This window comes from Rissa tridactyla, chromosome 3 (genome assembly GCF_028500815.1).
Source record: "Rissa tridactyla isolate bRisTri1 chromosome 3, bRisTri1.patW.cur.20221130, whole genome shotgun sequence".
In the NCBI taxonomy this organism is placed as follows: Eukaryota; Metazoa; Chordata; class Aves; order Charadriiformes; family Laridae; genus Rissa; species Rissa tridactyla.
The window spans coordinates 114,307,128-114,595,485 of NC_071468.1; positions in this window are offsets into that span (position 1 = coordinate 114,307,128).

The window sequence follows — 288,358 nt, forward strand, 5'->3', positions numbered from 1 at the left end:
TAAGTAGAAATGGATTTGATAGAGTAAGAAGAACTTTTTGGTTTCTGTTTTTTCAATAACTTGGGAATAGGTTCCCAAATTTAAGAATCTTATCCTACACTCAGGAAAGCTCCAAAGAATTCAGTCAGGAAGGAAATGGCACAGGTGAGGTGAAGAGATGAGTACATAGATGAAGACTGGAAATTACATTGCATAACTACAGAAATACTAGTTCTAGCTGCTGGCAAAGCAAGATGAGAAATGAGAGAAATAAAAAAGTAGTAGCCTTTCTGTACCACAGGGAGAAACCTACGTTTAACAATTTTTTATGGTTTATTTTTAAGAAATCTTAGAAAATTGATATTCCATGACTCTCACCTCTGTAAGGATTTAGGAAGACTTGGAAAAGGACAGATGTTAATTCTGTGAAACAGTCTGAACTTGAAGGCATTTTTTTCTACTTTCTGTTGGAAAATTAAAAAATCATTGTGTCCTGCTGGAAGTTCAAGGCTATGCTTCTTAGTGTTTGATCTGTAACACACCAGATGCTTTTTATATGTGCATTAAGGTTAATTGTTATTTTAAAGTGGTGGGTGGGGTTTTTTTGGTTTTTTTGGTTTTTTTTAATAAGAAGTAGCAGTTAAATATTTAAGTATCTTAGTGTCTTTTGGTGATTGTTTTTGTTTAGAAGAACAGCATTTAAAATCTTCTCTCCTGTTCTCTAAATGACTCTGTGACTGTCAAGCAAACTGCATACTTTTAAGGTTAAATAAATAATGACTTTTAAAAAAAATACGGTCAGCAAAGAGCAATGAGTTAACTAGCTTCATGTAAATTCTAAATAATGAACACCTGCTATGGTCTATAGAAAGGACATTTCTGCTTTAATAGTTAAATAACGGTTGAGTTTAGAAATTCAGAAAAATATTCTGAACATTTCTGAGTAATCTTTTTATAAAAATATGGCTGCTCAATGGCTTTTAATTCTGCTTATTTTTTTTTCTGCTTGTATCAGAATGCAGTAAACTCCAGAAGAACCAGAAATTGACAAAAACATTTTATTTGAAAAGATTTCTATAAAAAGGTATTTCTGTCAAAATCAAAGTGTTTGGAAATAAAATATTAAACTTAATGTTGTTAAAAGAATTTCATTGACAATATAAAATTCAGTAACATATAGACATTTCAAATGAACATAATTAAATTTTCTGTCATTTTGATTTATAATGCCATTTTGCTTTCAATTTTTCACTCTTCCCCCTTTGTCTGTCTAGTTTTCTTTCCATTCTATTGAAAAAAAAAAAAGAAATGAAAATATCAAAACAAAAATGCAAAAGGACATTTAAAAAAAAGAAAAATGACATTTGATTTTTTCAAAACATTACTGCTTTTTGAAATAGAAACTCTCACTTTTTGGTGTATGCACCATTTTCAAAAGAAAAGTCTTCCTGTGTCTGTGATAAACTATCTGGAATATGAATAGGAAATTAATTTTCAAGTTTCAATATTAACCATGGAATAATAAAGAAATTTTTTTTTTTTTTCCTTTTTCTTTTGGATACACGTTTTGCAAGTATATTCTCCTTTTGATAGTGTTTTAAATGCCATGAAGATAGGTTTCCTATTCAGCAATAAAGGCAAACATTTTGGTTTTCTTTGAGAGTTCCAAAAGTTGGAGCAGAGGAATCCTTTTTTCCTCACTTTCTCTCCATTGAATTGCAGCAAAATATAGGGATCCAAAATTATTCATATAGTGATAAAAACAGGCATATCATTTTTCAGGGTTAAAACCAATTTTGGGGGAAAATAACAGCAGAACAAATAATTGGCAAATCTTGTGTTGGCACAAAAATTAAAATTCATGCAATATTAATGAAAATTATTATCCTACTTTTAGAGAAAAGTATTGTACTCCACAGTCATTCTTTGCAAGATTGATTTAAGCAGCAGGTTTTCACATTCATTCTTGCCTTTCATGGTCTATAGTATATAGAAACCGGGGACCATTCTGTTTGATCAAGGCAGTTAATGCAGTGTATTTTCCAGGCCATGAAGGCAGCAACAAATCCATCATGAGGTCGGGAAGCACAGCAAAGTAATTCTTGAAGGAAATGTCTTCTTAACAGAGATATAGTTAAACACAGCTGGAAGCTTTTTGTTAAAGAATTGCATCTTTTTACATTAAAAAGCTAAATGTTAACACTAATTCATCTTAAAAGCCGAATGTGAGCATCCTCACTCAGTTCTGGCCTTAGCCAAATCTCATTTCTATCAGGATCTCAGGTAAGGGGAGACATACTAAGAAAACATGCTTTGAATTTGAATTTTAAAGGATTTTCTTTTCCTGCTTAGGTCTGTGAAGCAGCTGACTGTGCTCTTGTGCCCAGCTCCATCAACATCTCTTCTGCAAGCAGACACTCACAAATCCATGCTGTCTGAAATGCCCAGACATAGAACACAGGTTTGATGCAAAGTCACAGCATCTGTGGCATTAAGTTGCAGCTAAGGAGCCTTCAGCAGGACTCAACGGTTCAAGCTGTACCACCACCACCAGTGCGGCTCCGAGCTGGCTCCTGCCCACCCAGGAGGTAGCACAGGCATTTTGTTATCACACCCAGCTTTTATTATCACACATCCATTATAATCATTTAGTTCTGGAAGTCTGAAATTGTTCTGGTCTCCTAAGAAAACACAGGTTCTCCAGAAAGAATATCAGCACTATGGTTTTACTTTTGTTGGTGACAAGTCTCTAACAGCAGCTACAACCTACATCAGCTTTTGCTCTAAAGCATTTGAGCAGAGAACTTTAAATAAAACCTCTATTATAATTAGAAGAAACTATAATCATCATAAATTGCTAAAATACCAATGTTATGATAAACAAATCTGACAATATCAGTGTGATAATTATTTTAAAAAATAAATAAAACATGTTCCGTCATGCTTGACAAATTTAATTGCGGGATGTTTTTTATATGCAGAAGTTGCAGACTGTTAGTGGTAATCAAACTAATGATTTGTCCTTGCCACTTAGCAAGGTTTATTTTGTCTTAGTGAAAACATAAAGGTAGCACAGTAGGCATACTACTGGCATCTGTATTAGGATACACATGATGTTGATATCCTTCCTGTACAGAAGGATGGAAGCACTGTGGAAATTTTTATTTTTCTTCATTTCCCTATTCAAAGGGTACTCAGAAACTGAAAAGAAGGCAGAGATATTTGTGCCTGTCTTACTTATCAGTGTAAATTTTGAATTATTCTTGTGATTGCAAATGGTTTTCTTATGTCACTAGAAGATATAGGAAAAAAGGAGAATTAATGCTCCATCCCATGTTACCAGCACAGGGCTTTGAGAAGAACGTGAAGAAAATCCCATTTATTAATCAGTTTCATCTCATTCAAACTTGCAAGTCTCTGAAGGAGTCATCCCAAAGGCTAAACTAAGTATGTTTTAAGTCTGATTTCTTTGTTTTGTAACTTGGAAGAAAAGACAAGATGATTTCACCTGGCCTCCCTCTTCCTATATTTTTACTGATCTGATATATATTGTTTTTTCCTACTCTTCTAAGCAGCTCTCAAACTGAACACTATTCAAAAGCACTAATCAGTCCTGTCACTTTAACGTTGGAAAGAGACTTTTCCTTCGCTATACAATTATTCATCTCAAAGTAGCTGAAATTGAAGTGGAGGTTACTGTTCTTTCATATAATGATATATTCACTATTCTTATTTTTTTCTGTTTGAATCATAATTCCAACAAGCACACTGTTGCAATTTAAAACACCCTTCTCTGAACTCTCTGAGTGGTTGATTTGAGGGCTTCTCTCTGTTTCTCTAAAAGAAGAGCTGTGACTCTGAATTTGACTTCAAGATTTTGCATCCTGCTGTAAATAGATAGATTTCTGTTGAAAAACTACCAATCCCCTTTCTTCCCCAATCGCTGCTTGTTTTTCAGGGGGGAAAAAAAAGAAAAGAAAGACCTGATGCCTCTGGCCTGCCAACGCTTGCAGATCCAGGGTCAAGGAAAAATGCTATATTCACTGCAGCTTACATTGTGCCTCTTCTGCAGAGCAATAGGAAAATCTTTCTCTGGTCGCCAGTAGGTACCGCGTCTGCTGAAATGTTTCCATGGAGACAGGGCATCGCTGAGCGCAGCAGCTGCGGCCGAGATGCCTGTTACAGCCCTTCCACAGGTTCCGTGTTTACTTCTGTGGCTGACGGAGCACACAACGAAGGCATCTCCCTTCTTTAGGAATCGCATTTTGCTTGAAATCAAATGCTTATTTCCTGAAGAAAATGTAAAGCTCTTTCAACTACACAAGGGAGAAAGAAAGAAACAAACGTGTAAGCATGTCACACAAATTTCACTATTCCAGTGGTGCTTGAGGAAACTTGAAAGCCCTGTATAGCTGAGATCCTGTTTTCTTAGTTTGGGCTTTATTTGCATTTCAGATTTATTTATTTCTACATCTAAAATCAAACAAATATCGTCTTCTTTAACATGAGGTAACTCTAACTAATCCACTCCTTCGCTTTCAAATAAAAACAATGCTTCATCCAACATATCAGAATGTGAGTGGTTTATGTAAGCACTTTTACCTCTGAATTGGTTTCTCAATCACAGAATGGTGTTTGAAACGTATAATTATGATTGAAAATTTGTGTATGTTTTGTTTGGATTGAATTATTCAGCAATTATTTTTTCATTAGAATATACATGTTTGCTTCATCAAGGTTAATGAGCTGAGAGAAGGAAAAGCTAATGGAAATGTATTTTATTTCAAGATGCGGGTATTCAGTTTTCTGTTTGGTTGTGGTGTCCGAACCATGCCTCATTCCACAACACTTGTTGGAACAAGATGCTCCTAGGAGAAAGGCTTTGGCATTAAACTCTGGGATGTGCTTCACATACCACAGGTAGGTAAAAAAGAAGGGGTTATTTATGAATGTGGGAGCGAAATACTGACCTCATTAAAGTCAGTGTTAAAACTGTATCTTGGCTTCTTTAAGGTATTTTTTAGCAAACCCATTAAATTATTAGTACTGCTATAGAAAATACTGATAAAACTTCATTTTAGATAGTTCAGACTTTTCTAGTCACCAAGACTGAAATGAACTAAAACTGGAAAGTGATGCCAATGGAGTGCTAAGATGATTTTGGAAATGTATTATGAAACACTGAGTGTGTTAGATTTGTTGAGTTTGATCAAGCAAAAGTTGAGATACACTGATTCTTTATAAATAAAAACTTTAATAACTTTAAGTAACTTCAAAATTATAAGCACTTGTAAGACTCAATTCTATTTAGTTCTTAGTAACATTAAATGCTTACACGTGTTCAGCTGCTGACCCAGCTCAACATGTGTTAAACCAGTCATCAGACATGGGTCCAGAGGAATGTTTCTCTCCTAATTAGGAATAATTTCCGCAGAAGAAGAATTTCCTTTTTTTTTTTTTTTTGTAGGCTGGAGCATTGTCGTCTGGGAATTTTATTGACAAAGATCCAGGAACCTGCTATGCGGATGATGATCTCACTTCCTCCTGCTTTCTTCCTGTGGCACAACATAGTCCTTTGGTAGGTGTTTTTAGGTAGCATTCCCTGTCCCACGGTGTTTGCACTTATGCGGGATAATGTTATTTGTTTGCTAGCACTGAGGTTCGGGCCTGCACGCAGTGACTCAGGTGGCCTCTTACAGTGTCCTGTCCCTGTGCTCTGCTGGATGGAGGATCAATATGAGTATGAAAACAGAAGTCACACGCACAGGAGCCTGTTGGGTCCCATTTGACTGAAAACATTATCTCCCATCAGAGCTACTCATGTCGCGGGTCACGTGTTGTCTTTGCTGCAAGGTCTGTGAGGGAGGCAGGAGAACTGTATTCAGCCTGGTGTAAAAATAAGGCAACCCCAAGGCACTGACTTTTCACAAATGATGCTTTCCCTTTTGTAGTCACACAAGACACCCTGCTTGAATTCAGGGAGCTCCTGCAATGGAGGAACCAAAAGCCTGTGAGAAATTCCAGGTTTGATGCCTGTCCTAACATTTCCTAACCTCTACCCCCCTCCAAATTCACAGTTTGCTGGAGCAGTACTTTCACTTGCTGTTGAAAACGTGGAAATATTTCTTCTGTCACGTTCTCATCTCACGTAGTATTTGCAGTAAACTGTATTGTAGCTATTTCAGATTCAGCTCTAGTGATCTTCAGACTCTTAACTCTCGTTTGCCACACCTCGCTGTTTTCCAGAAGTTTGAAAGGTTATGATTTATTAAACAAGTTAGATTAGTGGAGAGTTGTTCTGCTTCAGAAAAGGCTCTTAAAATCTGAGCTGGCTCACTGCAGCCTGGTGGATACGTCTAATCCATGCTGCGGTCACTGATGTACCCAGGCTCAGTGTGTCCTGATCCAATGAGTGTTACAGAACGATTTAACAAAAGATTTGGGTCTATTCCATCAGACTTGAAGAGCCACTCAGTATGACCCAGAGATGAGGATGGACAAAGAGATTATACAGAAATTATTTTGCCCCAAGATCTATATTCTTATCGCCCTGCTTGCTTGTCCTCAGATTAGAGGACCTCGTGAGCACCAGTCAGCATTAGACACACAGGTGAGCAGAGGATGACATTCAGAACTCTATTTCTCTTCAGCTGAAGACAGAAATAGGTAGGACAATATCACAGCGAAGGTTATCTTCAATCACTTGATGGAGAATGAACCATCCTATTTTCAGAGCTCCTGTCTGAACAGTAGAAGAAACCAAGGTATTAATCACAAAGCCAAATCTTGTCTTTTGCTTCCCTTTAAGAGGTGATCAGGTGCAGGGAATGCTTGACCCTTAAGTCTGTTTACTGTGGAGGACTGTGCCTTCAGTGCTTGAACACAGGCGTGGTTTCCGCTCAGCTTTGCGGTCGAATTTAACAGCCATCTTGAGCTGAAAAATCACACAAGGACTTTCAGGATCAAACTTATTATGCATTCAGTATCCCAATACTCCATCTGCTGTTTCCTTGTTCCATATCCCATTAACAAATGCTAAGCTGCAGATTGTTTTTCACATAGTAATGAGCTGCATAAGTATGCAAACAAAACAAAAGTTATATATTTCTGTTAGAACAAGTGCCAAGAACACCTCCTGTTGCAACACTACTAATGACAGGATAGCAACAGTGGAATAAAGAGAGTAATTTGTAGTATTCCCAGGTCAGCTGCACACATGGTTTCTCCAAAAATAAGTAAGTGAGGCAATTTATGCTATACTTACAATGCACCAGATTCATTCCTGCTTTAATTGCAGTAGCCTCAGTGTGTCTGTATCATAGAAGAATTTGGCCATGCCGTTGGAATGCTTCCTACAGATGGTGGTAAAAAAAGGTGACCAGCATAAATAATGTCATTATCCCAATTAACTGGAATTGATTAATTCATCCATCCATTTCCCAAGTGATTATCTCCAATTAAAATAATTGCCTGGATAGCATTCCATTGCTAGATCCCTGGGTGAAACAGAGATCTTCTAAATAGCGTTTTAGTCATATGCCAGCACAACCACCACTACCTGGCAGTAGGGAAACACACTGCAATCCGCTACAGTTCAACATGAGGACAGAGGAAGCTTTGGAATGTCTCTAAGAGACACGGACTCACGTACTATTATTTGCCTAAGCACAGGGTTACTGTGGAACGGGACTTGATTTGTTGCAGAAGGCGAGGGGATGGTGCCTGCTGTAGAGAGCTTACATTTCTAAGCAAGCACAGACACAGATCAGGAGCACAAAGAAAACTGTGGGACACCATCAGTAGGCATAGCCAGCCCTGGCAGCGGCACCACAGCAGCCCCTCACTGTTGTATATTTGTGTAGGCATCACAGTAATGGATGGTTTTTCAACCACATCTCTGAAGGTAGCTAGCTCTCTTGATGCTTGCAGAGATATCCTCCCAGCTGTGAAAGCAATAAAAAATCTCATGACACCTGTCTGCAAATGTAAAGCATGGGCAGGGGAGCCTGACACCACAGACCTACCAGCGGCAAGAGTCCACTTTCCGATTGTGATTAGGAGATGATGGGTGTGACAGGGATGCCTTGAAAAGGCAGTTTCTGAAATCTCATGTGACGTGTGAGAGAGATATAGAGTAGTCATTTAAAGAAAGGGATAACAAGCTCAAATGTGCTGGATATGAGGAGGATGCCTGTAGCCACAGTATAGCATCTGCTAAGTTCAGAGGAAAGGCTGTTCTAATAAAATGTGAGAATACACATAGATATATGCATAGATGGAGATGAAAAACTGTTTCAAATAGATGTTTTGTATAGAAAATATGCAGAATTTAAGCATAGTTTGCATCTAAAAAAATTTAAATTCAGGGCTGAATAGGATGCTCAAATTACTGGGCTGCATAATCACTCAGTACAGTAACTGCTATACTTTTAAGAAAACGAGGTAGGAGAAAGCTAGGAATAAGAAACAAATTTTTGTTGAATCTGTGCTCCTTGCTACATGATGAGAAAACGTCAAAGGTGTTACAATTTTAATTTGAGCAGAAAGACAGTTATATAGTTCTGAGAGACAACTGTGAGTTGTTCATGTAAGTAATAGCAAATTATTTTTATTTATAAATGAGATAGTAACAGGATAAGGCATGGAGGGAAAAATCCCCATTGGCTAAGTACTGGGGAACCCTGCAGAGAACAGGTAGAGGGATGAGAAGGATTGTTTATGGGACATACTAATAAAAAGATAATGGAAATATACAGGGGGTAGGGAAGGGATAGATTAATGAAAACCAGTGCCAGGAAAACTGACAAGGTAGAAAGTGCCCAGCACATCACAGAAGATGAAGCAGAAGTCTGGTTTTAAGCATACACAATGTAGAGTCTATTTGGTTGCTTAATTGTAGGCATGTAATGAGAACTGTGCAAGGCTCCTGCGTGGCCTCCAGCCACCCCTTCCACACTGTGTTGTAACTGTCCCTCCAGGCAGGTTTTTCAGATACCTTGTTGTGCCTCAGAGGCACTAGATGTCTATGTTTAGGTAACCAAATACTGTACTACAGGTGTGATTCCATTATTTTTACACTGAAAGGGTTATTAAGCATTGGAACAGGCTGCCCAGGGAAGTAATTGAGGCACCATCCCTGGAGATACTTAAAGGGTGGGTAGACAAAGTGCTTAGAGGTATCGTTTAATGATGGTTTTTGTCAGTGTTAGTTGACGGTTGGACTAGATGATCTGAAGGGTCCATTCCAACCGAGGCAACTCTATGATTCTATAAGGTGCCTACTAATGTGTTAAGGTTTTGCATTCACATTGCAGTCAGTACAGCTGGTGGGGCTTGTGGAGCAATCCATGTCCCCAACTGAAGTACGGAGCTACTCAAGTTAAAGTGCTTAAAATGCAGGTGTATAGTGTCACCTGAGACACGCTAGTGTATCTGGCAGTCATATGGTGTAAAACAATGAGATCAATGCCAAGACATAAAATGAGTATCACAAGAAATTAAGTCAATGAGCTACTTGAAGAACAAAACCATTTTCTTTCTTCTTTTTGCTCCCAACTCCCCTCCTTTCGAGAAAGAATTTGTTTCCTCACCTCCAGCTTAGACTGTGTCTGGTGAGACCCAAGATACTCAGGGATGGGACAAACACAAAATGTCGGTTACAGACATCAGCTTACTACAGCAAGCAACTCCCCATAGCTGATGGCCTCTTGAGAAAATTAAGAATTTTAACTAGGACTGCTGCACAAAGCATCTTGAGGAAGGTTTATATGGACGATGTTTATTTTTGGGTATGTAGGTAAAGGACAACATTGACTTCAAAGTTACCTTAGGGGATAAACAAAGAGGTGCGGGGTGGGAGGTGGAAGGAAAGGCCAGGCAGAAAGAGCAGCAGTGGGGTCTGCAGACAAGCGTTCTCCTCTGAGCAAGGTGCTTCCATTGCAGCAGGTGAAGAAGATGAAGATGACTACATTGATCATTTTTGCCATGCTTCTCCCTTAGCAATATACACTTTCCACTTGATCTATTCAAATTCCCTGTTAGTTGTTCCTATTTATGATGTTATTAATGCTGATTGGAGTATGCTTAATCAGGCACAGGTATGGCATGCTGGCTGGTTGCTAAGCTTTTGTGCATGAATATTATTGGGTAATAGTTAATAATTATTTAAATTATACTATCTATTTTGTTATACACTAAGTTCTAGGCTTTTTTTAACAAACTAAAAGCTACATGAGGTTGACACGGAGAAGGGGTGAATCTCACGCTGGTGTTAATTTCTTCTTGCAAAAGCCTGTTGTAGCAAAGATACCTGGACTTATAGGTGCAAAGCAATGAGAAATACATGTGAGAAAGACAGCATGAAGCAAGTTGAAAATACTGCCCTCAAGGCTTTTGGAAAGCATTGCTGAAGTGAAAAGCTATGGAGTTGCGAGCAAAAGGCAAACAACAGAACTACAAATGGAGGAGAGCCCTTTGCATTGTCCAGGTTAAGGGACTATCTGACAGGACCATGCTAGTTCAGCTGCACAGTTGGAGGTGCTCACAAGAACTGTTTCCTTACTAACACAAATCACTGTCTTAGAGTATCTTTTAAATATACAGCTACAGAATATGTTTTACAACACATTTGGGTTCTCTCTCTGTTTGTCGTGGTCAAGTATTACTCTGAGAATACAGACATATTCCTAAACCCTCTCATTTGCAGTACAATGTATGTGACTGCTACAAGGGATTCTTAAAATGATGTTCTTTGGAATGACAGGTCTCAGAATCAGTAGTAGAAAGACTTTACATTAATGTTACTAGAACAATAGCAGTTCTTAGTATAGGGAGATGAGCTGGTATGAGCCACAGGATGCACCAAGCTGCAGCGAGTGAGAGGTCAATTCACCTTCTAATGCTACCATGAGCTACCTAAATGTAAGTAAATTAATCCGTTCTTCATCAGTCATTGTTTTCTAGATTTTACATGTTATGGTCACAGCTACATCATCTTGGAACACTTTAGCCTGGATATGATGTGTACGTCTGTGTGAGGGTGTACAGTGATTAAAGTAAAATGGTTATTACAAAGACTGTAGGAAAAATGTTAGTTGTTTTGGGGGTTGGTTAGGTAGGAGGGATCAAGCAGCCAAGAAGTGAAACAAAACATGTAAACAAAAAAAAGTCCTTTTGTTTATCTAGAATAGAGTTTTTTGTTGTTTATGAAATTAAATTCCAAAATAACTTTTTGTGAATGGAAAGCGTCAGTTGACTCATAGCTAAACAGAAGATGGGAATGAAGGGGCTAGCTTCACAAGATGGATCTGAAAAAGCTTAGGGGCTAAAGCAATTATGTCGGGAGTCCAAGCTAAAATCCCTTGTCTGCTTGGGGAAAATGAACCAAGGTGTCCTACCAAGAAGCTGATGGTTGAACACCTTTTTCTTGGTGTTATTCAGGTTTACCTAAAGACCTCTCACTGTCTAGAACAGGGACTGAAAACATTTAAGCTGAAAGTTTGGAATCTTAACGGTTCAGAGAGAAGAATACCACGCAGTGAGAAACATATTCAACAACTTTGAAGGAACTGCAGCCAAGGACACAAACTTCAATATAGCCTATGCTGGGGTGCCTAGAGCATTCGCCCAATGGGTAGGAGGCTCCAATTCAGATCTTTTCCCATAACCCATGTTCAAATAATGATTAAACTAATACAGAATAGCTGTGGAAAGTGTCAGAAGTGAATTAATGTCTCTTTAGAGGGAGAAAAGCAGGACACAAGGAAGGTGGTCAAAAGCGGTGGTATTCAAAAGGCAAACTCTTGCTTTCTTCTATAGTTTCAGGAATACAGTTTCAAAAGCTGCTTGACATAAGGTCACTATCCATTTCAGGGCAGCTGATACTACTTTTTTGTCCTATCGTTATTATTACATTTTCATATAAAATACCCAGTTCTAAATAGAAAAATTTTTCAGATACATGAAAAATATCAAAAGTCCTTTTGGCTACCTATAAACTTGTTAGCAGATCGAGGCATGAGTAAAGACACAGCATTTTCATTAAATTTTGCACGCTGGCACTGTGTCCTAAGGTAATAACAAAATGCCTATAGAATTGATGCAGTTTAACATGATGTCAGTCAAATCTTTGTAATGATTTTTCTTTTGTATTGGGTTTGTCACAAACAGCTGTTCTATGTGCCCTGTCACATTGTTTGAAATAATCTCACTAAGTCTTCTGAAAGCCTGATCAATTCTACCAGTGCTTAATCAGTTTTGGAGGGTTGACTGTTGTTAGATCAATGGTCCTCCTCCAAGTCTAAATCTATTGGATTTTAAGAAATTTGATGAAAACTGCTCAGGTCAGCGGAAATGAAGACACATAACCAGGAACACCTATTTGAAGACTCTCAATATGGCTATAAGCCCGGCAATTCAGTAATCGAAATAGGTTTTTTCCGAAAGACTTTGAGGTTTGCACGATAAAAGTGAAGATGTTTGTTTTTATGAGAACCGAATAACATCAATTAAATTCAAAAAACTTTTCTCACAGTAAACTGAGGATGATTAATTGGGGTTTTTATTTTCTTATTTTTCTTATAGAAGGATATAATACAAATAAGCCTTCATTAGATATCAAAAGCTCTAAGATCATAGCCATCCAGTTTGAATAAAAAAACTGACTAAAGAACAGCAAGTACCTTAATGTAAGAAAGAGAGAACATGTCACACAGGTAGCTTGCCTATCTAAACTAAACTTTGGGATAAATTTTGAAAAAAGAATCAAGGCATGGAGGTAAATGGAATAAGATGTACTATTGCATTACCAAAGATATACCATGCTAAATTAATCCAATATTGTTCCTTGAGAACTATTTTTAATGATGGAATACGTATGCATTTTTATTCACCAGGACCTTACAAAGAGACGTAAAATGTTGTAAATGGGAGACAAGAGAGATTGATTGAAAAAGGCTGAAGCAGACATGATCACAGAATCATAGAATCATAGGAAAGTTTGGGTTGGAAGGGATCTTTAAAGGTCATTTAGTCCAACCCTCCCTTCAATGAGCAGGGACATCTTCAACTGGATCACGTTGTTCAGTCCAACATCACCTTGAATGTTTCCAGTGATGGGGCATCCACCACCTCTCTGGGCTACTTCTTCCAGCTTTTCACCACCCTCAGTGTAAAAAATTTCTTCCTTCTATCTAGTCTAAATCTTCCCTCTTTCAGTTTAATGCCATTACGCCTTGTCCTATCACAACAGGCCCTGCTAAAATGTTTGTTCCCATCTTTCCTGTAGGCCCTCTTTAAGTACATAAAGGCTGATAGAAGGTCTCCCCAGAGATCTTCTCCAGGCTGAACAACCCCAACTCTTTCAGCCTGTCCTCATAGCAGAGGTGTTCCAGCCCTCTGATCATCTTCATGGCCCTTCTCTGGACCCACTGCAAAAGGTCCATGTCTTTCCTGTTCTGAGGGCTCCAGAGCTGGATGCAGGGCTCCAGAGCTGGATGCAGGACTCCAGGTGGGGTCTCACCAGAGCAGAGTACAGGGGCAGAATCACCTCCCTTGACCTGCTGGCCAAGCTTCTTTTGATGCAGCCCAGGATGCGGTTGGCTTTCTGGGCTGCGAGCACACATTGTCGGCTCATGCCCAGCTTTTCATCCACCAGTACTCCCATATCCTTCTCAGCAGGGCTGCTACCCATCCCTTCATCCCCCAGTCTGTATTGATTCCAGGGGTTGTCCTGACCCAGGTGCAGGACCCTGCACTTGGCCTTGTTGAATGTCAGGATGTTCACACGGGCCCACTTCTTGAGCATGTCCATGTCCCTCTTGATGGCATCTCATCCTTCAGGCATGTCAACCACACCACTAAGCTTGGTTTTGTTTGCAAATATACTGAAGGTGTACTCGATCACACTGTCTATGCCATTAATGAAGATATTCAACGGTACTTGTGCCAAGACAGACCCCTGAGGGACACCACTTGTCACCAATCTCCATCTGGACATGGAGCCGTTGACCACTACCCTCTGGATGCGACCATCCAACCAATTCATCATCTACCAAACAGTCCATCCATCAAATCCATTCCTCTCCAATTTAGAGAGAATGATGTTGTGGGGGACTGTGTCAAAGGCATTACAGAAGTCCAGATAGACGATATCCGTAGCTTTCCCCTTGTCCACTGATGTAGTCCCTCCATCACAGGAGGCCACAAGTTTGATCAGGCAGGACTTGCCCTTGGTGAAGCCATGCTGGCTGTCTCTAATCACCTCCCTGGTCTCCTTGTGCCTTAGCATAGCTTCTAGGAGGACCTATTCCATCATCTTCCCAGGCACAGAGGTGAGGCTAACAGGCTGGTAGAAAAAAATAAATATATTTGGAAGCAGCCCTGAGCAGCAGCTCATTACTTTAATAATGCCATTTACTTATGTACACCCTCCCCCCCACAAAAGGGGGGTTTAGCTAGAAAAATAAAGGGAGCTGCATGGGGGAGTGTGTGCCAGAGGATGGTGCCACGTCTCCTGCTCAGGCTCTGCCCTGTGATCTTCCTCCTCTGTTACCATGCTGTCATGGGCTCCCCACAGCAACAAACATCCCTGGCCTTTGTTGGCCCTGGACTCTCTCACCTGACAGCCCTCGCTGCCGCACCTGTGGTCACCCCCTGGAGACAGAGCCAGGAGACTCCAGACAGAGGGCTGGCCCCTTACCCTCAAGGTGTTTAATGACTGGCAGGTAAACCTGGGCTATTGAGCATCACGAGGCACATACAACAAGACATCAAAACCACAACAGGACTCACTGTCCCTGGTTACAAGGCTGCTAATGTTTCTTGGGAAAAACTCATACTTGCAGACCACTATGTATCCTTCCCATCTGTCTTGTACTTTCATGGCAGGAGAAAGGGTGATCATGGAGAAATGTTGGCAGTTGACATTCTGAGCAGCAAGTGGAATCAACCATGCAGTGACTATCAGTAATTAACCATGGGTTACTACCAGTGTAGAGGGAGATTAGTGTCGGGCATACGTGAAGGAGGGTTTCAGTGGTGAGCGTGGGACTGGATCCAGCAAGGTCCTTACAGTCCTGGGCTGAAGGTGAATCTCAGTAGTTATTTCCTGAATGTAAGTGATAGTTAGAAGTTACACTGCCTCTTCGAAAGTTGTACTATTGTTCCTCAAGAAAGTGAACAGTGTGACTTTTCTAATACAGATGAAAGCATAACCATAACTATATATTTTTGTTTGTAGTCCCCATTTCAGAAGAGTATGCATTGATTCTTAAATAAACTGTTATCTCTTAAGCTTTTGTTTCCTATTTCATTGCTAAAGAATTGTGTCCTTTTTTTCTCAATAAATTTACATTTTAATTTTACACGTATATATGTAATGTTTATTTTTTGTAATAATAAGCAGCACAGATTAGGTCTTTAGGAACAGCAGGTTTCCTGCTTTTAAAGAGTAACAAGCCATTTCTAAGGGTATTGTCTTGTGCTGCTATTTGGGTCAGGCAAAAGAAAATCTTTGGCACCCTTATAATATCGCTTCCCAAGGGAAGGAGCGTGCTGTCTGTGATAAAAACATGAGAAGACCTTTGAAAGATCCAGGAATAAGAAGTATTGTGTCAAAAGGCCTGTCTGAAATGGCCCTTTCCAGACAACTTGCAATCCTGAAAGTAGGAGCTCCCTTATTTTTGCTATTCTTTGTTCTGATTTACAACACATTTTTACAACATATTACTGAGGAATCATTTGGACAATGTGTTTGGAAACATATAGTGACATTGAGTAGCTGTCAGGCATTTAAATAAAGAAAACGAGTGTGTTTCACATATACCTGCAAGGGTGGCAAGGAGTCCCAGTTTGGCTGATTTACTGTTGCATTCTGCATCACTTGTCATCATGAACCCAAGTTAAACATTTGGTGGCCAACTATGTTTGCAAAATTTGTTATATTTGTTTTCATAAAGTGGCCGAAAGTCCCAAAGTGCCTTTATGGTAGTAAGACCAAGACTGTATACCCACTTCCTCGTTCCTTGTTACCTCACTCAGAAAGGAGCGTTGGTTGGGTGGCTTTATTCAGAAAAGGCATTGGATACTCCTACTCCCTCCTTCCTTCCACAATATTTCTCCATCTTGAAGAGAACAGGAACCACCACAGATTTCTCCATTCTTTTGCCTGATCCAGGGCTCCTCTGATTCTGTTACAAGTTACCCAGAACATTTTCTTCTTAAAAAAAACCTGTTTATCTTCTTACCTTCCCCACAAGACCCCATTTCCTTTCTTAATGGAGAATAATATAGCTAATTTTAAAGAAAGAGTTTGAAGTCTTAACTTTGCTGTCACCGCTGTGCCACCACAAAAGCCACGCAGGTGGTCCACTCCCACTCTGTCTTAACAGGCGCAGTCATTATTGGCTACTGTCAGCGAGGTCCACTTATGCCTGTGGGAGGGCTGCAAGAATTAGTTCCGTAATGCCTTGTCAACTGGCATTATCTTGCAGCGCCCTCTCTACCGAGCTCTACATTTCTCTTTCGCACTGCTCACCACTCTCATACTCCTGCTGCCCGTGCTTACTTTAAATGACATAAAAAACTGTCCATGAGTGTAAGCCATTTCTCAGTTAAGTCAGCTTTGAAATTTGATGTCCTGTTTTAAGCAGTTATCTCTGCCAGGAAATTCAGGATTATAATGTTTCTCAAGCCAGGACAGTAGTACAGTGTTGTCACTGGGCATGAGTGGCTGGGATGGGAAGGCACTTCATTGTGCCCACATCACTGAAGTTTAAACCAAAAGTAAGACAGACGAGGGGGTGGAAAAGAGCAGCAATAAGAAACTCAACCTTCCTCTGAAACCTGGGAAAGCAGATTGTCGTAAAGGAGCCTATCTCATGGTTACAGTCCTTTCCTGGAAACAAAGTTACTCTATGTCGTTTGAAAAGGCTAATGAAGCTGAGCTACTCCATACTCAGCTCATTCCCTTCATTGGCACTGTATGCCCATCCATTTTCACTGTTCTGCTACTCATGGAAGGTAGAGAACTAAAGAGTGTATAGCATCTATAATCCTGCACACGGAGTTTAGGCGGTGACTGAGTAAACTAAAAAGAATTTTCTCCTTCTGATCTCGGCAGCTGGAGAAAGTCAAAATCCAGTCCCAAGCAGATTTAGTGAATTGGAGAGAAATGACAGCTGTTGCTGTGGTGGAGAAGGCACGACTGGTCTCTGCACCTGGGAGGTGATTGCCTGCGCTTTGCACAGCTGCAAGCAGCAAAAAACAGAACGGGATGTCTTCTCCTGATCTCTAGATGCTTTCAACCATTTTTAGAGCACCTGAAACACTAGAATAAACTCAAACAAGTAAAAGATCAAACGGCAGCAAATTTTCTACCTCTGAGTAATAACCAATTAGAACAACAACAAAATAATTGGGAGTAGTGAGGCAGAGAGCGTATAAGATATGTCCTCCTTCAAAATGGCCCTTTTATGTAACAGCAGCCTATTTTAAACACCCCTGAAAATAATGAGCTGCAAGCTGCAATTAGCATGAAAATCAGAGATCAAACTTTTCAGAGAAAAGTTTGAAACAAATGCTAAAGCAAGGGGAACTTTGTGAAGAGAGTCCTGCCAGAAGATCTTATTTTTCTTAGGTCAAAGGGTTCCTGGCTAAAATGCCTTGCTGTCCATTGCAAGGAAACTGAACAGAGGACTTATGGCAATCTTGTTATTAGTTAATTTTCAATAGGAGATGAAAAGAGAATGAATACAAACCATGTGTATGCAGCACAGTATGCTACATCTTGCTCGGTTGCTTGGATTGTGAACAACACCTCGGTTGATGTGTTTGGGACTTAACTCTGGTGTGAGTCAGTGGCGCGAGCCCCTGGGGTGCTGCCCTGAACTGCAGAGCAACTGTGCCCAATACTGGGCTGTCATTAAATAAGTATAAGAAGTTCTTTCAGAGGCATTGATGGGAACCAAAGTATATTTTAATACTAGAATGATATTATAAGTAGAAAAAGCTAGGACTTTTAACTGCAAAGTCCCAATTTTGAGGTGTAACACAAAAGAATGAAAATTAATTCAAAGTACTGGGCTGTTCTGGTTTCAGCTGAAAATAATTTTCTTTCTGGTAGCTGTTGTGTTTTGGGTTTGGTGGGAGAAGGATGCTGATAATCCATATTGGTTTAGTGGTTGACAGGTGATGTTTTACATTAGTCAAGGACTTTTTCACCTTCCCACAGAAGCTGAGAGGGAGCATAGACAGAACAAGATGCACAATGGAACATTCCACACCATAAGATATCATGCTCAGTATATAGATGGGGGTTGGCCAGGGGGCAGGAATCCACAATCACTGCTTGGGACGGGCTGGGCAACTGATCATTGGGTGATGAGAGCGACTTGTGTTGTTTTACTTTATTTTATATATTCTTTTACCATTATTGTTATTATTATTGTTATTTTCTTTTTCCATTATTGTTCTACTAAAGTGCCTTTATCTCAACCCATGAAGGTTTTTTTTCCCCTTTCCCTTCCTTTTCTCCTTCTTCTCCCTACCCTTCTGGGGAGGAGGGGAAGTGAATGGGCACTTGCATGCTCCTAGTTGCTGTCTGCAGTCAAACCACAACATGGGCTAAAAACTCCACCTTAACACAATTTGAAATGTCATGCCAATATGTAGGAGGGAGCTGTTTGGTCAGTATCACAAAAATTTCGTTACAGTATTGGACAGGGAACTGCTGGAGAGGGTGCAGCAGAGAGCTATCAAGATGATGAGGGGACTGGAACACCTCTCTTATGAAGAAAGGCTGAGGGATTTGGGTCTCTTCAGCCTGGAAAACAGACAGCTGAGGGGGGACCTTATCAACACTTATAAATACTGAAAGGGTGGGTGTCAGGAGGATGGGGCCAGCCTCTTTTCAGTGGTGCCCAGGGACAGGACAAGAGGTAACGGGCACAAACTTGAGCATAGGAAGTTCCACCTAAACATGAGGAGGAACTTCTTTACTTTGAGGGTGGCAGAGCACTGGCACAGGCTGCCCAGAGAGGTGGTGGAGTCTCCATCTCTGGAGACATTGAAAACTCGCCTGGACGCGTTCCTGTGCGACCTGCTGTAGGTGACCCTGCTCTGGCAGGGGAGTTGGACTAGATGATCTCCAGAGGTCCCTTCCAACCCTATGATTCTATGATTCTATGATTCTATTGAAGCCCTAGCACACAATAGTATTCTTATCCTAAATTTGAGACAAAAATGCACAGTAAAGCTATATTACAGGTGGAAATCAGACTCTGCCTTACCTTTCACAGTGTTCTGCCAAATACAGAAACAATCTATATTTATCCCTGAATCTTTGGGGCTTCAAGGGAGGTGAAAGTAGTCAAAAAGGGTCAGTTAGAGGAGTAAAATGAGTTGAAGTTTCAGAATTTGGACCTAAATTTATTGCTAGAATAAGAGAAAATTCTAAAAATTTTGGCAACTCATACTGTCAAGCCTTGCTAAAATTAAGTCGTACAAAATGCATCGTTATTGAGGCAAGAATATAAGCAAGCAACTAAAACTATAACAAGAATAGAAGCTATGACCCTGGGTGATTCTCTGCAAAAATTGAAATTTGTATTTACATTTGCAATAAAATGTATATACCATAAAAGTGACTGTGCAAACTATACATGCAGAAAAATTAATATCTGTCACAATGAAACAGTGAAATACCCAACATATATCAAAGACAGGAACCTGAATCTGTCTAGGACATGTTGATTAAAATCATAGACTCCTTCAAATTACTCATATTAATGAAGTCGAATCTGTTTGAATATTGCTGTGATTTTTTTGTATGTTTGTTTGTTGGCTTGTTTTCCATCAGGAAGATTCTTTTTGTTTCAATTTCCTGTAATTTGTTTCGCAGTCCACAAAACAAAGAACCTCTTTAGGAGCTCTTCAATATCTATCATTCTCTTACAGTATGAATCCAGTTAGATTAGGTCTTCAGGCAAAAGTGGTGACTTGTTTTCATTATTAAAAAAGTACTTTGTTATTCGACATGGTTTTTTTATTATTATTTTGTTTTCTTAGTTGAACACAAGGAGCTCCCATCGCAGTCCTGAAAATAAATAAATGAGAATTTGTCAAGCCGCATTTTTAGGAATAAAGGTCATTACTCAAGCTCTAGGTGATAGTTAGAACAACTTTGTTAATACCTGCCTAGAGTTCAACACCCCTTTCAGAGTCCCTGCAGTTAACCTAACATAATCATGAGTGTCTTCTTGCAGGTGTGGGTTTTTCTATCAGCATGTGCTTGACTGAAAGCATCTGATTCCCAGCCTGTGCCAGGACAGCAGATGCTGTGCGAGTCATTTCAGAGTGATACAGTGTGTAGAACTCATGACTGTAAAAGTAATAACTTTCTTCTGAGATCTTATTCCAAGATATTTTTGAAGTATTTTCTTTTGAAACCATTTACTTTGGAAAGTTTTAGGAAGAGAAAACCAAGTATTTTTCTTATCTGTAGGTTTGGTTCTATGTTATTTTCTCATATTCACGGATGTTGAATGCTGACAAATTAGTGGGTTGAGTAAACTTTTGTCCATGGTTTATCTCTGGGCTTTGTGCAGAAATAAACTCACATAAAGTCTACTGATAGAGTCAGTCCTGGTGATCTGCAATTCAAGGTGAGCCTCTGAGAAAATGGCTACAGATTTCTGATGAACAGACTGAGAGAAAGATACAGCACAAAGGCAAAAAGCAGAAAGTGCTATTACTTACTATGGAACAGAAATAATCAAAATGGAGGGTTCTAGGTTAGAATCACATCATGAACCTAAGATTTACTGTAATTCCCACGGAAATTAAATATTGGAACAGGCATTTAAGTAACTGAAGGAAAACTGCTCTGATTGCAAGGCAATTGTCATCACTGAAATCACTGCCAGCTCCGTTCAGTTCCTCTCAGTTATGTCTGCAACTGGCGTGGAGTGCAGAGCTTCAGACAGGTCTTTGAAATAAGCGTTGAAAATGTCAGCTGCATCCATTTGTACAAGACAGTACAAAACTGCCTTTATTATTACTTTTTTTTTACTCACACTTTAGGAGCTTGGGGTCAAAACTGTTACTCTCTTAAAATCTGAAGAGCTGTTGCCTATTCTGGAGAAGGTAAAATTTCTGTGAATCCAGGATATGCTAAAATTTTAGACTCCTAATGTACAAAGCCCCTTAAAGCAAACGCCTAAAATGCCTATATAATCTACAGTGAAAAGCAGGTGCTTTTGAAAATCTCTTGTCTCTTTAAGCTGAAGGGAGACAGTCGATTACCAATGGCCTTTGAGCATCGCTGGAAATAGCAAACAGAAAACCTGCAATTTCTGAGCTGTCCCCACCAAATATTGTGGTTTTAATTTTATATTCTTATATGAAAGTGTACTTTAACCTTGTGCACCTTTTAACACCTGAGCTGCTAGATAAAGTGACAATCACCGTTACCTCCTCTTCCCACAAACTGGAAATGCAGGGGTTTGAAAGACAAGGACACAGCACCTAAAGGAGAAAGAAAAAAGCCTGTTTGAAAATGGCTTATGACCTTTTACCGTTGTTTCTGCCTCTTAGGAGAAAGACACCAACCACTTGTGTTGGCTGCCATTTACGACATTTTTAGGTCATTGTCCCCTCTCATAGATGGTATATAGAGTTTAGACTCACATTCAGGCCTCTATTGAAGATGTTTACATCCTGTTGTATTTTAGCTGACAACTGCTGTTTGCATATGCCACGCTTGGTGAATACAAAATCAGAATTGGCCAAGAACCAAAAGCTGAGACATCTTCAGTTTTAGTCCCTGTGCTAACATACCGTGCTGCCATGGCTTAGCTATCCGCTGCTGTCTGTTTCTTTTTCTGAACTGTAATCTGCCTCCAGTACTTGCACACTACACAGGAGAGGAATTGAGAGGATTGATAGTGCCCTAATAGAGCTGTTAAACACAAATCTATTCATAATTATTATTATCCAACAACTGATTTCCATCTACAGAAAAAAAAATTAGTCATGCTCTGTTATAATTTATTGATCTGCAGTTAACTTTACTGGGACTTGATCCTCTCTGGTTGCAAATGAACTGCAAAAAAAATATCATACTTCGGAGGGATTTTTCCTCAGTAGCATGTATTATATATTCTTTAGAGAAAGTTTGTTTTTTTTTTTTTTGCAATGAAATAGCCAACAAGGAAGCTCAGTTTCTAGTGGCTTTTAGAGCTTAAATATTAAAAAAAAAATCACAGCTAAAAGAAACCTTTCTACAGTTAACTCTTCAGCTATCTGAATTTACATATATATATGAATAGATACGTATATGTGCCTATGGTACATATCTATCTATGTATCTATCTATCTATGTATCTATCTATCTGTCTATTTTTACTTTTTTTTTTTTTTTTTTCCCCCAGAGCTAGACACAATCCCTGCGTGCTCACAGGAAGAATGGAGGCTTCCCCACAGTTCTGATTTTAAAAATAAAATAAAAAAAAATAATTAAAAAAATCCTGCAGGATCAATTTAGCTCAATTATGTTTGTTTCCTGGCTACAGAAGAAAATGACACTCATTCTTCCTTTTGTATGCGATCTGACTGGGAAGTTCCATCATTGTATTTCTTTGCTGATTCTTTCTCCTGCTAGTACTCACTGCATTTCACTCTGTCTTCATCTGCAATTTATCCGGTAAGCATCCATATCATTTAGGCTAATGTAATGGTTCAGAAGCATTTTTTTTTTTAAGAAACTGAAATTTAGGATGAAAAGAAGTAGAAATCAGAGTACACAGCTTGAACTCTCTTTGAGTTACTTGATTTTGAAAGTGTCTGGAACATGTAGTCATCCAAGCTCATTGCAGCAACAATGCCAAGAGAATTATGACATATTTTTATTGCAAAAAAGATCTATTTTAAATGTCAACAACTTGTTAAGTCAGTGCTTTCACATTACCTCAAGTTTAGGGCTTAATCTCAGGCCCATACAAACAATTTCAACCTCCTTAGCAGACTTTAGAAGAGACAACAGGAGCCTATTTCAGTGATGAGTCTCTGGAGCGCAGGTCATCACTCAGGCTCCTGAGCTGGCTGCCCCTTTCACACACTAAAAACAATCAGAGCACTACACCTGGGTACTTGTTCTTGGGCTAATGTTGCTGCCCAGAACCGTACTGCAACAAAAAAATTAATAACGGGGCCCATTGTACTTACAAGGTGCTGCACTATTCACACTTGCCAAAAATCAGATTCACCAAAGCCTTTGTCAGTGCAAGCTACGCTCACACAGCTTAAATTCTGTGTTGATTTTGCTTCTTCCTCTGCCGTTCACCATCACCCCCCATTTCAGGAGGAGTTTCACTGACTCCAGAGGCAGTCAGAGAGCTATAGGCCTGGATCTTTGGCCCTGCTGGAGAACCACAGTGAATGCCATCAGCGTGACTCCAGTGCCATGTTAGTCACATCCCGTATGCCAGAGAACTGAGCCCCTGCTCTTTGGACTACCCTACTATGTCATCCACATCTCCAGGAGTTCTGCGTGATGACAGACAACTCTGGGAATTAACAGTATACTAACGGCTCCTGACATTCGCAAGAGTTTTCAGGAAATGATTTGGCATAATTAATGCATAATGATTCCCCTTTGTTTTTAACAAGCTGGGCATTTGTCAATGAACCTTACACCAGGCAAGGATACCTATGACTCTTTTAAGCCTCTGTTAAAGATGAACTGATTCTAACAAATTGTCTTACGTATTGGCTGTTTCTAAGCTACATAAGAACATGCTGGGGAGGTGGAAAACTTTAAAAATAACTGTAATTAGAAATAACACTTTACAAACACCCTCCTCAGAGGCAAATCACGTGTACATATCTACACAGATTATAGACTATGAGCAATTTGCCCACTATCCTCTAAATTCAATAGATATTTAAAAGCTGCATACACTGCACACACATTAACAATACAGAGGGCAACTGATGGAGCTGGCTGGCAGCATGTCCCATCCTGCAATCAATAACGTTAAATTGGTCCTGGTTCTCAATGCTCTCCCGATCTATCTTCGAAAAGTCACCTGTGGTCTGATACTCTCATTTTTTACCCTGTTTGACCAGTTGCAACTTTGAAACAAACTGAGATAAATATTTCATTACTTTAGCTGGAGTAACATCCTAGTTTGGCTGGAGTTTTATTCACTTTTGCCAAATCATTTTTTGAGGTGGAATTTAAGATTTTTTTTTAGTTAATATTGGTACTTACATCATCTTTAGAACATTATTTATTTTATTGTTCTTATGAAATCAAAGATTTCAATCATAGAATCTTCATGGTTGGAAAGGACCTTTGAGATCATCGAGTCCAACCACACACACACAAAAAAAACCCTACAATCTCTTCCACTGGAGCATGCCCTGAAGTGCCACATCTAGACGTTTCTTCAATACCTCTTCTTCAATACCTGTTCCACTGCCTGACCACTCTTTCAGTAAAGTAATTCTTCCTAATATCTAACCTAAACCTTCCCTGCCGCAACTTCAGACCATTTCCTCTGGTCCTGTCATTATTCACCTGGGAGAAGAGGCCAACGCCCACCTCTCTCCAACCTCCTTTCAGGTAGTTGTAGAGGGCAACGAGGTCTCCCCTCAGCCTCTTCTTCTCCAAGCTAAACATGCACAGCTCCCTCAGCCTCTCCTCATATATCCTCATTTAATATAATATGCAACAAAAGTTGAAATATTGACTAAGTTTCTTCCTTATTATTTTTTTAATGTCACTATCACAAATCAATGTGGCATGCTTATTTTCCTTGTTTTTCTCTAGTTACACATTTTTTTTTCCTCTGAGCTTCATCTGTGTTGGTCAAATACTAGAAAATAACTTGCAGATTTTAATATGACTTAATTTTTAATACCATTATTGAATTTTGCCCCCAATTGGTATTCTAATAAATGTATTTTTATTATAAAGAATGGACAGCATATTTTTGTTCTATTTTTCAACTTCAGATCAACAAACCTTAAAAATAAGCAAGCAGTTTATAGTAAAACAGTATGGCTTAAGTAAATCCTGCTTCCCCTCCTTTGAAAGGCCACCGCCAAGCTTATAATGAAATATCACTGTTCTTGTCAGATAAATAAAGTAAAAACATGCAAACTAGCTACTTTCCTCATGGATTGTGGTCTGCCTACTATGTGCTACTCAGATGTTAATTTTGAAAGTTGTGTGGAATCTTGTGTTACTTTAGACAGAAAATGTGTGGCTCTGAAAAAAAAACGAGTTCGGGTTCCTGTTTATGAAGAAAGGATAAAACAGCACTTCTGTGATGTCAAAATGGCCATGGTTATTCATGCCTTTGTCTCCAGACTGAGTCAGAGGAATGGATTTTACCCTAGCTCTGTGCAATTACTAAAATTGCAACAGCAAAACAGGTCATCCATCATCCTCATAATGCTATGAGAAATATTAAAAGTGTACCTTACCTTCAGCCACATAAATCAGAGACTATTTGCTATATTGCTAGCAAGTTGCTCATAATTAGTATGAACCTCTCTTTTATACTCTCTTCTTTCCCTTAAAATGCTTTTTTATTGCTGTATTTTTTCTCTATTTTTTATGCTAGGAATGAAATGGAAAAAATGATATGAACTAAATATTCATATTGGCAGAAAACATTGTAAACAGATTGTCAATTGATGATTAGTTGGCATACAAAACTGTAGAGAAAAATATTTATTCCATTGCTTTGAAATATCTAGGGGAAAAAACAAATTTTATTTTTATATTATATATATTATATATAACATTATATTAAAATATAAAATCATCAAGAAAAAAATAACTATTTCTTCTGTTTGCTGATTTGGCTCCTGGACAGTAATTCTGTTGAGGAAAACTTCATACCCTTTTCCCCTCCAAAAAAACCCCTAATATGTATTTTTAAAATGACATTTTCTAATTAGATGCGAAATCACAGCTCTGCTGACATCTGTAAAAGCTTTATACACAGATTTCGGTGGAAGCAAGATTTTACCTCAGAGGTGGTAAACTTCGTTTTCATCCTGACTGAATGGCTTTAATTAGATAAGTGAATTAACCTCAAGGATAAGAACCTGACAGTTCAACAGCATTACATTTGGACTGTATGCAAATTTAAACACTTGAAAAGAAATAGCTACCCTTGTATCTATAAAAACTAAAGAAAACAACGGCCGTACTTTGCCTGCCTTAAGGAAATATCTCAAGCTGCGAAGTCTGCGCTTCCGTGTACTAGAGATCCAGAATACCAAGTAAAAAGGGAAAGAAGGGATGGGACACCTAAAAACATCCGAGACAAAAGGGGATCTTCTTTTAGTAAAACAATAACTGATTGTCTTCCCTGGAGCTGGTCCATACCTGTGATTCTGCTGTGGCGATCATGTCTTCTTTTTCCACTTAGAAATCACCACACAAAAGGGGAGAATAGAATTAGGTTAGCAAAATACTCTAATTTCTGAGCTATATACAAAGAACATTATCTAATTCAACAGCAGGGAAAATTTAAGGGTATCCAGAAAAAAAAAAAAAAAAGAAACTAACCCCAAAAGAAGGCATTGGGCCATCACAAAGTAACTATTAATCCGTTGTTGGTTTCAGATAATGGATTTTGTTGGTTTCAGATAATGGATTTGACTATCAACCACTGAACATTATGGGTAATGATCCCACTCACTGACCTAGAGAATACTTCCTCATTTTGACCTGAAAAATAAAGTGTCCCCAAGAACCTGGTCTTAATGGAAATGAAATTAAAAACCTTTCTGAAAAAAAAATCAGTCTGAAGTGTGTCAAACTGATCTTTGCCAATGAAAAATGTTTTTTTCAAAAAAGTCCCAGGCAACCATAAATAATCCAGAACGAGAAACACAACAATTCTGTTGTCCATCCTGGGGGATAAAGGCATAAAAATATCAAAATAAAGCTGACTTTAAGGGCTACTCCAAGTAAAATAGAACAGAATAATAATTCTGTGAGTACAGAATATCTTTAACGATGCCAAGGCAGATGTCTTAGGAGTTGTAAAATTTTAATAACACTGTGGGGCTTCACTGACTTTCAGCCCTGGTTCCCAAGTAAAGATTTAATCTCTCCCTTTAACTGTGAAAAACCTCTTGCAGTTTTACAGGTCTTGAAGACTTTACATAGCTTCGTACTTTCTATGAAACTCGAATCATAATCTCCTGTTAGCTGGAGTTCTTTCCCTTCTATCTAATTTTTCTTCAAAGCAAGAGGTACAGTTTAGTGCAATTGTTTCTTTAAGTATCACACCAGGGGTGGCTGTTACTCACTTACATGAAGTGCCTCCACTTAAAGTGCCAATTTGCACAGCAGGACCCTGCAGAGCAGTAGTAGCAAGAGAGGGGATATTTAAAGCAGTATTAAATACAGTAAGAAAATGAGTAGAAAAACCAAGCAAAAAAAGTGGATAAGGAAAAAAATATATTATTGGCATTAGGAACATGGAGCTAAGAAAAAGTACTGAAGAGAAAAGCTGTGGAAAGAGTGGCTTAGAAATTAAACCATAAACATTGCTGATCACAGTGCACTCTGAAAGGCAGACGCCATGCTGGTGAAACTTTTGGTAGAGGAGAGTATTCAAATTTCGAATGTTCAATTCAATTTTAACATTAATATCTTTGTGGGGGAATAAAAACTGATTTTAAGAAAAATGGTTCCTTGTGTCTTGGCTGTTCCCAGGAGAGTGAGAAACCCAGGTTTAAACCCCTAGTCTGAACCAAGTGAAGAAATGAGTTAACCTAGCTCCATCCTCTGCAATCTTCTTACCAAAGTGTAGTGGGGAGGAACCCCTAAAACGCCAGTCGCTTCCAAATATGACATGAAAAAATTATCTTGCTCAGATCAAAACCTGGAGTTCTTCCTGGCAGGCACATATGAAAGGTGACGGCTACCATAAGCCATAAAGACGTAAAGATAATATTTTTTTAATTGTTCTGTTCTCTACAGCCATAATTCTATTTTGAATCTGTTAACTTTGCTTGATATTCATTGTCATATTTAGGAGCCTTGAAATAGCAGATGATAACAGACTTCATGTATTGTTACACACTCGGATTTCTTTGATCCTTCAAACTTACTTATTGGAAAAAAATTTACTAGTTTCTCATTGTTTAAATTCATAGACTAAAAGTGATAAAGTTTTCCATCATAATATCTGTATTTATCAGACTACGCTATGTAGATGAGCCTTATATTTGCTTATACGTAAGTACCGCTAGAAAAATTTTAACCACTACAATATATAATGTTAAATGGGTCCACTAAAGAACAGCTGTACAAGGTCTTAAGACTAACAAACAGGAGTGTGAAATGTAAATCAGGTTTCATCTTCCTACACATGTCCAAGAAAACAAGACTTCTTTTTTTTTAATATTTTGCAGAAAACACTGCACGTAGCTCTCCCAGCCAATAAATCTAGGAGCGAAGCCCTACCAGAGCCTGTGAACTGGCAGCTCCTGCCAGAGAGCATCCCACGACTGGTAGGCTGAAAGTTCTCTGCTTGCCAGAAACAAAGATGTAACATCAGGGCCACATTTTTAAGAAAAAATGAGCTCCTTCTCCATGTGAAAAAAGCACAGAAATGGTACTTATGCTTCTGTCCTGGTCTTTTAAAGGCACTAAATGAGGTAATAAAATGGTTCTTTGCTGCACCAAGTTCAGCTCTAGATCTTCGTCGTTAAAAAACAAACTCTTGAGAGCGGAGTGATTCCAAAGCAGCAGCGTGGGATCTGACTGCCTGTAAATGAGGACCACAGCAGCAGCTTTCATAACAGGAGGAGCTAATGCTCTGCTACCCGCACTCCCATCAAGGTGCTGTTTACTTGCAGTACACAATCTCACTGGTAGCCTGTGCTGCTAAGCGCCATCACACAAAATGAAAAGTGGTCCCCAACCCCAAGGCCTGACACTCAGCATATAAAACCAGTAAATAGAAACCAGATGAGGAGTAGAACATGAGGGATATTCATAAATAGCATAAAAAGCAATGGTCAAGGCCTATCAGCTGCTTAGCTAGTCTTCTTAGCACTATTTATTCCTAGCTACGGGGGTGGAGCTGTTTTGCAGGGTGCTTTTTCCAATTCACTGTGGTGCTCAGGATGAAAGCCTGAAGTAGAAAGCAAATGTTAACAACACAAGAGATGAAGCAGAGATGGGCACAAACACCAGCAGCTTTACAGTGAACATGCTGAAGGACAAAGAGTCAAGAGCATCAAATAAGAATGTTAAATGCTTTTATATAGAGGTTTTGAGTGAGTATTTGCAGTAGCAAATTCTCATAGCTGAAGAATTTGAATAGAATACCAGGTGGGTTATGGCATTAACCACATTAACCATAGCAGAAGCACTATCTTGTTTCTTTCATAGATGAAGTATATTTGAATAGAAAAAGATTTGAATAGTGAAGTCTAACAAAGCATAAAAGAAGACACAGATTTCAGGGTGACACTTCATTTTCTTCCATTGACATAGTGGCTCATTACGATCTGGAGACATGAAACCACAAGAAACGATCAAATCATGCGCAAAATAGTCTATAAAGGGATGCAGAAGGAATGAAATCCTAGGATGGATATTTTCCTCACTAAGAATGAGACATTAGGAAACAGATTAAGTAAAAAGACATTGTTTTATTTGAACAGGATATTTTTTATGAAGAAGTGGCACAGCCTTTTGTCCTATCTCCCTTCCCTGGAGAAGGAAGGAAGATAACGCTGAAAGCATTATGGATTCCCTAAAGCATTCCCCAAAGCAATTGGAGAATAATTGGTCTGATCTCTACTTATTTTGATACTGTTCAGTTAGGCTAGATCAACTGAAGGTAGGTTCAAGGCAGGGAAAGTGAGCTGGAGACTGGAGAAAAATGGTTATTTTGTTAATAAAATTTCCAATAAAGAGGACTACTGGGAAAACACACCTTACTTTAGCTTTATGGGTAATGCTTTGTTGGTAGTATACTACCTAAAATTGCCTCTGGGATTGAAATCAGGGGCTCCCATCTGCTGCCTGAATGGCCCAACCACAGAGAAAGTAGATAGATAACAGCAAAAAGCCTCTATTTGATGTTCCTGCATAAACAGATTATGAGGGGAAAAACAAATAAAAATCCACGCAAAACATCTTTACATCTGTTTGAATCTAAATTTCTTTTTTCTGTGCATGAACACTTGGAATCGTAGACCCTGATGAAGCGTCAATAAGACCAGAGGTGAAGAGAGCAAGATAGTACTGATCCTACAAGAAAGCAAGAGTCAGAGCAGAAACATGAAGGGAAACATGCTAGAAGCAAGAAAGGAGCTGAAGTGTGTGCTATTATTTTTATTATTGTTCAAGAAATAGTAAAGGCAAGTTAATGCACTATCAACTAAGCTAAAAGCTTCCAGTAAGTCAATTCCCCTGGTAACTTCCAGTGTTCAAACACTTGTTCCTCAGCAACTCTGAAATAACTTGTCTCTTTTCACTGAGGAATGAGTGCACTTAGTGAAGGGCTTGAGTACATTCACAGGTAGGTAACAGAAAGGATCTGAGCTTCATCCACCCTTACTTAATAGTAACTTGGAGCAACTTGTTCACAAGCTTGTTCCCCAGCAGAGGTTAAGACAAGAGATTCGGGATCTAGTTGGGTAGGAAAGCTTACCTTTTTCCATGTTCTGGGTTTGACACTAGGTCATGCCTAGAAATAACTAGTAATTTCAGTCTTGGAACACACTCATCCAATGTTGTTTTGTTAATGTACAGCTGAAGCAAATACTAAACAATAGCTATGATCAATCATTTCACCAACTGCATGTAGCCTCTGCAAACGCCAATCGGATAGAGATGGATGGTGTCACTGGACAAAAACATTCCTAAGAAAAGGATATTTGAAATTAATGGGCATTTTTTTTTTAGTTCAGACTCAAAAGTGAGCTCTCAATTCAGCTAATTCTTCATATGGATGCATCCCTGTTGAGTTTTGGGTACAGATGAGTACAAACTGGCCTGTTTGTAGGAGTTGGCCAGACCAGAAACAAAATTACCTTAAAAATTGCCTGCCTCCTCTGCACTCGGTGCTGGTTTCAGTACATTACACTTCTTTAATTCTCTCACGGGTGCAGCATTTTTAACCAGGGAATGAGATCACTTGCCAAATAAATGAATTAGTGCATTTGACAGTTGAAGATAGTGCGTGTAGGTCTACTTAATTTTGTCTCAAATGAAGCTGAGAAAATAAAGCTAGTCAAAACAGGTCTTTAAAGGTCTTTTGTCACCTCAAAGGTCTGTTGATTGTGTCAGTGGAAGATTTATTCACAGCGTTACCGATTTTCCCATTCATGACATGGACTAGGACGGGACCAATCAAATCATGTGTGTTTGTAATTAACTTTATGCTTCAGTAGCTTAGGGATACTGTAACTACGAATAATTGCCTTATGATTTCATGGAAGGGATTCAGTTACCTTTTAGCAAGTGGTAAAGGTGACATAGGGTAAATCACTTTACATTCATAGAAAAATGTGCAGGCAGCCCTAGTAAAGTACTGGGTTTTGAGCATTATGTTTACCACTGAATAACTTAAACACCAAAAGGCAGATGCTGCAATCCACAACACAGCAGAAGTTTATGGTCGGCACTTCAGCTCCCTACACAGAATCACATCACAGAATCACAGAATGGTTTGGGTTGGAAGGGACTGTAAAGATCACCTAGTCCAACCCCCCTGCCATGGGCAGGGACACCTCCCACTAGACCAGGCTGCTCAAAGCCCCATCCAGCCTGGCCTTGAACACTTCCAGGGGGCATCCACAATCTTCCTGGGCAACCTGTTCCAGTGCCTTACCACCCTTAACAGTAAAGAATTTCTTCTGGATATCCAATCTAAATCTACCCTCTTTCAGTCTGAGGCTGTTGATGACTTGAGATCCCACAAAGATATTCTGTATGCAGCTGCTTTAACCACTAAGGACAAATCTATGGCTGAAATCTTTCTCTTGGACCTCACACCTCCACCTGTTCTAGTCAAAGAAGAAAACCTCACATCCCATAGGGGATGATGTACCTTCCTGGAACATTATTTTAGGAAAAGATAAATCATCCCGTGGGACGAACTTTCTCTCTCCATTCCCTACAGGAGGAAACCAGACAATTAGTTTAGCTTAAATGAGAAATTTTTGTACAACAAAAGTTTGGGGACAAGAGTCTAACATGAAGTATTCTTTTACCATTGAGAAACAGGATGTCCTCTCAAAAAGTTAATTGCATTAATGACAATTGTTAATTGTTAATGGCATGCAGCCATTGAAATCACTTTCTCTAACCCTTTTAGGCATCTTCTAATATTTGAATTTAAAAGCAGTATCCCTCTTCTGTAGACTATGAATTCACTTATTTCATTTAACTGATCTACAAAAGTTTTTGCATCATATTTATAGTAATCTATTAAAAATAATCTTGAAATAACCCCAAATAAGCACTATTATCAGAATCTTTGCTATCTGGGACTAAATCCCTCAGTAACCAAAATCTTTTTGCAAAATTTAGATTTTTTTTGTTGTTGTTAGAATTTACAAGATCCAGTGAAGCTTCTAAATTATATATCTATTGAATACTTGTTACTCAGATTATCATTTTTTCCCATTTTTATTCCCCACTAAGAATTTGCAAATCATGATCCCCGCAGTGTAGTCTGATGTCTGAGGCTGTGTTTTGAACTCTTTGAGAGAAAAACAGTCCACTTTCTCCAGCTTCCCACCCACCTCAGTTATGTTTCTGTTTCACCTGCCACTCTTAAGGGAGCTTGACGGAAGATCCATAGAAGGACAAAGCTACCTTAATCTTTAAAAATTGCCATGCAGAATTTTTAGATATTTTTTTGCCCGATGAAAGCTTTAGGCCTCATTAAGTGCCTACGTTCTGTGAATGATATATAGGGTAATTTAAGGCAGTTTTTCCCTTGCGGTTCAACGCTGTTCAAGCTCCAAAACTAAAGGCACTGTACATATGGTTAGTTTGCCTGAATGCAACACCATATGGATTGGCTACACTGCTATAGGGCAGCCTGAGCTCGTACCTCTCTCAGATCTTGTACAGACACAGCTTCTCATACAGAGGTACTTGAATACTCTCAAAATCATGCTGCTTTTCATTTTGTAGGCAGTGTTTGTGGGCAATAAGTTATTGGAACAACTGGAGGACTATATAAGCTAGCTGATAGAAAATGCTGAAGCAACGCTTTGGGTAAAATGAGCCCATTGCTGTGACTTCAGTGTCTGTCTCTGGAAAAAAAATTAAGTACCTTATTTCCAATCTCTATTCATCACCCTGAATCTTCCTTTGCAGCAAAATGTCCAAGTCATTTTTTCCCAAAAAAACCCCAAACAAAACAAACAGGAAAAATAAGAATAAAATCTTTATCTATAGCACAGCACACCCATCACTTAGGCGCTCCAGATAGAAATCTTTGTTGGCAACAGAAACTTGATGTGGATATTCCAAGTATAATACCAGATAGGTTTTAGACTCATCTCCCTCTTCCCATGGCTTAAGAATATACAACTATTTTTCATAAAGGGGAGCAATGTTAAAAGCACGTTAGCTAATGCCAAATCTAGAGAACCCCAAAACAGTTGTGCCTATGTTAAGTAACGTCGATGTGAGAAATGGGAGGTGGAGCTTGTCTTTTTTCAGAAGCAGGAGAAAAATGTGGGTCTTTATCCCAGGTGAATGCCCCAAACATGGAGTTTCTGGATTAGAGGTGTGTGGATACAGGTCTGCTCTGCACAGGGGCTGATGTGGTCACCGTGCCCCAGGACTGCAGTAAGGTAAGGACCTGTGCAGGTAAATGCTTGGTATATCTTGCTGCTCAATACTGAGCGGTTCTCAGCTTGCCAAAAAACAAATATTGGAAGTTTACAGACCTTTGCTAATATTTTGGGGGATATATAGTTATATGTCATATGATTACTGAATTAGGGGGGTTGAGGATATGGACTTTGACCCCTATAGGGAGAGGCTGACAAACTCGTGGGAAAGCCTGAAGGTTTCTGAGGATAGAGCTTGTATGTCCTGTTTTCTACTGGGGAAAAGGCACTCATTCAGAAATAATACTTTGAAGTACAACTAAAAATCAGTGTGATGCTAGAATTAAGACTATAGAGGGCTTGATAGTAGAAAGGATTTATACATCAGGAAATTTGATTTCTAATATAACACAGGAAGAGCAATGGTAGCACATTTATAATTCTGGAGTAAAAATGAAAACCGCTGTTTTGACTTAGCCCAAGGATTGCCATATCATTTATTCGTCAGGAAATGTAATAATTAGGTTTAGATATCAGCCATAATTTGTCAGGCTCTCTCACAATACTGTTATGTTATGGATGTTCCCTACTGTGGAAATGGGGAGGCTGTACTCCACCTGAAAAAATATCATAGCTTGTTTTCTGAATTATTGACGTATCAGAAAGCTAGATCTTGGAATGTTTAGGGACTGATTTTCTCACCGACACGTTTCAGCACGGGTGACTAATACGGGTCAGTCACAAGGAAATAACAACAGGATCAGCCCTTTCCAAAGCATAAAATGAAAAATTTATTCTGAAGTCCCATGTCATCACTACTAAAATATCCCTGACTTGATAACAAAAAAGAATAAAAAGCACAAAACAGATAGTAGCATTCAAGTAGAAAGATTTGATATCTTACAAGTATTTTACTTATTAAAGAGGCATTTCCAAGAGATAAAACCAACAAGTCATTCTAATAATAATAATCCCATGATTGTATGTGATCATGATAAAATTGCATTTATTACATGCAAAAATATAGTTTGTGAATCAATATATGTGTTCCCGGCACTTAAGAAAGGCAAATTTCACAAAACTGGAAACATGAGTGCAAGAGAGTAGGAGGAAAAAATTAAATGACAAAAATAATACCAAATTGCTTTAATAATGCTTCATTGCATATATAATATCTGTAATTATTTCATAAAGAAAAAAAGCATTCTAATGATTAAGAATTGAGTATTTATAAGAAGCAAACAGAAAAATTAGTTTGATAACACAGAAGTTAAAATATGTGGATGAGTGATACTGAAGTAAAAAGGTACTCGTGAAAAATTTACTGAGAAGGGAAAGGGGGAACGTTTTCGCTATACAAGGACAAGAGCAGCATGAATCATCATCGTATCAGACAAATACATTCTATACTACAAAAAGAAAGGAAGTTAAAGGTGTATCAGGAATTGCTTGCAATGCATAGAACTCCACAAATCACATCTAGATGCATCAGTGCGAAGCTTGGATACAGAACGTACAGTGCGATCTTGATCACTGGAATCAGGGACATATTTTCAGTGTGACCAGCCTAAGAAGATGGATCTGAAGATAACAGAATCCTGTGGTCTAATGAAATCACCAGAGCTGCCTGTTCTGAAAACACTCCTTCCAGGCAAACCAATGCCTCCAAATGTCCAGCTCAGACATCACTGGACTAAAATTAGACATAAATCTGCCTGTTGTAGGGCTCCAAGGATGCCAACCCGAATCTTCAGTTCCTAATCTCAAGTAATTTACACTGAAACTTCACTCAGAACTATCATTGCTTCTCATAGAGAAGGATCGTCCCTGAACAGTCATCAGAAGAGGGGCACGAACAACTTCCCTTACATCTAAGATTGTTTCCTTCCTTACATTCAGAATGAGGTTTTAACATATTTCTCTATGAGTGGTCTGGTCCATTAGCACGGTTTGTTTATTGCAGGTGTAGTGACAGACCACTTTTTTGTGCCTTCCAGAGGCATATGGCTTCCCAGCAAACCATGAAACAGTATTTATCTTTCTCCTTTCTCAGCATGGCTCCGATCCATAATTGAGCCCTTAATTTCTTTTCTCAAAGAACTAAAATCTGCCTGTTAAACTGCCAGGTGCAATGTGATGTTAATGACTGAGTAGTGCATAATTCTGTAGTATTAATAGCTATTTCTAGGCAAGTATGTACCTGTCCTATTCATTAATTCCTTTCTGACTGTACATTATTCTTTCTCAAACAATATTTTTCCTTCTATCTGTTGAGAAGCTCTTCGTGTCCCTCTTGGTTTTTCTATTTGCTATAATTAGTTTTAAATCACATTTCCTTAAATTAGAGAGTTTTCAGCCTTCTACACCGAATGAAATTTCATGGCTTTTGGGTTGGATATCCCTTTTCAAAATTGATGAAAAAAAAATTAAAAGCCTTGCTAATAACTTATCATACAGGTCAGAAACTTTAAAATTGTATGTTCAAAATTAATCTATAATTAGCTCTTAATATTTTTAATACACACTGTTTCATCGTTAAGGTGGTAACTTCTGAGCACTCAAAGTTGCTAGAGAAGCTCTTAGATGTGAGGAGGAATTGTAAAAGAGAGCATTTAGCATACACTTGTTAAACGTGTTTTTTTCTTTTTAAAAGAAAGACAGATAGAATCTAGATTTTTTTTTTTTTTGGCTTTGTGATTAACCAGGATAATATAGTGCATCTTTTGTAGTCTGAAGTCAGGCTACAATGCCATTTTCCACTATCACAGTCTTTCTGTCTGACAAATAAGTGGTTTGCAGCACAACACAAAGCTGAAAAGACATTAAAATGAATACTCCTTCAGTCTCATTTGCATAGCTCAAGTTGCTCTGAACATGGTATCAATGACTGCCTCTATCCTGCTCTGTGGGGGAGGACTATCCACACTGGAGCACCTGTTCTGCACTCCTCGCGTTGGCATCAAAGGCATCTCTAAGGGTCCCCAATTCCAACTCCAAACCAGATTTGTCCCCTTTCAAATTCCTGTGTCCCAGTAATCATTCCTTCTAGCAGCCAGTGCCACACCCCACCTGTCTGCACCATGCATGACCTGTTGAAGGTCCATTTGCTGTGTCTCCCTTCCACGCCTAGGCACGGCACAGATCAGCTGTTAGTAACTGAGGTGCAAGGGAAGGGTGGAGGAGGCTTTGCCCATAAGACTTATACAGACACCTTTGGAGATTGTCTCCACAGTGTAGCACCATGAGGGATGTATTTATCGAGCAGTTATGTCATGGGCTCGGTCTTTCACTGCAGCCAGTGCAACCCAGCACAGATTTAGTGCGTGCCTGGAGTGCGGCAATCTTTTCTGCTGTAGGGCCTGTGCAGGCAGCTGCATGCCATGCTGTAGTGGGCGTACATCACATCATCCATATGGTCAACTACTTGAATGGCTACATGGATCGGAATTCACCTCTTTTCTTTCCCTATACCTGAAGTCCTGAAACGCAGAGTTTGGGAGCCCAGGAGAGAAAGCAGTTTGCGTCACCCATGGGTCTCCTGGATGTCTTAGAAAGCACATCTTACTGAGCTCATCTGGTGGGTTATGTGAGCAACGCTCTGATTTCAGGGCTCAGGTCTTGTCCTCTTATGTCTTTGTTTGGATTGTAAAACGACAATTTATTTCAGTTAGATAATTTCTGCTTCAATGGGGGCTGTGCTTAAAATCAATTCTGCAGAATTCAGCCCTGTAATGAAGTAACTTATTTCTGGACTAAAATTGCATTTCTTGCACACCCCCCATCTCTCTCAGAATTGTAGAGGTGGGCTGGCTGCCAGTAAACATTGGGTGAGCCCTCAACCATCACAACAAGTCAAGAACGGGGCTTGTTTTGATCAATGATAATAAAAGTCATGACATTTATGCCAGTAAAACACCAGTTCGCATCTGTTCATGATGGTGGTTAAGCTCGTAGGCGACACCTGTTTCACTTGTGAGAACAGACTATACGTGCCACTATGACCGTGTTCAGTGTCACTGAAATGCACAGCCCTGCATCTGTTTACTGGCAGTTCTCCAGCAGAGCAGGTGTGCCGCTTCTCAGGCTGCTGGTTAAGGGAATACCCTTGTAAATCACTTTGGTCCATTAGATATGAGGATACTCAGGCCCCCAACAGTGAGACAGCAGGACCCCGGCAGTGAGATACGAGGAAGAGTTTGTGACTACATGGTTTTGTAAAATCCTGAATTAAGATGTATAGAGGATGGAGGGCTGGATAGGCATATCAACTAACATCACATAATTCAGTATTTTTCCATTCCTGAATGATATGTTTGCTGCCTGTAGCTAAAATAAATGCACATGTTGCACACATGGATTTCTGACAGAAGAAAAGATGATGTAGGAATAAGACAAAAAAACCTGAATGGTTATGCATGGTGATTAATAATGAAAGCCTTGCAGAGAAGCTTAATGAGAGTGAATCAAACCCAAATAGTTTTATTTATGTTTGACACGAACTGTGAAAAGGCCGTTTCATTCCAGAAGGAAATCTACCCGCTACCCTTATACAAACTGTGTAAGAAATCTCACAATGGTAGGTTTGTCTGTGGCATAAATCTATTGATTACTTTGGGGTTTATTTTTTATCATTATGATTCCCTGGATTAAGCGCTGGTATGGAGACAACCCTTCTCACAAAGACCCTCTGAGTACATGCTCTTTGATCAGAGGCTCCAGGGGAGCACAGCTACAGAGCCGCGAACTCTCTGAACTAAAGTAATCCAAATAGTTCAGTCAAGATTTTTAAAGGATGACCTGGATCCATCTCATATACTGAATAGTGCTTTGTACGATGAAGTAGGGACAGCACATAAAAACCCAATTATTTGATTTTAGATATATAAATGAATCTTCACAGGAATGTGAAGTAATCATGTTTGTGGTATTCTATGACTTGGGTGCCGATTCCTTTTCAAAATATGATCTAGATGATCTCTCCAGGCAAAGATGTTAACGCTGGGCTCTAAGTCAGACACAGTGAAGTGCATCATCTCCTGATGAGGGCAGACTGCATTCCTCTCTGACTTTGAGGTCGTGCTTGTCAATCAAGCTGCAATTAACTAGTAGCAGTGGTAAACCAATTAACGCTACCTGAAAGGTAAGATAGAGCGCACTTCATGTAAGTTATTACTAGACTAATCCTTGCAACCAAATGCCCCAGTGCTCTGTATAATCAAATGATGCATTTGTTACTACTATTAAAATGTTGACTGTTCAAGTACTTTGCTGACTTTGTTATATGTCAAATTACAATTATCACAGCTTACAAGTAGTGTATTTATATGCATGTAAGAAACGCATACATACCTTTCTCTGTGTATTCAGCACTACAATAATGCTGCTCCTCCTGGTTGCTTAGCTTAATGAAACCAAGTTTTTAAACTATGTCCTGAATGTACATTTCCTGTCTTATAATCTTTTCAATAAGGACAAGTAAGAAATTTGTGTCAGTATAGGCGAGGGACTGTTTATGCCTTTTCTTCATCATCTTTATTGTGACTGTTATTGGTAGAAACTGAAAGTTAATGTTCTTCAGGTGAAAAACATTAAATCAACTAATTACATTTTCCAGTTTAATGAAAGAGTATTTGTATATTTACTTTGGTTGATTTAGTAGATTTCAAACCATTTTCTTTCAAAATATTTTTTTCAAAACTCTGTTAAACAGAAGTCTAAAACCAATTGTAGGAGCCATAGGCAATGAGCTCTTGCAGTGGCTGGTAGGTAATAGAGCAAAAGGGAATGATAATTTCTTGTTTATCGCTCCTCAGTTTTTTCCCCTGACTTCCAATGTCAGTCATACAGTTGTATTTTTCCTTACAAGCTTTTACTTTTTGATAGGATGTGCCCTTATTCTCAAGGCAGATATTTATGGAGTGTTTGAAATCAGTTCTGTTTGCTGAGGATTTGGGAGTTTTCTGCTAACGGGAATGAATTTAAAGTTTTTCCTAAAAGCCACATTGTTACTCCTCAGAATGCTTTTATGCTTTCTTTATCCTGTACACACTTCAACAGCAACCACCATTCTGCTTCCTTCACTTTTCTTCCTGTTTCAGATACAAAAGAAGGTGACAAGCTCTCATCTTGATGCTGTCATTTTTATTTCCCGATGCTGCGAATAAGGTTGCAAAATATGAGTAGTTGTCTAGGTCACAAAACCTATGTAATGTGTAATGAACACAGCTATATTTAAGCCAAATGAATGACTGTTTTTACAGGGTTCAGCATTTTTTCTAAAACATTGGTGTTTTCAATTGGAAGACCATGGAAAATGTCTTGGCTGTACACTCAGAAACATCATTGTGCACCAAGTCTAGCCATGAAGTTTATGTAAGTCCAGTCAAGCTACCACCTTATCTTTGGGCAGGAATGCAGGGACTGTGAGAATGATCAGGGCAGCCTATATTTGGGAATTTATCTGCAGCCTGCGCAGTTAGCACCTTCAGCAAGTCTTTAATCGAGAGAAGAACTGCAGTAGCTCTTTTGAATGCCTAATAAAGACAATATTGTTTACTTTCTCAGTGTCTTAGAGGTCACATTATACTAGTGAGATGAGAAGTAGAATCAGAAGAGAGATAAAATGAAACTATTAAAGTAGTCTGAGGCCTGTGACTAACTTCAGTAAGAAGCTGAAATCCTTCTATGAAGATAAAGCCATCTGTCTGAGACTACCATTACAGGCAAATACTGAATTTGAAAGTAACCTAGAAATTCCAGGCTATTAAGGGAGTATCCAAATTACTACTGAACCAATGTATTTCAGCCTTTAAAGGAAACAATATCCACTCTTTGTAAGAAAAGAAAGTCTCCTACAAATCTTCATGGAAGCAATACTGAAAAATTGCAAACAGACCAACACTTAAACAGCTAAATTCGTAGAATCATAGAATCGCCTAGGTTGGAATGGACCTTTCAGATCATCTAGTCCAACCATCAACTTAACTCTGACAAAAACCATCACTAAACCATATCTCTAAGCACTACGTCTACTCGTCTTTTAAATACCTACAGGGATGGTGCCTCATTTACTTCCCTGGGCAGCCTGTTCCAGTGCTTGACAATCCTTTCAATGTAAAAATTTTTTCCTAATATCCAGTCTAAACCTCGCCTGGTGTAACTTGAAGGCGTTTCCACTTGTCCTATCGCCTGTCACTTGGGAGAAGAGATCGACCCCCACCTCTCTACAAACTCCTTTCAGGTAGTTGTAGAGAGCGAGAAGGTCTCCCCTCAGCCTCCTTTTCTCCAGGCTGAACAATCCCAGCTCCCTCAGCTGCTCCTCACAAGACTTGTTCTCCAGAGCCCTCACCAGCTTCGTTGCCCTTCTCTGGACATGCTCCAATACCTTAAAATCTTTTTTGTAGTGAGGGGCCCAAAACTTGACACAGTACTCCAGGACAAGGGCAATAGATTTAGATAAGTTACGCAAGACATTTAAGTTGTTCTGGCAATCAGCTGCTCACCGAAAGAATTTCAGTAACCTATGGGGTGTTGTAAGAATATTTGTGGTATAACAGACCAAAGAAAATCCTTAACTCTCTATTTCACTGACCTAGGAGCCTTTCAATAGCAACAAATGTGAGAAATCTCAACTCCACCTGGATGCTCAAGCAAAGCCAACAAGTCCCAAGGACACAGAAGTCCAGTGTTACAATAGTGTAACTTGAGTATAAAAGACTTTGAGAAAATTGCAAATTAACACCTTGATAATAACGTGAAAGTTACAGCAGACACATGTGGTGTTGCAGGAAGAAGATACTCAACAGGCTTAGATAATCAGAGTTTTTAAAATGTAACATGAACAAACAAAGGGAGATCAAAGAGTCAGTGAATGACGGGTGGAAAACTGCTGGTAGAGAGAAAAAGTGAATCCTGACCTAAAGCATTTTACAGTTAATCATTAAAATATATCTTTGGTATATTTAAGCTATATTATAGCTACATCAGTAAGGAATTTACTTTTTTTCTAGTATTTCTCTAGTATTGTCTATAATAACTTCAAATCTCATTAGACACTAAACCACAATGATTTTTGTCTAACAAAGGCATCAACTAGTAATTAATGAAAGTGGCTGAACTGTTCATACTACTGACCTTGAGTTTGTATGACTCCAGAAAAAGCAGTTTTAACTCCCTTCCTTCTATTTGTAATTGGTCAAACATGAAGTTTAATTTTCAGGTAGCAAGATAATATAGAGAATGAGTGGTATTCATTTCAGAACATTTTGAGTCTCTCAAGAAGAAGTTTCCTGAATCTCTGGAGAATATCAAAATTCTCACAATAAAATGCTCTCAATATAGCCTTTAATCTGTTTAGAACTTTTAAGGCAGTTCGATTTACATTCAAGACAGTTTTTCTTTTTAAAACCAACTGAACAGACTTTTGAAGTTATGGACTGTCTGGTAAAACTATGGACTATACCTTTCTTAGTCATGCCGTAGGACCTTCAAACTTATAGAAAGACATTTTTCAGTGCTAAAAAAAAAAAATGCAGGCATCAAGAAAAGTAATTGCTACAACAGCCCAATTCCAGTTTGCTTCTGATTCATTAACCTGACCGTTATTAATCTAATAATGCATTTTTTTTCCAAATTCACATAACAATTAAACATTTCCCAAGGAGTTTATTGAAATTGTTATAGAACACTCTCCAGGTACACCTACACCTGTAATATGCTGAGTGATTCCATAAGCAAGAAATTATCACGGAAATAGTACTCAATGCTACTTGAAACAGATAAACTGAAGTAACTAACTATTTTTCCTTTTCCTGAAGATAAGAAGGTGTTGTGAACTTTTCTAGCTTATGGTTAACTTTATGTGCAGTACCTTATGTGAGTGAAGAGTTCTTTCTTGACCCCACATCTTGTACCATAATGCACTGGACTTGATTGTTTCATTCTTTGTTAAAATCAGTTTCACCTAGCTATGAAAATGTAACCAGCTTTTTCTTGGCAGTGGATAGAATCCTTTTTCCAATCTTCATGAATAAAGGCTTTAGGAAAGAATTTTATTCTACTACTTCTAAAAATACAGTTTTGTAATCTTAACTCCAGGCTCAGATCATGAAACCAGATACCACAAGCCTTAGCAGTATTCCCTGAAAATTAATAAGACACTAAAAATTGAAAAAGTTGTCTAAATTCAAGCAAGTAGAACCTGTCATTCGAAACTGAGGGATTAGGGTTGATAACCTTCCTTAACTTTGAATAAGACAAACAATTTGAAACACACTTTGGGATATGAAATTAAATTTGAAATGAGAGGTTGACAGAAAAATGAATTACATTCATTACAACCTGTCCTTTATATTGATTAGTTGGTCATCTTTACTGTTGCTTAGTATTTATCAAGTAGAGTCAATAATCATATTCTGAATACTAATGTAAACAATATTATATATACATATTGCAACACTACAGACTCACTGTATAATGGCTTTTAATTCGAGGACTGCATCATTTATAAACTGTCTGTGATCAGATCCAGTTTAAGCTCCTCTGTGTAACCATGCATTAGTTGCCTAGCTCAGGCTTCTTGCCTTTGAAATTAGTAATTAAATTTTAAAATAATTAAACATATTCAATAGTGACGCTGACTGTACAACATTATCCCATGCTCCCTATCAGGCAGAATTCTTCCCTGTCATAAGGGCTAATATTTAAAAGACAGTATGTGAATTTCAGATCAAAAATAGTTCAGAGTCATCAGCATACATAACTGTTATCATGCTTTCATTGTATGCTTTCAATCCATATATTTTTCCTGGTAATTACTTGTCAAAAGCTGCAAATTTAATTTTCTGGGATTTCCCTTTGCTCTGTGGAACTATGTAGTTTCCCCAGCTATTTTGGTGTTTTGTCAAAAAATTAACATACAAAGTTTTGTGATGACAGTTCTAAAATAATTAAATAAATTTTGAGGAATCATTTGATGCCAAATCATATTGCAAAGATACCAGACATCAGCAGATATTTCCACATATCCAGACAGTTTAGTGTTTCCTGGAGCATATCTAGTTTAAAAACAGGTATGCTACACTGCTTTCAACACTTCCTTTCATGTTAAATCCAAACTACTGAGGATTGGCACACAACCCCACCAAGTCCGAGTCAACAATGATGAACATTTTCAGAATAGCGCCCTCACCCAAGTTGACCCAGCAATCTTAATTTCATGGCAGAAACAATTCTATGTATTTTTCCTATTCAGTTCACACAGAAATTAAATGCTATTGATACACCATATAGAATGATTTCAATGGCAGATAGTACATGATTTCATAATGTGTTACAGAACTATGGAGTTTCTATGACTTTTTAAAAGAGCATATGGCCACTGATCACAAAAATCACCTTAAAGAACGTTTTCTACTATGCTGCCTGATGAACCTTCTTCCCACTATTTCTGTTTCTTAAGAAAATAATATCTCCATTATTAATTTAGTGTCTCAGCCTTTTCTGCAAGCACCTGTGCATGCCATATTGTTCTAGCATTATAGCTTCGGTGGAAAAATATTCTCTACCTCTCACTGCAGAATTCACACAGCATCTCTGCCCAAAGATCCCATTTCTGGGTCAACAGCCAAGGGAGGTATAAAGGTCAAGATGAAAGAGACGTTAATGAGGGATCAGTACTCCACAGGAATCGAAGGAAGCTAGGCTTAATTGGGACCTAAATTAGCCATCCTTGCACCTTTTAGCCTGCCTTTAAACTGGAAAAGGTTGAGAGGAGCAGCAGATCAAGAAAGCAGGTGACCACAAAACTAATGAAAAGACACGAGTGTCTAGATAATCAAATGATACAGGGCAGTGCTCAGTAGGTTCAAACAGTGTGGGTTTAATTAGGGGCAACTGTGATAGCAGGTAAGAGGAGAAACCTGTGCTTTCCTAATCACTGAGCTTGGATTGATACACATAGTACATTGGTGTTTTACAGAAAAATAGCCACAAATCTTGGATGCTGAAACAATCAAGGTTGTGTAGATAGAGCTTACAAAGCAAAGAATACGTCATCAATGCCTGGGATAGCAGAAAGAGGTAGTGTCAACAGCTTATAGTGGAATGGACTTGAAAGCAAATCAAGGCCTTGTGGAACGGCATGCTACCAAACTGCTGCATGTGTCAGAGGAAACGCGTGAGCACCTTAACCTCCAAATCACAAATAAAGGAAAGTAAGGCACTTAAGCGGGCAGTAAAGCTCTCATTTTTATTATTATACTTCACAGAGCCCCTCTAGAAATCAAAATATTTTGTACCACAAAAGCAGGAAAAAAAAAGTGAGGAATTAATTTCTCAGAGGCTTACAGCATACCACAGGCCTATCCAGGAGTCAAACCTCAAGTCACAATCCACTATTAACGACCATTTGGACTTTACAGTAAATTACTTCAAGTTAGGAAAAACAAAAGAAACTCGAGACTTCCAGCTCATGCTTCTCTATCTCACTTCCATTCTCCAGCTGTTGATCTAGCAAGACAAACTCTTTTAATCTCACAGCAGCACAATTTATGTTTTTCTCATGACAAACAACGGGACAGAAGGAAGATTGTTATTCCCAGTTCAGTTTTGGTCACCTTTATTTCTGTTCAAATCTTTCCCTACTTTTTTCACAGTGGAGAGTGGTGGTGCCCTGTGAATCTTCATCCAGTGACTGCTGAGGGTGTTTCCCCTGCTAATTAATAACTTGTTTAGAATGATTTTTTTCAGAACATAAAATATACCTATGTTTTTTATATCTTTTCTTACTTGCAACAAGCCAGTCCTTCCTGATTCCCTTTGTTGATCAGAATACAGCTATTTTTGATATCCTTAAAATTTTTCCTTGCTATCAGGAAGAAGACAATTAAAGTCCATGTTACACAGTAATCTGAGAATCAACACTAATAGGGATGAAATGGAAGAACTTTAAAATCAGCTTTTCAAGTCCACACAGCTGCATCAAACTGTAAATGAACACAGATTCCTCGGAGATAACCAAAAATGTCTAAAATCTACTTTTCCTTGCCTTTGGGGTACTCTGATTCATATTCTGGCTTTCTCAGTATCTTTTTTTAGAAAATACATATCTTACAAATCCTTTCTTAGGAATTTCCATGCCTTTTTCTTTCCCCATCACTGAGCATGTATTTGATACACAGATAACACAACCATCTCAAAGTTATCTACTTGCATGCAAACTGTCAACTTGTACAAAACAAAATGAATCTGAGATCCATGGATGCAAAGCATAATCTGAAATGGCAACGAAAAGATTTCCAGGAAGAAATTTAATACCATCACGCAACTCTTTGCAAGGAAATACTCAGTGATAATGAATTTAGCTCTTTGGAATATTTTCCATGTTTGTAAATGAAAACTGGCTACAAGCATCCTATCCACAAGAACAAGCAAGACTATTTTTATCGTGGTGAACATTCCTGAGCACAGTTTTCTAAAGCATTTATCTTGCTCTTGCCCTTCCTTTCTTTTTTGCATTGGAAACTGCCTCAGTGCCAATTTTGGTGTCTTGTTACTCTGAGACCCTCTGAGGAGGGTGAGATGGCAATCTTGTACCTATCTCTAGAAGAAAACCCAGTTCCTTGTTTCTCAAACTGTTCCTGTGCCTCCTCTCCTTTTAGCATCAGAGAGAACAGAAAGGAAGTTTCATGAGCGTTGATCTCCCCCAGGAAGCTCAATAATTACCTGTAAGAGTAACTGGTAAAAGTTTGCCCTACCATGACATATTTTAATAACATTTCAGTACTGTAATGAAAAAGACACTATTGCTTATCCTGTAGGTGATTAAAAGAAAAACAAAGCACACAATTACTTTGGTTTTATCATACAAATATGAGAAAACAGGTAAAATTCCTAACTGCCTACTAGATAGCAAGGAAAAAAGTGCATTTTGTAAGCATTATACTTATAAGCGTATGTGTAAAGGAACTTTAGAAAAGAAAGAAGTGTATTAAGAAAATAAAGCTGACAGAGTTTAAACTAGGGTGACAAAACACTTTGTGATTAGTGAAAGTGGAATAAAACTGAAAGGAAGCTATTGCTCAGTGATTGAAGAAGGAAACTGCCAATAGAATTAAATGGAAATATCTAAGAGAAACACAAATGCATTTGCATTAATCCACTATTTGGCTCTTTTTCTCTAGTCTCCTCCTGTCCATATCTGTCAGTACACAAGCACCCTTTCTGTTTAGTATCTCTTGTTCTTTTAAGGAAGACGGCAGCAAACAGAGAAAGAAATGTTTCTAAATCTTCCAAGACAAAATTTTTCACGTATAGCATAATGATTTGCAGGCACAGCAAGGAGGCAGTGAAAGAGATAACACTGTGCAACTGTTGCCTTATGAAACACACCCGTATTGTGCTTAGCTGTATTTTTCCTATTGTTTATAACCCTATTAGAAAAAAAAAACACTACAAAAAACCACAACCCTATCTGTGTTTTGTTACATTTACTTGTCTTTATTCGAAGCCATTTGTTAGTTTTTCATCTAATAATTGATTATAGAATGGAATAATATCACTATGCTATGGCAATTACCTTCCATGATGTGATGCAAGACTATGGCCATTACTCCAGTGAAATGTTGCAGCCAATTAAAAACAAAACGAAACGAAACGAAACGAAAGGAAACAAAACAAAACAAAACAAAACAAAAGCCAAACAAAACAAAACAAAACAAAAACCAAACAGAAATATGCCTCTGTAAAATGTCAATTATATTTCTAATAAATACATACTATAGACAGACCTACTGAAAGGATACTTAACTGGCTGTACTTTGTTGTTACTTGTAAGAAGACTTATGCAAGGGGAAAGTTTTATTCTGTATTTTCCTGCTGATGAAATCTTGCCTCCAATGTCATTGAGTTGGGAATATTTTTCAGATGGTAGAGTTTGGCTCATTAATTTGATGAGATTACCTATCTGAAAATACGGAAGATAAAAATTGTCATCTTACTGTTTTCCTTGAAATGATCCTCACAGAAAGTCCGATTAGGAAACTCAGCTTCATCTTCAGTCATCTTTTACAGTGTACCATTCCTTAGTCCTTTTTCAGGGTTTAGCAGAATCTGTGAAATAGCGTTAAGCTATGAGTAGCTTTACGTTGTGAAGTGTGCAAAGGTCATCTTTTTTTATAAGCCTTCTTAGTGGATGCTTCGAGGCATGACATCCTTGAGTTGTCAGAAATAACTCTTTTTATTCTTTCTTTTGAAAGAAATACACTTTACAAGTTTCAGGCTAGTCTTAAAATATTCCCTTTACATACTCAGCCCTTTTAAATTTTGATCTATTCTAAGTCCCCAAGGATGGTGTTTTCTTACTTTTGCACAGAGGAATACATAAAGAATCAAATTGTAGGCTTGATCTTCTCATCAGATGGACAAAGTCAGGCTAGCAAGAAGTAAAACGTCAGAAAAAAAAAAAGTACAACCATTAGACATCAGAAACAAAAAGTGGAAAACAGATTTGTGTACCTTAACAAATAGGCTTAAGAGGTAAAATAATGTATTGAAAGAATGGCAATACTGCGCTCTTATTAATTAAGCTTGTGCTCACATTTCCCTTTGCAGAAGACATAAGACCTTGACAGAATGTGTACAGTGGGATGAAGGTCTATGTTAACATATATTTGAGTGTCTATACATGATCTAAGTGTATAAATTGTATTACTGAGTCAACTGAAACTAGAGGAGGAGTCAACGTGCTGTAGACACACAAGGTGCAGTTCAGTTTTTTAGTGCCTTATGAAATGTACAAGCACCTTGGGTGTGGTTTCCAAAGTGCGTTGTTCTTTATTTGTTCTTTCTGTTGCATGTTTAAGCAATTTTTTTTTATTTTTTATTTTTTAAATAAATTGTTGTAAGAGCTTTGTCTCTCTGGGGCAAGACCTAGTCTGAGTAAAAACTGCAGGAGATGAGGCTGATTCTTAAGGTTAACACTCAACTCCGAGAACAGGGAGCCTGTTGATTGGGGTCAGACAGGCTGCAGGGTAGACTATTGTAGAGTTTCCAAGCAACTCTTAAGGCAGCCTGTTGTTCTGGGCACGTCCATTTGGCTCAGTGTTGTGGGAATTAACGAGATTTAAGAACAATCCAGGAGACAGATGCCTAAATTGATGTTTGAATGCTACCTTGGCTGTTCCTTTCCAGGGAAGGTGGTTTAGTACAGGTCATAGGGAGAAGCAGTACTGGATCTCATCTGTGAAGTGCGACAGAGCTCTTTTTATACACTCAAGTCTACAAAGCAATTAAAAAATAGCTGTTCCACCAGGATAAACAGGTTTCCAGCTTTCTGAAGTTTAGCACATACAATAAAAATTCAGACACCGTGTTGCATGAGAAAGATATAGTTTACATTTTTTGGTGTTGCCTGCAGGAGAATAAATAGTGCACAAATGCTAACTGAAGAGTTGTAGACAGAAGGCAAAGAATATTGGTAGATATCAGGGTAAAAGAATTAATTTAATTTTTAGTCTATTTATGAGATCAATAGCCTTCTATGAAGGGTATCTCAAATGGTTAGTTTAATCATCTAAGCAATAATAATATATGCAATACCAGAAAATTCATTAACTCTATAGGGATTCTCCATGTGTATACAAGCTTTCTCTTTCTCTCTCTTTGTGAAAAACTCATGGCATTAAAGGGAAAACAAACGAGCAAGGCTAAAGTTTTTCTCTCAAAGAATACGAAGAATTAAGTTTCTATTTTGTAGAAGGAAAAAAATCTTCCTCCTACTCCCATGATAATCAACCAGAGATTTGAAGAAAACCATCTTCAATTTATGTTCCTTGTTTTCTTCCTCCTTCACACACTGATTTGCTTTTACTGTTTTGTTCAAAAAAAAGAAAAGTAAGAGTATGAAAGAGTACGATTCTCTTTTTTTTATGTTTTATTGTGAAGATCTGGAAGTTTTTCTACTTTGGGGAAAGATTGATAAAGGGATATAACAAACCTGTCGTGGTGTGATAAAGGGCAAGTTTACTATTTTTTTTTAATGATCAGAATTTACACATGCTGATAGGAATTATCATAACTCCAACAGTTTACCACGTCTGCAGGTTACTTCTGCAAGTTATCTGCATGCTTGAAGTCAGACTTGTACAGTACTAGTTGGCAATTCAATGCCTGAACTTCTCTGTAATGGTCACTCCAGTTCATAGCGTATCCCTGTGGTAGCATCTGCGTGTCCATGCTAAGCAGGGGCAGAAGAGACCACCACACTCCACCTCCCTGTCCTCTGTGTTCCCATGAGGATTTCATGCTGTCATGTCTATATATATATGCCCTGAGCTGGACAAATGGGGAAAGTCAAATCAAACCAGAGAGTCAGAGTTATTTGTGGAAATAAAAGCCACAAAGCCTGATCCCTTTTGGCAGTAGCATCCCTTTCATCTACCCACGTAGGTCACAAAGGCAACTTTCTATTAGCTCCTGAGAGTGACATTAGACCTTGGAGCCCTGGTTTTGGTACTGGTCAAAGAAGAAACAGAGGAACCCCTTTCTCTGTGCGTGCTCTGATTCATGGACATGCAATTCCAAACTCTCCTGGATATTCCCACTGCACTGCTGATGCTGACTGCAGACACAGTCACAGAAACAAATTGCTTTTTCATTCTCACCACAAAAACCTGTCATGACAGCTAACATTTTAGCATTCTGGACACCCTGGGCAGATTTTAACTGGGTTTTTCTGTTTGGTAGGTTGAAAGCCAAAAAGGGCAGTTAGATTAAGCTTATTTAAAGGACAGCTATGAATGTTTTATGTCTTGAGTCTATTTACATCATCAATTTACATCAGGCCAACCTCTGTCTCTGTGGGCTACCTTTTGGGCTAGTGCATTGGGATAACCTGGTTAAAATGCACCTCTGATAGCTGCTCTTGCTTCCCCCATTGAACAACACATTCTGCCCTGGCCATGTTCATTCGAAGCAAAATGATTTAACTGATTTTCAAATGAGGTTTGAATCAGAAAATTTGTGAATGTGTATTCCCATAGCTTTAAATAGAAGGGCACATAAATTCATTTGCATTAGTTATAAGTGGGCATAAAATAAATAAACACCACATACAACTTGAAAAGCCCTACCCTCTGGAACATTTTCTGCCTCACAAATGGGAAATTCAGAGAACACATTAAGAGATTTTGCTACATGCAATCTTTCATAATGTATTAAAGTGTTGATCAAAATGAATTGTAGATCAACACATTAATCCAGTCCTGTGAGGAATACAAGCTTTGGAAAACTAAACAGAATTTGTTTTCTCATTTATATGGCTTGAGGTTCTTGACAGAAATCAGTTTGTGCATAGAAATGAAGCAGTTACTATCTAAAAATCACCTCAATTATTTCAAAGAAGTAAACACAATTGTTACTCAAAATTCTGTATGGAAATAAAATCTGAGATTTAATTCTCCCAGCTTAGTGTATTTTATGAGTTTTTAAGCAACCACTTCAAGTTATGTCTTTTTGAAATTTGAAATTTGAGAAATATGTCTCCACTTCCAAATTTATTTTTTTAGATTAAATCCAAAAAGCCTGATACTGTCTTTTTGAAAGTGTTAAGACTGCTTTACAAATAAAAGCAAAAACCACCAGTAGCAGAAAACAGGGAAGAATTGATTTTCCTCTAAAAATCTGAAAGAAACTCAAAAGAATTAGAATTTTTGCATTCACATTATGCTTGCTTTTTCCTTTAATAAAACCTGGCTAAAGCTGTTGTGTTTTTTCTACCACTCTCAGTAAAATTGCCTTTCTTTCTCAAAACAAATTTTAATAGGCTTAATTACATCCATACAACATAAACAGTTATAAAATATATATTGGTCACGGTGACCAAGTACAAAGAAACTGCAGCCAATCTTCCTGTATTCTCCCCAATTCTCCTCCTAGTTGGCCTAAAATTTCTAGTCCTGAGCATCAAGAGCAACTAATAGGATTTTTTCCTTTTTTTTTTTCTTCTTTCATCTGGTTGTGCTTTCTGGTAACCATTTGTGGCAGACATCTCTCAGTGTATCCTTGCTGCATTTCTCCTTGGGCCTTGGGTATGATACAGAGCCCAGAAAAGTGTTTTCTTGAAGCAGACTTCCATGGATATCTGAATTCTTCAGTGTTTTTTATTAAATGAGAAGTAACCAAATCTCTCCGGGCTCCAGGGAGCTGTATGACACAAAGAGGGGTCAAAATGATTCACTGTCAGGTGTGTAACAAATTGGATGCCATTACATGTAATGCAATGTAAATACATACTACAATTTTTGGCTGAGTGCAGGAAATGGTATGTACCGAAATGTCTCAGTTTTCGTTCTCACCTTGCCCATGAGAACTATGTGATGCTTTAGTAAATTGTAATGCATGCTTGGAACAAGATTCATCTAGAAAGCCACTGCCTACTCCAAATAGATTTGTCTCACACTCTCGTCGTTGAAAAGAAAACAGAGGTACTCTTGTTAAGAGGGGCATCAAAAGCAGGGCAGCAGAACAAATTTTAGAGATTCCTCTTTTCCTCCACTAACTTCAGAATGGGGTTTGGGATAATTAACTCAGACCCTGACAACAGACTTTTAGCTACCTACAGTTAGGCAAAATGATTTCCCCTTCATACAGTGGAACAGTTGTAGAAGGTATGACTCAGCTTTCCATTTTCCAGCCTCACTGGGTTTTCCTAATTAGCTCATTTCAGGTCATTCAACACTTCTTCCATCTCCAGGCAAGAACCCCCTTGATATTCCAATTACAAAACAGAAATCATGTATAATTTTTGAAGTAATGAAAACTAAATTACCGACTAAAAATAAAAAGGGAAAACTCTTTATGTAACTTCATCATGTGTTCATTTGTTTACAGAAGATTTATCATGAAATCCAGGAAAAAACATAATTTTTAACTACAGAGTGGAGATGATTGTTATTACTGATTGATGAATACCTTGAATGAATGAACCATAGAAGGTTCAAGAATTTTTCCAGACTTTTGTCAGTACATATTTTTGAATTTTACACCTTCATCTGAGATAGATTTTTGTACTGCACCATTCCAAAAGGACATGGAATTCATTAATACTTAACAAACCTCCTGCTCCTTCACTGCCCTAAAGTTAATTGGTAATTTCTGCCAGCTCATTTCTGGTCAGTTTAAAAAAATGTTGGGTATTTGCTGGGAGACAGCTCAAACGCTTGGATTTCTAAGTTTGTTTCCATGTTGGTGTGATTAATGATATTGATCTCAAAGGAGAGAGAAAGGAACACACTCAATCTCTTAGATGTCTTTGAAGGTGGGAAATAGCATTTGGGAATGCATGTGCTGTTACCAGCTTGTCTGCTTCTTTTGAACTATTCCTTTCACTCTGAGGGAAGACTTCCTGGATTTGTGACATTGCAAAGGTAAACTGTTTCTGAAAAATTACAATCAATTACTCTTGGGATTCTCATTGTCAATATTTTTAAAGGCATTAGCTTCAGACAAGGGTTTTTCTCCTACTTTTTTTTTTTTTTTTTTTTGAGGAGGTGGCACCAGTTTACCTTTTCCAAATATCATTTAATCCAGAAAACTAAAGCAAGGAAGAGAAGTGAAATATTTAAAAAACGTCAGACAAAATGCAATTCTTCTTCTGTAAGTCAGCATATGTTTGCAGAATGTCCATGAAAAAGGGAATTTGTGCTGCTGGAAATATATGTTTTAAAAGTGCCAAGATAACCAGTGTATGGAGGTGAATAACCTGAAATATGTTCAAGGTCATTGATCGGACGAAGAACAGAACCCACAGCAAAACCAAATTTCCCCACGAAGAGATGTCAGTCGCTCTCCCTCCATTTGAAGGTACTTGATAAAGTTCAAGATTCAAGTTCTGACTTTCTGAATTGTTTCAAAGGCAGTACTGTAGTGGAGGATTTGTGCCAGATGGAGATGGTAATGCATAATTCCCTGGAGTTTAAAAAAAGATACAGTTAATAGGGTTTTTTTTTAGAAGTATGAATGTTTTGAAGACATTTGGAATGAGTTTGGGTCCATTTCTCTAATTCTAGAGCAGAAAACATGTCTTAAAGGCCTGTTATGTTGAAAACACTATAGTTGCAATGACTCTGTCATGTTTACATGGGTATTGTCAAATTTCCTTTTGTTTATATCACATAAAATACCCATGTATCCTTTTATGACATTATATTGAAAATTTATTCATAAAACTATCTTGAAAACTAAAAACATCTCATATCAAGTGAAGAGAGATCTAGTGCTAACTCATGAACAGCTAATTTTACACTCGTTAGAAGAATACAATTTATTTTGTTTGCAACCCAAAGTTACTTTCACATGGAAGTTAAGCCATTATGCTTCATGTTTGTTTGTTCATGGAGTGTTTATCTTGAAATATAGAAAGAAGATCAGAAATAACTGTGATAATCTCAAGTAACTTCAAGCATAACCAAAGACATAGGACTGTGATTTGAGGAAGGAATCTTTTAAAATAAAATAATATCCTGATTTACAGTCTTCAAGTGATGGAGAATCTTCTGTATGTCATGAAACTTATTCCAATGAGGTGACGGAGTTGTTCCAGTGAGTAATTGTTCTGTTTACTGGTCCCTGAATGCTTTCAGACTAAAAATAGACACAAGGCACAAGATGTCACCAAAATAAGGCATCATTTCTGCTTTAACATTCTAACCATATGATATGCTTTTTTCATTAGAGGAGGCTTTCTTTAGTCTTGGAAAAGTTAGTTTGCTCACTTTTCAATCTGTCAAATCAAATGGTATTTTTTTAAACTTGGATAGTTGTTACTTAACAAACTTTCTATGATCAGTAATTAAGACGAGTTTCCTCATTTTTGAATGGTACATTGACATAAACCTGCTCTTTTCCAAGCAGAAAAAAGAAGTGTTTAGTCAATACTGCCCTTGCAATTGACCTTTTTGCTATCTTTATTGAATCTTTATCATACTGGAGTTTATTTCTAAATATTTCTCCATATATTTCAATAATATCTTTTAAATGTACATAACATCCTTAAATATTTGGCTAATTGAAATCCAGTCCAAATACACGGGCAATGTAAGTACAACATTTTGCTTTTTCAAAGCAGCAATCACAAGAATAAGAGCCACAAAATGCAGTCAGTATTTGTTTAGTGAATTAATCTCACAAAATTTTAGTCCTTCAGAAATTCTTTCATGGTAACAGTCAATTAAAATCATTGTGTATTTTCATAGCCTGCCTCTCGATAATGTACATCAGGAAAATATCTATTTGTGAAAGGGCTTCTTTCTGGAGTCAGAAAAATATGACCAAACCCGTATTCCAGTGATGGAGCAGGAACATGGCCATGTTTCTGCCTGTTGGAATAAACAACCTAGATGCAGCAAGATTCATTTTGCCAGAAAGAAATTAATTTAAAAAAAAAATAAAATCAAACATAAGATTCTTAATACTATGTTCTCTCATTCTGAAATCCAGGTAGGTACAGTGAAATAACTTAAATGTTAAGAAATATAACTAAAAACCAAACACAAAATAAGTCACTGTAAAGCATTCTTCTTGTGGCTGAAGTAAAGTGTACTTTCAGTTTTGAATTTTTAAACTCACATAAACCTTGTTGTTAAAAACAGTTAACCAAACAAAAATCAGCTTCTATAGATTTCAGAACTTGTGTCAAATGCATAGTGTGTAAAAAAATAGCAAAGTTCTTGAGAACTAAGGGGGAAAAGTATTTCACTCACATCCAGCAATATTTCTCAGTTCAAAAAAGACACTGAGGTGCTGGAGCATGTCCAGAGAAGGGCAGTGAAGCTGGTGAGGGGTCTGGAGAACAAGTCTTGTGAGGAGCGGCTGAGGGAGCTGGGGTTGTTCTGCCTGGAGAAAAGGGGGCTGAGGGGAGACCTTATCGCTGTCTACAACTGCCTGGAGGGAGGGTGTAGAGACTTGGGGGTTGGTCTCTTCTCCCAAGTGACAGGCATTAGGACAAGAGGAAACGCCCTCAAGTTGTGCCAGGGGAGGTTTAGACTGAATATTAGGAAAAAATTTTTACACTGAAAGGGTTATTAAGCATTGGAACTGGCTGCCCAGGGAAGTAATTGAGGCACCATCCCTGGTGGTATTTAAAAGACGGGTAGACGTAGTGGTTAGAGATATGGTTTAGTGATGGTTTTTGCCAGAGCTAGGTTGATGGTTGGACTAGATGATCTGAAAGGTCCCTTCCAACCTAGGCGATTCTATGATTCTATGATTTCATGAGTGAGTTAATTCAGTGAGACAGATACAAATTTCCTACAATCAAATATCCACATCAGTAGTCTAAATAGGTGTCCCATTTTGTGACAAGAGAAGCCGAACCTGCTAGTTAAAGGTTTTCATTAAGTTTTGAGAAAAGAGAGCAAGCAAAAGTCCCCAAGGTGTTGTGACTAGCTCGAGTTACGTTGTTGTATTTAGATTTCTGTTCTTGCATTCCAAAAATAACATTGCCTGTTTGACTTGAGTCCCTCCATGTGGCCTGAAATATTTCTATTTTCAGACTCAGTGTATGTATGAATTCCTGTTGTTGTTCAAATCAATGAGTTCCAAATAAACACATTAGCAGGCTTTAAAGTACTGGTATAAAATCAGGGGATGCATGTAGCCTCTATATGAATTGGAAGTCCACACTTGCCTTCTCCTTTCCTTTCTTTGATGTCCCATGAAACAGGAAGCGAAGCTGGAGAACATGACAGGAAAGCCAAGGCCGCCTTGGAATTAAACCTGGCCAGGGATATCAAGCTCAACAGGAAGGGCTTCTACAAGTATATTGGAAGCAAAAGGAAGACCAGAGAAGTTCTGGGCCCACTGTTGAATGAGACAGGAGCCATGATGACGGAGGATGCAGAGAAGGCGGAGTTACTGAATGCCTTCTTTGCTTCGGTCTTTACTGCTCGGCCCAGCCCTCAGGAGTCCCAGGCTTTGGGGAAAGTAATGGGGAAAGAAGACTTCCCCTGAGTTGAGGAGGATCAAGTAAGGGATCAATTAGATCAATTAGATATTCACAAGTCCATGGGTCCCGATGGGATGCACCTGAGACTGCTGAGGGAGCTGGCGGAAGTCATTGCTGGGCCGTTCTCCATCATCTTTGAAAGGTCCTGGAGAACAGGTGGGTGCCTGAGGACTGGAGGAAAGCTAATGTCACTCCAGTCTTTAAAAAGGGCAAGAAGGAGGAGCCGGGGAACAACAGGCCGGTCAGCCTCCACCCCTGGAAAGATGATGGAACAGCTCATTCTGGGCGTCATCTCAAGGCATGTGGAGGAAAAGAAAGCTATCAGAAGTACTTAACATGGATTCACCAAGGGGAAATCATGTCTCACTAATCTGATAGCCTTCTATGATGGCATGACTGGATGGATAGATGAGGGGAGGGCGGTAGATGTGGTCTACCTTGACTTAAGCAAGGCGTTTGACACGGTCTCCCACAGCATCCTTATAGGGAAGCTTAGGAAGAGTGGGCTTGATAAATGGACAGTAAGGTGGATAGATAACTGGTTGAAAGACAGAGCTCAGAGGGTCGTGATTAGGGGCACAGAGTCTAGTTGGAGGTCAGTGACGAGTGGTGTTCCCCAGGGGTCAGTACTGGGTTCAGTCCTCTTCAATATAGTCATCAATAGAGGGATAGAGTGCACCCTCAGCAAGTTCACCGATGACACAAAGCTGGGGGGGTGGCTGACACACTGGAAGGCTGTGCCGCCATACAGAGAGACCTGGATAGGTTGAAAATTTGGGCAGAGGAACCTTATGAAATTCAACAAGGGCAAGTGTAGGGTGCTGCACCTGGGGAGGAATAACCCCATGCACCAGTACAGGTTGGGGGCTGACCTGCTGGAGAGCAGCTCAGTGGAAAGAGACCTGGGAGTCCTGGTGGACACCAGGATGACCATGAGCCAGCAATGTGCCCTTGTGGCCAAGAAGGCCAATGGCATCCTGGGGTGCATCAAGAAGAGTGTGGCCAGCAGGTCGAGGGAGGTCATCCTCCCCCTCTACTCTGCCTCGGTGAGGCTGCACCTGGAGTACTGTGTCCAGTTCTGGGCTCCCTGGTTCAAGAGGGACAGGGAACTGCTGGAGAGGGTGCAGCAAAGGGCTATCAAGATGATGAGGGGACTGGAACACCTCTCTTATGAAGAAAGGCTGAGGGATTTGGGTCTCTTCAGTCTGGAAAAAAGACGGCTGAGGGGGGACCTTATCAACACTTATAAATACTTAAAGGGTGGGTGTCAGGAGGATGGGGCCAGGCTCTTTTCAGTGGTGCCTGGGGACAGGACAAGAGGTAATGGGCACAAACTTGAGCATAGGAAGTTCCATCTAAACATGAGGAGGAACTTCTTTCCTTTGAGGGTGGCAGAGCCCTGGCACAGGCTGCCCAGAGAGGTGGTGGAGTCTCCAACTCTGGAGACATTCAAAACCCACCTGGACGCGTTCCTGTGTGACCTGCTGTAGGTGACCCTGCTCTGGCAGGGGGGTTGGACTAGATGATCTCCAGAGGTCCCTTCCAACCCTGTGATTCTATGATTCTATGACCTCAGCTGAGGAGAAGCACTCCTATCCCCAGACTTCGCTTTGACTCATTTCTGAAAAAAAATGATGGACAGGAACTGCAAATGAGTGAGTACGCAGCGTATCACGGACAAAAGAGTGAACCTGTTCATGACTGATTCACAGTCATATCTAAGTGCCCTTGCACCAAGCAGTTACAAAGACTGCAATCAGATCCATCGATTTCCCTACATTCAGGATCATTAGTGACAGGTTTTCCACCCAAGTTTGACAGTCTGGCCATTTATGGGATATGGTGCTGTATTACAATGGGCGTATTTTAACCTTATGCTGAATTACACGGATTCCCTTGAAAAATGCTACAAGAGAGTTTCCCATAACCTTTATCCTTATCCTTGTTCAGTTGCTTCCTTGGAAATATTTCATTTCAGAAATTCAGTGTCTTGGTTGCTGTTATCGCTTCTGAACATGAATCTTGCAGTTTTTGTATTAATATGAAGTGTCTGCTAAATATTTTCACATGGACTTCGGCTTGAAACTTAGCTGTCTACTCCCCAGGGTAAAGGACAATGAAGGCTAATAAAACTACAAGCTTCAGAAAAGGTAATCTTTTTGTTATGCACCATAGGCTATGTCAAAAAAGGAAACTTTTGGAAGGTTATTTTTCAAAATTTCTTCTCCCACACAGAGGAAGCCTCTTAGACCTTGGAGTTAAAACATGCAGATGATGTCTTAAAGGACAGCTACTGGGTTTTGATTTGTGAAGAAATTTAATGCATTTTCTTGAAACAGCTTGACATGCATCTTGCAGAGCTGAAACAGAAGTCTTCAACCAGTGAAGCCAGTGCAATGGAGCTTCTTCCAAATTTTATTCTCTTCCTCAACCTGAAGGTTTGATCTGTCCATGGTTTTATTCATGGAAAGGGGAGTTGTGCAATGGGCTCTTCCTTGGCCATGGAGGGTAAGGGGAGGAAGATGCTGCTTGCGTGTGAGGCACTGGGGAAAGCTGGTTGTGTAGGACAAGTCTGGGGCAAGTCTTTTTTCTATGAATTTTCAATCCAGGATTTGTTTTCAATTGAGCCCAGGGGAACAGAGATGAAAAAATTACTTTCTGTCCCTAGCCATATTCAGAGAGATTCTGTCCTTTCTTCATAAGAGCTAGAATAATACAAGTCACCATAAAATGAGCAGAAACAAAGGAAGCATAAAAAGAAACAAAAATAGTGTTTGCATTAGAAGTGGTGAATGGCATTACCATAATGCTGAGGAAAGGAAAAAGAGATTCAGCAATAGAAATGTCTGGAGTAGTTTTTATTAGTTCTTTGTTTATTTATTTTTATTGACTGTGCCAGCATGAACTTTCTGTGAGACACACAATATACAGAATTCTGCCTTTCATAAATCCTAGAGCGGAGAAATCTGGCTATAAAAACACAGTACACTAATGAAGGGAAGTATTCAGAGAGAAGATGTTTAAATAATTAAAATATCTGGCACAGTTGAGAAATGAGTTCTGTTGCCGCTTGCCATTTATTTTTAATCTTTCCAAAGCAATTGGACATTTGAAAGAAATTACTTTGAAAAAGTTAAAGGAGCAGAATTAATAAAAAAATGCCATTGGTAAGGCCATATTAAATTTATGAAAGGTTCTCTTATAACAGCAGAAAAATGGAAATACTGCCAGGTGATGAAATGAGTATGGTAGATTCTTATGCGCGACAAGGCTACCTGATCCTAGCAAAGATGTTTGACAACATGCAAGTAAACAGAGTCTCATAGGGACTTTCATGCTGTGCCTTTACATTTTTGCTGTTATAACTACAGCTATAGGAGAAAATGCATTCAGTTAGCAGCAATATTTGAGGAGCTGGAGAAAGAATATGTTTCTGTTGTAGCAAGGTAATAATGTAGAGCTTTATACAGGCTAGTTCTGGTACACCTCCTGATGCTCAGAACTGGATTGAGACTTATTAGCAGTATTAGCATGCCCATCCACCCTGACTGAATAACTCACTGAGGACATGAGATATCTGGTTAGAGATGCTTTACTTATCTACATTCCATTGCTTTGTGCCACAAGCAGATCCAAAACATGAAAGAAAAGAAGTGGTAAATTAGTATAGTATTGCATTAAGGTTATCTTATCTTATTGTGAAGAAGCAGAGATAGCAATATAGCACCTTGATGGATGGAACAGAACTTGCTGGAATTTTTTTTTCTTTTTCTTTCTGTGAACAATGCAAAGATTTAAAACATTCTTCCCATTCATACCTAAGGAGAAAAAAACCAAACTCCTGTAATTAAAAATATGAAAAAAAGAAGGTGGAGTAAGAATATGCCCATCACTAGCATAGAGGCGTAACAAAGTTGTTAAACAAAATTCTTTCTGCAGTTCCCAAAGGAAACAACTGTGTATGATAATCCAGAGTATTTAGAAACTAAAAAGGAGCCACCAAGAATCCCCAAGATGACTGATTCTTTCCAGTTGTTTACTTGTACTTTGGGGCCCTGTGTGATTTTTGACACCTTGCAGGACAGAAAAGCCTGTGCTGTAGCCTTGTGTTGTGCACACTATGGGTATACCAAATTTTCATGAAAATCATTACAAAACACGTTCTCCATTCCTATCATGAAACATATTGAGGCCATAACTAATGAATACAGAAACACACACAACCTGTGTAGTTTTGTTTATATTTTCATGCAAACACTTTTCCCTCATCTGATACACTTCGATTTCGTTTTTGTTGCTATAGAAGCTCTTTTGACAGTTAGGAATTTCTTACTTTCATATCTAAAGGCCTTTCCTGTATTTCCCATGGAATTAATATGGAAATATAGCATCCATAACTAAAGATGACAAAAGATGAGATATGACATGCTCGGAAATTGGGAGGTTCCCTGTGTTTGAGGTTTCATCAGGGAAATATGGAGAGTGAAATAATTTGGTTACAAAGGTGCCACATAATTTCATCACAGTTTTATAAAGCTGGGAATTCCTCTTGCCTAGTAATTACTGCCTGGGAGCTGGAGTCAGAAATTATCTGTTTGTTTGTTTGGTCTCATCTGTATCACTCACTCTATTACATTAAAATAAGTAGTTTAACCTGTGTACTGTTTCTCCATGTGAAATATTACCTTGTTTCACAGCACTGTTGCTCATTGTAAGCATTGTTTGTAAGGCAGTGCATATCCCTTATCTAACTGATAATGCAGAAGTACTAATATGATGTGCTAAGAAATTAAATAGTATATTCACCTTGTTACACAAGCCAGAGCAGTGCCTCTGTAAATAGTTCTTCCATTCCTTCAAGATCTGCTTTTTTCCCCTCAAGTGAGGTCATTCTTTCTCCTTTCAGCTATGTTTTAGAATGTTAATATGTTCTATAATTCTCATGATTACAATCTGCGACCAGTTTTCATTTAATATCTCAAACACCTTCAGAATTATCTGGATACTTCTGAGTACTTCCATTTACATTTAACCTGCAGTATTGCATCCTCCAGACTGCAAATCATGTTATGCTTTCTTCTAAAAAAATTTGCATTGTAATTGTCTAAGTAACAGAGTCACTACCTCAGTGGTTGATACAAATGACATTTTAATCTTATTTTTATAGCTGATACTTCAAAGACCAGAATATTTCTGAACAAGCAGCAATATAAAATACTGCACAAAAAATAAGGTCCTGTCTTCATCTTTGATAAGGTGATTACTTTTTTGTCATCTCTCATTGCTTTATCTTTAACATTATTTAGCATTTTTTTCTTATTGATAGTGGGAAACAGGACAGTGAACTTCACTGACAAAAATTAAAGTTAAAATGACATAGTTTTTTAATAAGATACCTGAGAAAGAATTATATCAATACGAGGTTATGAAAGCTAAGAATAATGGTTAAATGCTCTAAAATGTATAATATTTTCTCTTCTCATATCATTCATTCAGCAAGTGCCTTACAAAGCTAATTACTATCTAATTTATTTTAGACTGAATAGCAGGAAATCACTGCTCTCCTATGTAGTATAGCAGATAATCCATTAAGTAGCCCAGTAGGATATGAGACCGTGAGGAGCCTCTCCATGAGAAATGATCTATATCTTACAAGGAAAGGCAAGAGGCTGGCTGTGCAGGGGTATGTCCTAATCAAGTTATAAATGCCTGTTGCACTAATCTTCACCAAAATATATTTAAGACGCTGCAGATCTGTAAAAGAGATCTGTGTCATTAGACATGGATGAATTTGTGTCCCTTTCCCTCGTGCTGCCATGCATGATAACCACAGACCCCGAGCTAGGCTGCAGCAGAGGAAGAATCAAGGCAGTTTAGTTACTGATTTGATAACTTAATCTCTCAGCAATCTTCCCAGCTCATACTGGAGCCTTTTCATTACAGACATCTCTGTCTTCTTCCCAGCTACCCATTTCCCAGAAATGGTAGGAAATGAACTATTCTGAGGTCCAGTGACGAGTGGTGTTCCTCAGGGTGCAATACTGGGAATGGTGCTGTTTGACATCTTTGTCAGTGACATGGACAGTGGGATCGAGTGCACCCTCAGCAAGTTTGCCGACAACACCAAGCTGTGTGGCACGGTCGACACGCTGGAGGGAAGGGATGTCACGCAGAGAGACCTGGACAGGCTTGAGAGGTGGGCCTGTGCAAACCTCATGAAATTCAACCAGGCCAAGTGCAAGGTCCTGCACCTGGGTCATGGCAATCCCAGGCACAAATGATAGGACACGGGGCAACGTCCTCAGACTGAAAGAGGGTAGATTTAGATTGGCTATCAGGAAGAAATTCTTTATTGTAAGGGTGGTGAGGCACTGGAACAGGTTGACCAGAGAAGTTGTGGATGCCCCATCCCTGGAAGTGTTCAAGGCCAGGCTGGATGAGGCTTTGAGCAACCTGGTCTGGTGGGAGGTGTCCCTGCCCATGGCAGAGGGGTTGGAAGCAGATGATCTTTAAGGTCCCTTCCAACCTAAACCATTCTATGATTCTACGTGTTATTTTTTTTTGACACTGGCTAAGAGGTTTAAAATCTGTTTAGGGCACAAACACACACCCAGTCAGCATGATCACTTAAACTTTCTTTCTCTAGGAAATCGATCTCAAAGTAGAAATAAATGTGAAGGCTAAATTATTACAGTAAATTATAGAACAGCCTTGATTTTCTGTTGTACAGGCTCACGGTGATCTTGACAGAAGAAAACTGTGCAGAAATATTCCTACTACAGCTGGAATCTACACAAGGCAGAAAACTTTTCTTGATTCATGGTTGTGTTATGCCTGAGTAATATCCCTTGATATTTTCCTATGTATCCAAGTTCTTACCATCTATTCTATGATGACCATATTGCATAAATATATAGGTATAAAATTCTTGCTTTTATTTTTTTGGGCGGGAGGGGTGTTGGAATTTATGACAATCACTGTTTCTGCTGATGCGAGAGTCAGAGAAAAGAACTGTAACCTAGAGAGATAATAACAAATTGTCACTGAGGTCCACAAGTGTAAGAGAAAATAAACATTTTCATTAAGGAGGGCATTTTATGTGTTCAGAAAAGTGGTGAAAAATTATTGCATTTTCTTTTTTTTAATTTAAAGAGAGGTCATATTGGGATGCATACACTTAACTGAATTAAATAACATGTATCATATTTTTTTTTTTAAATACAGAAAGCTCGGGGATCCTGAAAGTTTTTCCTCTCATTAATATGCTTTCTTAGTGTATTAAATAATAATATTTTCCTTTAACTGGAGTCTTCAGTCAAAAATATGATTACTTATTTTTCTTAAATGATGTTCTGAAAGTCAAGCATGTTAGGCACACAAAGCTAATAGCCTTCAAAGTGAGTGTTGCTGACCAATACAATGAGACAAGGTGGAGTTCTTTAAAAAAGTAAGTATAAAAATGGTTACTGAAGATGTGAAAGCTGCACTGTGAATAGAACTATCCTTCATGTTCTCAAACCTCATTTAGCCACTGAATTGTAAAGGGAATAAATTTATCTTAACTGATCCTAATTTGAAATATTGATGACTATTATATATATGTAAGAAGAGGTCATTTTTTCCACCCTACTTTTCTCTAGTAGAAGCCTCATCTGAAAAAATCTGTCCATTCTGGACACTGATCTTTTAAATAAAATCCAGGTAAATCAGGAAGAGCTCAAGAATTACAGATACAGAAGACACAACCCTGGAGAAAATGCTGAAGGGTTTGGACTTTGTAGACGATAAAAGAACAACCTTAGATAACTTGCAGTATATGAAACATCATTAGAACACTTTTTCACTCACTCAAGGCAGCACATGAAGAAATTAGGTTAAATATTAGGACACTGTGGAAGATACTGTCATTAGACATGGTAAGGGTAGCGAAACACACAGGCTATACAGGGAACAGGTCAGGTAAATGTGTCCCTGGGCTGATTTGGTCTCAAATGAGAAAGACCTTTTCTGAGCCTTTTAAACCATCCTTTGCTCTGTTTCTGTGAAGTAGTTAGTTGTCACCATCAGTGATGGACTTCTGTCAAATTCTATCAGATTTCTTTTCCAGACTTGCTTTTCCAAAGTCTCACACTCATAACTACATCATGCTGATTAAAGAATAATTGTCCTCATTAGATAATCAGTCTGCTGAGCCATTTGGAACTCAATCCTGTTATTGCAAATGAATTTTTAACTATTCACCAAGCAACTGGGAATACAGAAACAACTGGAGCAAACCAGAGCATTGACAGAGATATTAGCCTGTCACATACAGACACCAGTATAAACTTCTTCAAAATGCAAGAAACCTTGCAGGAGGCTGGCATGAAGACACATACACTCAAGCTGTCTCCTTAGCCTTAGATAGAGACATGGAACATCAACAGTTATATCCTTTCAGCCATCTTCTTCTGATCTTTTAATCCTTTCCAATTGAAATATGGACGTTCTCATCATGTATGCAAATCCTTAAGTTTTCTTATAAACATGCTTTAGTCTTAGTCTCATTAGCATTCATAGCAATGAGTTCCACAAGCTCATTGGGCACTGTTAGAAAAGTATATTCTTCTTATAGCCTTAAATATTCCTGTCAGTGTTATCAGTGCTATTAAATCTGTACTTGGTTGGTTTTGGGTTTGTTTTTTTTTTTTTCTGTTTGTTTGTTTTTTGTTTTTTTTTTTTTAATTATGAAAATAGGCAAATATAAAATTAAAAAAATTCAAACTTCCTATAGTTCTTTTTTTCCTCATCATTATCCCAAACTATGTAAAATGAGCACCTGTCACATCTTCATTCTGTCTTTATACAAATTACATGTTTCTGTGGTGGGTCTAACAGTCAAACTCCCACCCAGCTGCTCACTCACTCCCCCTCCTTGGCAGAACAGGGGAGACAACAGGAAAAAAACAGGAGGGAGAAAGCTCATGGGTTAAGATAAAGACAAGGAGCGCGCTTAGCAATTACTGTCACTGGCAAACCAGACTTGGGGAAAATTAGCTTAATTTACTCGCAATTATAATAGTTCCAGGTAGAGTGAAGCAAAAAGACAAACATTAAAGCAGCACCTTTTCTCTCCCTTGTCCAAGGTTCATCTTCATTCCTCTTCTATCCCCACCCCAGATGGCATAGAGGGGATGAAGGAGAGGTTATGGTCATAGTGATTTCTCTTTGTTGTTTCCACTGCCCTGGCAGGGGCTCTCCATGGGCTGCAGTCCTACAGGAAAACTGCTCCAGTGGGCAGGGAATGGGCTCCATGGGAGCTCATGGGAATTCTCCATGGGCTGTAGGGAATATCTGCTCCAGCACCTGGAGCACCTTGTCCTCCTCCTCCTCTGATGCCAGTGTTTCCTCTACTGTTTCTCATTCTTCACACACCGCCCCCCCCCCCCTTTTCTCTGTCCGGTGTTTTTTGCCCTTTCTTAAATATGCTTTCACAGAAGCCACACCGTCTTCACTGACAGGCTCAGCTTTGACCTTGCAGCTGGATGGTTGGACAGCTGACCAGTTCGGGGAGGTGACGTCCTCCCAGAGGCCACCCCTGCAGCCTCCCCCCACCTTCCCAAACCTTGCCATGTACACCCATAAAGGTCACCAATTACTTTTCAGCTGATTGGTGACTTCACTTCGAATACAAGTCATTTGGTATCTTATTGCCTTTTACTTCAGCCATCTAAACCCTATTCATAGGCAGCTAGAACAATGTGAAAATCCCCAGTGTATCTAAGGTAATCATATGGGGCTAGCAGATATTCCTCAGTACAAAGCATAGGTGTGCACAGACTGATAAGAGGAGCGCAGTAAATTGGAAAATTTTCAGGGAATGCAAAAAGACTGCGATGTATTCTCTTCATGCATCGTGGGAAAGGTGGTGGTTTCCCATGCTGGGCAGAGAAAATACACTTCAGTAAGATAAGGAAGAAGAAGAGCCATAGCAAGGATATATAAGGTACAAGAGGAAAAGAGTCTGATAGTCCAGCAAAAATGTAGGTAATACGTTGCACTAAGGCACTAACACTATATATGCGATATATAATATCACATAAGCAACCATAGCTAGGAGAATTCTGGTAAAACCAGGGACAGACAAATAGGCATGAAAATAAATGAAACACATAAATTGTCATACTGAATCTGGGCACTCAGTCTTCAACACAGGCATCTGAGGAACTGCCATAATAGGAAATTATTCAATAGATGCTCTGTCGGGATGTGTCTTCTTAACCCCATGAAAAATACTCTAGAACAATGTTCTGGAAAAAATGGTTTATAAACTTTAGAGATTTTTCAGCAGTGTAAACACAGATGTTGTTGACAGATCTAAACATATTTAATCCTTCCTTAAAATACTCCAAGGTGACAGCTACTGGAATTTCCTATTGCCTTATATTTTCTGACAAACATAGCACATTTACTCCATGCATTAAATTCTTGTTGAGTATCTTCATCTTTAACCATGTTCAAAAAATCTTGGTACTTTGAAAAAGGCGCTAATTATGTCATTCATAAAAAACCATGGGATGACATTCAATGGCTGATGCAACTCCAGTATTTATTTTTAACCTTACGGTTCAAGATATGTGCCTTCCGATTTAATAGAAAATAACATTCTATTTCCCTGTCAACTCTAAATTATTGTGTTTCTTTTACTACAATTGTCTTAGTTCTTCTGACTGGATGTATTATCAGACATGATGTTTATGAGATAGCATTTTATTTCCTGTTTCACATTTCAGTCAGCCTGAAAATAGACTGCAGAGTTTCACCTTCGGGAGGAAGGTTGCGTTACTTTCACTTGTTCAATCAATCAACATAATTTACCAAACAGAACCGCTTTCCTACAATAGTAAGCTCCAGAGCACCTTCAATTACCATTTCATTTCCAAAATGTGCTGACTGCACCCCCCTCCCACCATCCCCCAAGAGCTATATTTTGGCTTCAGTGGCTTTCGTAGGCAATGAAAGCATTTTGAATATCCAAACTGAAGGCAGTTAGTTCTGTTCTGCAATATAGATAGACAGATTAACCAATTTAAATCCCTTTGTCACACTGGTGCACATCACTATGATATGTCAGCAGAAACCATTCTTGAGGCAGCACAATAACCCATCTAAAAGAATCATATTATGTAAAAGTAAGGAATCAAGTGGTATATTATCAGTATGGTCACTGAAGATTTGCTGAAACACATTAGTAGTAATAAAAAATTACATTGAAAAATGTATCTTAGAATATCAGGTTAGGAACAGACCAATAGCTCAGCAACAGATCTGAAAAATGAACCTTCATTTTAATAGGTAAAAAATAAAAATGATGAAAGGGAAGACATAAGGTATTCTTTGCATAATATAATACCCTTGCTGCACACATTTGCAGAAGTTGAAATTTTGTAATCTATCTTTTTTGGCTGTCACAGCTGCATAGAAGCCGAGTCTGTAAGAGATAAATACAGAAGTGAGTTTGATAAGACAGAAACCCCCAGCAAATATTCAGCTGTAGCGAAGGAGGGATATAATCTGACCTCCTCTCAAGGAAAGGTCAGATACCAGATGAAAATATGTGAAGTTCTTTGTTTACCTTCCCAGAAAAATTTAAGAAAGCAATCTAATTTCTTGTAAAGTTGTGTTGTTGTTGTAACATGACGGTGTGAGAAAATACACGAAGCAAAGCTACTGAGGTTTTTACCTCTTCCCATTACTTTGCAGAGCCTCTGCAGCAACTGAGGTTATGTGAATCACAACACCTTCACAGCTCCTACACGTGTAGGAGATTTTAGTCTTTACTCTTGTTTTCAAAGTACTGTACATATGCACTGTGCTTACATAAAAAATTGTGGGTGGGGGTATTTTGGAAAAATCCAATTAAGACAGTAGCATTGTTGGTATGAACCAGTTTTATACGAAACACAACTGTGACACAGAGCACAAATACAGATTACGTTTTTTAAAGAGAGTTTGCTCCTGGCCTATAGGAAGGCTGTGCACCTGTGACATAGGAAGAAATAATAGGGTTCCCATGCAGTCCCTCCTAACGATTAGGGCTGCAGTAGTGGAAGACCATTTCTCCGTGAAAGTCAGCCTCATCTGAAAGGAAGTCTGCAAAAATCTGAACATTTATTACCCTTTGAAGGTTTCTGAACCGCTGATCAAGGGAATCTTGACGATTCCCGATCTGTACAGCAGAATGTCACATTCGTACTTAATGATCATTTGTTGGCAAGTCACAACCATAAAAGATATTCCACTAGGGATATCAAGGAATACCTCTTGTTTTGTTTGGTGGGACTCAACCCAGTAAGCTAGAGCCAAATCAAACCTAATTATTTCTTGTTTTGTAAAGTGAATTCTACTTGTGTGAGTGTAGTCATTTTTCTGAGGAATGCAGACTTGGTAAATCATTCCTCCTCTGTATTACACACTGTCATCTTTTCCATGGCTAAACTACATTTCTATGCACTTTTCTTGTGCTAAGCCATAAAGCCCAAAAGTAACAAACTACATCCCTGTACTTAGCAGGGAAATCTTACCAAAACAATGAGGATACTTTACCATTCATGCTTCATCTGAGAAACAGATTGCGTTTTTGCTTGGTTTGCCACAACTTTTGGTTTCTGCTTTTTTAAATGTTGTGCCAGAGTAGGCAAAAATGCAGGAAATTTACCAAAGGGACTCTGCTAATGATAAGTTGTCTACAGCAAGCAACAAAAAGGTTGGGATGGGATCCATTCCCTTCAATGGAGATGATGAGGTAAGAATGATCGCTGACATTTTAAAATTTCTACCTTTACAAGCATAATAAACACTAATGATTGCATTACTGTGGAGGAATTTTGGCTACATTTCTTCTCTACTAGTTCATCAGGCATTTGATATTACAATGTACGGAAGGGTAAATATATGGGATTGAACTAAAATTCCAACATTTTAATTAAAAAGCAACATTAACCAGTGGTATTAAGAATTTATATCAAACTCTGCTAGAGAAAAGTGATAAATTTGAAAATGTAAAAGTATAAAAAGCTTATATGCTTGATTGAATCTATCGGTTCATCAAATATTGGCCACAGATGTACATTCCTCTTCTGTTTTTTACATGTTGTAGAACTGAATTTCAGCACTAGCAATGAGCACTGACTAATTAGAGCAGTCGTTTCATTGTGTTATTCAAGGGATCCATTGAGATATATGGTTTCCCAAGAAGCTATTCTTGGGAGCTGCCTGTCCTTTCTGATTTTGTTTGTGTATACGCAACAGTGACTGATTAGTGGTGACGGGCCCTAACAATGAGTGGGAGAAACAAAACTTTCCGGATGCCCTAGGCAGAGCTGTCACAAGCAAGTGGGAAATCAGGACCAGATAACTCAGCAGTTTCCAAAATCACCCACACCACACTTCTGTTACAACCCTCTTACAAGCTAATACAGTAGGCTGGACAAGTATCCTTGCCTGCATCCCGGTTCTCCCAAGTTCTCAAACTAACAATGGTTCTAGAAGATACCCGCTCTGCTGTGCTGATACGTAGGTACAGTATGTACACTGTTCAATAGCAAATGAGGTGGGAGGTAGCATCAGTAAACAATTAAATAATTCAGATTATAATCAGAGCAAGTTGAAATGTCCACAGGGATGCACAATTATCTGGTTTCACTCTGAGGAACATGTCTGATTTTATATTCTAGATATAAAAGTAAAAGGTCAGGAAAATGTGGGAAATTGTAGGGTTTTTTCAGGATGTTGATTATTGGTGAATAATCCATGTGATAAAACCATCACTAATTTTTTTAGGAAAACTTAATTGACTGTGGAAGCATAGCTTTATGCTTCACCGTTGTTCATTTTTCACATCTGGGCCGTAAAGTTTATTTTACAAAATGTTTGCAAGTTTTTGCAAAATTGCTCAGCATTAGAAAAATATATCACCCCAAAATTATGAATAAGAATGAAATCAGAGTATACATATATAGAAGTGAGGCCCATGTGAAAAACAGCTGAGTAGAGATGTTCCTTGTGTAAAACACCTTGTCTTCATTGAATCTTATTTGTTACTATTTCTATTATGCATTGAGGTTTTCAAGACTGTAATCTGATGAGTATATATTGTCTCTTTTGACTTCATATCAGCTCACATAATTGTTATCAATATTGTCATTGAAAAATCGGAGGAAATCTCTAGTACTGATTATTAAAAGACTAGACTTGAAAGAATTTGCCATGTCAATTACGAACAAAGACAGTTTCATACTCAGGATTTTGATCTATTTTAGCATTGAATCTTCATTATCTTTCACATGGAAACAAATTGTCAAAGATCTGTCCTACGTTCTTTGGACACTCACACTTCCTATTCTTTTCTGAGGAATTTTTCATACCTAAAAATGGAAAGAGCAATGTTTTTACCAAAGCTAAGTTGGCTTTGACTGAGTCATAGTAATTTCAAATGTTGCCTGTATATTACTAATTCCTCATTTTCCTTGATATGCACAAAAACTCTCTGCTCTATTGCAGAGTATTGCAATTTAAATGTACTGCCTTATAATTATCTTGGGCCTAATTATATGAACTCTGTTATTCCTAGTGAACCAATGGGATGCCAACACTACCGCTATTTCTCTATTCCTTTTTCTTAAAAATACCTGCTGAATATTCTACTGAATAGCTTTCCCCATGTATTTCTGAAGACGTCTGACAAGTAATGAACTACTTTAGACAGTTCCTTCTTACATTACAGCAACTTCTCCCAGAATTTTAGGAGAAATAAGGTCATTCCTCGTAGCTGTGCAATGCACTTCATTTTATGTTGTTCATAGAGATGCTCTTATGCCTGTGCTTTGCATCCACTTTCCTTTATTATGACCCCTCCCTTCTCTTTTTAGCTTTCTAAGGCATTACACAAAGTGTTCTGCCACTATTTTAACGTGTGTCTATATATATAGACAGAGAGTGAGTGAGAGAGAAGATCACAGAAAAATATCTTATTAAGCATTTCAGCCCTCTCCTTGGCATCTGTTATTTTCATTCTTTCCTTGGAAGGATAATATGTTCATCTAGCAGAATATGATTGATTAACTGAGCAGAAGGGATTTTGCGTGTGTCAGTACTTGGAAATGCCATAGTCTGCGTCTATTCTCCTGCCAGTCTCTTCTCTCACATGATTAAGCACAAAATGCCAATCTTTGTAGGGCCCTGCCATCTTTTCCCCAGTTTCATCATTATCATTCTGGAAAACTACCTTTATTTCACGCAAATAGGAATGGTCTTATAACCTGAGGGGAAAAGATGTACATACTATTTTGTTAAATATCTCTTTATGAGAGGTTTTAAAATATATTCTTTTGAAGTTAGTATTCACTAAATAAGTCAGATGAAGATAAGGATGCTTTATTCGTCAACAGAATCAACATAGCACAAATAGCAACAGTGAAAACTTATAGAACTAAACCACGAATATCAATTACTCTCTGCCTAAAGATGTGCTTTCTTCAAGTTTTCTGAAATTACTTTATTCAGGCTATATGAGAAAATTGCTTCTAGTTGTAACTCAGTTCTACTGTCCTTGTGTAATATCTTCAGAGTAACAGACTTGAAAACAAAGAACAAGTGCAAGTGGATTATGAGTGTGTTTTTTCCCATGTAATAAAATTTCACCATCTTTCCTATGTGGATGTGTGCTTAATCCCAATTCATTTTATTCCTTCATTGAATATACCAGTACTACTATTTATTTCCCTTCTCCAATTTCAATTTACATTATCTCCTGGTATTAATACACTTATGCCTGACCAAAAAATTAATAAAATTATTTATTCATTATTGTATCCGCAGTATTAGAGATAGTGTGGTTGCACCTAACATCCAGAGTCAAACATGGCCTTTTCAAGCAAAAAATGGTCAAATCAGATTTGCTAGTTAGTAAATCCACTTTAAAATCCTGGTCTTACTAAGTAAATGAAGACATTTAAATATAAAAAATCCTAACTGCTGTATTTCTTAGTTATATCTCTGAGAAAGCTTTTATGATGGGCTGTATTCCCCTAGGGAAAATGATAGGAACTGAGAAGAAAGTTTTATTTCCCTCATCTTAGGCTGTCAACTGTAACTTTCGCAGTACTATAGACATAGATTGCCAGAATTGCAAACTTTTCATATTAGAACATTATAGATTTAACTTATATTTACATACACAGCTCGAAAATATAATTCTACACCAGAGTTGTTTGGTAAATTGGGGTGGAATTCACCTCACCTAATTTAAGCCAAGATAAATGTCCAATTAGCCATTGAGACTACCACTAATGTCAGTGGAGAAAAAAGGGTACATCAGAGGATGTTTCATCCCATCTATCTTGGTCACTTATCTTAAGAGTGGGACGAATGGCCTCTGAATGTGCTTATCACTCTTCGCTGGTCTGCTAGATCACTTGCTTACACAATATGTCTTTTAGATCACTGAAATTAGATGAAATGAGTTTCACTTTCACTCAACATGGCAGAAAGCCAAGTGAATTTTTCTGTGCTTATGTTTTGAAACCTCAACCCTCCCTCTGTAGTTTAGATTTGTTATGTTTGAAGAATAGGCATGAATAAAAACTAAAGCCAGTGAAATAGGTCACATAAAACTCTTTGCTTGAATTTCGTGACATTTGGGCTTTTTGTGTTCAGCCTCCACCAATATTTGTTGTAACTTCCTCAATGCTCACAGAAACCGAGCAACAATGGCATGTTTTATATGGACAGGACATTATTATTATGCCGAGGGATCATATTCACAAAGTACCTAGAGCAACCCACTGATAGAGAATTGAATAGGGTGGATCTGGTCCTTCATAATTTGGATCCCTTTTTCATGTAAGTTTTTCAATGCTTTAAAAAAACCCAATCCTAAATATTGATTCATTTCTGTACCTACTACAAAATATTTTCAGGCTGAATAAATCTTACTAGACCCAGAAAAGGAGGAGTGGAAAATTCCTTGATTTGCTTACCGTTCCATGTTTTTCTGATCTCAAGTGGGGCTTTTGACATGGCTTGTCATTAAAAGGTGGATTCACCTTCCTATAAGCTTCAGTGGGAGGTGGTCGGGGGGAGATATATCCAACCATGGAGCAGAAATGATCCCATATCATCATGGACCAACTGTAACTAAGCAACAGCTCGCATTCCTGCTGTCAAATAGTTTTGCAGGTTGGTGTGCTATTGAGCCCTAAAGGAAAAGAAAATGCATGCACACAGAACCACTCTCACAAAAATGGCAAATAATTTCAAACAAAAACATGTATTAACCTTCTAATGTCTTGTTTGGATTTTACAATCCAGTTAAGGACTTTTTTTTTAAAATGGAAAAAGTGTTAGATCACTGTAAATTTTGAATAAAAAGCTTGACACAAAAGGATGTCTCTTTATAACTGAGTTTAAAACTCTTGTGTTAACAATTCATATAACACTGAGAAAATAGCATTACCTAGTGTTCAAAGCAAAAACACCTAAGTTTTATTCCTACTCTGCTAATCATCTGCAGTTATTACAGACTTCTTTTTCAGTTCTTTAAGGAGATCCAAGATAAAGACGATGGGATGGAAAGTTCACAACTTACTGACCTTTTATCATGAAACATCTCAGTCAGGAGCCAGGACACTGCATAAGGCACTTAGCAAGTGCCTAACAGGAAACAGAATAGGCAAAGTGTAAATCACTGACCATACAGGCAGTAATGCTATTAACAGAGACTTCTGTAAGGCATCTGGATTGGAACCACATGCCCTTTAATTTAAAAACCTCAACAAAACTGTAGAAATACAGTACACAATAAATACCAAATGATTAATTAGTGGTGTGTTATAAGGGGGAGGGGGACCCTTTTATTTTTGGAGAAAATCTCTTTCTAATGACGTCATCTAGCAATCAATTCTTGATTCTATGCTATTTGCTATTTGTATGAGTGACTTGGATTAGAGTGGAAAAGCACTTCTGGTAAAGAGTTGGAGATGACACATAGGTCGAGGCTGTAATAAGGAATGAAAACGATGGATTACGAAGAAGCAGAACATTGGGACCAGCAGCTAAAAGGGATGCTTTATTTAATATAGGCAAATAGGATGTTTAGTTTAAATTGGTCACCTGTAAAACCTTTTCTTTTAAAGGATGGAAAGCTATTCTGGAAAGAAAGATCTTAGCAAATTATTTAAATGTCCAAGGAACCAGCATTTGCATATGATCAGTCAGGACAACATTTTTGACTGTAAGAGACGATTAGCTCCATGTTAACCATAAGGCATTTTCCTTGATGTGGATGCCACTGAGAAAGATGGTTGTACTCATTTCATGGACAGTGAAAATTAGAAATCAATTTGGAAGAAACCAATGGGGATGAGGTGCCAATGTCTTCACTTGAGAGACTCAGACCTGTCTGAGTTCACATTGACAAGTAGTAATATGCAAGTTGTAGCAGTGAATCTGCAGAATAATATAGTTACTGCTGGGCACCAAATGTCCATACTACACATGGATGAAAGTTTTATCTAATACTACTTCTAGTCTGGTTCTGTTGTTTACATGCTCGTGACAAGATCATGTTAAAAAGTCTCCTGAAGCATGTGCTCATCCAGATTTGGGTTCATCTGGAGTCCAGTTTGCAATTCAAAGCTCTGTCATGAGGAGAAGCTAGGAGTCATAAGTTGGGATGATAGAAGATTTCCTTCAAAACAGCACTTCATCTCAACTAAAACATATGCAATGTATTTGGAGAGGAAAAAATGTGAAATCACTTGATGTCTTTGTAAGTAGCTGTTTGTGGATGAGTCATTTGAAAGCAGAAGTTTCTATTGTATAATTCACCGAGGTAATATAACCAGTGGCTGGAAATTCAAACTAGATAGCTTTAATATAGAATCAACTAGACAGTTTTAAGATACAAACATGTCCATGTTACCTCTGAGTATAAATGACATATACACTGGTTTTTATCAACTTCTACACCGGATTTTCTATCCCTTAAAATGTTTTCATCAGGGTTTTCTTTAAAGATATGAGTTTGGGTTTGTGACTGAGGACTTATTTCCACAAATACGGAGATGCACAGAGGAACAATGACAAGTACGGCAAGCCTAATAACCAGGGCTGTCACAGGAGGGTGACCGGTGGACCCAATGGACAAGGCCACTGGTGCCAGCTGTGTTGTCCATGTGTTGATCTATGTATGTATAGATACGTATGTATATATGTGTTGTATACAACATGTGTTTGCGTGTGTGCTTTTTGGGAATCCAAGTTCACTTTCATTACTGGTTGGACCTGGGAAGGTGGAGCATCATGTCTATAGGCTGCCAGATTCAGCAGTGCCTAACAGCATCTGGCAGTTTAAAAAAAAGCATACAAGATGAAAAATTAGAAAATTGCAGTGTTGTCTTTAGCCCATAATTTAAGGATATACAAAGAGAGTGATCTTATTAATATCTTCCCCCCAGCTCAGGCTTGATGCCACAGACTTCAGTAAAAAAATACCAAGAACCAGCTGGTCAGAAATAAACATGGGAATTAAGATAAATAGTTTAGAGTTTCCAAAGGAGCTCAGTGTGATGCGATCTGGTGATGTTTATGCAATCAAATACTGTAAAAATCTATTAGTCTCCTTCCTTCCCTCCTTCCTTCCTTCCTTCCTTCCTTCCTTCCTTCCTTCCTTCCTCCCTTCCTCCCTTCCTCCCTTCCTCCCTTCCTCCCTTCCTCCCTTCCTTCCATCCTCCCTTCCATCCTCCCTTCCTCCCTCCTTTCCTCCCTTCCTTCCTTCCCTCCTTCCCTCCTTCCTTTCTTCTGAGGATGATCCAAGGGATGGAGCACCTCTCCTATGAGGACAAGCTGAGAGAGATGGGGTTGCTCAGCCTGGAGAAGAGAAGGCTTCGGGGAGACCTTATAGCCCCTTCCAGTATCTACAGGAGAGATGGGGAGGGACTCTTTATCAGGGAGTGGAGCGGTAGGACGCGGGGTAATGTTCTTAAACCCTGAAAGAGTGGAGATTTAGATTGACTATCAGGAAGAAATTCTTTACTGTGAGGGTGGTGAGGCACTGGAACAGGTTGCCCAGGGAAGTTGTGGATGCCCCATCCCTGGAATTGTTCAAGGCCAGGCTGGATGAGGCTCTGAGCAGCCTGGTCTAGTGGGAGGTGTCCCTGCCCATGGCAGGGGGGTTGGAACTAGAGGATCTTTACAGTCCCTTCCAACCCAACCATTCTATGATTCTATGATTCTGTGATTCCTTCCTCCCTCCTTCCCTCCCACCCTTCCTCCCTTCTCTCTTTCTCTCCCCCTCTTGGCAATAACCAAATAATGAATGCAGAAGAGCATGATAGCTTGTTCTGAGAAGGATCATCTCTTATTACCACAAACTTTCAATTTGTGCTTCTTTTTTTTCCTATTGTGTTCAGCACAGGCACTTATTATTTATAGGTAATTTACACTAGTTAGTATAATAAAACTAGTTGTAACTACAATTCATTTCTCAAGAAGGACTCAAAACATTTTTTTTGTTTATTTCCAAACTCCTCATGAACATAATGTAGCATTTTGTTAAAAAACAGTGAAAGATGTGTTAACATTTTTCAAAAATCCAATGAAGTGAATATAAATGTTATGCATTTGTGAAAGATGAGAAATAGTTTTCAGGACTCAGAATGCTCAGCTTGCAAAATTAACCCACCACTGCATTTTTAAAAATAAAAAAACCCTGAAAAACAAACTTCTACATAAACTTTATTATTGAGCTTGATATCCTAAAAATGCTTTGGGTGTTTTGTTTCATGTAGGTCCAAAGATCATTTCTATTGAAAGTACTTTGATGAAATCATTCCAACATTCTATCACATCAACTAGTCATATCCCATAATGCTCAATGTATTTGCAGTGCCAATGTAGATACCAAATTACAAGTTTGACTTACTATTTTTATACTTCCTTTGCAGTTTTGGAGTTTATTTTCTGAATCCAAAAGCCTGAAAAAGCACCTGAATTTGTTTTTACATATATGATCATGGAGGAAAAAACTAGGGAGTAACAGACAGCAGATAGTCTGAGCAAGACGAAACAGACAAATGCAATTAGAAAAATTGAAATTAAAATTTTATTCAGCATACAGCATCCAATTATAGAACCATAGAATGATAGGGTTGGAAGGAACCTCTGGAGATCATCTAGTCCAACCCCCCTGCCAGAGCAGGGTCACCTACAGCAGGTTGCAAAGGAATGCATCCAGGCGGGTTTTGAATGTCTCCAGAGTTGGAGACTCCACCACCTCTCTGGGCAGCCTGTGCCAGGGCTCTGCCACCCTCAAAGGAAAGAAGTTCCTCCTCATGTTTAGATGGAACTTCCTATGCTCAAGTTTGTGCCCATTACCTCTTGTCCTGTCACTGAGCACCACTGAAAAGATCCTGGCCCCATCCTCCTGACACCCACCCTTTAGGTAGTTATAAGTGTTGATAAGATCCCCCCTCAGCCGTCTGTTTTCCAGACTGAAGAGACCCAAATCCCTCAGCCTTTCTTCATAAGAGAGGTGTTCCAGTCCCCTCATCATCTTGGTAGCTCTCTGCTGCACCCTTTCCAGCAGTTCCCTGCCCCTCTTGAGCCAGGGAGCCCAGAACTGGACACAGTACTCCAGGTGTGGCCTCACCAAGGCCGAGTAGAGGGGGAGGATGACCTCCCTCGACCTGCTGGCCACACTCTTCTTGATGCACCTCAGGATGCCATTGGCCTTTTTGGCCACGAGGGCACATTGCTGGCTCATGGTCATCCTCTTGTCCACCAGGACTCCCAGGTCTCTTTCCACTGAGCTGCTCTCCAGCAGGTCAGCCCCCAACCTGGACTGGTTCATGGGGTTATTCCTCCCCAGGTGCAGCACCCTACACTTGCCCTTGTTGAATTTCATAAGGTTCCTCTTTGCCCATATCTCCAACCTGTCCAGGTCTCTCTGTATGGCAGCACAGCCTTCCAGTGTGTCAGCCACCTCACCAGCTTTGTGTCATCAGCGAACTTGCTGAGGGTGCACTCTATCCCCTCCTCCAGGTCATTGATGACTATATTGAAGAGGACTGGACCCAGTACTGACCCCTGGGGAGCACCACTCGTCACTGACCTCCAACTAGACTCTGTGCCCCTAATCACGACCCTCTGAGCTCTGTCTTTCAACCAGTTATCTACCCATCTTACTGTCCATTTATCAAGCCCACTCTTCCTAAGCTTCCCTATGAGGATGTTGTGGGAGACTGTGTCGAACGCCTTGCTTAAGTCAAGGTAGACCACATCTACCGCCCTCCCCTCATCTATCCATCCAGTCATGCCATCATAGAAGGCTATCAGATTAGTGAGACATGATTTCCCCTTGGTGAATCCATGTTAAGTACTTCTGATAGCTTTCTTTTCCTCCACATGCCTTGAGATGATGCCCAGAATGAGCTCTCTCAGAACAATCTCTCCACAGTGAGAGTCTGGAGAGACTGGAGTGCAAGTACATTAGTACATTAGCATGACAAACTAAGTGCTCTATACCCTGGCCCAGCCAAACATGACAAATAATAGATTGGTTAATCTAATTAGTGGTTTTAATATCATTTTAAAGGAATATTGAGGAACTCCCAGAAATCTAACATCTTATTCTGTTTTATTCTGACTTCTGTAGTCATTTATCTGGCTCTTTTTCTATCTGAATAGAAAGCTGCTGTAGGTTGGTATTTTACTGAATGTAATGTGGAGTGATTCCTTGTCAGGGTCGTTGTTGGTATGGTGGCACATCTCAGTTATTACTGCCGTGAGGTTCGTTTTCACATTCTTTTGAGTACTTGGAATTTTCCTCACGAGAAAAAAATGGGCCATTATCACAGCTTCTGTTATTGCATCTGGCACTATTACTACTGAAGCATTTCCATCAAGTTACACCCAAAAATAGCAGAAACGAAGAAAGATGTTCCAATGGCTTTAGGTGACTTTTTTTTTGTCTGATAGAGTAGGATAGAGAGGCTGAGCCTGCGGTCCAACACCTGCGCACAATCCACTGAAGCAGCACACGTCACCTCTTGTCCTGCCCCAGCAACCTTCTTTCTGGATGCAACACAGAAATGGCTGTGAAATATGGCCCAGAGGAGATGCTCTAAGAACAGCAGCATCTCTTTTATGTCATCTTCCTCCTTGGTGGCCTTTCCCTGCCATACCCTACACAAACATGGGAAGAATGTATCAGTCTGTTTGTGGGAAGGAAATCTGTCACTTCTGCACACCACATTTTCTCTGCATTAGTTGAATGCTGAACAGGCACAAGTAAATCTACTTCTTGAGGACACTGGATGCACAAGGCTTGCACTGGAGTTCTGTCTTATACGTACATTAAGCCCACAGCATCTGTGAAAGTCATAGGCCTACATTACAGTTCTGAAAACCCATCTTATCGCAAATGCACAGCTAATCCTCCATTTTGTGGGGAAAATATGGACTATGCAGCGTTTTCATGAGGCTAACACAAGGCATATGAAAGCACAGACACTGGTGGTTGAAATGAGTAGAGTTCAAACTAATAGATATATTATTAAAGCTTAGTATTTTAGGGGGAAGCAGAAAATTCTCATTGTGATTGACTGAAGTTGAAATCCTTTTCTTATATTTGGGACACCTAGTCAAGGTGGAAGGTTAATAAAAAAGAACTCCCTTTTTATCAGTGATGTTATGCCACAGCACTTTTTAGTCTTTTACTTTTTTACTTGTTGGGGTTTTGGGGTGTTTTGTTTGTTTCTGTTTGTTTGCTTGTTTGTTTGTTTTACTTTTTACTAATGTATTCTGTGTCGCTCAAACCCATTCCACATTATGGCCAGTATTGAAGTAATCTGTGAGGGAAAGTTTATGGATTGTAAGAAAGAACCTAGTTCTGACTATGATCCTTAGTGAAGTTTGCTCCTCAAATCCCAGGTTGTTACAGGGGGTGTTCACAATTTTTGTGCCTGGAATCAGTTTTATTGATTTGTTCACCATATGTTGAATACAGTTCTGCATTTAATTTTGCTGAAGGGTTGGACAGGTAGCAAGGAGACACCACCTCGTTCTGGTTGTTTCACTATGCTGTGCAGAAACCTGCAGAGGGAGGTGGAGATTGTTTCTTCCAGAAGAAAGACCTGTGGAAAGAGAAGGCAAGGAAGCTGCTGCAGCGTGGAGAGGTAATCAGAGCAATCAGGGAATCTGGAGCATGAGAAGACACTGGGAGATGCTTGAGATGAACAGATCTGATAACCAGATAAAAACTGAGCTAAATCTGTGGAAAGAAAAACATTTTACTTGAATCCAGAAACAGGCAAACTTTTGTCTACTTAGATTGAGCAAGACTCAAGAGAGGAAGGTACCTTAGGGGATACAGCTGGCAAGGAAGCATGAGATGCTTTTTAGGACCAGATGTATTTGCTGACCCAGAAAATCTGATATTTTCTATTAGAAAATTATCTTCTTTTAATAAAGCTTAGCTTTGCTGTTGGAAAGTGCTTTTATCACTTTTGCTCTTTTCTTTCTAAGGAAAAGATGCGGGCAGACCTCTCTCAACTCTCTGGGGTGTTATGACAACCATGGAAAGAAAAGAGTCCAACAAAATGGGAGACCTCAGTCTGGAATTTAGCACAGTTGCATGAGCACAAGAGGTATTCACTTGACTTTCTGTGAACCATTTGCCAATTTACGTTTCCCAAGAGGCATAGCTTTACAGACTTTACCCTGTGTGTTTGTGCCAGTGGAAAGTAAAGCTGAGCAGAAGTTAACTTTCCTGAGCAGAAATGAAACCTAGAAATGAAACCTAGGCTGGTGTTAATGCATGTTTTGGCTCAATAAATTTGGCACCCTTAAAAGGAATCCATTTCTAATCTTTTTTTAAAAAATAAAGATACTGACATTTTGTGAGCCAAATGGCATGTAGGAAATAAACTGATATAAATCCAGAACAAACTCTTGAGATCCCTTATTGGACATGCAAAACTAAAACGGATTCAAACTGGACTTTTTGCTTCACCCAAAGTGACAAGTTTTAACACAGTGGCAGAAGGTCCCCTGATAAGTGACTCAATTATATCAGGATTATCACAAGCTAGTCTTAATAAAGCTAAAAAATGAACTCATGCCAGTATCAATCTGACAAAAAATGTCACTAAAGATCATCCCAATTATAGTTTAATTAATATGCCAGGGAGTAAAGCTAGACTGAAAAAAAAATTGTGATCGATTTTGCAAAGAAATAATTGCAGCTGTTCTTGTGCAATCCTTTGAGTTTCTAAGACAAGTAGAACAGCCTGACACGGTGGTGATCAGATCTGTAATTGATGGTAGACTTTTATTTACCAAGCAATGCATTCTTCATGAGCTGGCAGGCAGGTTTGATTCCATGACAGTGAAAAAAACCTGTTCAAATGGGCTGGAAGTATAATAATTTCTTCAGGGTGCTGAGGAAGCTATGTGAGAAGTACGGGATGTCTCAAAGCAATGCGGCCGCTCTGTTGACACGTCCATTTTTCCCAGGGGAGGTTAAGAGGGTCTGTTGCCTGCTCATTCACAGGGAGGGTGTTCTCCAGGCTGTGTGCCATAAGCATGTCCTTCCTTCTCTTCCAGACCACAGATGAACCTGGCCTTAACATCACAAAACATAAACCGGTTTCTTATATGGATGAAAAGCTAAAAGGTGGTAAGATTACAAACACAAATTGTACCATATCTGTAAAATGGAGCAAGTGTCCTCAGTTAGAGATTATCCAAAAAAATTAAAGGAAAAGAAGCACAAATCTGAGTGAAGTAGATGGGGTTACTTGCCCCTAAATCCTGTAGGCTGCTTTAAAAATCTCCCTGTGAACTTTCATGACCTAAATTTCTGAATTTATGTATGCAAGCTAAAGGAGGGAAGTTCGGGGAGCTTTTTGAAAATAGGTATGATTTTGCAACTTCAATCACCTACCTATACATTTTATCATTTACTTTAAATGGGTAGAGAGAGTACCTATCTTCTTTGGTCTAACTGGCAGACCAAGTGAAGCTTACCTGGAAGTAAACACTTTATTTACATATCGAACTCAAGAGAGTTTGGGATTTGATAGTTGCTTCTGACAGGTTAAGTACAGACGGATAAAATAAGTGGAGCAAACTTCTTTTAAGGTGGGATCTGGATGACATATAGGCCTGCCAGTATTAAAACCTTGGTAGAGGACAAGATATTTTATCTGCATGCAGATCTCCTTTGGGGACCTGTGAAGTAAAGTAAAGGAAGACCATAAAAATTGCTATCCCAGCACAACTATACCAAATTAATAAAACTGGCAGCTATCTAACCTCTCTCTGTAATTAATCCTTTTACAAAATGAGATCGTGTTCTCAGATAAGTGTGCTTGAGAGTGATACTAGACTCTCCACAGAAGTGATAGCTACTCCTTGAAATACAATTTTATTGTGGGGTATCCCACAGACTGCTGTAGAGGTCAAAATCCCCTCAAATCAGGTGCATAGAGAAGCGTACATTCCCTGGCGAGACTCAGGATTAAGAGAGCTAAATGCAGGAAGGTGGGAGACATCTGTCTAATCCATCACCTTTACTTGCTCCATTTATTTTTGTTTCATTCAGTATTGGTAGAGAGATGCAAGGTATGAGAAGAATAGTGAGAAAGGCTCATAAAAGGAGAGACAAGTTGGGAAAGTAATACACCCTCAGTGCCTGGAAAAGAGGGACATCCAGGTGAACAAGAAACATGAAACTTTATGCCAACATTGTCTCCACCTAGAATCAAACCAGAGAGCAGGGCGCATGTAGCCAGGGACTTATCCACTGCTTCAGAGACCTACAGAATACAGTGCCCCAGGCACATCACTGAAAGGCACCCAAAGAATTGCGCCCACACGTGTCATGGATGGATATAGTACAGGAAGGCTAGGCAAATGTTTTGGAATATCTAATTTCTCTTGTTCTTGCTGGTAGTTGTGATTCTGTTTAATTTCTTGATTCTTAAAGTCTCATCTATTGCTACATCTTCTTTTTAGTAGTAAACTGATAAGTTTTTAACTTATCTGAACAAGATCTCAGGGCAATGAGTTCCATAGGTTAAAAATGTACGAGGGGAAATCCATATGTCTATTTACAGTTTTATACCGTATTGCCTATTCATAAGTCATCCCCCCATACTTGTCTCTCAGTTTGACCACTTCTTTTGAGTCAGTTCTTTTCTTTTTTGTTATAACTCTACCTTAATTAATGAATTCTTAAAATGACTCAGGAAGGAGTTGGGCAATGGTGGGATTTTTTTTATTTTATTTCAATATGACAGTTTGTCTTCCTGTGAGTGCCTTTAACTTCACCACAGGAACTCTGCGTACCTGACTTTGTTCTCTCAATTCTCTCCTTTGCAGCTGCAGCTCAATATTTCTGCTGTTAGTATGTATATCACCTCATTGCAGAATTGAAACATCATCATTCTGAGTGTTTTCAAGACACAAGTGATAAGTCTTCTCATGTTGTCCAATTTCATAGATGCAGTTTGATCAACTTTCTGCACTTTGTAATGATTGTCACATTGAAAAAGCAGAATACCATTAAGAACAAGATGGGAGGAGATTGCCAGGTACTACAGAAATCCCATCTTGCATCAACTAAGTAGTTAGTTTCAAAAAAACTTTTGGACAGTTTTGTAGCTGCTGTTAGTTACATAGGAGGCTATAGCATACTGGCTTGATTTCTTGTCACGTGGGAAGAAATTGTCAGTTTTTCTCATTGGTGTAAACCACATTATAAACCTTTTGATGGTTGGCTGCTCTCAATTTTTAGAACAATCTAGTATGAAACTTTTAGTTACAGTAATTTCTTGGTCCGGAATAATACTGCCAAATACAATATGAAATAGTAGGAATTGACATATTTTCTAATATAAGCAACGATATTAATATTGGCCTGAAATAATAACTCAGTTCTGAAAAATATTGACAGGTTTTCCTGCCTTTCATAGTGTGCTAGAGACTAGAGGTTTGTTCCACTTTTTTTTTAAAATGTTTTGAGGTTACTACAGTTGAAACCACTTCTTAATGAATGAAATAATTATGGCTACAGAGATTATATTAGTAAATATTAGTAAATACAAACAACCTTTCCCTCAGGAAAACCGTCAAAGTACCACCAAAAATACCATTATAGCTACCAGCTTTATTAATATTTCTGAGAGATTAAATTAAAGATTTTACAAATCAGTTGCTCACAGTACATTTTTTTGGATGAAGCCAAAATGCTCTTCTGTCACCTTTGGGAAAATAATCTTAAGGAACTCGTGCTTACTGGTGTGTTACAAAAGTAAAGCACATAAAATGCATCACAAAATTCAAGCTTTGGCCACGTCCTCCTCTTCACAGAATTATTTTCTACTTTTATGTCTGCATGCATTCAGCAGATATAGCAAGAAATTAATAAACAAACCAGTCATTTGACAGGTCGTATAGGAGATGTATCATCATGTACTAGAAAGGCTTACTCTGCCACATTCTATTTTTTGTGGTGAACTGATGCTAATTTCTAAGGTTGCTAGCATTTTAAAAGAACAACATTCTCTCGTAGGAAAACAGAATCGATAAATTGTAAAATAATTGCTAAAGCCACCATATGTCACATCCTCTTTTGCTTCTTTCATATTTTTCCTATCTGAAAGATTCATCTTCTGAAGCACAACCTTTTCTTCTGACCTTTAGGAAATTAAATAAAAAGGAGGATTTTCCCTCCCCAGTTGCAGGATGAAAAATAGGCCCATAATTTGAACTAAAATAGATTAGAATCCTCCTTAATAAGTTATCAAAACCTCCAGAATTCTTGTGACAAAATCTTCTAAATGCCTTTTCCATCACTTGGGAATATGTGCAATTAAGGAATACTAAAAAAAAAATTAAAATAGATTTCTTAATGGATTACAAGACCAATCCACAATTAGCATACACATCAACCTTTTTGTCTTCACCACAGACAGTTCTGTCTGATATAATTTGATGAAAGAGAAATTTTGGTAATAACACTGCATTTTAAAAATAGTTTTAGCTGGCTCCTGTGATCTATGTCCTATCGTAGCCATGACCAATGCTCCAGCTTCCTTCCATGCCCTCTATCAGTAAACCATTTACAGCCTTCACAAGGTCTTCGTGTCTCATGTCCTTGCTCTACATGCTAAGCCTGATGAACACCATACTCATTAATGGGCTTGATTTTCCTTATATGGATTGCCATTAACTAGGAGCTGGATAATTTCCAAAGCTATTTTTTCAAAGACATTAGCACAGGCATTTTTGTCATTGTAACTCTTGGACAATATCCGCGTGGGCTGCTTGTGGTGATGGAGATAAAAGAATACACCTAATTAACAAAAGAGAGATCTTCAAGCTCCTCAAGGAAAATTTAATGGGGGAAAAAAAAAAAAGAAGAAAGTGTTAGTGGAAAATACCCATAACATGGTGAAATGTGGGTCCACTGCTTGAGTGACAGGAAGATGACCAGATTTCAAAATAGACCAGATCACGCCCCACTATCACTCAAGATCCTCCAATAATTGGGAATTATCCCTTATGAGAAAGGAATATGCTGCTGTATGCAGGAATGAAATATCTCTTCTTTTCTTCTATTGAACGATATCTAAAGCCCACAGCCAAGGTCTCTACCAGCATTAAATGATGTGTGTTTGTGCTTTGAAATCTACAGGATTTGGAAACAGCATGTATTGTGTGCATTCACTATCACTTGACTTCCTTTCACTCCTAAAAAGCTGCAATGTGCAGAGAAAGGATTACTTACAGACATAGCTATAATACATAACCCTTCATCTACACAGAAGGCTTCCTAAAAAGGATCAAGTGAAAACAAAGCAAAATTGTGCTGCTGCCTAGGGAATTATCTAATGTACCATGTGTGAAAATTGCTCTCCTCAAAACGAAGAAATGCAAGCAGCAGAGAGACTGCAGTATCACACAGAAGTCAGCTTCTGCCTAGTGAAAGGCAGCTTGAACATATGCTGATATTCAGAGTGGGATGGATATGGTTCATTCACATCCACCCTAAAATTATCCTGCAGCATATTGCTGAGGAAGTAGTAGGAGAAGAGCAGGCAGAAGCAACATCCATATGCCTGTGCAGGGAGCTGTGTTAGGAAGCTGGGAACTGAGAGGTGGTGATAAAAGTGGTCATGTCACCTTCGTCTGCTCTTGAGCACGTGAGCTTGCTGGTGGGTCATTGTCCTTCACTGCTGCCACGTCCCCTTTCTGCAGAGAATGAATGTTATTACTGCGATTGCTAGTCGCTAAGTGACACCTTTGAGGAGGATGCTTGAAGAGGAGGTCATATCGATGACATTTGCTCTGTGTGTCCTTAGAAGATATGGAACAGGGTGACACTAACCTTAGGCAAATGACGACACTAACCTTAGCCTAAAAAAAGGTCATGTAAATCTCTTAAACACACTATCGAGAGGATAGAAATTTTATGCCAGCAGCTTTGTAACAAATGCTGCTGGCTATATTTTGTGCAAGTGTGTTTCATAAACAGGAAAAGACTGGCTCCAGGAATAGACTCTTGCCAGATTTTTATTCTTTTTGCCCTCAAATACGGTTCATTGTTCTACAGACAACATGCTGAACTGTTGCTTGCACGCCCCAGACTCCTGCATATGAGCTCCTTAATGTCATCCCATACAATTTATATATGAAATCACAGGGGGAAACATTGCAATATGAGGAAATTAACCCATATACTTTTGAATATTACCATTCCCTCTACTTTTGTTTAAGTCTAGATCCAGAATCTCACAAAAAGACAGATATTTTTCAAAACAAATGATCTGACATCCAGCCTACAAAAAGTGGAAGAATTATTAATGGAGCTATTTTGGACTGTGGCATGAATCTATTTTGAGGCATGTATTTAGCTGAAATAATTTGACATTTTTCTACGTTATAGGGCATTTGAAGATGGCTCCTGTTGTCTAATTATCTACAGCTGTCCCTGAGGAAAATTTCAGACCTTATATTCAAGTGAAAGCCTCCCACTGTAACCCATGTGTCTGTCATATCCAGCTTTCAGGAATATGACAAGGTTTTGATGGCCAGGAATTTGCAATTGAAAGTTGCAGCCACTTCCACATGGTGGAAAAAAGAAAAATCTGTCACCCAACAAGGGACAGCATCCACAGATTATATTAGCTGCAAGTACCTCCAGGGTGGCTGAGGTATTGGATTTGGATACATTCCTGTTATGTTCTTTCCATGAATAAGGGTGGAAAACAGTACCCATGTCTGACTTTGCCTTTTTTTTTTTTTTACCTCTTCCAAGACATTGGTGGTGTGTGTGGCATGATCTATGTGAAGTGGCAAAAGCAGACCAGCCTTTCTGCTTTGATCAGCTGGGAGGAGTTGCTCTGGCTTCCTTTGGTCCAGCCTCCCTCAAGTGGCCACAAGGCTCGTGCACCAGAGAACCTGCCACCAGCCCCTGAAAATTATTCTCTCTCCCCAAATGTAGTGACCACCCTCCAAATGCTTTCATTTAACTTTTTCATTGCTTTTATTACTGACAGTTACTGTAGGAGCTATCTGTTGTAGGTTGTTTGGCTTGGCTCTCTGTTTCACCCCCCACACCCCCTTTGTTCCCAATAGTTTAGCTGCCGAGAGAGAGGTACATTAAGTGGAATCCTTTTAATAGAAAAAAATGGATTTGAGTTCTTGAATTGTGTTGCTTTGGCAGCCCTGATAAGGAGAAAACACCCGCAGTGTGGTGATAATGTGGGAAAAGCTTCATCGTCTGCTATTTCTCAGTCCTTTGCTGCATTTAAATTATGTAAGAGTCTGCTTCCACCTCAGCCTACTGCACCCCGCTTAGCAGCCTGCATGACTCTGCAGTTAATTCTTGCAGCTGCTGTAATTCCCCCTTGAAATTATTTGGCAGCTCACCCCGCAGAAAAGGGCATATCTGGAAATTGCCTTTTCTGCAGTTTCCCAATGTCTGCGATTATCCGATTTAAGCCGGAGGATCACACTCAAAGGAATTGAATTTCCATACCTAATAGCTCCTGTCTGCGCTTCCTTTTCTAGTGGGTTCAAAGCAGCAAGCACACAAAAGCAGCAAGTTTTGGGTACAAGATTCTGAAAAGATCTCACTGAGGAATAATTAAACCAAAATCAGCGTGAGTGCTGAGTGAAAGCTGGACATTAACATTCACACTAAATCTCTTAAGGTAAAGATTAGACTAAAGACCATTTGTTCCTGAGAGATTTCTCATAGAGTTCATCTCCCTCAGGAAAATACTTGTTTTTTGGGGGTCAAATTTTCTGGCCAAAAATAATGCCTGAAAAAGCTTTATCAAAACCGTGTTTGGGAGAGATTGTGTGCACAGAAGCAGGTGCCACTTTCCCCTTTCGGAAGGCAAAGAAACAGTCCAAAATCACTAGTTTAATCAAGCAACACTGAGTTTCCCAAAGTTCAAATAAGAAAGGACTGTCAGTTTAGAATATGTAAATTGCACATCACCTTGTTTTGGGGATTGACATAGAGTGTTACTAAATGTTTTGACGTTCCCAGTCAGATATCCAACGTGCTTAATTTTGTGAAAAAAAGATTGATGTTGAAGTCTTTTTGCAGGATAGGAAGACAATAAGGTGAGTGTTCTTACGCTACTCTAACCTGGTTTGTCTTTTCCTAACAGAGTGCTGGCTTTGCTATAGAAAGTTTTCCACAGGATGTCACATTGGCATTTAATGTCCTGGTAGTCAAGACAACTTCACAACAGCAGATTGTTTTTTTGTTGTCTTGGTGGTTGTTTTTTTGCAAATATTATCCAGTCTTGCTGAAATGCATCACAAGACTTGTATTCCTTTGGGATCATAAGGGTTAATTGTTATGATCTTACCCGAAAGTGCCCAGCCCATGATTCACGACTAAAGTTAGTTGTGCCAATTTCTCTTTGGTTTGGAACCATGATGAGCTATAAGAAAAACAGATCCTAAAATAACATCCAGCTTCTTTATTTTTTAACCCTGATCTCCTGTGAGATTCCATGTTCAAGCGGAAAGAAAGGGACCATTTCTTGCCCGGTACATCTTGCAACGTTCTGAGTACCTTCAGTTCCCATAGAAACTAAGTGGGATCAAAGGACACCCAGCACCTTGCTAGCGCAGACTGTTGGCTGGCGACCAGCCTAGGTGTTTATTTGCAGATGTGCTACACCACTAACTGCTTTCACAAGAGTTTTAAGTTTTCCATTAGACAGACAAGACTGAGGACTTTTCAAGGACACAGCACTTTAAAGATTTTTGAAACCTATAGGCTGAAATAGCCTCTCAGATACATAACAGAAATAATAGAGGAGCAGCGCAGTTAGTGTGAATACCTTTGCCGCACCTATTAAAAGAAACTCTTTCTCATTGGAGAGACTTTTTTTTGCAGCAGTGTTTTACATACTGGCCACGGAGAACACTGCACCAACCTGCAGAGCTATCAGAATCACAGGGAACGTTTTAGCACTAGGAAGCCAGCAGCAATAGTAGTGGGATGCAGACCTCATTCAATCCTCTGTAGCACGATTTCTTGTGCCGTACTGTTACAGGATAAAAATACGTATTTTAAAATCAAACCGAAGAAAAAACCCCTCTAATTCCCCCTGTGTGCTTTGTAAGTATAGCACAAATTTATTTAGCACTTTTCCCATACAAGGCAGGAGGACAGACATGGCACACGTGGCACACAGAGTCCAGATACCCCTCAGGTATTTATGCATGTAGATGTACCTATTCTTGCTGTAATACATGGTCTTTATTTGCTGTGATGGATGTTGTCCAATTGATGCCCTCTTGGGACACTTTGAACTGTGATTTTCAGGGGTGTTGGACATCAGTAACTCCCAGCTCTTCCAATACAACTGTGGCACTTTATAGCAATTTAGGTGAGATTTGTCTGATCATATCTGGACAGCTACAGCACAGAGACCTACAGCTGACTGAGTCACTGTATCAACAGAGAGAAATAACCACCAGAATGGGAAATTCATTCTACTGTATTAAAATCAGTGAGGGAAACTATGCAATAGGAAAAAACCCTATCAAAATAAAATAAAAAAAAACAAAACACAACCCACCCTGATTTATTCTCATTGAATATAAGTGGTATTGAAGTGGTTACCTAAGCTGCAGATGAGTGCCTTATGGTTTTCTAGGATTACATGAATCCCACTTCACAGCTGTCCGAGATGTAGTATCCAAACCCGGCTGCCACTTTATAGCATACATGCCTTTGTCTGCTCTCGGAATGACACATTTTGGTGACCTGTGGGTATGCTCCTCAGCAGAAGCTGCTGCCTTGTGAAAAAGCCAGGGGTTTCCCTGAGGGAGGCAGCTCCTGCATCCAGTGGGTGCTGCAGAGCAGGCTGGATCAGCAGCTGCCGCAAGGTGCTTTCTGCTGTAACAGGCGCTCTGCCCTGCAGCAAAAGATAGGAACTGCTCCTTCCTAGGGAATATTGGCTCTATTTCCTCCTGCATGAGGTGACAGGACCTAAATCTCACTCATTTCTCTAAATGGGAGGAAGCTGCTGCTTTGCATGGGGCAGCTTGTCTCTTTGCAAGGCAGGAGTGCCCAGTTCTCATGTGCTTCTTGCTTTATTTCCTCCACTTTGAGTACTGTTTGTCTGCCTTGGTACTGTGGGTGCAACCTTACATTGCTAGCAAGAGCACTCTGATTTTACTTATACTACGGCCATGGAATAGCTTAGGTTGAGAGGGATGTCCAGAGGTCACTTATGCCAACCCACTACGCAAAGCAGAACTAACCAGAAGAGTTTTCTCAGGGCAGTGTCTCTTTGAGTCTTGAACACCTCTCAGGGGGGTTCCCTTCACACTCTCTCGGCAACGTGGTCCAGAATTTGATCCTTTTCACAGTAAAAATATTTTTCTTTTTCTCTAACCAGAAAAGAATCTGTCTCTATCTTTGTGTCTTCCCAGCAGGTAGTTGCAGAGAGCACTAAGGTCTCCCTTGAGCCTTCTCTTCTCCAGGGTGAACTGACCCAGCTCTTTCAGCCTCTCCCTGTACGCCGTGTGCTCGTTCCAGCTCCCTGTTCAGCGTGGTGGCCTCCACTGCAGAATATCAATATCTGTCTTGTACAGAAGAGCCCAAATCTAAATGCAGCACTCCAGATCTGGTCTTAGCACTGTCAAATAGAGGGGAAGGCTCACCTTCCTGGACCTGATGGCTACGCTCTTTCCACTCTGTGTAACTGAAAGCCAAGTCACTCTTTTCTTTACCAAAAATGTCCTTTATAGCTTCAAGACAGTGAAAAAGCAGAGATAATTTTCTTTTCTAGTGCTCATGTTATTTTCAGCTTCAATAGCAGGGATTTCTAAACCTTGGTGCTAATGTCAGTGAACACACAGATTTTTCTAATTCATGCCTTTACCCATCCTGTCACTCACCCAGCTCTCACAGAGCTGAGAGACCTTCCCCTTCATTCTTTTTATCTTATCCTCTTTCTTCTTCAGCATTCCTAAGTTGTTAGTTCCCTAAAGCATGTAGCACCCCACCCCCAATAAAATACATAAATAAATAAATAAAAGAAGTGGAATATCTGCATTGTGACTTCAAGTTTTACGAGATATTTCCTTCGTGTTGCATTTCATGAATAAATTTCCATTTTAAATTGAAAAGGTTTCTATGTTTTCCTTTGTTCTTCTTTGAGCGTCTTAAAGGAAAATTTTAAGCAAACTGTCTTTGTAATCAGTGCAGTCCACACCCTCTGACGCGGTTTCTTACAACATCTCATTCATCCTTCCTGACCAGCATCTTAGCTATCAAGTGAGGACACACTTTATAGATAGGCATTTTATTAAAAAAAAATAATAATTTAGAAACCTATACCTGGGTCTCTTCATTTTTTTCTCAACAAAAATACAATTCAAGAAAAAGTAGCGCTTCCAGTAACCACTACTGTCTGTAACAAAATCCACCAAATGTGGTGTTCACCCCTTCAAGATAAGGCAAACAACAGCTTGTTGAGCTTTTTATTTACAGCGAGTTACAAGACTAGCTGTAATTTTGCAGGCAAGTGTCTCTGCTCCACTCCTCTCTGATAAGACGCTCACTGATGAGAGACTGTAGCATGTCACGCACTGTCGCAGGTGAGTCTACAGTGGATTAAACAGGGGCAAGGAGCATTTCAGCCCTGTCCTCAATGCTGTTGGTAGAGGCTGGCAAGTGCTGCCCTGAGCAGTTCCCGACACAGCTCGGCAGTTGACACAACCAAAGGGCAACTCACAGAGAGCACCTTGGGTGCAGTTACCTTCTCCTGGACACTACGAGCGTTTAGCAGCGTAGGCATGATGGCATTTACTCTTTGGTCGCAGGACCAAAGAGTGGCCTCTGGCATCACTTAATGTAGGAGTACAGAAGCGGCAGTGAGTCCTCAAAGAAAAGGAGGCGCATCATAATCCAAATGGGAAAGGCAAGAATAATTTTTCTAGGACTTTTTCTTGCCTCAAAATAGCTAACCAGACAAAAAAAACCCACAACAACAAACCAAAAACAACAAACAAAAAAACCAAATTAGGTTTACACAAGCTGTGAAATTGTGATGAAATGGTTTTGTTTATAGGGCAGCCTCCTCTGAAATTTCCACAGATTCACAACTCACCCTTTGTATTTGTCCTCACCTCCCTAGTGAGAAAAATCCCCCCAACTCTGCTGTTTCGCCTGCTGGAACTGTTTGACTTTTCCCATAAATTAATAAGGTTCCAAGACTGTTTTGACAGTCCCCCAATTCCCCTTCTTTTTTCATTTCAGATGATTTCAAATATGGGTCAAAGGGTCTTATCTGAGTTCATCATTCTCAATTGAGGGCAGAATTTGCCTGACACAACTTGTGATTTGAGGGTAATTATTATAATTTTTGGGTCACATTTCATCATGATCAGTTATTGAAATGTTTTTCAAGGCAGTAGCCTTGTTGAATTTTTAACAGTTACTGTCATCATACTGAATTTTTACCTGTTACATTTTCACACGCTCACTTCAAAAGAAGTGAGACATGATTCAAAAGAATTTGTTCTACTTCCCACAACAGATCCAGTTTTCAGGGTTGTGTTCATCTACATGTTATTGTCTACCTTTACCTATATCTGTATTTATACTGTTTATCTTTGACTATCTATATAATCTGTCAATGTTCCTTAACCGTTATCTTTATTTATAAAGTTTTGGGGAAATATAACATATAAAAGCAGAAGCTGGTTTCTGTCATGATCCTTATCTATGGTCCAAGATGGTTCGTAAAGTAACTGAATGTGCCTAAGTGTGTCCACAGTACAGAAACAGACATATAGGAAAGTGCTGGTGTTAATAAAGAAGCTAAAAAATTTGCTGATCGTCATTCATGCACAATGGCCCTATATCCCAGTAGATACCCTGGTTCTGGGGTATTATGTGTTATTATCTGCTATTATTCAGTGATAATCTCTGAGCAGGATTTTCAGACAGTGTTTCTACCTGCCATTAAAATATTTTTATTTTTCTTTCTATTTCTCCAACTGTTATACACCCTTATTTTAATTCAAAGAAAGCTACAGTTTATGGTAAAAAATTGGTTTCAGAAATGTCAGTTCTTAGTTAGGAGATAAAGAGAAAATGTATTTATCAAAAACAAAATGCAGCAGTTCTTATCTAGTAACACAGCCTGTTCTGAAGATTTTCATACATATGATATATATATAAAGGAATGTACTGAGATACATTTCCTTCCAGAAAAAGGAAAACATCATTTCTAGTGCTGACAAGGGAGGGTAACTTTAAAATTCAACTGGAGGTCATTCACAGAGGAATTGGTAGACTGGTTCAACCAAGTGATCTAATATCCAGACAGGAGAAAAAATCCAGTACAAGAATGAGACTAAAGAAAGGTCAGAGTGAGTACTTACAGAAAAACCTGTCCAAAGGCAAGTTTCCTTTTAATCTGTATGGACAAAGACTCCAAAGTCTCCAAAGCACAAAGGGTTTGATTCCTTTGCAATATGGGCCTATTTTAATTGTGCATGTGGTGATTAGGCTTTTATCCTCTGTGATACTCAGCAGCAATAGTCATATCATTACTTCTGTGGCTTCTTCTCATTAGTTTTGTGTTTTTTCCTGCTTCTCACACTCTAAGAAAAGACAAAAAGGTATGCTGAGTTTATTTTCTTTATTGCATGCATTGTTTAGAGTAGCTTAGTAAATCAAGTATACTGATGATGGGGTGGAGAGTGTTTGGATTAGGTTAAGGGCCGATAAAGCTGATATCGCTGTGGGAGTCTGCTATAGACCTCCCAACCAAAGCAGTGAGGTGGATGGAGCTTTCTATAAGCAGCTGGGGGAAATCTCGTGGTCACTTGCCTTTGTTCTTGTGGGGGACTTTAACCTCCCGGATATCTGCTGGGAATACACCACAGCAGAGAGAAAACAATCCAGGAGGTTCCTGGAATGTGTGGAAGATAACTTCCTCACACAGCTGGTAAGTGAGCAGACGAGGGAAGGTGCCCTCCTGGACCTGCTTCTTGTGAACAGGGAAGAACTTGTGGGGGAAGTAGAGGTTGGTGGCCGTCTAGGGCACAGTGATCATGAGATGATCGAATTTCTGATTCTTGGAGAAACAAGGAGAGGGGTTAGTAAAACTGCCACCTTAGACTTCTGGAGGGCAAACTTTGACCTGTTCAGAAGGCTGCTGGACAAAATCCCTTGGGAGGCTGCCCTGAAGGATACAGGAGCCCAGGAAGGCTGGACATATTTCAAGAGAGAAGTCTTAAAGGCACAGGAGGAGGCTGTCCCTGTGTGCTGAAAAACAAGTAGGCGGGGAAGGAGACTGGCCTGGCTAAATAGGGACCTTTGGCTGGACCTCAAGAGCAAAAGGAGAGTCTATAACCTCTGGAAGAGGGGGCAGGTCTCTCATGAAGACTATAAGGATATAGCGAAGCTATGCAGGGAGAAAATTAGGAGAGCCAAAGCGCAGCTGGAGCTCAACCTAGCTACAGCTGTTAAGGACAACAAAAAAGGTTTCTATAAATTCATTAACAACAAAAGGATTAGGGAAAATCTCCCTCCCTTACTGGATGCAGAGGGAAACATAGTCACAAAGGATGAGGAAAAGGCTGAGGTGCTCAATGCCTACTTTGCCTCAGTCTTTAGCAGTGGAACTAGCTGTTCCCTGGGCACCCAGCCTCGTGAGCTAGGAGACAGGGAGGGGAAGCTGGACGAGGTCATCACAGTTAAAGAGGAAGTGATCAGTGACCTGCTACACCGCTTGGATGTGCACAAGTCTATGGGACCGGATGGGTTACATCCAAGAGTGCTGAAAGAGTTGGCAGACGTACTCGCCAAGCCACTTTCCATTATCTACCTGAAGTCATGGCTAACTGGGGAGGTCCCAATGGACTGGAGGGTAGCAAATGTAGCACCCATCTACAAAAAACGCAGAAAGGAGGATCCGGGAAACTATAGGCCTGTCAGTCTGACCTCGGTAGCAGGGAAGGTCATGGAGCAGATCATCTTGAGTGCCATTACAAGTCATATAATGGACAAGCAGGGGATCAGGCCTAGTCAGCATGGGTTTATGAAAGGCAGGTCCTGCCTGACGAACCTGATCCCCTTCTATGACAGGATGACCCGATTACTGGATGAGGGAAAGGTTGTGGACATTGTCTACCTAGACCTTCGAAAAGCATTTGACACTGTCCCCCACAGAATTCTCATGGAAAAACTGGCGGCTCATGGCCTGGATGAGCATATGATCTGCTGGATCAAGCACTGGCTGGATGGGCGGTCCCAAAGAGTGGTGATCAATGGGGTTAAATCCAGCTGGCGGCCGGTCACAAGTGGTGTCCCTCAGGGCTCAGCGTTGGGACCATTTCTGTTTAACATCTTTATTGACGACCTTGATAAGGACATAGAGTGTATCATCAGCAAGTTTGCAGATGACATGAAGCTAAGCGGGAGTGTTGATCTACATGAGGATAGGGAGGCTCTACAGAGAGACTTGGATAAATTGGATCGAAGGGCCAATGCTAACGGTATGAGCTTCAACAAGGCCAAGTGCCAGGTCCTGCACTTGGGCCACAACAACCCCATGCATCGCTACAGGCTTGGGGAAGTGTGGCTGGAGAGCTGCCTGGCAGAAAAGGACCTGGGGGTTCTAATTGACAAGCGGCTGAACATGAGCCAGCAGTGTGCCCAGGTGGCCAAGAAAGCCAATGGCATCCTGGCTTCTATTAGAAATAGTGTGACCAGCAGAAGGAGGGAGGTGATTGTCCCCCTGTACTCAGCACTGGTGGGGCCACACCTTGAGAATTGTGTCCAGTTCTGGGCACCTCAACATGAGAGAGATATCAAGGTGCTGGAGCGAGTGCAGAGGAGGGCAACGAAGCTGGTGAAGGGCCTGGAGAATAAATCTTATGAGGAGGGATTGAAGGAGCTGGGACTGTTTAGTTTGAGGAAGAGGAGGCTGAGGGGAGACCTCATCACTCTCTACAACTACTTGAAAGGCCATTGTAGAGAGGTTGGTGCTGGTCTCTTCTCACAGGTAATTAGCGATAGAACAAGAGGGAAAGGCTTCAAGCTGCAGCAGGGTAGGTTTAGGCTGGACATTAGGAAAAAATTCTTCACAGAAAGAGTGGTCAGACACTGGAATAGGCTGCCCAGGGAGGTGGTGGAGTCACCATCCCTGAATGCGTTTAGGAGTCGTTTAGATGTGGTGTTAAGGGATATGGTGTAAGGGAGAACTTTGTAGAGTGGGGTTGATGGTTGGACTTGATGATCCCAAGGGTCTTTTCCAACCTAAATGATTCTATGATTCTAGTGTTATCATATCTCCTTTCACTAATTTCAAAGAAAGGACTCCAAAAATTGTCACTGACCATCTCTAAACTTTTCCTTAAAACTTCTTAGTTATATCTGGACATGAACTCTTTCACATTTTCCTTGACAAACAGTTATATTTACCTTCAAGTCTTTTGTGTTGTGAAGTAATTCACAGGTACTGGAGAGTGGTCATAGAATATCCATTTTCAAGTGTCTCTACTAAAAAGGTAAAATTTGACAGTTTCATAAGTACTGATATGACCTCCACAGCAACTTTACAGAGAAGTTGACCTGCATGTGAGGCCAGTTTTAAAAACAAAAACTGCTAGTGAGTTATATAGCCAAGAATTTAGCCTCTGGAATGGGCAGCTGCCAGATTTAACTCCTTGTGGCAGCTGCTGTCAGAGAGAGAACAGGAAGAGAAAAGGGCACTAAGGCACAGCCTGCCAAGGTAATGACAGACGGCAGCAGCACAAATGGAGAAAAATATATCTGAGATCTGGGTAAAAACCAAGAATTAACAGCGTTTTACCCGACACAGCAGACTGTGCAAAATGAACGAGTGCAAATGTTAATGGAATATGTGATGAAGCATTTAATAAAGATGTCAATCCTTTTAAAAAAATGAAATATCAACCCCATGATTATTTACATATCCTCCTCTGTTTATTATTTGCATTTCTTTTTATAGTACCAGTACTGTTTTATCTCACCAAAACATACAATTTACCTAAAATATATTATTATTATCGCAAGACAGATTGATGTAAACATTAAATGACAGCACAAACACACGACGGACGGGACTGTTATTTCCCTTCCTTGGCTTAATTTCGTTGCTACTTGTGATTTAGTTTATGCACAATATGAATCCTTTTAATGCCTTAAAGGTTTTATTGTTTGCATGAGAGATCAATCCAAACATTCTGCACAAGAGGCATGAAAACTCTCCATTGAGAATCCATATTTCGTTGGAGGCATCTGCTCAACATCTGCAGCCCACATGTGCTATTCTGAGGGTCTTCTGAACCAATTGGCATTTATCGTTAGTGCACATCTACCCAACAATTTTGCTGTGCACTTTACAGTGACTGCTTCACGAACACAGCCTGCCTACATGAAGGCAATTCAGTCTAACAGGATAAATGAATTTGAGCAGATAGGAAGACAGAAGATAGCCCAAAGGAGCAAAGTTTACTGTCCATCTTTTCTGTGCCCAGGGATAACAGCTGATAAAGCAAGAAAACCTTACTGCCTTACCTTTCTGAACCTTACAGTTCAGAAAAAACAGTGAATGTGTGAAAGGGAAGATTAAAAGTGAAAAATTTATTTCTGGATTTGCCAAGCAGCACAGCAGTAGCATACCCATAAGTGACAAAAAAATAAAACTACAGAAGTTGTACAGTTAGGTATGGAAGTGTCTTTCTTCTTAGAAGGCTTCCTTTGTGGATGTAAGAAGTATTCCCATCACCTAACTTCAGAAAGAGATGCTGGCATCCTTAAAGAAATGATTAGAATGGAATGAATCATCCTCGGAAGATACCTGTCTGTCTCCACAGCATATACAAGGAACCCAGGCAGCTAACTTATGCTTGGTCTCTAACTTAATTGCTAAAGTTAGGTGAGACATATTTACCTTTTTAATTCTCTTCCAAAGGAATTCAGCTCATTTTCAGTTTGAATTGCTTTCACACCCCTTTTTATTTGGAGAGAATCTGACCCACCTCTCTGAACATTAATGATCTTTTTAAACATAATTGGCTGTCATCTTTTTATTTGCAACTGCCATCTTATCAATTTAAAAGAAACCCCCACATTATTCCTAGCCTAATTAGTTTGAATAGCCTACATAATTTCACTACAGCATCATGTTCCCTAGCAACTTATTCTAGCCCTGCCGGGCATGCTGTGTTATCAAAGAATATGTGTTTTCTTCAGAGGAAATTAAGTCACCCCTTGTGCTGCTCCAAGTTTTCCTCTGAACAACGTTCTGTCTTCCAAATCATTCTGTAAAATTGTGTCACAACTCCTTAACTGTCTCCATCAAAAGCTATACGGATACTGCGCATACAGTAACTGTTGCTATGCAAACAGACAGATAGCACAGATGTTGGTAAGAATCTGATATAGCTAAGCCACAGAGTCAAGAAAGACCAATTCTAGTGTATTTAAGTTTGATCATAAATAACCTATCCTGGTATGCCTTTTGGAGACTTTTTTAACATTTTTAGCATGCTTAACTGGTCTAACATCATGAAAAAGCATTTCATAGCAATTCAGAATGACACTTTTCCAAGAAACCTTAGTTGTGCCCATATTTCTCATTTGGTGCCCTGGAAGTGCTGGGTTTAGGTGTGACTTTGCCTTGCGTCCATACTCATACACGGAGGTACCATTAAGGGAGGGCAACCCTCTGTAAACAGTTACCTTTCTCCAAGAACTGGAAAGAACTTCCCTGCTGGAAAAGATAGATCCACAATGCAGGTACCATAATGTATCACAGCAAACTGAAGTCGCTTCCTTCTACCCCTGTTCCACCCCAGTCAGTGATGTAGACACACATGCTGTGTTTGGTGATTAAGCGAAATGGAGAAGAATAACATCTATGTCCAGAATCAAAAACTGGAAACTAGAAAACATACTTACCCCAAAGTTTTGGAATCTTTTATACATGTCTTCCTCCTTGCTTGTCCTTGTAATTAAAAAAATTATGAAACAGAACTAGAAATGAGAAATGAAAGTGAGGAACAACCTCAACAACTGATATTTCCTTTTAAAGTTTACTGGAGACTTTACCTTGACAAAGTAAGACAAAGTAAGATAAAGTAAGACAAAGACAGTGGAGGGTACTTTATAAAAAATTAAATAAATTAGCCCTGAAGAAAAGGACTTGGGGGTGCTGGTGGATGAGAGGCTCAACATGAACCATCAGTGTCCACTAGCAGCCCAGAAAGCCAACTGCATCCTTGGCTGCATCAGAAGAAGCGTGGCCAGCAGGTTGAGGGAGGTGATTCTCCCCCTCTACTCCACTCTCGTGAGACCCCACCTGAAGTACTGCATCCAATTCTGGAGCCCCTACTACAAGAGAGATACGGATGTGCTGGAACGTGTCCAGAGAAGGGCCACGGGGATGATCAGAGGGCTGGAGCACCTCTCGTATGAGGACAGACTGAGAGAGCTGGGTTGTTCAGTCTGGAGAAGAGAAGGCTCCAAGGAGACCTTATAGTGGCCTACCAGTATCTTAAGGGGGCCTGCAAGAAAGCTGGTGAGGGACTTTTTAGGATGTTGGATAATGGTAGGACTAGAAGGAATGGATTAAAACTAGAGAGGGGTCGATTCAGATTGGACGTTAGGAAGAAGTTCTTCACTATGAGGGTGGTGAGACACTGGAACAGGTTGCCCAGAGAGGTGGTGGAAGCCCCATCCCTGGAATTTTTTAAGGCCAGGCTGGATGGGGCTTTGAGCAACCTGATCTAGTGGGAGGTGTCCCTGCCCATGGCAGGGGGTTTGGAACTACATGATCTTTAAGGTCCCTTCCAACCTGAACAATTCTATGATTCTGTGATTCTAAATCCACTTGCATTTGTTGCTGAGCAGGGGTACTTACACAGCCAATTACTGCAGAGAAAGTAACACCCTATGAATCCAAACCCCACTTCACCTCATTAAAAATAGTAGAGCCATAATATAAGTCCTTTTAATACAAGGCTTTACTGAACCACTGCACTGTGTCAGTTCCTTTTCTCAATAGTTGAAAATTGGATGAACAGGAACTGCTGGACAAAATTCAGGAAAACATACCACAAACTAAAACCCTACAAGGACTGAATAAGCCATTCCAATAGGTTCAATACTTTTGCAACCTTCTGTAGGGGAATCAGATTCCATCTGGCAATTCAAGCTCCTAAATGCATTTGTTTATGTTGCAGTGGGCAACACTGGCAGTAATGCACGTGGCTTGTATTTTGCAGGCAAACCCAAACATTGCTCTGAGCAAGCCCACTCACCAAACCTGAAGCAGGTGATGTATTTTTTTTACTTTTGAAAGCCACAAACCTTCCCTTTGTAATGCTATAAAACTCCCTAGCACACTGAAATGTGAGTCTTTGACTTTCAATTGTCTGTCAGAGGATGTAAATGGAAGGGGTTTTTAAACAGCTTAGAGTCCTGGAACAGATAAATTAATAGACAGAAAGAAGAAGCAAGTTCTTACAGGTTTTTTTTTACTATACACAGACCCACACAGAAGATATGATGAAAAAATAAAAGACCTGTCGTAAAGGGAAATTATGCAGCACTTTGCAAACTCTATCCTATATCTACAGTCCTCCAGTGGCAAATCTAAATCCCAAGAAACCCAAAAATCAATAAGAATCACTGTATCAGCTGCTAAAATGTAACTCTCTAATACTTGAGGAAGAACAATGGGACCATTTTGAAGTTTACCAGCTTTCTTTACAACCATTGGAAAGACAACGTAAGGAGGAAAACACCACTGAATACACAGGTTTTTACAAGAATGGATGTAGAGACCTTTTTCACTGTGGATTTTGAATTCTAGCAAACATACCAAAAACCATACCAGTACCAACAACAAAACCCAAGTGCTTCTGATGTTCCCAACACCATGCTGGTTGTCAATTAGGTGATTTATTTTGTGATGCAATTGTTATTTCAGGAATCACCAGTGACACTTCTTCTGGTCATTTGATTTAGTTTGGTGGATAGTCTTTGCAGTTCAGATCAAACCCAAACCTTTCTGCCACGAGACCAATAATTCAAACATATCACAGAAATGTGTCCATCAATTCCATGAGCTGGCTTTAGGATTTAAACAGATTATTTTCAATTTTATGTTTAATATTATTCATTTCATTGTCATTCTCCTAGCAAACTACAAGCAGTGGAAGCAGAGCTAAACTGGAGCAGCTGCATTTAAATTTTCCTTCAAATATTGCAAAATGTAATTAACATCTAGAGTTTTAAGTCAGACTTCTCCTTCTGTTCTCAGGAGGGTCTGATGCATGATAGCCTTTCTAAAAATGTGGTTATTTTTACCTAACAACATTCTGTAGTAAATGAAATTTTAAATCATTACACTTCAAAATGAAAAATTTTTACTTCTTAAAAATAAAAAAACACTGCAATAGATTTATGAAGATGGCAGTATTTTCAATCTCATGTTAAATATTTTCATATTCAAACAACTGTGAACAATTCAAAATACTGAGAATGTTTTTGCATGTGAAAAGATGTGTTTAATTGAAACTTAGTTTTCTATTTAAGAGGTAATATTCAATTAGCCTTTGTTACCTTGCCAAGCAAGAACAATGGCTTTCCTGCCATCCTTCCCAGGCACTAGGATACAACTTTTGCCTTTTTAGTTGCTGGACCAGATTTGGACTTAGCTTGACAGACTAAACCTTGAGGCAGTTTTACATAGACATTGCTTTATGTCTTTCAACCAGTTTTTGTATAGAAAATTGGTTATTATTCTGATCATTAGTTATCATCCTAGATTTTCCCATGCAGGAGGGAAAAGTGTGCTAAAACTGCACCTTAAGGGGATTTTCTGAATGGGACCCATACAGTAGACCCCAAATCTCATTAGCTTTCAGACATCTGCAATAGAAACCAAGCATTCATCAGTGCCTAATGAAATCACTCTGGAGCTGGGATTTCAGAGAATCATGCCATTTTTCGATACCTAATGGAGACTAATGCTAATTTCAGGGAAAAAAAATATAAAAAGATTAAGGGATTGAAGCATCCAAATCCCATCAGAATTTGAAGTGATTTAGGTGTCTAAATTACAACATATTTTTCTAAAATTTTCAAGCTAAAGATACACTTATATTTTTTTTTAAGATTATCACGTGTCTTTGTTCCCATTGTAAAAGAAGTCAAGTTTATATGTATGTTTTTAATGCTTCAATATTGAAAGAGATCTTACTGCAGAAGCCTTTCCTTGATATTTGAAGGCAGTATTAGGATTTTGTGGGCTCTATCACAAGTGCACATTCTAACAGATGGGAGGACACTTTCCCTTGCATCACCTCTTAGGTCACTATTCTCAGGATTTACTTCCCGTGGTGCTTATAGGAGACTTTCCCTCCTAAATCACCTCAGCACATCGACTTCTTGATTGGCCGCTCTCTGGTTCTCCAGTGAGAAATCACTTTGTACCCCAGGAGTTTGACTCCTTTCAGAGAACTGCTGCAAATTTGGCACGTGTATCTGTTTTCTGGCGGGATAAATAATTCAATAGAATATTCCCTGCATTATGCATTCAAGAGAGTTCAAGTCGTATATATTATTCATTGAGTGCTATTTAACCAGCTCTGTCATTGACTAACTTACACTCTGTCACTTACCTTAACGTTCATTTCAGCACTTAATTTATCCCTTAATCATTATCTCATTATTATATTAAGTAAGGATGTTGTATAAAGTAGTGATTGCAATGTTTTGCATTTCTATTGATCCCTCCACCATCAATCTGTATTAAAATGTTCTTCTAAAATTTTCTAGGTTATGCAGTGGTCCTTAAATATCCACAAATGACATCAGAGCCATCAACATTTTCAACAGAGAGAAAATGCCTGGAAAATTATTATTTCAGATAAGGAAAATCTATTTAAAAATTAGATTTAAAAATCATAGGAAAGTGATATTGAAAAGGGCAGCAATTTAATTTCATTATCTGATATACCTCATTTTGAGATGTTATTTTTCATGTTATAATAGCCTAAGTTAAAAGAGAGAAAGAAAAATTAAACTGTGTCAAATAATGTGAAAATAAAAAATAAATAAAAAATGGGTTAAGTTTAGTGGGTTTTTTTATATGAAGCTACATGAAGATAAGACAATCTTTTCTGAAAGTAACTGTTTACCAGATCACCACCAAAAAGTCTGCAAAAGAAGGAATACAGAATATTTAATCCTATTAACATTTGAGAAGCCTTTTTCATAGGATAATGTAAAACAGTCATATTGAAAGGTCAAATTTTAACTGCATTCATCACTCACTGATATTTTCAATAACACAATCTTTTGCCAAGAATAAATGTGGTACCTGTGGGCTGATAAAGGCTTTTTCATGGCAACTACTGCCTTGGTCTTAATCAGAAGTCAGACAAAAGAGTCCAGTCCTTACCCAAGCACAACCAAATTTTTGGTGCCTTGTCTTAGACCATGGCTCTGTCCCGTTGGTAGCACAACACTCCCAGTGGCATTCAGTAATTTTCAGTATGGAAAAGTGTCCATCACCTAATCACGAGACTCAGGTCTTTGGCAATTAGCTGTTCTGCATCAATGAACAGATAAAATCTCTCGGGGGACAATTCTTCCATCTGATGACAGACTTCTCAAGCTGGAGGGATGAGTTAGACACTGACGATGCCTCTCTCCCCCACAAACTATGAAGACACGTCAGGTTGACACATTAAGAGATGCTTATTTTTAATTATCCATCCTTGCAAAGGACTGCATAGCAGAAATTAAACTCTTCTGAGGTTCTGCCCAAGTGGCTTTATGGGTCCAGAAAATCTCTCATCTTATGTAAGAAGCAAAGACTTCCTTTATAAAATTCTTATTTTACTGATATTCAAGACAGTTGTTTACATCATACATAGTAAATTGACTCATGGTGGAAAACATTAATCTGACCACTAAATTTCAGTTTATAAAATTGGTAATGTTTTAGCAATTAGTAAGTTTATACAAACACTGCACTTGGTTCAGGTCAAAACCTGCCTGAGATAGCCTAGTAATTCAGTTTGTAATGCAAATATAGTTACCAGTGCCAAAGCAGCCCACCAGTACTAGTCAGTACTAGCAGTTTGCAAATGCTAACTTGTAATTACCAGCATGGTATAAATACATCTAAAGGGACAGAATAAACTGTAAACCATTCTGCAAAACTGTAAGCTTCAGTCATGTTAAAACTTGATGCTTTGCTGTTCATTGCAAGTGTAGCTTATATAGGTACACTTTTATGTTACTTATGTATGCTTTTCTCCTATTAGTTTATAATTTACTTAAAACATTTTCAGTATTTTTTTATTATTAATTAAAAAACTACATAGAGCAGCTAAGCATAAAAATCACACCTGCTACCAAAGTGACAAATACTTTTCCCCTACTCGTCTTATTACTGTGAAAGAATGTTCATTTTTATTTACATGGAGTGAATTTTGCCATTTCCTCAGAAGCTGAAGCTGTCCTGCAGCAAGAACTCTGTGACCCATGGGTGAGCAGAGGGCTCAGAAAGAGGTCAGCAGTGAAGTTCCAAGCCAAGATTGTTTAGGAAGCTAAAAATTGGGTGGAACCTGTGAGATGAGAGTCAGTCAGACCTTTCTCACAGTTAGTATTACAGCTTTACTATGTACTAAAATATTTTTAATTCTTATAGTCAAAGAAGTGGGTCTTATGGAAAAAGGTGTTCTTTTGAGAATACAGAAGACAGGAATGTTGCCTGTGTCATCAGTACTGACTGCTGATTTTGTCACATTTCACTAAATGTGACTACATGGGGTGGTTCCGGGACATGTAGCAGGCAAGTACCATTTGTGAAACAACGCTTTTTCTTCAAAGTGTGCAGAGATTAATTTTGACATTTTAGTAAGAGCATGAAGTATCCAAAATTGTATAGTTCCTTGTTGTGAGGCTCAGGATGTAGAACATAGACTTAGGCCAATGTAAGAGATGGAATTAACTTTTTATAACTGTAGAAGTTTAAGCATTTCATCAAAGTCCATCATCTGGGCCCCACTAACATAATCAGCCTGTAGAAATGTAGAAATAGGACTCAGATCAGTTATTTAAATATAGATATCTGATATCACTTGGGTGTCTTAGGACATCATGACTGGGCTGACCCAGGTGAGTGCTTCCAGATACTGTGGCCGCCTGTGGATGTCTTGTAAATCCCAGGATATCTCAGATCTCACAAAAGACCCCTCTGTGGACAACTGAGCCTCTACACAGTGACTTCTTCCACTTCCTTTAGGCACTCGCTTTCAAAGTTGGTCCCCACTCATTGGTCAGTTGGAACTAAACGGTTAAAGTTAGCTGAGAAAAACCCTACCCTAAGTGACACAGAAAAAAGGGATCTTTCAGTGCAATCTCAAATTTAACAAACGGAAGAAATCACAGGGATAGAATACATTCATATTTTGTTATGAATTAAAACTATAAATATTTATGCATGGGAATCATTATATGTTGTAAAAATGTACTTAATACAGCTTAAGCTTTGTCTACAAGGACAGTATTTCAAGACCAGCCTTTCCGCACTATTGATGTTTGGATTAAAAAAAAAAAAATCACTAAAACGGGAATACCTCACAGAAGAGTCCTTCCTCATTTCAGATTAGGTGTAAATTACTGTGGTCTTCCTTGCACCCTTGTTCACTCCCTACAAATATTCATACAATTAGGATTACTTGGCATGAACATGAGAACAAACTTCAAATTTCCACAGTTAAAATCTGTCCTTATGCACAGAATTAGTCCAGCAATTTTTGGAAAGTGAAGATCTGCTCTGTAGGTGAAACTGAAATCTAAGGGTTGCAAAGGGAACATACAATCCATCCATTTGAACTTAGAGGCAGGTCTGAAAGGCAAATCTCTGATTGTGCTTATCGGTTTAACAACCAGCCAGTAAACCAGCCAGTGAGGCAGAAGGGAGCCAAGCACAACTAACATCCCAGATCTCAGTTTGGCATTCAAGTCTTTCAAAAGTTTTCCTTCATTTCAGATGTGGAGAATGAAGTTGGTTCTCTCCTGGTAATGGAAAAATAACATGTTCTTTAAAAAAAAAAGAAAAAAGAAAACGATTAGCAAAACTCCAACAAGGGCCTTAGCAACACAAATCCAGCATCAAAGCTACAGACATGTTTGATGCTAGTGGCTTATCTTTCACACTAATTTATTAATTTTGAATGCTGTGCATGTTATACAATGATCTCTTCTGTGGGGAAGCTGTCAAAGCTTAGACAAAGAGATCAAAGAAAGCCTTTAATTTAAATGAGCATGAAGGGTGCAGTATTTATCTTAATTTTTATGTCTGGCTTTCCAGTTTGCAATGACATTAATGTGAAGGACCCTTTAAGAGCAAAAGGTGTATTTTCTTTAGGTTGCCTCCTGTGACAAGTTCCTGTTGTACCATTTTTAAGAGCTCATCTTCAAAGGAAAATAAAAGAGATTATTTGTATAAGGAAACTGACTCCATGCTTCTTTAAAGCTTATGTATCTGAATAACATGATGTATTTCTTCCAGTGTTGTGTGTGTCAAACTACCTAATTTTTAACAAAAGTTTTAAGACCCATCATTGTAATTACTTAATAGATCTATTCTTGCAATTATTGTATTCAACAGGAATTTTCTTCTGACCTTACTAGGAAAGAAATGTAAATTACTGAAAAACAGGGAATTTTATTCTGAACTGAATCACTCTTCCACCACAGAAGGCTTACACTAATCAATATATTGCTGTAAAAAGTTCTGCTTTCAAAAAAAGTACCATTTCCTGGCCAAAAGAAGTAGTCATTTCCTTGGGGAAAAAATAATTTAAAAAATCCTCTTTGTTTTTAAACACATATTGCTTAAAATAAATCAATTGCTGATTTAAGGGCATTGTGTGATACTGCAAGGTACCCAATATACATTAAATCTTACACAGACTGTAGTTGTTATGATCACTGAGAACTGCAAAGGATCTAACTCAGTCTAACGTGTTATTATCTGTCTTGCTTCTAGACTGCTAAATCTGCAAGAAGAAAAAACACAGCTACTTTCAGTTCAAAAGGTGTCTTGTAAATCCACATTGGTGCTTTCTTTTCCCTCCTGGAGCTTCTTTTTGGCTCTAATGGTATAATTAAGCGCCTGAGTTAAGTCGTTACAAGTTCTCTTCTGAAATGGCTCATGAAAAATAAATAAAAATATGCTTTCCCACGCAATATTTTGGATCTTTTGCCTCCGCTTTAAACTCAGCTTGATTTAGTTTTCTGATACGTGTAATGGCATGCAGCACCGCTGTGAGCTCTCCCCAGACCTGCACTGCAGTATGCTCGTGGTGTGTGAGAGCTGAGAGCGTGCCGAACACGGGCGGACCCTGCCCATAAAAATCTTATGACAAAATGACTCATCATTTCCTTTGTGCTTCTCCCGTTATTTTTGACGAGGGTGAATGAACTAGTGTCTGGCAATAAGGAATCCAAAATCACTCCCGTGTCTCTCTGTTTTTCCTGTTCATGTCTAACTTCTAGTCTTGCTTGCCCAGTTTAGTGTAAAGAAAATTTTTAATCATGCTAATACTTTCCAGCATTACAGCATTTTAGACTGAAGATACGCACTTCACAACATCAATGAATAAAATTTACTGTAATTTTTAATAGCATTAGTGTTTTTCACTATGCATAAAAGTACTTGAAAAGACAAAGCCATGGATATGAGGACATTTGGGTCTCACTCCTGGGTATGTTACTGCTGTGACCTTGCCATACATTGCCTCCTCATTTTTTGCCTTACAAATAAGAGTAACAGTCCAGACCTCCGTAAAGATCCACAATAACTATAAACAATAATCACTACATACATGTTAGATATCACACCTGCATTCTAGACTTTTTTGCCTCATACTAAAAACTAAAATTAAACTAAAAAATGCTTTTCCCCACTCCCCGCCCCCCCCTTCCCCGCCTCAACTTTCCTCCTAAATCTTCTACCTCCTTTCCCCTAAGCGGTGCAGGAATGGGGGTTGTGGTCAGTCCATAATGCTTCATCTCTGCTGCTCCTTCCTCCTCACACTGTTCCTGTGTTCCATCACTGGGTGCCTGTCACGGGGCACAATCCTTTGCAAACTTCTCCAATAGGGGTGCTTCCCATGGGCTGCAGCTCTTCAAGAACTGCTCCATCATGGATCCTTTCCATGGGGTACAGTCCATCAGGAACAGACTGCTCCAGCATGAGTCCCCAGAGGCCACAGCTCCTGCCAAGAGCCTGCTCCAGTGCAGGCTATCCACGGGCTGCAGCTTCTTTCAGGGCACATTCACCTGCTCCGATGTGGGGTCCTCCATGGACTTCGGTGTGTAACACTGCTCCAGTGTGGTCCTCCATGAGACAATCTGGCTGGAATTGTCACTGTCTGACATAGGGGCAGTCCTTGGTGTCTTCTTACAGAGGCTACTCTGGCAGCCTCTGGCCCTGCCACCAAAATCTTGCCACGTGAACTCAATACACAGTTTTACTGGCAATAGACAAATTTTGGAGCAGCAGCCTTCAGACTCTAGACTGGTACCTTAACACAAGTTCAAACTCTTTTTATACACTCTGAATGGCTCCTATGTGGATGGGAGCAAGAGTCCAATTTATGCTGTGCTTTAAAAGGTATTCATTGTACCATACATTTACACTGCAGCTGTATGTAGCTATACATACACACTATCATTAAACTATTCTGAATTGGAAATTTGCTGTAGCCATCAATAGACATTTCTTAGGGCATACCTATCTCATTACAGATACCTAAAATCCTTTTGCCTTATTATCAATAGACAACAGATGACTTTCTCAGATGTAGACATGTGGAGTTAGAAAGATGAATTACTGTGTTTGAATCAGGTTGACAGCCAGCAATATAGGTGAATATCATGAACTCATGAATATATGAAGGCCTATTTTGGACTTGGACTTTCCATATAAATGTTTCTGAAATGTACCTGGCCTCTATCAGCTGATAGTCAGGTGTCAATTCCTTTTAAAATCATGGCAGAAAGAATTTTCTTTGTTTTGGGTTTGATCGGCAGCTGTGTACAAATGGATCAAATTAAAAGAAATGCTTTCTGTAAGAAAATGGTGCTGATTTTCTGTAAGAAAAAGGTGCTCACAGCACTAGTGAGTCTTGAACTGTCAAAGCTAATGTAGATGTTCTGTTCTGCAGAGTCAGCACTTTAAGGAAGTGACTTTCCTAGTTGTAAACAAAATATTCATCCTATACGAGTAATGATCTCCCAACAAGCCATTTACACTTTTCTTTGGGTCAACAGTATCCCAAAGTTTTATAATTATGGATGTTACTTTTAATCTACAAGGATGCCAAGTTCTAAAGCATTATTTCAATTTATTTTCACACTGCCTGTTCCTCAGCAAGTGCAAGATTTGTGTGGAATTGATGTCCCTTGCTGTAAAACAATTCTATTTCTCCCAGTGGAGCAGGAAGACATATGGGGACTCATTGAGTGTGTTTTCTTTTAGCAGACTTACAAAGCCATGAAGATTGGTTTCAGTTTGTCTTTGCTGAAGCTCTCAAACATATCAGAGCAAAGGTAATTATAGCTGTGAAGCTCTGGTGAGTTGTATCTGTCTTTTGTTTAATCAAACAAGTGAATTTCTACAGTTCGCAGAGAACAACTGTATTGGAAAACGATCCCTCTGGCTACTTCATTTCCTATCACACCTGCCAGCTCCTGACACTTCACCCAGTCCAGATTGTTCAGTGGTTATTCCAAAAATGAGACTTAATTCACTTTCCCAGATATGATATGCCATTTCTGTGAAGGATCTTGTACCTCTGACATTTCAATTAGAGGGATGAAGCATCAACATCCGACCTTTACTCTGCAAAGATGGAAAACTCTCAGCCTCTCATTTTCTGCTTTTGCTTCTTACTCATCCTTTCCACGTGAGAAAAACTTCTATCATATTTATAGACATTGCTAGAACCAAGACTAACAACATAAATGGGATTTTGCAGCCTAAATGTGGCAGTCCTTGTCTTTTGAGGTGACCTAGGCTACCTGAGATATTTTCATAGGGCTTGACGCTAAACCTGCTGGAGACATCTGCCATCTGAATGTAGAGTGGGAGGCCAGCAAGCTATCCTAGAACACCTCATGTGATTAAACTATGTTTTAGTACCTGAAGCTCTTGCTAATTATCAGCTACAAGCCTTGAGCAACTGACATCATCTACCTGGACCTGTGCAAAGCATTTGACGCTGTTCTGCATGACAACCTTATCTCTAAATTGGAGAGAAAAGGATTTGATGGATGGAGCACCCAGTGGATAAGGAATTGGCTGGATGGCCACACTCAAAGAGTTGCGGTCGACTACTCAATGTCCAAGTGGAGACCAGTGATGAGTGGTGTTCCTCAGGGGTCCAGTGCTGTTTAACATCTTTGTGGGCAACATGAACAGTGGGATCGAGTGCACCGTCAGCAAGTTTGCTGATGACACCAAGCTGTGCGGTATGGTCAACATGCTGGAGGGAAGGAATGCCATCCAGAAGGACCTGGGCAGGCTTGAGAAGTCAGCCCATGAGAACCTCTTGAAGTTCAACAAAGACAAGTGCAAGATCCTACTTGTGGGTTGGGGCAATTCCAAGCACAAATACAGCTGAGTGGAGAACGGATTGAGAGCATCCCTGAGGAGAAAGACTTGGGGGTATTAGTAGATGAGAAGCTCAACATGAACCAGCAACGTGGCAATGTGTGCTTGCAGCCCAGAAAGCCAACCATATCCTGGGCTGCATCAAAAGAAGCATGGCCAGCAGGTTGAGGGAGGTGATTCTGTCTCTCTGCTCCACTCTAGTGGGACCCAATCTGGAGTCCTGCATCCAGCTCTGGGGCCCGCAACATAATAAAGACATGGACCTGTTGGAGTGAGTCCAGAAGAGGGCCATGAAGATGCTCAGAGGGCTGAAGCATCTCTGCTATGAGGACAGCCTGAGAGAGTTGGGGTTGTTCAGTCTGGAGAAGGGAAGGCTCTGGGGAGACCTTATAGCAGCCTTCCAGTACCTAAAGGGGCCTATAGGAAAGATGGGGAGGGACTGTTTATCAGGGAGTGTAGTGATAGGACAAGGGGTAATGGTTTTAAACTGGAAGAGGGTAGATGTAGAATAGATATTTGGAAGAAATTCTTTACTGTGAAACCCAAACCATTCTGTGATTCTGTGATTCTATGATGCTTTTTGCTCTGTATCGGATTTGGTTCGGACCCTCCACCCACCACATTTAGGGTCCCGCTGTCTGTTCCACATATTCTTTGCTCACACAAGCTGAATCCTTAACTGAATTACAGTAATGTCTAAAGGTGCTCAGAATAAGTAATTCTCTGTGCTAGTACTTGCTGAAGATGGACGAAGAACACAGAAGTCCCCACTCACTGCTCTGGGCTACAGGAGGCCTTCTCTAGACCATGCTTTTGCCAAGAAAAATTGGACCAGATGGTCTTTAAGGTCCCTTCCGACCCGGTATTGTATGATTTTACAATTAAATTCCAAGGAGAGCAAGGGATGGGAACAGGTCCTCCACCAGGACTGCAGGGGCCCATTGGATCCCGTCTCCAGAAGAGAAAGTCCTTTCCCCAGTCACAGTGCACTTGCATCCACTAAGAGCCGGGTGACCAAATACATGCACAGTCTGTACGACTGTCATCACAGCTTCTCATCTCACCTCTAGCACCTTCCAGTGTTAGCACCTGAGGGAAATCCTTGGGATGAATATGGCCCATTGCAACGAGCAATGGACAGGTTTGGAAACAACTATAAAAGAACGCACTCACAATAGGCATCGGTGTGTTACTGTAACTTTAATAGCATCACTTGTCACTAGGCAGTTTGTTCTAATATTACAAAAAAACTCCAGTACTGAATAATAGCTGCATTCTACGGGTACACATGTAAAATTTCCATCTGAAATGTGAAAGTAATAGAAATTTCTCCATCTCTGTGAAAGGAGATATCATAATTTAAGATAGTTTTGGAGCATAAGGTTGACTTCTTAATTAAATAATAGCACACAGAGATGAAAGTCCAGCTAATTCCAATGAAACATCTCAAATGTCTCTTTCTGTCTAAACTGTTCAATAAGAAAGAAACATCCATTCTTATATATTTCACTAAAATATTTTCTTTAAAACCTTTCCTTGTTGATTGTATCACTCAGACATAACATTCTTTTCAGTTTGAGCAACCAGATGTATTTCCTTCAGGCACCAGCATCTCTCTTGTTACTTTCCTCATTTGATTTGCTTCAATTATTATGCCATCCATCTCGTGGCTTTCCTCGGATGATCTTCTTTGAATACTTGCACACAGCAGTCCTAAAATAGATGAAGATGCATAGTGACCTGTATGTAGAACACACAGAAAGTAGCAGGCAGGGATCATTTATGAAATCTAATTTAACAGTACGCTGGTTAATGTTTGGGTGCTGCCTGTTTCTGTGCTGCTCATTGCAGTCTGTGGTTTTTCATGAGGTAGTTGCTTAGGATCTGCAATGCAGTAAGAGTCATTTTCACTTGACTGCAATTTTCTTGACATCTATTTTAAATCCCAACACAATTCTCCCCATATGTATTTATGGAAAATGTTTCTAATATTCTTGTTAGAGTACAATTTAGAGGTGTTAATTGTTAATGAATAATGTATCCAGAGACATTACAGAAATTAATGCACTAAATGGATCAGATAAACATTTTTTTTGGCAGAAAGAATCCACTGAAGACACAGAGCAGTTTTGAGATTCAGATTATTCAAATCATGACCTCAAATGAACCATTGCAATGAGTTTTTTATGATGGCACAGCATGCAAAATAGTTCTTGCCCCCAAATGATGCTAAGCTGTTATTTCACAGCGTGGAAACCCCACCAGTCTGTTGTACTGTCTAAATGTAAATGATTTACAAACATAAATAATGAATGACTCTCTGTTTTGTCAACTTATGGAATATACTGGCTGATTACAATAACACTATGGTAAAAGATGAAAGATTGTTTCTTTACTGAGAATGTAATCACTTCCACTGCTTTACAAAAGAAAAACATGACCCCACGCATTACTTCCAACTTACTTGTACTCTAAAAGCTAAATATTAAAAACAAGTTACCAGAATGAAGTAATTCAATGAAGCAATTATTTCTGTTTACATACATTAAGTGAAGCCTCTAGGGTGCTTTAAGCTTGCAATCCAGTTGAGGATTCAATGACATTCAGCAGAGGAATGTGATAGAGTAGGAGATGCAATTTTGTGCAAAGGGAAGGCATTAGAAGAGTGGTTAATTTAGGATACCTCTCAACATGAGTATTTTCTACTTTTCACAGATGCTCAACTGGTCACTAAATAGTGTGAATATTTTGGCAGTACGACACTTCAATAAAATTAAAGTGTCATATTCCAGCACTACGAAGTCAGTGCAGCAAACAAGGAGATTACGAGGGAGAGTCAGATTGCCTTCCTCAGTTGCCCAACTTGAGTGGCGCAGTGAACCAAAAATAGGTATCTGGAGCCAGTAGGGTGATTCAGAGTGAGTTACCTAAATAACCGCTTAAGTTTCCTGCACACTCATTGGAGAGACTTCGGTTTCAGATTGATGATCTTGAACTTTAAGAACAGTGCTTAAAGCTGGCCAATGAGATATATAACAATGTGTTGGATTACTTGCTCCCTTTAAAGAAAAAATGTCCACGTTACAGTTTGCCTCCTTCCACTGAGTGTCAGGTCCTCTTCAAAAAGTACACGCATACACAGACAGGGAGCAGCAGAACCGCTTGTGAAAGAACTCAAGGCCAACAGCACTCATCTGCTATGGATCAAATACATCTGCAATCAGAATAAGATTGAAATCCCCATTCACCCATTCTTTAAAGCCTATTATAGAAAGGTGGAAGGGGCAGGAAAATTATTCTTCACCCTTTTCCCTGAGCCTGGGGGACTCCGCAATCAAGAATGCAAGAGTCGAGGCACAGGAGGAAAGCAAATAAGAAACCATGGACACAGACCAGGATGTAGGGCAAGGAGGCAGAAGGGAGAGGATATGAACAATTTAAAGATAGAAGGCCTTTATTAACTTTGTTTTGCCCATGCACCCCCCAAAAGAAGTCACTGCAATAAAATTCCTTCATTTATTCCCCCAAAGCCTGACAATGTTTCTAAATAGGACACCATAGACTTCAGTAGGGATTTCTCTGTGCAGTTTCTATTGTATGTTTCACACTGAAGGATTACACTTATTTCCTGCAAATGTGACTGTTATTAGTGTGCAAAGGGGTGAACGAACAGATGGGAGAACAATAAATGGAGAAGTAGAGAGGATTCCTTTAGAAACCCAGAGTTCCTGAGGGATTATTTGTGGAGTTAATTTATTTTCCACAATAAAGGATGATGATTAAGCAGAATTGACAGATAATGAGGGTTAGAGACTTAGTTCACTTGAATTCAAGTGGAAATTAAATGTGAAACTGAATTTAAAATGACATTATGAGGTGAAAATTGGAAGAATATTTGGTGCAGTATCACCCAACTTCTATTGTTCCATCCATGCTAATCTCTACTTTTAGTTTCATAAATAAAATTTACAAGCTACTGTATTACAGATTGAGCAGGTGACAGGGACTGGATCCAGCATAACTACAAATATCTACATCAATGTGACCCTAATTATTTCTAAAATTTATTCACAAGTGGACACGGGAAACTCATGTGAATGTATACAAAGTGTATTGCAGTGTTTAATGCAGGCACAAAATGTGTTGCTTGTTCCATATAAGAAACAAATAATTTATCTCTTGAATATTCTTCTAAAATATCTGTAGGAGAAAGTTCTAATGTGGGATATTTGGATATACATATAGTCCTGAATTTAGAGGAAGACAAGGTACAAAAAAATCTGAATAAATTGTTCCTACGTCACCATAAAGCCAGAAAAATAGAGGAAAATCTACAATTGGCCCAAAGTACTACTGGGCAAATAACAGAAGCAATTGAATAGCTAACTGTATATAAACTGTTAAAACCCACACAAAGATAATATTGTACCAGACAAAATATTAAATGAAATATTGTACAGTCATGAAACATGAACTATTTTTTCCCCTTTCTCTAGTGGCTTCAATAAAATTTTCAACATAACCTCAGAGTTCAATTTTAATAAAAAAAATAATTAAATGCATTAGTCAACTTTCTGAAGCTCAGTAAGTTTGCTAGTGTACAAAATTGTGCACAAGCACCGCATGTAGAAAACTGCAGAATGTCCACAATTAATCACTAACTTTATCTTGAATAGTAAACTTTTAACAGTTCTATCCTCTAAACTTAGTATTCTCTAAGACATATATCAAACTGGTTGTGAAACGGCAAGGAGAGAGATAAAATGGTTAGAGAATGGATTTTCCAGCTGAAAAAACTTCTTTTGAAATCTCAGAAGCTATATTTAATGAAACTCTATGAAAACCTGCAAGACCCAAAATGCACTCTGGCTGATGGTGGTAGGGAAATAAGTGCACCAATAGGAGTAGCCAAAATAATAGGACCAACAGACTACCTAGAAAATTATCTTGTCCCTGGCACTGGCCAAGTAGCAGATGCTGAGAAGGATTACAACCAAGAAAGCACAACACGAGACTTCCTAGCACGTTCTCTCATCATGCAGCAGACTGTTCCTCAAGAGCTGCCTAATCCACAGCTATTTTATTTTTATGTAATGCTCTCTAGCATCTTTTTCCTCCATAATTTCAGAAAAAAACATGTTTTGAACCCATAGTAAGCTTTTACCCTCTGGGGTAGTTTTGCAATATAACTATGCCTTTGAGAAGAAGTGTCTCCTTCTGCTTGTTTTGAGTCTGTGTGCTGATAGTTTTATTTGGTTTATTCTACTTCTTGTCGAAAGGACAATGAACAATCAATCCTTATTCATCTTCTTTCTGCTGTTTACGTACCAAATGACTTCTCGGTTAGCTCACCCTAGCTGAAATGTCCTATTCCACTTAGTGGTTATTCAGTCAAAGACTCATCCACACTTTTGATCCTCCATGTTATCTGTCCAGTTGGAATGTGTTTCTTTGGAGAAGTAGGGAAAATACCTGCCTCCAAATGCAGGTGCACCATAGAGTTATACACCACCACAGTCTGGCTTTCTGACATCCTGCCTAATCCTCTCCATTAATTCATGGTTTCACTCACTTTTTCACTGTTACTGAATACTGAGATGATTTTTCTATGCAATGATGATTTGTGACACAAAGATCTCATCTCTGGGTGGCAATAGTTAACTCAGATCTTTTCCCTGCAAATAAAAAAAAAAAGTACTTTTATTTTTCCTGTGTGACATATTACATTTGAGTCTTGTTAGCAATTTGTTGCCTAGTGATTCAATATTGCAAACATCTGCAGTTCTCCAGCATTAGCCATCATCTTTATTATCCCAATTAATCAAGGCTCATAAGCAAATTTTTTCACCTAATTATCAATATTCATAAATATGTTGAACAGCACAAGTCACAGGTCAGACCTCCGTGGAGTCTGTGAGCTACTTCCCTGCACAGTGAACACTCGGTTGAAACTGTTTTTCAAGTTATCACAATTTTTTGAACACACTGATAAGAGGTAACCTGACGTTAACCATCTAGGCTCAGAATTGCTATTAAGGGAACAATTTAGCTCATTTAAAGGAAGTGCCTAAATTGGCTCTGGCGTCTCTACACATCCAAAGGAAGTGTCTGTCCCTCTTCACTGACTTCGGAGAACCTGATGACTAACCTAGACCAGGACTTAAGCTTTCAGGTGGGTAAAATGAGGAGAGATGAATCCTATCTTTCTGATGAATACTCTTGTCCATTACCTAAATTCCATGCAAAAAAATCTGTGGCCAAAGCAAGGGGCTGGAAAAAAGATCCCATACAATGCAATTTGGTTTTTTACTCTCTTCATAATCAAAAGCCTCCGTCTCTGTGGTTTCTTTTTTTTTTTTTCCCCCTTATTAGTGATAACCATTAAAACCATATCACTTCTTTGAAATGGATTTTTTTTCTTATTCCTAATCATTACTACTGAATTATCTGGGTTTATTTGTATTTAAATTATACTTAACTTGATGTATCCTAGAAATTAGAATATATTTGGTGTTTACCAGACATACGCTGTACTTGGATGAAAAAAGCTGAATCTGTATAACCAAATAAACCCCAACAAACACAAACATCTCATACTGAATTTCAGACCAGGCTGACCCATGCCGTCACTAAAAATAACGCTTTACCTTTGCATTTGTAAGCAACTGTTTTGTACTATAAACAGTATTACAGCTAATTACAGACAAGAATAATTTTATAAACCACATAATAATGGGAATCTTTGCATTCACTTAAACTGAATTTCAGTCTGATTCTGATTTCTAGAATTTTTTCAGTTAGCTTATGCATCAGGAACAAAGCCATAAAGAGTTACAAATTCTGTGTGAAGGATGTATGAGATCCCAAAGGGAACTGGGATATCAGCATTACAATGCAACACACTGCTTCTGTCAGTCACACACAGACAGTGATCTTTAGCTTCAGTAAATTCATATATTCTAGAAGACAAGTGACAATATTGCTATTGCAAAGTGTGAAGTGGGAAGTACTGTGGGAGAAGCACCACAGCACCACCACGCCAAAAAAAAAAAAAAGGTAAGAAATATATCTTACTCCCAGGTGTAGAGAACTGAGAAATGTCTGCATTTTACTTATTGCTCACAGTTAAATGCATAATATCTGCATAAAAATGCAATTAAATATAGATCTCCAATGGCTTCTTTGCTGACAAATACATTTCTATAGGGGTGCAAAGGAATCAAGAGAGGAAACAAAACAGCCAGGGCACAAAATATCCCAACACAAACTAAGAAGTTTAATAGCTATTTTGTACTGATCCTATTCCTCAGTATATTAGTCTATACCTGTGCTTTCTGCCCCAAGGCTAGAAGTATGGGCCTATAGTTTATATTAGATGCAGGTTTACTTACATTTCAGACCTCTGTCCCTGGTTACTTAGATAATGTCTATCCGGGTGAGGCAGAACCTTGCTTTCATACCTCTTTCCTCAAGCTGTACATGCATTTTTATCAGATCACCAGAGCAAAATACAAAAAATAGTCCAGGAACAGTTTTTTCGTTTCCCAAGTTCTCAAATCCCTTGTCTTCTTCCTGCTTTCCTTCTGGTCTGGTTGCTCATCCACTGGAGAGCAGTTTTGTATACTTCAGTCCCAAAGAGATGGTGTTTCTCTTATCTTTCCCTTCATGTAAGCTCTCGGAAACTCTACCTCACATAATTCACATAATTCTCATTATACTGAAAGATTTTTGTGAAGTATTAATGTTTGCACAGAAGTGGCTCCATGGCAACTTTTTACAAACATCTCATAGTACTCTCAAAAATAGGGAGAAAAACCCAAAATGTTTGTAAGCAGAAAGCGCAAACCCTGCAAAACATAAAAGAGTTTATACAGGAGTGAATTCTGGAAATCAGTGTGGCTGGCCACCTGGCCACTTTTTTTTCTACTTTCCATCACTTGCAGAGTCAAACTGAGCATAATATACTTTTTTCCAGATGTCAACCCTCTTTGGAGCAGCACTAGAACAGAACATCATTCCAAAAAGGTGTGGAGCCGTGGCCTTATCTTTTGAAAAGAGTATGCCTCAGGGACTGGGAAAGATCTTTGGAAGGAACATCTTACCTTCAAGCCGTGACATCAAGGTCTTAAAGGCAAAGGAATTTTTTATTTCAGAAAAATATTCACAGGGCTGCATCAAAAAATTGAATGAGCAAGTTGATCTAGAGGACATAGTGAGGGTGCGAACTTTAGGCCAAGAAGCAATTAAAATGGTTGCAGTGATATTTCAAATGGTGTTAAAGAAAGGAATAAACAAGGGGTGGGATGAGTTTTTACTTCGGTCTAAGCTTCTTGTAGGATAATGATTTTTAAAGGCACAAGAATCGAGTATGACTATTTTAGATGCAGTCCTTCATTCAGAGCCAAGATTGAAACAAGAAATACAAGGGGCAAATTACTTATGGGATATCAGGTCTCAAGAGGCTCACTTCCACCAGAAAAAAAAGAAAACAAAGCAAATCTCATTTCAGTATGCACACAATGCTCTAGTCAAATAAAAGACAGTGTATGTGTCAAGTCTGATGTTTATTGAAGTCTTGAGTTCTGGTGAAAGTTTTCTTTTCTTCTTTCAAAGAAGAAGATGTATGAAACATCATTAGTTTAATTGATTTCTACAGTAATTGTTTATAATTGTAATTGAACTGCCAGAACTCTAGACTTAAAACGATGATAAAATACTCTAAACTGAGAAAAATTACAGAAAAAGCAATATGATGGGAAGAAATTACTGTTAGAACAGAAGAGAAGGGCAAAAGGGAAAGACAATATTACAATGCTTTTTAAAAATTTTGCTGCACATAAGTAATACCATGGTTTTCTACAATAGCTTTTATGAGTTAATCTAAGAACTAATTTCTGAAATTTGAAATAATGCCTGTCCTCCCCTGTAGAAATGTGCATTCGGTCCTATGAGCATAGGAAAGCTACACTAAAGAGCAGTTAGTTCATATGTCTATTATTGAAAATTTCTTCTACTAATTTCTTTTCTTTTTAAAAATCTGTAACTAGGGAGTAGGGGAAAAAAAGGGAAAATTAGAAGTTCGAACAGTTTGGATATAGAATCATAGAACCATAGAATAGTTTGGCTTAAAAGGGAACTTTAAAGTCATTTAGTCCAGCCTCCCTTGCAAAGACCAGGGACATCTTCAACTGGATCAGGTTGCTCAGAGCCCCATCCAACCTGACCTTGAATGTTTCCAGGGATGGGGCATCTACCACCTCTCTGGGAAACCTCTTCCAGTGTTTTACTACTCTATGGTAAAAAATGTCTTCCGTCTATCTAGTCTAAATCTACCCTCCTTAAGTTTAAAATCATTACCCCTGATCCTATCACAACAGGCCTTGTTAAAAACTTTGTCCCCATCTTTCTGTAGGCCCCCTTTAAGTACTGAAAGGCTACAATAAGGTCTCCCTGGAGCCTTCTCTTCTCCAGGTTGAACAACCCCAACTCTCTCAGCCTGTCCTCATAGCAGAGGTGTTCCAGCCCTCTGATCATTTTTGTGGTCCTCCTCTGGACCTGCTCCAACAGGTCCATGCCTTTCCTGTGCTGAGGGCTCCAGAGCCAGATGTAGGACTCCAGGTGGAGCCTCACCAGAGCAGAGTAGAGGGGCAGAATCACCTACCTCAACCTGCTGGCCACACTTTTGATGCAGCCCAGGATATGGTTAGTTTTCTGGGCTGTGAGGGACTGTCGTTGGCTCATGTCCAGCTTTTCACCCACCAGTACCCCCAAGTCCTTCTTGCAGGGCTGCTATCCATCCCTTCATCCCTCAGTCTGTATTGACACCCAGGTATTACCCTGATCCATGTGCAGAAACCTGCACATGGCCTTGTTGAACCTCATGAGGTTCACATGGGACCACTTGAGCTTGTCCATGTCCCTCTGGATGGCATCCCATCCCTGAGCGTGTCAACCACATCACTCAGCTTGGTGTCATCTGCAAACTTGCTGAGGGTGCATTTGATTCCACTTTCTGTGTCATTGATGAAGATATTACACAGTGCTGGTCCCAATACAGGACCAATATAACTTATATTGCTACCTTATTAAGGAATGGAATGGAATGGTTCAGTCTTTGGGCTCTTCTGCTTTTGGAAGCTAAAAACAAGAGTTTCAGAAGCAACTTTTTACCTTGAATGTCCATGTCTTTTCCTGAAAATTTATTTTTATGATTTGAATGTCAGGAGATAAAGGTAGCCAAAATCATTTGTTGATTCAGTGTCACGTTGTTGGGTTGTTCTTGTGTCAATCCAAACTCAAGAAACCTTTGAGTTGCTGGGTTTTTTTAAGGCCTGAGTCTATAGCAATTTTAAAACAAGCTAGTGGATGTTGTGAGCAGTCAGCATCTCTGAAAATTAGGTCTGATCTGTAGGTAAAGCACAAAGAGAAAATTAAATTGAAGAAACTATTGCAGACGTCATTTAGAACTGTTGACCTCCAATTTGTGCTTGGCATTCAATTTGTGCTTTACATACATGTTAAGCATAAAAAAAACAAAGATGCCAAGAGAAGAATAATAGAGGAATAGAAAAAAATGAGAACAAAAAGAAAAAAAAAAGAGGAATAAGACATCTGAACCCAAGGTGTACCATTATTCTAATACATCATGAGAAAAAAAAATATTAAAATTTTGTTCAAACTTTGCAGCTTGTTTATTCAGATAGAAACAATGATGAAGAACTGTATGTTCTCAAAACAGGATTTATGGTATGCAAAAATCTCTAATTGATGCATATTTTCCTGCATATCCTCTTAAGAATTCAATACAGACAATTCCCTGCAGTGTTCAATTAAAGTCTTCTTCATCGCAGAATCTCCTTGTTTGTGTTTTACTACAAGTAATTCTAACCAGTTTTTTAACAAGTAATTCACACCTGATGATTTCTTCTTTGTTTTACTACTTCTACATAAGAAATAAATATGTGGGTGGCATTTTCAAACATGAAGACTTTAAACTTTGATGACTAAGTGACTTCCCTAATTCTTCTTGAAGATATTTGGACACTAGCAACTGATAGGCCTCTCTAACCTGTTCTGGAAGTTGTAGTTGTTTGGATTCCAACCTTGGCTCAAGTAGCTTTATTTTGTGCACGTATCTTCCAAGCACATTTTAGGGTCCTGAGAAGCCAACGCTCGTAAAGAAAGTTCCTAAGTTTGTTTGCAGTTATTGGGGATATGTCAGAATTTCTTTCAAAAGACAATTGTGTTTAAATAAATCTAAGGACTTATTTTGGGTGGGAAGATCACATTAAAGGAGTACTTTTATCCTCTCTTCACTGCCTATACTGGTCTTTACTGTTCTGGTTCACTGAAACCTGGAGGTCAGTTGAAGTCTTTATAAAATATGCTGATTCCTATCTCAGTATTTTTGTTAAAACCAACCTCTTGTTGTTGAAATACAGTGAAAATGAAAATAAAAAAGATGAAAACAAACTGATTAAGCTGAAAGCACTTTAGTGTGTTCTACATAATTGTTAAACATTTGTAGAGTTAAGTCTCCCTGTTAGGAATGTATTAGCATTTAATAAATAAAGATGCAGCACTTTGTTTTTCATTTTGAAGAACCTTGAGCCATAAAAGTGCATTGTGAAGCAGAGATGAAATTATAGTACATCCAGCAGCAAAGTCACTACACATTTGATTTCTTGTTCATAACTGTCTATCTGAAATCCAGTGAAGTTCTGACATGCAAAGTGCTTCCCATATCAAGCGTTTGACTTTTTAGTGAGATAATATTTAAGACAAAGTATGCACATCTTCTTGTTGCTATGGATACAAGAGTATTGAATTTATGAGCAAAACACCAGAGTTTGAAAACCTGAAATCAAAATGAAGTTAGAAATTATTTCAGTTAGACAGCAGAACTTGAGCTCAGAATATACATCAATGAACAATGTATAATAACAAAACATAGAGCAAGATGAATGTTGCTATGGGTGACTTAATTTCTTATACTGTCTTCTGGTAAGAAAACACCAGGATCACCAAGTTAAAACAAAAGCCGGCATTCAAGTAAAATGTAAAGAACAGTAAAGATCATTCCCCCGATCTCTGTTTTATAAACAGGATTAATATTCAGCCAATATAGGCTTTTTCTTTGTTTGCAACAGCATAAAAGAAGCCTGGTTTTAACTTACACGTTTAGTATGTATTCCCTACATTACTGCTTAAAAAAAAAATATTCCTTTTTCTTTCATATTAGATATTGCTAGAATTCATATCCAATTATCTATAAGTAATGTTTTCCTTGAAAAGGGGATGCATGGAAATTCCTACGATCTTCTGTAGCTACAGCCACATCAGAAACACCTAGCTGTGGAACAAAGAAATGTGTTTTCTGAACTGCTGCCATTTTCTCAGTTTTCAGGGACTGAATTTGCATGCTCAGCTTGCCAGATGGAGAGGAATATGCCTGCATGATATCAACTGCCAGGAAGACATCCCCCAGCCCCTTCCCACTGCTATCTGAAAATAGATGAGTAAGAACTTTCCATATCTTTCAACATAGCAAATATTTCCTTTGCTAATTTAACCTAATCCTTTGCTTTTAACCTATGTTTTCATTTGAGAGGAAGGTTATCTTTGTGGTCAATGCGCCATGTTGAGACTGAAAGGACACCATGCTGTGTCAGGTTGCCTATGGCAATAACAAACTGCTTAGCCTCGCTCCTCTGCAGCTCTTCTGAGGGACCCTCATTGCCCACGCTACCTCTGACAGTCACCACCCTTAGCTGTGTACGAAGTATAATCTCATACAACTGTATTTCTCTAGCCTTTTTATGCCCTAAACAGTGAGCGTGAAGGAAGTCAGATTCATCTGGAGAAAAAGACTTAGACATTTTTTGGTCTGTGTGTTTAAATCTCCAGTGCAGTCAACTGACATTGAACGCACGTAGTCAGGGGTGTCCAGAGACGGATTAAACCCACTAGCCATGACAGCAGGACTCAGGTGTCCAACAAAGGCAACCGGCGCCATTTGAGACAACCCAAACCATCTCCAGGGAGCTTAGCAAATCTGGCAAAGTGGAGGGCCAGCCTCAGCTGAGGTGCCAGGCATTCCTGCCCTTAGGTTAGTAGTAATTCTCGTAGGTTTGATCTGGAACCGCTTTTACATTTCAAGTGAGTCCACAATAACCTGTCACTTCAACTTCAGCCTATAGTTACCTCAGTGTAGAGAAAGAAGGATGTCACTCATAAACTGTGCAATGTTCCATGTTACAGAACAAGATGATTTACTTTCTTATTTATTATTGAGTAACTCAAAGTAGGTCTATTTTTCCTTTGAGCAGACTGGGGTGGTTCACCAGACAGGAAGGAGAATGGAAAATATCTCGCGAGAACAGGATTCAAGAGCTGCAGTGGCATACTGAAAACTTGATTTATCAAATGCATCTCTCTGGTTTTAAGAAAACTATGTTTTAACACTGTATGTACACGACTGGTAAACTCATCAGCTCTGCCTCTGTGAACAGGAGAGGGTTTTGTGTTTGGTGCAGAACACAGCAGTGAAGACATTTGTGTCACCATAACCATTTTGGTTACACCAGTCACCTGAAAGACAGACACTCCCTATATTACCTCAGTCTTTCATTCTCAATTAACATAAAATGAAGGAAAAATTCCATGGACTGATGGAATTTAGAAAAAAAACATCATGGAAAACCAAAATAAATGTGCAGGTACCCTGAGTATTTTGCATACTTGTAAAAATAAAGTTAAATTTTAGTACGTTGGGAAAGTTGTTTAAAATAATTTTAAACCAAAACTAAAGTGCAATAAGGAGCATTTGGCATACATACCTATTGTTACACATATTGCAGTTACTCTACTTCCACATTCATATAATTATTTATTTAGCTCTTCAGGAACTCCTATTCTGGTTTTAAAGTAACAACAATTTTAGCTGTGGCAAATTATATAATTTCTTCCTCAATTTCATAAACTGAAAAATGCTATTAGAATTTCACACACTAGATGACAAGGCTTACTTAAGACAACTGATGGGAAGCAGTGGACAAATGTAAGAATTGTTGTTTTCTGAAATTTCACGTTGCTTGAATAGAAGTAAATATTTTGCCTGATCATGATGATACATAAGGAAAGTCATTGTAATATCAATGATTTTCATATTCAAATAGATATATTGTCTTCTTTTGATTGTGAATTCAGCAAGCATTCCTTTTAGGTCTGTCAAAAAAGAATTGCTGAAGCAGAGCATCTTTGACAAAGAACTGTAATTTGGTTTGTTGTGCACTGTTCAGAATAAATCCAATAATTTTCATGATGCAGTGCCTATGTAATGGAAATATTTCAATGTGCCTTTGGTGCTAATATTGATATACACTATGTAGTAATTAACAGCCTTAACAATGGATCAAGGTTCACACTGCTTGAAAGCTATCAGTACAAAATGAAATGTTGAGCCTTGCTTTTATCTGTTCGTGCATGCTCAGCAAAGAAAGATTTACAAGGGACGAAAAGGCTATAGGTATCTCATTAGTGTTGTTTCTTGCAGGGCATTTTCTGCCATGTGACAAAGAAAGGCTGGATCACTGCAGGCGCCTGCTTTGTCCTATAGGAGTGAAAACTGCGGAAGAAATAAATAAAATAACTTAAACCATATTCTGGAAACTATTCACCCTATGCAAGTTTAGGCAGGAAAATTAGCCAGCTCCTCTCCTTAACTTCATCATACTCAGAGGACACCCATATGGGGCAATCCCACCTTCCAGATGCCATTGTAGAAGAACACAGGTCTCATGTATTTGCTGTGCCATAACTGCCAACCTTTTGCATTTGGTATCTCTGGTTAGGCAGCCCTGAGCGGGTTAGGTAACTGCCTAGACTAAGGCAACCAAATCATGTATTAGGCTTCTGATCAGCCGAATCATCCCCCAAAATCCAGTGATGGCACAATTATGCTTTCCTTTGGCAAGGAGTTTAGGCACCTATACTCCCATAAAGACAACTACATACAGATATCAAAATGCAGGTGTCTTAACTTTCATCTGGGTCCTAACTCTAAATTTAGATGAGATAAATCCCATTGTCAGAGATAAACCTCCTTCATTATAAAGGTTGAACTCAGACTTTCTGATGCCTTCTAAGCCCTACGGTGGGTTTTTGCTGGGAAGTTTAGGGGCAGAACAGTCTGTTTATAGAAAGAGGATTGAACATGAACATCATTTTTACTTGGAAGTCATGCCCTTTGTGACAGATTTGGGTATGACCCAGTTAGAAAGTGAAACTACATGTTTCTCAGCAGGTATCTACTTGACTTTTTTAAAATTTACATTTAACAAGGTACGGCAAGCAAAGCATCCACAAGCCCAGTGGGAAACACAAACTTGTTAGTTTGCTTTTAAAGACTTTTTTTTTCTTTCTTTTCTTTTTGTACTAAAGGAGCATTGACCTCTGGGGGAGTCTCATGAATTTCCAAGAAATACTACACAGCTAATGTCAACTGCCAGTTACAAGAATAAAATCCCCTCATCTTCATACCTTTTTTACTGCATAATCTCTTCTTGGAAAGGAAGCTCATCCTCTCATTAACAAGGCACTGTGTAGCATAGATGAATAATCTATAAATTAGTTGAAACTATGATTATTATCAATTGTGGTTGCTTGCACAGCTGGTGTTGACAATAGGAATTCAGGTTTTACAACAATGAGATGCTCTTTGAGGATTGAGGACTGCCAGGAAGAAATGGGAACCATCTGACCACAGAAGGCAAAAGCATCTTTACTCAAAGGACAGCCAACCTGGTAAAGATAGCTTTAAACTAGAAATAATGAGGGACAGACATGACGACCCAAAAGTCAAATGAAGAAGTAGTGGACCAGCTTGGCAAATACAGGACATAGGGTGATGCAGACAGGAAAGACTTTGAAAACCATAAAGCAGGGCTGAAGTGAGCTGGCACTGGGAAGCTGATGGGAGTAAATCATGCTGAAAGCAGTTTTAGAACATATGAAGGACAGACAAGGAGGTGATTAGGAGTAGTCAGCATACATTTACTAAATGAAAATCATGCTTGACCAACCTGATAGCCTTCTAAAATGAGATGACTGACTTGGTGGGTTAGGGGAGAGCGGTAGATACTGTTTATCTCAACTTTACTAAGGCTTTCAAGACTGTTTCACAGACAAACTAAGAAAGTACAGATTAGATAAGTGGACGTCTTCATTACTGCCCTGGACAGTGGGACAGAGAGTACGCTCAGAAATTTTGCAGATGATACAAAATTCGGAGGTGTGGTTGATACACCAGATGATTGCACTGCCATGTGGAGGGGCCTCAACAGGTTGGAGAAGCAAGCTGACAGGAACCTCATGAAATTCACTAAAAGGCAGTGAGAAATCCTCCACCTGGACAGGAATAACTCCATGTACTTGTACAAGCTGAGGATCAACCATCTAGAAAGCAGCTCTACAGAGAAAAACCTCATGGTCCTGGTGGAAAAGAAGGTGAACAATGAGCCAGCAATGCATCCCTGCGGCAAAAAAAAAAGTGCAGCCAACAGCACCCTGGTCTTCATTAGGTAAAGAGTCATCAGCAGGTTAGGAGAGGTGATCCCTCCCCTCTTGCTCATGCTGGTGAGACACTTTTGGAGTGCTGGGTCTGGTTCTGGCCTCCCCAGTAAAAGAGAGACATGGACATACAGAAGTGAGTTCAGCTAAGAGCCATGAAAGTGATTAACAAATTGAAGCATCTGTCACATGAGGACAGGGTGAAGAGCCACAGCACCCAGATGTAGAAGAGAAGGCTCAGAGAGGATCTTATCAATGCATATACTTACTTGACGGGAGGGAATGAAGAAGATGGAGCCAGACTCTTCTCAGTGGTGTCCAGTGACAGGACAACAGGGAAACTTAAACACAGGAAATTCTATTTACACATAACAAACTTACTGTGAGGGTGGTCAGATACCGGAACAGGTTCTCTGAGAGGCTATGGAGTCTCCATCCTTTGAGATACTCAAAACCCAACTGGACACAATCCTGAGCAGAAATTAAGACCCAGCAGCTCTTATGAGGACTTTCATTAAAGAAGCATTTCTAAAGGTATGGCTAAAGGTTTTTAAGAAAAGCTATAATTTTAGAGACACCACAAAGGAGTAGAAGTTGAATTCCTGATATCAATCACAAGCAGGACAGAACTGAGGGGAATAAGTTCATGGCCTACATGGTCAGAATTCACTGAAGGTTCCTTTAAAATGATTAAATTCTTTAAATTCTTCTTAAAATTAAGAAATTCTTTACTGTGAGGGTGGTGAAGCACTGGAACAGGTTGCCCAGGGAGGTTGTGGATGCCCCATCCCTGGAAGTGTTCAAGGCCAGGCTGGATGGGGCTTTGAGCAGCCTGGTCTAGTGGGAGGTGTCCCTGCCCATGGCAGGGGGTTGTAAAAAGGTGATCTTTACAGTCCCTTCCAACCCAAACCATTCTGTGATTTTATGATTTTATGATTCTATGATGTTACTTTACATGAGAAACCTTACAACCAGATCAAATGTGATCACATGCTTGAAAGTATACAAGATTAAAACTTTCAAAAACTTTAAAAGCAGACAGATACCATTGTAGGAAGGTTGTGTTGGGGGATGAAAATGCCATGGTGCCCAAACTTAAAAACAGATGACAAAAAAAGATTTTATTTCATGCCATTTATTTATTTATTTATTTATTTATTTATTTATTTATTACCAGTTAATCTAATCTTTTCCATAGCTTCTCTGAACTTTGAATTAACCTTGAACAATTCATGCCTGAAATCTCAGTTCAAAATGGCAGTGTTATAAAGTCAAATTTAATTCAAATTTAATTCAATAACATTTTGGTTTTATTTTGGCACTGAAACTAAAGTGGGCAAAATGCCTAAATAGGGGTTTATACTAATCTAAATACAAGAAAGGTCTGTAAAGTCTTTTCGGTGTTAACAGAGTTATGTTTTCACTGAACTGATATTGTAAAGCAATAATACATGATTATAAATCTCTGAAGATGACTAATTATAGTCTAGGCCCTTTGTTGCTTATTTCGTAGCATGTGATTGTGTTCATTTACTGCACTTACCTGAATCTGATCTTAGATAGCCAGCATACCAAATACCCAGTAATATCGGTGGGTATTACACTCACGCATTAAATATGTTGTGTGCTTACATATCATTATGGGAGTGAGCTCCCAAACACTAGACTTCAACCTCAAGACACGGCTCAGTAGGCTCCATTGTACTGATTAGATCACCAATTACTACAATGGGAGTTCAGACATGTATTCCACAGATAGGCACACAAATTTAAAAATTTACTCTTGAGCTGACTGCTGCCTAAGACTGGAATTCATTTCACCTGAATTTAAAAATCTAGAAATTGAACAGAATTATTGACTCATAGAATAATTTAGGTTGTAAGGGACATCCAGCGTTTATCTAGTCCAACCCCACCCTCAAAGCAGGTTTAATCACATTAGGGCGATCAGAGACATTTCTGGTCAAGTCTTGAAAACCTCCAAGGGTGGAGATTCCCCAGCTTTTCCGGGCAGTCTGTGCCAGTGTTGATCACCTCCTTGGTTACGAGTATTTTTCTTTACATCATTATCAGAATCTCCTGTGTTCCAACTTGTGTCCATTGCCTCTTGTCGTATTGCTGGACACCTCCAAGAAGAGAGTTTGCCTCTCCTGTGTGCTTTGATCAGATAGCTGCAGACGGAAATAATGTTTCCACGAGCTTTTTTTTCTACACGCTGAACAGACCTAGCTCTCACAGACACTTCTTGCACAACCTGTGCTCCAGCCTGACCATCATGGTGGACTATGGGAGACTGCCAAAGGCCTTCCTAAAGTCAAGGTATAAAGGATTCATTGCCCTCCCTTTGTCCACTGCGCCAGACACCTTGTCATAAAAGGAAATAAGGTTTATCAGGCCCTTCTTAAATCCACGCTGATTCCTTCCAACCACTTTCTTGTCCTTCATATTTTTAGAAATGTCTTCTAAGAGGATTTGCTCCTTCCAGGAACTGCACCTTCCCAGGAACTGAAGAGAGGCTGACCAACCTGTAGTTCCCTGTATCCTCCCTCCCAAAGAGGGCAAGACATTTGATTTCTTCTAGTCATTGGGAACCTCCTCTGACTGCCAGGACTGTTTGTTGTGATAGATAGCAGTCTTCTAATGACAGTAGACACCTCCATCAACCCCTTGGATGCATCACAGCAGGTCCCATTAATTTGTGCACACATGAGAGGGTTAAGTTATGTATAAATGTATGTTACTCTGCAACAGGTATTCCTTCACTCACATAGACCCTGCTAGGAGGCTCAGTGACCTGAAGGGCCTTGGGACAAGTTGTACAAGGGAAAACTGAGGCAAAAAAAAGTATTGAGTATTTCAGTCTTTTCCTATTAGATCCCCTGCCTGACTGAACAACAGGCCCTTAAGCTCTTTAGCCTTTCTTTTGCTCTCAAAGTACTTACAGAAACCTTTCTTGTAGTCATTCATGTCTCTTTCTCCTTTTAAATCCAGCTCAACTTTGTTTGTCCTCACTGTGTTCCTACATGTGCAAGCAATGTCCTTGTACTCTCCCCCCACATCTCCTGGTAGCCTGTCCCTACTTCCACTTTCTATATACTGCTTTTTTTTTGTGTGCTGAGATCAGTCAGGATCTCCATGTCCATCCATGGTGACCTCCTGCCATCCTTGTTCAAATTTCTGAATGTAGGGGTGGACAATTCTTGAGCTCTGGGGCTTGCTGTCCTTGAAAATCAGCCAGCTCTCTTAGGCCTCTTGTCCTCCAGGACAGTTTCACATGGGATTCTACTACATCCTTGAACAGACCGAAATCTCCTTTTCAGAAGTGCAAGTTCACAATTCAGCTCTTTGTCTTGCTCAGTTCTCTTAGGATCTTAAAATTCACAATTGCATAGTTACTGCAACCAAGGTTGCCCTTGACCTTCGTACATTCAGCCAGTACTTTCTTGTTTGTGAGTAGCAGGTGTAACGGAGCACCTTCTCTATTCAGTTTATTGATCACCTGTATCAAGAAATTGTATTAATATATTTCAAATATTTTCTAGATTGCTTGTTCCCAGACACTGCTTTTCCAGCATGTATTGGTGTAGTTAAAGATGTCCATGAGTACCAAGTTCTGTGGTTAGGAGGCTTTGTTTTATAGTAGTTTTCAGCTACCCTCTCTTCCTGATAATCCGTTCTAATCTAGTTATTTAAGCCCTTTCTGTAGTTGTCATTGAAAATGACAATTTATTCTGCCTGTTATGGGTGTATTTGTTAGGATGGCATGATAAAAAACTCCTGGAAGTACTTTTATTTCAACAGTAACTCTCACTAGAGTCTAAATAAGTAGTTTAAGCATTTAACTTATAGGTTTCTAACTTTTAAGCAGGTAACATTTAGGTTTGGTGAAGTTAAGTGTGCTGAACCTGATCATGAGCACAGCAGGAAATTATGGTACACTATGCTGAAAGTGCACGGCTAGTAATCATTTTTAAGATTTGTGCTTTGTATTCACTTTCCATGATACAACAAAAAATGCTTATTGACAGTATAAAAATACTAGTGAAAGTCTATGAAAATTGTTATATCTGTAATCATTGCTCCATTTCACTTTGATGAGGGTTGCATTCTTTGAAAGACTACATTGACATAGTTTATTTTCTTCACACTGAAAAAAAGTTAAAACAAAAAGACAATTGAAGTGGGATTAATCTACTCACAGTTAGGCATCAGAAAAATAGTTTTAAGTCAAAGTTTTTAAGTCTGATTTAGTCACATTGTGATTCATTTACAGTCACAGGAGAGAACAAGTACCTTCAGAGTGCGATTCATCTCTCCATGACATATGTCTAGGACAGCTGAGATGAATCATTCTCTGGAGCCCCCAGCTCTTTCCACCGATGACAGAAAGAGCCAAGGGCTTAGAGTAGATGTATAACCTTTAGATATCTTAAGTGAGATGAATCTCAAACTTCCAAAATCATTTCTTCATGTTGCAACAGATCCCTTTATCCAAAGTCAGTTCTGCCATCCCTAGAGCAAGCATGAAGGGTCTTCATTTAAATAAGGAATTGGGGACTTTTGAATTCTAATGAGCATATTAATAGTCTGGATGGGGGTGGAGAAAATCGTTTTCTTACTAAAGAGCCTACGTCCACAGCTTGTTTTTTTACTGGGAGATGCCCTAACTTCACCACATCCTTTAGTTTCAGAAAAAGAGAGCATTGCTATGTAGATCCTCTGCTTATGACAGAAATCAACACTTGACATTGAATCAATATTGAATGCTGCTTACCAAGAATTTCACAGAAGTTTCAAAATGGTTAAGCACTCTTACAAGACTATATTTAAAACTGAATTGCCTCATGGCAGACAGTAGCACAGATCTGAATACAGAACTGCGGTCCCGCTATGATTCTGCAGAATTGGTTACAAATGCCCATGCCCATTTCTATAGCTCAATCCTACCACTAGACACTTTAGTATCTATAGTAGCAGATCTATATCTTAAGTATAGATCTACACAGCACTATACTATCTATAGATCTATAATATAGCTCTGCACTGTAGTATCCCGTCTATGCTGTAGTATCTATAGTATCTATAACATAGTTGAGAGAGAATCATAGAATAGTTTGGGTTGGAAGGTGGAAGGGACCTTTAACGGTCATTAGTCCAACCTCCCTGAAATAAGCAGGTCATATTCAACTGGGTCAGGCTGCTCAGAACCCCATCCAACCTGACCTTGAATGTTTCCAGGGATGGCACATTTACCACCACTCTGGGAAACCTCTTCCAGTGTTTCACCACCCTCATTGTAAAAAATGTCTTCCTTCTATATAGTCTGAATCTACCCTCTTTTAGTTTAAAATCATTACCCCATGTCCTATCACAACAGGCCCTGTTATGTGCCTCTTTTGTAGTGAGGGGCCCAAAACTGGGCACAGTACTCGAGGTGGTGCCACACCAGTGCCGAGTACAGGGGGACAATAACTTCCCTAGTCCTGCTCACCACAGTTTCTGCTACGGGCCAGGATGCTGTTGGCCTTCTTGGTCACCTGGCCACACTGCTGGCTCATATTCAACCCCCAGGTCCTTTTCTGACAGGCAGCTCTCCAGCCACTCTTCTCCAAGCCTGCAGCGCTGCATGGGGTTGTTGTGACCCAAGTGCAGGACCTGTCACTTGGCCTTGTTGAACCTCATACCATTGGCCTCAGCCCATCACTCCAGCCTGTCCAGATCCCTTTGCAAAGCCTTTCTACCCTCAAGCAAATCAACACTCCCGCCCAACTTGGTGTCATCTGCAAAATTCCTGAGGGTGCACTCAATCCCCTCATCCAGATCATTGATAAAGACATTAAAGAGAACCATCCCCAACCAAGCCCTGGGGAACACCACTCGTGAATGGCCACCAGCTGGATGTAACTCCATTCACTACCACTCTTTGGGCCTGGACATTCAGCCAGTTTTTCACCCAGTGAAGAGTACACCCAAACAAGCCATGAGCAACCAGTTTCTCCAGGAGAATGCTGTGGGAAAGCTTCACTCACACACTGAATTCAAGAGTTAGTTGCATGGGAAAAAATGGAGACCTGGTTTTTCAGAAATATAGGACTGTAGGAACGTTCTGAGATTGACAGCTTGAATTTCTTCTCATAAAAATTACACATTAAAGGTGTAATTCTTTTGATGCTTTTTCAGTTAAAAGGTTTTCAGTTAGCTGCCTTGCTAGCCAGACCTCAATGTAGTCGGTAGACGGACACAAGTACATGCATGAGTGTGACTCAGGAAATCATCTTCTGGTGATTCGCTCTTCTTACCATAGACAAAGGTTAGGAGACTTACACTAAAGGCTTGTCAACTAAAAATAAGTGAAATGAATTCATACTCAGACAGAGTTTAACAACGATGAAGATCTTTGATATCTATTCTGAACCCATGTACATATCACAGACCATAAATTTCACCTTTATGCAGAGCCAGCAATAGGTCTTTGACTACAGAAATTCTACTTTTTGCTATAGCAGATTTTCTGTGTCAACATGGAAGCCTTGATTTGAAGACATCACTAGGCAGGTGCTGAGAGAGGAAATATAGTTTATTGGTTCCTTCTGATTCAGATAGAGTGCAAAGGGTCAATACCTAGTAGAAGTTATTTGTGTTCTGAGTATTATCTTCAGAGTAGCTCTTTATTGGTCTGCTTGGTCATATCTAGATGTGCACCAGCCATATTAATGTCCCAGCTCCTGGAACACAACCCAGTTCCCATCTGGAAGACTTTTTTTACTTTACACTGCTTCAGCTAAGACCAATTGTTTTTTTGAGTTCCTACAGTAAAGGAGCTTTGGGATTGCAGTTGGTTTTGTTTGCCACTATCTTGACACATAGGCAGAGTTAGAGTTGTGACTGCCTACACTTGTGGTGCTGTTCTGGACACTGGCCATCTGCACAAGATTGTCTACCTTGGAGATCAGGCTTCTGGGTATTTTGAAGCAGATGTGCAATTTCTTGGAAAAATGGTTTCATAAAACTAAATCTAGGTTTCATAAAGCTAGAAAACTGAATCATACAGGAAAACATTGGTTTTCTAAACAATCTCATTAAAAATACTATTGTGGAGTTGAAATATTCCAAGAAGCTGCTTTATCACAAGTTTCAGGAATCATTTTCATAGACAAGCTTTGACAACTCTTCTATATAGCTTGAAATATTCACTTCATAACATGCGACTGTAATTAAAAAAAAAAACATCAACAATCTTCCACACCTTTTTTATTGGAAAATACTCCATTACAATACTATATCCCTCAAATTTCTCTGGCAACCTGCTAAGGAGGTGAAATAACTTTAGCAGGAAAATAATAATGGAAAAAAAAAAAATCACTCAGTGTAGTGAACTTTTCACTTTGGATTTTTGTACCATTATGCTCATTTCTCATATACTTATTTTCACTCTGCACTTTCCCACAGAGAAAACTGATTCACTTAGAGGAGCACGGCTGAAAGGGTACAGAGAAAGTGTGTTAAGAGAAAATTTCTCTAGTAGGAGTTATTTTGCTTGGCTTTCTATTGTATGAATTGTCCTGAATCAGCTCCGTTTTTTCAACTGTCCAAGGAAAATTGAATTTTGCTGCCTCAAGGATGAAGCCTGGACTGTTCTTACAGTGAGAGGAGTGGAAATACTAATTATTGTTTCAAAGAAATTATTTACAGAGGTTATTGCCTGTGACACCTGCACTCCCCTCTTGGCACTGCAACCCGGGCTTCCTGGGGCTTTCACATAGCAAGGAGGTCACCAAGACCATGACGGTTTTTCTACCCCTTGTCAAAACATGCTGTAAATAAAAAGGTTAAAGCACATATCTACTTGAGGTACACAGCCAATTCTAGCTTTGTAAAAAATTCTAGCTAAAAAATCACAAAGGTGTCTAGAATGACCAGAATCCTTTGTCAGCTGTCTAGCTGTCTGTTAACCTCTCTCCACCTGAGAAAGTCCTGTACATACATGGCACCTTTGAAGGAGTCATTTGGCTATAATACACCAAACTGTTGATTGACAGTGTCTGGAATGATGACAGAGGTTAACAGTACTGCAGTGAAGTGCATTTAGTCAAACAAACTCTATTTCTCAAGATGTGCAAAGGTTCTACGCTGGCTTGCTTACTACAGAGAGTATATCTTATTTTCTATGCAAAGAGCAAGTTTTCTAATCCTGTCCCGTCAGTGATAATGCAGACAGGTATACAGCTACTCATCCATCAAGAGGCAGCAGTTGAGTCAAAGCTAGTAATCAGATTTCTGAAAAATGTTTTGTGCTTAGTAAATCTTTATTGAAAAATTCAAATACTTCTGACCTGATGTGATGTAAGAAAAATTTCTTCTGCATGCTTCAGGATGAATCATTAATGCAAGATGATATTTAAAAGCCCCTACAAAAAAGGCATGATGGAAGACTCAGGGAAGCACAGACCTGTTAGTCTAATCGCCGTTCCTGGAAAAATTATGGAGAAGATTATACTGAGTACTATTGAAAGGCATTTGAAGAATAACGCAATCATCAGGTACAGTCAACGTGGGTTCACAAAGGGAAAGGCTTATTTAACTAATTTCATAGCCTTCTATGATAAGATCACACACCCAATGAATGAAGGGAAGGTGGTAGTTACAGTTTTTTTCTGGATTTTAGTAAGGCTTTTGATACTGTCCCTCACAGCATCCTTCTGGACAAGTTGTCCAACTGTGGGATGAGTGGGATCACAGTGTGCTGGGTGAAGAACTGGCTGAAGGGCAGAGCTCAAAGGGTTGTAGTGAGTGAGGCTACATCTGGCTGGCAACTGGTCACCAGCCGTGTTCCTCAGTGCTAGGGCCAGCTCTGGTCTATGTCGTTAGCAACGATCTAGATGCAGGATTTGAATACACCATTAGCAGGTCTGCTGATGATACCAAACTGGGAGGTACTGTTGACGCTCTTGAGGGACAAGAGGCCTTGCAGAGGGTTCTAGATAGATTGGAGCATTGGACTATGATTAATGGGACAAAATTTAACAAGTCAAAATGCTGGATTATGCATCTAGAACTGAATAATGCCAGGCACAAGTAAAAACTGGGAGAGGAATGGCTGGAGATGAGCCCTGCAGAAAGGGATCTGGGGCTGCTGGTCGACAGCAGGCTCAATAGGAGCCAGCAGTGAGCCCTGGCAGCCAAGAGGGCATCCCGTGTCCTGGGGTGGATAAAACACAGCATAACCAGCCGGTCAAGAGGGGATTATCCCTCTGTATTCAGCGTTGGTGTGGCCTCACCTTGAGCACTGTGTGCAGTTCTGGGCCCCACAATTTAAGAAGGATGTGAAGGTCCTTGAATGTGTCCAGAGGAGGGCAACAAAGCTGGTGAAAGGGCTGGAAGGAATGTCCTTTGAGGAGTGACTAAGGACTTTGGGCTTTTTGAGTTTGGGAAAAAGGAGGCTGAGGGGCGACCAAATTGCTCTCTTCATCTTCCTGAGGAGGGGACGTGGAGAGGGAGGTGCTGATCTCTTCTCCCTGGTATCCAGTGATAGGACGCATGATAGTTCAAAGCTACACCAAGGGAGATTTAGATTGGACATTAGGAAGCATTTCTTTACTGAGAACACTGGAACAGTCTTCCTGGAGAGGTGGTCAATGCCCCAAGCCTGGCAGTGTTTAAGAAGCGTTTGGACAATGCCCTTAATAACATACTTTAACTTCTAGTCAGCCCTGAATTGGTCAGGCAGTTGGACTAGATGATTGTTGTAGGTGCCTTCCAACTGAAATAGTCTATTCAGTATGCATTTAATTTTTAGGAAAACTTGTTCCAAGTGACAAAAGGACAACTAAACACAGCTAAGCACTGTGAAGAACTTATAAAACCCTGTTCTGACAGCTGAAGGAAACAAAGACCATACCCATAGAATGTGTGTATTGGGTGACACACTACAATAATATCCCTTTGGAAAGTATGAGAAGAATGAAAAAAAAAAAAATCAAGAAATAAATGGTGTTTTACTTTGTGGATTGCCTTATTTGGAATATACACCAAAATGTACACAAAAGGCTGGCAGATTTGACAAGGGACTTTTAAGAATCATAGAATCACTTAGGTTGGAAAAGATCCTTGAGATCATGCCATCCAACCATTAACTTAACTCTACCAAGTCCACCACTAACCCATGTCCCCAGGGATCATGTCTACCTGTCTTTTAAATACCTCCAAGGATGGTGTCTCCACCACTTCCCTGGGTAGCCTGTTCCAATGCTTGACAACCTTTTCAGTGAAGAAATTGTTCCTAATGCCCAATCTAAGCCTCTCCTGGTGGAACTTAAGGCCATTTCCTCTCATCCTATCACTTGTTAATTTGGAGAAGAGACCAACACCTACCTTGCTACAACCTCTTTTCAAGTATTTGTAGAAAGCAATAAGGTCTCCCCTCAGCCTCCCCTCACCAACTACAGGAGAGGGAAAAATAATGTTGGTTTGATGAATTTTACTCCTAGAGAGATTCTGATTGGAGATGAGAAAAATTTTCAACAATGAGAACAATCAACCATTGGAATAACCTCCCCAAGGAAGTGGTGGATTCCCTAACATTGAACACTTTTAAGATCCAGATGGACAGGGTGCTGGGCCGTCTTGTCTAGACTGTGCTTTTGCCAAGAAAGGTTGGACCAGATGATCCTTGAGATCCCTTCCAAACTGGCATTCTATGATTCTATGATTATTACACACACACTTGCTACAAAATTAATGTGCATTCTGCATAATTTAATATTTTAAACCAAGGAGCAATGATTTTAAAACATTTTGTTTTCAATTGCTCTCTGCTAAAATAGATTCATAGTACATAACTGGTTGTTCTCAGGTATATTCGCTTTTTCAGTTATGCAGAACATTTAGGAACTGTATTAAAATTACTTAACATTGAATTTGGTAGTGGCAAGGAAGGATACACTGGTAAGACAGTGAAATCAGAAAACATCATATAGTTCTATATTTCTCACAGACTGCCTGTCTTATTTGAAAAGCTGTTCTACTTCTGCTATTTGAGTTATGAGCTCTAGGTTTTCCTTAGGTTGTGTACTCCTCAGCGTCATGGTCTTGAAACAGAGATGGAGATTCTCTGCATAAATGTGACATTAATATTATCAAAATAATGACATTCAAAAACTGCAAATGAATATTTGCTTGTTCATTTTCCCAACTGTCTCGTTGGAGAGAGGATACAGACTTCCCAAGAAGAAATCAGGCCAAACAGGGAGGTAAACATAAATGGGAAAGTCGTATGATCAAGATATGGTCTCTTTTTTAATGCTGTTCATTTGTTTTATCCAACAACCCCTTAATCCAAATCATGTAACCCCCAACAGAAAACCCAGGCCTTCCTTCCACCTGCTCTGGACTTCCAGGGAGAATCTGCATCGCCAAACAGTGCCACAGGTGCCTGCTCCGTCTTTGTCCAGCAAACCTTGCCTACCTTCCTACATGCTTGCACAGCATCAACAACAGGACTGGAAAATATTGCATACTGCTTACTCAGTGAGGGCTCCCATAAGGAGGTAGATGCATCATTAGGCCACCTTATAGTAAGGAAATGAGGGAGCTCAAATGTCATTCCTCCTGTGCAACCACCTCCACATCTCTGGTCTAGTTTGGTTGGCTGGTTAATGGAAGTGGTTCTGACTAGTGGCTCTGATATGATAGGTAACATATCTACCAGAATGGGGAGGTTCAGCTGAAGTTTTCCTGTTTTGTACATCTAATTTTTCAATAAATATGAGACAAGAACTGAGCCACTTGGCAGCACTACTGCCTGGTAATGGGATTGGAAGGATGTGAGTAACTTCATGAGCAAAACCAGAATTATCTTCAGATTCTTACGACTATAGCCTGCTGGCAGCTTGTGGGTCATTCTGCCACGTTTGGAGAATAAGGCTCTAATTTCTAATTGCAACTATACCTCTATGAGTAAAGGGAAAAAAAAATCCCTTCTCTTCTACCAGAATACTCTTTGAAGAGATTTGCAGTTTTTCAGCACTACTCTCCAGCAGCACCAATCTATATCATATATTTTTGCAGGATTGGTTTATGGGCAAGAACTTTCATTCTATCACCTGTATGTCCCTAGATATCTTCTCAACTGTGGTTTCCTTATGTAAAACTTTGTAAACCATTTTATGGCAGCTATGGCCTTCTGCCGTGGTGGTTTAAAGCAGAGGAAAGAGACCAAAAAATCGTAACAAAGGAAAAATTAATCAAATCATGAAAGAAAGGGGACAAAAAAGAACAATGTAGAAAGCTGAGGAGACAAAAACGAACAGAAAATACTGGAGAGACAGAAACCATGCAACAGTAAGGTACAAAGGGAAGAGACAGGAAGAAGAAAGCCCATGGAAAAAGTTGAAATGAAAATTTAATTTTATCCATTCATTTCCATCCCACACTTCTGTTGTTAATTCTGAAAGAAGAAATGATCAGCTTTGTGCAAGTACCTCAGGATTTGGCCTATTCACTCTAGCACATATGTAAATTGGATGTTGCACATTTTGAGATACTAAGGGTTGTAGGCAAATCTTCCATCACTTTCACAGGTTGTGACTCAGAAGTCTTCATAATTTCAACAAAATAGAAAGGCAAGTCAAATCTCATTTAAATTGCATGAACGTGAATTCACCCATTGGGATCCAAATATAAATTTTGGGTTTTATGAGAAAGACTTCGCAGAGGGAAGAAATGGGTATTGAGTAACATTGGGAAGAAAGAACTCAAATTAATTTTGCTTCTCAATACAGGGGCACACACACAAAAAAAACATAAAATCAATAAGTAAATGGCTAAGTGAAATATAGCATTTAGTTATTCTTCAAGCATAATTGAACTAACTCGAATTTCTTACTAGAGGCTGGTGTGGGTAAGGCTGGAGGTTTACATTGATGATCAAAGCCTATTAACTGAGCAGTTTCAGTTGTAAAGTTTAGGTACCTCCCTGTTTTTCTGTTGATGTTACCATCAAAACTGCCAGCTAGACTTGATTTCAAGTGGCCTGTCCATTTGAGTAAGAGTTTATGAGTAGGAATAAAGCTCAAAAAAAATGTTCGAAATAATGAAGTATATATGCAGGTCAATAGAGATACATTAATCTTATGTGGTCAATAGACTATATGAAGATAGGTTTTCTAATTTATGCAAATAGACAGAATTAGGACACACAAAAAAAAAAAAAAGAAAAAAGTATCTGGAACGTAACAGATTTGTAAAATCCAGTTCACCCTCTACTGAGTCCTTCATAGAGCTCTACAGGACTTCATGTGACATTTTCATAAGTGATGAATCACTCAAATTTATTCTTTACAATATAAATATAGTCCTTAACTATTCAAAAAACTGAAAATGCAAAGGACATTAACTATTTTTGCTGTGACAAGATATATTTACATTTCAGATGGTCTTGTTTCTGAAGGGCGTTCCTAGTAGGTCAACAAAGGTACACTGGGAAATTTCCACAATTCTAAATATGGAGGCTTCTTACTCAATGAACATCATACACTTTCCTAGGTTATAAGATATAGCACTTGGGACTACTTTGCTTTGTTTGCGGTTTATTTTTGTTCTGTTTATACCTGATTTGGCTTATTTTTCACTAACTGCTATTTTTATGAGACTTTCACAATTAAGTTAGTTTTCTATGCTTTCAAATTTTACCAGAACAAAGTTATCGGCTGATGTATTCCCATGTCATTGAAATTGGGGTTTTTTGAGTTCAGCAAAACCAGAAGAAAGATTTTGGTGTTTTCAAATCTTTTTGTTTTGTTTTGTTTCCCCAACATACACCAGGTTCATCAGGTGATCTACTAGACCACCACTTTGTGCAGGCCTTCCCTCTCCTGTATTCTTTGTCTACCAATCACAGTTACAATGCAACTATTACAAGACAAGTAATACTTTGTCTAATAGTATCAGAATTTCATAATAGTCCTTTGCAGGCAGCAACTGTCTTTACCTCAATGGCAATAACCCAAATGAGCATTGCCAAGATCAACACTTCAAAATACCATCACCTTTTTGTTCAGAAGCTAACTAGGGTCCAGTATAGCAGTCTAGGTACTTCCTGAACAGCTGTTCTAAAGGAAAAAAAGGAAGACCAGCTATGTAACATTTTTGTAGGAATTTCCATCCTCAGTGATATTTAAAACTCAATTTCATAATCCCCTGGGAAACCTGATTTAACTTAAAACCTTGGTCTAACTGCAAATTTGGCATCATTCTCATCAGAGGCTTGGACCAGATAACCTTGAAAGGTCCTTTCAAAACTGAGTTTTTCTTTGATAATAAATATCAGATGGATACTTTTTGTTCTATTTCTTCATTTTAAAAGGCAAAACTAAACAAAACAAAATAGATATCATCATCTACATTTACTCTTCATAACTCCACTTCTGGACGCTAGTTTTCCTGTATCTCCATTTTAACATTTATCTAATGAAATATTGAACAAAAGAGATCTGAAGTGTCAGATATATGTAAGAAAGACCAAATATGATTTAAGTCTGGGAGAAGAGAAATAAAAACAAGACTTCTAAGGTGTCTTAGTCTCCAGCACACATTTAAAAAATAGTTCCAACACATTTCAACCAATTTCAACTTCATTTTGCTTGCCTCTCTACAGCTTAACTTTCTCAGCTGGCCCCCAAGAACCAGAATAGTTACATCCAAATTACTTTGTGGAAATGGTCTGTGGTCCATGCTACCCCCATGGGCTTGAACTGTGTCTGGCAGAGGTTAAAATCACATCAAGAACCATGCTGAAAATCCTGCAGCTCAGATGACCTCTACAAATGCTCAAACCTGTGCACATGCCCTGTTTAATTTACTAACACAGATATAGTTTAAAAGTCCTAGTTATGATACTTATAGCATTACTAGCCAAAAGCAAAACCAGGAGTATTACATCTGAAAATACAACAACAAATAATCTCTGCTCATTTATTCCTCTGAGTCCATCTTTTCTGTCTCCATTTCACAACTCAAGAACGGAGCCAAGTGGGCAGGCTGGGCATGAACCCTTCCTGCCTTCCACCGCATCCAAGCTGAGGAGCTAATGCCTGTGTTTCTAATCAGCTAATTAGAACACAAATAAGCAGTCTGAAGGGATTAGTCTCGCATTCAAAGAAAATCAACTACTCTTATTAATAACTTGGTTTATATATATAAACTGACGTGGAAAAATAAAACATTTGATATAAGGAGCAAGAGCAGTGTCTTTTCTAGATGAAAAACTTATTGAGAGGCAAAACCAGTGCTTTTGCTTTCCTTCCCTCTTCTTCAAGGGCCTTTGGAACATCAGTAATATATATTTTTCTATTATAATCCTGTTGCATCTGCTTTTCTTGCAGTTAGGCCGAAAAGAAGCAAAGCTTCCAAAATTCCTTCATCCCTGAACTTAAAGAAAAAGCATAAAAATTGAAGTACTTTTTTTAAAGTGATTAAAAGAAGTTAAAGAAAAAAATCCTCCTCTATATTCTTAAAGAAACTAACGTCCCAAAATTGACAATGTAGTATTCGTATTTCCAGACCTAATGTACCTATTCACTTTAGAGGTTTGCAAACCAATATGTGTATTTGATTAAGGTTCAGAAATGCCTTTTATAAGGTCATATGAACTGGCACATTAAGTTCGTTCACTTGGCATAAAAAGCTGTTTGAAAGGTAAGTAACACGCTGTATACTATGTATAAAGACAGTTAACATTTCAGTGTCACTACAGTCCTCACTTCTCACTTCCACTGGGTTTTCTGCTTTGTCTGGAAACCTTGTTGTACTTCAGAACCCAGAACCTGTAAACAAGTGAGAATTTCAGTCAGTTAAAGTGTATTTTTGGTTTCAAAAATGCTTATGTAAAACTAGCACCTGTGAACTTGGACAAAGCTCTCCAGAGTGCATGGAGGCTAGCATTTGCTGCATCCCAGAATCCCAGGGAAAAAACCTCGTTACTTAAATACACTTGGTAAAATATATTTGCATAAAAAAATCCTAGCATTTTAGTTAACAAGAAATGTTTAAGTCCTTTCTCAGTTAATGCAAATTTGTCCAGGAGTGAGAAAATCTAGTTTAAGTGCTGAACTATTTAATTTGCATTCTTTATCACCTTGCCCTGCAAGGGGTCCTGGTGGCAGAGACAATGAACAGGGACTTGCATTCTACATTAGGGATCCTTTCAGTGTAATATGAAAACGTAGCATCTTTGGAGTTCATTTTGTTAGTTCAAATGAAGAGGCAAAGATGTGCATAACCATGATGGAATGCATACTTAGCCAAGCCTGCTCCACATTGCTGTAGTAGTTCTGTTTACCTAATATAACACAGAACAATGCAAATCAGAACAGTCTGCTGATTTGGCTAGTGAAGCTAAATCACCCAAACAGGCGATAATCACAGCTTGACTTAGCTACAGGAAGCAGAGCAATCTGAGTACCTACAGTGAATCCACTTAAATATTGCATCTCTAAATCTTATTGTTATCATACATTATTAGTTTGTTGTTCTTATTTGCCCTCTTTGCTTAATAACACAGACTCACTACACTGACTGAACATAAATAGGAAGGTTTCACCTAGACAAAATAGCAATTTTTGAATAGTGTTTAGCCCAGAAGAATCAACTACCTAACATGAAGACCGATTTCTCAAAGTAAACAAGAAGCTATTTAATGTGCCGTCCCTGTAAACCTTCACACTTTCCACACATGCTATACTAAAAAATAAGGCAAAAAGTAAAGGTGAAGTTGTCATTTTCTTAAAACTGAAATAAAAATAAAGAATTTTAATTTCTGCTCCATGACTTTTGATCTTAATTTTGGTTGTTGTTCTTTTTCTGGAATTAGGTAAAATAGGGTTGGCTGGACCTCAGAAAATACCCAGGATGTATTGCCACATTAAAAGCTTATACCATGTTATTCCGTGAAATTTTGTTCATCTCTTTTTCCACTGAATGGCCTTTTCTAAAACAAACAAACAAACAAACAAACAAAAAAACACAAGATACAAATGCTGTCAGATACTGTCAATGCTGAGAGAAATAAAAAAGCCCCAGTTGGTTGTGGTTTTTTTTTTCCCTGCATAGTTTTAATTTTATCAGGATAATTTTGGATTTGCTTTAACTCAGGCACAACTCTAATATGGTTTTCCATAACTGGGAGACTCAGTATTCAATACAAACGTTGTGGTTCACCTCTACAGCAGAAAATCTCTAGATCTGAGATCATTGGTGAAATTTGCACCATGGAATAAACCCTACTTTTACAACATTTCCCACTTTAGAACACTTCAGGAGTCTGTGCTGATAACAAGAATCTCTTGCTAATGTGTGACATAACAGGCATTAAACTCATAATCAGCAAAAATAGTATACTTTTTTAAAGATTATCTAATGACCTAATGAACAACATTGTATACATGTATGCATTCTCCTCATCGTTTCTCCAGAAAACACAGAAATAGAAAACTCAGATAAATTCACAATTTCGCCTGGTGATTTTTAATATAAGAACCCATACTGACTTTTCATTTCAAGAGCATCATTTGTTCTTATAATTAGACAGTTAACTTTTCTCAAGCTCTTATCAAATCTGCCCTGTGCTTTTCATATAAATATCCCTTACTTGATGAATTTTCAAGCAAACTTTCCCATGTTCTTCAGGGTAGGCTTCATGTTTTAGGTGGAATTTCTAACTCACCATAAAAACAATACACATATTCCCTAAATGCCTCTTCTCTCTTATACTTTCAAAAAGCTTGACTGCAACAAGATTGCAAGTACATTTAGCTCACCCTTTTTCATGCTAATGATATTAGTTTATTTCCTTATGATCCCCTATTTGTGATTTGTCATCACCTGCCCTGTTTTACATATCTAGATCCTCTGCAATGCAATGACAATAAAATTTGCTTTGTCACCTCAGATGTGCATGTGTTCATAAATCTATTTGTTCCTCAGCAGCAAACCTCATATTTTCTATTACCATAATAAAGCCACTTTCTTGAATAGCAGAAGCACCCAGCCATCATGTTTCTCCCAGCATCTGTGCTATTTTACTTGTCCTTATAGAAAGAATTCTCCAACAAGTCTCCAAAAGTTTTTTTGTCTTTGGTATTGACAGATCGTCCATAATTGAGTCCCACTTCACACCATCAGAGTCATCAAACATCCTTGTCTCATGCACCTAGCGTGTTTTGGTCAACAGGTACTACCATCCCCATATTTGGGCTAAGAAGCATGATTCAACAAAATTAAAGCTAAAATTAAAATTCTGGTAGCTGCATGAATTAGGATGAAGTCCTATAAATTTTTGGTTTGCATGGAGCACCAAGTTTTAAAATCCAGTCATGAGGTAACAAGAGCTTGAATCATATGAAGAAACCAGTTGAAGACAACTGAATCATTTCTTCTCATCTTTACTGAAATACACTACGCTCACCATTTAGAAATAATATAGCACTAATTCTGGGGTGAGAGATTTCTTACAAACTCGATTTTATTTCAAGTACGGGGTGCTGGTCCTTCCAGTTACCTTGTCTTTGAGATAGAAATTATCTTTTCAATCTGTATTTAGGCCTATGGAATGGTAGCCTTGTTTGTAACATAGGCTGCTAGACAATGCCAGTCCATAAACCTAATTAAATAAGGATGTGGTTTTTGGTGGCTCCAACACCCAGAAGGCATTGGTTTAATAAACGAATGAATGAACAACAATTTTTATGCTAATGAAAATGGTATGGAAAACACTGATTAGCTCAAATTTAATATGATAAATGCCATACAAAATCAGTGAAGGGACTTCATGCACCTGAATTTCATTTCGTAATAAGCAGTTCATCAGCAGCACCTAAAAATATTTTGTAGCACAAATGTCAGTACATTTGTAACCATAAATGTACCATGCTTAATCACATTTGGCCTCCAAGATTAAACCTGTATGTCTCATAGGACTGTTTTAAATACATGGCAAGATAGGAATGAGACTGCTGTTACTGCTTTTTGATATCCAGAAATTCAGCTCAGATCCCTGCTGAGATGGACGTCCTTAGAATTTGTTAAGTGTTGGAATTCAAAACAGTTTTATTCATCTGCCTTTAAAATGTTGAAAACTTTTGATGTGAAACGGCTCATTTAAAATGTGACTTTGCTGAACCTTTCTCTCTACTATTGGGAACACAGAGGAAGGAGCAGTCATTTCTATTGTACTGTGAGGAAATCTCCATATTTTTTATTTGATTATTCCTGAAATGCCATTGAACCACTTATCCCCTGGAATTTCCCAAGTAAGAAACTAATGGAGGTTGATCTAATTGGTCAGGATCTTCCTTTTACCATATAATCTATTTTTCTGAATACATAAGACCTTCATGCGCACCCATTTTCTGGCACCTATTGTAATTAATTCATGCCAATTAAGGACTGCAGAATTTGGCCTGTAATTAGGATATGACAGCCTATGGTACCCAGAATTGGAAATTTGATGGAGTCCTCAGCACAGGAAAGACATGGACCTGTTGAAGAAGGTCCAGGGAAGGGCCACAAAGATGATCAGAGGGCTGGAGCACCTCTGCTATGAGGACAGGCTGAGAGAGTTGGGGTTGTTCAGCCTGGAGAAGAGAAGGCTCTGGGGAGACCTTATTGTAGCCTTCCAGTACTTAAAGGGGGCGTACAGGAGAGATGGGGACAAATTTTTAGCAGGGCCTGTTGTGATAAGAGGGTAGATTTAGGCTAGATAGAAGGAAGACATTTTTTACAATGAGGATGGTGAAATACTGGCACAGGTTGCCCAGAGAGGTGGTAGACGTGCCATCCTTGGAAATATTCAAGGGCAGGTTGGATGGGGCTCTGAGAACCTGATCTAGCTGAAGATGTCCCTGCTCATTGCAGGGGTTGGACTAGATGACCTTCAAAGATTCCTTCCAACCCAAACTGTTCTATGATTTTATGTTTATAAATTTTGCAGTTTGGGAGGACTTACTGAGTCCTTGATTGTTTTGATTGTTAGCACTGAAGCAAGTAACTGAGTCTTTAAAAATAGATAAAATAACAATCATTAGAGGAAAGAGCATGTAATGATGGAACAAGCAGTGGCTCATTTAGGCTGACAATAGCTTCTTCTTTTAACTAGAATTCCCCAGTCCTGTTTCAGCCCCAGACCTCTTAATGGAAAAGTTGTAACTTTGGAAAGAGCACTTAAAAACTGACTACTTAAAGACACAGCATATACCCTTAACAACACAATTAGAACTTACCTAGCAGAGAAATCAGCAAGTGATGCTCCAAAGGAAAAGGCTATTTTCTGACACTGTGGATGATATGAAACATCCATAGCTTTACAGTGAAGGATTTGAGGCTGGAAAGTAAATGGATTCACTGTCAGTTTGAAAACAACAGCAAATATCACAACTCAGTTTGATTCCTGGCATTGGAAAAAGCTGCAAGAACCCAGTGGACTACAACACTTTGCAGAAGCCAGCATAACGTACACAGCAGGGATAGAGAGAATTATAACACCATCTCTGGACTGGATGAATTCCTTATGAAATCATTGGGCAATATTTCAGGAGAAGGTGAACAGGCCATCAGCCTGAAGTAAACAAGTTATTTAATCATTTTCAGTGAGGCAAAGTTAGCTAAGCATGGTTGATATCTGAAATAAATATTACAAAAATTAAAGAAAAGCAGTAGAAAATCAAGATGAGAGAAGGAACTGTGGCTTATACTGGCTAGGTAACTGGAAAAAGGTGTAAGTTTGCAATATCAGTAAAACCCAGCCACCAGAAGACCATCAGGACATTATTTTTGTAAAGAGAAAGTTTTTACTGGAGGGTCAAGAGGTTAAAGTCTGAAGGAGGGATTGGATATGCCCTCCAGGTAAAAGGGAAAGCCAGAGTGAAATGGTTCAGCTGCTCCCCAGTTGTGTCCTGGAGTAGCTCCTCCCACTCTTCCAGAAAAGGGTCTGGAAGTGCCCGTTGCTCCGTCAGTCAGAGCAGAAAGAACATTGCAAAAGGGGAATACTTACCTCAGAAGAGTAGTTGGAGCAAAGCCAGGCAAGTCCTCAGGGAGGATACACCATGTCCTGGGTTCCTGCTCTCAGTCACCTACTGGAAGAGAAATTTGCCAGTTAAACAGGGGCTCTGGAGACAAGTTTCTTTAAACTAAAAATCTGTGAACTCATACCTCCTTTTTCTCCTCAAATATGCACAAAACCTTGGTTGGGTACTAACAAATACCCCAACATAACCACGCTGCTTCTACGTCAGTGAAAGCATTTTGCTGAGGCCAGCTGGCACAGAACAACATATGTCTGTACCGGGTTGCTTTGCCTCCAAAAAAGAGTAACAACAACCAAACCACCTGCGTGGAAATGCTCCTCGGTGCACTCTGGCTACTGAGCCAAGTCTGGGAACTGTTTGGGGAAGCCATCATTGGCATAGGCCAAGGTCGGTGAGGGACAACTTCTAGCCATTGACTAGCGTAGGTAAAAAAGACTTTTCAGTGCTCAGGAATATCCCCACGTGTTTCTGATTTCACTAGTACAGCTACTGGCACAAGGCTCCTGTTCGTGCTTGCCCAAATCCCCTCGGGGGAAACTGTTTCCTCAGGCTGCTACTTGGATGCTATTTGGTAAAATTCACTGTTTTTTTTCAGAGAATTTAATACATTCTGAATGATTCAGAAGGTATGTTATGTATTAATATAAATTGTTTTGACCTCAGAAAAAAAAAAACAAAACCAAAAACAGTAGGGGATCAGGACCAGATCGCTAAAAGTCTTAGAAAGAGGGAAAATTGTTGGATAAAGTTAAGAAACACACGAAATTAAGTTTCATGTAACAGAAAAGACATAACCAAGAGAGATATTAATACTGCAAAATGTACAGAGGAATGGAAGATAGACTGAAACCATCATTCCGTGTGCTCTCACAAAAAGAGTCAAAGGATTAGAGGTGTCCTTGGACCACAGATGTTTCTATGGAAATGCATGCCACATTCTATGACTGAATAAAAAATATCAGACTTCAACATTAACAAATATTCTTATAGATGCCACGCAGAAGCCTTGGAAAAGAATTTCAAATTATTTGGGACAACACTTACAGGATTAATGTTGTAAAGGAGAATTATAAACTTAGGACACAGAGGAATGATTAGGAATGATCCCCTTAAAGGATAATTTATCAGGCTGTTCCAGTAAGTGGTATATAAAATCAATAAATATTGATTTAGCAGTAGCCTTTTCTTTTTACAGTAGAATCTCTGCCTGTGTTTTGTCTTCCCCAAAAATGCATCTTCTAGCCACCTTCTATCACTTACTACTGCACTAGGTGCAGAATGAATGGATAAAATTATAGTTTGACCATTTTCTTTTTTTCTTCCTGTACCATATCTGTGGAAAAACATATGGTGAGAACGTGCGTGAGAAAATTTGTATACCTTTGACTTGTTCAAAATGCATAGCTCTGAAGAGCCAGCCAGTATGAACCAATCATAGTAGTAAAAAAGTACTTATGCCTTTCATTTTCTGCTCAAAAAAGAAAACCAAACCCCAAACAATAAAAATCCATGGAAAAAATAGCAACCCAAAATGTATCACTCGCATCAAATGTAGTTATACAGGTCACTTGACTTTGCATCTACACTCAAGGACTTTCCCTCTGGGCTGAAATTTTAGAGTAAAATACTATTTGTTTTCTGGTTTGTAACATGTAAAGGGGAATTCAGAAAATCAAGCTCTTCGTATTTGTTATCCACTGGGATTAATAAAAAATTTATCATGTCTTGATGTGCTTTTCAATGTATAATTTGTTTGTTTGTCAATTACTCCTGAGTGCTAGGAAAAAAAAAAAAAACACAACAAAAAAAGGCATTTATTTCAGCATTGCAATGCAGTAACTTTGACTAATCAACCGCTTTATAAGAAACACTTCCTGATCATTTTTCCAAGTCTTAAGCACTGGGTATATTTATCCCATGCACCTTTGGGAGTGTAGCATTCTCAGTGCTATTTTTTACCCTCTTTTGCAAGATTGTGCATTGTTTGCCAGAAGCTCCTGTTTCACAAATGCAATTTTGTGTTATTCCACAGGGACATTGAAAAACTAGCCAACAAATACTATAAATGACTCACATTCAATCTGGAGGCAAATAAAGTCATCTTTTCTACTACTGTAGCTACTAGTATACATTTTTGCTGTCATTGTCACTGGGGTAAATTGTTTGTGACTCTACTGAGTTCAGTTTAATCTCTCTGGAATTACAGCAGTGTGACAGAAAACCTGTTATCCTCCACTTAATACCGTCTGAATTTTGATCTCTGTGAAGTACAATATTTTTAACTGTCTCAGAAATCTTAGGGGGTCCACATTCATTTATTCCCCTAACAGTTTATGAAAAACTAAAAATCCTAAATCTCACGGCTTAAGGTAACCAGTGAGTGTGGGGTTGCATCCTGCAGTCAGTTCAAGATCAAAGATCCCAAGGTTCATAAGTCTTAAAACACACTACAGGATCCTTAAAGACTGAGGAAACGTAGATCTGACTGCCTTTGGAAGACTGTCACTCTCTTCTAAGCCATGACTGCTTCTGTCCCCACTTTTGCCCCACAATAAATGTGAATTAGTTTTCTTCACTTTATTAAAACGTGAGCTGCCTTGCAGCCGCCACAGGGTATTGGTGTGCTAGTTGCTTCACACTAGCTAACCTCATTTGATTCCTGACCCCTTGTTTGAGCACTCAGCCCTTCAGTCACTCTGTATGGTAACATGTCTTCTGAGGAGCGATTCAGGAGCTATGCTGGAAAGGCAGTGTAGTTTTGGACAATGTGCCGCTGTACAAATAGCTATGCTCCTTGTTCACAGCAGCCTGAGCAGCACCCACTCCAGAGACACCCTGGGCTGATGGTGTGTCAACCTTGTGCCAGTGCTCAGTCAATCGCTGTCTTTCTTGTTAGAAGGATGAGAAATCAAGAAGTATTCAGGAAAGCCACAGCGTGCATTCCACATTGATTTTTAAATCCCCAAAGATTTGTTTAGATGAGAGGATAACCTCTGTTTATGCAGCACAATCATCAATACTATCAGAGAATAGAAGTGCTGTCTTAAATACCAATGTGTATGTATAAGATATCAGAAGCCTTGGGAGACAGTCTCACACTTGGTGGAGATGCAGTGAGCTGGAACTCAAAGGCTGGTTATTTTCCATTCGCCCTTGATTTGATGAATTACAATGTCATTTAGCAGCATACAGATTTATGAACTGTTGTTTGACTCACCCATCTAATGCTATTAATTTGTATTGATAAGTGAAATGTTCATGCTCCTCTCAGCCCTACAACACAGAGAACCTTGAAATGATAATGATACCCCATGCTACATTTTCATTGAGAGCTGGGATGTGGTGTCCATCGCTCTTTGTTTTTGCTTACATACTGACTGTATAAATCCAATGCAAGTACAAGGGTGCCTTGGCAACAGCAAACTCTCTCCTGTATTTTGCAGGCAGAAACAGCCTGAGAAGTAACACAGGTAGCAAAGCAGGAGAGCTCAGTCCCCATGATTCCTGTGCAAGTGACGCTGGCTCTGAAGTGTGCACTTCTCAGCTCTCTTACATGAGGCTGATGATATGTTGATGCTGACCTCAAAATCGTGAGTAGCTGGTATCTCTTGCTTGCAGTCTCATAAGACAGACACACACAGGTGCATTATTTTCTCTGAACCACTTTATTCATTCCTCCCTGCACCCCCCTTTCCCACTCCATCCCTCCATTCCTGGTTGCCGCTAATTTCTGCTCTTCTGAGGTGTTGGCTCCATGAGTGGTTTGAAGCTCTGTGCCCGTTGCACTGATAGGCAGCCTCCCACAGCTGGAACCCTTTCAGATATTATTTGTCTTTCAACTTTTCACCTCACGTTGTTATCACTATGTCATATCACCCTGCCAAAAGCACTATTTTTCCAAGATCCATTCCCATCCACTAAGCAGCTCCCCAACAGACACACATCGGCATCAACTGCTTTGTACTCAGAAATTTAGTTTCCTAATATTGGGAACAAGTTCTTGAGAAACACGGCAAATGATAAACATATGACACAGTAAAGGTGACCGATTCATGAACTGTGTAGAAAGAAGAAACACTGAAATGATCATGCATCGGATATCCTGGGGACATCTCCTCCTGCAATTACCTGTGCTTTGACAGGAACAGCTCAGAACAGAGAATATTTGCTTCTCAGAACCTATCAGATTTTCATGTCCCACCTCTCTTAAAGAAAATATTGCTTTAGGGAAAAGGAACGGTATAATATGACAAATCAGAAAGAGATTGGAGCGGGTTTTGTCATTTATTGGTTCTCAATGAACCAGAGCGATTCTACAAAGTTGTTTCTGCTTATACTGTGTGATTCTTACCTCTGTTTGTTTTATTCTGAGCATTTAAATGTGCCAAAACTATGTACAAAACAGCTTTTTTATCCAGGGAAAGTTTCTACAGTTATAAAAAAAAATCTTATTTCATGAAGAAAACCATAGGATTTCAGATATGCTTGTTGGCAACCAAGAAATAGCTCAGAGCCTGTAAACAAAAAATTTGCCCTGAAGTTTTATTTTTTTCCCGTACTCCTGATCTGATAAATATTTACATTTGTACCTAAAATGTAGAGTTCCAACAGAAGACGGAAATTCAACTTACTAATAACTTCAGAATTTTATATATTGTCATATGAGTGAAAAGATGGATTTACGATCCCTTTTGTCACATCTCTTTTCCACTTTACGGAGAACAGAAAACGGTTTATAGGCACTTCTCAGCAGAAAAGTTAAAATATTGGAGAATTTGAACTTCAAAATAGTATTTGTCTGAGTAACCTAATGTTTACTATTATTCCATGAAGAAACCAAAAAAGCTATCTCTGATGAGAAAAAGCTAACACTCATGCGTTATAATTCTCCAAAAGCAGAGCATATCCTCAGGGAAATATTCAGATCTAAAATGATTATTTCCTTTCGATCATGAAGAAAAACAGAAAACCCAGATTTTTTTAACAAGCAAATATATTCCAGAACAGCATATTTCTATTAAAACAGTGCTATTTCACTTTGAGAAGTTTCTTGAAATTTTACTTTGATCTAAAGCCAAATGTTTTGCCCCATTTCATATATCACACATCTGCTACTTTTTATTACAGAATATGGCATTATATTAAAAAATTTTTAACACTAAATATTTTATTTAGAATAATAATGATACAACTAAAAGTTTCCTAGATTTTTTTTAATAATAATAATAATTTATTTATTTATTAATAAACAATTATTATTATTATTATATATGGTAATTACTAACATATTATCACAAAACAGTGGACAGGAGAGTGGTGAGGAAGGAGGGGCAGAGGCGTTGCCCTGTGCATCAAGAAATGGATAGAGTGTGAAGAGCTGTCTCTGAAGAACAGCCATGAGCAGGTTGAAAACCTACGGGTAAGAATAAGAGACTGAGGCAACAAAGGGAACCTTGTGGCTGGTGTCTACTCCAGGCTGCCTGCTCAAGGGGCGTCTATTGATGAAGCCACCTTACTCCAGCTACAGGAGGCATCATGCTCACAGGCTCTTGTCCTGCTGCGGGACTTCAGCCAGCCCGACATCTGCCAGAAAAGTAGTACGGCGAGCCGCAGGCAGTCCAAGAGACTCCCGGAGCGCATCAAAGATAACTTCTTAAGCCAGGTAATAGACAGCTCCTCCAGAGGAGAGGCAATACTAGACCTGATGGTCACCAATGCAAGTGAGCTAATTGGTGACATCAAGACTGGAGGCAGCCTGGGCTGCAGTAATCCTGCACTGGTGCAGTTCACAGTCCTGAGGGATATGGGTCAGGGGAAGAGTAAAGTCAGGACCCTGAATTTTAGGGTTGAGGGATTTGATTCTGACCCTATACTCTGCTCTGTTGAGAACCCAACTGGAGTCCTGCATCCAGCTCTGGAGTCCTCAGCACAGGAAAGACATGGACCTGTTGAAGAAGGTCCAGGGGAGGGCCTCAAAGATGATCAGAGGGCTGGAGCACCTCTGCTATGAGGACAGGCTGAGAGAGTTGGGGTTGTTCAGCCTGGAGAAGAGAAGGCTCTGGGGAGACCTTATTGTAGCCTTCCAGTACTTAAAGGGGGCCTACAGGAGAGATGGGGACAAATTTTTTAGCAGGGCCTGTTGTGATAAGACAAGGGATAATGGGTTTAAAGCAAAAGAGGGTAGATTTAGGCTAGATAGAAGGAAGACATTTTTTTACAATGAGGATGGTGAAATACTGGCGCAGGTTGCCCAGAGAGGTGGTAGATGTGCCTTCTCTCAAAACACTCCAGGTCAGGCTGAAAGGGTCTCTGAGCAACCTGATCCAGTTGAAGATGTCCCTGGTCTTTGCAAGGGAGGCTGGACTAGATGACCTTTAAAGTTCCCTTCCAGCCCATACTATTCTATGATTCTATGAAAACAACTCCACATAAAAACAGAAAAAAACCTTATAATTTGTCAAATGACTAGCAGTTTAAACTCAAACCAATATTACATCTAAGTTATAGAACATTTTGAACCCTAAGGAAACATAAGAACTCCTTGGAGTTGCCATTGCAGGACAGTGCATTCAAGACTCCATGTACTGTGTTGTAGCTCACCCAAGATTGTAACTTTGCTGCAGAGTCTAATGGCAATACAATAACTGTAAGGTCTTAGTGTCTGTGATCTGTAAGAGGACAAACTGTTAAGAAATGTTTCTAGTGGTTTTATAGGGATATTTCTGGGTTGCAGACTCATTCTTCTGTTTCCAACGTAGTTGCTTTGCCTTTTTTTTCTATAGTAGTGGCATTTCTCTTATCACATAGGAAGAAATCAGTAAAGTTGGCAGGCCAGTGCCTTTTCTTTGCTCTCCTGAAGGACCTGATGATTTTATTCCTTGTCTCAACACATTTGGAATCAAATTAACATTAATTGTCTCACAAAGATGATAGGCACTGAACTCCATCTCAGAAAAAAGCTACATTACCAGTGTTTAGAAGAGAAAAATAGAGCACCTGAAAGTTTTCTAGACATAGAGGCTGCCTGATGCTCTCTGCTCTGTGCTGGTCCAAATACATCCCTGGAAGAGCTAGCTAGATATTTTGCCAATGGCATTTAGTGGCTACAATGGCTTAGCACATATTATGCTTTACTGTCACATTCCTTCTCCTTCCCTTAACCTCACTATCGCAGCTTCATGACATGGAGAATGTTCCCAGTCCTGATGTTCTGTTCAGAGCCAAATTTTCTGCATTTCAGAAAACTGCTGCCTTTATACTTATAGTTGTGTTATGAAACCAAAGGTGAAATACTTCATCAGTTTTGGCTCAGGCCTATGCATGGTAGATGTGACAAAGGAACTTCCTCCCCTTTCCCATTCCCATTACAGGTTGGATAATTACTCCCCACCTTTTCCGATGGGAATGCATATGGCTATAGGTGTCTTCAAGACAGGAGTCAGGGGATCAACTATAAGTGCAACTAAGAAACATTGGCACTGAATCAGGCATTCAACAGAACTTTGAGGAATCAGAAAACAACGCGGAATAACAAACCAGTTTGGTGTATTTTGAGAGCTACGATTCAGAAAAGCAAGCAAAAACTGATTCTTAAACCTACTATGCACTATTATGGTTTCAAAGAAAAAATTCTAACTGCATTGCCGATATGCCTGGCAAACTTCCTTACAATGTTTAGCAGGAGACCTGAGTGACCATTTTGGGTTTTTTTAAAAACTCTTTAGGACTCAGAAGACAGCCCTGGATCTGAGGAACTTAAATCTCCACCCAGCCCAAACCAACTCAAATCAAGCCCTTTAGACTACTCAGGGAGGAAGGTATTCTTTGCAAAAAAAATTGTGGGTTTAAGAGCATTTAGCAGAAAACATGAGGCTGACCTAACATCTTGGGCAGATTTCAACACACTGGCCCCCCAACTCCAGAGGTAGCTGTAGTCACCATCAGCATTAAGAAAACTGCTCTGGGGACCTGGTGATACCTCAGCTTAAACTTGGAACGTAATTTATGGCACACCTGCTTGTTATTTAATGCTTTAATGTCCCAGTGCTCTAAGCTTTGGCTAGCATTTAGAATACTAGCGTACTTGTCTTCCAGAAAAAGTACAGGGAACCCATGCCCTTAAAACAGACATATGAACCCTTTTCTGGAAGCTCGGTGATTATCATGCAGATAACACTGAGAATCAGGAGGTGTTTTTCATTGGGGAACATTTTATTTCAGCCCTTATATTTTCAATATTAATCTTTCGAAAAATCCTACGAAGCACCTTTTTTGTATGTTAGGGAGATAAATAAATTATAAATCTCTAATGCATGCATACAAGACAAACTTTGACCTGTGTGTATCACAGCAGCTTTGTAAAAGCTGAATCTACTGCCACACATCCTGCTCTGTCTAGTTATTCAGCAGGGATTCAAACCAAAGTTCCCTAAGGCTTCTTTACGTTGTACATCATTGCTTCATACAAACTGCAAGCCACCAGCAGAACCTGATCCTGTGAAATTGCATTAGTGGATAGAATTACTGTTTTACCCATCTCAAAAAACAAAGAAAACAAATACAACAGGGAAAAAAACATAGCATGACTTGAGCCAGCCTTCTAGTTGTGCAAGAAAGCTCTTTTTCATTTAAAGGCTCTTATCTTGCAACTTTCAAAAAGAAATTGCTGCACTTTCAAATCTGAAAGTTTATAACTCCCAAAAAATTGGTTTAGATGGCATTTAACCTAGAGAAAACATCACTTTAAGTGCTCTTATTATGTCATGGATTACATTTTGACATTTTCTTGAATGTAATCCCTTCATTTTTCATTTTAGAATGATTTTGGGGTTTGATTTTTTTTAAATAATAATATCAATAGTACTTGAGACAACAAATAAAGTTTTTGATCTTATCTAAAATGTATATTTCAAGTGTTCCATGGGAAATAATAAAATTCTTTGTTTTCTTATTCATTTATAACAAAAATCAACTCTGAAATTGCACAGGTTTCTTCCTAAATGATAATGCTGACTTCTACTCACTTCTGCTTTATACTGAGATACAACTACAACATAACATGGGTTGTAGACACAAAATAAGAGGTTAATATTTCCATTCAATGTATCCAAATCTTCCAAATACTTTTCTAAACTTTTAATATCTACAGATTCGGCAACTGTTACAGGGGAATCCAATAAAATATAACATTATTTTTTTTTGGTATCATGAAAATGGAAGTGGTAAATTTTATTCATATTCCTTATGGAACGATTCTTATCACTGGGATTCATTTATACACTTTGATGGAAAGGATTTGAGTTCTATCACAGCATGATGAGTTGTATTCCAAATATGAATTTTTTGTGGAACTAAAATGTGGTTTGGGAGAATATCATAGAATCGTAGAATCATAGAGTCTTCATGGTTGGAAAGGACCTTTGAAATCATCGAGTCCAACCATACACACACAAAAAAAACCCCTACAATCTCTGCCACTAGAGCATGCCCTGAAGTGCCACATCTACATGTTTCTTAAACACCCCTAGGGATGGTGACTCAACCACCTCCCTGGGCAGGCTGTTCCAGTGCCTGACCACTCTTTCAGTAAAGGAATTCTTCCTAATATCTAATCTAAACCTCCCCTGCCGCAACTTCAGACCATTTCCTCTGGTCCTGTCATTATTCACCTGGGAGAAGAGGCCAACGCCCACCTCTCTCCAACCTCCTTTCAGGTAGTTGTAGAGGGCAATGAGGTCTCCCCTCAGCCTCCTCTTCTCCAAGCTAAACATGCCCAGCTCCCTCAGCCTCTCCTCATATGACCTGGTCTCCAGACCCCTCACCAGCCTGGTAGCTCTCCTCTGGACATGCTCCAGCACTTTAATGTCCCTCTTGTACAGAGGGGTCCAGGTACAGGTTGACCTCTATCACAGTTCCAACCTTCCTTTAAAACAAAGATTTTTCTCTATAAAGGAGCAGGGTTTTTTTTTTCATGTTTTGTATTTGGGGTTTTTCATGTTTTATATTAGATCCTATGACTTCAGAGGATTCTTAACATAATTTATCTGCTAGTATCTCGAAACTGCATAAATTACTAAAGATTATTTTTTAACTCCATGTGTAGGCAAATAAAATCTCTCAAAGACAAAACAGTGTACACAAAGTCTAATTGAATACCTGCCTCACATTTACTAAAGGTAATTTATTGTCAAAGCTGCCTACATTCAATTTAGTAAAGCATTGTTTAATGACCAGCTAAGCAGAGAACATGACTACTGGTCTTGCAGAGAGAGACTTAAATATTTTTAAAAAGAAAAATCTTTTATTTTCATTTAAGAGGGCTGGACTATCTGCAGATTAGAGAGGGAACAAAATTAATTTTACACTGAAAAAATTAAGCTTCTCTAGATCCTTTGAAATGTTTCAAAGGAGAGATTAGCTAAAAGAGCTAATGCCCAATAACAAGAAGGAATAAAAGAGAGGCAATGCAAGGCCTGAACCACTATGGAAGTGTACTCTGAGGTCTTTGCTGATAAGCAGTGTCTAATGGAGCTCTGTCTTATAGGTATGTTCTGTGACAAAGCCTTAAGATAGATGTAACCTGAGGATTAAGGTAAGTGCAAAGCACAGACCTCATCTACGGGTGCCAGGAGACAACTGTGCATGAGAATGAAGTATATATAGAGAGGGGGGGTCTTTCTGCAGTCATAGAATCATAGAATGTGTTGGGTTGGAAGGGACCTTTAAAGGTCACCTAGTCCAAACCCCCTGCAGTAAGCAGGGACATCTTCAACTAGATCAGGTTGATCAGAGCCTCATCAAGCCTGGCCTTGAATGTCTCCAGGGATGGGGCCTCCACCACCTCTCTGGGCAGCCTGTTCCAGTGTCTCACCACCCTCATTGTAAAGGACTTCCTCCTAATGTCTAATCTAAACCTACCCTGAGCTAGTTTAAAACCATTGCCCCTCGTCCTATCGCTACATGCCCTTGCAAACAGCCCCTCCCCAGCTTTCCTGTAGGCCCCCTTCAGGTACTGGAAGGCCGCTATAAGGTCTCCCCAGAGCCTTTTCTTCTCCAGACTGAACGACCCCAACTCTCTCAGCCTGTCAATCTGTTCCCTCAGTCTTAGTGCCCCAGTTGATTGTAAAATATGCTTAGCCCTCACTGCTCCCAAAGCTTCCAAAAAGCAAGTTAAAGTCATCCCAAAAAGTTTGTCACCCTCAAATGTTGGCACACAGTAGCAGAGGGACTTTTATAAAATTCTGGTTTATCTCTTCTGCTGTGTCACACAAAAAGAGGCCAATGATAAAGAAAATGAAGGTGAAGGATTATTTTTCATTCCTCAGCCATCAGGTTGCACATGTCTGCTGACCATTGAACTTGTTTTATTTGCAAGGGCAGCAGGGAACAATAACAGTTCTCCAACAGAAAGGGAAATAGAAGAGTTACAGAATCACACATAACACTCCCCAACATCCTTTTTACGATCAAAGGGAAAAAAGATCCTTGAGATAACCAGATTACATGTTGGCTTTGTTTCATTTCAGATCTGTTTCATCAGTTTTGGACACTATTGCTTATCTTCTACTTTTCTTAAGCTATTTTAAATTACATGTAATTCAAATTCTCCAGACAACAAGGTATTTCCCACCTAATACTGTAGCAGCTTGATATATTGAGACTCTGGGATACCTTCAGAGGCCATCCTCTACTCAAACAAGTAAATAGTGACCAATGGATACAAAGGATGCATTCTGAGCTGCATAGACCTATTGAAAAACAAACAAACAAAAAACCACACAGCTCAGTAAACAGAAAAATATCTTCTGGGGACCACTGGTGACACCAAAGTTGACATCAGTAGTGTGACATCCTTAATTTCAAGGATGGCAATGTCCCTAATCCAGAAATGAAAGGGAAGGGCTATATAAATAAAGCTGCCATTTTATTTCTCTGAGCTCTGTATATTTAGCTCAGAGATCCTGGGCATAACAGGAGCTAATCTAGACATTTGTGTGTCTGGTGAATGAATGGTGTGTTGACTAATATAAGCAGCTTAAGTGTTAATTAGTGAAAGAGAAATCAAAACAATCCCATTTCCATGCATATTACTCAGGTTGGTTATCGTTCATTTTATGCTTCGTGTAGTAATTCCTCTGATAGATGAAGCTATAAGAATATCCTTGAGAGGAGTGAACTGGACAATTTTGTTATTTTGAATGCTACATGCAAAGTGACCACTTTAATTTTAAATCTGAAATTATGTAAAGAGGAATGGAGGTGAGAAAAAAATGTTATGAATTTATGTAAGCTTCCAATATTGAAAGTAAATTTGGAAAAGTAAAAGCAAAAGATAAAGCAGATAGAATTTCTCCATACATATAATTGATTAGACATGTGTACTTGGGAATTGAATTTATTGACAGAAAAAATATGTACAAGTGCTTTAATTAATGACGCTAAAAATAGGAGGCAGGAGAGCTAAGCATACCTAAGTATGTTCACTCAAACCTATGAGCCCCATCCAAAAAGACAAATCAACCCCCTGCAGACTCTACCACTGGCTAGAAGGTTGTCATCTTAGTTTTAAGCTAAATGTCAAGACACTTTCTGTAGTCAGCGGAGACACTGGCATGTCCTGCATGCATCTCACCTGCCTTAGATGGCTACCATAGGATGCAATGAATCATGCTGTCCTGGTTTGAGGCCTAAACCACGACACATGCTTTAAAGGCATTGGTCTCAAGTGACTAAAAAGGTTATCCAGAGGACTAATTTAATTGTAGACAACTGTATTTTGTAGAGTGGAAGTTAGGTAAGATGCACCTTAACTTATCATGTATTGTTGTCTATTATGTGCATATGAGCACCTAGAAATCTCAGTCAAGTTCTCCATGTGGACTGTCCTATGCTTGGATACATATAAGAATAAAACCTGAAGCGTTTATATTCTCAGTACCGAATACAAAGGAGTTACTGTTATCAATTAAAAAAAAAAGACATAACTCAGATAAAGGCAAAACCATGGTTAATTTATATGCGTATTATGCTATAAGCATCTATTTAGTATATTCACCCTTGTAAAAACATAAAGAGGTTTTGAAGAAGCCTTTTTAACAGCACTGTGCACAGCCAGCCCTGATGTGAGCAGCATGTGCCTTGCAACAATCCCTCTCTGCCACTGTGCCTTACCCAGGGCATTGAGTGAAGGCAACTCCTGGCTACTGCACAGCCCAGATAATCTCCTTCCAGATAAGGGAGGCTGTAAATACATTAACATTTTGTTTGGAGTAGTAGCAAGGTCAGGAAGCCAATCATCCTTATTTCATAATAATTCAGTTAGCGTAGCAATTTTGACATATTCAAACTAGGTTCATTCCAAAGGCAACTATACCAGAGACTCTACTTCAACTACATATCAAATACTCTCTGAATCCCAAAGGAAACATAATGATTTGAACTGAAGGTTGGTAAGTTGAGTCAGCTGTCATCCACACTCACAGAGAGAATGTTTGGTTCTGATTAAGTTCGTTCTAAATTAAAAACCCGAAACCACATATAGTGTAGATGTAGAGTCTAGCTGCCTCACTCTTCTGATCTGTTCCTACTGTACCAAAGCAATTCCTACTGTAGACATAGCTAGAGACTATTCTGGGATCACTCAAGACACTGTCTAAGCAGTTCCTTCTTCTAGAGTGGGATCAACTATATCTAGTTGATATTTCTGGCAGAGTATGTTTAATATACTCGACAAATCTCTACAGCTTCCATGGGCTTGCATTATTCCTTTCTGCTGTTATTGTCCCTATTTTTTTGTAACCTCTAAGCCGAGTCATTCCCATATTCAAATCTGTTACTTCTTTACCCATGCACATGGAAAACAAATTATCCAGCTCCTCTTTATTGGAGGTTTCTACGTACTTGAAAATTGTTAGCGTGCTTGTCTCCCCCATAGTTTTTGCCTTGGTATTTTGCACAATGCCAGTCCATGTAATGTTTCTTAAGAGAAGCAAATTAAGAAGAAAGACTCCAACAGATTCAAGAGTTGAACCCATTTCTCTAGGTCTCGGTCCAATGCTTTAATCACAAGGCTGTCTTTCCTTCTTGACATGGTGACTGCCTTGCAAGGTCATTGTGTTCAGCTTGAAAGTAATTTTAATTTTTCATGTGAAAGTTGCTGAGCCTTCAAAGGAAGTATTTACACTTGAAATATTTATTTTCAAAGTAATTTTTTAGGGTTTTCATTTTGTTTTTGACAATCCAAAACTAGTTGTCACAAACATCATGCTTCAGAAAAAAAAACCAAACACAAAAACCCCAAAAATATTTGAAATGAAAAATGTAAACAATATTTTTTTAGTCAGCTTACAAGTTTTTTTTTTTCCAACCAGATAACATTTCATTTTTTCCAAAAACTCAAAAATGTGTAGATATGTTTTTGTAAAGAAAGCCCTGGATCTTCTAATCTGGAACTTCTAAATTGCAGTTTATGAAAACTGAATACTATTAATCTTTCTGTTTTAAATCATTTTGCTTTAACGGCTCTATCAAAAGATATAGAGACATTCATGCAGTGGGTTTGATTTTGGAGGCCTACATTAACATTATAATGGAAATTACAGTTTGACCAGCGGTTCATATGCCCTGCTAGTTTGTCGTTTCTCAAAGTTTGACCGGCCAGATGAGAAAAAGCCCATGGGACAGAGCTCCCAAGCTCTGAAACATAAAAAAGGAACTACAACTGAGGAAATCAAAGTGTAATACCTAGAATTTCAATTTCAATTTCAATTGTCAAAACCATTTACTAATTAAATTATGTTTAGATAGCTAAGTGAAGCACCTCTTGAATTAAAAACAGACACGAACGCAGCGTATTCTAAATATACAAAGCCTGTTGTAATTGGCAGAAGTATAGCAGAGAAAAATGTGATTCCCAAAGAGAACTGTTCAGAGTGTTTGAGAAATGAAAAAAAGTTGGAAGGATGTATGCTTGTGTAAACTAAGTATGTAACAGCCAACTTTTTCTAAATTCTGCAGATTTTTTTGTCTCCAATTTAACAAATTACTAAGGAAAATGCACAGGGGTTAAGTTATAGGTTGACTAGAAACTTGCATAGGAGTTTGAATTTTTTTTCAGATCAGGAGAACGAAAAAAGTCCCTTTAGATAGAAGACGATCTCACAGACAGTTTGTCTGCTAGTTCCCTTTTTTTGACACAATCTCAGAGCTCCACAGAAAAGTTTAGATGCAAAGATCCCCTTGTGAGCCGCATGATGCCCCCTGAAATGTTCTTTTTGAGCAAACATCCAAACGTGCAGCTCCATGTGGGCTGCTTTCCTGTTTTGTAATCCAGATCTCTAAGGGAAAGTCATCAGGGACTGTTCAGGCAAACATCACTGATCATGCCGGAATAACTAACATGTCAAGCCAAGAACCAGCCTGCACTCCATACCCGTGGAGCTGCTTGCTGTCATTGCATGATGGAAGCTGCTCCTGGATCATGGTTTGTCCTTGAAGATCCACAGTATGTACCGTTCCCATTGGCCTTTGGCCAGAAGAAGATACTGACCTGCAACTCATCAGGTCAGAAACACAGGATAGTCTGATCTACAAGATGTGTCCTGTGCCTGATTTAGGTTTATGGTTTGGGATAAATCAGTGCTGTTGGGGTTGTTAGGTTGTGTGTTTTCGTGATGACCCAGAAGGTGACCAGGAAGCAGACAGTGACTCAGACGTTGTCTCATCAGCATCCTCCTGGGTCTGAGGTGGGAGGAGCACATTCTAAGGGGACTGTCTCCTATCCAGAGAGGAAGATGTAGAGACAAGTTCTGCAGAAAGCATGTTTCCCCCATGCACAACATAAGAGGTATCTGCAATCCAAGGAGGGGATGTATTTCTTCATTTACCTCTGTAAATTAAGCCACAAGTCACTCCTTTTTTTCTATTAGAATAGCTGGCAAAAACTCTGATGTTTGTCTCTTACGATGCCATCGTTTGTGTCTCACACTTCTTTGGGGCTAAAAGATTTAAGAAACACAAATCTGTGGTAATAAGTATGCCATTTATTCCTTTCTACTTGGAAGATCCATAAATTCATACATTTCCACTCCCTGCTAGAACCTCTAACCACAAATGAGTTAAATAAGGCATTTAGAATTAGTTTAATTACTGATGAAACTGAGGGAAAAAGGTTAAGGGTAGACCTCACGCTGAAATTTTCTTTCAGTGCTTTTAAACTGAATTCCTATTCTATTTTTACTCGCCGTTTTTGTTTCTGCTTCAGCTTCTAATAATTATGGGGCTTTTTGCAAGGCATAAATAAAAGCTCTTAATACACATGGCAACGACTCTGTGTGAGAATAACTGACATTCAAGGGTTTTAACATTTTCTTTCTTGCTACCAGTTCAAAAGCATATCACCATCCAGTTTAGTACAATGAAACACACGTACTAAAGTCTGATTGCAGTGGATTAACAAAACTGCTTCTAACCAGAGCTCATCCATGGCCTTATTCCATTTGTGCGCTGTGCTCACCTATGTTCCTATCCAGTCAAGTCTCATTTCTCAGCTTTTTAACTTACATGAGCACTGAAATTAACTTTAGAAACCACACTAACAGAACAAAGTCTAGCCAGGCCTGTTCCATTTTGTTCTTCTTTATTGAATTGAGCCTCAAAATTGCCAGTTGCATAAGAATCCGTGACTAGACTGTCACATTGTGGAAGCCTGTTTGGTACGCATCTCACATCTTCCCCAGGCTTTCTATCACTTCGTGCTGACAGCATGAATGGATGCAAAGATTTACTGACTGACACTGCAAAGTTGCCGTTGTCAGGAGAGGCAGACGCCCTAATGATGTGCAGCGTTGCTGAACCTAAAAGGGAGAAGGAAGGGGGAGAGGGAGAGAGAGAGAGACATTGTTTCCATGGCTACACAATAATACTTCTTCCATACCTCCTCTTCTTACTGCCTTGCCATCTGTGTCCCTTCTGCAGATAGCAGTTGATTATGCCTCATTAAAATATTTAATGATTCCCAAGTTATTAATTAGTGAAGGTTCAAATAGGATTGTGCCTTGCCGTAAACATTATTCATACAGTAATCTTGAAAAATATTATGTAAAGCAAATAATATCTTGCTGTACCTAATTTAACCCAACATATATCAAGACACCTTAGAATCTATTGCAATACAATGACTCAGTAGTGAGTTGTCTGCTCCAGAGTTCCTTGCAACGTGTGTTGTTCATTACAACAGGGCACCGAACCACAGAGGTTCTTGGGCTGTATGTTAAAGCATCTGGTAGTAAAACTACTGACAGCTGAAATACAGGAATAATAAAATTAAAGTAATTCACCTGTTCCAGTCTCAGCCCTCGGAAAAATGCATACTGTTTATTTACAAGTATTAGGTAACCCCCAAAATCAATGGGTGCCAGTGTCTGTACTCAGTCAATGGGAAAAGGTAGGCAACTTCCAGAACCAACTACACCCAATCTTCTAGAACCAAATACACACTCCTGAGTGGTAAAACCAAGCTGAGGTATGTATAATGGGTGGTCTGATTCAGACACGTACATTCCAAAACTGTTCAGTAACCTGTTGCCCAGCACTCACAGCCACTATTGGCTAGCTTACTATAATATAAGCAGTACTGTGGCAACTAGAGCAACTATGTACTTGCGGAATCAATAACATGAAATAGAGTAGCAGATTAAAGCAGATGGAAAGCTAAAAACATGAGGGGCAGGGGTATCCAAATAAAGCATCTTCACATTTTGAAGGTGAAGGTGACTCATTTAGGGATTTTGCCTTTTGTGGAGTTCTTTACTGAGAAGGCCTTTTACATGATTCTAAGGATTTGAGTATGTTTAGCAGTACCTTCTTCTGCATTATTCTGTATTTGTTTAGTTGCAGTACCCTGGAGGCAACAGCGTTCATTCCTCAGTATATTCGGGGAGGATATAACTAATGATTGCAAATAAAACAGTATAGGTAGAGTTAAATCATTTGCAGTGTGTATATATTCTCTTTCTTATCAAGTTGCTTTACACTAAATGACTTTACTTGTTTCCAGAAATTTAAAGGCATATGGATGTTTGTACATAAAACATACAAATCAGCTTTAGGCTAAAAATGTCAAGATGTAAAACAACTGAAAGGACTTGAATAATGTCTTCTAGAGATTACGCATACATTTACAGCACAATTTCCTTTAATGCCACTGGGAAACTCTCCTGTGATAAGAGCCAGAGAGCTGCAGTTTTGCTACAAGATATGATTAATCTTTAATGAAGGTATTTGTGGCACAGAAATACAAGTGTCCCAAGAGTTACAGACATAAGACTCACTATTCATTTCCCTGCTGAGCAAAATGAACTTTTTGAGGCCTGATTCTACAACTCTTACTGGTATTGTGTAGGTCTTTAGCTCAAGTGAATCATCTCCGCATACAGTGAATCATCTTCTATGAGAGCTGCAGAAGGGGTTTTCAGTTGTCCACTTGTTGAGAAAGACATGAACAATTGCTGAATAGATGCCCAAAAAGACCGTTGTGTACCCTGAGTCCCACCATAATTTTGTGGCACTGTACATATTCAACAAAATCTGCCCCTGAATTCCCAAGAGCCAAGATGGTGACACCCTGCAGTGATCCCTGCCTCAATTTGATTAACCAAACGAATCATAAGCACAGTGTGCATTTTTCAGACGGTGTAGAATTTATATGCATAATTTGCAAATTAACATTCAGGTTTGTGAAGACATACGGTATGGCATTTTGAGTTTTGCTATGCAGGTTTATGAGCAGTAAGACCATGAGAGTAACAGCAAAATTGGTCTCTGATTGGCATCAGACTCCTTAGACAGAATAAGAGTTGGGCTTAAGTTCTCAACTAAGAGATTATTTGCATAGTGGTTTTCAGTCCCTCTGGTCTAAGAAATTTGAACAATACAACTTCCACTTCCACTACACTTATGTGTAAGATGATTTTCTCAATATGGAAACCTGAGAAGTCTCATGATTCTATACTACTCACTTCCCAGGGACACCTAAAACATTAAGGCGTGCTTCCATCTTTACAAACAGCATGAAAAAAAATCTTATTTTAACCTCGTATGGATGTCCTCATTAGACAAACTACAAAATACAATGGAAAGCCTTTCGTGATTTCAGCAGAACTTTCTAAAGTTCCTCAGAGAATAAGGAACCTTACAATCATCTGGGTGCTTTGGGAGATGTATGAACCTCTACGTAGCAATTCATCCAACCTCTCCTAAGAAGCCCTGGATCATACTTTGGAAGTCCCCTCATATGAAAAATAGATAACAGCCTTAGTCTAGGGATTTGATTTTAAGACAGACAAACTTAACTGAGATATAATTCAGGCATTCAGTTCCATTTGAGGAAACTTATCCTTAACCCCAAGATCTTTCTTGAAGACAAGTACAAAATGTGTTATCCAAGACTGCATCTATTGTTAGCATTTTCTGCAAATAATTCAGGTATGTGGCATACTCAGGTGATTTGTTCCTCTTCAGTACTCCATTTTAGTCCAGAGTATTTTTTTCTTCTGGGATAGTCAGTTCCTGAAAGAAAGATATCTAACAGTCCAAGGATTAAGGTGACTAGCAGAATTCAATGAAACAACCCCTATAAAGGACATACATTCAACATATTCGACACATGCTTACAGTTACAACTGAAAAATACAGGCATTTGAGTAAGTTACCTTAATAGAAAACTGTGTATAATCTATATTTGGGATACAAGTATCAGAGCAAAAATCTGTTCTATATTTCCAGCCTGAAGAAGCTACATGTCTCCATAGTGAAGTGAAAAGAGCCTAAAGGGATACACATCAACCAAGAAACTAATTCCTAGCTGTTTATTACTTTGTATATAATTCAGAGGAATAGTCTGGGGGGAAAAAAAAAAAAAAACACACGCAAAAAAACCCCAAACAACAAAAACAACCAACGAAACAAAAAAATCTTTCCTTTGAAAGGCTGAACTGTACATACCTTGCTGATAAGGGTTTTTTTAATTGCTACTAATTAATCAGAGACTACCATTCAGTCCATTGCTGGCTTGGTTTCTGCATTGCAGTACTGAAAAGCTAGCCGCACTGCTGATGCCTTAAAATAGGTTCATGAGCCTCATTAACATTGTTCCCAAGTAATTATGTAAAATATTTCTCAAATAAAAGAATGGCTTTTTGAGTCAAAGCCTTTAAGAAAATCAGTGCACATTGGAAAGACAGAAGCAAACACGGTATCTAATGAAAAGAAAGCTTTGTTTGTGCCCTGTGGCATCTTCACAGATGAAAGTTAGTTGGCATATCTAGTATAAACCTAGCTCCAACAAAGTCTGCTTTGTTAGCTTTGGAGAATTTGTTTTACTACTACGTAATATCGATTCTGCAGTTCTGCTTACCACTTGTACTGTCTGTGTTTAGAATCTCTTTTCCCTGTGATAAAGACCAGTTTGTGAACCATCACAACACCAATAATCCAATGGCATCCAAACACTCTACAGCTGGAGGATGTAACAACCTTTTCTCTTTGGGTGAAGTCTTTTTTTATTGGCAGCTGCCAGGCTAAAATCAAAAGAACTGATTTTTAATACATTCTTTGTTTTAGAGGGTTGACTTTTTAATTTTCCTGCTCCCATATCTCACAGCAATTTTTCTGCATATGAAATTTAACTTTGATACAGGCCATGTATCAAATACTTGATACTTGCTTAGTTTTAATTTATTATAATGAATTAAGTCCAAATATGTTAGAATTTGAGGAAGTATGCCCTCAGTTTTGGATTTCAATTTGGAACATTGAATGCTCTGGTTTGGATTCTGTCCAAAATACATTTAGAATGAAAGTAAGTAAGCTCAAAGAGAATTAATGTTGAGTCACAGTACCCCTTCTACTGGTTTCTTTCAACCTGTGTGTCGCAAAACCTGAGATTCCTTTAGGATCGTGACTCATTATTTAGAACATGATTATTAGAACGGCCTGATTCAGACTAAAGGTCTATCCTGATTCCAAAAGTTGACTAAGGCAGGCTCATGCTGAGTATAAACACAAAGCAAGCACACAGGGTACTTTTCCCTGACATTTTCCCAGTCTCTGCTTTACAGCACAAGGATTTTAAAAAATGGAGGTGTATTCTATGCATTTAGTAAACTAAATGGCTTTCCAGGAAATTACTCCACCTCCTCTAGAACACATGCAAACTGTCGGAATCTCTATCCTTATTTATATTTGGGAAATCTGGACTACGTTTTATCTGTATCTCAGGTCCTTTAGGGCAGAAACAGTAAAAATTATCATACAAAATAAGCAGAGTTTCACCCTCCTCCAGCTCTGTATTTATTGGAGATTTGGATACATTGCACCATAGACACAAATGAAGATAAACATACTTAAATTAGACGGGCAATCATAACTGTGCAGCTATGGTCACACGGACTTCAGCATGTGCTGTAAAACATAGCCATGAGTTCATAGGATCATGAGATCACTCAGGTGGGCAAGGACCTCCGGAGGTCTAGAGTCCAACCACCTGCTCATAGCAGGGTCACCCGTGGGGTCAGACCAGGTTGCTCAAGGTTTCATCCCCACTCCACAGGTGGGGATGCCATTACCTTTTCAGACAACCTGCTCCACTGCTGGGCTTTCCTCCAGGGCAAAAAGTTTTCACTTTTTACTTTACTTTTAAAGTATGAACCCCTCCTGGTTAAACTTATGCACATTGTTTCTTGATTTCCAGGTGGTGTCTGTCCCTGAAACTATTTTATATGTTTTTTAATCACAGCATGATCTTTTTTCTTCACATAATAAGGGTTTGTTTGCTACAGACTCGATAATTTCAGAAGACGTATGGTAATTCTTATTTCTGAATATTTCATTTATAGAAAACATTTAATAAGTTTATTAATTTTTCATTCTAGAGATTATTTCAGAAAACAGTAAGTTGATTTTTGACTTTGGGTTTCAAATCCAGGCATGGAAAACCAAAAGACTTGTTTCATCCTAACTGGAACCTGCCACCAAAATAACACAATCGTGTCCTCAGGAAAGATTTTGCTTTGACTTTTCATTCTTACAATATGAAGCAGTGTGGTACCGTATAAATTAAGTTAAAAAGAAAAAGATTCCTTGTATTTTGTTTGTGAAATGGAAGATGGTTAGCACTCCTGATAGCTGTTTACTATAAAGGTGTTGACATGTCCAGCTCCAGACACACATGGAGTTAACAGTCGGTCAGCAGGCTGTGGTGTACACCAAAAAAAATAGGGCTACAGCATGCCCAAGCTCAGGCTAACTGTTGCTGTCTAGAGCTGGGGTAAGAGCTAGTGGCATCCCACAGAAATAGTCTCTAACTCTCTCAGTCTAGCCACCAAAAGAAAGAAAGAAGCCTCCCCAGGACCCTCCTCTTTCCCTCAGCCCAGTTCCTCCCCCTCTTCAGCCTGTGTGGCAGGAAGGCCCAGCTTTGATCAGGCCCTGGATCCTTATCCCCGGAGCAAGACGATTCAGTTTTGCAGGGTTCAGTTGTGCTTGCAGTGCTGACAGCTGTGAGCCATCTCTCTACGTAGGTGGTGGTTCTTCCCTCGCTATATTTATGGTGCCGACCTCAAGGTAACCTGAAGAGTTTGTTTGGGTATGGAGAGAACTGATGTTTCTTTAAGTAAGGAGAGCAGATATAGAATACCTAATTAAAATGAAATATGTCAGCTCGGGGTCCTAGACAAATCTAAAGCAGAAACTAAGATGACATTGCTTACTTCTTTAAACGCAGCAGTCAAACTAAATTTCAGTCTGAATTTAAAGACACAAACTCTTGCATTTTAGAAGTGCCTATTTAAGGACCATTGTTCACCTTTGACAGTTTAATATTTGGCTTTATTTCTTATCTATATCTTGCTTTAGTATGAGAGTTGCTCTAAATAACAACGTTGTCCACTGGGAAGTCTATTAAGGAAAGAGATACAGTAAAAAGTGTCAAACTTAATATCCTCATTTGTCAGCCTTAAAAAACAAACTAGAACCAGAACAAATAAAAAATGACATAATTAGCACAGTTTTGTCCCATGTACTGCAGGATTTATATGAGGGACATTTTTAAGCATATGTTTCACCATGAATTACAATCCAAAAGGCTCCTAGTATCATACAAGGTGCAAAACCAGCATTACTATGGATTTGTACTGCAACCAGCTGTAGATTCCCAGATAAAAACCCCTTGGGCAAAGTATGCTTGTCAAGAGTATGAATAATATTCAGGATGAGTGTGGTTGCATTAGGAAGACTTCCAAGTCCAAGTAACCTACCTGTCTGCCTACAATTAAAAATTTTTACTAGCAGCTAGAACGGCCTGAATAAGAAAACAAAAATATCTGAAATATAGAATTTCAAAAATACAGAAATATACGTACACATAGATATATAAATTATCACCAACAAATGAAAAATTAGTAAATAGCTGGGAGGACAATGCTTTCAGAACAGAGTGGAACCCATCTCACCTAATTTGAATTATCTAAGAATTGACTATATAGTTTCAGATAATGATTTCAGATTCTCTGCAGTTTAAAGAAAGGGAGAGGGAATGGTGTCTTCATCCTCAAACAAGTGGGATGAATCACCCTTTGGAGGCACCTCTTCCTATCCAGACTAGAGAAGGATGAGATACAATAAACATAGACTATATAGTCTATAATAAACCGATAGACTAGGCTGGTGGGACAGGATGCGATTCAAGACATTTGCGTTTAGGTGTCAGCATAAATTAACTTGCCAGACTAAATTTAGCTTGTCCAGAAGCTTAAAAGCTGTCTAGGCTCTCATTACAGTCAATGAAGATATAATCAATACAGACATGAGAGTCTAGAGCAAATTCAGGTGACCAAGTGAAGGTGGCAACAGCGACATGAATTTGTCTGGTCTCTACTGACTTTATTAACTGGATCTCTATAAATGACAACAACAGCTTAGACACATGGTTTACCTATGGACACATGAGAAGGGACAAGAAGGTGTAGCCTCAAACTGAACCCTGTCACTGCCTTTTTAAATGGCCAAAGCTAGGCTGGGTGGATCACACAACGTGAATTGGATTGCTTTGGGAAACTCACCTATTTAAACAAAATGAAGATGAAAGGCGACCAATAGCAAATTTAGATACCTGAGAGTGAGGAACACCAGCCATAGTGATGGTGAGTATAGGCCCTGCTTTCTGTCATAGTTGAAAAAATAGCTTAACTGGTGAATGCCGCAGGCACCATCTAGTTGGGTATATCTGTGTAACTGGGTGAATGTCCAAAACCGAACTTTTGAACTCTCAGGCACAAGCCTGCTACTTCCTACATACAACTGGTAGGGACTGGCTGTAAATTTTTGTAACACCTGGACTAAACATAACTTACACATCCTAAATCCTCCAGTTAATGAAGAGGTACGGGACAGAACTACCAATTAATTATAAGGCTGATCAGACATTTGCTTCTGCAAAGTTTTTTTATTTAAACTGGGGAAAATGGGGGTTTGGGTTCTGAAAGGAAGAGGCAATGCTGAAAAGAAAGCTTCCTGAAAAGTGGTCTTAGAAATCAGGAGGTGAAGATGCCATCTAGAGGAAAGGTCACAGAGACGTATGGAGTCAAGTGTTGGGGATGCCCAGGGATTTTGACCAATAACACCTCAATTAGGTAACTCTGAGCAGCTGTGCAGCAGGAACCAACGTGACTTTCTGCCCAGCCTTGCTGGACCAACAGCGATCTCCCTGCTGGGGAGACAAGTCGAGACCTGTTGTCCTGGTTCGGGGTGGAGCAAAGCAAACGTCCCGTTCTGTGAGAGAGGCCCTTGCTCACACTTGCCATGGCCACCAGGGTCACCTGACCTGTCCACAGGTGTAACCCTTCCGCAGGGTGAACAACCCAGTCAGGTGACCCAAACTGATCAATCAGGTGTTCCATCCCATCTGCCATGCTCAGTATAAAAGCTGAGGCAGCAAAGGGGTCAGGCTGGCTCCTCTTGAAGGATTCTTTTCCATGGGCTGTTCTTCTTTGGATCTTCTCTGGTGGGCTCTTCTTCAATGGACTGCTTCTGCAATGGCTCTCTTTCTTCCATGACTGATGTCTGAGGAGGACCCCATCAGCTCATCTGCATTTGGATCCTGCTCAGTGTGTTCCAGTTCCCATTTGTCACTGAGTCCGGTCTGGAACTTTCCCAGTGCCTGCCAGTGATGTCTTCCTGGAAGCTTGATATGGTTTTGTACATATTGTACCTATTTTGTTATTTCCTTTTGTTATTTTATTATTAATATTTCATTAAAGTAGTTTAATTTTTTCTAAAGTCACAAATCTTCTTATCTTTCTTCTTCCTCTCCTTAGAGCGAGAGGTGGGGGAGAGCATCTGTTGCCGTGTCGTTGGCCAACGTGGCCCAAACCACGACACCTATGAGCGTAGTGCGGTGGGAAGGAATGAGTGAACACATTAAATAATCCATAGAATCATGGAATATCTCAAGTTGGAAGGGACTCTTAAGGATCACCAAGTCCAACTCCCAGTTCCTTGCAGGGCCACCCAAAATTAAACCATATGAAAAGCTGTAATCTTGTTGGTTCTTAAATGAACGCCAGCACCCAAGCCCATTTCAGCCTGTGGCTTACTTTTTCTTACCTGTAACACTTTGGAAAACAACTACTAGGAAAAGGATTTGTATGTTTAGTGGACAATTCAGAATGAGTTTGCGCTGCACTTTTGTGATTCAGAGGCATAGTGCAATTATACAAAACCAACAGAAAACAAAATAAGATCAGGAGGTGATCTGTCTTCTTTTTATAGCATTGATAAAAACAAAACTAGTAAAAGATACCATAAAAACAGTGTGAAAATGATTGGATGATAGAATAAACTGCCTCCAAGTGTGAGACTTAAAAGAGTTCAGCTTACCAGTGATGAGTGCCTTTGTAATGCTAAAATGTTGAAGTATTGAAGAATATACCACCTAATGCTGGATGCTAAGTAGTTAGAATCAAAGCACATGCTGTTTTATGGGGAGGAATGCATAAATATACATATATATTAGTGTATATATTTGTATACATATGCAGGTATGTTGTATATATATTATACACAAACTGAACCTACTGGTGGAAACAGAAATCTGCAGAGATGTCAATTTTCCGCCCCTTGATATGTTCACAGCAAGATCAGATGCCTCTTGGGACCGTATATTTTTTTCAAACTGAGATTATCGATCTGTAGAGGCAGTAATTAGGTAAAACTGAAGAGCTTCAAATATTTAAGCTTCACTGGATTCCTTTTTGTTGTCACACTTTGTGACTCTGCACAGGATAGATAGTGGGAACATTCCACAATGGTTCTTAATTGGACTTTAGATATGTAATTGGAAGTGAAAACTTCTAGTAACGGGTGGATAACAGCATGAAAATTCCTAATGACACCTTCTTTGGGCTGGGTCGAGCATCCTTCCCTGGGATGGCACAAGGAGCAGGCACCTGGTGAATGAGGGACAGCTGGGGGACCATAAAGGACCCTCAGGTGCTACCTCAAGGGGGGCTTATCCCCTGCATGTGCTTGGCTGTTCCAGGGAGCATCCTGGGCACATGCAGCACTGGAGCACCTATGTCTCCCGTGGGAAGGGGGTGCAAGTAGGGGCTGCCCAGACATGTATGTGTGCCTGAAAACCATACAGCCTGTGTCAGGATGCGTGTGTGGGTGTGTGTATGGGTGTGATTAAAATTCTGGTAGTTTAGTTACAGCAGGTATTTCAAAAGCTGCAGCTGTTTGTCCACGTTTTGTCTCACACTTTATTTTTTTTACCACCAAAAATTATCCTGAATGCATGGTTCACTAATTGCCAGTTAATTATGTTATTAATAAATCAATACACTTCAATTCTGATGTGATTCGAAGTCCATGAGAAAAGCATTTTTCACGTGCGACACCTGTGTGTGTGTCTGTGAGTGGCACACAGTATATGTAGGTCCCATGGATATAACACACAAATGTATGTGTCTAGGCAATGTACACGGCCTAAGCATTTGGGTACCTTTTACTGTATATATGCAGAGAAAGCTACTAAGACCAGCCATATATTTCCCATAATCAGGAAAAAAATCTTGCAGTTGAAAGCCTGTGGATCACAAAAATAACTCAAAAAAAAGAAAAAAATTCTGATGGGAAGAAATTTTAAAATGGATGACTAACCTCAAATAAAGCCACCTTGAAGGACACAAGTGGTATTGTGGTACCACAATATTCAGTGGTATTCAATCTGAAGGACAACTTTCTATAAGAAGCGTGCTTACTAATGTAGAATTAGTGCACTTCTCTTTTTACTCAGTACAAAATGACTTTCTTTGATTATCCTCCCACTCTCCTTTTAAAATAAGCCCATGAGTTATAAAGCTTCTAAATAGCTAGATTAGGTATTTTTAAAGGTCATAGTGACATCTGAAAATAGTCCCTTAACATTTTTTAATGTTACGGAAGCTTAAAATATTACATTGGAGTAGGAAAACAACATAATTAAGACTATCAGGAGAGGTACATGCTAAATAAGCATAACCTTACAGCCTTTCATATGGATTTTTAGTATCATAAAACTGAGTGAAAAAAATCAAAGGTCAGTTTTAGTAAGCTCAGTTTTAAGCTGAAAAAAGTCTCATTGTAATTTAATAAAGGTTTAAAGTAAAAAAAAATAAACAGTAAAATCAGTGATTTTTGGGTCTCTGTTAAAGAAAGAAGACCAAAAAAAGAAAAAAAACCTATAGCATCATTTCATGTAGCTTCCTTTGTCCTTCTAAATCCTGAAAATCTTTACACAGACCGGTAATACAGTTTTGGAGATATTGATGAAGAAAGGATAGGAAATCTAGAAGAAATCTTTTTCCAAGCAATTTGAAATGGGTAGGGAATGTCACTCATTAGCCTTCAGTCCGTCAGTATATTCAAATATATGCTCAACTTCAAAACCAAAACCAGTGCCATTCACTTGGTCTACCTTAGCACACTTTAAGCCCCTGGCTCTTAAAAATGCAGCTGAACTCTTAAAAGTGAAGCTGAGCTCTTAAGGGCTGTGTCAGCTAGACATGCAATCACTCGGTTGGTGCTGCAGCAGCAGTGTGCAAGGGGTACCGAGGGTCCTCTGGAGATTGTAAGGTTTATCGCGGGTTGTAGGGGTTTTTCGGACGAGGGCTCTGTTCCTGTTCCACTGAGCTAGATCCAGGTCTGGGCTTCAGCTGCGCAGTTTTAAAGCTCACCTGTTGCCTTTAGCCAAGGCACTGACTGTAATTCTAATGAGTCCAGTATTGCCAGGAGGTAAGTGGTGGTTTGGAATTTTTTTCCAGGCGTCAGTAATTGCGGAAATGCCTAAATGGAAAACATGTGTTCCTATTTCCCTGAACACAAAACTTTAAGAAAAGGAATTCTGGTGCCTAGAAAGACAGGGGAGGATGCAACTTTTCAGTAGCATGTTGTACAAAACGTGCTCTAAAAAAAATCAAGTTTCATCAGAATGTTATTTATAATTTATTCCTACACACTTTGGTATGTACTTTATTTAATTGTGAAAATGGCAAAAGATGTTGCTGTTTTAAAGACATAGAATAAATATGATTTTTTTTCTCCCCTAGGCTAAGATGAAAGTTTCAAAAGAAAGAAGCAAAGAAATTTAGCCTGTGACAAATCTGACTAGATTTTTATATGATGAGTAGCACTACAAAATAAGTAGTACTACAATTATTCAATGTGATTATTATACGAATGGATTCGGTCCTGTTTGTTTTAAACTATTTTTAACCCACATACATATGTTAATTATTTATATCTGAAATTGCTAAGGGAACATAGAAAGTGAAAGAAACAGGCTTCTGGAATTTTTGTATTTGACTATCTGCTAGAAAGTAATGGCAAACTTAATACTTGAGCAGAGCAGTTATTTAAATCTGAAAGTAAAAATTGAATTCAGCTATATTCTGTCTCTACAATTTAAAGGCTACTTTAAATTTAAAATGTATGCATTACCACAGCTTTACAAATGTTATGTATTCATTATTTTACATGTTCTTTCACTAGAAAATTGTGCCAATAGAGACTACTTGTAGCGGAGAAATGCATCATAAAAAAACAGCTTCTCTCTCTCTAGATATTAAATGTGAGCATTCCTTCAAAATTAAACCATTAAAAGGCACTTTCAGTGCCTTTAAAAATTCATTTTCAAAGTTTCTCTGTGCTTACGATAGCCAGTAAGAGACAACTATGATTTCTTATACCTGAAAGACTGGATGCTGGAAATAATGTATTTCATGCTGTGTTGCCATTGCTCGTCTTGGGGTACATTAAGTAGCAGAGGTGTTACATTAAACTGTAGACATGCTAGCTCTCCGCTTGTGGAAAAGACACTTTTATAAAAACTTAATGACCTTTTTTATACTGTTTCTATGAACTCATCAACAAACAAAGTTCAAATTCTTGAAAGCATCCTTCTTGTGAAACATTCGTTTCTATGAGTAGCCATAAAAGAAAAATTGTCAAGTCCCTGTAACAATTAGATCTGTTTGTACACGTTGGTGAAATCAGAACGCTTCATCTCAAGTGCTTGCAAGTGCTGGGAGGAGATCCATGTAATTGAATTTCGCCCACTTATGGTAAAAATTCAGAGTCAAGAGTCCCTTCAACAGAGGGCTCAGCTATTCCAAATATGTAGACTAGCCTAGGGTCTGGAGAATACAATCACCTTACCAACAAGTGCACCAAAATATAACAAGAAGCCTGAATTCAAAGATTTTTCAAGATTCAAAGCTGAGGAAATGTTTATGGTCCTTTACATCTAAGAGATTGTGCACAAAACTAGGGTTTTGTTGTGGTGGGTTTTTTTTTTTGTTTAGGTTGACCAAACCGGAATGCACAGATGCTTTACTTATAAGGTATCATATGCATACCTTACAATGATTTTTCTCTTTAGTCAACTTTGAGAATTAGTTTATCTCATTTACATGGAATTCTTTTCTCGTGGAAATGTTCTTATTGAGTACAAGGACTAAGATAACCACATACTGGTATGCAAACATTATTATCTGATTCATTCAAGTTCATTCTCTGCATTCTTTTCTTTCTCTTCTTGTTTTACACTCTGGGCATATTTGTTATGTTAGACATATTCTGTTACACAGCAAACAGCTATGTGTGCTGTGTAACATTTATTGATTCCATCTGTTTTATTGAAATCATGGATGGTCCAAATGTTAGTTAAAATCTGTTTGTTATCAACAAACTGGTTTTATGAAGACACAAGAATGTGTGTTCTTTGTTAAATGCCTCAAATGATGTCTTGGTATGCACAAAACAGGTACAAGGATATTTATAAACGCAAATAGAACAGTAATGGTAAAATCAACCACATCTTTATTACAGCATTGTGATGTCACCTGTATCCACAGGGGTGAAGGCACTGTAGGCAAACAACAACAGAAAGTGAGGAAGACAGATATAATGAATGAAAATAATTACGCAAAGGACCATGAGATAATATATCATTTTGATGAATGCTTTTACTATATAAACTCATAAACAAACACACCTACAAGTATCTTTGTGGGCTACTGTAATTTAATTTTGTGGGTGAAAGACTATATTGGTTTAATGAATGGCATGTCATTTCTACCTGCAAAATTCAGACAGGATTTGTTGGTGTAAGCACAATCGCCACTGTGTACAAAAGAGTGTCCTTTGCACACACTGAATGAAGTTTTAAGGCTGCATTTGGAAAATCTGTCCTGCAGTTTCTACGCAGAAGAGTGGGTTATCAAGGCTGTTCATATTCACCTGCAATGACCTTGATTATACCAGTTATGGCTCTCTAAAATTCAGGGAACTGGAATAGTTTGTGAATGAGAGAACAGATCTCATTGAAGGGTACTTACCTAATCTTCTGTCTTCCAACAGGATATTGTAGACTTTGCTAATGTTGAGTCTTAAGGGATATCAGGAAACCGCATCTTGCGGATAGTGTGTCTGTGTGTGGTTGGTGGTGGGATGAATACTCCTGAACTGATGACTATTCCATGATGACTGGAACAGTGGGGACTTTGGATGTGGTGATGCTCCCTTCTTGTCTTACATCTGTATGATGAAGCATACAAGGCAGAATCTTCATTGCTAATATAGCTCATGACAGTAATGAAAGTCTTCCTTTATCAAAACAGACCTCTTGCTGCTATTATGCGTTTTATAGCACAATACTACAGTAAGCATTTTCAGTGCTACCAGTAACAAAACTCTCAGCCCAATGAAGTTACAATTAGAGAACTGTAATGTGCTTGGGTTTTAATGGTCACATCACAGAATGAAAATATTTAGACTGAACCAAAATTATTCTTTCTTTGGTCTAGATCCTGGGAAGAAAAGATTATTGAAATTGCTTACATAAAATAGTTTCTGTCAAAGCAACACAAATTATTATGTAACCTTTATTAAAATTTAATTTATGTACATTTAATATCAAAGAACCTTTTTTTAAAAATAAATAATGTTTTTCAACTAATGTGTTTTGACATGAAAACATTTTTTCCAGTTGAAACACTTAAATGAGCTGAGAGGCTGGTTTAGTCGACCCAGATGAGGATTTTTTCTAAAGAAATGGTTTCACCTGACAAATTTCACCCATCCAAGGGATAACCAGACTTCAGGTATTACACCAACAGAAAGCAGGGAAGCACAGACACCGTGACAGAAGGGATGCATTTTGCAAAGATGCACATGCAAAGGGTGGTGCGAAAAGGTACAGGCTGGACAGAAGCACAGCAGTGATGTTCCAAAAGGACTCATGAGACACTGCAAAGAGCAGAGCAGGCAAAGCCAGGGCACAACACAGCAAGAGGCGAAGCTGCGTTTGTGCTAAACCACAGTGCTCTGATGAACGTCCTGGTGTGGTGTTTAGCACTCAGCCATATGTCCATGGCCATTTGTGTTGGGTTTATGTGGCAAGGTTTTGGTAGCAGGGATGCTGTAGGGAAGACATCAGAAGTTGCTCCCATGTCACACAGAGCCAGTTCCAGCCATCCCCCAGATGGACCTGCCACTGCCCAAAGCCGAGTCAATCAGCAATATTGGCTGCACTTGTGATAATATATTTAGGAAAGCGCAAAAAATACTGCATGATGACTGAGAGAGGAATGAGAATATGTGAGAGAAACAACCCCGCAGACACCAAGGGCAGTGAAAAACAAGATTCCCCTGCAGCCTGTGGTGAAGACCACAGTGAGGCAGGCTGTCCCCCTGCAGCCCATGGAGTTCCATGGTGGAGCAGATTTCCACCTGCAGCCCATGGAGAACCCCATGCTGGAGCAGGTGGATGTGCCCTGAAGGAAGCTCTGACCCTGTGCAGAGCCTGTGCTGGAGCAGGCTCCTGGCAGGACCCACACTGAAGCAGTCTGTTCCTGAAGGACTGCACCCCATGGAAAGGACCCATGCTATGGCAGTTCTTGAAGTACCTGTTCCTGTGGAAGGCACCCCATTCTGGAGCAGGAAAACAGTGTGAGGAGGAAGGAGCAGAGAGATGAAGTGTTATGAACACCCGTTCCTTTTCCCCCTGAGCCACCTGGGGGGAAGAAGTAGAAGAGTCAGGAGTGAAGTTGTGCCTGGGAAGAAGGGAAGGGTGGGAAGAAGGTGTCTTTAGATTAGATTTGTTCTTACTTCTCACTAGCCTACCCTGTTTAATTCTCAATAAGCTAAATTAATTTCCCCAAACTGAGCCTGTTTGGCTCATGACGGTAACTGCTAAGTGATCTCCCTGTCCTTATCTTGACCATGAGCTTTTTGTTGTATTTTCTCCCACTGTCCTGTTGAGGAGGGTGAGTGCTGGAATGGTTTGTTGGGCACCTGGTGGCCAGTCAGAGTCAGCCCACTACACCATTTGATGTATTTGCTAATTCAGAGCAGCAAGATGATTCAGTTATTCCTGTTGATGTTGTTCTCATTCCCTTACAGCACATATGTAGTCACGCACAAGATGAGTGAGTCCCATTCAGTTCAGAGAGGCTGCTTGGAAGAAGGGGTCTGACTTGTGAGAGAAGGAAAAACAATAACCTCATTTGATACTACAACTATAGCTATGCTCTTCATAGCAACATGTGTGAGGGAGAAGGTGAAGGCCAGATCTCCCATCTGTCATTGACTGTCTAAGCTGCCAGCAAAGAAACTTTTGTCTGAGCTGCTATAAATTGCCTTTCTGCACATGAGCTGACCTCTTCAAGGAAGGGTCCCAGACAAACTTTCTGCTGCCTCAAGGATGTGTGGGACACCTGAGTGGAAGCAAAAGTGGGATGACCATGACTGTGCCCCCCTGTCCACACTTCAGGTGTCTTGTCTTACCTTGTTCTCCAGGTTCCAGAGGGTAGTTTTGTGTCAGTTGGCTTGGAACAAGGTAAGTTTATACTCAAACGTGGGTTCACACCACTGCTGGAAATGCAGGAGGGACTCGTTCTTTAGCCTTGTGAATAGAGCAAGTTGAAACCAGTGGAAATATTCACAGTAAAGTTAAAAATTACTTCTATCTACAGTAATGGAAATCCACCTTTCTTTTTTTTTTTTAATTGAAAACACAGCTTTTCTTAGTGAACGCTGGAATATTACAATTGAATTATCAACTAAGCGAGTCAATTCAAATTAAGTGCGGTTTGCTTTTATACAAACATTTTATGTAGCTCCTGGTCTATATATATGTTGTCCTTCTCAGTGACCATCTAAATGGCAAAAAAAAAAAACACTAAAAATTTATCATTCAACAAATATGGCAAATACTATTCTCTTGGTTCATGATTAAGTACTGTGAAACGTGCTAATTTCCTGCATGGTGCAAATTGCTGACTAATATACAGATGTTGACAACAGACAAAACCTTTTCTTACTCCTCTTTTTCAACTGAGCAGGTTTTTTCCAGAAACATGAAAAGGTAGAATAATCTAAAAATTCCATATAAAAAAATTCTAATTAAACCCATCATGGCCTGCTCATCTGTGTGGTCTTTCTGACAGTTTCCCTCTCTGTTCACTGAATGGCTGGAATATTAGAAAGATAGGCATACAGGCAAGCAGGATGGCTGATTACCTACTAATACAGTTCCTTGGGTGAAAGTGATGTGGGGGTTCTGGTACTACTTTTTTAAATTAATTTCTACTTTGTGCTTTTTACTCAAAAATGATGAGTTTCAGGTACCTGGGTATTACCTATGTTGACTATTGGGTCTAAGTGCAAAAGAAAAAGAAATTAGACATTCAATACAAATTTAAAAGTACAATGAGGTAGTGTGAATGTATATAGAAGACTCTGTTACTAAGTGCAAGAGCTATCCATTAGTCTTCTAATCCGCAGATAGGTATTTTGACTATTTATAGTAATTTTAGTTGTCCTAATGACAAGGTCAATGCACTTGCCTTCTATCTTCTTTCTTTTCTCACCATGTATTTATTTTGTGGTCAGGAAGGATGTTTGGAGTGCGGTATAAGACTGCTGAATTCTCTGGGGACAGATTTTTTATTTTGGCTCATCACTAAATGCCAGTAGCATCTTCTCATTTCCTTTTGTTGCAGATATTTCTGTGTTCCTCCATCAAAATCTTGTTTGAAGGGCTAACAGTCTGGAACAAACACATAAACCATACTTGGGTGGGAGAGAGAAATTACACTTACAAAGGAAGGAAGAATGAACACAGCTGTTTCTGTTGCTGACTCACTGGCCAGCAAATCCTCTAAAACGAGAACCAGTGTGTTAACAGATTATTTCCTTGTTTGTTTTTTTTCCTTGTACAGTGATAAACAAAAGCTTAGAAGCAGTAACGTGGGTAACACAAAACATAGAAGAGGATAAAAAGTGAAAAGTGAGACAAAACTTTAAGGTCCTTCTAAGACAGCAGTTAAAAGAGTTTTCCCATTGAAGCTAAGTAGGAAATATCTGTCTGAATATTGGTAGTTTGTTTCTTTTCTACTGATTATGTTGGTAAAATATGATGACTTTTTTTTTCCTCAAGAAATTTAAACACAACATATTATCAAGACATTAAGGAATGGCTTTTCTGAAGAGGTAAAATTATATCTAATTATACCATACTAAGGGGAAAAAGCAAGCCAACAGACCTTAAGGACCAAAGGGTCCTTAAAATAGATCTGGGCAAGTGATGACCTTGCCCAGACAAGGATTGTACCACTGTGTTATTCTACCCAAGACAAAACATCTATTTTCAGAGCCAAGAAAAGATACTCCTAGCTCTTTTCAGACTCTCTCCAATCACCTCTACTCTTCTCCCTTGTTAACTGTTGTAGGTGCAGATATTGCACTAGAGCTGCTCAGAAGTGTTCTTGAGGAAGTATCAGAGATGGAAACAACTCCCTCACTTCTACAAAAAGGTGTAAAACCTCTAGAGTAGTGCAACCTAAAGCTGAAGGAGAGAGAGCTTATTACAAGAGGTTTGCACCTCCCACTTGCTTGACCTCCCAGGCTAGAAAAAAGTAAAACATAAGAAACGTCCACTGTTCAGAGCCCAGGACAAATAAAAATGTCACAGATTGAAAGGGGTGAGTAGCGATGATTGAAGAGAAAACTAGTACAAATGAATATCTATTTTAAAAACATTTTCTAACTCAGTATCACTGACCTTTTTCTTAAGTACCCTGGGTAAATTAAATCCAAAGCCCTTCCCATGAAACTAGGAAATCAAAACAAATAAGCAAACTAATGCAATTGTTAGCAGACAGTCAATTTCTGGGATTGTTCCTGCACTTCTAAAAAAGAATGAATCTTTAATAAAATGGAGAAGAGCTGAATTCACTCCCCCCTCATTGCCATAATTTGACTTAGAATTGCAAATAGTCCAGAAAAGAGCACTGAATCTAGCTTATTAGTCCTATACTTTGCGCTCCTGAAGATTGTGATCTGAACTGCGTGGCGTGAGATCAAGTATTTTTTTGGATAATAAAAGTATTAAATTATAAGTGGGAATGTGTAAGAGGCAGACAAATCCAACAGTCTTCTGCACTCTTGGAGTCAGTGAGTTTAAGTTTTGCCTCAGTGAGCTGCTTCAGTGTATTCTTATAACTTAGGGACTTCTTTAAAGCCTCCAGTCTTAATTGATGTTAAGTATGTGCTTAAGTATTTTCTTGAACTGAAGCCTGAAGACGAAATCTTTTGTAAGTGTATAATGAATAAGCATAAAATCTCATCCTCTTATCTGATAGCATTTTGCTCCCACCCTCTTGGGTGTAACTGACTGTCCAAGGTCAACCATCTGCCTGTTCTTCCTCAAAGACTGGACCTCAGAGAGTGGTATAATTGAAATAGCCTCATTTGAGGTTCAAGCAAAATTTTCTTCTGTAAATATTCCCATGTGGTATCATTGGTTGGCACTATCCTTTGGAAAAACTCAGAATATTTTTTGCATTAGTGGTTCTTTCTTCTTTGTATAAAGTCTATCACTTGACTGCTACGCTGCACCATAAATAGACATGTTTTTACTCTCTTCTCCTAATCGCACAGCTCCAATATCCATATTAAGGTATGTTCTTTATCACAGCTTATGATGCTTGCCTGGGACAGTTAAGATTATCTCCAAGGCAAAACATGTATCTGTCCTTGTGAGAAAGAGAGTTTCTTTAAAACCCTCCTGATACTCATGTGCTAGTGTACTACCTAAATCCAAGAACTTGTTAGAGGTGACTAGTGGAAAAGGTAAACCAATGACACGGTTTCCTTAGGGAACAAAACAGAGGAGCCATTAGCTGGGAAAAGTCCCAACTCAAGTTCCACCAAGGTAATATGATTTAAGTTTTCAGGCTTGTGAAAAGCAGATGAGGGTGAATCCTTGACCTTCTGTCTGATGCTGGAGAGGAATGTTGGTACCCGAGAAGTTAAAAAGCGTGTAGGTCAAATAAATACTAAAGCAGAGCTTTTTCTTGCTATTAAAACCTGCCTTCTCAAGCCAGAAATTCTACTAACTTTGATAAACAGGATCTTACACATGCTCTACAGACTACATCAAGAGTATTCAGTAAACAAGTACTTAGTATTTTTTTCCCCAGTAATTCTTTACCATACATACTGTAAAACTATAAAATGAGGACAATTAATCTTTATTTTGAAAATGCTTTTGTCACTGCAAAGTCTCGTGAGTAAATTAATTTGGGGACCACTGGCTATTCAACGTTTACATGTGTTGGGAGACCTGAGACCAGGAGCCAAATCTCTGTCTTATCTGGCCTGCATAGGTGCTAAAGCATAGCTGAGATTCTTGGTCCACTGATGATCCATATCTGCTAGACACATTGGATCCCATCTGGGCATCACATTCCTGACCATAAAAGAGAGCATGTGGAGAAAAGGGGTGGGTCATGCTTCCATACCTCCTTTAGGTGAAATTAAGGCTCAAGATGTGCTCCTGTATCCACTAAGTCAGACATAGGGTGATTGCATCATCTGGATCTAAATATTGGGAAGAAAATGTAAGAACTTTGATCGCTGGCCTGAGGAATGCACCCCTGGAGAAAAAGAAATTTAAGAGGCAACTCACTTGGTAACCATGAAAACCGTGTTCATTTCTCTAAACCATATTCCGTTTTCTAGGAATCAGTGTGTTCTGTGACTCTTCTGCTAGGTGAGAGGTCATTTCTGTTTGCTAGTATAATGATGGCACTAACCTCTCCTTACTTATCCTGTCTTTTTGGCAAGCACTTTTTAAGGTGTTTTTTTTAGTCTTTGCAAGCCAAAATTGTGCAACCAGGGTTCTGTTGTTGTTATTGTTCTTCATTTTCTTCTGGTTATGCCTCCTCCTTCTGTCCACATGGTGATGTTTGTGTCACTTCACCTTTAGGGGCATTCAGAATCCTTTCCGGTTCCTAGATGGATGTCAAATACGTTGATTGTCAGATTTTCTTCTTTCATAAATTTTTAAAAGTATGGCATATCACTAAGGTAGTTAAACCTTTGAGGTACTTTCTGTCTGATTTAAGGTCTATTTTAAAGAATTTTGTGAAGATTCACACTGGGCTTTGGCATGTGTTCAAATATTGATCATGCATCACCAGTGCACACTTCTAGGAGAAACATTGGCTTCAGTGTGGCTATTCCCAGCCTTGTGTTCATGGTGTTAAGGGTTTTTCCATAAAAATTCCTCTACCCCCATCAGCTGCAAGAGGGCCTGGGTTCTGAGCGCAGCATTCAAATTTGAGCTCTTTAAATAAACTTCAAATGAATGCAAGATCTTAGCACACTGAAATTTTTCTCGTGTGTTCTTGACATTTCCACAGAACTCTCTCTGACATTTCATTTTCAGAGCTGGAAATGTGATGAATACTCACCCTCCTTCCATGAGATATTATTTGCAGTGATACCTATAGATATAAAGCCTGGAGAATGTAGTGGGAAGTTTGTATGCAGGGAGCTGATAACTTTCAGGAATGTCACCTGAGTTTCTGTGATATACTGCTTTTCAACCTATTAACTAACTGAATGGAGGTAAAGGAATTTAAAAAAACGGTATCAGAGGTGATGTTGTCAAAACCTACTCCTCACTAAAGTGTTCTGGATGAACATATTTGTCATTTGGTTTAAGTCAGAGGTTTGAGAATGCAGAATGTAAAAGTGAATCTTTCAGAGTCTCTGATGATTTTGCACAGCATGTATGAATTTTATCATCCTACTTGCCTCATCTGGCAAGGGCTTAACATATAAATATGTCAGCTTCAAAGGGGTCATGTGAAGGCTCATTAAGTGATCTTTATTAACTGTCCCATGATGATAAGCTCTTTGATGAAAGTCATTATAGACATGTGAATTTCCCTTTTACAGGCACTGAATTAGCCCTCAACTCCTCATTTTAAAGTAGCTGAGAAATTCAAAAGTGTATTGACAAAACACAAATGGAATCCCATCTGGCCATACGCAGTGGAATAGTCATCAAAATAAAACCTATAATTGTTTGTAGAAACAGCAGGGGAAAATATGACTTGGTTTTTTTCAAACTACTAAATGAACTGACGTGTTCCTGCTGCTGATGTATATACTTTCACATGAATTTCATTGTCATCAGAGCAGTAAACCTGAGAAAAACAGGGTCCATGTTAACAACTGAAAATCTATTCCAAGCTCATTCTTTGTATATGGGCAGCGTTTTTCATCCCTATGCTTTATAGACACCTAGAAAGAATAAATCCAACATCAGAGCCAGTACATGTTTTCCCCCATTTGTCGGTGAGGTACAGCACAGACAGAAGCAGCAACTCACTAATGTCAGAAAGTGAGATTATGAGCCGGCTGTCCCAGACATCAGACACAAAGCTATTATTCTTCTACAGCAGTTCTTTAATTCGCTGTCAATAAAGAGATTGGGACTGACTGTGCTGGCTGGTAAAAAAGCTGAAAGATGCAGCGGACCATCAGTTTTCACCAGCTGCTGCTGGAATTCGTAACGGGGGAAGGATTCCGAGGGCTGCACAGCAAATGGCAGATTAAGATCCTCTGACATATATTTACTACAGAGAAAAAATATAAAAACTTAACCTTCTTGCCATAAAATGGATTCTTCATTGCTGAAAGTGTGCCTTGAAGTATAATTGTGTGTCATTCTACTGAAGTTTGATGGTTCTGCTTATTTTTATGACTAAAAATGTTTCTCACATGATGGAACTAATGCATATATATTTAGTTTTCATTTTATGGAGCTGTATCTTACACGATTGCACCTATTTACCTTTGTTTTCCAGACCTATTGTTCAGCAGTTATTCAATTATTTCATGAAACTGTTCAGCATTTGCCAGGTTTTTCACATCTTGCCCTTCAACAGTATGATGGGAAATATTTTTTTCTCTTCTTCATATTTTATTCATATAAAGAAAAAATATGAGGCTGCTCTTGACACTGGCAGTTTAATATACTTTGTTTTAAGTAAACAATAGAAAACAGAGTATGCAAAGTTCCACAGGGAGGAAATTTTTCCATTATTTTCTTAACAACCTAGCTTCTAGAATAGCATGAGACTCTTACGAAAACAAAACCCAGAGTTTTGATTTTAGGAGAAATGATGAAAATTCAGGATATTTACCATGACCTCAACTCTGGGGTTACACTTGTACACGAGGGCGGAATACGAGAATCAGAAACTGGGACTGGGAAGAACCTCAGAAGGGGCACTTGGTCTTTCCCCCTTGAGCAAGGCAGAGTCAGTCTGACCTTCCTTGTAGAAACTGTGAAAAAGAGATATTTTTACAAGCTTCTTTCTATATAGTGATTTCTCCTAGACATACATCACTGCGCAAAAACAAATTTTGTTGTTGAATTCAGCTTTAAACCCAAATTATTTCAATAAGTGACACAGTAATGTTTGTTTTGCTATAGAAGATTTTTTAAATGCTGTGACTGAAAAAAACTCTGCATAAGCATGAGAAATGTGCCAGGTCTTGGTTTAATTCCACTGGTGAGACAGCAGCTCCCAGGATAGCAGCAAATAAGGAAGGACAAGACGAAATTCAGAGAGATGCTGAATGGTCCCAAAGCTGACAGCACCTTTTCAAGCAGCTTGGCATTCATGTCCAAGCATGCACACAGACCTGGCCGTCATGTTTTGGCATCTGCACCCTGGCCAGACTAACTGCCACTTTCAAAATGACTGTTTATGAGTACGTAGATGGTAGGCTTTCTTGGAAACAATAGCAGCAGTGGCTGTCCAGACCAGTGTCTATTGTGCATCAGGGGGCTCAATATTAATGAAGATTACTGAAGCTGAGAGAGTTGGCATTGTTCAGCCTGGAGAAGAGAAGACTCTGGGGAGACCTTATAGGAGCCTTGCAGTATCTGAAGAGGGTCTACAAGAAAGCTGGGGAGGGACTATTTACAAAGGCATGCAGTGGTAGTACAAGGGGTAATGACTTCAAACTGGAAGAGAGGAGATTTAGATTAGATATCTGGAAGAAATTTTTCACTATGAGGGTGGTGAGGCACTGGAACACTTTGCCCAGAGAGGTTGTGGATGCCCCATCCCCGAAAGTGTTCAAGACCAGGCTGGATGGGGCTTTGAGCAGCCTGGTCTAGTGGGAGGTGTCCCTGCCCATGGCAGGGCGGTTGGAACTAGATGATCTTTAAGGTCCCTTCCAACCCAAACCATTCTATGAATCTATGATTTCCCGCACCTCTACCTAGTGCTTTTGTCAGGGCGCGTTTCCCCCCTGAGGGAGCTATGGGCTTACTAAGCACAGGACTCCAGCACGTCTTTTCCAATACCTCTTGACATGCTCATCAGGCAGGGTCTACACAAGGCTGGAAGAAGAGTGGGAGGAGAGAGGACTCAAGGGGAACCTTCAGGTACTTCTTATTTCTCTTGCTGCTTCACAGAGACTAGTCTCCAGGTGGAGGTGGGGCAAGGCCCCACATCATCTGGTCATTAACTCTTACCATTAGCAGGTTCATAAGTGTTTCATCTGAGATCTAAAGGGCAATTCAACTCTAATGCCATGATAGTCACTCTGTGTTTCTCAAGTGGGTTATTTAGCAGAAGCTGTAAGAACTCCTGAAGGCAACTTTCCTCTCTGGTGGTTGCTCCTTTTTCATAAGCGCTTCTACTAATGAAGTTTCATCTTATTCCACAGCCAGTTACATCTGCTAGATTCTGGCTTCTTCATGAAGCTTTCCTATCCCATTATTGATGTGTAGTGGATCCATCTTTCCCACCAGGGACTGGATGGCCATCATAACATCAGTTTCCAGCCTCGGGATTCCTAGGAGTCTGTACCACCCAACACAGGTATTTAAGTTAGTTGTAAACCATGATGTTAATAAAGGTAACAGATTTGAAAGGGCACTGAAAGGCTCTTTTGTTTGCCTTGCTAGAAGAGGTTCCTGTTGAAAGAGACTTTAAATGTTGTTTGAAACCTCTTGGGTTTTGCCGTCTTTAAAAATACGGCAATGCTGTTTTCCTTTGAAAAGCTTCATTAAATATATGTTTGTGTTTTGAGATAGGCTTACATGCAGAAAGATGTATTAGTGGGGTACCTAGCTGATGGCATACATCAACTCTGTAATAAAGTTAGTTTCAGGGAAAAACTGTAAAAAAATAAAATGTAAGGAGGAGAGAGAGAAAGGAAAAAAGAAAAAAGAAAACCCTCCCCAGTGGCCATCTGGGAAGAGAAGCAATTGGCACCCCCACTGAGCATCTCCCCTGGGCTCCTCTCAGCACAGCAGGCAAAACCCAGCAATCTTTTTCCTTCAGTACTATATAATTTTCATCAGGATCTACTCGACCCTTGTATTGGTTGTTGCTTCTGATGCTGTTAGTGCTGGCTGGAGCACGCTTTCACACGGGCTGGTGCTGCAGATGGGGTCATTGGTAAGGTATGTGCTTGCATCTTACTGGCTCCCCATAACACAACCTAAAAGCTACAGACGAAGGGAAGGGAAGGGAAGGGGGAAGGGGGAAGGGGGAAGGGGGAAGGGGGAAGGGGAAATGGGGAAGGGGGAAGAGATTGGATTCTGATTCTGGAAGCAAATTGTTTCCCAAGAGAACCCTCCATAACAGGCCTGTTGGTGTTTCCAGGAATAAGGCCGTGGAGAATAATAGCACGAGCATAACAGCATGAGAGCAACAAGGAAAAATCACTGCCACAGCAGCCTGGGTGAAACATTGCAGAGACTCAAGGAAAAGGCAGGCTGCAGAACTGCAGCTAAAAGTCCCTCTGCTTTCCAAAGGTGAAGGCACCTAAGGCACTGAGCAACACTTCTGAGTTTGAAAAATGGTATATTGTGCATTCCCTTCCACTGATTCACTTCCTGCTCTGATAAGTGTCTGCAGTCTCTTTTCCTCGACTCCTCCAGAAGCTGTTCCATCTTTTCCCTCTGTTTTAACATTTCTGCCTGCTCTTACAAGTGCGTTGTCTTTCAAGGCTAACACACACCTATGCCCTGCAGCCAAAAATGGTGCACCTTTGCTTTGCATTGACAAGTACTTTCTTCCTTGCCTTTAGTGGACGCTGTAATAGAGAAGTACCTCACCTCTCACTGCAAAAAGCCTCCCTTTCGCCTTCCTAATTATCTGAACAGAAAAAGTAATTTTTCCTACTTATTAAATAAAGCAAATCTGTCAGCTTTGGTGCCACCTGGCAGAACAGTCCCTGTTCTCTCTTTACTGATAATGAGACACAGTGAGATATCAAACACCACAATACCCATACTGGTGCAAATCCAGTGCCAGCTGCGCTTGCGAGCAGCACAGCCTCAGATGAGGGTTGTGGGGTGTGGGTACACTATTTACAACTCTAAAGCTTTTCCATTTTGCCCTACACACAGAAGCTGGACTTCATACATGACCACATTCTGATCCCATTGGACTCAGAAGTGCAAATAGCTCAGCGGTACGTGCAGGATCCTGCAGCGAAGGGTGAGCTGCTTTCTCTGCTCTGTTACTCAGCAACAGTCAGTAGCTGATGCAGTGACATAGGACCTTGTCTGCAGATTAAAGACACTTTTCAAATAAGTTGTATTTTTTAAGCAAATACCCAGTGAGTATATTTGAAGGCTAGAAATTATCCAAAATTACTCCCATAGGAGCGTTGGTGTGATGTTTCTTGTCTTTTGTATTGGTGCCAGGAAGAGCTCCCTGAGTTGAAAAAGAGGATGAAATGATATCGTGGATTCCGAAGCATCTGTTTAGGCTTATGAGACAACTGTTACATTTCCTTAGTCTGGTTGAAACTAAAAATTATTGGAGAAATTACTAGAAAACTTGTTCTCCTGAAAGTTTCAATATGTTTCCTTATAATTAAGAGGTGAGGCTATATTTAATAACCCCAAATCAAGATATGTGTGTGTAAAAAAATACGGTAACACATTTTGAGTCCCAAGAAGCAGTCACAATACATTTGGGCCCAAATTTCAGGGGGGAAAAGGTTGTCGTTACCAGTGAATTAAATGATGCCATTACCTGAACATAGGTTCTGAAATTTCATCACCCACACGGTTAACTTGTTAGAATGGCTGAGTGTTAGTTGGTCCTCACCAAATCTACCAATAAGAGGTATAATAACAGGTATAATAGCAGTTCACAGGCACAGTCCAGGTACTTTCAAAGTAGACAGCTTGGATGCAATCATCCTGTACTGGAAACCTAAAGAGTTTAATAGCATGGGCTTGGCCAGACTCTGCCTGTTAATATCAGTGATAAAAAAAAAAGACCCTGTACCACTTATTTATCATTTACAATTATTTTCATGGGACAACATAGTATTATGTTTGTTATTTTCTCCCATGAATATCTAATATAGTCATCTCCCACCTCAATCTTATTACAGATAAATTAAACAGATTCAGCTCCTAAAGTCTTTTTACAAGGTGTTTTCTCGGACCTACCTAAAATTGTGCTTAATTTTTCTTCTGCTCATGCTCTATTTTATTTAATTTTTCTTGGTAAGGACACAAGATATTAGCAAAAATATGGAGAAAGGAAATACTACACTTCCCAAATCCCACTTATACTGAATAATTATTCATTATATGATAAGAGATCATAATATTCTGTTAGTGTCTGAGACGTGCAATAAGAGTTTCAGGTTGACTTATTTCTTCACTATGGTCGCTCAGTTAGAAACACTTTTTCCAGAATTAATCCATCATTTTGTAGATACAGCCTCACCTCACACCGGTGAGTATGTGCTGGGGTCATTCTGTCCCTGTCATTTCATATCACTATTTATCTTTGCAGTAGCCTCATATTTGTGATATTTCATAAACTGTTTGCACAACCTTAATACCCTGCTAATTTCTGTAGTAATTTTTAATTTCTTAAAAGTTTTCTACTCTACTGGTTTACATTAAGTTTTTCTACAATCAGAGACATCTCTCAGGGAGCTAGCGGATGTTATGGCAGGGCTATCTTGATCCTCTGCCAAAGGACTTGGGTGTCTGCGGAGGTCCCTACTGATTGGAAGCCAGACAATGTTATTTCAGTTTACAAAAGGTGCGAGGGGAGACCCAGGGAACTACAGACCTGTTAGCCTAATGTCCATTCCTGGAAAAATTATGGAGAAGATTATACTGAGTACTATTGAAAGGCATTTGAAGAATAATGCAATCATCAGGTACAGTCAACGTGGGTTCACAAAGGGAAAGGCTTATTTAACTAATTTTATAGCCTTCTATGATAAGATCACACACCCAATGAATGAAGGGAAGGCAGTGGATAGTTTTTTCTGGATTTTAGTAAGGCTTTTGATACTGTCCCTCACAGCATCCTTCTGGACAAGTTGTCCAACTGTGGGATGAGTGGGATCACAGTGTGCTGGGTGAAGAACTGGCTGAAGGGCAGAGCTCAAAGGGTTGTAGTGAGTGAGGCTACATCTGGCTGGCAACTGGTCACCAGCCGTGTTCCTCAGTGCTAGGGCCAGCTCTGGTCTATGTCGTTAGCAACGATCTAGATGCAGGATTTGAATACACCATTAGCAGGTCTGCTGATGATACCAAACTGGGAGGTACTGTTGACGCTCTTGAGGGACAAGAGGCCTTGCAGAGGGTTCTAGATAGATTGGAGCATTGGACTATGATTAATGGGACAAAATTTAACAAGTCAAAATGCTGGATTATGCATCTAGAACTGAATAATGCCAGGCACGAGTATAAACTGGGAGAGGAATGGCTGGAGATGAGCCCTGCAGAAAGGGATCTGGGGCTGCTGGTCGACAGCCAAGAGGGCATCCCGTGTCCTGGGGCGGATAAAACACAGCATAACCAGCTGGTCAAGAGGGGATTATCCCACTGTATATAGCATTGGTGTGGCCTCACCTTGAGCACTGCGTGCAGTTCTGGGCCCCACAATTTAAGAAGGATGTGAAGGTCCTTGAATGTGTCCAGAGGAGGGCAACAAAGCTGGTGAAAGGGCTGGAAGGAATGTCCTTTGAGGAGTGGCTAAGGAATTTGGACTTTTTGAGTTTGGGAAAAAGGAGGCTGAGGGATGACCCCATTACTCTCTACAGCTTCCTGAGGAGGGGACATGGAATAGGAAGTGCTGATCCAGTGATAAGACGCATGGGAATGGTTCAAAGCTGCACCAGCGGAGGTTTATGCTGCACATTAGGAAGCATTTCTTTGCTGAGAGGGTGGTCAAACACTGGAACAGTCTTCCTAGAGATGTGATTGATGCCCCAAGCCTGGCAGCGTTTAAGAAGCACTTGGACAATGCCGTTAAGTAATATGCTTTAACTTCTGCTCAGCCCTGAATTGGTCAGGCAGTTGGACTAGATGATCATTGTAGGTCCCTTTCAACTGAAATACTTCTCTTCTCTTCTCTTCTCTTCTCTTCTCTTCTCTTCTCTTCTCTTCTCTTCTCTTCTCTTCTCTTCTCTTCTCTTCTCTTCTCTTCTCTTCTCTTCTCTTCCCTTCCCTTCCCTTCCCTTCCCTTCCCTTCCCTTCCCTTCCCTTCCCTTCCCTTCCCTTCCCTTCCCTTCCCTTCCCTTCTCTTCCCTTCCCTTCCCTTCCCTTCCCTTCCCTTCCCTTCCCTTCCCTTCCCTTCCCTTCCCTTCCCTTCCCTTCCCTTCCCTTCCCTTCCCTTCCCTATGCCTTTAAAATAGTTTCTTAAAAGATTTGAGCAGAGGAATATTATGGCAAATTACACATTTATTTTGAGATTACCTATTATTTAAAGGCTGGAAGAAAGCATTAAACACCCATGCAGGCAGTTTATATATAATGGAAAGCAGTAGTCTGGAGTCACTGTATTTCAGAAATGCCATTAATATTGTTTGGTTTGGTGCCAGGGAATTAGGGCATCCGTGTTCTTGTCGTATTCTAGTACTAATCACAAGACTAGACATATCACAGCTGAGGAGGTGGATTTTAAAAGTAGCAAGTGGAAACAGGATAATCACCATTCACACTGATAGCAGGAATATGAATGCAGCTTTGCTCATCTGTGTAAGCTGGGTGCCTTTCAGAACTACTGCGTTTGAAGAATTTTAACAGCTTTCTCAGGAGTCCAGAAGCAGCTGCTTTATTAGTCATTATTGCTTAACATTTTGCAGGTTTCTTCCCTTATCTTGCCAACAACACATAGTAAAACCATCCAGACTGAGCCTTTTTACAAACCTAGTGATATTTGGGTGTTCATGCTGAGTTGCAATAAGCTACCTGCCCAGAAAGTCCTAACCCTATGTGGATGTTGGCTAGAAACAGGGCGGGGAGTTTGTCACTGGGTATTAAAAGTCAGCTTATCTTTTGACCAGCCTGGAAAATCTGTGTCTGAAGAGTAGCCTTATTTAAGGTATAGATCCCCAGTATCGGTATTTCTATGTAACACTCTGTTGAGACTAAAAGAGCAGGGGAGCACTATGCTAGCCTTCTGCAATGAACAAGTTGAAGTCTTTCCAACGAAGTGTTACCACCAGACCTGCTCAGTCAAGAATCCAAGAGCCCTTGGCAATAAATCTAAATGATTTATGGGTTTCCCATATAACAGTTCTCCAGTACAGACTATAGGTGACTTTGTGGCTCATGAGCCTGGAAGGGCCACAGGCGGTGTCTGCTCAGTGTGATCATGTAACCTGTGGCTCGCATCTGAAGACCCAGGAAGGGAAATGTTCCCTTGGCATGTGGATTCCAGTGATGTGGTGTCATGGTTTTGCCCAAATTGGCTAATGGCCAGTGATAGATTCTTCCCCCCAGCCTCTCATGCACAGAGAGGAGAAGGAGAGATAAAGAGAGATTTATGAGTTTAGAAGAAACTAAACTACTTTAATGAAATATTAATAATAAATTAAAAAGGAAAATAATGAAATAAATACAGTATATACAAAACCATATTAAGCTCCCAGGATGACGTCACCGGTGGGCACTGGGGAAGTCCCAGACTGGACTCAGCGACGTGTGGGAACCGGGTTCCAGAGCTGGAGTCAGGAACACATGGATCGGGATCAAAGGCCGATGAACAGACAGGGTCCTCCTCGGATGTGGGATATTGAAGAAAGAGACCTGACACTTTGATCCCTGAGCTTTTATACTGAGCATGGGGCAGATGGAATGGAATACCCTGTTGGTCAATTTTGGGTCACCTGTCCTGTCTACTCCTCCCTGCAGGTGGGACCCCTCTATGCTTTTCTGCTTCCGACCCTCCAACGGGGCAAATAACGAAATTAGCTGACCTTGGTTGTTATAGAAATAAGTATAAGCAAGAGCCTCTCTGCGTACCATTCCTCAGCACAAACTGTCTTATCACTCTGAACAAACTGTTTTAGACACAACATGCTGTTAATTTCAGAGAGTTAGAAGAGGCCTAACTAAGAAAATAAAATTACTGAACAGAAAGTTGGTTCTGTTTTACCTCAAACCAGGATATGTGGGAATGAAGTGGTTCTCCACCATGTAAGCTTGGGGCCTTTTCAGGTCGATGAAACAGGGTGCTATGGGAAAACTTTAACAGCTGTCTCAAAAGGCTGGAAGCAACAGTTTTATTGTTAGAAGTTATTATTTATTATTTAAGCCGGGTGACTTCTCAAGGACTGAAAAACAGATTGTGATCTGTGAGGTATCCCCAGCAAAACCAAATGCATGAAAAGACAGTCTACTAGCATACAGACTTTAAAAATAAAATAAAAAGATGAACAACATATCAGGTATGATGGAGAATGAGAAATAACTCCGTAGTTAGTGCTTTAGTTTGTGCAAAATGCACAAATGAGTGCCACGAGGAAGAAATTGGTTAGCAAAACAAAGAAGATGAAAGGTTCTGGGGAAAAAAATCAAGTAACTGGGGCATGAAAACACAATACTGGTAATTAATACAAGAAGGCACTGGTGAAAAAAAGCTTACAGGGGAAAAGAATACATAAGTCACTCAAGCTGTGCAGAGTCAGAGTGCCAATGAAAATTCAGTAGCTAACACAGGGAAAGGAAAAATCAAACTGTGGCTGGAGGAACTTGAGATGTGCATTGACAGCACAACTGCGAGTAGGCAGATCTAAAAGACGGATATATCTTCCTTTCTCTGTGAGGTCATGCAAGGACATTGCTAAAGAAAATGAAAAAAAGCAAGATCTTAAAAAAAAATAGAAAGGAACACAAAACCACTGACCGTACAGCCTATTGATTATAAATTTCTTGAAACCATAGAGGCAATTAAAAATCATAGACAAAAAATTCTAAATCCTGAAGATAAAATTGGACTGTTCTTAAAAAAAAACCCAGATGACATCTTACTAAAAAGCTCAGAATTTCCTTTTTTTTTTGCTCTTTTTTTTTCCTCTCTTTTTTTTTTCCCCCTGAGGACGGAAGACTGCTTCTCATCAAAACAGCAAATGAAGAAATTTTCCCCTTCCTACTTTTGTAAAAATGGTTGGGTGAGAAGGGCAGAACAGTAATATTCACAGGAGATATTATTTTTGCGATAATGAAGGAAAATCGGATTTTCTCACAAAGTTAACTTAACCAAGGAAAATCTCAACATTTACCTGTGATTTTGGCAGGCACTTCTGATTAGTGACTGTGTGGAATTGTTCTGTATTTTCTCCTTCAAAAAGTTCTCTTTTTTGACATTTACCTAAAGATGGCAAGGAATGAAATTTGTCTGTGGAATTCCCAGTGGCATCTAGTTATTTCTTTCAAATCATTACTACATCTTAAATATCTGCTATCTGTCTTTCCCTCTTTCTACCTCTTTCTGTCTGCTATCTCACTTTTGGTAAGAAGCACCTTATTTACAATATCTTGGACAAGAAAGTTGATTATAAAGAAAATGCTCGATATATATTGATAGTTATTTATGTGAACTGTCCATATTTAAATACTCCTACATCAACTGAATCAACGCAAATACAGGAAACTGTCTTAAAGCACTTGTCCAGCATGTGCAGCGAGGCATATGAGGAAACAGAATTTTAATGATAAACTGTGCTAAACAGTAAATAGAGGAAATCCAAACTGTCATTTAAGTAGACGCTCTTGTGAAGAAATAGTAGCGCACAGGAAGGCCGCTGCATGGCTCCCATCTGATACACAGATTTGCTGAGATATAGCTGACTTAATATGACACTTAGCAGAAAAGCAGCAAGCCATTTAAAGTACTTTTTAAATCCTTTCAAGGAATTTAAGTAGGAGAAAATAAACAGAATAAAGAATGTACATAAACTGAATTGCCATGTCATGAAATTAGCAATATTGTGCATATTTCATTTCCGTGTTCTGTTCTTGACACTGTCAAAGTGCTAATCAGGCAGACTTTGAAAATAAAATAGTGCCTTGAGTGAATATTTTAAGTGCAATGTTGCAGCCATTTGTAAGATTTATTTTCAGAAGAAATGAAAGATAGGCATCAACTTACCACCTGTGCAGTGCACCTACTCTGGCATTTTGGTGCGTGCAGCGGTTTAACTTCTAATTACATGGGAAATGCTCAGTTTGGATGAGAGCATAGCATAATGAAGTAAGAAGACATCACAAGCAATTTAAGTTCTATGAGTTAATTAATGCCTCGAGCTCCATGTGGATGTCAGGCAGCAAAATTTGTGAGAACTGTGTTGAATCTGCTGCAAGCTAGGATACAACAGAAAGAGTTTACAGATAGGAACATACAGCAGACACGTCACATTTTTATATACTTACAGGAACATTTAAAAAGTGAATCAGGGTGCATTAGACCTGGAAGGGAAGCTGTGAGATTTGGTTTATGTCATGATATTGCCATGATACAAGCAAACTGTGATGGAGACTTTTTGAAAGCAGTATTTATAGAATCATAGAATGGTTTAGGTTGGAAGGGAGCTTAAAGATCATCTAGTTCCAACTCCCTTCCATGGGCAGGGACACCTCCCACTAGACCAGGCTGCTTAAAGCCCCATCCAGCCTGGCCTTGAACAGATCAGAAAAGCCGATGGGTTATTGGTGTGGATGCAGAAGTTAACATGGAGACCACAGTATATATTAGATTTTGTAGCAGAGAAGGAAGCTGATTCTACCTCAGGTTTATCATTTTCGAAGATATAATTTTCATTTCTAGGCAAGCAAAGTTTCTTTATGGAGATCACAGAGTTTTCTTTTTATTGTTTCTTAAGATACAACGTGTTCCCCCAGTATTAAAGTATATATTTTATTAATTTTAACATGTTAAATCAGTCACACAGCTATGACTCATCACTATTTGTGGAACAGTTTCTCCATTACAAATCTTCCCACTAATTTTCCTGGGTAATTGGAAAGGGTAATGAAAAGTTGTATCAAAGTGTGCCCCTACTACTAGTTCAGAATATTGTCATTTTCAAATCCTCTAAAGGGGCCCGTAGTACTAGTTCAGAATATTGCCATTTTCAAATCCTCTAAAGCCAGGGAACGCCTCTTCCAGGGCTTTAGCGCAGTCTATATAATGTTCTATTTATATTCTTACATGGCCCTTATCACTGTGGTGTCTGACTACCTTCCAGGCTCCTGTTATATGATACAACTACCTGACTTCAGTTGCAATGCTCTTACATAATTTTTCCACTTGGAAGAAATGGAAGAGTGTTATTTTTAAGCTATTTAAAACTGCCTGGTTTGTGTGTTTATTTTTAGCCAGAGAGGTGCCTCTTGCACAAGGAAAATGATGCTTTCAAGCAATTCTTCATTCCAGTGAGCGCTTATTGTATAACAGAAGACTATTACAAAACCTAGGGCCTAAATAAATGCCTGCTCCACAGACTGGGACTCAGTTTGGATATAGTTTGCAGGATGTGCATTTTTCCATGTCCTGAAACCAGTCCACTATGAAAGATTAAACTGCTGGTAGTTATGGAGAAACTTTAGGTGTTCTTTGACAGAAGTCATGGAAATCCTGGGGAAAAGAAATTACTCATCATGTTCTAGGGAGGCCAAAAGATATGAATGGGGTATTGCAGTCACATCAACACATCATCTCTACGAGAAAATTAAGAGGAAATTCTTAATAAGTACATACTAAAATAAGGGTACTTATGCTGAAATGTGATGTTTGCATTAGATACATTAGCAGCAACAATGACAGAAAATCTGCATAAGGTACACTAGCAAATTTCCAGTGATAGTATTTTGTTTAAAAGCTATTCAGTGTTCTAAGTACTACTTCAGTTTTGCATGCATCACATATTTGTTTTACTCAGAAATTTTATGGTGCTGTATCTCAGAAATTTGAATGAGAATGATTATCATCTATTTATGAAGATTTTATATACAGCACCCAAAGGTTTATTGCTGTGTGACACTTTCCACAAAGAAGTAGCCCTTGCTGATGCTTCTGCAGAGTCTAGAATGCAATAGTTCTGTCTAGTGTCTCTCTGCCAGATAACAATTGTAAAAATTTATGGAAATGTTTATCGTGTGTTTCTGATGAGCATTAACCTACAGAAAATAATAATCAATAGTGAAAGTTTCCAGAAATCAGATCTTTTTCATTAATTCAGTTTGGCTTCAACCAACCAGTTCTGCAAACCAAGTTTTCTGTCAGAGGCAAATGCAGTCATCAAGATGCTAAGTAAGGGAATTTGTAAATAGAAATAAGCTGACCTGGAAGAAATAAGAAAAGATGGCAGTAAGTTCCAAGAGCTGAATGCTTACTTGCCAGATTGAAAGGGCACAGAAAAAAACTGTCACTTAATCTTAGTGGCATCTGAAACATAAAAGCAAGTCCAAGATATTGCTGAACACCTTCTCCCAAAATCCAAGGTTGCCCTCTCTTCCATACTGGCTGCTGAAGTCGGGTCAGTATAACGAAACAATGACAACATGCGGCTCGCCACCGTTGTCAGAGTCAAGCTGCTCAGAGCAGGAGTTACTGTGCAGGCTGCTTTTCCCCGTTTGGTCAGGAAGGAGTTTTAAAAACTGCAGTGATGCCCCCTGAAAATTATTAAAGTCACAAATGATGTTGTGTATTTTCCTCTTGTTCCACTCACTGCCCAAAGCGAAAGCAATGGCGTGCCCTCATTGGTGTGTGTCATGGTTTGCTGCCAAGATCTGTCTGTCATGCATGCCCACAGTTACCTTTCATCACGCCTTGGGTACAAAGCTTTAATTGTGCAGAAGTTGTCAAATACCTTGTAGATTCTCAGTTTTCTTTCTCACAGGACCGCCACAAACAGAGCTTTTTGGGAAACCCGGCAACGCACTTGTAAGAAAAATATTGTCCTGCAGTTGTGAACAATCACAGCTATTGCTAGTCACTGCTCTGAGCTTGATACAGATGACCTTGAAAAGGCACCTCCACTGAAACTATACTTATGCTTTTACAATCCATAGAAAAGCTACCAATAGTGTGATGCTCCACAATCCATAAGGCCAAGAAGCAGATAAAAGCATAAATACCCACTGTTGTGCTTTCTCTGCCTGTCCTCTCAAAGCAGAGCAGTCAAAGCAGCTACAGTATGGAGAAGAGGAGCTGAAGAAGCAAAGGCAGTACTGAGCATTCGTGGTTACAGCCTGCATTGATGGTCCCAGAAAGGCTTTGAGACAGATTTCTTCCAGGACCCCTGTGAAAATGGCCCCAAGGGTACAACTGCCAGAGCCTCCTATCTGCTTTCCTACCCAGGATCTGTCAGATGCAGAGAACAGTTAGTTTATTTCTTTTCCTATAATCTTATTGCAATTTGTAGCTGTAGTCCTAAACTGTAGGTAGATGTAGATTGCACATACATTATTTTGCAGCAACCTACTCCTTCCTCCTCTTGCCTGATGAATTCTGGCATGTAGAAAACATCTTTTAACTCCTCTAGGGAGTAGAGGAAATGCCTGCACTTGGTAAAAAAGATGCTTTCCCACCATAGCAAAGACATAAATAAACAACAGCAGCTTGGTTCCGCTCCCCCAGATATCAGCTTAGAGAAAAAGATGTGGTTTTCTTCAACATAAAAAGTAGAAACATAAATAACCAACTGAAAGGAACTTCTGTTCCTTTAATGTTGATAAATGATTTTTATATATATCTTATCTATAGTTTCATTACCTTTCTCCAATCTTCTTTTTTATCCCACTTGAAGGACCTCTGTGCTCACTATAGAATCAGTTCTTCTTATTAAGAAGAGTGAAAACAAGTCATAAAGTGGTAAGTCCTGTTTTATATGGAATCCTGTCAGTCCTAATCCAGAGGGAGGTGATGGAAGAGTTTGGACCACTTCTATTCTTTTTAGGTTCTTTAAAAAAATAAAATAATCAAAGCAGCTGAGTTTAAAGGCTTAAATAGGGCATAAAGTCATAGCTTACACAATCTTCCAGAGAAATTTTCTACAGATATTTTCTGTTCAGCAGTTCAGTTACGTTGTGGTAATGCAAACTTTGTACTGATTTTGTGTGAGAACTGCCCAGAAGGAAAAGCCCTTTCAGCACAGAGGGACTGTAACCAAACTTGTTCAGGCCGAGATAGGAAGATTCATCTTATTTTTTATGCCTATAAGTGTCAGATGGCCTATAAATACACCAGAAAAAGCAGTTCTGCACAAAAAAATCTGCTTCCAATTTTGTAACTGGAAGCCTGAAAGATCTTTTTTTTATATTTTTTTTTTCATTTTCTTTTATTTTATCACTTCTAACATATGGGATAAGGCAAAGGGGCTTTTTCAACTTGACTCCTCTAAGGGAGGAGTTCTGTTGGGAAAAAAAAAAAGTCTCATGAAAAAAGCTTTGGCCTTTGCTTACAATTTTATGCTTTAGAGGGCTCCACAGTTCACATACCGTTAGCTGTGAATTCCTCTCACCCTCTTTGGTAGCAGTCTCCTGGAATTTAAAGAATCAATGAGAGGTTTTGACCTGTTGAGAAGGAAAGAGATGGTAGGAACAGAACTCTTGGTTCCTCTAGAACCAGTCACCAAGCCTTTCTTGCCTCTCAAACCTCCCTTCCACACAGTTTTTATCAATGTGCCACCTAAATTTGTTTCAAAACCCTGCTCTTCTCAGCTTCAACACTCTGAAGCTTCAACGCTTCAACACTTCAACACATACAGATGTGCAAGAATGAGGACTACTTTCTCATCTCTGTCCCCAGGGCTGAGACCACCTGTCCACAGTGGAATACAAGCAGTCCTACTGGCACAATTTTTACACCAGTTTTATCCCATGAGCTGTTAGAAACATAGTATGACAGCTCTTGCAGAGAATTATGAACATGAGTGTGCTGAAGATGATTCACAATGTTCCTCTCTAGCCCTCCTGGGCATGAGGGAGAACTTATTGCCCTTTTCACAGCAGCTTCTGCAAATTGCAATTGGTCCAGAATCTCTCCTTGGGGTTTTGGTCCATTTCTTCTCCCACACTGACTCCCACCACGATTGGAATCTCTTGGCAAAGCTTTTCTGTGCACCACGTGCTATGCAATGTTCCCTTCTTAGACCACCTCTTAGTTTTGTGTATGATCCCACTTTGCTTTCATCACCACCCCTGGTTTTCTTCTTTATATCTGTAACAGAATTTAGCATATTTCTTGTTCTGTCCCTCTCCCTTCCTGGGTAATAAAGGTTACCTTTTGGTTTTGGGTAGCCCTAGGCCATCCAATATGCTTGTAATAAATGGAAATTCCAACATTCTGAGGAAATAGAACATAAAATTCCTTTTCGTCTTCGTAATCTTTCACAGCTCCAGAAACATTGCACTACTTTGTTTCAGAAATGTTAAAAATAATTTATAATGGTAGAAATTAATGACAGAACATCTTCACGTAGGCTAGCTTCAATGTCCCACCTCATTCCGCCAACTTTGTATGTACCCCCATCTCTTTCTTTAATTATAATTTTGCAGTTGCATTTCATATTAAGTTTTAAAAGAAAAATAGATAACAAGTTTGTAAAATACTGATGTATATCTCAAGTTTGTTACACGCATAAGTATTATACAGTATAGGAGATTCTACACACAGCAATAGAAGTTAATATATATTATCAAGTGTTATAATATAGTTATGGTGTTGTATAAGCAAGCTATCAAACAGTCTAAATCCAGCATCTATTAACATTTCATCCAGTATCTATTAACATTTCATAAACTGATGATCAGTGGAGCCCTAATCTATCATGAGACTATTTTTCCTGTTTACTGCCTACATTTTCTAATGCAGTTTGGCATATATTTTTTACAATATAAAACAAACCGATAACCTTTATCCCAATCTCTTTCCTAAATATAAATGTCATACAATAGAAAACTTGCTGATCATCACCAGTGACAAACCCTTAGTTGAAACAGGCTGTCCCAGTTCAAGGGGCATAAAAAGACTGATGTCCCAGTTTGCCTGGCTTTGAAGTGCAATCGGTGACTCCCTTTGCTGAGCACAGAAGAGATTTATGACCTTTTGTACCTCCTGAATTTTCTGAAAAGTTTGAAGAAATGGCCTCTACAATGCATGATAAGTTTAGCTATTTTTTTCTCTAGCAATGATGAGTTGTATCTGTCTGAAATTTGTTCAGTTCTGGAAAGGATTGTTGCACTTATTCAGCACAGTAGATTTATAAAAAAAATCTATTCAATGTGGCTGTGGAAATTAGTTAGACTGAATCCACAAAAATGGCATGTAGGTAATTCACCTAAATCATATCAGAAAAACGACAATCATGCATTTAACGTGGCACTTCAGCTCAAAGCAGGACGCATCTACAGGTAAGTGTTCAGCAAGGTTCACCATCTGCTGCAGGACCAAGGAGAACATGGAGTTCTGGTAGTTTTTGCTGTTTAGTCTCATCCCTCATTTGTTGTTTCTGCAATTACAAGGCCAAGCTCATAAAATCTGATGTACTGTATTGCCAGACCTATTTGTTAGAACTACGAAGTTGTCTTTACTCCCATAAGTGATAAAAAACATCTGAAGTGTATTTGCAAGACTCCTCCAAAAGGACTCAGATCAATCTATTTTCTATTGAACTAAATGCAGGTCTAGTAATCCATAAACTCAAATCTCCTCATGTTTCTCTTTCAGTGTTTGTTATGAGACAGGATTATTTTCTCAAACAGGTGTGTTTAATTGTGACATATTTTATTAAATTCCTGTGTAGGGAATGCATAGTCACATCTCTGCTAAAGACAATTTGTTGCATTACTTTATAGGCATAATGATTTGCGGGTTTAGGGCACATCATGTATTTTTCAGGATCAAGTTTTTAGGAACAGGGGTAATGAGATTAATGACATTTATATCCTTTTCTACAAAACACTAAGAGCTTCAAGATTTTCAAAATTTGCCTTGATGCTGTTCAATTGAAAACCTAAAAGCTTCTTTCCGCAGAAGAGAGAAGAAAAGCATTTCAAGACTAGTGAAGATGCAGCATAAGATAATGGGATTTGGGTTGGTTTTGTTTTCTTTGTTGTATTTTTTTAAGGAATGGAAACAAAAGGATTGTTCTTCCCGTGAAGTCTGTGGATGCTTATGCAGTGGATATTTAAGACAGGGTAGGGCTGTTTCATGATCCTCACCGGCTGCAGTCACGAGAACAGTTTGCAATCTTTCTTTCTTTCGAAGGCCTTTGAGTTTCTAGGAAGGGACAGTGCTGCGTACACAGGGCAGCGCAGCTCTGAGGCTCAGCAAAAAGAATTTAACGACAGTGAAAAAGGAGCCAACTTTTTCTGGTAAGATATTCCTAAAATAGCAGGTCTGTTTCAGAATAATTGTTTCTTTGTCTTAGGCAGGGCCAGTCTGTAAGCTGAGATCCCATTTTTAGGAGATATTTTACTCTGATCTCCACTTGGTTTGCTGACAGTAAGAGAAGATCTTTCCAAAGCACAGGCCAAAACCTTTACATTTCTGTCATTACATCTCAATAGTTACTGAATGTATTCATTTGGTGTTCCATGTCCCATTGCCTCCCCCCCAGCCCCCCTCCCGCCCAGATAATTGCATAAGATTTATTCTCTCTATTGTTATTCTATTTGATAAAGTCCAGTATACCATTCATCTTCACATCAGAAGGAGAAGTTAAATATACTCAGCTGTGAAAGCAGGAGATGAAAGCTTCCAGTTTATACTCGAGCCCCACCTTGAGTACTGTGTCCAGTTTTGGGCCCCTCACCACAAAAAAGACGAGGCACTGGAGCGTGTCCAGAGAAGGACAACGAAGCTGGTGAGGGGTCTGGAGCACAAGTCTTATGAGGAGCAGCTGAGGGAGCTGGGGTTGTTCAGCCTGGAGAAAAGGAGGCTGAGGAGAGACCTTCTTGCTCTCTAGAGCTACCTGAAAGGAGGGTGTATCCAGGTGGGGGTCAGTCTCTTCTCCCAAGTAACAAGTGATAGGGCAAGAGGAAATGGCCTCAAGTTGCGCCAGGGGATATTAGGAAAAATTTTTACACTGAAAGAGTTACTAAGCGTTGGAACAGGCTGTTCAGGGAAGTGGTTGAGGCACCATCCCTGGAGGTAGCTAAAAGATGGGTAGACATAGTGCTTAGAGATATGGTTTAGTGATGGATTTTGTCAGAGTTACGTTGATGGTTGGACTCAATGATCTGAAAGGTCCCTTCCAACCTAGGTAATTCTATGATTCTATAACTTCTTAAATAGACATCATTCCCAGCTCACCAGCTAGAGAGACGGGTCTGTGAACACACTGTAGATGCCATAAATACTCATTTACATGTTTTCTTCATGTTTTTTCACCTGCCCTCCGGATCCACAAAACCAACAGTTTCAGCTTCAAGGCTGGCCATTCAAAATCCTGCATACATATATTAAGAAAAAATATATTTGATTCATGAATAACTTAAAATATATCTAGTTTCAGATTTCTTGGGAACATAAATGTACCAGGTAAGAGCAAACTCATTTCCTACTGTGTCACCTTAGCACAGTATCAACAGCTCTCATGGTTTAATAACACGGGATCTTCAACACAGCCTCCAGGACTTGGGAATAATTCTTTCTTCACTTACCTAGAAAATAAAAAAATCTAAGTAAATCAAAGTCCGTATGGTCAGAGAAATTTAAAAATTAAAAACAAACAAAACCAAAACCAAACCAAGACAAAAAAGATAAAAAACCACACAGAATAAGTATATATTTTTTAATCCCACAAATTGTAGATTCCATTCTTAGTTTTGAAAGATGTTTGAATTTCTTAATACTGACAGTTCTCTGTGCAAAAAGGAGAGTATCTCTCTAGCTGTAGCCCTCTCTAGCTACAGGGCCCAGTATGCACTGGAAAAGCAATTGTCAATATATACCAAATAAGACGTTGTCCTCAAAGAATCTAGAACAAACAGCTGAAGAGGAAGAGAAATAAAAATAAGTATATAGTTTAGACTAGATCATAGGTCTTGGCTAGTAGCAAAACACTTCTCTAATTATCCTCAGGGTAGTCCAGAAATCACTTTTATCACTGTGCTGCCTGTTTTTCTGAGATGCTGAGAGGGATGCGATAAAGCAAATAACAACACAAGGAAAGCCCCAACTTGCATTCTTCCTATAGCCATTCAAAATCTACTTCTCAGAGTATAAGAAATGTAAAGTTTGGGGCCACAAAGCAATACCACCTTTTTGTTACCCAATTTCTGGATCGGGTGGCCTCTGTGAGAAATAAATGGCTGTCGTCTTATTCCTGATCTCTTTGATTAAAGTTAATCCATGCAGCCTGTATGTCTCTACAGAGTAATCAGTCTATTTGTAAGGACCTGCTAAAAGCTAACACGGAATTGTCAGGAACAAATCATGTCAAAACAACCTAATTTCTTTCTGTGACAGGCTAACAGGCCTCATGGATAGGAGAAGAGCAGTGGATGTCACATATCATGACTTTAATAAGGCTTTTGACACTCTCTGACATGACATTTGCATAAGAGAACAAAAGCACTAGAGTGTGGGTGAGGCAGCTGTAAGGTCAGTATGCAGTTGGCTTGAAAATGCTACTTGACAAGAGGATATCATTTGTTTATCGACAAAAATGGAAGAAGGTAGCAAGAGGGATTTAACATGAGTCTGTCCTAGATCCAGTACTATGGATTATTTTACTTAGTAAGCTGCATGATATTGATGTTTTGAGTTTGGAGGGAGGACCACCACTTTGGAAGGCAGGATTACATTTCACAATCGTCCTACTAAGCAGAAAACTGTGAAAAATTATGGTGCAATCCAAGGCAATTAATTGAAATAGCAGAATTATTAGCAACATGAATGCATACTGGGGAACAACTAATCAGGTACAGGGATATCCATAAAAAAGAAACAAAAGTGAGAAGCGATCTTGAAGACATTACAGTGTGAAAGGCATATGAAGAGGAAAGGAAAGGAGATGATAGGAGAACAGTCAGGTATGTCAAATGTTGATAGAAAGGGGAAAATTACAAAACGTTATCGGTACCCATTGGGACAGGATGGAAATGCCCTTGCCTTTCAGTGAGTCAAACATGTTAGGGTGCAGCTCACTGGGACAAAGCAGGGCTCTCTGAGCCCCTTCCAGTCCTGTTTCCTTTGATTTCTGTGAGACGCAGTTATTCCAGTTAAGAGTCCTATAAGAAACTTAACTGTTCAGAGAGAAATTTTATGTCTGCCATATATCCTGATGCTTAGAATATCCCATCTTCCACACTTTATCTTCCCACACACGAAAGCATTCCAGTAACGACCATGACTTCAGCTACCCTGTTGAAAAAGGAGAAATGAGAAATGGCAAATGTGTGTATTGAGATTGATAGAGATTTTGTGGAGACAATCCATTATAGCTTAAACACCCTAGACTGCGATGCTACCCCACACTATGAAAGCAGTAATACCAACAGTATGATTTGATCATGCCTATGTATAAAATTTAACCTTTAAAATTTCTTCTCATGGAAATTGGGATTGGATTCCTAGGAAATCTCACATACATCTCTGAAACTTGTAAGACAACTGAGTAACTTTAGTCAATGCCAAATAGGCTTTTAATACTATTTAATCTTAACAAATACAAATCAAGGTTTAAAATCCATTCTAGACTAGAGTCAGCATGTTTTTAATAGAACAATATTTTTCAACATAAAACATCTCATTTAAACATAAATGTCAATAAATTTATTGAATACTCCACTCAACAGTGTTTTCACAACAGATAAAACTTAAAAAAAAATACCAGTAAATAGCTGAATTTCTGGTTTTGTATTGTCTGTGTAAGATCTTTCAGCCTCAATCAGTTCACTTCAAAAGCACTTTAAGAGTAAAACAAACCATTACACATCAACTCTGTAGTCTAACTGGACTTTCTGAACCATGTTACCTTTGCTACTTTCTGCTTCAAGGTAACTTTTCTGCTTTCAAAGTCAAGATGGAAATATCTTCTATATTTTAATGCATATTTTATGCAAGAAAAAATAATAGAGTGGGATAAGGAGCGCTCTAAAAATACATGAATCTTCATGCAAAATAGTAAAAGCCAATGGACTGATTCAGTAGCATTTCCATTCTAAAGGTATTCATGTGGCTCTCATTGCCCTAATGCCTCCCAGTCATTAAAATATTTATCCCCATAGGTCACAGCATCCTTTGGTGGAATGCAACTACTCACATTTCACAGATGAACAACCAGGGATCTAGGTGCACACATTTGGCGTTGAAGCACCAAAATTTTAATTATCCAGACATCTCGTGGAATCCACGACCCTGGTTTAGATAGGCTGAGTCAGTGTAGCATAACAAGCCAGAATATAGGAGAAACAAGGTCTGACATAAATTTATACCAAAGCCATTGATACTTTTGTTAAAAATGGATCAGATCTGGAATACATAGTCCTCAGTGAGAAACCGTGGGCATCTTAGTGTGCAACCCACAAAGCATACTATTTCCCAGAATGAGGAAAAGGGGTTGAGTTACCTATTGTTATCTGTCCACAATTGAGGTTCCCAGGCTGACATAATCCTTTTTAGTTTGGAGGTGAAACTGGGACTGCCAGAGATCAATTTGTCCCCTCTGCAGATAGGTCACAAAACACTGTCTCTTCTGTTCCCTTCAGCTCTCATGATAAGCACTTTACTTGCACACCAGCTGGGTCTGCAAAAACACTTTAAATCTGTCTTTCTTCCTCGTCTCCCACATGACTCTTCCTGCCTTCAGACCATGAAATTTTATTGGTGAGAAAGAGTAACTCCCTCAGTTTACTATTGAAGCTGTTCTAGTTTGTGTAAATCCCAGATTATGGGGACTAGAATCAAGGTCTTTTTACATTCTCATTTGAGTGCTATAACCATCAGATTGCAGAATCAGTCTCCTGCTCACCATCTGTCTCAAAGATTATTTCAATATTCAGCTTTGAGAGCAGAGGAAAGGAGAGTGCCTTGGGAACACCACTGATGGTAGAATTTACAGGGACCAAGAAAATCCAGGGGGCTCTGCAGTTAGACAGCAGCAAGATTTCGAGGATCAATGTTTTGGATTTAAGCAACAGTCATTGGCACCAAAAACTATTTTGTGGACATAGCCTGAAATACCTTGTTCAAGGTCACAGTATGCTGAATTTGTTGCAGAACAGGGAATCGGTCCTGGGTTGACTTAATCCCAAGACAGCATCTTCATCGTTGGGCCCTCATTGTGTCCTGAGTTGCTGCTTCTCTCGTGACTCATTATCTTTTCCTCTCTGCACAAATACGTACAATTTTGAAGCACTCATAAGACAAAACAAAAATACGACAACAAAAAAGAGAGATAAGAAAACAACTACAGAAAGAAACCTTTCACTACAACTCCTGCTGCTGTTACCCCTTAAAATGAAAGCAATTATTACAGTCTCACCTAGTCGATGCAGGTTATCATCTCCATTCAACCAATTTCCTTTTCTCCTTTTCTCTGGAATTAAAAATATTTTTTTATCGTTTGCAATTTACAAAGCATATTAAAAAGCCTTTTGAATCATCTGTAACAAGAATTACATCAGAAAGTTGTAATAAGTGTTGTGAGAATATTCAATACACAAAAGCTCAGTTAAGACTGTGAAAAACAAGCATAAAACCAAGAAAGCTAATCCCAGTCTAATAGCAAACCACAAGATATTTCTAAATACAAACTGAATCTCAGTGGCCTCAAACTCTGAGTTGCCCATTTGAAGAGTTCTTTTTTTATCATAAGAACAAGTAATTAGAAATTTTGTCCATTTTTCTGTGTTTTATTCATAAATTTCTTTGCAATTAATTTTTCACTTGGCTATTGAAAGCATTTCTTTGGACTTATCTTTGCACCATTGCTGAAGCGTTGCACATGATTTCAGGAAGATAATTTGGGGTTTTCTAATCTTTCTTATCCATTGGTTTATGTTGAAGTTGTATATGTGACAATAGCTTGAACAGGGAAGCAAAATCCAGTGCACGTCATGCTAAATTCCCACCCACAAACAGAAGTCACTCTAGGAAGTGAAATTTTTCAGGAGTGTGAGTGTATGTCTAGAGCCACGTAAGTAGAGGAAAAGGTCTTTCTGTGCTCTATCAGGTTGATGTGAGGAAGACATAAACATTAAACAGGCTGACTGCTCAAACCGGGTTTGATTTTGTGCTTGCACCTAATGCCCACAGGTTTGACGTAAGCTTGGTGGCCCCATCTGCACCTTAGTGGGTGAGGAGACTCACCCCAGTGAAATGCTGTATAATCATTACTTCATATCCTTCAATTTAAGGCAAGTATAGTTTGTAAGCGTTATGGCCTGAAAATATAAACACTCATTTGGCTTCAGACTCTGGAGACAACGCTTGGCTTAACTCCCTACTCCGGCTTGTATTTTCGCAGCTTTTATTATAGTTTCATAAATCTCTATTGCATAAAGGAGTTTAATTGTTTTTACGTTTGGGATGCCTGAAAGGCTGATATTCAATGTACTAGCATCAAAGAAAATTCTATTTAGTCCCTACCAAAACATGAACAAAACTGCCCCTGCAGTGTAGGCTATATTTACAGATCGGGATTCCTCCTGCCTGGTTAGATAAAACCCTTTGTCAGCTGTCCATAGCACACCACACTTTTCAAGGAACAAAACTGCCACACGCAAAGATAGTAAATTCAGCAACTTCCATCTTGTGCTAGACCTATTGCCGTGGGAGGTGAGAGTTCAGCTCTTTGCAGGTCTGGCCTCCAAAAGGGATAGAAAACCTTAAAAGCAGTTGTGTCATTGTAAAGTCTTCACCTTTAAGAAGCTGATGTATAAAGTCATATGCATTAAGCTGTCCAGAAATTAAGGTCCATGGTACGTAAACAGAATGGCACGTGGGTTAATCTTACTTCCATTTCAAGTACAATATGCTGAACATCCTTTTAAGAAGCTTCACTTCAATTTCTGTGTTACTGGAAAAAGGCTCAGAATATTCAGCCCACAGGGCAACACCCATCTGACCACCCGCCCTGGTCGTGTTACCTTGTACTGATGAGATGGGACAGAGCCAAACGAGTATTTCTGATTTACCCAATAACATATCTGTAGTGAGGGTCTGAGCACAATAACATGTAAATGGAGGCTATCTCTGGTCATTTGTCTATTTTCTGTGTAGGTATGATGAAGGTATGGCAGGATTCGGCACAGGCCACTTGCTTTTGGAAGAAAATATAAGTGAATTCATAAGAAACAAACATCATACAAGGTATTAACCTTTCGGCCTGAGAGCTAAAAGCACAAACTGTATCCAAATAAGCTAGAGGGACAGCAGGGGCTCACATCATATCCAGTATTTTAAGGATGTGGATTGGAAGGTGGGGTCTGTAGGTGCTTCTGAAGGAAACGGATGCCTTTGTGATACCACCATGCAATGTTATGCTGAGATTAACAGAAGCAGAAAGGCTAGGGGATGAAGGAAATCTCACTGCTGTTGAGACAGTCACCAATGGCTCAGATGCTTCAAGCCCTCTGAGAGTGTGCTGGAGAAACATGGCTCAAGATACCTCTTTCAGTCGTTGTGTCAGTTTCAAACAGATGTGCTTGCCTGGACCCAAACCTCGTCTCGTGTGACCCAATAACAGTAGCAGGTCTCAGGGGGAGATATTCTCCGTCACGGCATACAGCAGTAGGAGAAGCTGTCAGTCCCAAGCACATTTTCTGCATGCTACTGGTAAGGGAAAGAGGCAGCAAATCAGACAGAGCTAACCTCCATGCAACAGCAACACTGGCCTATTTCCACATCATTCCCTGTCCATTGGACTGCAATGGTTGCAAACATAAGACAGAGATAATTCTCATTTAGCTTAATTTTTTCATGTTCTTATTCCCCCAGTAATGTGTATGCTGCCTCTTAGTGCTACATACAGCACAATAAAACCCTGAATTTTAAAATATTTGCCGTACACTTGTCTGGAGTTCTCATATGATAGCTATGATCCATCTAACTACCAGTGCTCTCTTTTGTAGTGGAGAATATTGCTTACTTTTAAACTATTAAAACCTTCTGATTCTTTTAAGAGATAAAAACAAACACCTATTAGCAGCAGTTATAAATTATTGCCTTTTTAATATACTTCTCTGTTTTTCATACCTTCTGTATTCACTGTAGAAATATTAAGGGGCAGCGTTGTGATATTCCTCCAATAATGCATATTCCTGGCTTCCTCTATTATAATACGATGTGTCTAACAGGCTCTATTTAAGTTTTGATAACTAAAAAAAAGAATAAAGAACAAATAGGCTGCTTCTCTGAGTCTCTTGTTTCTTTTAATATTTTGCTAGGAGGAAAACAAAACGGAGCCTTTCTTATCCAGACCTCTGCCCTATCGTGTCTCTTTAAATATGATTTGCTGCAATGCAGTATTTTGTTTACTCTCCAAGAAATGAAGTAAAGGACAGTGCTAAGTAGCTACAGACCCAGAGACTGCAGCATAAAGTCCAAATGCTTGTGATACCTCATGTTTTTTTAAGGTCTCCTGTACTTTGAAAAGAAGGTTTAGAAAGGTTTTCTGACAAAATAGCACAGCTGGCGAAGTGAAATACAGTTTAAGCTTCACATGGGAGAATAGACAAATTAGTCATTATAATTTCTTTGTAAAGGGAAGGGGACGGTAAAGGTAGGTGGTAACACCAAAGCTGATACAAGGCGTGAGGATTACATAAAGACTAAAAGCTACGTGTCAGTTGTTTAGGTTGCTACTTTTTGGATTTTATACTGATAATAGCAGCCAAGAAGGTTTTTGTGATGCTTTTTCACTTCTTATAATTACTTGATTTTTTAGTGATTTGGTGTACGGATGCTGTATGGGAAAGAACTAAGTGCATTAGTTACCGACGAGGCAAATATCCACGTGCACATAGTGTTTATAATGCACACATATACAAATACACATGCATAGGTAAATATTAATAAAATTAAGTTTTACGTGTTATATCAGGTCCAACAAAGACACATGCATAAGAAGGCAGTTGCTGATTAACATTTTGTTGCTGTGTTGCTATTTACATGCTTTATTATTGCACCCAGTCGTACAGTGGAGATATGATCAGATGATGTCCTGAAGTCTCTAGCTCTACTTTCCAATGAACAAATTACCCATTTTATTTATAGGAGACATATTTTGCTAAACATTTCCAGGCAAATGTGCAGACATACATCTCAAAGAGTTAACTACAAAAATAGTCAATATAGATGGTCAATAGCCAAACACAGAGAAAAAGAAGAGGAAAGAGATGACAAGGGAGCTCCCAAAGTGTACGTGCAAGACCCAAAACAAGTAACAGAAGAAGCTCTCTTCTTCCCCCTGTAGGAGGAAAAACAGCCTTAGCAAGTCTGATTTGCATATATTATTTTTATTGTTATTAATATATCAGTGCAGTCCTCTGCTGTCCGCTACGCTCTACTTCACAAATTAGAAGACACAATGTATGTAAATTTATTTAGAAAAACAAATGGTGAAGAAACTGTGAGAGGTAATAGCTAAACAAAAGAGATCACCCTGAATTATAGTTGTCTCCAGTTGGGTGGGAAGCTGAAAACCAAGTTTTATGGAGGCTTTGTGTCTGTTTCTTTAATTTACTATACAAGTATCACGTGGTATGGTTCTGCTCCTGGCTTTTAACAGGGATATTATGAATTCAGCAAAGTTTTGAGTAAAACCTCTTTCTTGTTCCTTTTTTAGCTTCCTTGCTATCTTTTTTCCTGTGGTTGCGCACTGTTTGTTTTTCCTGTGTTATTTGTAAGCTTTTCATCCAATCTTCAGTCTGTTTTTTTTCCACCTTCATCCTTTGTTCATTTGCAGTGGAGATATAAATGAAGAGTACTGGTAATATTTTTTTAGTAGGAGATTTACACAAGACAATCACTACCTATCATGATTTACAGAAATAAATAATTTATAGTCACTAGCCTAGGATAATATTTCATCTCATTTACACCCATCCATGTGAAAACATAGGCAGGAAAGTATAACTGAAATAAGAATGTGTTTCTGTCAAAACCTCAGCCATTGCACAGGGATGTAAGTCTGAGGACCGTTATACACTCATGAGACCACACTCTGATTCCTTTAGTCTGTCTCAGTCATACACAAAGCAAATCAGAGCAACCAGGATGAGAAAATTTTTCTAATCTGACCAAAAAGGCAGTAAGTGCCACCACAGGATGACTCAGAGCAGTGAAAGGTGCATGACTAATGTCTGTGTACATGAATATTCCTTGAAATGCAAAAATGAAAGTACAAATTTATGTGGATGTAGATGCTTTCAAAAATTTCAGCTCACCATCTGCTTTGGATGGGATTCAACTTGCCAAACGAAGACTTTTATACCTGAGCTAGTTGTCCTTAACTCCCCTAAATGGAGAGGAAATGCTCTCCAAACAAATATTGAATCTCATCTTGAAGAAGATGCCTGCAATGGAGAATATTGGTGAACTACGCCATAAATAGGCATACTTCTTACCATTGACTATGAAGACAACCTTAGTACTAACAAAGAGGTAGGTAGTTACACTACATGAGTCTAAAGTTAGGTGAGATCAATCCAGTATTTCAGGTCATAAAAACCAGATGCTTGGAGCGCTTCTCGTTTTTCATAGTCTCTTATTATTTAATTGTCATTACTTATCATTAGTAGGCTTCCAGGCACAGTTGCAAGAATTCCTGTATTTTTTATCTACCTCCTGTTCTCACTTGTCTCTTGAGAAGCAGCTGCAGCATGCTATTGAAGTTCCCTTATGTACAAATGACTATTCAGTGTATGAAGCCATGGAATTATGTCCAGAATACAATAAAAAGGTAATAAAGTAACCTTATATTATATTCTGTAGGATATATTAGTTTTAGTAAAAAAAAAAAAAAAACACCTTCTCCTGCTCTGTCATCCAGTTCACCTGATCACTCGTCTAGTCTACCCTAAGCAAGATGGCATGCAAATCCTCAGTAATTGTATTACTTGCTTGTGGTTATAAAAACCCTTGATTCTTTGAGTTAAAGTCATTATTTATGGTATTTTTCAGTTTAAGACTTAAGATTTTTAACTGTTACTCTTGAATAAGCAGTTAACTTTTTAAAGATTAATTAAATACGTTTCTTTGTGGAGTTTTCCTTTATACCTTCTAATTTATGTTTTTAATTTGCTGGAATCTATATTTACCCATGAATAAGCTGCAAAGAGCTGTTTGTACATTAAACAAGCAATAGGCTATTTTTTTTTAAATGTCCCTTGTTCTAATTTCTTTTCTCATTTTCTTTCTTCTTTACCTTTTTTATGAAGAAAATTGCACTTCTTTTAATACTGGTTATGATGGCAATGCATTTTGTTGCTTACCACAACAATAGAATGTAACAAATATTTTAAAAACAGAACAACAGTTCAATTTTAATATATTTTGATCAATAAAGTTTTCACATTTAAGGAATATTTTTTGAATTAATTTATAGATCAAAGCATTTATGGAGAGATTGATGTATGTTCAAAAATTAAAAGGAAAGTTACAAAGTGAATTTAAGATGCATATAAAAAAATTTTATATTAACAATTACTCTTAAATATGAATTTTGTAAAAATATTTTTTTTTCATTGGAAAAGAGAGACTCATCAAAACAAAACTATTCATAAAAAAGACCTGTTTTCTATTTAATAACCTGAACAACATTCTGAAAAATGTTGAAAACCAAAGGTTTTGCTCTTAAATTGCTTTTCAGCTTAAAATACTGCAAACAAGTAATAAAAGAAAAAGCTAAAAATCAAAATGGAATTGTTCAAAGCAATCAAAATGAAATGTTTTGACTGACCAACTCAAACTCTCCTGTTTTCTCTACTGGACACTTCAGAGAATCTTATCTTTCATCTCACTTCAGCCCAGAAACATTTTTCTATAACCTTGAAAATTCTTACAATTCTTACAAAAAAATATGAGACAAAAATTTCAAAAAGACAAATTAGTCACAGAAATGGACAGCTCTTGAAAACAGTAAACTAATTTATGAAAATATCAGTACATTTTCAGAAAAATAAGGCAAATGGAAGTAAAAAAGACATTTATGTGCATGTTATCAATTACACATTCTACAGTTAAGAAAAAAGAAGCAAGAATTGTATACCTCAGTGAATCGTAACTTCTTCAGTTACAGTGAGCAAGTCTTTACTTGTCTAAAATTTGGGTGTCTCGTCTAAATTCTTCCTTTGAGGAGAAATAGCATTAATGATTTCAGCTTGCATTAGGATGAATTGTCTTCTTGGGAAATCTACTTTTTTTCTTTGGCTGTTTGGAAAATCTTGATAATCAGATTGATTTAACTAGATACCTAACTTTTATAAATATGAGATAACGTCACCTTTATCTAAGTGGGCCTTCAGCTGTTCTTACCTTAGAGTGCTTCTGGAGGGATACAGAACTGCTGGTCAAGAGTATCCTGACAATGACTAATGGAGTTATGTTTTCTGAGATGGATATTGATGCTTTGCTGGATTATTGCAGCTCTTCTATGCAAAATCAGTACTTTGGTTTGGGATCAGGCAGGGTCAAGACTCATCTAGGCATGTCAGGGAAAGAACCAGGTGTCCGATATTATAATGAAAGTAGCACCACAACAGACTGATAAATCCAATCTTCTTCAGAGCAGATTTAGATTAATGGAGGTTACAGGAATGGGCAGGCAGTTCAGCAAATCTTATTTGTTTGTCTTCAACCATGATTTCTTGCTCTTGTTATTGCAGAAAGCAGGTGATCTCAGCTGTATAATTACTTAGTTCAAATGGCAAAGGTATTTGTGAAAATTCATGGACCCTTCCAACACGAACCTCTACCTACAAGTCCAGGCAGTCTTGATAAGGCAACATTTTCCCTCTGTCAAATCCATGACTTTGACTACTACACCACAAAATAATTTCATAATTGGTGAGGGAATAATATTCAACATTATTTAATGACAGAAGTACCTCTAGTCCCAGTCAATTTATATCAACCAGAAGTTACCAAGTGTTCTTTCAACATTTGTCCTATTTATCCTTCTACCCATTGCGAAATGACATATAGTGACCCACCATATGATGAGGGAGGTGTTCACATCAGGTTATGCGACAGAGCATCCATTGATACTGTAGACATCATGTATCTGTGGCACAAGATTTAAGCCAAGGAATGTGTGTTTTCTAGCAGGACTCTAGCAAGTCAAGACCAGACTCCAGAGTTCCTGGCTCTTGAGAAGCATTGAAGTTTCTGTTCGTCTTCAGGAGTCTTGTGGCACACCTGACTGCTTGGTGAGCTGGATTGCTGTAATTGTAATGTGGGTCTCCTGAGGGACACGGAGATGACATGTGAAGACACACATATGACTAGGAGGGTTGTCCTGGGCTCTGCAACAAATGAAAATATTTTCCTATTGACTCTTAAAGAACCACAGCTGTGGTGCAGTCCACAGATCACTCAGCAGCACCATGTCACTACCGCTTACATTTTTATTGTGCTTATTTAAAATAACAAAACCACTTTAGAAATTGGGAAGAGCAGGATTGTGTACAGGTAGTTGAGAGCGCTGTGGCATGCAAGGAGCCCCCCAAAGATTCCTTTTATTTCCAGGTGCAACTGAACAAATTCCCTATCCTGTTTTCATGTGCTGGCCACAGATGTTGCACAGGGAAAGGTCTTCAAACAAATACTTAATCGAACATGAAATGGTTAGTAAGCAATAGGGAGCCATGGTCCTATGGTAGAGTTGAATGCTAATGTGTCTTCCCCTGTGGGAAACACTATCTGCTGTATTCTGAAAACTCCAACTTTTACTGCATCCATAAACCAGCTACACAATTAATTTCTCTCTCATGGGGCTCTGCTATGTAGGAGACCTCATTGGAGATCCCTGACTTCTATTGCTGCCATCTGTAGCTTCAGCAAAGAGCCACAGGAGAACTCCCTTTCAAGACAAAATCTCTCTATAGCATATTTCTATGAAAGCCTCAGTGAAAGGGAATAAACAGTCCTTTCTGTCTAGGTAAGTCTCTCTTTCTCTCTCTCTCTCTGTGTCTCACTTCAGATTCACCACCTTCCTATTTCCAAGCTCGTGTAAAAATTGCCAGCTTCTCAAAATGTTACTTGGAGGATTTCTAAGTAGAAAGAAAACTCCCAGTATCTGTCCTTCCCTCTGTTTATCCATAGAAGGTGGCAGGGACTCCCTTGCTTTTTATAGCTGCAGGCCAGGAGGTTTACAACCACACTGGCTGAAGAGCGTCTGCACTGTAATTCCTATATTGTACCATGATATTTTTATTTTTACTCTTTGAAGAGCGCTTATGAAAATCACTGGAGAGTGCTTAAGGAGCAGATTAGCATTTATCTGGCATGCTTCCCCTGAAAATGACATTTATAATACCAGCTTTAACCCCTTGGTACTTTTAAACAGAAGTGACATTTAGCCACAAATCCTTTCTGCAACAGTCTGCAAAACCAACATAACAGAGCTTGGAGGACTTCCACCTGGACTTTATCCCTGCTTCAGTCTAACAGGGACACAAGAACTATGTAGAATCTGAGGATGGAAAGATTGGGTTGTATCCAGAGACCTTGAAAATACACTATCAGAAGCCAGGATGAGTGAAATGGCCAGGAGGTTTTTGGATCCTTTCCTGATTTACCATAGAAAGATTTCATTTCAAACTTCACAGAGGATGACAGTATTTCTTCATTTCATAGATGAAAAGAGGAGCGGCCACTCTGGGAAGGTGTCCTGTGTGCTCCTGGAAAGCAGCAGAGCCAGCGGCTTTCCCTAGGCTAATGGATATGTGTGCCCTCAGAGGGTCTGGGAAATCTAAGGGCAACAGCAAAAGCGTTTGTGAAACCTTCCATTCATACGAGTTTTATTTACTCAAAAAGGTTCATTTATGTAGAAATGCCGCAACAAAAGACCTTCTTTTTTATTTACACCATCTTTATAAAAAGGATGATGAAAATCCTGACACCAGCTTGCCCACTTATCAGACACTATTTTCAATTTTTTAAGTCAATAGTGCATCTGGATTTACCCCTGGAATTTTAGAGACAATACATTACAGAGGTGGCAACATCAGAAGAGTTAGATCGATCTGCTCTCCCCCTCCCACAGACCACACCAAGGGGACAGAACCATCGTCCACTCCTCTCTTACATCCAGGACATTTCTTGACAAACACCTCTGTTAAAATACTTGCCTTGCATTTGTCGCTCAGTTCTTTGATGCTAGGTATGTTTGAAATCAGAAAATCCGTGTCCATCCGTGTCATGCTGGAGCTCTCTCAGATGTTTTTTAGTTGGGGTTGCACACGTGTTGGAAAAAGCTATTGTATCCTTTTAAGCATTTCTCAATTAGTCTCACCTTCCCTCTGCTGTGCTTACCATACTTGCCATATATGCTGTGGACGTTTGCAACCTCTTTGTGACTTTATCACCTCCTTTAGAAAAGCTTCCTCATCCCTGTACTATTACTTTCAACAGTCAAAGTTTAATCATAATGTTAGGGTAGTTTCTTTTCTTTCCAGATCACAGTTCTTGGGTCAAGTTTACATGGGGAAAAAAAAACCAAAACAAAACCACAAACAAAAACCTCTAAACAAACAAAAAAAAACTAACAAAAAAACCCAACAGACATGTTTCGTATACATAACTTTTTAGCCACCATGGTCATAGAAAAAAATAAATATTCACTTCTCACGGGTTCACAATCCAAAAGGAGTAAAGATTATGTCAAGAGGGCCTGATAATTAATTTCTGATCGCTTTTGCCTGGCAGTGCTGTACTGAATCTACCCATGACCAAAGTTGCAAGTTCATTCAGGTCAGATTTCTGTAAGATTTCCAACTTTCTGTGACTGATAACTGGCCCTCTTGGGAAAGAGTTGTCACTGGTAGCACTCGTATGCAGGATGAGGGTAACTGAGCTCAGCATGCTCAGAAGGTCATACACGTCTATAGGCACGTGTTACACTGCAGTAAATACTAAATGTAGAATTGTGCCTCCATTTCTGGAAGGGGATTTTTGAACATATATGGCTTCATAACTTTAGTCAAATGCACATTCCGATAAGCACAAATATTTCCTATTCAGATGAGGAACAAATCATTCTTGTCTCCTTTTAAAGTGGAAAGAAAATAATCATAGAATCATAGAAAAGTTTGGGTTCAAAGGGACCTTAAAGATCATCTTGTTCCAACCATTCTGCCATGGGCAGGGACACCTCCCACTAGTCCAGGTTATTCCAAGACCCGTCTAACCTGTCTTTGAATACCACCAGGGATGGGGCATCCACGACCTCTCTGGGCAACCTGTTCCAGAATTTATTCCTAATATCTAATCTAAATCTACCTCCTTTCAGTTTAAAACCATTACCCCTCATCCTATCACTACACTCTCTGATGAAGAGTCTTCCTTTTATCACCAACATAACAATAGAAGCTTTTCTTGTTGCCCTTAATGTCCCTGTCCAGATTCAAATCTATCTGTGCTTTAGCTTTCTTAATCTATCCCTGGCTGCCCGAACAATTTCTCTGTATTCCTCCCTGTCCTTGCTTCCACCCACTGTAGGCTTCCTCTTTGAGTTTTAGTTTCTTCAGGAGATCCTTGTTCATCCATGCAGGCCTCCTGGTGTTTTTGCTCAACTTTGTTGGGCCCTGTTCCTGATGTTGACTATTAACCAGCTTTCTTCGTCTCCTCTTCCCTCCAGGGCTGTATCCTCGGTACCCTGCCAAGCATATTCCTGAAGAGGCCAAAGTCTGCTCTCCTGCTCTCCTGAAGTCTATCTTATTTTGTGCCTTCCTCACCACCCTAAGGATCTTGAACTCCACCATTTCATGGTCACTGCAGTCAAGGCGGCCCTTGAGCTTCACAATCCCCACAATCCCCTCCTTGTTGGTGAGAACAAGGTCCAGCATGGCACCTCTCCTCATTGGCTCCTCTATCACTTGGAAAAGGAAGTTATCATCGACGCATTCAAGGCACTGTGGCTTGCTTATGTCCTGCTGTGTTGTCCCTGCAACAGGTATTGAGGTGGTTGAAGAGCCCCATGAGGAGGACCAGGGCTTGTGAATGTCAGGATGCTCCTATCGGTCTATAGAGGGCCTCATCTGCTTGGTCTTTTTGGTTGAGTGGCCTGTAGCAGACTCCCACTGTAACATCACCTGACCTCTCTTTAGTCTCGACACATAAGCTCTCTGTTGGCTCCTCATCCACCCCCAGGTGGAGCTCCATACATTCCAGCTGGTCATTGACATAGAGGGTGACACCCCCTTCTCGTTTCCCCTGGCTGTCCTTCCTGAAGAGCCTGTATCCTTCCATTGCAACACTCCAGTCATAGGAGTGACTATGATGTCACTCCCACCATGTCACTCCCACCATGTCACTGTGATGCCAATACCCACTGAACAGAAGATATTGCATTCACATGGTCCAAATAAGTGCTGTGGGCAGTTCTTTTTAACCTCTTGATTTGTTCTCTTGAAGTGCTTTGCAGAGAGCAATCAATGAGATGAAAGATAAGGACAACAAATTCACCTTGAATAAGGCCCTTGAAAAGACAATAAAACATTCAACAAAACCTTCTAAGAATAAAAATCAATAGACTAGTGGGTGGTTGTATATAAAAAGGTAACATTACTGTATAGCAAGATTATCCTTCATATATTGCTAGAAATACTGCACAATTTCTTGTTCCAGGACAGTCCTTTGATCACACAGTAATTAAAATGTTAATTTAAAAGAAACAACGGCATCTGTTCTGGACAAGATCTTCCAGATGGTCAATTTTAAAGTAGAAAGGGACTAGGGCTTCCTACTTCCATGTAGGAAGTAGGAATATATATACTGATACCTAGAGAGATTTATATAGAGACACATATAAATGTATATACTTACAAAATCAGGAATTATGCCAAGAATCAAAATTATATACAGCCCTTACAATATGTTCATTCTTCTGAAGTCAGTCCTTCCAAATTAGAATTGAGATATAGCAAGCTCAGGTATTGCTAATGTTATTCTACCTCTTCCATAGGTGAACCAAGGATATCATACTGGGGGAAAAAAAAAAAACACAAACCCTAACATAAATGTATAGTTGGAAGGAAGGTGAAGTCTGACAAGAATATACTTAACTAAGAGAGGGCATCTCTGTTCATTGATATCACACTGAACGAAAACTGTAGGTGTTAGAAGCTAGAAATCCTTAAATTCTGTCGTTAACCTATCCCTCCCTCCTTTTGCAAGGAGTTAATTGTAAAGCTGCGAACATATTGCAAAGCCATCTGAATTAATAAAAAAAACCCCACAGTTTTCTGAAGATATCTGACATACTATTCACATGACGCTGTCAGATTAGGAATAAGGTGAAAGAGAAACAGCATGGGTTTAGGTCAAAATCATAGAATCATAGAACCATAGAATATCTCAAGTTGGAAGGGACCCATAAGGATCATCGAGTCCAACTCCCTGTTCCTCGCAGGACTGCCTAAAACTAAACCATATGACTAAGAGCATCATACAGACACTCCTTGAATTTAGTGCCGTGACCGCTTCCCTGGGGAGCCTGTTCCAGTGACCGACCACCCTCCCAGGGAAGAACCATTTCCTAATGTCCAATCTGAAATTTTCCTGATGCAGCTTTATTCCATTTCCTCGTGTCCTCACCAAAGAGAGGAGATCAGCTTCTCCGCCTCCACTGCCCCCCTTGAGGAAGCTGTAGACTGCAATGGGATCACCCCTCAGTCTTCTCTTCTCCAAGCTGAACAAGCCCAAGTGACCTCAGCTGCTCCTCGTAGGTCTTGCCCTTGAGGCCTTTCACCATCTTGGTTGCCCTCTTCTGGACACACTCTAATAATTTGGTGTTCTTATACTGAGGCACACAAAACCGCACAGAGAACTCAAGGTGGGTCTACACTAGTGCATTGTAGAGTGGGACAATCACCTCCCTCGACCAGCTAGCTATGCTGTGCTTGATGCGCCCCAGGACACAGTTGGCCCTTTTGGCTGCCAGGGCACACTGTTGACTCATATTCAACTTTCTATCAACCCAACCCACCAGATCTCTTCCTGCAGAGCTGCTCTGCAGCCTCTCTTTCCCCGATTTGTACGGACTAGAGAGCTCTCCACATCAGATGGGGTTATCCTAGTCTCTCCAGAACTCTCTGTAAGGCTTCTCTGTCCTCCAGTCCACAGCTCCTCCTAGTTTAGTATCATTGGTAAACTTACTTAATGTACATTCAATTCCTATTTCTCTTTTAAATTACTCTAGCTATTCTTTCATGTCCGTAGATGTCACTGAGGTTTATAAAGATTTTTTTTTTTATCTGGAACTACGTGTATATTAAAAAATCCCATTGTTCAATAGCAGTAAATCTGCAGGACTCAGCATCCACAGTGCATGGGTTTTGAAGGTTTTATGTCATACTATGGTTACTCTGGTCACGTGAACTAAATGTTCATTAGAAGTTCAAGTGCACCAGGGCACCCCTTTCCTTGTTTAATTTCACTTCAAAGAAATCCTGATTCTGTTCTCTGAGACCACTCTGTAATGCCAGCCTATGCATGATAATCAATACATTCACTTTAGAATCACATTCCTGACCCAAATGACAGTGTTAATGTGGATGCACCCTGTATCTGCTTACAGACTTATTTACATTGATTAAGGGCAACTATCATAATTCCTATGCTGATTGTCTCAATTATCTTCATTTACACAATGAACTATGTCAAGACATTCATTCTCCTGCATCTAGTGATGATTCACTGAGGAAGAGGAAAACCTCCTTCTTTCTATGGTGATAATTTGCATTATTGCTATAACTAAGAGCCATGACTGCATAGCAGGCCTGCATTCTGATATAAATTGCACAAACCCAGAACAAAAAGCTGTCTTCTTCCCCAAAGGCAGTTGAGAGCAGATGAAAACAAGCAGTTGAGGCAGAAGGAGACAATATTGATCAGCAGGACAGACCTTAGTCCTAGGACAATGGCAGGTTAACCATTGTCATGCCTTTTTGTATAATTTACAAGAGCAATGGAAAGGAAAAAAATGGAATCATATTGTGCATTCTTATCAGGAGCTCATGTTAATAAAGGAGGGAGCCACTGCAGATTTTCATTTAAATACTTACTAAATCAGTAAAACAAGCCATGTTTCATAACCTTTCTGCGACCTTTTGCAGACTATAACCACCACTTGTCTTTACTCACTTTTTATTAGGTCTCATACTAACTATGGTTAATAGGCTTCGGGGGGGGGGGGAAGTGCGGGGTTGTTTATGCAAGAAATTAAGGTGATGAGGCAAGTCAAAGAAGTTCTATAAATCTTTTTTCAAGTATCTTAAACGCTTCCAGTATTTTACAGAGCAAAAGCGACAAGTAGATGCAGATTTGGATCATCTGTTCTAGTCAATGCATTATAAACAATTCTGGTTATTTTTAAACTACTTAAAGTTAAATTAAATGGATTATTCAGTATATTCATGCTTTAAAACACATCATTGTATCAGGCTTTTATGCAAATGCAGCAGAAGATTTTTATTCTTAAGGGTTTATGGTCTTGTTAGCAGTGAGAAGGAAAAGGGAGGCAACAAGCTTCACAAGCTCTTACCATATAGACAATAATGGTTAGTATGTGTGATATTTGCTAATAGAACTAAGTTTTGATGAATTAAAATTATTAAGGATGAAATTTACACAAAATAAGATCAAGAGCTGTGGATCTATGATGAGCTACCTCATTTGTGAACCGCCCTCTAGTCAACTGGCTAAACTAAAACATGCTAAAACATACAACTGAGTCCACAGTTTCAATTTCATACCCAGAAATTCCTTCCATTCACTTCTCTGAGCGTGAAAATTCATACCTTTATTAAACATAAGAACTATATTTTTTCATTTGAACACAAGAAGTTTGGAAGAGGCCCAATTCTTGGAGCCTGGGGTGAGGCCCTAGAGGCAGTATCAGTACAAATACCGATGCCAATCGTCCTACGCCTTTTGTGTAGTGCCTTGGGTTCCTCTCATAGCAAGCAAATAAAAAAAAATAGCCCAAACAAACAAACAAACAAAAGGCAATGTTTTCCTGGAGTGGGAGAGGGAAAGAAATGATGTTATGTAATGGTAATTTCCACGTTTCGCTTATGTCATCTAAAACTACAGTGAAATATTGAACACATGGAAAAGTTGCACAGCATCCTTATGTGAATCTGAGATGTGTTGCTCAGAAAGCACAGTATGTATCCCAGAAAGGTAGTGTTTGCCTCGCTTTGCCTGGTGTTTGCACTAACAGAACACATCAGTGATCTGCATTTTCTGTAAAACAATGTTAGGAACATTTTTTATTTTTCACATATTTAAGTACAACCTCAGAGATCTGAACTTCATCATCTGAAGTAAGTAACTGCTGTAAAACTTCAAGTTCTCTCTTTTAAGTTGTATTTCAGAAAACAAATTACATCACTTAAATAATAATAGTTTGCAATTAACTGCTCAAAACAGTAACTCTTATTTCTCCGTTACAGTCTCATAGTATTCATACAACAAAGATTTTGATCAGCAGTATTTTTGCTGCAGAGTGATTCTGTGTATATGTACAAACACGTTTGGGTGTGCATACAAGCACATGGTATAATTATACACTCCTAGTGTGATTTCTGTAGATTATCAGTAGTCCCAACTATTTAAGTCATAATCAGTCATTCCCATAACTTGCTGTTTGCAGGGGCGGCATTTGCTCTGGGCTGACTAACGCGCTTATGCTCTCAGAGCACCCTTTCACTTACATGCCCTCATCTGCACCAGTGGCAGCATTTTATGAATGCCCCAAGAAGCGCTCCTGCACCCATGTGTCATGTTAGTTAGATTCAAAGGACCCTTTGGGGAAGGGCATCTGGGGTTTTTGCTGGGGACTTGCTTTGTTCATGACCCTGCCAGACACCATGACATTTTTGCATAACCAGACTGTTTACACCGAACAGCGTGTTTAAGAAACCAATCAATGTGCTTTTTGCAATCTATATGGATATTTGACACTGTTTATTCAACAGATACTTACTATATCTACTTTGACAGCATTTTCCTCCCACTTCCTTTTTCCAGGCTGAAGAAAATAAACGTCTCGTAACTATTCTTTATGATATTTCAAAGCACTGGAAGACTAGCCACAAGGGAAGTAGGTATTTTTGAATTGTCATTTACATTGACCCTTTTCAGAGTTTTTTCCGTTTGTTTAATAATACTTTCTCTTCTTCAAATAAAATTTTCTTCCAAAGTCTCTGACATTTTTTTTGCACTGTGCAGTCTCTGATAAACACTTTGCTTTCTCAGAAGACCATGAAACTTTTACACTGTAGATTGAACCTCAGACTGGAACATTGTGAAAAATTTTGAAACTCAATAGCCTAAAAATGCTGATTTTCCACATATGCTGACAAGTGCTGACTATTTGCATATGTTCAGAGCCTTATGCCTGCATTTTAAGATTACTTTGCACAATGACAGTGTTGAAAAAGGACTTTTTTGTAAAGGGGAATCAATCTTCCATTTTAGGGCCAGCTGGAATGAAGATGATCCTGTAACATGACTATAGAAAAAATTGTAGCCTTCAGTAATGCAATCTCTGAATTGGACCTGCTGCCCCTAATTAAACTAGACCATTTCTTTATAGACAGGTATTGAATCACAGAGATTTCAAATGAAGTTTGCACCCTTTGGGAAGATGTACAAATGTTTATTTGCTCTCATTGAAAAATTACTGTCATTGTTAAAATGAATATCATATTTTCAGTTTAAACTTTGCTGACTTCGTACTAATTCCTCTCAAGAGAACAATCTTAGCCAAGTGAGAAGGAAACTGGAACAGTTAGAGGATGACAACAAATACTCCCTGATGCATTTTCCAATGAAAGGATTCAGTGGCATGTTCAGACCACTAAGTTGATGCGTCTTAGGCTAACTAGACTCAATGGATGCTGTCTCATCTGCCGCTATGAAGAAGCAAGTACCTTTCAAGTAGCTGTTGGCTGCTAATTGATCTCTCCTTAGCTTCATCTTCACCTGACTAGGCATGGGCAGCTCCTCCAGCATGGTAGGTCATGTTCCAGTAGACTGCATCTCCCAGATAAACCTTATTTTCCTGGACTCTTCCTTTTTTATACAAGTCACTCCTGAACAGGGGTGACCAGAAAGTGGACATAGATTTCCAGGTGTGACTTCACCAACACTTTGTTGCACACAATAACTTCTCCTGCCTTACCTGCCATGATCTTCTTAATAAACCCCAGTATGTAGGTTGACTTATTTATTGGCTCATGCTGAGCTTCACTGTAACCTCCTGGTGCTTTTCAGCAGGGTGGTACATATCCAGTCAGTTCCTAACGTATGCAGCTGTTCTTCCACAGGTGAAAAACACATTTCTCCCTCTTGAACTTTACAGCCCACTCGTCAAGTTTCTCAAGGAACCTCTGAATTGAAGCTCTACTGTCTGTTGTGCCAGCCATGCTCTGTAATCTCCTGAGGGATATCCTGTCTTATCATCCAGGACATTTATGAAGCTATTGAACAACATCAGCCCCAGTACAGACCCTTGGGATGCTCCTTTTGGTAGCAACTTCTAAAGAGATGTCAAGTGATGGATTAATATCCTTTGAGTCCCTCCGTTTAGACAATTTTAAACCCATCTATATATCAATCTAGCCATTTCCTCAGCTTCCATATGTGAATACAGTGGTGGTGGGTGGGGTGTGTCAAAACACTACTCGAGTCTAGTCTTCTCTGGTCCGTTTCACAGTCCTCAGGGGACTTCCCTCAGTCTCTTGATTTTGCATAGATTCTAGTCAGAGGCTGCGCAATCACGTCAGCCAGTGCTTTCAGCACCCTTGGGGATCCCCTACAGCTCCGTGCATTTCAACACAAAAAGCTTCTCTAGGTGGGCCCTAAACTGCTGTTCCTCAGTTGTTGTCTCTGTCCCTCTTTTCCACCTACTCCTGGTATGTATAGGGATCTGGGAAAACTGAATTTGCCTGCCTGAAATGTATTTGATTGCAAAAGCTGTGTGGTTTTTTATCCTGATAAAAGTATTTTTCCCTTGTCAACCCAAAAAGATATATCAAACAAACAGTGATTACACTTGGAGCTTAATAGTCTTGTAAACAATATAACTCAAGTAGATGATCCAAGTTGCCATCACTTGGTAGATTCGAATCAAAAAAATTATGTAATTTGTCCTCTGCAGAATGATCTTACTGGTTGATATACTGTGTTAGGTACTACAGTGCACTATATTTAAGAACTACAAATTTCCTTTCTTTTCTCCCCAGGATGCTAGTGAATACAGATGATACTTCTTGGTCTACAGATGTGAGAGATCTCTCACAAAGAGCTTCAATAGGTGAAGAGTTTTCTAGAATGGCCTAGGACATTTTTTTATATATATAATTTTTGTTTCCTACCAATACTCCTGCATTTAAAAACAACAACAATGAAATTTTAACATGCTTGGGTATTGCTTACAGTGTCTGAGGGAACCAGTGAAGTACTCAGTACCTGGGTACCATTATGTTAAGCATGGAGTACACGGAAAATCAAAGATTGTCTTTGAGATGAAGACTGTGAAGTCTGCCAGAAAAATTCAGGTTCCTGAACATGATCCCTTAGTGTCATCCCCCCAGTGGCACCCCAACGTACCTGCCAGGCCTGCAGCTGCTGCTCCAGAAGAACACAGGTCTCCCATAGTTTCTGTCTTGGCCAGACGCATGCTCTACTGTACCCTTGATGGTATTAACACCTATGTTTACACTCTTGCCTCTTACGCTACCTACAGCACATGACATAAAACACACAGAATTATTCAGCTTAAACGTAAACCATCTAAATTTATTTTATATGCCAGGACAGTAACAATCCCAGCTCCCCTTACAGTCTGCAGAGATCTAGACAATACATTTAACAAAATTAGGCAGCCGTTCAGCTCAGCCTATTAGATAAAAGGGCCTCACTCCAGCTGCCCACAGGTAAGATCCTACTGACTTTTGAGACACCCTTGGAATAGCCGACACAGGGCTTGCAGAGAGGACAAAATCTGTAGTGTCTCTGCTGGAGGCCATGTCAAAGCAGCTGAAAACACAATGAAAAACAATGTTCAGGTAACTGTGTCCTTTTCATTATAAGTAAAGCTTGTGAAATACTTCCTTGGGTTAATTTTTTCTGAGTAGGTAGGGATATTTTTAAATATCTCTCTTTTATTGTCGTCATTCTCATTCATTTGATTGGTGCATTAGGCTTCCATTATATGATTTTATTCTATATTGTATTTTAGCTCTCCATCAACTTGGTTATTCATAAACTCCTACACACAGAAGGAACTAATATTAGTAAATCATTCAGAAGGGATAATGTAATTTGTCAAATATTGCTAAGCTATTCATGTCACCACAAAAAGATGAACATTTATTACTTTTTTAAGGGAGGCATTATGTTAAGTATTGATTAAAAAATAACCGTTGAACCTTTTTTTTAAAGTAAGACATCTTAAAACTGGTCTGGTTCCAATTATTACTACGTAGAATGGATCTAACTTAAGTAAAATATGCTTTCTAATTTTTTTATTACTATTTCTTTTCTTGCCTATTTAAGCGAAACCAAAATACAATTGTTATTTTTGCAGCTTAAATTTGTTTATGAAAGTTACTTCATCTAAACTCAGTGATCGTAAACCTTACGTTGCTGTCTAACTAATCTCATATCTTGTGAGCAGTTGACAGACTCGTTGCCAAGGCCATACAGAAACTCTATTGTGAAAGCCAGCTTTCTTCTTTTGACCTTTATGTCCCTCTATATGACAATTTCAGCTTTGCCTTTAACTAACATACTGCACAGTATAATAAAAATTATCCGTTGAAGACACAAGATGACTGCAGGCCATTCCACAAAACTTTTATGACATTATTTTTCAGGTCGGTTGACATAACGATCATAATAAAAATTCACCATTTTTATTGGAAAAGCCAAGATATAATTGTAACAGCGTCTATTACAATTTTTTTATATCTGTTTTTCACTTCAGAGATTTGTGATTTATTAGTTGCAGTACATTAGTTCTTTGTATAACTACAAAGATGTGGCTTGAGCCCCAGTTCATCTGGATTTTACTAGCAATTAAGCTGGTCTTCGGGCTGCATATGCAGCCAGAAAATTTGCTGAAGTGAAAATTTTCCTCATCAACTTTGCTTTGAATAAAAGTCTTCTAATCGGTAATTTTGTTTACATAAATTTCAAGACAAAATTATATTATGACTTAAACTATGTTTTGCTTTGACAGTGGTATTTCTTTGTTTTTCCTGAGAAGTACCAATAAGGGGTGATTTCAAATAATTTTGTGTAAATACTTTTTATTATTGCTTATGGCTTTTGATTCATTTACAAAACAGCTCTTAAACTTTCAACTTGACACATGAAAACATAAACTACTTGGCTTGTGTACTTCTCATCTAATTTCCTAAAACTGCTGTTTAATTTGTGTTCCCACAAAAAGATTTCCCGCTGAAGTGTTGCGCTCTATCTATATGTAAATTGAATAATCTTTCAAAGACAGGGAAAAGGAAGCACTATTAAACATGAAGGCTCATTTCTGTAAGAAATTAAGCACTATGACTTCCTACAATAATAAATTATGACCACAGAAGTTCATTAAGAAAGAACATGATGCTGTTTGTTAAACTGTTTGTCAGCAGTAAATAGGTTATCTTACATTTAATGGAGTCATAAACATGGGAAAAACTTATCTTCATTATCTTCTTTGTTTTTTACAGAAAATACCATGTGAAAATACCATACCTACTTTAATTCTCCCGATTTAATCTCTTGTATCAATAACTGATTCAAGTTATTGCATACGATTTGAAATAGTAGATAGCTAATGTCAGTGGCTGTTAGTAAACAAACACCCTCACTGAATCAAATATGCCTATTATGTATAAACACTGGCTAGCAAAAATATTCAGAAAAAATATTCAGAAAAAAAATTTGCATAGATACATCATATCACACAAACACAAGGTGATATAAGGTAAAGTTTGAAGGAAACAGATGTTTATGGTTTAATATTGCAGCAATATTAAGCTTTCCAATAATACAAGTTTTCTAAAAAAATATGGCTATAACCTGTCTTTCTAATGCCTGATCACACAAAAAAAATAGTATGCCAGTTTTTCTCTGTGAAATAATCTAATTTTGGATATAGATTTGCTATTATTTCCCTTATGTCAAAGAATATATATGTCTAAAGGAAAAACAGGCAACATGACAGGAAACGTCATAAGACCATATGGTCTGCACAAACTAAGTCAAACTGAGATTTGTTCCAATAATTTCGGTTTAAAACAAAATATATACTAAGATTTCCAGTTGTTTTCAAAATTATTATCAGACTTCAGTAAATGTAATTATTTTGTGAATAGAGTGATCAGTCTGACTACACCATGAAAATCTGCGTAGGTATGCAGGGAATGATGTACCATGCCCCAATATATGGTGGGACAACTTCTTTTCTCAGTTCTAGAGTCAATGGAGGTCTATTGCACTTCCCCTAGCATACTTCATTTGTCCTTTAATGAGGTTCAATATTTTTGAACAGAAGTAAAATTGAATATTCTTTGTAACCTGAAACGTTGTCTTCCAAGGATGAATTGGGTGGGATTCACTGGGTCTAATGTAGATGCCTCTAATGTAATCCTCTGCATCTGAGCTGAAGAGGAAGTAAATGGACTTCTAGAGAATGGCTTATCTCATGCTCAGATACGTGTTGAAATAGATTAGATGAATTGCAGAAGGGCTTAGATGTGTAGAGAATTGCCTTCCTCTCTTGGTTGATTATAAAGACAACCTCAGATGTCTCACCTTTAAACATTGTACATGATTATTATACAAGACAGATGAGATGAATCGCATCCATAGTGCCTGGCACCTTGGAATAATCATGAACGGAGTTCTTAAATTGAGCTCCTTCAAGATGGTCACTGTGTATTTGGCCTATATATAAACATGTTGCATTGCATATAAAACTAGACTCCATTTTAAGACCAGGCAGTAATGTCCATCTTCTGTCCCATAAGACCTCTTTATCCTATTGACTGCTCCTGTACAGTCAGCCTTCTCTATAGTATATATTCTTGGAGTTTCTGCACACTTACACCAGATGTATACCTACAGTCATGTAAGTTCCGTTGTGAGTCTTGAAGCACTGTCAAATACAACTATCTCTCCCAGTTGACTATATGAGGAATTAGGTACGTACCTTTGGCAAATGAACTCATTAGGAGTGAGACCCCCATCATGGTCAGTACAGAAATAAAAACACCAAGTAAATTATTCATATCATCTGTTCTTGCTCTCTGAGTTAGGATGAGATGGATTGTTCTACAGAACTACTTATTTCTCTCCATTGCCAAAAAAAGGAACACAGAAAGACTAGGCCAGATTTTTAAAAAGCTACATTTTAAACATCTAGAATTAAGTGTGACAAATCCAAGAATATTAAAATTTGGTGAAATTATTAAATTAGGCAAATTAAATCCCAGCACTAATATAAAATTGAGTACTGGAAAATTGCTGGAGTAATGTAACTAGAATGTAGGCCTCTATGTAAGGACAGTATCATAGGTGTATGTCCAGCTATCATAACTTGTTACTCCAAGTGTGGTATTATCAACTTTTCTCTTGCAAAAATAAGGAAGAATTAAAGTTTGTCCATTACTCTCCATAGAAAAACACTGCATGGAAATCATGAATTGTACATTATGATCCAGAGAACAGACATTTCACATTTCATATTTTAGTAATAGGATCATTGTGGACCATTTGAAATATCAATAATAAATAGCACTATGAATTCTTCTTTTGAAACGGTGCAGCTGCTGGTTTTTCTCTATCAAAACTAAGGTGTGTCCTTGATATGACTTCATTGGCTTCATTCATCTATTTTGAGTGCCTGTTAATGTAATTTAGCAGTGGAAGCAAAATGGTGCAATGGCTACTATATAACTAATAAACTTCACACAAGCCACCAGCTGCTGGCCAATGGATCAAAATGTGTTGCTCAATTTGCTAGATGAAAGACAATTAAAACACAAGAGCATTTACATATACACACAAAATACACACAAATTAATGGCATTGTTTTAAAGTGCATGACTTAGAAATTAATAGATATATTGTAAAGTATCAGAAAATTAAGCATGTCTTTTAAAGTACATCTGTAAGATCTGGGAGAAGATTTCTAGGGGAGTTCACTAAAAATGGTCTTGGAACATATGTTGCAAGTGGGATCACTTACAGTGATACAAACACTAAATAATGTTAATTCTTTGGATTGTTTCCTCTGGCTCAATAGAAGGACAGCGCTAGCAAAAATTGTAATTGCACAGATTTCTGAGGAATTGTCAAAAGATAAAAGGATCAAAATATCTGAGAAAAATTAGGTGGCAGCAAAGAGAAAATGCAGCTAAAAGAGATGTGACATACAAGATTAATCAATTTACTCGCAAATTAGTTGAGGGTGCAATTGATCTCACCAAATATAGACATCTACCGTGTAGTATGTATATCAGATCTCAGCTACTAATCTCACTTAGAGAGCTGGAGAAGCAGGGAGAAATAAACATTTCTGGAGCAAAACTGTCTTGTCTTAAAGTAGACATCCAAAATAGGTCAAAGGAATCGTTCCCTGAAAGGGAGATTAGCTCAGATACGGACATCCACATTGTTATCTAATGTTAAGCAAGATGAATTGGACCTTTCCGCATTTCTCTAAACCTTGCTTAGGATCAAAAGGTTGGGTAAAGAATAATACCTTCTTTCTAACTGCTAGGCATGTTTTATGCTTTGACCTATTCCCTTGGGTTCTGGTGTGCTTTATCTGGCAGTGAAGAGAATATTTGAATTTATGAGCCTGCATTTTTTGGAAAAGTGGTCATTTTTTTGTTTTGTTTGGGTTTAGGGTTCTGTTTTGTTTGGATTTGGGGGGGATTGAAAGGAGTTTCTACTTTTCATGGAAGATTTTGAAAAAAATAACAGTTTCATAATGTGGAGCTATCAGTGTCACAATTAATCTGGAGTGAACAGATGGGCATTCAAATTCATATAACGGATGTTATGTGGATCAGTGCTCATATAATTAGTTGTGTATCAGTGACAGGACATTAGGTCACTGGGTAATTTTGCTCTACGCCAGATGATTCGCCTGCATTCAGAATGAGCATCAATCGAAAAAACACGCATCACATTCTGATAAAAGGTATAGACAGACTCCAACAGTCATCAGCTAATCTTTGAGTTGCAGCAATAATACTACTTTTTTGGTCTCAAACAGTAGTAGCAGAGAAATGAGATGTTAGCTCTGCAAGGTTTTGGATATTGATGTATGGCTGGGACAGAGACTCCCTTTATCGGGGACACCAGTGACGTCTTCACAAACACTAATTACAGGAACTGTGCTCTTCTCACCTCAGATGTCTGTCATCATCTTTTCTCACATATGCGATAACTGTAAGAAACAAACCACAGAGAGTGGTGGTTTCCCCTAGTATCAAACATGGAGCTCTGTAGGAAGAAAGGAAAACAGACTGTTGTGAACTTTTCTTCTTTCCTTTTGCAAGCTTCTTATTGAGCCACTCTTTTTATTCTGATAAAAAAAAAATAATAAAATCAGCAAATATATTTGAGACAACCTCTTTTGGTCTCCCTTTCTTTATGCAAAAAGCTTCAATTTGAGTTAATATTACTAGTGCAATTGTTGGGCAAATTCTTGCTTAGAGGAAGGACATTAGGTTCCCTTATCTCATTCTGGCAGTAGGCCTTGGGAATGTCAGAATCCAGGTCAGTAATATCCAGATGAGTCCACAAGCATTAGCAGCATTTTCTAAATAGAGGTATGCCAGACCTCCAGCCTTACCGCAGAAGAAAGTCAGACAGGAGGTGGATGGAAGAATGACATGAGCTTTAAGCAAAGGAAGGGGACCTGGTGCAGGTCCTGGAAAGCAGAAGCTCTGTCTTGTGGATTGGCAGGTGCTTTGCTCTTCTGTTATGGTCAGCAGAAAATTAATGTACTGTTGTGGAAACCCAGTAGGTGAGCATGTATCCAAACTCCAGTGTTCATCCAAATTGACTTTTCTTCCTCTGGTCATTCCTCTTTGGTGCATCAGTGGATAAATCCCCACCTTTCACCTTGATCCAGATGGGGCCAACTGATGCCTGAAAGTTGAATTTTGCCCAGATAAATGTTATGAATGGTCAAATTACAAGATGGGCACTGATTTTCAGTAGGCTTAGGGTCTCCTAACTACAGCTACCAAATCACTTAACTAGCCAGGAGAATCAGGATTCAACACCTTAAAACTTAGTTTGGGTGTAGGTATTTGCAAATATGACATTAACACTGCAATTCCAATGTTGTGGGATTGGCAAGCCAAATATCTTCACAAAAAGTGAAGTACAAAGCCTAGGAAATAGACCCCTGCTCTCTTCTCAGAGATTGTTAGGAACATATACTCGATACGTAAATGTCTACTCTGCACGTTTCCTTTCACTGTGCAGACTCTCCTGTGCTGTCTCATTCTTCCATCAGCTACATTTCTTCCAAGGACTCTCAGAGTTTGCAGCATCCTATTTAAAGGTGAATGAATTCTTAGAAAACCTTCATGTGCTTGCAGCACTGGGCTTTCAATATCTCTTTACTTGTCTTGTAGACTTGAAAGCTCAGAGTAGCATCCAGGCTGTAATGTTAGTACCCAGAAGTAGCTCAAACAATGTGCAGCTATTTCAGATACTTCTGCTGAAAACTCTTTATACAAAGTACTCTTTTTTTATATGTATTAGAAGGAATATACTCTGTCAATAAAGAGCCCTTTACAAAGTCCACATGTGAGAACATTACATTATGCACCGTCATAACACCATGCCTGTTCTTCTAGAAATCCTTCAGAGATAAAGTCCTCATTTTTACTTTGACGTTTTTCTGCCATCAGGCTGCATAGTTTCCATCTTATTGATGATAAAATTAAATAGAACATAATTTGACTTCTGCTGCCATGTGTTAAGTTTCCAGTGGTACCAAATTTGACGAGGTGCTGTATGTAGTCCCTATAGGATTTTGCAGTCACTGTAGGGATCCAGCGACTGCTGGGTTATCAAACCACATGTCTGAGGAAAGATTAAATTTTGGTATTGGTTTCATATCTTATTGACTTTGTCTTGAAATTAGTCAACATTTGAAAATGGAAATAGTAAAGAGTCACAGAAAGTTCAAATTCTTCTCAAACTGAAAACCAGGACTTAAGTACAAAAGCGTTCCCGTCATCTAATAAAGCTGCTCGATTTCACTTCCAAACCAGCCTTGACCCTGCGGCACCCAAGTTTCATATCTACAAAAACACACATTTCTTTACAAACACTGAGTGGGAATCTCTGCAGCACTCTAAACGTTCAAAGGTTTAACGCGGATAATGTCTACTGAATTTGGTGGAAGGTTGGTGCTTTAAATACTTACAATATCTGGCCTTCTTTCTTTTTGTCCTCACTGCCAAGATTTCAGTTGCATACCTGTAAAAACCTGTTAACCCACAGATCAGATTAGGAGACAAGAACTCTGAACTTCTCACACGTGGGTCTCTAAACTTATTCTTTTTCACAAGCCTGGACCAGATAACTGTGTGTTCTGACCAAGAAGTGACAAATTAACACACTGCAAATAAAGCGTACAGGCTAAGATGGGAATGAATAAAAGCTTCCTCAGCGTGACAGCCAACTAATCTGAAGAAGCAGAGGTCTTAACACAACAGATAACTTTACTGCTATCACATTGTGAATATGATTTCTCTTTCAAATTAAGAAAAAAAACTTAAGCAGAGATAGGCAGAGATGGAAAGGATAGAGCTAAGCAATGAAAGAGCAGCAAGGATGGATTAAGACCTCCTTTTTTTCTATCAAAATGAAAATGGGAAGACAAGAATATTTTTTTAGTATTTTTCTTTATTCCAAGGTGTGTATCTTCCATCTCCAAGCAAGCCTGTTTTTCTGAGATTCGGAGATGAAAAAAGAAGATAAAATATTTTGTGGACTTTGGATGAGGTATTTGGCTGCTTTCCACTCCCGAGAAAGCCTTGGCTTGTCAGAAGGAGATCTCCTGATGCCTGTGAGATCTGCTGCTTTGCTCACACCGGGAAGCAAGCACGCTGCTTACACATCCAAATGTGGATCTCTGTTCTGATTCCTGTTACAGCTTGCCAGGAACAGACCCCTAAAGCAGAAAGCAAGGATAGGCTGGACAAGCGCAATTTAGTAAATGTTTGATGGGAATTGTTGTTTAACAATTTTTCTGCTATTACAAGTATAACATTACCCCTTGAAAGCAAGAAGGAACTCGCAGAAAAATACTATCACACATAATGTCACATATTGTCTGAGTCATGCTTCCCAGGAGTATTCTTGAGCGTGTGCGATTTATGCCCATGGGTGTATTTAAAGTGTTCATCAGAGCCACCTGCAGTGCAAAGCCCTCCTTATTCCCTTGCCAGCTTATGGTGCTTGGTAAGTAATAACACCGTGGTCCCTAAGGACATCGAGACTCTCCAGTCTATTACTTTTCAGGAGCTCCATCTCAGGCAGGGGTCTAAAGAATATCATAAATAGTTGTCCGAGAGAAGTAAATTGGGGACAGTTTAAGATCTGCTGTGGGCAAAGAGTAAAGCTACTGACCTTCTTAGACATCTAGTCTGGATGTCTTACATTGCTCTGGACATCTTTGTCTCTCTCAAAAAATTTTGCATGTCTTTCTGTATAATAGCTGTGGATGCCTCCCACGGACAGCAGAATGAGCCTGAATTGTTCAACATTACCTGCAGGAGCACCGGGGAAACTGCAAACTAGGCAGAAAAAGGCACTGTGCTGTGAAGGCAATTTGCTTCAAAGTTTGTTTATTTGAGAATTTTCAGTCTTGAGTGGAGCAGGATAGAGTGTAACTATTTATTCCCAATTCCCTAGGAGACTACCCAATGTGAAGTGATAAAATAAATCCCTGGCTGGTGTAAGACCCATTGTCAGTAGACAGGTATTTTCTGGGTTTACCCTCTGCCATTCGTGAAGCGTTGCTGCTCATCAGTTCACTCCACATCCCCTCGTCCAAGGGGTTGTTCCCCTAACATCTCCTCAGCTACTGTTGCTTCATGGAGCGCTGGCAGAAGGATGCCAAGAGCTTTATGTTTCTAGCCCAGAACTTTTTCACCGACAACATCTGCGAGCAGATTTGAAATGGCAATGGTCAGTCAAAGGGGAAGAAGGGTGAAGGAAGCAGAAGACTCTTATGATCTTCATCTACAAACAGAGGGGTTTGTCTGATGACAAACAAAAAACATGTTCCACGAGCAATACATTAGATAAGTTAACTTTGAAATAAGAAAAATTTTCTATTTGTTGGTTAATTTTGTCAGTTTTCTTCTACAGATTGATTGTCACCGATTTTCCGCTTCAGCTACATGGCAAAATTAGTTGGAGGAGTTGTCTTTCCATTGTGACTCCTGAGACTTCCTGGTGGGACTTAAACCACATCTCAAAATAACTTTGTGATTTGTGTTTGTGATTGTGCTGGTGACCACTGGGTACCTGTGCAAATGGGTTCCTGGAGAGAGCCCAGGACCACACACACACAGCTGTGTGCGCTGCACACGTTACCTGCCCCAGAGCTTTCCGTAGGCTGTGCCACAGCGGCACAAGCTCCGTCATCGCGCAGGTGAAATGCTGCTAACTTGCAATGCCACTCAATGCTAAGATTGTCAGAATATCATTTAAAAAAAAATAATTAATATGTTTCTGGCGGAGCCCAAGCCCCAAACTGATAGTTTTCTTAGATTTTGAAGAACACGTGAACAAAAACATGATTTTTACTTCCATATCACACTCTCTCAGTTTGCTCAGACACTTCATGATCATTCATCCTGTATTTTTGTCACTGTATTTGTTGAGTTAAAATGTTTTCGAAGAGGAATATTAACCAAAACACATACATTAAGTGTGCGTTTTCAACACAGTGTCTACCATGGCATGCAACAAGGTCAAGATACTAGATGACTCCCGTAATAAAGGTGTGTAGTGCCATTTGCTGACAGGTGACATTTCTGCAACCTTTCTTGTACTGGCATATCGTTACATGCCCTGTGCCACGATGTCCTCTGTGCTACAATCCATCATTCAAACAGGTCAATGCAGCTCCTGACATTTGGAACCACCTTCCTTTATCCCACAGGTTCATTGATTTGTTAGCTCAAAAAAACCATGCTTCCCTCTTCTCTACATCTTCATTTCTCTCTCTAACATTGTGTTCCTCCTTTGATGTTTTAATTGCATAATATGCTTAGTAATACTTTTTACATAAAAGGCAATAAAAGCATGAATAAATAAATGTTCTGTTCTGTTGATTCTATTTTTAATTTTTCATTAGACTATCAGTTTTGGTCCGCTGATAGATACCAATGCTATCATGTTATTCTGTGAACTGCCTGCATCAGCTCACGTGTATTGTTTTAACAATACTAGGTGTAGAAAATTAGTCCTCGCCTGGTCCATATCATCAGGTAAGCAGCATGAAGTCAGCACCTGGTACAAGGCAGGATTAGTTAGAGATAGGTCAAACTGTGTAGATAATGCTCCCAAAGAACAAGGATTTTTTTTAGGAAAAAGAAGCAGTCTGTGAAAGATCAGAAATAGGTGGATTATGAGATGGAGTTCTGGGGTTAACTTATTATCCTTACTTACATAATTCACACAGTTGTTGAATCACAGGTAGCCTGCTATTATGCACCTAAAAATACAGCAATTTATTAAATCTGGTTACTCAGAAAGCACTGCAAAGATCGCATTGGAAATAATTAAGGCCTGATGCTGTAGAATTTGAGCAGAGACTGTTGAAAACTTTCCATCAAGTAACAGGTCTTTTCCAACCAACCTTTTCAAGAAAAGAAAAAAAAAAAATTTTAAAAATTGCAAATGAGATTAAAATCGAATGAGGTTAACTCTGAAGCTGCTGTGGTACCTCTGCAGTTTAGCTCAGGCCCATTCCTTCCACATACCCTGGCTAGGCAGGGGTGGCGAAGCTGCCATCACATCCACTTTCCGCACCCCACCAGGGCTGGCCAGGGCACAAGTCAGTGCACCTTGAAGTGAACGCCTGAAGAGGTCAACAATGACCTCCAAAACATCACAGCAACATTTCAGAAAGTAAATATTTAAACTTTGAGGGCAGGAAAAGGAGATTCCTTCCCCCCACAACCCTTAATGGGAAACTGAGGCACAGGGGGGAAAAAATATCCTTTTCTTAAACTGCTTTCACAGATTGTCCTCAGCTTTCCCCAAAGGTGGCAGAAGTTCACTATTCATCTCCTCTTGCAGGAAGTGCCCTAAATATTGGTAGCTACTATGTCTTCGTTACTGTGATGAGTTTCTAGCCTCTGCACACACAGAGTTGTGTATCAGCCTGGGCATCATCTAGGCACACGGAGTGAAAACTGCAACAAGCTATGATTGTTTATTACCTGGCATTTTTTCTACCCAATTAACCATATATCCAAATACATGCTGCCCACCATATTCAAAGATTTTATAACATACAGAAAGACACTCCTCCCAGTTTCAGGTGAACTCACCTTCACATTCAGATCCTAAACCTGAAATGGGAACTTGTCCTGTGAATGACAACAGTATGAAGAATTAAATTTACAATGGTTATCAATCTTTTCCAACAAAGCCAGTAAAATTTTTACCTTTAGATTCAGTAACAATGGAAGGAGAACTACATCTCACAAGCGCACCTTGCATTTTGATGTATGTAAGCAGAGAATGAGAATTAATGGCCGTAACATAGTGCCCATTCCAAAGACCTTGCCAAATAAATAATCCTCCATTCTTTTAACAGCAACCTTCTTAAAAGCTGCCCCAATATAAGGCACCAAGCAGTGAGGCTGAAGCTGCTAGCATAACGAAACCTGCCAAGGAACAAACATTTAAATGAGGCAAGTGCCTTCTTCAGGTCCTAGCATCAGAAAGGGAGCAGCAAGCCTCACGTATCCTCCCCTCCTTGCTACAGCCACAATTAGCAGCCCAGAGACAGCAGCTGAACAAATCAATCAAAGTTGCATTAGGTTTCTTCCTTGCTGTAATAGACAAAGTTGCTGTCACTCTGTTTTGGAAAACGAAGTAAATGTAACCATTTTACAGGCTGAGTTCAGAGTGAGATGGTGAAGCCTCCCAGGAACCGGATCGAAAGTGCTGAATTAAGTTATACTTTTGTTCACGTAGTTTAATGCCAAAGTCACTTCCGCATAGTCTTGGTTGTTTCTGGTGCGCCTGGCTTGGTGCTGCCTCAACTCCTGCTTCTTTTTAGAAATACTAGATTGCCAGTGATGCTGCCCTGTCACTGTTGTTGTCTTCCACTTTCTCCTTCCTTCCATTTTCCTGTTCTATAATAAACCGTGGCAGGAGGTTTAGCCATCTGAGGTAATAATAACTAATTACACTATAATGGTATTTTATTACTTGTCATTTGTATAGCAGCCGTCATCTCCAAGGGCGTTTTACAAACAAACCACGGCAGGAATAACCTTTTCAGTGCTGAGAGTCACACACAAGCTTTGGGCTGCAGCCAGCCTCCAAGCTGCCACAAGTTGTTCTCGAGGTTCCCCAGGCCCTTCTCCCTCACAGGCAGGGTGACACCTTGCTGGAGCTGAGATCCCCAATGAAGACCACCATTTTAAGAAAGCCCGCACCACTATGGGAGCCACAGTCGCTAATGGATGCTCTCCTTTCCCTCTTGTTCCCGTGCAAAGACAACCAAAAGGATGTCATGGGCCAAACAGAAGGCTCCCCAGAAGTACAGCTGTCAGACAGGTCACCAGCTGGAACACACTGAGCCAGAGTAAAAGAGGTGAGTTGTCAGAAACTGAAAAGTTGTGTAATCTTCACAGTTATGACAGCTCTTCAGAAAAGGATGCAGCTACTGACTCTTGCAGACAACACTGAGCACCCCATGTCGGTTTTCATACATAGCTATGGGACCGATGCCCGACGGGTGCAGTCCATAACAACTATCAAAATCCAGCTGTCCTCTCCCAGCGCTGGGGACGTCTGCATCTCAGAGACATAAGGCAAGATTTCAGTTCCAAGTTTGTAGCTGAATGTAAGTATCTGTGCGCACACCGGTGCCTAAGCTGCCATTGCAGTCGGTGGAGAACTAGTTGAGATTAAATTCACCTCCCACTGCAGGTGAATGAGCAGCTTACATGTGAACACCTATATGTTGACCCCCGTATTTAGCTGTCTGAGTCTGGAACTGAATCTCACCCAACCTGTTCTGCAACCACATGACAAAATGACAGTGACGCACCTGTACATCCCCTTATAGGTCACTATTCCACCTCACCTGGGTAGCTATCTGATTTCTGGCACACGCTTTACTCCTCCATCAGCTGTTGTCTTGTATCTGCAGAAAAGTAGCACAAGTCTTTCCAACCACTTCTGAACATGAAGGCTTTCACCTGGCCTTCACGAAACTATTTTCTGTGGGTGACTAAAATTCAAAAGACTCTTGCCTGTTCTGGGTGGCTGGGAGGGGTGTTTGCTCTACCCATTGAAGATGTCACATCCAGGTCCACTCAGAAGCGTGCTTTGAAACACAAGCAGATTGGCAGGATTTTACAAGAGGAAGGCCAAACTGTCATCTCTCCAAGAAGTTCTGCATAAAGTGGCTCTTTTAGATAGCTATCTGGCATAGCCCGCAAATGTTTTGCTGTTGCATTACATTGTTTATTAGCCATGTCCAATTAATTCAGTATGACAGTTCTTATTCAAATCTTTTTATGTTCTGCCAGTTATCTAGAGATAATGGGAACCTGGAGGTTTCTCAGATGGCTCTTGAAAGAACAAGTAACAGTAAAGTATAACAAGTGCACGGTCTTAATTATTTGAAGCATTATTAAGACTTACTTCTCCATTTTATCAGAGGCTGCTACTCTTGAAGCTAAGTGTAAATTTCCTTTTGCCCTAGGTATAAGCTGCTGTAGCTCAAACCAAAGGTCGTGATATAGGCATCGTGCATAATTAATTTCCCTAGCAAATAATTAAGCCACCTTTTCATATTATTACACTTGACCTATCAAGAAAACAGATCTTTCGTGCTATGAAAAAAAGCCAAAAATGCACTGGCATAAAATTCACAGAATCACAGAGTGCTGGAGGTTGGAAGGGACCTTTGGAGGTCATCTTGTCCAACCTCCTTGCTCAAGCAGGGCCACCTAGACCCAGTTGCTCAGGACCATGTCTAGGCAGGTTTTAATATCGCTAAGGAGGGAGCTTCACTCAGTCATGGGGCAAAGACACTCCATCAGCTTGCATGTTGCCGAGCGAGATTCAGCAAGCATGTCTTAAAGCTCACGGACTTAATCTTTTTCCAGTTCCCTCCTGATGACTAGTCAAAGGCTGCGGCTGCATTAGTGGGGAGTAAAACCCCTCAGACAAAACAAATCCCGCAGAGACGTGGGGTTTGTTAGCTTCAGTTCAGTGTAACACTGCTGCTGTCTCACAGGCTCTTGTTGGCTCAAAAAATGAGCAAAACAAGCTAACTTTGACCTGGAAAATACTGCTGGAGCCAAAGAAATAAGCTGGAAAGAGCTGTCCACAAGGCAGGAATCTAAGTAAATCTAGGGGAATGGGACTTGGGTTCAGCCAATTCCATGAAACGTTGTGTACATAGAGAAAAGTGGAAGATAGGAAGAAATATAAAAACCTGTAGCAAAAATCCAGGCAAATCCATATTCATATGCAGAAAATGAAAGGGAAGCAATATTTGTAGAGGAAAGACTTTATTTTTTAATAAATTTCCTATTCAGTGGTAAGAGAAAAAGTTACTGTTTCTCTGATCCTTCACCACAGTCACGTTAATGACATGTCAATATTGTGGAAAGTTTTTGTTGCTGTAACATTAAATAAATAGCGTCAGACCAATCTTTTTCAACCTTATTTGCTTTTTTTTTTTTTAGTTCAGGCACATTTTTAGTCCGTACACATGTATTGGAAACAGAATTTAAGAAATATATGTTTTCTATTACCACTTACAATACGGGCTAAACTTTCCAAACAAAATTGCAGACAGAGAAGCTATAGTAATTTCTAATATTAAAACATAAACCTAATAATTATCTTCAAAGATGAATGTTTCATGCTAAAAGTTGCAAACGATGAGCACCCGTGTGCACCTGTTTGTGTGTAATGCAAATTCTACTTCCAAAGTAAACTGTCAGGAAAAGGTACAGGAAAGGTCTTATTGCCGCACACTTCAGAATAACCCAGGAAACAGACATATACCATACACTTTAATCGCCATTCCATACCGTCTGCAGGCAATGGAGAACACTGACACCACCTCTGCAAGCACCTACCTTTGGTGCCCAGGTTCCCTCTACAGTCAGCAGAGAGAAGTGTGTGCTTCCACTCAGCAATGAGAACCCCTAAATTCAAAACCTAACTGCTTTCCAATTTAGGCACCCTGATTTGCCTTCCAGAGACTCTCTTGACCATACAGGCAGCTTCAGCTTCCACCTTAATATCCTCTAAATTTAGGTATTTGGTATTGGTATTAGATGTTTTGTGAAATTACTGGTTGGCTGTGGAGCAAAAAAAAAAAAAAAGGTATAATTTAGAGCGGACTTAAATTCACCAGGTACAACCCAGTCTGACTTGAAATGTCCCTCAACATCAATTGTTTCAGTCCTGCTCGTGCCTAGGACTACTAAACCCAAATGAGAGAAAAAATGAGGCCCTCTGAAGAAATAAACATTGCTCATGGCACATGAGGGTTTCAAGAATGCTATTGAGGCTAAATTGATTTTTTTCAACAAATCCATAGAATACACCTATTCTTCTCATATAATATTTGAATGCATGAATAGACAACATAAAAGGAGATCAGTACTCACTTCCCTCCTTAAAGAAATGAGGTTCACATACAGTCTCCAAGCAACTGCCCTAACCACTAAATTGCCACCTTGTTAGCTACCATCCTTCCCTTTTGGCTTTTTTTTTCCCCCCTCTCAAGTTCCTTCAGAAAAGTATTGTACGTAGAAAAGCAGGTAGTTACAAATACAATAATACAATAAAAAAATTAACAATAAAACCTAGATGACACATTCACTGCTCTGTTTTCCAAAGGTATCTTACATCCAGTTAGTATATATAAAATAATACCTTCTCATAGACATGATGTGAAGGAATCTCTTTGGGAATAATTGTGTGGAAATAACCTATCACATGTATTTAATAAAGGGAATTTAATAAAGGGAATTGAAATCTCAATCAAACCATCTTCTATTGATTTTTGGAGCTTTACTTGCATACCATCTTCCACAAGTAAATGTTATTCTTCAAGAAGTAGCTCTGAATTTAATGAATTGGCCTTTCATTTGGGAAAGAATTTTCTCTAGAAAAATCTGAATTAAGAAGTATGGGTTGACAATTAATTAGATTTTTTTTTTTTTTTTCTGAAATGAGTACAGACGCTTTCCAGAACTGATTAAAATTCCTCAGGAAGAAAGAGGGTCATATAGGCACACATATAGGAACCCCGTGAATGCTGAGTTCTGTTAAAATCATTCTCCTTGTGCCTAGAAGCAAAAAATTTTGTTGCTCACATTTTCTTCCTCTGCAACTCTGCTTTCTTTAGGGGGCAGAGTCAAGAATGTCCCTACAAAAATTTATTAAAAACAATCAGTTATTATTAATATTATTAGAAATGTGCCTTTGCATATTAGCAAATTAAATAAATATTCAAAATTTCATGTAATAATGTTGCCATTTGAAGAATGAGCTATTACAATTATGCAATAAATATTCACTCGGGTGACACTTAAGATATTTTCCTAAATATTTAGACTTTTTTTGATTTGTCTCAACATATTTTGTTTCATTGACTTTTTAGTCACAATTAAAACAGAATTTCAGTTCCTACCTTTCCCTCCAAGGACTGAGAAGACACCTGAGGAAAAGGATTGCATAAAAAAAAAAGGTGAAACTAACCTTAAAGATACGGGTGGAGGGTTTCCTATCATGAGGGCAAAAGCAATTACAACTCTGCTCTATATGCATCAGCAAATTGAATATTCGTCCCATGCACGCACAGAAGAACATCCCACAGAGGTGCTTATTCAATTACAGTTGACAGCAGTCAGTATTTCAAACCAAACAACGGAAAGACACGTGTCCCCGTAATCAGTGTGATGGCAGAGAGCCATATGCAGCTCTTCGAGCGAAGAACTAGGAGCAGCAGTACCCAGCCAGGTCAGCCTGTGCTCCTGCCACCTCTGCTAAGAAAAATACAATGCCCTTGCAAAACCAGCCGAGAGCAGCAGCACGGCAGTAAGAACAAGCTATAAAAGTGGATACAAAGAAGTGGTACCACAGCTCAGCGCTACCTCTGCAGCATTGTATCAACGAGACTTTAACCTCGGTAAATGGATTTTGCAAAACATGCCACGAGCAGTCCAGATTCCAGTTTTCTCTGCAATAATATTAATGAGTTATTGAAATGCTACTGACATTTAAAATACCAACAGCTTTCCTTGTTAGCACCAGATTGGGTGGTCTCTGTGTTCCTGGAAAGAGCACATAGATTAATCATGATAAATAGAAGGAAATAGCAGTGTAGTGGTGTTTAATGTGAATTTAAGATTGTTAATCTTCATTATTTTGCCTGTCTCGAGGCCTCTTTTGAAAAAAAGTTTGCTCCATACTATAGGCTAAAAAGGATTCTTCAGTTTCAAAAGATCTAAGCTCAACAGTTGTTCCCCTTTTATAGGTATTGAAGGTATTTATAATAAAGAATAAGGAATTTTTTTATAATACATAAGAAATTCCATATAAGAATCTCACTTTTACATGGTTTTCATCCATGATGTCCTGAGGTAGGGTTCTTATTTCATTTTGGAAATAATTTGCTTTTTCTTTCGTTCTGCTTGCCCTCAGTGCAGCATGGCAGGTCCATTCCCAGAGAGAATTCTTTTGAAAGTCCTCCAGAGAAACACAGGAGATGGGATTCCCTCTGCCCACCTCTCACACTTCAGGGTCGGATATCTTCTTAGCAATCTCACTAAAGTGAGTGTCCCCTGGCAGTCAATGAAGAGAGGTTGTTCTTTTGGAACCGAGGAAGATCCTAAGTTTAGTTCCCTTGAAGACACTTTCCCTGTCTACGTAAGAAAGTGAGTTGCTTCAGAAGGATTATTTCACCCGACATATAAGAATTAGGAATAAATTACGTGCTTTAGTGAAGTAGTCTGAAGTCCACTATATAAAAAATGTGTGACTGGTGTCTTAATCCTTGATCTCTGTCTCAAATGCAGACATAACAAAAACGTCTTTGGTTTTCCTTGTATACAAAATTAAAGAGAAATTTTAAAATAGCAGAAATTAAACTGCACCAGAGGGGCTAAGGTACATTTATCTCTAATGATATCTGGGGATTTTCACAATAAACTCCATAAAAGGTGTTGTCTCCCCAGAAACATTGCAAGAAATCAGGATAGTCGGCAGTTAACAAGTACCAGGGAGAAGATCCGCATCAGAGCAGGGAAAGAAACTCCAAAGATTTCACTGTTTTCCTGTAGCTCCTTTTTCTCTGTTAGAGGAAAAATACGTCTTTCTGTGTTTCTTTTCCTTCCAGTAAAAAGCTGGGAGGAAGAAAACTCACAGCTCCTTTCTCTGAACTATAGAACTGTGCATAATGCATGTTGTACCACAGAAAACCATTTCTTCTCCGGTAAAGAGAAGAAAAGTGCAAGAAGTGAGTACTCACAAAACCATACAACTAGACCGAGACACGGGTTGGATTTTTGTCAAGAAATTTCAGCGCATTGAAATGTTTGCAATGTGCTCATCCCGCAGTCACATAAGTCTCTACCCGCTGCTTGAACAGCCCCAGCGATGGCCCTATATATAGCCCTATATATATTAGCCTATAATTACTGGTCATGCATGAAGAAATCAGCCTGGCCCCGCTGTGGCAGGCGGGGATGGTCCTGTGGGAGTGGAGCTGTTGCAAGCTAAACAATTTCTGAAGCTTTTCAGGGGTTCCCCAGGTGGTATCGGAGAAGTAGATTTGGGTCTAGGATTGTGGCAGTGCCAGGATGGAGACAGACGCCAGTTCTTTCTCAGACAGGTATAAAAACAGATGCAAGAATAAAGACATGGCCAGTAATTATAGGGAGGAAGAAAAAGCTATCTTACCTACTCCCAGAAATTAAGATCTAGTTCCTGAGATTTTTATTTCCCAGGAAAGCAATGAGTGGAGGTTAATGGCTGGAGCTGTATTCTGTGAGCTGTGCATGCTCCCCATACACATGCATCCACACAAATTCCTCTCTAAGCTAAACACCTTCCTATTCCAGGAGATTCAGCTGAAGTCCCAAGGACCCAAGTAAGTCCATAACCATAGTACAAGCTACATAACCTTTCTCCTCAAAGAAGTGTTTCTTTTGTGAGAAATAAAAGAAATTTTAAAGAAATCTCAAGAAAAAAAACAAAACAAAACAAAACAAAAACACAAGCCTCAAGCAAGAATTTTCCTCTGAAAGAGAGGTGCTAGATATTGCCAGATGCTCCCTTAAGTCTGCTGTAGCCAGATTTTTTTTAAAAAAAGTATTCAAGACGTTTAAATGGACAGTGGGAAAAATTCTCAAAAAAAAAATAAATCATTAACTCTTTCCTCCTGGCTCTATCATGGTCCCATTTCTGACCAACAGGATAACAGAGCTCCATCACCCAGGGATATGGAAACCCAGAAGACAAGGACTGGTTTTCCTCTGTAAAGGCTCTGTCATGCACCCATGCAAATTACCTGCTCACCACATTTTGAATTATTTAAAAGGTCTGGATGCTATAACCTCTCTTTTCTCTAAGATACCCCTGGAACTGAGTGGGTACAGTGTGGGTGAGCAAAGCGGTAAAGCCCAAAAGCACCAGTGGTGGCAAAGATAACCAAAGCTCCATTCGGGTTCAATATTGCTAATTTATTTTCCATTCAAAATGTGGAACCTGTGGCTGACTTTGATATCTTAGTCACTCCAGGCACAGAGCTGGAGGGAGTCTGAAGTTAAAAGGCAGAGGTGTGTAAAACGTTAAATTGTTACCGACTGAGGAGATTACTTAGGGTGATATATGAGGCTATAATTAGGATGAAAGGAAAAAGCAGGCTGTCTGTCAGGGAACAAGCTGAGAATTGCTAGGCCAGAATATTCTACCCACAAATCAGATTGGAAAACCCTGGAAAACACACTGCACATAGTGATACCGGTCACGAGACTCTCTCGTGCATGTCACAATACGTGTCATGCTTCTCACACCGCCAGCTCCTGGATCCCTATCAGGAGATCCCGAGAGACAGCCAAGTGTTCATTTCCACTGAGGGTTAAGGAACAAGGCTTGTACAGGCAGAGCAAACGAATGATTTGAACTCACAGACAAGCAAGCACAAATCCTATTTTTAAATACGATTTTTTAAAAGCCCGCTATAATGGTTTTGAGTGCTGGCTCACCGATGTGAGGACGTGGGGCTGGCAGCGCAGCGTAAGCAATCGTGCTGGGAGGACAACCTCAAACACGCTGGTGAAATCCATCCCCATCGTTACGAGGGAAAACTGCTGGTGTCTCCTGCCTGCCTGGGCAGAGGAAACTGGGTGAAGCAGGAGGATTACAGCAAAGGAGCGGATTCAGAGTGCTCAGCCTACAGCATTATACATTTTAGCAGAAGTCAAAAATTACACAGAATTGCTGATGGTTTAAAAAGTGAAATTATTTGAATCATCATATTTAAACACAGATAATGGCAAGTTGCACATAGAATTTCCAGTAAGACAACAGATGGTTAGAGCTGACTGAATCTTTTCCAGAATTGATTTTTAATAAAAATTTTCCTGGACATTTCAAGGGAGATAAAGTTCCGCGGAAAAGGTTTCCAATATAGGCAGTTATTTTTGTTCATTTTCATTTCACCTCAGTTCTTACAGATCTGTAAAGTCGAGCTTACATTAATTAGCTGCTGAATCAATTGTATAAAAACATTATGCATTTTTCTTCGTGGTGTTTCTCCCCAGCAGGTCTTTCACCCATCAGCTTCCTGTTATATAAATAGGTCTGCACTGGATTTTGTTATGGACCCAGGCAGCTCATCAGTCCTCATCAGTCTCAATGGAAGAAAAGAATTTTTTCTACTTATTCAATACCCATCTATCGGATAAGATCTCAGTCCCTAAACACATATAGATCGTTACCATGAACAAATGTTCTTTCCCTTTCTTCAGCAGGAAGGTACAGATTTCACTTGCAATTTATCATGGTGCTAAGCATAATTAAGATGTGGAACAGGTTAATGAGTCCAGTTATGGAATGCTATCATGGTTAATTTTTAAGTAGAGTTTTGATAAAAACCCAGTGAGAACAGCCTCACCTTCAGCGTGGAGACGGGATTAGATGAATTCATGGGGTCTGTGATTGTGCCCAAAGTCTAGAGTACTATCAGCTGTCAGTTGTTACCAAAAAAAATATCTCAGAATAGAATTACTGGAAGTAAAGAGAATTGTTCTTTGTTTTCACATTTTGTTGCACTCCAGAGCACTTCCTATATATTTAAGGTCATTTATAACACTGAAAAAAACTGCTGTTGATTTGTGAGATCTTTCACCCCAGAAAAAGGGAAAGGAACAGAAAGAAACTAATTTTACAGTGAAAAAACCCTGCAAATTGTTTTCAGGGATGAGAACAGTACTTACAGATACTTTGATTTCATTCTGTGCAAATTATTAGCCTTCACTTTGAAGTCACTCATTGAGAAAGTTTCAAAATCCTTGCATTGACTTTTTTTTGTTTGCTTGTCATTTTTGTAGAGAAAATGTCCAAATATATAAAAGTCAAAATTTTCTGTGGTCACTATTTCATTCTTAAAGGAATGTTTCATTCTTAAAGGAATGGATGGCTGGAGAGAAGCTTCCCTAAATATCCAAGTGGATAATCAAAATATAAGAAGAGAAAACTGTTTTTACACAGTGCTACATGAAAGTCTCTCTTTATATTAACTTGTTTACAGTGGTTATCAATGTTAAAAGACAGCAATATTAGCAATTTTAGGCTAAAAATATGTTTAGCAAAAATAAAAGATATTTTAGACCTATTTTTCTTTTTTTTTAGACAACTTTTCTATGTTTTCAATGGATGTATTTCAACATTCCGGTTTCATCTCATAACATCAAAACACTTTAGAGAGGATTCAATTCTTCTAGTTTTAGCTTTATAGAAGTTAAACTTCCAGTCAACGTTAATTATCTTGAGCAGATATTTGTCTACCCCACTCTTAGATAATGTGGGCTTGAAGCAAACTTATAGTGTGGGTTTGATTATCTGAAAAAGTAACCCAACGTTGGCATTATAACTCCCTGTGTGGAAATAAATACATTCAGAATAAGACCAATCTCTATTCATACAGTAATGAAACAGTTTATTTCCAAAATCAGAACTTTCCAGAATTTCTGTCAAATGTTAAAAATGTCTAAAAATAAGGCATTTGCTCAAAGTCAAAAAGTATTCTTTTGTTGTTTGTTTTTAAATATCAATTTTACCCAGGGGAAAGAAATTAAACTTTTAAAACTGTCTCTGGTACAGTCTACTCAGTGCTTAATACATCTTATCATGCTCACATATCCTTCTTATGTTTTTCAACCTTTTCTTACTCAATTTTACTCTCATTACACAGTGCATGAGAATTCATCTTTCAGTGACGGAATAGAGCCATGTTCTTGTTTTCCCATAAAATACAGCATAGGCACCTATTTGAAAGGCAAATTACAGATTTGCGAGAGGGGGGAAGAGATTTTATCCTAAACATAGAAAGACAAAGAGAATAATATAACCTATTCATATTATAAACGTGATAGAAGGAATGAATGGATTGTGTGGCTTAAAATATGAAGTCTTTATGACTGTTTTGACAGACAAAGCTAAAGAGCAGACTGGACTTTCCTACACAGCAAAATACTCATCTATCTGAAAGCCAAAACAATTTCTGTCTGTCTTCTAAAGTCATTATGGCAGACCTAATACTGGAGTCAAGCTGACGCTGATATTTCTGCACGTTCAGCATAAAATTAGCTCCTGGCTGGATCTCAAAGATAAAATCTCAAGACGCATTATTAAAAAAAAAAATAAATCACTTTGCTTCTTTAAATTTTCTAGATATTAAATAAACGTTCCTAGACAATATATTTTGCCTTTAATCTTTTGCAAAAATAGCTTCAATTTACTAGGTCTTTTCATATCTTCTTCCTTGCCTCTCCATCCCTTCCTCTGCTCTGACCCCACATTATCAGTCTCCTGACTCACAAAATCAGCTCTTCCAACTCTGAATGGGAAGTTCAGCAGGGGCATGTCTGCTTGGGGCGCCCCGTTGCCTCTGTTAAACATTCACGTTGGCCACAGACATCTGTGAACTTTGGTGCATTGAATGACAGTCCCATTTTGTTATGTTGTGAGGATCAATTTAACTTTTCCAGTAATGCATTGTGGGATCGAGGTGTAGATGAGCTGCTGTGCTACCAGTCCTAGCATTTTTAATATCCACGAGCTTGGTGATTTGGTGTAATACATTAGAATTAATGTAAATATGGCAACCTCATTAATTTCTCATGAGGTTATCATCCTCCTTAAATGAATTGCCAGCTGACAAACCACTTGTCAACAAATACTGCAAATGGGAGAAGGTGCAGCATATGACCTGTATGTCATTAATGAATAAATCAGGACTCACAATCCACCCGTCACTCATCATCTGCCTGGCTCAAGTTTGCCCCATATTCGTATCTTTATTGTAGCACTTTAAAGTTGTTGCATTGATGTCTGTTGTGTTGTGCCACCAAAGGGAATCAGTCATGAGGGGTTACTCTTAATTTCTGTTTCAATCCCAGATGCCTTCAATCTCATTATGTGGCGAGTTGGCCAGATGGCCTGGGACCAGACTACTTCAGAAAAGCAGGTGGTTTCAAACCCATGGTCTTGGCAGAAATTTAGATATAAATAAAATATATCCTAAATGATAACAAAGAATCAAAAGAACATATTACAAGGGTATCATGAAGTGGTTCACAATGCCTTGTACATAAATACCTATGTTATTGTGCCTTATTTATATGTACTTAAAGCTACTTTTTAAAAAGCCTCTCAGGAAAAGTGATCTCTTCCTAATGATGAGTGGTGATTCTGCCTTACTTTTGTGGGAAGAGAAAGTAGAAGAAAGTAGTAAGTTTGCAATTCTTCTGTATCATGAGGCACAGCTGCTTGGCAGAGCTTTCTGAAGACAGCAGTTTAAGTGTGGATGTACTTTACTGGGACTTTACTTTAATCCCAGCCCTACCTGTGGTATGGCTGCCATCCACATGGTGGTGTGAGCCAGGGTTCAGATAATATAGCCAGGCATCAGTGTGGTGCTCACAGATGCGCTCTCAGATATGTTGGAGTTGTAAGTTCTTCCAAAAAACATTGTACCGGAGTAAGAATTGAGAAGGGGGTTCAACGTGACAATTTAGGAAATATTTTTAGACAGCAGCAGAAACCTCTGAGGTCAGGACATGAAGACAGCCCAAGTGCAAGGGTCTGACGTTTCTCTCTGCTGGTGGTGGAACAGTAAGTACAGCTTAGAGCAAGGCACCGCTTTAAAGCCTTGGGCTTTAAAGTCACACGTGGACGGGGATCAGACTCCCTGCTTATATAAAAACTTAGGAAGGTGAGCCAGTTGGAATTATCTTTGGAGGTAACCTCTGCAGTCCTCTGTATTATAATTAAAGTTGAAGGATTTCATTAGATGCTGCAGCAGAAAAGAGTAGCCCAGTGGGTTTCATGCATAGTCTCCCTTGAAGACTGTGAGAAATACAAAATGAATGCACTTCTAAAGCTGTGCTGAAGATCTGCTGCCAAAGGGAGCTGGGACAGTTTTCTAGTGTGTGTGCTAGGATTTAATTCCTGTCAGACAGGAATGCAATGCCGAGGTGGAGTGCTTCAACCACCGATCTTCTTCTGGAGATAGTTGCCTGAGTTAAAGCAGTCCCTTCTTATGAAAATAGGAAGAAAGGCACTCTTACGCCAATGCGGCAGCAGCATCTTGTGAAATAAAATTCAAGTCCAAGCGTAGGAATGTAAAAAACAGCTTTGCAAAGCCTCAGCCCTTCAAGCCTTTTACTTCCAATAAGACCCAGAAAATCTCCAAAATCTTATTGCCACCTGTTTGGTTGGCTGTTCACCAGATAGGGCCTGAAGATTACACAGAGCCCCGCAGGTGGAACGAGCAGAAGACCTGGTCTGAGAAACTGCTGAGGTTTAAGGTCAAGCTTCATGTAGTTTTTTGACACCACCAAGAATAGGAAGCCACTGTAAATGGGTTTTAAAGACTACAATAGGGTTTAAATGTTCTGCATAGGTGTTTAAAGTAGCAGTTTGGGCTGGATAAACAAAGGAACTTTTGTTCCTTTGGGTCCTACCTCCTTGTTTACAGAAAGGACTCCAAAAGACATAGATTTTAAAGTTCAAAGACCGTAGGTTTCACATTTCTCTTTGAAGAAGGTTGTTAAATTCAGCATCACATACTTATGTAGTTTAGCCAGGCTGCATCAACAAAGATTGGGAAAAAAATTATGTATTACACTGTTCTGTCAACTAATGATTAATTTCCCTTCAAAATAAAGAACTAAGTTGTGTTTCATCAGTCTCAAACTACTATTTCCATTTCAATATAAATCATAGAATACTTATGTAAAACACACACTTTTTTTGGAAAGCTTCCATCAAGGAGGAGTTAGGAGGCAAATCAATAGCATTTTCTACTTTCAAAAAGCCAAATACGATAAATATGCTTCCAGTGGACACACCTGTAAACCCTATTCTGCTCCCTTGCTCCTCATTTCAGTGCCTGTACAGTTCGTCAGATTTAAGCAAAGACATAACCCATTGTAATATACACTTCACATACACATCAACTGGTTATTCCACCCTAAAAGCTTTAGACAAGCAAAGGAGATAATGAAATCTTCATTTTACAGCTGGGAAACTGAGTCAGGGAGCAACATTAAAAGATTGTGCAGAAACCTCATGATGGAGTTAGGAACTGAATCCGTGTTTCTTGAATCCAGCAGTCTTAATCATAGTACTATATACAGCCCCAAGAAAAGTGACAGCTTTTCCTGGAACTGGGGGCAAAACCACACTTTGTACTTTGTTAAAAAATTGCAATTTTTGTTAACAATATACATACATAAACATATACACATATATAGCAGTTTATTTATACGTACTAGCCTCCCTTCATATTATATACATAAAAATTGGAAGCAGACCAAAAAGTAATCTGAAAAAACAGAAAATAGAGCTATGCCAAATATACGTAATTATGATGCCGTGCTTTGGGTCATGAAAGAGCTTTGGCAAATGTGAGCAAAAAGTTCTAAAGGTTGTGCCTGTTATGTTCAAATTAATTTTCAGTAATAAAATTAAGTCAATTAAAAAGGCATCTTGGGAGGTAGACTAGGATAGCCAAAACCGTATCAACTGCACGACAACACAACTCTAGCAACAGCTGAGTGGCTGCCAAGTCGTATGCCAGTGTGAAATGCAACAGAAACATGTGAACAACAGATTTGGAAAGAAAGGTAGAAAAAAAGACACCTGTGTTTCCCATTCTAGCAAGAAGATAACAGCACAAGATACATGGGAAGGCCTTGGTTGACCTATTTCATTATGTATGGAACACAGCTTCAAGGATATCTACAGGTTGTGTAAAACCTGGAATGATTTCCTCCTGTTTCACTAAAAATTATCAAGTTTTGGAACTGAGATTAAGCAGGTATCCTTCTATTTTATTTTCTTCTTTTGGCAGAAAATCCTCTACCTTTGACAGCGAGCCAGCAAGGATCTCTCAATCTCTACATTGCAACTGGGACTAATTTAACACACCAGAGAAAGCACAAGATAAATAAACTTTATTTAGAAATCAAGGAGAAGCTACTGTGAAATTTCTGCTTTTCCAGCGCTCCTGCACTCCAGCGTGCACAGATCCTGGGGCTCCAGCAGAGTCCCGGCACATGCCAATGCTCTGGCAGCTGTTGAACAAGAGAGGTTTGTATCCCTCTATACTCAACTTGACTGGGGGAGCTTCCTCCTTCCCTCACTCCTTTCCCTCATCCATGAAGGCCATCTACTTTTGAGTGCTTGACAAATAACATGATTCCTTCCATTGTACTGTCACTGGCTAACAACAAGTGGGAAATACATTTGAATTATTGCACAAGGGAAATAGTCTTGCTGCGGGTGAGTTTGCCTTACGTAACTGGAACTAAGCCGCTGGTCTCAAGAGAACATCAAGTGGAGGTCAAATTGCTACTGTATGTTTTAGGACAGTCTCTCTTGTGGATTTCAGTCGTTTCTGCCAGGGCACGGGAACACGACAACAACTACATTTGCTTCTGTGACTGAAAAACATTTTCACGGTGCTGGAGTTGGCTGAGGTACCGGCAGGAGCATACGTAGCTCAGTGTTGACCTGACAGCCATCCAGCTTCCACTGAACGGTATCTGAGCAAACTCATTTGAAGCTAGGTCTAGCGTAGCTTTGTGGCAGTGCAGTAGCAATGGATACAGACGGCTGGACTGGAACCATCTACAATACGCATTGGAGTACGGCACAGGGACGACCAAACAAGAAATGTCCAAAGTACTGTGAAAACTGGAAGTACAATAGCCAGATATGTTCTATTCTGTGTGTAATATGCAGCTGATTGGAAGACCGGGCCAAAAGAATTGCATGAGGTTTAACAAAGAGAAATGTGAAGTCCTATATCTGGGACAGAATTATGCCCAGATGGGATTGTCAGGCTGGGGTCTGACTGCCTCGGGGGCCTGGGCAACAGCAAACTCAGCACGAATCAGCTGCGTGCCCTGGCAGCAGCAGTGGAGGCAAAATGCGTCCTGGGCTGCATCACCAAGAGTACAGCCAACAGATAAGGGATGTGATTATCAATCAGCACTTCTCAGGCCACACATTTGTTACCCCCCCAGGTTCCAAAAAGACATGGAAAAACTGGAGAGGGTACAGGGGAAGACTACCAAAATGATCAGGGGGTTGCAGGACTTGGCATGTGAACACTGGCTGAAGGAGAAGGGTTGTTCAGCCTGGAGAAGACAAGGCTCAGTGATCTAATCACAGTCTGACAAAATAAAAGAACAGGCAGGCAGGCTCTTCAAACGGCTGCATGGTGACAGGGCAAGAGGCAATCAGAACAAGTCGCTTCAGGGGACATTCTGCCTGGCTAAAGAAAACTTTCAATCATCCGTAGTGACCAGCTTCTGTGGGAGGCAGCATACTCCTCACCTGCGTGATGGAAACTCCCCCAGAAAAAGCCCTGGCTCTGCCACGGTCCTGCTGGCATTTCCCTCCTTGTGACTCACTTTTTCATGTCCAGACTATGACTATGAGAGGAAGATAGACTAAAGCATTAGCATCCTGTGTGAAGTACCTTGAGATCTGAAAATACTGTGCTGGAAATAGGTATGGGGTTTATTATTCATTAATATGGGGTTTATTATTATTAATGAACAACTTACATTTAAAATGTAAATGTCTCTTTCTTGAACAAATATCTATTTAAGAAGCAAGTCACTAAATTGCTCTGAGTGACACCTATTTTAAGTGGTAACAATCACTACACAAGCATTTGTCCCGCTCAGTCCGAGATCGTTGTTCATTTACACCATTTGTGAGTAAAAAGTAGAAGTGATTTGATCATGACCATGAAAAGCTGGCACCTTTTCGTATGCCTTTGGTACTACTGGCACTGGGAAACACCACACAACCTGCAACACGTGTGCAAAAATGCCAGATATGTATTTATGGCTCTTTAAATATTGACAAACATTAAAAGCAATACCTATGAACTGGAAAGGGGGAAGGGACCAGTATAATATAGTTTAATACTTCTGAAAAATTGTATTATTGTGTATAGAGGGTTGAGTTTAATTAAACACTCATAGGTCCATTTTTTCTTTCATAATTTTGCAACTTTTTGCTTAATTTATTTCGGTTTAAACATAAGAGGGATCTAAGATCCCCAAATGACTATGTAAAGTGAGAGCAGGGAAGACCTGAAGCAGCTGGTGAGCTGCCTAGGGCTGAATAACATCTGTGAAAAAAGTTCTTGCAATGTAAATTTCACCCCATTTTTCTCTACCTACAATCCCCGATTCAAAGCTTAGCAAAAGCTCTATAATTCTTCTACAAGTTTCACCCATTGCATTTGTAATGAAGATCTCATTCTTCAAGGAGATCTGTTTTGAAGACAAGTTTTGCCACTCTACTCAAAGATCTACCCTTACTAAATGAGTATGGTTTTTTACTAAGGAAATTGTTTTCCAGTATTTTGGTACTTTTGATCTTGTTTGTGAATCAGTTGTTTTAAACATCCTTAATATCTTCTGAGTTTTGGGTTCACACCATCTTAGTTCTCTTTGATCATTCATCCCCAAGCACTTCAGCTTCCATCTAGATTACATTAGCAAATCCCACTATATTCCCATAGCTAAACCTCTCTAGGTTTAGCCTCAATTGGCTATGAAGTCAGATAACTTTCCACTTTGTCCTCTGCCTGTCCCCCCTGCCCTTCAGAGCAGAGACCCAGATTCAAAGGACATTCATATTTCAGCTTGGCCCGGAGCCCTATATCTTTGCTTACGGCCCTATATGGGGCACCGGTTTTGTTTTTCTAAATAAAAATATGTGAGTTTGAGTCCTTTGAAGCTAAGACCCAAAACCCAGTTTCCATACTTCCTAGGCTAGTGCTTTAGCCTCTGTGAAGTGCAGGAGAGAGAAAGGTTTTCAGGAGCACTTGTCCCTTTTTCTTTTACTGTTTGCTGGGTTAAATACCCACCTGCTCTACAGTTGTGATTCCCCACCCTGGGCACCCAGATAAATCTGTTTTCCATATATGGATTTTAGGCTTTCAGCATGAATATTTGAATTTCCAGTCTGGCGCAGGGAAGTGTCTCTGAGTATTGTCACATTTAATCCTAGATCTACAAAAGGTTCCTTAAAAATATCCCGTAACCCACATGAGACCTCTCCAGTAGAGCAGAGGAATCACCCCAGCGTAGCAGCTTAATCATGGCTATCTTTACCTCCTTTTAACTCTTTTCTCTAGAGGCGTGCTCAAATTTGAGTGTGAGGGGCCACAACCCATGTCCCCACCTGTCATTGCTATTGGTTAGGAAAAAAAATGAAGTAAAAAAAATAGACACAAATCTTCAGACCTAAAGTGAAAGGTTGAACAAGTAAAGAACAATCACTTCTCCTTGTATTTTAAACAGCAAATCGTAGCACAAAGAGAATTACATTTAATAACATCAGATCGATATATCTTCATGAATGGTAATATGCCACTACTTAACAGTCTAGCTTTGCCACAGCATTGCAAATACATTTTAATGCCCATATAATGTCACAAACTCTTTCTATTCTACTTGATCTTTCTATAACGTTTCTTTAATCATGCAGCTCCACTTAGCTGAACCTTTTTCAATAGCTGCTCCTAACTGTGGCTATGTTTTGTGCTATGTAATGTTGATGATATATGATAAATATAATTTTCTTATGAAATTTCACAGCAAGAATGATAATTGCTTCCTTTTTTGTTTTTCAGTACAGCAGATCAAGAGTTGTTCTGAGGAATAAAAATCATAGTTGTTTTGTCTGTGGAAACTAGCCATGAATGCAAAATTCAGTTGTAGAGAACACTGATCTTTTAGAAATGTTAATTATTTCCAAATTCCCCATAAAAATTATCTTCAGGGGGTATTTCATAGAATTCATAACCTGTCTTGAATGTTCTGGTTCAGATCACAGCTCCCAGTATTGGTAAATTAGCCATCCGTATAAATATTCATCTTTGCTTCAAAGACAAAGGATTGATATCTAATGTGAAAATGTAAAGGTAATTAATAGCAACAGAAGTGTCACTATTCTACAGCAGGTCTACAGAAAAGGAAAAATAATCAGAAGTGAGACACTGGAACAGGTTGCTCAGGGAAGCTGTGGATGCCCCATCCCTGGAAGTGTCCAAGGCCAGGCTGGATGGGGCTTTGAGCAGCCTGGTCTAGTGGGAGGTGTCCCTGCCCATGGCAGGGGGGTGGAACTGGATTATCTTTAAGGTCCCTTCCAAACCAAACCATTCTATGATTCTATATTCTATGAACAACGGCTGCTCTAATCCATACATTTCTCTAAAAAACTTCCTGCCAGTACACGGACAGAAGTATCCATTCAGTGTGATCCTTGGGAAATGCAGAAACCTCCGCTCCCGCAGCCCCAGGGACACCTAAGGCAGATGCAGATGCTGCTGATGCAGGTGCTGCTTTCCCAGGCCCTGAAGCTGCACCGTGGCTGCTGCTGCAGGAGTGCCAGCCTGCAGTGGGCACTGCGGCTGCTGCGGAAATCCTCCGGGACCTGCAGAAAAATGCACACACAGAAAAATCTGCCAGTGGTTCAGAATTGCCGGCATGTGACAGACAAAGGTGGCTATTGCACAACCGCGGAACACCCACCCTGGAGGTTTTGTACCAATGGATCTCTCTCTTTTCACACTAGGATGTATGATTCCCGCCTGGAAACATCCAGCTGCTGCTAATTACACTGATTTTGTAGAAAACAGGAGAACAAATATATATATAATACTCCTGTATATATATATATAGAGTGTGTGTGTATATATATATATACACAAAAAATACTCCTGCACTCCTGTATATATATGTAATACTCCTGTATTTTTTATATATATGTAGTAGTCCTGTATATATGTAATGTGTATATATACACATATAAAATACTCCTGTACTCTTTATATATATATAATACTCCTGTATTTTATATTTATATAAAATACTCCTGTGTACATATATATAGTGTGTGTATATGTATATATAAAAACATATATATAAAATACTCCTGTACTCCTGTATATATATATATAAAAAATACTCCTGTATATATATATAGTACAGGAGTATTATATATAGAGAGAGGAGTATTGCATATATAAACATAAATATATATACATATATAAAAACTATGCTCAGTCTTACACATAAAGAAATGTACGTAGTTTCTCTCAGAGGGAAATATATATACTCCTGTGTGTATATATATATACACACAGGAGTACAGGGGTGTTTTATATATATATATATATATACAGGAGTATTTATATGTGTGTGTGTGTGTGTACATATATGTATATAGAATCATAGAATCATAGGGTTGGAAGGGACCTCTGGAGATCATCTAGTCCAACCCCCCTGCCAGAGCAGGGTCACCCAGAGCAGGTCACACAGGAACACGTCCAGGCGGGTTTGGAATGTCTCCAGAGTTGGAGGCTCCACCACCTCTCTGGGCAGCCTGTGCCAGGGCTCTGTCACCCTCAAAGGAAAGAAGTTCCTCCTCATGTTTAGGTGGAACTTTTTATGCCCAAGTTTGTGCCCATTACCTCTTGTCCTGTCCCCGGGCACCACTGAAAAGAGCCTGGCCCCGTCCTCCTGACACCCACCCTTTAAGTATTGATAAGTGTTGCTAAGATCTCCCCGCAGCCATCTTTTTTACGGACTGAAGAGACCCAAATCCCTCAGTCTTTCTTCATAAGAGAGGTGTTCCAGTCCCCTCATCATCTTGGTAGCCCTTTGCTGCACCCTCTCCAGCAGTTCCCTGTCCCTCTTGAACCGGGGAGCCCAGAACTGGACACAGTACTCCAGGTGTGGCCTCACCAAGGCAGAGTAGAGGGGGAGGATGACCTCCCTCGACCTGCTGGCCACACTCTTCTTGATGCACCCCAGGATGCCATTGGCCTTTTTGGCCACGAGGGCACATTGCTGGCTCATGGTCATCCTCTTGTCCACCAGGACTCCCAGGTCTCTTTCCACTGAGCTGCTCTCCAGCCCCCAACCTGTACTGGTGCATGGGGTTATCCCTCCCCAGGTGCAGCACCCTACACTTGCCCTTGTTGAATTTCATAAGTTTCCTCTTTGCCCAACTCTCCAACCTGTCCAGGTCTCTCTGTATGGCAGCACAGCCTTCCGGTGTGTCAGCCACCCCCCCAGCTTTGTGTCATCAGCGATCTTGCTGAGGGTGCACTCTATCCCCTCCTCCAGGTCACTGATGACTATATTGAAGAGGACTGGACCCAGTACTGACCCCTGAAAATATAAACCATGCTCAGTCTTACACATAGAGAAATGTACGTAATTTCCCTCAGAGTGAACAGGAATCTTTTCAATCTGTTTCTCTGCAGCATTTGGAAGACACTCTGTTTTATTAAATGACTTTTTTCACAGGTATGTTCATATTGCGCAGCTCTTCACTTTCCTGTAAATCTGAAGCCAATTAGCCAGATTGCCTTAAGCTGCATGTCAGCCCTTCTCTTTTCCCCTCTTCCACTTTCCTCCAGCATCTTCATTTCCCTGCCTTGCTGCCTGCTACAGCTCACAAGCTGCAGGCTGCCAGAGCCCATTTATTTACCCTGCACCTTTGCTCAGTGCTGGTCCTTCGCGCAATTTCTCCTTAAGTTACACCATGTACAAAAGCTGAAATTTGTCATGTTTAACCTCTCAAGTCTTTGCTTTCACCAGGTGCCATTGGCCGTGGCTCCCTGCAGGAGAGTGGAAGAAAGAACATCATGTGTTAGTCAAGTCCTTTAAAACAGTGCTAGGAAATGCTGAGATGCTATAGGGCTGAAGCACAACATAAGAACTTACACAGACCAAGCAAAGCATGGACACATTTTCACCATCATCAGTAGTATGCATTTCATCCTCCACGTACAAAGCCAAGGCACTTGGTTTACTCTCACGCCATCCGTGCAATGCTCATTACAGGTGGTGATTAGGTGACCCGCAAGAGTCTCTCATAGAAGATTTGTGTGTAATTACCTTAAATATTTTGGAGCTGGTTAAATCTTTGGGGTAAACAGTGCACATTAAAAAATACTAATTGCATAATATACATTTTAAATACATTGTAATTTAAAAACAGCCTACTTATTAGCATATCTAAATTACGCACTTTTATGAACTCTAAGTAGATAAAATGAATTTTAATTAGGGCATTTTTTTCTGTAATAAAAGGGAAAAGACTTCTAAAAGGATGTAACTTTTTACTAATTTGTTTCCTTAATTCTGATTTCTCAGCTAAATAATGAACTATATTAGAAAAATGCTTTATTACATATTTTCCCAAGAGACCTGAATGGCTCAATAGGAACTGCTTATTCTTTCAAAGCCAAGTCAAGTTAATTAAATTCCAGGCTAAACTAGCTCGTCCAGGTCAACTCCAGCTGAATTTCTTCTCAGAACAGAAAGTTCATTAACTCTACTCGTTCATCAATAATTCCCCATAAATATCATTACTTACACAATGACATTATGCTCTTCTTTAGAAGAGCTATGAGGAATATGAGCACAGGTCCACCTGACAGGTCCCACTGCTTGATCTGGTCCAACACAACTCCATGCTGATTGTGGAAAAAACCCCAAAAGCTAGGCAGTATCTCCTAAGTTGCCTCCATGATGCAAGTGGGCAGAGCAGAAAAAAGCTCCGGGGAGGCTGAAAAGAAATAAGCAGGGACTCAAGCTCTGATCTCAAGCTAGGTGAGAGCAACACTACTTAGTGTGGATGCTCTTCTTCCACTCCTTTTGATTCCTTCCTGGGAAAGAATGTTTATTGGAACTCCTCTGCCCTGTTCCCAAAGAATAATGTCTCAGAAATAGGTTAAATACATGGCATGCAACAGTTCATGGATGCAAATAGCTCCAAAATGACTGTGCCTAAACTCTGAAATATTTCCATTCATGTTTGTGCTGGGGTAAGTCCTGGCTACCAGCTCCTGTAACATCCTTTCCTTTCTCCTCCTGACACCCTGGGAAGAAAGCTCACTGTGCTATCCAGAGGGAGTTCCTCCAGGAAGGATCCGCCCAGGACTCCAGGTAATACCACAGCACAACCTCATGGCACAGCGTAGCCGATTGTGTTTAAGCCAATGTTTAAAGCTTTTTTTGAACAACGCTTCTTAAATTTGTTGAGAAGTATCGCTAAGGGGCAAAATCAATCTCTGCCTTCAGACTAACTTACTAAAAGGCAAATTCACAAAACCACAACCAAGCTAAGGTCACGAAGCATTCTTTCCTGCAAAATCTCACTTCATACAGCATAAAGTGAGTTCTCATACTCGAAAAGGGGATGAACAACTTTATAAAGATAAAAATAGTAAACTTAATGATCAGGATGGCATTGGATGTTTTGAGGAACCAGTTCTATGAGAGAGGAACTTCCAGAACACTACTCTCTGATTTCTGCTTCTGATTTCTGACCAATATATTTGTACCCTTCTGCATCATTACTGTGATATAAATATCTCTTGAGTCGACCTGTGAGATTATCTGCTGTGAGGACATATGTCATTTAGTACAGCAGCTGCAAGTGTGAATGTTTGGACCAGACTTAAGGAAAAATAAAACAAAACAAAACAAACCAAAATGACACTTTGGATTTTGCCTTTACTATTTAAATTCAGGACCTGAGATAATATTCTATGTCATTGACAAAGCCCCTGTTATCTTCTATCATGAAGAATCAAAGTGTTAAATTGTAGAAATTGTGTTAAGAAGAGGGTAGACCATGTATTAGGACATGGTCGACATGGATTATACCAGACAATATATCTTCCTAAGTTTTATGCTGCAGAGTTTTTATCTTTTCAAAGCCTACAATTCATAATACCCAAGTTAAGTCATTTCTGGTTAAAGCACTAGTTCCACAGGTGATTAATTGCGGCCTGAATAGTCTTTCAGGACACAAGTACAGCACTCTAAGCAAGACAATACTAAAGACCTGTGTTTGAAGACCAAACATTTTTAGACCATACCATTATCTTCTGATGTGTGAATCAAAAATACTATTCTTCTCCATGGAGTGGGATGGAGTCTCCCTGAGTTAGTTTTTCGATTTCTAGATTTCTATTTCTATTTTCTAGATTTCATATTCTTATTACTACTGAATCCTGTTGGTTCAATTACTTTTTGTTTCCTCACACCGGAAAGAAAATTGGCCAGTTTTCCAGCCTGATAAATGTAACTTCATAATCACATGTCACTAGGGGAACAGCGTCGATTGTGATTACATTGCCTAGTCTGAGCATCTCAACATTTCTAGATAAGATCTTTAGATATTCCTATAGTGTTTAAAATAAAGTTAGTAAACCTTTTTCTGTAATTAAGATGAGATGAGGTAAGAATTAATCCTTGGTTAATATACATAGAGAAGGGAGAAATGCAATTGGATGAAGTTGCAGTCCAACATAAAATGTTGCTCTTAAACTATATATTTTTTAAAAGGAGTTGAGTCCTCAAACATCTGCTAATGCCTCCTGTTCTCAGAGAGTAACCAGTTATTGACAAACAACATAAGTGATTTGACAAAACAGTCTGGAGAAGGTGCATGGCCAGTTAGAACCATCTTTCTCTCTCTTAGCCATGCAGCCAAATCTCAGTCGTAAACTGCTGGAAAACTTCAATGGCAATACTAATTTTGATTTAATAAATTATGAGACTCATTCTTAGCAAAACTTGCCATTGATCTTCTCACTCACCTGTGCTGGTATGCTTTCATTTAATACATCCTTATCCTGAGCACAGTTTTATCGTTGGCTTGATCTGGCTTGATCCAAGTTCCTGTGTATTTCTGGCAGCTCCACTGAATTCTGCAAGAAAGATTGAGAGCCAGGATATCAGAATCGGGCCACAGAAAGAATAACAGTGAAATTAGCAAAACTATGGATAAAAGTAACTCCTTAGAAATTAAAATGTTAGAGCTCCGGTCTTAGTCTGTAATCTCTCTACAGACAGTTGTAAGAAATGTTTTCTACAACTTGGTAATGTGATATGCTACACTATAGGATGTGTGTTCACCATGTTCTTTGAAGGGTAGTATTTTTAGAAGATAATGGCACATGTCGTACAAGGACCACCCCGAGCAGCAAGCAATAGCTGGCAGCAGGTGAGGCTCATGCTTAGAAAAGCCATCTGCTCCTGGAGCCTGCATCAGCACTCACCAAGCCACATCCTTCTGACTCTGCAGGCAGAAGCGTGTGAGGTCCAATCCTTCGCCAGCGCATCTCTCCATGGAGAAGCTGTGAATGCCTTATCACCCACTTGCTTAACGGTATCAGATTGCTCTTCCAAACTCACCAATGTTTCCTTGTTCTTTTAGTTCTCTGAAAGAGGAAAATAGACTAAAGGTGTTTTAGTTCAGAAAGGGAAAACCTATTGGTAAAAAACTGATGCAACTTCACTGAAATAAGTTAATTTACTGATATTCATATGAATTCTTGACTCAGGAAGTGACTTTCGTTGAGGATTCATTTCAAAAAGAGATGTGCAGAATACAAATGAGGTGCTGAGAAAGGATAATTAACATTTGTGCCATCTCTGATATCAGGATGTAAAAGATGATACCTACATGTCAGGTCATACCTTGGAAAATGTGAGTTGCCAACTTGGTTTCATGTATTATTCACCAGTAACAACAATTGTATATGACAGTTGTGAATATCTTAATTGAAACTAATTACTTAAACTTAGGAGTGTTTGAAGAACCCATGTTCACCAATTACCAAGATCATTCAACATAAAAGGAGTCCTGTACATGACATTCTTTTAGGAAGGTGTTTTTAATTAAATTTGATTCATGGACTAATTAGCAAACATACACAATCTAAAAGTCTATTGTGTGTTCAAAGAATAAAAGCAGTAATTTGGAGGATGTTACTGCACTCTGTGTGGATAGCATAGACATTGAATCCTGCTCTTGGATCAAAAATCAGAGCAACCCTGTACATGGAGAAGAAAAGTCACCATAATAATAAACACATCACAGAGATTGCATAACTTTTGATCAGATAAATAGATGCATGTTACAATTCAACAGCATTACAATTGCTAGAACACAGCAAAGCTGTCACTTCATATTGCTCAATCATTTTGAAGCCCTGGAGCTGGTATTGTTGTTATCCATTCTTTTTCTTTACCTCTTTTGCTGCAAGAAAACGCATTAAATCACCACGGTTACACCATATTCCTGTCTCTGTGCTGCATTACAAATGTGAAGCAGGAAATCTGAAGTTTATCAAGGACACTAGTCAAAGCCAAGATGTAAAAACTGGATTGTGTCATATAGGCATGAACCACAGAAAGCCATGTCATATAGCTTTTGGGAGTGTAACATTTACCACTCGGGAAAGGAGACCTCAGAGTCATCGGTGACAGGTCTCAGAAATCATTGGATCTGTGCGCAGCAACAGCTGCAGTAAGACAACATATGTATAAAACTTGGGGACAGCCATATCTTGATTATGGTGTGTAGTTCCAGTTTCCACATCTCAGGAAAGACAGAATGGAGTTAAAGAAATTACAGAGAAGGGCATATAAAATGCTTAAGCAGCTGCCTTATGAGGAGAGACAAGAAATGCTGAAACTTCCATTTGCCAAGGGGAAGACTGGAGAATGACATGGTCAGGATTTACGAAGAGCATGAATAGTAGAATAATTTAGGCTGGACGATCCACTATATATAGAAGACCTGAGGAGGTCATCTTCTGATTTCAAGAAGTCATCGAGTCCTACCTCCTGCTCAAAGCAGGGCATCTTCAAATTTAGAAGGCTGTAGATGAGGTGAGTGTGGAACCACTATTTATGAAGTCCAGTAATGTCACAAACAGAGACCACGGAAACTGATTGGCAATAAGCTTAAAACAGAAGAGAGTCTTTTTTTACATAGAGAGCAATAAGAATTTCTGTTAAGATGGGTTACAGAGGCTGATAATTTAAGCATGTTCAAAAAGCTGTCAGACAAATTAATGGACAGTAGCTGCATAGTCAGATTGCAAAAGGTATATGCAGGGATGGACCCTGTAACAACCCTAATCTAATTTTGGGGGACAGCAAGGGCGACGGCTTGGAGAGAGTGGAGATGTTCACACTCTCTTCCCAAACAGCATCTCCAACAGCCACCCTTGGGAACAAGATAGATGGAGTAATGGAGTCACATTATAGGTAATTTCTGTATTCCTATGCTCTCTTGAACAGCTGAACAGCTCTGTCGAAGAGCTTGTGTGCAAAACAGAGAACAGAGTCAGAATCTTTTTTTTTTTTCTCCCTTGCCTGCCATACGCTATGTATGTCTGAATCCCTATTTATCCTAGAGCTTTAGGAACAGAACACAGGACTGTATCATCACAGGTCCATCTCCTTTCCCTGCATTGTTCAGGGCGCCAAAAGCCATGAGGCTGAGATGTGATGCGATACTGTGTTCTCAGTTGCAGTTTTCTTATGTAAGTTATGAAAAGACAGTGGATTCATCCCAGCTTTGCTATTTTTGCAACACGCTTAAGTACCTGGCAGATTCTAATCCTAAATGAAAAGCAAATGACTCTCCTGCAAAGATTGCCATTTCCTGTTATTTGCAAAATAACGTCTTGTTTCACAGAGGAGTCAGTGAATATTTTTTTAATACTGTGAGATCTGGTCATTTCAATTTTCATATATAACACAGATCTGCTCCTTTTGGATACAGCCTCATCCACACTTCAACTGCCTTTTGGATATGCATTGACTTGCATCTTGATTGATAAGATTTAAGAGCCTGTTCCTTGCCTTCTTGCAGAAAAACATTTAAAAAGCTGTGATAAATGTTCTGTGTCTCAAACTAAAAATGATATCTCTCCTACATGTGGATAAACAATTTCCTAGGCAACTCACAAAAAATGTTACATACAGAGATAATACTGAAGGCTTTTAATTTCTTTAGAACTTTCATGTTTTCTTTCTTAAGTAGTGAAAACTTAAACTACATCTGGGAAAAAGAAAACAAAAAACAAAAAACCAAACCAAACAATTAAAGCATAAATCTTGCAGAAATTCTCAATACTGCAATGGAATTTTTTATGTATTTTTTTTCCCAGATTGTGTTAGATGAGTTAAAGTCCACAGTACCTTGTGGGTGTCAGACAGTACTGCTTAATATCTTATGATATAATCAGTATATATAATATAAGAGTATATTACATATAATCAGTATGGTTAAAATAGATATCTAACTACTAATAAATATTTTTATGATGAGAAGTTAAGTTGAATTACTGGCTAATAAAACAGCGCTTGTGTCTTTGGGCAGGGGAACTTCCACCTGCTGCGTAGCAATCTCTTGATGAATATCTTCAAAGGCACCGCTGGACACATATACTCTTCAGCACACAAAATATATGGGCATTCCCTGAACGTTAGGACCTCTCCTTTCCCTTTTCTCTTCTTCCCTTGTTCTGCCTGTCTCACTGGAGGACAGAAGCCCGCTCCCATTGCTTACATTGCTTTGCCTTTGGGTTGCCAGTGACCTACTTTCAGCAGATGGAGAGAGAACAGCCCATCCTTATCCTGGTGTTTAGCACACTCCTCTCTGAAATAAGCACTTTGCATTTCAATGCTGCGAGTTCTCTGTCTCAGACAGACCTAAAATGGAGGTCTCACATTCTGGTAAGTGGTTTCAGTGGCAGGCTGCACAACCCCTAGGTGGCTGTCACCACCTTACAGGTACCTGTGGAAGTTCAAGCTGTGAATCCCACACGCAGCTGCTGCTAGGCCGCCGGCCGGTGTGCGAGCCCAGCAGGCAGCTGGGTGTCTGGACACAGCCCTCCGTCCTGCAGTGCCTGTCGCCTGCTTTAGCTTCAGTACCTACCTCAGCAGTACGAATTCTGCTCCCAGGGCTCTCAGCGGTCAAGTCCGCAGACCTCCCTGCAATAATGTCTCTTTTTGAATACAGCCCATGGGTTTTGTTGGCTTAAGTTCCTCTCTAAAACATCAGAATAACATTAGGTTCCTGTCACTTGGGTTAACCACATTAAAGATAGTGAGAAACGCAGCCACTGTGGTCCATTCTTGTATGACGATGTACAATCTCAAGATGGCTAGACTACCTGTCTATTTCTTTTTCATGCTAAGGAAATGGCCTACCAAAAAACTGTCTCGGTCCAGCTAAGCAGTGAGGCATAATCGCCCGCTTCAGTGAAAGAAAGAGGAGCCCATTTTCTGCAGGAAAGCTTTGTCACCGACCGAGCAAGAGGATGTGCTTTCCTCAGTGCTAAGCCAGCCTGCTCCAGCACGCTTTTAGCAAGCCCTGTGCTGCTGAAGGTGCCCTCTGGAATTCTGGTTTAAACCCTATTTCACATGTTGCTCAGTGATAGTCTTTTTGGGTCAGCATAATGCTGTGGGGTTGGTTGTTGGTTTTTTCCCCCTATGATATCCATGTTTTGAGTCCTCTTTTTATTCTTTTGGCTCAGCTTTACAAAGCCATAGCGTGAGCTTTTGTAGCTATGCAGATGTTCCTTGATCTAATCTCCTCTTCTGCCTCCTACGCTGCAGTTTCTACTTTGACCAACTGTTCTTATTCAGTAATGTGTATCCTACAGCTCTACAAAGCACAAGCTGAACAGAACCAAAGTAGCAACTATAAGATGATGCAGCTGTTCAGCAAGTGATGCGTCCATGATGATCTTCTTCTGACCCTTTTCACCACCTTCCTAGGACTTGGGGAAGAATGATAAAGCTTCATGTAATTTGCTAAAGCTGTCATCTGGGAACTGGTTGACATTTATTTATTTATTTGTTTTTTTAATGTTCCAGTGGAAAAAGGGAACATATTATGGCCAACTCTGGCTGCGATCCCCTTTGATTTTTGCTGTCTCTGATGTCTGTCACAACACAAAAGGTCACTGATTAAATACCAGAACTACTGAAGATTCTTCTTCTCTCAAGATAGGCAGAAATATACACACTAGAGGAGCCTGCAGTTTTTACCATATCACAGATGGGTTTTCATTTAGAAGCTCTGTCTGGACTCCTGATATTTCTAGTCAGTAAGTACTTATTCTGCAAACATTTCTGTGAATTACAGTGGAAGCAATTCCGGAGTTCAGTACCAGCTAATGGGAGGATAGCCAAGGATGCTATGCAGTAGGATTATCACCTTCCGTAGGTTTTAGCCAGTTCGTGTAACCGATGAAGAAATAAAAGCAGCCCTCCCTCCCCATTCTTACTTCTCTGCAAGAATGGCCAGCTGAGGTGTCAGGGCTGTGCAGGGCCCTGGGAGCCCCAGCAGCCTCCCACGCTCAGCCAGACGTGTGCCTTAAGGGGCCAACCCAGCCCACGTGAACCCTCCCCCGCATACCCCGCTACCGGTTTCTCCCTCTCACTGGACAGGGAGAGAAGAAGACTACAGACGAGGCCCTGAAAGACCTAAAACAGAGTGAAGGCAATCCATGCCTTAAAGTTCAGAAAGGTGTTTTCAAAGAGCTCTTGAACTCAGCCTTAATTTGCAATTCAGGGGCTACACTCATTTGTAAGTGTGTGACTGCAATTTACTTGGCAGATGATTCTACTTGAACGAGCTACATTTCATAGCCGACCTAAGGAAAGTGTCATGGTTTTGGCCAAATTGGCTAATGGCCAGTGACAGATGCTCTCCCCCCACCTCTTGCACATGGAGAGGAGGAGGAGAGATAAAGAGATTTACGAGTTTAGAAGAAACTGAACTACTTTAATGAAATATTAATAGTAAAATAAAAAGGAAATAATGAAATAGATACAGTATATACAAAACCATATCAAACTCCCAGGATGACGTCACCGTCGGGCACTGGGGAAGTCCCAGGCTGGACTTGGTGTTGAATGGAAACTGGATTCCAGATTTGGAGTCAGGAACACACGGATCGGGATCAAAGGCAGATGAACAGACAGGGTCCTCCTCGGATGTCGGCCATTGAAGAAAGAGGCCTGACCCTTTGATCCCTGAGGTTTTATACTGAGCATGGGGCAGATGGGATGGAATACCCTGTTGGTCAATTTTAGGTCACCTGTCCTGTCCACTCCTCCCTGCAGGTGGGACCCCTCTACGCTTTTCCACTTCTGACCCTCCAACGGGGCAAATAACAAAATTAGCTGACCTTGGTTGTTACAGCAATAAGCATAAGCAAGAGCCCCTCCACGTACCATTCCTTGGCACAAACTGTAAACGTTGGTCCTATCACTCTGAGAACAAACCTTTTTCGGCACAACATGCTGATAATTTCAGAGAGTTAGAAGAGGCCAAGATAAGAATTAAAATTACTGAACAGAAAGTTGGTTCTGTTTTACCTCAAACCAGGACAGGAAAGAGAAAAACTTTTCCTCTGCACAGGCTGTGTCTAGGAAAAAATAAATTAACCTCTTTTCAAAAGAGGTTTTTAAAAACATAAAATGTTTGTTGATATGTTGTAAAATGAACATGTGTTGCATTAGCCACAAAATGGTGTTAAAAATCATTCTCAGAAGGTAGCCACAGAACAGACAATGAAAGGAAACATGAAAAAAGAGTTAAGCAAGCCCAGTCACAACTTTTATATTGCTCCCTTAAGGACCAGTCATTAATTAACACCAGATATAAAAGAGTCTGCAAACATCTTCCTGCAGAATTTTAAAATGAATAACAGCTTCTGCGCTGGGGCAGGCTACGAATTCTGCTTATGCAGAATTTATGGTTTTAAAGCCTTTCTGAATCATCACTGGATTCTCTCTCATGACCAAGGCCATATGCTAAAGGGATAAAAACTGGCTATTCCCCGTCTCCGCCACACTGAGTTCCTGCTAGGCTGAGCAGGTGTGTGGCTCTAAGGATGTTGGTGCCCACTGGAATAACTAACAGCAGCCCAAAGGCTGCGGTGAGTTACGGCAGGGGCTGAGAGGCAATATATAACCACTTCAACTCGGAAAAACACAGAGAGAGGGTGTACAAGAGTCGCCTCCCCCTGCTAGGAACTGAGATTCTGGGGGTGGGCAGGGAGGGGGAATAAGGAGAGGATGGTGTTTCCTCAAACTGTCCCTTAGCTTTGCTGCAAAAGAGCATAAGAAGAGAATTCATCGCTGTAAAGCAACCGGGTAACAAGAATCTTATTCTTTGTTTAGTGGAGTGAATTTAGGAGCCCAGAGGCAAATGAGCAGGATAACATCTGTCGTCTTCAGAAGATTCAATTTCCAAAACCAAGAAAAAGCACTCCACAACTTTCTACCGTGAGAAGCCAGGACATTCAAACCAGCCAGAGCTTTGTAGGGATTTGCTGTTCTCTTTAAGTGAACACACCAAAAATACCAAGAGAGCTACAACTCGCTAGGTCATGATTTATGACTTTTTAAAGAGAGAAAGCCAAATTGGGACAGACTAAAATAATAATAATAAAAAAAAAAGTCTGAAAATAAATCTCTTCCCTGCCTATGTCCTTGAAAGTTGTGTCTGTTTCTCCAGTCTTGAGTCCAGCAATTTTTTGAGGCTTCCTGAGCTGCAAAAAACTTAACACAGTCCCTTCTGTAGCCTTTTGAAAACCCCTGTGGTCTAGCTACGGCCACTCCCAGATCTTCTCAGAAGTTCCCTGGTCTGTGATTGTGCTTCAGTCTGTTTCCTCATGTGGATCACCCCACCTTCCCACCACACGCTGAACATCAGAAGTTCCCTCTGCAGAGCAGAGATCCAAGCCCTTGCTCAGCAGGGACAACCCTCACACTGCAAAAGCTGGCAATCTCTTCCCAGTTTTTCTCAGGATCTCTGTCTCCCCACCTCCTGCTCTACAAGCATTTCCACACAGACGGCCAAGTTCATTCCACCTAATCAAAATGCACGTGCAGCATCGGAATTTACGTGGTAAGAAATGTCATCTTGAGGTGCTTTTTCCTTCCTGATGACTATAGAGGGAGACACAGATAACTGCACTTCCAGCCTAAATAGTGCATTCCTGTGTCTAACGTTAGATGAGATTAATTTGGGCCATATTACTTAAATATTCCAGAAATACATCTCAGCAGGAACATTACTGCATTCTGTGCCACATCCACCACCCATCCTTTAATCAGCTATTTTCAGAGTTGGGGAGATCCCTCTGGATACAGTTATTCTCTCAGAGGTTTAAGTACAGGCATGGCATAACATATTTGTTCTTTTTTTTGCAGCATATGGCTTTGATTTGCACATCTTACACATATCTTTGAGAAATCCTGTCTAAGCTTGTATACTGAGGTGTGAGGAATGCGGTAATTTAAGGGTACATATACAAGAATAGCAAACTGTTGTGGCACCTGTCACTTCTCCTTTTGACCCGTGCTACAAGAGTTAGTCATAGAACCATAGAACCATTTAGGTTGGAAAAGACCTTTAAGATCATCGAGTCCAACCGAAGCGCTGTTGAATGAAGTTTCTCTACACAGGTAACATCGGAGCACCATCAGAAATACAAGTACTTGCTTTGATCTGGTGAGCACTGCGAGTGATAGAAATTGCGTCTAACTCCTCACCGAGTAAATTCACCCGCCCTCAGGAGCAAAGTGGCTTTTAAACTAGAGCCTGATGTTATCCAAGGATTCTTCAGTAAGGTCAGCTTTTTTAAGTCAGTAGAATACACCAGGATCTCAAAAGGTTAAGTTCAACAAGAGCTTTAGGCATATATCTGACATAGTAAAAAATGCGCTTCCAACACTCACACCCCAGTGTAATCTTCCACTTGCAACTCCCCCAAGTCCTGCTGGTGCCTATGTCTATGCTATAAACATAGAAACGATTAATTCTGGATTCTCCCCGCCCCACTCCCATGTGAAACCAGGTGAATTACGTTTTAAAATATCCTCAGATTAAACTTTCTGCTAAAGATCATGATGATTGACCTTCCGGGATCACTCCTGGTAAAACACCCGTTTTACCAATTGCCAGATCATTTACCTGGCCGGGAGGTTTTTATGCCTTTTCTCCCTGCTGGTTTCAAAGCAGACTTGGCCACACACACCAGAACAGATTTCTAACTCTCCAAATTCTTGGGTTTTTTCTGAGAAAATTTCTCTGCATCCTTCATTTTGAGATTCTTTCACTTAATATCTTTAATTACTGACAGAGCCAGAGAGAAAAGTTGTGACTTTTCAGGCTCTTGGTCTAGAAGTACTACGAGTACTGAGACAAAGAATCAGATTCAAGTCCCTCTTCCAGGGATGAATTAAATACCCGAAGCAGAGCAGTTTCCATAGAGTTATTGAGTGTTGTGTGTAAGTCCCTGGGCTTACAGCACTTCCTTACATACACTCTTTTCAGCTATCCAGAAAGTCTGCTCAGAATATGCAGCGGTCTCTTATCATCCCCCATGAACTCCCCTATGAACCACTAGTTGTATATGGATTTTGCTCGGGGGGAGGTTTATTTTTGTGGGTTTTATTTGTGGGTGGTTTTTTTTCCCTGCTTTGAAGATTGAGCTCCAGAAGAATTTTAAACCGCAGCACTAAGCAATTCTGGCAAATTATCACTCATTTTATTGCTTTTATTTTGCCTAGATGTTTCGCTGTAGATATCAGACATTGGATGCTATACATCAAGATTTCCACGGAGCAGAACACCCAAGAGTTAAGCATTTCAGCACTGAGCTTTGTAATGCTGAAGTTCCTTTGCAGATTTATCTTCAGGCGTACTGTGAACTTGGGTCCCCTATAGCCTTTTATAAAAGGCTATAAAGGAAATGCGGTTTGTGAGATTCTGATAAACAAGGAAAGCTGTGTACTAAAATCTGAGCCATGTTGAAAAGTGAGCCTCTGGGAATACCATTAAAACATAAATCTAAGACAAAAGCCAAACAGTTCTATAATGCTGAGATAAATATTCTCTTAACGCAAATAAAACGTCTTTTTTAAATGTGTTATTCTTTTGGTCATGGTCTTCTGTAAGCAAATCTGAGAAAGGAATACCACCAAAAACTCTGATGAGCTGGAAATGTATAGATATTGGTACTCTGTTTTAGACAGTGGTGCCTTTAAATGTACCTCCTTTAACAATTCTTTGGAGATAACAATAAACAAAAAAATTTTCCAGTAAGCTCTGTGATGAGATATAACAGATGGGACTGCATAACGATTTTAGCTGACACTACACAAAAGCACCGCTCCCCGCATCTTCTGAGCAAGGAGCCCATGCTGCCGCGCAGCTTTGCTGATCTGGCTTCCAGGGGGAAGCGAGGAAATGTTCCTTCCTCGGAAGAAATCCCAGCCGCTATCATTTCAAAACAAAACACTCATTAGCAAGCGAGCTCCGAAAATCCCTTTGCATTGAGTTTTGAAGGCTTTCCAAAAGATGTTCCCAAAACTTTGAGTTTTCCCTTGTTTTCCCACTCTGAACAAAACAGCAATACATTTTAGTTTCAAGCAGCACTGGACAGACAGACGATGTACAAGCTAACGCGCAGCCAAAATGGCTTTTCAAAGCTTTTAGCTTCTGTGCTGCTACAGCTTGATGCAGATGTCCCTCTGACCCCACTCAGATGTCCCTCTGACCCCACTCAGTTTTTATAGGCACAACAGCTCATGGGGAACCCGCTCTGTTCAGACACAGAGGAGAGGCAGAAAGAGGGGTCATGGTCTGGAGCCTTCCTCCCACCCTGCCTCTGCCCTCATTTGCTCCTCTGCGGAACTCTATTCTGTCAACAATTTTTCCTATAAAAGAGATAAATCAAACCAAAACCTTTCCAGCTCGCCTTCCTCCCTCCGTTTTCTTGGATTCCAGATTTTTGCATTTTTTTAGGTGCATCATCTGATGTAATCTTTCTGAAGTGATTTTTCATTCAAGCTATACCTTGCTTTTTAATGCATTAAAAGCTATACTTTAGGACCTGGAAAAAAACATTTTGAACTCAAATGGAGGATTCAAAGTGAGTATTCCAGAGCTTGCTTCTCCTCCCATTTCCTTTGATGTGATCCAGGAATAACTCAAGGGGAATGGAGTTGCATTTTGCCAAAGTTAGCATAAAAAAGGTCAGAGGCAGAAGGTCTGAAATGAATATATTGGTGCTTAATGTAGCTAGCAGAAAATGTTCAGTAGATTTGGATTATTATAGCAGAGGGACTTGTGATGACTGTAGATTGTTTGTAATAGAGGAGCTATCGGAATTTTGTGTCATATTCTTTTAAAGTGCCGGTGCTTTCTTAGCCTCTGCCTCTCTTCCAATTGCTTCTGCAATCACACAAGTGTCCTTCTGATCACAACACACTTGGTAGTCAAACAGGTACAATGATGTACCACGATCCCAGGCCAAACTCCATGCTGTGAGGGGGATGTTCTGGTCCTAACGTCAGATGGGAGAAAATACAGCAGAGCCACAAGGCCAGAGGGGCACAGCAGGCTTCAAACCCTTCAGAACAAAATCAACTGTATTATTTCCATGAGATGAATTTAAATAAAACAACTCTTAGTAGAAGAATTACTTCCACATGTCTCCAATTTGTAAGCTGACAATGTATCTTCTTTAACAAAAGTCCGTTTCTTCAGATTTTTACTGTCATGCACACATGAGATCAAAGGCAGGAGCTGACCTTTAGATGTTGACTGAGGGGACAGTGTAGGAATTGGGCTGGGAAGAGATATTAATAAGGATCTTCATTATTTCCTCTGCTACTCACGGTAGGGCAGGCATGCAGAAATCATACGGCAAAATGTTGATTACCGAGGACATTGAACAAGATCATAGATAACCAAGAAAATTCTCATATCCCAGATTAAAGCTTTTATTAATGGTTCCTATAAAGACCTTGAGGGTTTTGTGGTGGTTTGGAGGTTTTTTTCTTTGCCAGGTACCTCCTCTTGTGAGAGAATAAACATGAACTCAGTAGTGCTAGTTACCTAGCTGGGACTGAACTCCTAGTTACAGTGAAGTTCTTTTCACATTGCTGCAGTAAGGTGGGAGTATCGTACCTGCCTTAGGCGCCTTTATACAGCCAGAGGCGCTAAAGACACCACAGAGCAAATGTGACTCCAGCCTTTATTTTTCAATCAGTGCATTCCTTCTCACAGGACTGACATATTTAAGACAACTCTGACACGCTCTCCAAGTGCCCTCCTTTTCCCTTTCACCTGTAAACTTCCTAAATGCACTATAAATACCCACTGCCTTTTTTCTTTCTGCTTCATCCCAGTGTCTCCCCAATTCATCTTATTCCAATAACATTTAAATCAAATTATTCTTGTCAATAGAAGTTGACTAAATATCTTTTTCCGAGGGAAGGCATGAGGTAGGTGTTTAAGCTTCCATTATAGACAATGAATTGAATTAGTACAGTCAGTGGAGCCTAGAGAGAAATTCAGCTGACAAGAAGTTTAATTCAGTTGACTAAAATGTACTTACTGAGTGCTATTTTAGCTGCTCTAAGGAACCTGAGACACATTGTCATTAAGCTGTCGGATATGAAAAAGTATCTACAAGACACCACTTTCATCCTTGAGCAGTAGATGGAAACCATGTAAGATACCATATATCATATATCCCTAAATGCCAACATCTAGGCACCTGTAGCCTGCCCTGGCTGTCTATTTGTGAAATACGTTCTTTAAGCCATATTTATAATCATGTTGCAGCTTTTTTGTTTTAATTTCTATCTTACAAATTTTGAAACTAGGAAGCTCTTCACATTAGAAACATCAAGAGTTGACTGAAGGCTGCAGGAAGAAAGTGCTTTGCCGGGATGAAAACCAGAGACAGTTGTCTTGCATCAGCTATTTACACGTCATCTATTCAGACAATGATGAAGGAGAAAAGCTTAAGGTTTCAGATGAAATGCAAACTCTGGGCAGATCTGTTCTAACATAGGACCGTGGAGCACAGAACCAGTCTACATCTCTTCTGCTAAACAAAACTGCACTGGGAGACATTCCCTGGTCCTTCCCCTTACTGGTATAGCACGATCATACCCATACGTTAACTTCCCATTTATAGCAGGGTAACTGCATCCAAACTGTGGAGAATAGTTCTTGTCCTGTGTTACTTCCCAAATGGTGCCTTAAATTGTGGGACATGCCAGTTGCCTGACTGCCAAACACTGTGCTAACAGTTTAACATGTTCAAATTCCTTTGCTGAACTGAATACTGCTGACATCCAAGGCATAAAAGGAACTCTCAGAGGATACACAAGGATTGCAAAAAATTAAATGAATTTTTTTCATCACCTTTTGCTGTAGAAGAAATTGGGTGGATTCCCACATAAGAATCCTTGTGGGGGATGGTGTGACTGAGTAGTGAATTTCTCTGAAACTGAAGGAACAGAGGAAGTGAGTATGGTACAAATAGACCAAAAGAACTCTAATAAATCACCAAAACCACAAAGAATTCCTCAAAGTATTCTAAAAGACCTGAAGGATGCAATGGCTGAACTACTAAGAGCAGTGTAAAACCTCTCACCAAAAACTTCCTTGATAGCTGAAGAATGGAGGCAAGCAAACATGACACCAATTTTTAGAAGAGATTCCCGGGAAGGTCAGGAGAATTTACAGGTGTATAAGATGAGAGCTGAACATGACAAAGTAGCAGAAGCTGTAATAAAAAACAGATGTGAAAAATAAGCTCTGAGAAGAGTCGCCTGTAAAGGGGACACCTGCCTTGCAAACCTCTTGCAGTTCTTTGAATGAGCCAACAGGCACATGGATAAAGATGAATTATCTGAATTTCCCCAGTCCTTTCGATAAAATCCCTTACCAAAAGCTTTTAAAAAAATTAAGTTGTCACCACAGAAGTGAACATTTGCTAGCAGAAGAGCTGGCAATTTCATATGGCTAAATAATTGACAAAAAGGTAAGAAACAGTTAAGGTTTCCTAATACCAGAGAGACGTCAACCGCAATTGAGGGCTGTGCTGTTTAATAATTTTGTTTTAAAAAGTGGAAAAGCAAGTAAGCTATGCTATGACAAAGTTTCACGATGTTACAAAGTTATTCATGCTAGGAAGAACGGGGCCTAATTGTGAAGAATTACAGAGGCCTTCACAAGATTCAGTACCTATGCAATTAAATAGCAAATGAAATTCAGCGTACATAAACTTAAGCAATGCACGCGGGGGAAAATAAATCCTAGTTTCACATTAAAAATGATGGGCTTTGAGCTGGGCATTACCACTTAGCAGTGAAGCCTTGGGATTATAATAGATAGTTCCTTGAAAACATCAGCTAAGTACTCAGTAACAGTCAAAAAAAACCCACCCAAAAAAACCCCCAAAAATAAAACCACCCAATTCTTAAGAATTGTTAGTATAACAATAAAAAAATACAAGAACAAACATGACTGTGCCACTATACAAATCCATTATTCACCCATCCGGGAACACTCTGTGCATTTCTGGATTGTTTGCCTAAGGAAGGGCATATTCAAGTTAGAAAAGACTTAGGAAAGGATGGGCAATGGTGTGGAATTGTTTCCGTATGTGGAATGACTGAGTAGGTTGGGGGTCTTCAAACCAGAAAGAGAGATTACCTGGGAGGAAACGCCAGAGATGTACAAACCACACGTGGCACAGAGATAGTGGAGATGAATTGGCTGTTTACTCTGTCTTCCTGCATGATTAATCCCAAAAGAAACTCAGTCTTTTGGACTGAAAGATTATACAGTTTAGATCAAACTGAAGAGTCAATCAGTGTAGAAAGGGCTGCCTAATATTCATTATTTATTTCACCTTTTTAGTTCTCAGTTCTGCAACACTTAGAAGATGCCCATTTTACTTTTGTGGAGAGAGAAAATGGACATATAATTCTTTGCATATTTCTTTTATATAAAATTCCAATATTTGGGCAATTGGGATCGTTAAACATGCTACATTAAGCTTATATTATGCAGCACCCTTTTGTGTGATGGAGCCACACTGAATTTTACAGGAAACTGGCAATGATGAAGCATTATTACTAACAGATTATTATATAATTCTTCAACTTTCCATATTTCTGAAATAATTCTAAAAGCAGGAATAAAACACAAAGGAACACTATATTTGAGAAAGAAAAATACGGAAAAAATGTGCATTATAAGTAAAGAGGAAAAAATACTTTGGCGAGCGTGCACACCTGCCTTTGTGGACAGCTATAGCTATGTTAGAGAGGTTCTGTTGCTCCATCTGTGATGCTCCAGGGTAAAACAAATATTATAGGCAGAGCTAATAGTTTTTATTAGACCAACAGATAAGCTCAGAAAAAGCAGAAAAGCTTTCAGGCACACAACCCTTACAGATATGAAAGAAGCAGACAGAAGTCTGCTTCCAATGCTTTAATAAAGCACCGGCTTCCGACAAGCTCTGCCTGCTAAAACCCGGACCCAAGTCAGAGTTTCTGGAGCTCAGCAGAAGGACACAAACGCTCTAGGGGACAAACGATCAGCGTGGCTACCTCCAAAGCCAGGAGAATGGAAGGAGAATCAGATAAGAATCGTTCCTGAAGTCCTCCCATCCTAAACTCATCCCTTCCATTCTTTTTTTTTGCTGGCAGAAGGCATCTTGCACCTTCCCATTAACGTCTCTGAGATTGTCCTGAAGAGTAAGGACACGCTCTGTTCTTTCAAATATGATTGTGCTGGAGAGGGCACAAGAAATTGAAACAGCATCTTAAAGAAATTAAAGGAAAAAAAAAAATACAGACAGGGAAATAAGGCAAAATACAATGTATTTGTCCTCAAGAAGAACTATACAACAGCTGGGGTTTTGTTAGAAAGACAGTTGTAGCTGAGGATTTACGACTCATAAACAGGTATGTGTGAAATCTTTTCAGAAAGGAATGTCACTTGCTCATTTTTATGTTCAATTTTATATATTTCTGCCGCAGAATTAGCTTTTTACTACCAAAAGCAGTCACAATATTCACATTTCTAAAGCTAATCCTTTGATTTGGCATCAAATTTATGAATGCAAATTGCATACAAACAATGAAATTTATACAAAAAAAAAAAAAAAAAAAATCTTGTCAAATACCATGAGAAGTAAACAAGAACATCACCATTTTAATACAGATTTTTCAGCACGATTCTTTTTCACAGGCTTGCCAGGTGGGATGATGCATTATGCCTCACTGACAGAAAGGGAAAAGCATCACCCCTGACCTGAGGAACACACTGTAGGCACCGTGTTTTCACTGTAGATAAGTTGTTACACTTTTCAGAGCATTAAACTGTTTAAATTAACCTTTGAAGTTTCTTTCCACATATTTGTCCATAAGCTGTTTAAGCTGCCACAGCTCAGTGCAACAACAAAAGGCAGAACTGTAAACAATTTATTTACCATCAGCATTTCTGCTCCGTCTAATCCTCTAGGTTTTTGTTACCTTCCATCCCTGTGAACGACGAAGATTTAGCCCTTTCAGAATTTCACTATTTTGTATATTAAAAGACATGTAATAAAAAAAGACAGCAATATTTATTGATTTTTATTATTTTGATGCTTTCTTTTGAAGTGCAAAATTTCCATCATTCCAAATCAAGAAATTCCGGTGCCAAAATGCAAGCCTGAGCAACCCCATTCTTCTTATTTTGCACCTGTTTTCTTGACTCATGTAGATGAAGATAGGACTTTTCCATACACATCCAAATATGCCTCCCTCTCCTCCATCCTCTGAAATGATAGTCCCCTCTCAGGACACGATATGGCTCAAAAAACGGGTATTTGAGGAAAATCTCTTTGTATTTTTGCCCTCGATTTACCTGGCTCCCTATGATGACAGTGTTAAGTGGAAGTGATTCCCATCTCTCTAACTGCATGGTCTGCTACACACCCCATACAAAGAAGAGGTCTCTACTTCAGAAATGTGTGCATTAAAAACAGGACAAGAGGTAATGGGCACAAACTTGAGCATAGGGAGTTCCACCTAAACATGAGGAGGAACTTCTTTACTCTGAGGGTGGCAGAGTCCTGGCACAGGCTGCCCAGAGAGGTGGTGGAGTCTCCATCTCTGAAGACATTCCAAACCCGCCTGGACGCGTTCCTGTGCCACCTGCTGTAGGTGACCCTGCTCTGGCAGGGAGTTGGACTAGATGATCTCCAGAGGTCCCTTCCAACCCCTGTCATTCTGTGATTCTGTGATATGGGACTTTTTCCTATACTTCCCATATTTTTTTAATATGGGACGTAGGATGTAAGGTTGAAATAGAGGCGATTCTCTTGCTACCTGTTCCCTTCCCAGCTCTGCTCCTTACAAGCCCAGACATATCTCTTGGGCATCCGTAGTGGTGGGCAAGAAGGACAGATCCCCCATCAGCTTTCCCTTCTCCAGGCTAAGACAGCCCTGCCCTCCCAGCTGTGGCACTCACCCAGGTCACTGGTTTTCTTTTAGTAAACATCACCATGGGCCAGTTGCTGGTCAAATCTGGCATGGTCTGTCTATCAGTGTGAAAAATTCCTTTTGTGGATTTCTGCAGGGATCCTGGCATGTTATTATGATGGAGACAATGTTCAGAGTTCAATAGGACACTAATACTGTAAATGAAGACAGACTTTAAATGGGTTAGTCGCTATGGAAAAGGAAGAATGTGCACACCATTTTTGATTGAACCTCAACAGTTTTAAATAACTTGTCTGAGGTCAAAATGAACTGAATTACAAAATAAGGCCAGTGAAATGTCAACGCTAATTAGGGGTTGTCATTAAAAATAATAGCACCACAGATGAAAAATATGTATTCAAAGAGTTCAGTGATAAATGTTAACCAGGGGAAACATATTTGGATACTATAATGTTTTGATGATACTATTTAGAGATGAGTCTTGAAGAGCAGCTGCTTTCAGAATAATTTTCTTGACAATTAAGATCATTTTATGAAGTGTCCCTAATGCCACAACAAAAGATAACACAGAAGACAAAGGGGCTTCTTGCTATGTGGAATTTATAGACTAAGTGCTAAAATCAATTTCTAAGTCTCCGTTTTTCAATTTTGAAAAAAGTCATATAGAAAAAGTCAGTGAGGAAGGGCACTGTGTTGCAGTAGATTAAAAGCATTTTGTTTTACCATGTATTTCAGAGCAGTCTAAGCAATTAAATTAACAAAATGTAAAAAATCTCAAAAGTCATTTGGTGTTCTGTAAATGTATGGTTTCATCTTCTATGTTATTTTAGGGTTGTTTGGAAGGGTCATCACTAAAATAATTGAATTATATGCTCTTGAATTCTATGGTATATTCTTTTCCTGGTTTTATAATTGCAGATTTGTGCATATAGCTCAGGAACACTTTCGTGAAAACTGAACCTGAAATATCTACTTTGATGCCCTGGAGTAGCTGATAACCAAACTGTTTCCTCAAGTGTCACGTCTTCCTGAAAGCTTCTTCTGCATTGATGGATTCTTTCATTCATTTGTTCATTCAAAAGATCAATGTTCATTTTCTTTCTCCAGGAGACGAGCAAAGAGGTGAACAAGGCTCTTGGCAGCCCTTTGAGTGCTGCTGCTCTTGCTCGTTTCTGTACAAATACAGGTAACACCTTGTTCACCAACATCAATATTTAAGACACATCAACCCAGAAGCTCCCCTTGTTAAAACATTTTTATTTAGTTACATTCATGGAGAATAGAGGTGGGCTGTAGAATATTTTTTTTTTTGGCTTCTGGATTACATCAATATATGGCGTAAAGACCAAAGTCACGTCAGAGCTAGGTTGAGAATCAGACTGAAATTTAATGACAGGCTCACATGAAATTTGAATCTTATGTGAAAAAAACTCCTCTTCCTTATATGAAAAAAACTACTTCAAAGATTTCCATATTAAAGATTATCTCTTTTCCCTCCAAATTAAATTGAAATAAAAGTATTCAAAGCAAACTTAGATGTTTTGTTGATTGGTTTTGTTTCTCTCAGCTTGAAAAGGGGAAATATTCTCTTAGCTTTAGCTGTCGTCTTGTTTCTTTTATCTTTAGTTATTGAGGGGCATTTATGTCTATCAGTGTAAAAGACAGCATTCAGTTTTCATATTGATCCAAAAATTGTTCCTGTATAAATGGTAATTTCCTCATCTCAGCAGCCTTATCTTTGATATATTTTAAAGTAAGTCCTACTGAAGAGAAGAAGGAGAAAAAGCAAGGGAACACGAACTGGTATGAACAGAAATGTCTGGAGAGATACTGTATTTCCTACTCAAACCGGCCAGACCCAGGAGTATACACCTTTCCCATCAGCTGTAACAAACCATAGAAAGAAATCTGGCTTTCAAGATCCCTGGAAAAATGTGGTAGCTCAGGTATCCCCAACCGAATACTTTGGAATACAGCTACAAGCTCTGGGGGTAATTGGGTG